We start from the raw sequence: 288,358 nt of genomic DNA, 5'->3' as shown, positions 1-288,358 counted from the left end.
TGACAGGAGAGGTAGATTCGGGAGAGGTGACAGGTGACAGGAGAGGTGACAGGAGAGGTAGATTCGGAGAGGTGACAGGAGAGGTAGATTCAGAGAGGTGACAGGTGAGGTAGATTCAGAGAGGTGACAGGAGAGGTAGATTCGGGAGAGGTGACAGGTGACAGGAGAGGTGACAGGAGAGGTAGATTCGGAGAGGTGACAGGAGAGGTAGATTCGGAGAGGTGACAGGTGAGGTAGATTCAGAGAGGTGACAGGTGAGGTAGATTCGGGAGAGGTGACAGGTGACAGGAGAGGTAGATTCGGAGAGGTGACAGGAGAGGTAGATTCAGAGAGGTGACAGGTGAGGTAGATTCAGAGAGGTGACAGGAGAGGTAGATTCGGGAGAGGTGACAGGTGACAGGAGAGGTGACAGGAGAGGTAGATTCGGAGAGGTGACAGGAGAGGTAGATTCGGAGAGGTGACAGGTGAGGTAGATTCAGAGAGGTGACAGGAGAGGTAGATTCGGGAGAGGTGACAGGTGACAGGAGAGGTGACAGGAGAGGTAGATTCGGAGAGGTGACAGGAGAGGTAGATTCAGAGAGGTGACAGGTGAGGTAGATTCAGAGAGGTGACAGGAGAGGTAGATTCGGGAGAGGTGACAGGTGACAGGAGAGGTGACAGGAGAGGTAGATTCAGAGAGGTGACAGGAGAGGTAGATTCAGAGAGGTGACAGGTGAGGTAGATTCAGAGAGGTGACAGGAGAGGTAGATTCGGGAGAGCTGACAGGTGACAGGAGAGGTGACAGGAGAGGTAGATTTGGAGAGGTGACAGGAGAGGTAGATTCGGAGAGGTGACAGGAGAGGTAGATTCGGAGAGGTGACAGGAGAGGTGACAGGAGAGGTAGATTCGGAGAGGTGACAGGAGAGGTAGATTCGGAGAGGTGACAGGAGAGGTAGATTCGGAGAGGTGACAGGAGAGGTGACAGGAGAGGTAGATTCAGAGAGGTGACAGGAGAGGTAGATTCGGAGAGGTGACAGGAGAGGTGACAGGAGAGGTAGATTTGGAGAGGTGACAGGAGAGGTAGATTCGGAGAGGTGACAGGAGAGGTAGATTTGGAGAGGTGACAGGAGAGGTGACAGGAGAGGTAGATTCGGAGAGGTGACAGGAGAGGTAGATTCGGAGAGGTGACAGGTGAGGTAGATTCAGAGAGGTGACAGGTGAGGTAGATTTGGAGAGGTGACAAGTGACAGGACAGGTGACAGGTCAGGTGACAGGTGAGGTAGACTGTCCTTCTCCCTCCTGCTGAGGGGACCCATCCCTGGGCAGCAGATGCAGAGGAGATCGGGGCCTCTGGCGGTGGCCAGCGGGGACCTCAGGACCGAGCCCAGCATGGCCAAGCTTCCCAGTCCCAACTCCACCTCACCCCGACCCGGGCTGGGGAAGTGAGTCTGCGAGCCAGGGCCAGCGGCCAGGAGGCTCCTCTCCTCCGGACTTTAGCGGAGCCTCCGCATCGCCCCCAGGCCCAGGCCGGGCTTTCTCCACAGGAGCTGGAACCAGGCCGCGGTGCCTGCTCTCCCGGGGTGTCCGGCGCCATTGCCAGGAGTGAGGAGGGTGGGAGCTGGGTCCCTCTGGCCTACAGGGAGAGCCTCCAGCACCCCGACACCCCGACACCCCGACACCCCAGGATCTGTGGGCCCACTTCTGCCCAGGCTGCATGGCACAGCCGAGGACGCCCCGCAGGGAGCTGAGAGCTCTGGACACTGCGCCACCGGTGGCTCTCCCAGGGGACGCTACAGCGCCCTCAGAGGCTGTGGGAGAGCGCACCCCTCTTCCACGTCCACGCCTCGCCCGCATCCCTGCCTGAGCTTATGGGAACCCGAGGTAACAGGGAGCCAGGCCGTGCTCTCTTTCCTTCCTGCCCCCCCCCCCACCATGCCAGCACCTGCCCTCAGGGCTGCCGTCCACAGGAGGGAAGGGTTACTCTCCAAACCCCACCAATAAGGGAGGCTCAGCCTGCAGCAAGGGCTACTCGAACGCTGAGGCAGACTCGCTTGGGGGCTTCATCTCTTGGACGGGAACCAACCTTCCCCTCGGAGCTGTGCTCTGGGCACCATCCGGCAGTCTCATTCCATCACAGAGGCTCCGGGGTGAAATGCTGGCGCGAGTCCTGGGGTAATACTGAGGCCGTGAAAGGCCTTAAGGACATGGGAGGCCAGGCGACTCAGTTGTCGTTTACAGATTTTGGTCTTGGACGCGCAGGACGGTGTGGTGACAGGGTCCAGCACTTTCGTAAAGAGACGCTCACAATTGACCAAAGAAATGAACAAAAAAGTCGCTTTTGTTTGGATTGAATGGGGGGAGGGGGTGATCTTTCAATTTTATGTGATAAAATGTGCAGTTTCTGCTTGGTTTTAAATAGACTCTAAAATCCTCTAAAATATGAAGTTAGCCTTAACCTCTTGAGGGGGGACATGAATGGACATGGCATTATGCATCAAGGCCTCACTGCGGACTATATGTGCACTCCATCACACATGTATTTTCACTAAAAATATAAATACAATATGAAACTGTATCTGCTCACTATTTAGAGATTCAAATTAAGTTTGAAGAGTAAACCTACTATCTTACCTTATAATAGACAAATATGCAAATTGACCGCACCTTCGCTATGCCCAAGCCACGCCCACTAACCAAGCCACGCCCACCAGGAAACCGCTGCAGGGACGTTGGGGTGCCGCCGAGCCCAAGGCCGGGAAAGCCGCCCGAGGCTTTCCGGGCCTTGGGCACCAGTGGGCAGCCTGCACGGATCACAGGAAACCACTGGGGGTCAGCTCCTGCGATCAGTAGCAGGGACGCTGGGTGCCGCCGAGCCCAAGGCCACCGCCCGGGGCCAAGCCCCGACCCTGAAAAAGGCAGAAGGCGGTGACCACAGCCAAGGCCTGGGTCCCCGGTGCCGGCAGAAAACTGGTGCAGGCAGCCAGGTGAATGAAGGTCTATTGCATGAATCTTCGTGCAAACGGGCTACTAGTAAGCATATGAAACCCATGAAGGTGTTGAGATGCGTATGGTTCCCCGTGGGTTTGATTTGAGCTGATTTTGTGCTCACTTCAGAGTCCTCCAATGAGAAAACGGTTGTAGGCACTGACGTGTATATGAGGGGAGACTTCCCCATTGCATATACCCTCCTGTGCATTAGTTATGCATGCAGGACCTCGTGTCATTAAAGCAACAATAATCAACCTAAATCAGGCTGAGACGTTGAGTAAAAGAAAAGATAGCTCCCAACTTCATGGGCTCAGAACGTAAACTGCAGGCTGTTACATGTGGTAAAGAGAAAATGAGTATTCCTAAGGGTTTCCTCTACCGACATAGCATGGAATCCTGTTTAATAAACTGGCCATCTCACTTTATTTAGGAAGATATATACATGAGTTCGCAAATTAAAATGTCAAATAATTCACTGTAAACCGAATAGAAATACATCGAAGCAGCTCTTAAAATGCCAGGTATCTGCTCTTTGACACAAGGAGCATGTTCAGGGAGAAACTGTAACTTGGGAGCTAGGTCCTCTGAGGGACCCTCATGCTGTGATTGTGCACAAAGCGGCCTCGCACTTGGAGGCTCAGGGAAGGAAGAGGGGTGTCCAAGGTCCCAGCGGCGTGCGGAGCGGGAAGGGCAGGTGGCGCTGGGCACCAGCTTGGGGCTGCCAGAGGCGGAGCGGCCCCAAGCATGGTGACTCCCCATCACTAGGAGCCAGCGCAGGTCTCCTGGGGACACAGGCATCCGTCCACAATCCCTCCCACCCCACCCCACCCCCGCTTCCCAGTCTGTGACCATCCACTCGAGAGAATCGAGAATCAGCCGACTGCAGTCCATCCAAGTGCAATGAATGTGAGTATCCCAACGTACGCTTGCACTCAGATGTTAAAATGATGAGTGGGTGTTTAAAGAGTGAAAATTAGAATTACACCAACGAGCGGCCAGAGGATGTTTGAAAAAGACACAAACAGAAAGGTTCTAAGTGAAAAGATAGCTGTTGGAACACATGGGTGAAATGCAGTAGATAAGGCTGAACGAGAGGAATTCAACTGAAAGAAAATTCTTCACTTTACTCCAAGTGGACTTAGCCAAAGGAAGAGTGATATGAAATCAGGTTTAAAGTGTAGAGAACAAGTTCCAACATACATCTAAGCACAGATGAGAGGACAGGAGAATGACTTGAGAGACAAAGAATAAAATGATTCAGAACCGATGGAAGGTCTAAATTCCCCGGTACAAGATGTATCAAAGGGAGTGGGTGAAAGAAACAGACGCAGAGCGATTAAAAAACAAACAAACTGACCCTAGTTGGTTTGGTTCAGTGGATAGAGCATCGGCCTGTGGACTGAAGGGTCCTGGGTTCGATTCCAGTCAAGGGCACGGACCTCGGTTTGTTGTAGGCTCCTCCCCCGCCCAGGGCCCTGCCCAGGGTGCATGCAGGAGGCAATCAATCAATGTGTTTCTTTCACATTAGTGTTTCTCTCTGTCTTTCCCTCTCTCTTCCACTCTCCAAAAATCAATGGAAAAAATATCCTCAAGGAGAATTAAAAGAAATACCAAAAACTGGACACATCTACAATTGAAAAACCTTAAAGCCAGAGAAAGAGGACTTCTTACAAAGAACAATCTTCCTCTTTAAGTGGACTTCTTAATGTGAGAAATCTATATATAAAAGCCTAATATGCAAATTGTTCCCTCAGGCGGGAGTTTGACCTACTGGGAGCTCGACCGCTTGCTATGACGTGCGCTGACCACCAGGGGGTGGTGCGGAATGAAGGAAGACCCTGGCTGGTGGCCAGCAGCCGCTAGGGACTGGAATTCATGCACAGGGCCTCTAGTGAAGTATAAAAAGCTATTGAACTGTGATGTTTAAAATACAGAGAGGTTAAAATATTGTAGGTCTAGAATTTCTAGGAATTCTAGGCAAAAAATCTTTCAAGAATGTGGATAAAAACAAACATTTTCAGATAAAGAAACTACTAGATTACCAAAAACAGACATGAAGGAAAGGGAGTTCTAAAAATTACACTTTGGGAAGAAAACAATCCTCATGGTGAGAAAAGAAGTTAACCAGCGCACACCAAGCTTACCAAGCCTCGTCTGACTGAACAATCATCATCGTAGGGACTGTTTTGTTGTGTTGTTAAAGGAGAAAAAAAAACCTCAGAACCATAATAGCATGGGTTTTCATCTGGTTAATTAACCGAGAGCAGCTAACTAATAATCTTTCTGTGGGAGAAATACCGTGCTCAGCTGCCAAAGGAACAGAAAGAAACCGCATAAAAGGAACAAATGTACGAAACTGGCCCACAATGTTTCTGAAGGCGCGGGCGCTCACAGGGTGGGCCTCGCGGTCAGCGAGCTCATCCAGTGAGAGGGAACCTTCAGAAACAGGGACTGGTCGCATCAGAGCAACGTGGCAGGAAATAGAGCAAATGCTTTGGGCAATTATGACCAACTGTCAAAACGGACATTAAGAAAATACGGTGGTGACACTGTGAGAAGCAACTTGAAGACAAATGAAATGGGTCTATTCCTACGAGTATGTAACTTAACAAAACCGGTTAGGTGATCATTGTTGGGCTGTTTTCACCTGTGTCATCAGAGTCTGGCTCCAACAGTGGGGTTCTATTCTCCTCCTAAGATCAGGCTTCGGGTACATATCACAGTGCCCTGTGTTCTGCTCGTCTATAACCCAATCCCAGCCGGGGACCCACCCACCGCACCCCCCTGCACCCACCGGAGTTCTGTACCTTCCCGCCCACTTCCTATGGCTGCTTCCTAAATGCTGGTTCCTCAAAGACTGTGAGAACAGCAGCAGCAACAAGGTCAACACACACACACACACACACACACACACACACACACACACACACAGAGGTGTTAACCGATGGTGGCTGGGGCTGCACCAAGAGCCGGCCTGAGGAAGCTGGCTCACGGAAAGAATGATCCGGGAGGCCAGGGCCAGAGGGTGGCTCGGGAAGAGGTCTTACAGGTTAGAAGGAGAGGGTGGCCCTTGTTGGAAATGGGTCATTAAGACAAAGACAGGCGCCCCGGCTGGTGCGCTTGGTTGGCCCGGGGCCATCCCAGGCATGAAGGTTGCAGGTTCAATTCCGGGTTGCAGGCTTGATTCCCCATAGGGAGCTGGCAGAAGGCAGCCGATTGATGGTTTGTTCTCACATCCATGTTTCTCTCTCTCTCCCTCTCCCTTCCTCTCTCTCCACAAATCAATTTTAAAAATCATTTTTTTAAAAAAGACCATGATAGGAATGTGTTTGAAATGACACATCAAAGTTGTGATCATTGGTCATCTAGTTTTACATCTATTCAGAAAGGAACTGTTGTGTGACTTGGATGAAAAAGATGAGGTTCATCAGTTGAAATTAAAAACAAGACTTTTATAATGTATAGTTTTGTAGAAAGCATGTTACTTAAGCTCTATCTACTGTTTGTCTCTACCTGTTAAGTGGGGCAATTATAGCAGAAACAAATTAATAATTAGTTGAAGTGACAGGATAAATCACTGTCACTCTGACCCCTATGTGTCTGAGGATGAGCTATGTAATTCTTCCGATGAAACGCCCTCTAGACAGAGCTGTGAGGATAGAAAGGACCACGTGTTACAGACACACAGGAGACCACCATTTGTGCAGGGACACTACACCTGGTCTCTAGGGACACCTGGTCTCCAGGGACACCACACCTGGTCTCCAGGGACACCTGGTCTCCAGGGACACCACACTGGTCCAGGGACACGTGGCCCCTAGGGACACCACACCTGGTCTCTAGGGACACCTGTTCTCCAGGTGGGCGGCATCACCTCCATCAGCTCCTGCACAGCCCAGCTGTCCTCCTAGGTATCCCTGCAGCACAGGAAGTGGGGAGTGAGCTGGACGCCATCTTTTTCTTCCCACCCCAGGAAGCTAAGCAGGTCCTTTTGCCTGAGACCAGTGGCTGATGCCTCACGGAGTCTCGCCGGGTCGAGCACCTGTTAGGCAGGGAGGTGGCCAGGGGTAGAGTAGTAGGCATGTGCACACACTCACGCATTCGCTCTGCACCAGGACACTAGGTGAGCTGGCATATACTTGGGCTCACAAAGACAGCGGTGAAGGGAGGGTCACCTTAACGAGGGGCGCAGAGGAGCACAGAGGGAGAGTAGGGTCAGGAGCATCCATCTGGGTGGGGAGTATTGCAAGGTCCAGCTCCTCGTGTGAGCAAACGCCTCAGCTCTCCTCGTCACACGTGTGACCACCGGGTGTCACGTGCTGTGAGAGGCACATGAAGCCTCGCCTTCATGCAGGGACGGGAGCGGCTTTCCTGTCCAGCTGTCTGGCTCTCTGACAGCCAAGCAAGCGATCCTCACCTGCTTTTCCCCTTTTTCCTCTGAAGAACCGCACGGACCTGCCATGAGTCCGCAGGAGAGAGACGTTGCTGCAAACATCTCCTCATCAACGCCCTGCTAGTCTGCCGTGCGTTCTTTTAAGAAATGAAAGTGACCTGGTGTTTGGGACTGTGCTTTTCTCTTTATTATGTTCAGGACCCAAAATAAATATCAAACAGGAGCCTGACAATTATGGGAATGGCGCCTGGAACCTTCTTAGACTCCTGGAAGGAAATGCATTATCGGATTACAAACCGGCTAATTGGAGTCATCATCATTACAATAGTTGATTCCTTTGATGCATTGCCTCTGGGCTTGATTAAAGATTTAGCAATATTGGTCTTACATCCTGAGAGGTGAAAAACGCCTAATCGTTTGTTCAATAGCATGAGGCTTGTTTAGAATCAGAAAGCGAGGGGGACGCCGTTGGCATGTAAATGAGCTGACAGATTTGTTTTCCAATCATAATAGCATTCCTCATTTCTCAGAAACACAGAGAGAGGAAAAAGAACATGTGCATTCATTTTCTAAAAACAACACTGTGGCAACCTGCCTTTCCCGCTCAGGTGCTCTGCTTCCTTAGGCCACAGCGGCCCTCAGGGCCTGGGGCCCTTTCTCTCTCACACAACGGCCTCCGATTTCCTGCCAGCTCACACCTTCCACATTGTTCATGTAATAACAACATAAGAAAATGCCATGGATAGAGGGTTTAGTCATTATCACCCAGGGCGTTTATCCTAAGGAATAGTATAACGTCCTCAGTTACAGTTAACTTCCGTGTTCTAATTCTTAAATATTATTCAGCACTTTTGGCAGGTTTTAGGACACAAACATCACATTAATAAACACAGTGACTGAAAAAAATGAGAACAAAAAAACAACATGAGAAATCACCGGGGTTTGAAAATTGGATACACACACTGCCTTTCTCATGATGTGCGTCACCAACACTTACTGAGCATCTACTAGGTGCTGGCGTCGTCCACACGAACTGTGCACGACCATCACGCCCCGTTCGCACAAGGAGCACCGAGGTGCTGTCAGAGTGCTTACTCCTGGACCCTCCGCATGCTCCCGGGCCCTGCTCGCTGCGCCACTTGTGGGAGTACTTGCTCCTTGACCCTGCTCGATTAGGCCACCTGTGGGGCCTCAGTTCCGCTGCCAGGACCTGGACCGCCATAGACACCGGGAACTGGACGGAGAAGACAGTATGAGCAGTCACAGACGTATCGGAGAATCTTATTGCAGGCCGAGTAGCCATTGCTACTAACTAGCCACTAGACAAAGCAGGTTTTCAAAACAGCTTCACACAGTAGCCGAGCCAAGCAGCCCTCACTAATACAGTAGCAAACACAGGAGCCCTGTACACACAGCAGCCCAGCCCCACACACAAGCAGCCTCAAACACAGGAGCTATTGCATAAAGCAGTCCAGCAAGCAGGCTTATACCGCTGGTCAGTAACATGCTTTGTACCAACTTAGGCAAGAGAGGCTTTTTGCCAAACAGTGACGTCAACACTTTGGCTACAGAGAGACACGCCTGCCCAGTGCATTGTGCAATCGCTGTGTCCTTGCTTTTGTACCTGCATGTGGCAACTCGGCCTTGAGCATCCGTGTACTTTGATTAGGGTTCCCACAAGTGCACAGAGCATCCGTCATTTCTCAAGTTCAAGTGCTAATTAGTAAGAGTGAAATACAGAGCCCACACCTCAACCTCTTCGCCACAATATTATTCGTGTGTGTCTGCCTATGCTCTCCCCACACAAGGACTCTGGGATCATCTATAATAATAAAAGCATAATATGCTAATTAGACCGGACGACCGACCTTCCGGACGAAGCCAGGGCTGTGAGGGAAGCCCGAGTCCTGGGTGCCAGAGGGAAGCCGGTGCCAGCAGTGGGGCGAAGGAAGGCCTATTCTTGCATGAATTTCGTGCATCGGGCCTCCAGTCACTTAATAACAGTTAACAAAAAAAGGATGTTATTTGTTGAATGGGGCTCCGGGCAGTCTGTCAGAGGGGTTGATCCTTCCCAAAGAGGTGGTGCTCACACAAACTGACTCCTAAGCACCGATGCCAGAATCCCATTCACTATTTCACTTGATAATGAGTGTAGAATAAACATTACGTAAAACATGGAGATGGTTTTCCTTCAAACAGGAATTAACATGGCCAAAGTCCTTGCTGTTTGATCTGTGAGAAGGTTCACTTTAAAGACCTACACTAGCACCCTAACCAGTTTGGCTCAGTGGATAGATCATTGGCCTGAGGACTGAAGGGCCCCGGGGTTCGATTCCAGTCAAGGGCATGTACCTTGGTTGCAGGCTGGATCCCCAGTAGGGGGCGTGCAGGAGGCAGCTGATCAATGTTTCTCTCTCATCACTGATGTTTCTAACTCTCTATCCCTCTCCCTTCCTCTCTATAAAATCAATAAAAATATTTTAATAAATAAATAAAGACCTACACTAGCTCTGAAGGACAAATACGACCTGAGAGGAGGCAGCTGCGTTTAGAGTCGGGTCTGCTGTTCCTTCCGCCTGGCCTGAGCCGCCGAGAAGGTGAGACCTTCCACTCTGAGCTGGTTAGTGGCTGGAGGCGGCGTGGCTGCGGCTGGGGGCCTCCGTCCAGAGGGGTCGCTCTGCCTGGCCATGCCCTGGGCTCGGGGTGGCGCGGCTTACTGGTATGGCAGGCGGGTTCACAAGCACGGATTCATGCCGACAGGAAGTATTCAAATTATTCCGTATTCTTTCCAACTTTACCTCCAAAGTCCAGGCGTTTCTCAACTCAAGGATGGTGACGCCCACATTTTAAAGGGCCTCCCTAGCTTAATCTATAGGGATAACCGGGATTTTGAAACGTGATGCCAGCATTATCGATTCTCAGTGTTTCATCACAATTGTGGCTGTCAGGTTCTGTCTTCTCTTTCCAAATGAGAATGTGGTTTCTCCAAGGAGTGCGGCCTCTGCAGCAGGCTCTCCAGGGGTGCTCAGCGCTGGAGACGTAAGTGCCACACGGTGGTTTAGAAAGTGGTTAGCGCTGGTTACACACACAAAACACACCTTAAAGGAGGAGTAAGAACTAATGAATGACTCCGTCTCCTTTACAGGAAAGATACACGTCTGCATTTACTTCCCCTTTGTTACAAATATATACAGGAATGAACAGTGGGGGGAAAAACACTAAATCTCCTTTCTCAGTATCCCCACCATTATTATAGCTCAGCAGCATGCTACTTCAGTGCAATGCTCACTCAGAATAATTGAACAAAGGGGCTAACGCCCAGAGGAGAGCGATCCCACAGTCACACTGCACCTCCTTAGTGCACAGAGGGCCTCTGGCTTTCTTAGATGCTTTGGGATCTTGCGAGACCTCAGCACCAGTGTGCGAGCGATCGTCAACACGGCTACAAGCAGATGACAGCCATGGCGGGGTTGACGTGACTTGTTATAACTGTGAAGACCGCCTGCGAGCGACACTTCCGTGTCTTCACTGCTGACCGGGCGGCATTGATTGCATGTGATTCCTCTCTAAAGAATGCCTACAGCCTTGGACCGGATACCTGGGCCCGTCCCGCTAGGCTGACAAAATCGGCGGTCCCGGAACATAGGGGCCAAACTGGAGACTCCATGGGACAGGGCGCGATCTGTCAGGAGCATCAGTGACGAGGGGGGCCGTTTGAGGAAAGACAGTGTGGAATCGCAGGGCTGGCAGGACCGTGTGGAGGTGGGCAGAGCCGTGCGGAACCCTGGGGACATGAGGGACAGGAAAGGGTCTGGAGAGCAGGAGGGAGGTGGGACAGGAGCCGCCGTGAGGGCACTCACCGGGCAGTGGCTAGTCCGGGGCACAGGTGGCACCGGGTGGCACTGGCACATGCCATCAGCGTGTCACTCAGAGGCCACGCGGTGCAGGCGGGAACCGTGTGCTGGATTTAGGTGCATGAGCTAGTGCTGGGAGGGCCTGAGACCCTGTTCTCACTCTCTGACCTGAAGGCCTCCCAACACAAAAGTGCGCAAAGAAAATCAGAGGGTGTGTGTGTGTGTGTGCGCGAGCGTTCATTCAGAAATAATACCTCTGGGCCCCCAGCCATGAAACCGGCCGGAGTCGGCAGCCTAATGTACTTTACAGTGAAGTATCTGACAGCGTTAGACTGTTTAACAGCGACTTGTACGGGGACAAGTGTCCCCATCGCCAGTACATCACTCAGGAACTCAGAACTTCTCCACATTCAACTAACTCCCCTAAGAATACGGGAAGCAAATGGATGAAGTTGCATTGCTGGCTTTCCAAAACGTAATCAAAGCCTCTACTGAAGCCTGCCATCGAGATCCTCGATAGAATAGAGAGGTTCCGGCAGCAGGGCCCTGCGAGAGGCCACCGCAGCCAGGCGTGCGTGCGGTTAGCAATTCCCTCACGGGTCCGAGCCTCCCGAACTTAATATCGTCACAGATATGTTATTCAGAGAGCGAGGCTCTCGGACTCCCTCACCTCATTCCCCATGACTCTGGGACTGCATTGGTAAGCACCGGGCCGCGCTCTGATTTTCCCGATTTGGTTAGGAGGGAGCAGGGTTCTCTAGCATCCCAGAGACGGGGTTTGGTAGAGCAGCTCAAGGGAAGAGAGAAGCTTATGGGCTTACATGTGGTGGTGACCAGTGAACAGGAAGTAAGCATTACAAACCTGCCTCACCTCCACATGGGTGTATGAAGATGGTTACGCAAGCAAACAAAACCATCTGAGATACTGTGAAGCTCATCATCGAAAGAACTACTTTTATCCGTGGGTTGAAAGCATGGTGTAAGCGTGTCACCAAAATACACATGGCCTGGGACCATGGACACGGCCCGCGGTGAGCTGCTTCCAGAGGGCGCCTCAGCCCGGAAGCCCCGAAACAGAGCCCCCAGAGGACTGCCCTGCGGCCGTGGGCCTTAGGGAGCAGGAGGAAGAGACCAAGGCCCGGGGAGGAGGAAAGGCAGGCCCCGGGAAGTAACCCTGCTGCACATGGACGGGGGCTCTGTGTCAGTGGGGACGTGCAAAGGGGTAGGGTACGTCCTGGAATCGTCCTGAGCTTATGCACCTGCTCCATCACTGCCAGGTGAGGGTGGCTCCCCAGGCACCACTGCTCTGTGGTTCCAGGTTAGCACTGTGCGGTCCGGAGTAGCTTCCACGTACAGCTGCACCATTGGAGAACCTTGAAACAGACAGGCTACTAGGGCATCAGGCGTCTGCAGGCCTCACAGAGCCGTCCACACGCCTCCGCGAGGTACAGGTGTGACGAAGAGGATGCAGGCCAGGCACCGAGACTGCCCCCACAGCTCCGTCTCGGTCTCTCCTGTCACCGAGTGTCCCAGTTGATGGCGACCATCTTCTGTATATAACACAACAGATTATAAACGGGGCCTCTGAACCAAACTGTCACTGTCACCATTGTTATACTCAGCGTTTCTCAGGAACGCCGCTGGTCCAGCTTGCTTTCACAATGGGTTGATTCTTCTGAAAGAATCCCATAATGCTCTGGGCTCTTTGTGGCATTGTTCTTGGTAGCTACTATGGGCACTACAGACACATGGAAGTGCAAGCCGAAATCCAGTGTCTCCCCTGAGTCCTGGACACACAGGACACACTGGGCTGCCCCACTGTGCACCTGACACCTGAGTCCTGGACACATGGGGCTGCCCCACTGTGCACCTGACACCTGAGTCCTGGACACATGGGGCTGCCCCACTGTGCACCCAACACCTGAGTCCTGGACACACAGGAAACACTGGGCTGCCCCACTGTGCACCTGACACCTGAGTCCTGGACACACAGGACACACTGGGCTGCCCCACTGTGCACCTGACACCTGAGTCCTGGACACACTGGGCTGCCCCACTGTGCACCAGCCACCCTGACACCTGTAAACTATCTGAAACCCTTCATTAACATGGTGTGTCTTGGAATCTGTGTAGAGGTCCTCTCCCAGGACAGATCACTTCCTGCTCCTCTCCAGGGACAGACATGCTACATGGAGGACATTTCCTGCTCCTCTCAAGGGACAGACATGCTACATGAAGACCACTTCCTGCTCCTCTTCAGGGCAGACATGCTATATGGAGGCCACTTCCTGCTCCTCTTCAGGGCTGACATGCTATATGGAGGCCACTTCCTGTTCCTCTTCAGGGCAGACATGCTACATGGAGGCCACTTCCTGCTCCTCTTCAGGGCAGACATGCTACATGGAAAGCATTTCCTGCTTCTCTTCAGGGCAGACATGCTACATGGAGGCCACTTCCTGCTCCTCTTCAGGGCAGACATGCTACATGGAGACCACTTCCTGTTCCTCTTCAGGGCAGACATGCTACATGGAGACCACTTCCTGCTCCTCTTCAGGGCAGACATGCTACATGGAGACCACTTCCTGCTCCTCTTCAGGGCAGACATGCTACATGGAGACCACTTCCTGTTCCTCTTCAGGGCAGACATGCTACATGGAGACCACTTCCTGCTCCTCTTCAGGGCAGACATGCTACATGGAGACCACTTCCTGCTCCTCTTCAGGGCAGACATGCTACATGGAGAGTATTTCCTGCTTCTCTTCAGGGCAGACATGCTACATGGAGGCCACTTCCTGCTCCTCTCACAGGGCAGACATGCTACATAGAAAGCATTTCCTGCTTCTCTTCAGGGCAGACATGCTACATGGAGAGTATTTCCTGCTCCTCTTCAGGGCATACATGTTACATGGAGAGCATTTCTTGCTCCTCTTCAGGGCAGACATTCTGCATGGAGACCACTTCCTGCTCATTGGTGCAGTTCTCATGATGTAATGAAACAGGGAACCAGCGAGATGTCCTACAGGACATCCAGGTGATCAAGGTCCTGCCGACGGTTTCTGAACAGAGAAGAGGAGCAGGACCCTCTCCTCAGCAGGTGGCATGTCCCCGTGTGCTCTTCACAGAGAAAGGGCTTACAGCATCTCCCCTGGCGGAGGGAGGGAAGAACGCCTGGGTCACCTTAACACCAGCTCCTGAAGCCACAGACTGCCCTGATGTGTTGGGTAAATGTTCTTCATTCATGAGGACAAATGTGACTGGGGCTAACGACTGGGTAACATTATGGTAACACACTGTCACCTGTTCTGCCCATCTGGTTTCTGCAAAACCAACGCTGCTGAGTTGAACACTGACGTGGTGGAGACCACGGCCTCAGCATCCTCGATGCCCCGGAGGGCAGGCGAAGCTCTTGCTGGGCATGTCAGTGCTTTCTGACCACTGTGTCTGGTGGGAGGGGCAGGCTCCCGTTGGCTGTTCCTACAGGGGCTGTCACTCCACCTGCCAGAGACGGCGATGGTGCCAGCTGTTCCCTCACCCCAGATGGCCAGACGCTGTGTCCCTTCCAGTGAGGACCCTCTTCAGGTACAGCTCTGGGAGCAAGGCCTCACCTGCAAGTCTAACTTCTGTAATGAGAGCCTGTCTCATCCATCCAGGTCTACAAATCCAGCCTAGGAGGACTCACAGGTGGAGGTAAGGGTAGAAGGTACTGACAGTCAGGCCTCCAGGTCCCAGCCGTGGATCTGCACCGAGCATGGATGTTCATGTGCAGGCAAAGCATGGGGACTCTGTCATTTAGGGTTTTTTGTTTTTTTATTGATTTTTTACAGAGAGGAAGGGAGAGGGATAGAGAGCCAGAAACAGTGATGAGAGAGAAACATCGATCAGCTGCCTCCTGCACAACCCCTAGGGGGGATGTGCCTGGAACCAAGGTACATGCCCCTGACCGGAATCGAACCTGGGACCCTTGAGTCCGCAGGCCGATGCTCTATCCACTGATACAAACCGGCCAGGGCTGTCATTTAGGGTTTTAGCTGCTAAAACAGGAGACCGGACCGATGGCCACTGGATCATTCTGCCATGCTGGCGTTATAGCATCATGGTACGGGCATGTCAGTTAAGTATCTAACATTCAGGTCAGTTGTCAAAAACATTGCGAGCTGGAAAACAGCTGCTGTGGATTCAGACCCGACCATTGCCTGGGCGGGATGAACCTTAACGACTAATCTGTGTGGAAGGATCCCTGTGCTGCTGTTTACTGATATCGATGACACGTTTCGCTCTCTCACCAAAGTCCCAGGCTGGTGTGACTGGGATTCCCGTGCAAGGATGAGGAGGCTGATGATCAGAGGGGACAGTGTCCAGCATTGGTGAGTGGATAGTCAGTCACGAACAGACGTGGTTTGAAGCATGAAGTCCACGGCAAAGTCCTTCCACTGAGCGGCAGATGGTTCGGGCACGTCACACTGTCTGTTAAACACGCCACCATCTGAAGGGAAAGGACCGAATCCGTGTAAGCCGTTCTGTCCGTGTCCAGTTCAGCCAAGGCCATGACCCTGGGCACTCAAGGCAGGGGGAACCTTCTTCATCTGGCATTCATTCCCCTGGTGCTCTCCACTGTGCTCTTCACTGCGGTAGGAGACAGGAACCACCGGAGAGAGGAAAAAACCACCGGAGAGAGGAATAAACCACCGGAGAGAGGAATAAACCACCGGAGAGAGGAATAAACCACCGGAGAGAGGAATAAACCACCGGAGAGAGGAATAGCATGAGAGGTTTCCGTGACTTTCTGGAGCTGTGTGTAGAGATTTTAACCTTTCTTCCTCCAAGACTGAAAAGCCAGACAGTGAAGGAGAGGAGGCAGCTAAGGACGGGCCTGCCTCCTGTTCTGAACGTCCCGGTCACCTCCCATGGGTCTACCTCTCCCCCGATGTGGACTGTGCAGGAGTGAGCAGGACATGGTGTGAGCCACACACGTGGTGCTTGCTGTCTGCGTGCAGCGTGGCCGCGGGGAGGGGAGGGGTCACCCTCTGAGGCTCATCAACCAGCCGGATGGGCCCTGCGGCTCAGCACAGAGGGAAGTGGGGTGAGCAGCACCCCTCCCCGCTCTCAGGAGTGACCAGCCAGAGAGCAGCAGCCGTGCTGGACTGTGTGTCTCTCAACAGCTGCAGCTCGCCCTGGCCGGTGTTGCTCAGTGGATAGAGTGTCGGCCTTATGGACTGAAAGATCCTGGGTTCGAATCCTGGTCAGGGCACATGCCCAGGTTGCGGGCTGGATCCCCAGTGGGGGCCGTGCTGGAGGCAGCCAATCAGTGATTCTCTCTCATCATTGATGTTTCTATCTCTCTCTCCCTCTCCCTTCCTCTCTCTGAAATCAATAAAAATATGTTTTAATAAAAATAAAATAAAGAATGCTAATTATCTGATGCATAATACACAGTCACCCCATTATGTCATATTATGACCATACTGTGTCCCTTTTCTGTGAATTTTAAAGACGCTGTTGGCAAGCCTACGGGACAATGGTCTTTTTCTTTTCAGTCTAGCTTTTCTAGGACTTGAAAGAACGGGAGAGGCTTTGTGGGGCTTTGTGGTTTTGTTGCTGTTGATCTGCTGTTTTGTGCAGGTGACTGAAGGCCAGCCTTACTTAGGATGCGTGTGGCTTTGTGACACTCACCTTTGCCGTTTCTCACATGCTTCTTTTCCTGACATTCTGTCCAAATCGTCTCATCCTCAGAAACAAGCCAGGCCATTCCTCTGTCGGTCTGAAGTACACCAGGATGGGAGGGGGGAGGAGTCACCCGCTCTGGCACTCAGTGGGAGGCGCAGCCCTTGCGTCCCTGAGGAATGCTGGGTGTGGCCACACGCTTGTCCGGGCCTGGCAGGGGCTCTGACTGGGAGACGGTATCCAGGCGCTATGACAGAAGGGCACTTGGTCAGCCAGGAAGAGTGCATCTTAGCAGTGACTTATTTTATTTTTTTTGGTTAATCCTCACCCAAGGATCTTTTTCCACTGATTTTTAGGGAGAGTGGAAAAGAGAGAGACAGAGAAACATCGATGTGAGAGAGACACATTGATTGGTTGACGCCTGCACCCACCCCAACCAGAGCCCAGGCCAGAGAGAAGCCTGCAACCAAGGTATGTGCCCTTAGCCGGAATCGAACCGGGGACCCTTCAGTCCGCAGCCGATGCTCTATCCACTGAGCACCCCGACTCGGGCTCAGCAGTGACTCTAGAACTGCCTCCTACATGCAAAGGTCTCTGCAGAAAAGAGTGCACGGTGCCCTTTGCTCAGCTCTGTCTTCAGTCCCCCTCTTGTCAAGGAGCCACTTAGCATCAGCAACCGTACTCACAGACTGCATGCGAATGAGGAGGCGCCATGCAGCAACATGCAGGGCCGTGGCCACTGTAAATTGCTTAAGTAGGAAAAGGGTTCAGCCAGACCATCTATCAGACGCCAGACAAATATAGACTAAGGATGCAGACTATGAAACCACAGAAGGAAAAGCAAATATCTGTCCATATTCTCAGACTGGGGTCAGGAGTGCCCCTCGATGCATAAGACCCGACCCAGCTAACGCACTACCAACGTTTCCATTATAAAAATGCATGTGGAATAAAACGTGTAAACTTTCACCGATGCCGAGCTGTTATTCACAGTGCCTTTCCTGAATTAAATGAGAATAAAGGCACTGGATTCGGGGGGACCTCACAGACACAATTTCCTAATCTGTATTTGTTTCCCGTTGTTGATATAACACACAGATCTTTCAGGGCATCTTCTCTGTCCCCCCAATAGCAATAGGAAAGTATTTGCACCCACACATTTAAACTCCTGGGTGCAGTGGAATCAGAGGGGTTCTGGTTAGCTGTCCTGCCCTCACCTGTGTCACCTGTGCTTGTCACCAAAGCTCCCCCAAAGCTTACCCCAAAGCTCAGCAGGGCTGTGGGGCGCTGCCCGGATCTGCCCATGAAGAGGTCCACTACAGGAAATAAAAGGGAACTTGGGTTCAACACAACATGGGAAGCACATCAAAATAACTAAACTTTTAGATTTCTGAGGATGTGTCAAAAACGGTTATGATTAAAAATGAGATAAAGCAACACAAATGAAAAGTGATTAAAATGCATAAGATGATGAGGGTAAAATCATTGGAAGGTAATTAACACTTCCAAAGCAATATTAAAATCAAGTTCAGAGATTATAGAGACCTGAAGTAAGACCATCTATAATAATAAAAGGGTAATATGCTAATTAGACAAGAGAGCTGAAAGACCTTCCGGACATCATTCCGGACATCCTTCTGAACTAAGCTACAGCAGAGGGGCTGAGTAAGAGGCAGTTAGGGGTGATCAGGCAGGCATGCAGAGTGGTTAGGGGTGATCAGGTAGGCAGGCGAGCAGTCAGGGTTGATCAAACAGGCAGGCAGAGGGGTTAGGGGCGATCAGGCAGGCAGGCAGGAGAGTGGTTAGGAGCCAGCGGTCCCGGATTGCGAGAGAGTGCAGGCCAGGCTGAGGGGACCCCCATGCACAAATTTCATGCACCAGGCTTCTAGTAGAAAATAAGATCAGGAATCTGAAAGAAAACTTGAGAACCATGCTTAGAGTCTGTAGGATAGACCCAGGGATATAAAAAGAGCAGGTGATAGGTTATTAGAAGTCTTGAAACAGTGATCCAACTTCTAGAAGGAACCAGAATGAACGAAGCAGAAGCAATAATCAAATTAAAACAGGTTTTTCAAAAACTACAGCAAATGGGATAACGAATCACTGTGATTTCTCAAAATAAGTAAATATAGGTGAATAGGTAGGTGGATGTTTTTGGTAATTTTAAAAACTAAAATAAGTTACAAGGATCCAGACAGAAAAACTAATGAACCAACGAAAAAAAGTAATTTAAGAGAAAACAAAAATTATATTGGCCAACATTTTTCAACCACAAAGTTCAGTGGCATTCCCTAATACTAAGAAATGTTTCTAGACCTTCAAGGAAATAAGTCATAGACTCCAAGAATTTGAAAAGATAGCATGGTGATATTAATACTATGAAATATATAAAATACAACTCACAATTCACCAGTGACATATCAAAAGACACAACTGAAAATCACCAGGTGAGCCCTTAAATATGCTTTGTCTAAATAACTATCATGCATAACTTTATAAAACTTAACACAGACATTAAATCTGAGAAATAAATTATGAAAGAGATTATAGTAATCAAGCCACAAAATCGCTAAGAAAAGTGAATCTGATAACTATAATTTATATATCAAATGAGGAAGAGGATGGAAGAGGGGAAATACTTGCCCATCGCGAAGAACGTAATGCTGGCTACTCGCAGACAGGGGGCGCCCCTATGACACCTCTGAGGCTCCATCCCAGACCACAGGTCTCTCATGAGGAGAGTCTGAGCAGCCATGCTAAGACCAGGAAGGAAAGGCCAAGGTCGTATTGGGGACACTGGTCACTTGTCCTTCTCTAGACTCATGCCAACCACGACCTACTTCCAGATTTTTTTTCATAAGAAACACTCCTATTTCTATAAGCAACTGTAATTTGATTTTCAGTTACCTATAGTCAAACGCAGCGCATCTCTTAAGACATCACTAGATTCTTTCTCATTCTACAACTCCTAAAAACTACTAAATCAGCATATCACAGTTAGCAATGAGCATAGCATTAAGGGACCACTAGCGACCTTTAAAACGTTATGTCCTACCCAATGTTTCTAGATGTGAAAAAATAAGAATATAAAAAATAGTCCATAAAATAAAAACAAAACAATGAAAGCATTGAGAACAGAAATCACAGAGCAAAATAAAGAACAGAAGGTTTATAAAAATGAAATAATTTAAACCTTTGTGAGAAAGAATGACATATTCATTTTCTATAAAATATGTAATATTGACAAATTATAAGGAACAGATTGATCAGTTTCATCAAAGAAATTCAAACAAAAATGCAAGATTAGATAAAATAATAAGCACAAAAATTAAGTGTATTTCAAAGAAAAAAGCATTAAAGAGCAAATAATCCTCACAAAAAAAGTTTCTTAACTTCATAACTTTGAATATATGTCAGAAGTTCTTAGAAATACAAATATGAATTAAAAGAAACACAAGGAAGGAACATTAACAAACCACCCCCAATCTTTCAAAATAAAGACATACGTACATACTCCCCATGTAAAAATACAGTTTAGATAAAAACATGACGAGAAAACATGATCTTTGCTTTGACCGATGCCCATTGTCATAAACAAAATGAGGGCGCGGGAGGTTCAGTGTTGAATCAAGACCAAGATATTGGAAGCTCTGATCTCCACAACTTGTTCCAAACAGATTCAAATATTAGACCATGAAGAAAACCTCAAAACATAAGAGAGGAAATTGTGTCACACCTCCTTCAAAAAATCATGCAATTAGAAGTTAATTGACAATAATTTCACTCAAAATATTCATTTGAATATTAAGCAGCATTCCTGTAAAAACATGGCTCAATGAGGACATTCTACCACAATTCTAGATTGTTTCTGAAGCCCTGACCAGTGTGGTGCAGTGTCGGCCTGCGGACCAAAGGGTCCCGGGTTCCATTCCGGTCAAGGCACATACCTCGGTTGCAGGCTCCTCCCAGGCCTGGGCCCTGGTGGGGCCTCATGCAGGAGGCAACCAATTGATGTCTTTCCCTCACATCGATGTTTCTCTCTGTCTCTCCCCCTCCCTTCCACTCTCTCTAAAATCAATGGAAAAATATCCTCAGGTGAGGATTAATCAAGAGAAAAAAAAAGGATTGTTTCTGGAAATGGGAATATTTTGCAATGTGTTAGCATGTGCCCACAACTGTTTTCTAAAAGTAAAATACTGTCATTTAAAAAAATTAAATTGTAAGTTAAGAATTTGAAAATCCTGAGGACTTCCCAGAAACCAAAGTGGAGGAAATAGGCAAGTTAAAGAAAAGCTGCCCCAATCAGAGAAGCTTCTGTCCGGCTGGTGACTCGGGAGGCTGTAGCCCTTAAGACAAGTGCTGCTGTTGCAATATTTTGAAAATATGTGATCAATGCAATTGGTGTAAATGGACCCTAATGATTTTTGTGCACTTTATTTCATAATCATGGATTTCCTAGTGTGAATTCTTCAGTGAGCTTATGAAGGCCAAGCAAACTTGGTCTTGCAGGAGGCTCTAGAAGTTAATCCATTCTTTGTTAAAATCAAGCGGCAGAAATTGGAAGAGAACTGTACCATGCGGTTTGAAATGGCTTATAATATATTTTTTTCCTTTCACCACATTGCCGTAATGAGCAGTTTGTTTTTTTATTACTTAATGCTTCCCCTCTAAGTGGGACGAAGAAAAAACTGCCATTGATTAATGCTCAGTTTACTCCTTCCATTTCACTTCAAACTTAAACTTCTTCACAACAACTAACACTTGGATTTTAAAATGAATTTCAGGCCCCTCTTTATGGTGGGGGAATATTTCACACAAGGACATGTTTTTAAAAATTACTCTATGCTTGCAAAAACAGTTTTTATTCTAATGCACTGAAACCATAGATTTGCTGAGAGCAAATGAGTGTAGACCTCAAAGGCTTTACTTGGGAAGTTAAAAGGGCCACTGCGGAAGCCGGAGCCCGCAAGCTCTAATGGAGTTTAAACATAGCCAGGCCGCCCCCACGCATTAACTGGCCGAGGTTTGCTGCGGACGTGTGAGGCCTGGCCACTGAGCGCCCGAGGGAGGCACGGAAGGACACAGTGCAGCCTCCCCGGCAGAGATGTTTTCTTGTCTGAGTGCAGGTAACGGTGCTGGTGAGAGTTTGCTGGAACTTGACCCTTGAAATAAAAACAATATTGCTCTGCGTTTGAATATGAAAAGTCAGTAAGGAGTGAAAAGGGAAGGGCAGTGCAATGAGACTTAAAACGCAGTCCTGCCACCCGCGGACACGTACCTTCCCTCACCATCGCGGGCGGGCGTGTCTCCACCACGAAGCTTGGGTTTCAGAATCCGCTGGGTGGAATTATTTTCAGCTGCCAGACTTAAGACGCTTTTCTTTTTTTTTTTTCTTTTTTTTTTTTTTAGAAAAATTTGCTAAAATAAACGCAGGTGCTTAAAATAAAATGACAAGGGCAGCAGCTACAAAAAGACCAACAATGTGTTCTATCTTCTTAAACCGGTGAGAGTACCAGCCGCGCACTGCCTTCCTCCGGCCCGCACCCGTCACAGTGGACTGTCACAGGGCAGTGACAGCATGGCGCGAGTGTCCCTTCTCTCAGACTCTGCGGAGGAAAGCTTCCTTTTAGTCCAATTCCAAGTTTCTCATTTTACCGCTCAGAATCCTAGGCTACAGCTTTCCTGCTCCCAACGCAACAAATCCTTTTCATATAGAAGAAAAAAAAATGGATAAAAGGTCTGAAGGTATTAATTACAGGTAACTAAGTAGGTAATATTCAAACCCCGTCCCGCTGGGAGGGGAGAAATACATACCATGACATCTCATTTTCTCCTGCTTCTTACATATGGAGACTTCAAAGGGAACTGAGTATTTGTTCAGCCCATGGCAACAATGGCAGCGCTTTAGCCGTGTTTTCTTATATGAAACTAGAGGCCCATGGCACAAATTTGTGCACCAGTGGGGTTCCTCAGCCTGGCCTGCAGGATCAGGCCAAAAACAGCTCTCTGACATCCCCTGAGGGGTCCCGGATTGCAAGAGGGTGCAGGCCAGGCCGAGGGACCCCACTGGTGCACAATCAGGGCCAGGGAGAGATGTGGGAGGTTGGCCAGCTGGGGAGGGACCGCAGGAGGGCTCCAGGGCATGTCCGGCCCATCTCATTCTGTCCTGATCAGCCGGACCCCAGCAGCATGCTAACCTACCTATCAGAGCGTCTGCCCCCTGGTGGTCAGTGCACATCATAGCAAGCTGTTGAGCGGCCTTAGCATAGCATTAGTATATTACACTTTGATTGGTTGAATGGCTGACAGATCAACCAGACACTTAGCATATTAGGCTTTTATTATATAGGAGTGTAGAGGATTAAGACTTCCCCAGACAGACAGACCTTTAAGTCATTGATTGTCTAACCTCCTGCTCTATCTGGGACCATTGCTGCCTCATTCCTAACAACACTCTCCTGTCCAGCTTCCTCAAACCAGTGTCTAAATTCTCATTTTCTCTTCACAGCCGACCTCTGAGAGTTATTTATAATCTCCACTTCCTCGTCTTCCATCACTTTTTAATCTTTGCTAACTTCTTTATTTCTATTTTTTATAGTTAAGATTTCTTAACGTATACAAGAAACGCATAATTTCTCATATCGCCTTCACTCCAAAACAATTATGGTTCATATTTGGGGTGAGGGTGGTATTGCTGTCACATTGCGACTTAAGAATCGACTGCTCCCACTCCCCTGCCGTTGTCCTATTTCATATCAGGCTTCCACACCGCTTGGATCTCCTCTGCCTCCAGGTGATGGCTAAGGTCCCCCTCAGTCCGCTTTGTCTTGTGTTGAGTCTGTGCTTTGTAGCAGCTGCGGACCAGTGTCTGCACATTGTTCTCTCTCCTGAACGTCATTGGCCTTCTGTTCATTTTCTCTTTGATGTAAGTTTTAGACTTCAGTTGTTTGATTAAAAGTAAGATTAAGTGAAACTAATCGTCTCAAGGATTTTACTGGAATTGCAGACTCTATGAGTTAAAGTTTACACCATCACAATACTGAATCTCCCAACCCTAGAAATGGTTCTTTCTACCATTTTGCCAGACTTTCGTCAATGTCCTAGTAAAGGTTGAGAATTTGCTTCCTATAAGTTTTACACACGGGAAAAGATGTATTCCTAGTCCGTGGCTGTTGTCAATGGCCACTGCTTATTGCATCTTCCTTAGAAGTGTGTTTGTGCTGATTGCTGCTATGTTTCAGAAATTCGATTGATTTTTGAATTTTCTAATTTACTAAACTCTCATTAATTCTATTAACTTATCAGTAGATTGGGGGGGGGTTCTTTGTGGAGAACCATCTCTTAAATAAAAAATACACCTTTCCTGCCCGGCCTGCTGTGTCCTTTGCCTGCCTGGTGAGGGCCTCCCCTGACCTCAGCTAACGAGCGTGCCCTCCCGTTGCTCCTGCCCTTACAGCCTTGCTCTCACTGTTCTTCTCAATGGACTGTGATATTTGTAATCCTTTTTGTTCGTGTACCTCAGTGAGCTGAAAAAGACTTTCTAGTCCCCGATTGCTAAGCATTCTCTAAAGAAGGAACGCTGCATGTAATGCACACTCCCATCCGGTGTGACAATGCTGCAGCCCACCTTCCCGTCGGTGATGTCAGGACAGATCCACCCCTCGGAGAAGTCTGTGTTGTTGCCTTGGTGAGATTCCACCCGTGATTCCACAGCTGGGCCTAAGCAGCAGGGGTTTGTGGAGGTTTCCCCTAAATCCCATGGTCCCCAGCACCCCGTGGTTCCCATCCTCGGACTCAACCAGCCTCACATCAGTCTTTCCCTTGTTGCAGCCTCACTCCCACCAAGTCCCAGCCCCGGGTGGATCACTGTGTCCTTCAGGTTGGCGGGTGGCTCATTGTGCGGAGGGCAGGGTGGCTCCCACCAGGCCCAGGGCCACTGTCCCGCCTGCCTCTCCCCAGGGTATGATGTCACCACATGCAGGTTCCCGCCTCCTTCCCTGTGGGGCCAGCGCCCCAGGTGGGAGAGTTCTCCTGCTGCGGGGTCTCCAACCCTGCCCGCAGGGCCTGAAGTGCACCCCGAGCCAGTAGGACCCCAGCCCCGGTCCGGCCCGCACTCCACCTGAGACCCAGCGGGGTGCTGTGGGGACACATCTCCAGGCTCCAGGCGGAACCTGAGTATCTTCCCTGTGACTCTAAGCACAGTGGGTCCCTGAGCCCCTTCCTGTGAGGGTGACCAGGTGGCCCAGCCACTGAGCAGCTTCTCTTTGCATCGTCCCTGCTCTTTACTCTTCATCCCTAAGAGCTGCCCACCTCTGCCCACCTGCAGCTCTGGCTTCAGGACGTGCCCGTCAGGGCTGCCTGCCTCACCTGAGCTCTGTGCCTCCATCACTTCCCAACAGGAAGCGCCCATCAGGGCTGCCTGCCTCACCTGAGCTCTGTGCCTCCATCACTTCCCAACAGGAAGTTCCCATCAGGGCTGCCTGCCTCACCTGAGCTCTGTGCCTCCATCACTTCCCAACAGGAAGCTCCCATCAGGGCTGCCTGCCTCACCTGAGCTCTGTGCCTCCATCACTTCCCAACAGGAAGCGCCCGTCAGGGCTGCCTGCCTCACCTGAGCTCTGTGCCTCCATCACTTCCCAACAGGAAGCGCCCGTCAGGGCTGCCTGCCTCACCTGAGCTCTGTGCTTCCATCACTTCCCAACAGGAAGTGCCCGTCAGGGCTGCCTGCCTCACCTGAGCTCTGTGCCTCCATCACTTCCCAACAGGAAGCTCCCATCAGGGCTGCCTGCCTCACCTGAGCTCTGTGCTTCCATCACTTCCCAACAGGAAGCGCCCATCAGGGCTGCCTGCCTCACCTGAACTCTGTGCCTCCATCACTTCCCAACAGGAAGCGCCCGTCAGGGCTGCCTGCCTCACCTGAGCTCTGTGCCTCCATCACTTCCCAACAGGAAGTGCCCGTCAGGGCTGCCTGCCTCACCTGAGCTCTGTGCCTCCATCACTTCCCAACAGGAAGCTCCCATCAGGGCTGCCTGCCTCACCTGAGCTCTGTGCCTCCATCACTTCCCAACAGGAAGTGCCCGTCAGGGCTGCCTGCCTCACCTGAGCTCTGTGCCTCCATCACTTCCCAACAGGAAGCTCCCATCAGGGCTGCCTGCCTCACCTGAGCTCTGTGCCTCCATCACTTCCCAACAGGAAGTGCCCGTCAGGGCTGCCTGCCTCACCTGAGCTCTGTGCCTCCATCACTTCCCAACAGGAAACGCCCGTCAGGGCTGCCTGCCTCACCTGAGCTCTGTGCCTCCATCACTTCCCAACAGGAAGCGCCCGTCAGGGCTGCCTGCCTCACCTGAGCTCTGTGCTTCCATCACTTCCCAACAGGAAGCTCCCATCAGGGCTGCCTGCCTCACCTGAGCTCTGTGCCTCCATCACTTCCCAACAGGACGTGCCCGTCAGGGCTGCCTGCCTCACCTGAGCTCTGTGCCTCCATCACTTCCCAACAGGAAGCGCCCGTCAGGTCTGCCTGCCTCACCTGAGCTCTGTGCTTTCATCACTTCCCAGCAGCCTTTGGTGCCAGGCCTGGGGTCCAAGCTGACTGCTGAGGCCTGTGGGCGAGGACCTGCCCACCAGGTGCCCGACCTCCATGCTCATGTCCGCTGTCCTTGAGGCATCGGTGAATCATTCTCAGAATTGAGATTCGCTACTTTGCGCGTGGCTCTCCCAGGCAAACACACTGTATTTGATGTGGTTCCAGGAGCGCTCAGGGTAATGCAGGTCACAGAGCAGTTATACCAGGTGTCTGTCCGCAGCAGGCTGTCGCCCTTAGGGGACTCCCAGAGCCTCCAGTTAGGTCCACAGCATGTACCCTTGGGGACATGAGAAATCAGCTCAGACGAGAAATCAGACTGTTTTGACCATCAAAATAAAAACCTAACTCTGCATGAGCCGCCTATTAACACCATCAAAGCACCCACCTTGGGACGTCCTGTGAAAGGAGTAGCAGCTCTACTGGGAACAGGAATGGCAGAGGCCAAGGCCAAAACCTGGTGGGCGCACGTTGCCCTGACAGCTGAGGGTGCTCCCTCCTGGCTCAGGCTCCTGTGATGAGGTGAATGGGTCACGGAACCGGTGGGAATGACCAGGGCCGGGATTGAGCCTGCAACTGAGGTATGTGATCTTGACCCGAGTCAAACCCAGAACCCTTCCGTCCTCAGGCCGATGCTCTATCCACTGAGCCAAAGCGGCCAGGACTGTCCTCAGAGGTTTGGTCACATCCTTCCACTCCAACACCAAGGCCTCCGTACACAACCTGGAAGGACGCCCCACTGAACAGGGTTTCCAGAGTGGATGGAGCTGTTACCAGTTCTTCCCTTCAACAGCCAAGGCGAAACTAACATGTCAATCAATGGAAATCTGACCAATCCTGTTAGACGCCAGGCTATACCTGATTTAAGCCCACCCGCTCCAGAGCCTGCAGATGGGACCCTGGGAGACCTGCAGAGTGAGTGAGGGCAGAATTCTTACTCCAGTCAGCTCTCCCAGGGTGTGGTGCCAGGAAGGGGAGGGCAGAGAGGAGGCAAGGCTTCCTGCTGTTCCGCAGCTCCTTCCTCTCCAACCCAGGCCCTTGGGAGTTTGGCTTTGATTTCATTTAGCTGTAGGGTTTTCTAGCGTGTGTGTGTGTGTGTGTGTGTGAGCATGTGTGTGCATGTGTGTGCATGTGTGTGCATGTGTGTGTTTCTAATTCCATGGTATCTTCTTATGTGTAGCATATTGTGTGCTAGTGATGCGTCTCGGGGGAAAATCTTGATTTCATATTGAAGTGTAACAAATGATAAAACGTGAAATTGTTAAGTGTTCTTGCTGTTCACCATGTATTTTTAAAAAAACATTTTTATTGATTTCAGAGAGGGAAAGAGAGGGAGAGAGAGAGAAGCATCAATGATGAGAGAGAATCATTGATTGGCTGCCTTCTGCACGCCTCACACGGGGATCGCCTGCAACCTAGGCATGTGCCATGAACAGGGAATTGAACCGTGACCTCCTGGTTCATAAGTCGATGTTCAACCACTGAGCCACGCTGGCCGGGCACCCCATATCTTCTTAACACACAGCACATATTCAAGACACAGGACACTGTCAGCATCCACAGCCCCCTCTGCCTTCCTGGCAGCAGGACCTCCAGGCGTAGCCACCATCCTGACATCCCTCATGTATTAACTCTCTCTGTTGTGAACTCTGTATGACGGAACCAGTTAGTGTGCTCCCTTCAGCGTCGCTTCTCTCTCTCAGTGTTATGAATGCATACGCAGCCTCGGTGTCCTGTACAGCAGCAGTTTGTGTGTCCTCATTGCTAAGAATCATTTGCTTTTATAAACAACACACAATATTTTTCATCCATCCTTCTGTCAGTGCTCTTGGCTGTTTCCAGTTATTAGCACCCATGACTGATGCGCTTAAGAAAAGCCACATGCATGTTTTGCTGTGTGTGTGCTTGCCTGCTGGGTATACGCCCAGGGACAACATTGCTGGGTCACACAATCAGTGGATGTTCTGTGGCCACCAAACCAGTTCCCAGGTGCTTTTCACTGTTTGACGCCCCCCACCCCCACCCCCAACCCTCCACCCCCCCACCCCCGCCCCACAGGATGCCAAGTCTAATCTCTTTACGTTCTCACCAAAGTGGGGATTATCTCTTTTTTACTTCATTTTCTGGTGGTTGTATGAGGATTGGATTGGGTTTTAACTTGCATTTCTCTGTACTTAATGAGGTGAGAACTTTTTCAAGTGTTGGTTGGCCATTTAGCTATTCTAATGTCCACTCAATTCTCTTTCTTAGTATTCTATAGGGTTTTCTAGTCTGTCGACTTGTACTTCTTATGTATGGGCTATGAACCCCTCTATCAAGTGCACACATTGCAAATATATTCCCCTAGTCTGTGCGTTACCTATTCATCTTCTCTATGGTTTCTTTTGATACACAGAGGTCTTAGTGGCAATGCAGTTCTATTTCATTGTTTATCTTCTTTTTTTTCCTTTATGGTTAGTATATTTGTTAACTAGTTAAAAAAAGTTGTCTACCCAAGATTAGGCAGATACTCTCCGATGACTTCTTCTGGAAGAGCTGTTTTTCTGCCTTTCACACTTGCACCCCTTTCCTATCTGGAATCCATTGTGTAATTAATGCACGGTGATGCGGAAGGTCAGATCCACTTTCTCTTACATGCACGCCCAGTGGGCCCAGGACTAGCACTGAACTGACCACTCTTCCCTAATTCACTACCGGGTAAGCTTGGCTCTATCCGGTCACTGGTTATTTTTGGGTGTTTTTATGGTTTTCCTTGTCTTTTCCAGAGGCCCATTTTCCTGTATGTCTGCCAGACACTGTTCTCCTGCTGCAGGTACCTGTGTCCTGACTGTGACAGCAGAAATCCTCAAGCTTTGTCACGCTCTTCCAGATTGTCTTTGCTAGTTACTTTTGGCCTGTTTTTCTTATTGAGCTAGGAGTTCTGTGCACTACAATGCAATGATCTGAAGTTTCAGTGTGACGAGCTTTAATAATTATATGTATCCATTTTCACAGTCACGTGAAACAGGATGTAAAGCATGCCTTTATGTTTCCTCTGTTATTGTGACGATAAGTCCTTGAGGGCAAAGAGCACGTCTAGTTTTGATTCCCAGAAGATATTACGTGTTAGCAGAAATAATTGGAGTTTATAGTGGTGGTTGTGAGTATAAAATAAAGTGGGAATTAGGATCCATATGAAAATTCAAAGAGGTTTAAATATTTTAAAGATTTGGTATCTGCATTGGTGCCTCCTCAGCTCAAAACTTGACTGTTTTCTGGGAGATTTGAATAATCAAGATGTAAATTATTTACTGAAATAGCCTATTAGTGATTTTTTTCCACAAGCATTGATTTTTAAGTGTAAATTCAAAAATAAAATAGTCTTGGAGATTAGTATATTTTATTAAAAAATTATTGATAACTCCAATCAATATTTATGGACAAGTCCAATCTCATATAGCTAGTAGACATTTCAATGAATTTTTAATATTTCCAAAATACTTCCTAAAAAGATGCCTCAACCTAAAATACTGGATTCTGTAGACTCGGATTTTTTTTTCTGATAAAATAGTTAAGACATTTCCTGGTAGATGTTTGATATTTTAGATTTTCTGTTCAAATAGCAATTGAAGGGTATGTTTGGTGATGCTTTGTAATAAAAAGTTATTTATGGGAATATTTCACTGAATAGGCAGGGCTCTCAGGCTGTAATCAAAAACCAAATTTATTTCCCTCCCCTTTCTTTATATTTTATATATTTTTATTGATTTCAGAGAGGAAGGGAGAGGGAGAGAGAAATAGAAACATCAATGAGAGAGAATCATTGATAAGCTGCCTCCTGCACACCCCCTACTGGGGATCAAGCCCTCAACCTGGGTATGTGCTCTCGCCTGGAATCGAACCCAAGACCCTACAGTCTGCAGGCTGATGCTTTATCCACTGAACCACACCAGCCAGGGCTATTTCCCCTCCCCTTTCTACTCACTCACACCTGCTCTGTGAGAACAGAACTTCCCTGCCTTAGACGAAATCTTCAGCAGGCTCTTTCATTCTTTGGTTGCACCCAGTTTTCATTCAAATGAGAAGAAGGACCTCATTTTCATAATTAGCAAGAATAATCCAGCATGATAATTGAAAGCTGAGAAGTTCATTCCAAGTTCAGTGTTGTCCCTGCCAATGGCAGGAGAGGCCAGAGGGAAGCTTGTGGAAGAAAAGGGCTAAAGGCTGAGATTCTGATTTCCACCAGCTCGCGGCCCAGGTTAGAATGGCTGGAAATTCATGCACGTGGGAATTCATGCTGACAACAGATTCAGCTGTTTCTGCTGCTATTGTGAGCTGTGAATGGAATCCACAGGGTAGGACAAGTGTGGCGTGGAGGTGCTAAGAGCAGCAGCACATTGGGGAGGGGCGGGGTGGGCACAGCGGGTCCCTGGACTAAGAAATGGAAGGTGTCACAACAGGAGCTGTGGGTCATATCTCTCCAGCCAGCTCTCCCGGCTCCCTGAGAGGGGAGGAGAGGGCTAGGAGAGCGGAAGGGCAGGACTCTGACTTGAGGGGCCTGGGTGCTCTTTGGTATTGAGTTGCTCTGGGCTTTGCAGGCCTTGAAAGCCAAGTCTATTGAAGCCCATTCATGATGCCTCTGTGTCTCTGGTCCTTTCTCGGGCCCTCACCAGCGCCTGGCTCTGTGGTGGGGATTCACGTGGCCTTTCTCGGTGGGAGCCTTCCTGATGACCTCACTGTGAGACAGATCCCCACAGGGCGCCCGGGTGGCCCTCGTCTCCCGCGGATAAAGCTCCTGCGCCCTTCGTTCTGATGAACTCAGGAGTTCAGCTGTTCCTTTCAGTCTGCGGTAAGAATAGCTCATCGTCTCCTCCCAGGTGTGGTCTGCCACCAGTTCATTTTCCTTTTTTTAATTTTAATATATTTTATTGACTTCAGAGAGGAGGGGAGCAGGAGAGAGAGATAGGAACATCCATGATGAGAAAGAATCACTGATCGGCTGCCTCCTGCACGACCCTCACTGGGGGTGAAACCAAAACCCGGGCCTGTGCCCTGACTGGGAATTGAACCGTGACCTCCTGGTTCATAGGTCGACACTCAACCACTGAGCCACGCCAGCTGGGCTGCCAGCAGTTTCTATGCCCCAACCCCCTCGGCTGCTACAACAAGTTAAAGACTGTCTAAAGTTCTGCTAAAACCGGGCCACTGTTTTTAAATGACACGTCTGATCAAATGTAAAGCTGCCCTGGTTTTGATGGGCCATTTATTTATGTTCTGCCATTAGGAGGCAGCGACTGAAACACTGGCTCAGTGGCAGAGACTCTAGAATGAAGATGGCCCAGGTGTGGGCGGCTGGGAAGGGGCATTCGTGCTGACAACGGGTCCAGCTGTTTCTGCTGCTGTTGCGGCTGCGAGTGGAATCCACGGGTTGGACACGTGTGGCGCCGAGGTGCTAAGAGCAGCAGCCCGGAGGGAGGGGCGGGGTGGGCACAGGGGTCCCCGGGACTGAGAAGTGGGAGGTGGGAGACAGGCGCTGTGCGTCCTCTTCCCAGCCAGCCTTTTCCCGTGGTCACTGGAGCTGGTCTTCTTTCTCCCCACCGCACGTTGTTTTAACGCCTTCACTAAGCAGTCACCCATTCAGTGTGTTCTGACCGGGTGTGTGCGTGTGCGTGTGTGTGTGTTGGTGGTGGGTGTGTGTGTGTGTGTGTGTTGGTGGTGTGTGTGTGCGTGTGCGTGTGCGTGTGTGTGTGTGTTGGTGTGTGTATGTATGTATGTGTGTGTGACAAAAGTTAGACAGGAATAATGTAAAGATGAGAGGATGGAAATAAAACTCTCAAGGCAAACGGAGTGAAAGTGAGGAGAAACCAGCCGTATAATGGTGCCAGTGCACGCACTGTCGGCCGAGCTCAGGGTGTGAGCGCCATGGATGCTCTTGGGGACTGAGGAGACACGGCTGCCGCACGGGCCCCGCTGAGGAGCTGGTGCGGGGACGTCTGCAGGTTACAGCTGTGGCCTCCGCACACGAGGAGGGCGCTCGTGAGGCCCAGAGACTGACACTGCGCCTGGTTCAGGCCAGGCGGGGAGCCTTCCTAAGGGGCTGCGGAACGAAGCCAGCTGTGGCAGAAACACCTGCACTGAGCCCTGGCCGGTGTGGCTCAGTGGATAGAGTGTCAACCTTCGGACTGAAGGGTCCTGGGTTTGATTCCAGTCAAAGGCATGCACCTGTGTTGCAGGCTCCTCCCCGGCCCGGGACCTGGTCAGGGCGGGTGCAGGAGGCAACCAATCGATGTGTCTCTCTCACATGGATGTTTCTCGCTGTCTCTCCCTCTCTCTTCCACTCTCTCTAAAATCAATGGGAAATATCCTCCGGTGAGGATTAACACAAAACAAAAACAAAAAGGAGAAAAGAGAGAGCAGCACTGAGGTGCCGGGAATGTGGGTGGTCCAGGGGAAGCGGAAGAGGCCTGACTGTTCTCCACTCACCCTTCAGACCAGGGGTGCTGATGAGATAACTGAGTGGGGGTCCCATTGCTATTGACTTCAGGTAAGAAACACTGACTGCGGGGCTGTCCAGGGCTTACGTGGATTTCATCATCTGCTCCCGGCGATCCCTGAGAGCCATGAGCTGATGTCATTCTCATGCTGCAGAGAAGGCGGTTGAGGCTGTTGAGGCTGACATTTCTGGTTCCTAAAGGCTGGCTCAGAGGCGGCCTTCTATGTCCCCCTGTCTGTCTGTCTGGCTGGCTGGGAAGAGGGTGTGCCTGGAGAAGAGAGGCGGGCAGTTTGCGGAAGGTGGTTCCTTAGTGGGGGGTGCTACTGACCCCCTAACTCTCAGACATTTCTTTTTTTCTAAAATATATTTTATTGACTTCAGAGAGGAAGGGAGAGGGAGAGAGAGACATCCATGATGAGAGAGAATCATGGATCGGCTGCCTCCTGCACGCCCCACCCTGCACTGGGGATCAAGCTCACAACCCGGGCATGTGCCCTGATCAGGAATCGAACCCTGACCTTCTGGTTCATAGGTCGACGCTCAACCACTGAGCCACACTGGCCAGGCAGGAGGAGCTAATTTAAATGGAAGAGTTGAAATGAGGGAGATGGAGAACAGAATTTCAAACGTGTGGTTTGAAGCCATGAGCAGGGCAACCCCAGGACTGTCTGCTGGTCCCCGAGAGCAGAAAGGCTCGGGGTGACAGATGCTGTTTTACTGGCCAGACACCCATGCCTCTGGGGTAACAGCACCTTTTCGTGCCTCAGAGCAGTGTCCCTGCCACCGTTATCAGTTCACGCTGTGTGTTTGGGGAAGGTCAGGGTTGGCTCAGGCTGGACCGGGGAAGTCGGCGGCCAGGAGCTGCTGGGACTGGGGTGAATGTTCAACCACTTCTGGGGATGGGAAGCCCGTCGACTGTAATTCCTACCTTCATGGAAGGCCGTTGGGTTAGCCGGAGGCCACGGGAAAGGTGGGGAGCGGTGCTGAGGGAGAGGAAGGTGGGCTCCGACCCGCTAAGAGCCAGGTCTGTCCGAGGGAATGGTAGGTGTATGAGCACGAGCTCCCTTTAGGACCCTTCAAATAGTTGGAGGTACTGTACTGTTACTTCCAACAAAAGGAAGCCTGACTAATAAATGTCCACTCTGAATCCAAGGAGAGTAATTGAAGACTCAACATATTTTTTTTTTACATTTGATACAGCAGATGTCCCATCTATAAACACTGCCCGTGGGGTGACAGGAGAGTAAATGATTTGAAAATGAGGTGAATTGAGGACTACACAGCTACCTAGAGTTCTATATTTGAAAAGCCAAAACTTAGTACAACATCAAGAACAGCCACACTGGCCACGGAATGTGTTGTCAGTGATGCAATCCTTTCTGGACTAACTGTTGGTTTGATCGTATTGTTTATTCCTCTGTTAGATGGAAATTAATACATTTTTCAGGGAGAGAAAAGATGGCGACCAGCAGGAAGGTAGGGAGAGAGAGAGTGTGAGTGAGGAACCCATAGAGGAGAGTGTAGACGTCTGTGGTGTGTGTGTGTGTGTGTGTGTGTATGAGCTAGAGTCAGTTAGATTCTGCAGGTCTTCCAAGGGGCTGCCTAACCAGGCAGTCCTAGACGGCGGAGCCCTGTGCACAAAGCGGGCACCTCTCGGTGGCTGGTGCTGACGCGAGACCATGCCATCTTGAGAAACAGAGCTGCCTGAGACTAGGATCCTGGCTTCAGACACAAACCAGGACCCTGCAGCCAGTGGGGACAGAGAACTGCTATCACAGCTTCAGACCAACAGACAACAAAAATCCAGACTTCCCGGCAGCAGATTTCCGTGAGTCAAAGAGCCTATCCCCTCCCCGCAGGTGCAGGGATAGCGCCATAGTAACTGATAGACCTGCCCCTCACCCAAGCTGCAGAGCGCCTGCGCAAGGACGCGCTCCCCTTTAGGGAATTTGGCGTGCGGGACAGACGCAGCTCCCCTTTGGGGAAATCTGACAGCGCACACAGAGGGCTCCCCTTTGGGGAATTTGGGGGAATTTGGCTTGCGGGACACAGCTCCCCTTTGGGGAATCTTAGAGCATGCACAGAGGGGCTCCCCTTTGGGGAATTTGGCGCGCAGGATGGACTCCGCTCCCCTTCGGGGAATCTAGGAGAGTGCACAGAGCCAGCTCCCCTTCAGGAATTTGAGAGTGTGCGAAGCCCTAGCCGGTTTGGCTCAGTAGAGAGAGCACACACAGGACGCAGCTCCACTTCAGGGAATTTGGCACGCTGGACACAGCTGCCTGGGATCCCTGACTCACAGCGCATTCACACGAAGAGCCAGTGACTCCAATTGTTGGTGCATGCACACACAGGGACCCTGATTCTCAACGAGAAACCGCACGAGGCAACAGAGACTCTGACACTCGATTCTTGGTGCAGACACAGGGAAACTCTGACTCCTGGCACATGCTAAGGATCTCATTTTCGGCACATACCAACAGTGTGGTGCAGACAGGGCCCCTGATTCTAAGTGTGCACACGAGACCACACAGAACACCGGGGACACTGACCCTGGGCAAGCCTGGTTCCCACCAACCAATGGCAGCCACACGTCCTGGTGTCAGAGCACTTCAGTGAAACTCGGGTGGAGCGAAATCCCCACAGCACACGGCTCAGGACCACTCAAACTGAAGCTGGAGCTTTCTGGTGAAAGCCAGAATGGGGAGATGAAACAATTCACAGAGGAAAGAAAATGAGGAGTCGCCAAGAAAGGAAATTAGTGAAACTGAAGCTTGCAACATGACCGAAAAAGAGTTCGGAGTAATGGTCGTGGAATTTACACATCGGATGGATGAGAAAATCAACAACTTATGCAAGAATCAGGAAGAAATGAAATGTGATATAGCTACAATCAAAAACACCATGTAAAGTTTCAACAGTAGACTAGAAGAAGCAGAGAAGCGAATTAGTGAGTTAGAAGATCAGGTACAGAAACAAGCTCAATCTGAACAGCAATTGGAGAAAAAAATTAAAAAGCAGGAGGAAAGCCTAAGGGAGCTTAGGGACAACAAGAAATGAAATAACATGCGTATAATAGGGCTGCCAGAAGGACAAGAAGAGCAGCAGGGATTAGAAAATCTATTTGAAGAAATAATGACAGAAAACTTCCCAGATATGGGAAAGATAAAAGTTACACAAGTACAGAGAGTCCCAAGCAGGATCAACCCCAAAAGACCCACACCAAGACATGTCATAATTTCAATGGCAAATATAAATGATAAAGAGAGAATCTTAAAGGTGGCAAGAGAGAGACAGAGAGTTACGTACAAAGGAACACCCATCAGATTGTCAAATGATTACTCAACAGAAACACAACAAGCTAGAAGAGAATGGAAGGAGGTATACAAAGTGTTGCAAAGCAAAGGACTGAATCCAAGAATACTATATCAAGCAAGACTATCAATCAAAATTGAAGGGGAAATCAGATGCTTCGAAGACAAAAAAAAGGCTCAGGGAGTTTATCACCACCAAACCAGCAATGCAAGAAATGCTAAAGGAATACTGTAAAAAGAAGAAATAAACAGGTAAGAAGGAACACAGACACAAAAATAGATATGACTACAAAAAAATACCTTTCAGTAATTACTTTAAATGTAAACGGACTAAATGCTCCAATCAAAAGACATTGAGTGGCTGAATAGATAAAAAAACATGACCCATATATATGCTGTCTACAAGAGACCCACCTCAGAACAAGAGACTCACACAGACTGAAAGTGAAGGGATGGAAAAATATCTTTCAGGCAAATGGAAATGAAAAAAAAAAAAAAAAAAAGCTGGGGCCGAAACCGGTTTTGCTCAGTGGATAGAGCGTCGGCCTGCGGACTCAAGGGTCCCAGGTTTGATTCCGGTCAAGGGCATGTACCTTGGTTGTGGGCACATCCCCAGTAGGGGGTGTAGAAGAGGCAGCTGATCGATGTTTCTCTCTCATCAATGTTTCTAACTCTCTATCCCTCCCTCTTCCTCTCTGTAAAAAAATCAATAAAATATATATATAAAAATATATATATTTGAAAAAAAAAGCTGGGGTAGCAATACTTATATCTGACAAAATAGACCTCAACGTAAATATCATAACAAGAGATAAGGAAGGCCACTTCATAATACTAAAGGGAGAAATCCAACAAGAAGAAATAATTCTGGTAAACATATATGCACCCAATATAGGAGCACCCAAATACATAAAAAAGCTCCTGGAGGATATCAAGGGAGAGATTAATAGCAATACAATCATAGTAGGAGACTTTAATACCCCACTATCACCATTGGACAAATCCTCTAAACAAAAAATCAGCAAAGAAACATCAATCCTAAATGACTCACTAGACCAGATAGAATTAATTAACATCTTCAGAACATTTTACCCCAAAGCCACAGACTATGCATTCTTCTCAAGTGCACATTGGTCATTTTCAAAGATAGACGATATGCTGAGTCACAGGCAAAGTCTCTTCAAATTCAAGAAGATAGAAATTATATCAAGCATCTTCTCAGATCACAGTGGCATAAAACTGGAAATCAACTACAATAAATACAATCCAAAGAAATCAAACACATGGAGACTAAACAGCATGCTATTAAACAAGGACTGGGTCACCAGAGAGATCAAGGAAGAAATAAAAAACATCATGGCAACAAATGACAATGAAAACACAACAATCCAAAATCTATGGGATACTTCAAAAGCAGTCTTGAGAGGGAAGTTCATAGATCTACGAGCCTATTTCAAAAAAAAACAAGAAACAATGGTAATAAATTACCTAACCCTACAACTCAAAGAGTTAGAAAAAGAGCAGCAAGAAAAGCCCAGTGTAACCACAAGGAAGGAAATAACAAAGATCAGAGTGGAGATAAACGACATAGAGACCAAAGAAACAATACAAAAGATCAACAAAACCAAGAGCTGGTTCTTTGAAAGGATAAACAAGATTGATGAACCTCTAGCCAGGCTTACCAAGAAGCAAAGAGAGAGGACCCAAATAAACAAAATCAGAAATGAAAGAGGTGAAATAAAAACAGACCCCGATGAGATACAAAGGATTGTTACAAAATACTACGAACAACTCTATTCCAACAAACTGGATAACCTGGAGGAAATGGATATATTCCTAGAAAAATATAACCTTTCAAAAATCAATCAGGAAGAATCTAAACAGCTCAATAGGCTAGTAACTATGGATGAAATTGAAGCAGTCATCAAAAAGCTTCCGGCAAACAAAAGCCTGATGCCTGACGGCTTCACAGGAGAGTTTTACCAAACATTCAAGGAAGAACTAAAACCTATCCTCCTCAGACTATTCCAAAAAATTCAAGAGGAAGGAACACTTCCAAGCTCCTTCTATGAAGCCAGCATCACCCTAATACCAAAACCAGATAAAGACAACACAATGAAAGAGAATTACTGACCAATATCCCTCATGAACATAGATGCGAAAATCCTCAACGAAATTCTAGCAAATCGGCTCCAGCAGTACATCAGAAAGATCATACACCATGATCAAGTAGGATTTATCCCAGGAATGCAAGGATGGTACAATATCCGCAAATCAATAAACGTGATACATCACATAAACAAACTGAGAGATAAAAATCACATAGTCATATCAATTGATGCAGAAAAAGCATTTGACAAAATCCAACACCCTTTTTTGATAAAAACTCTCAACAAGGTGGGAATAGAAGGCTCATACCTCAACATAATAAAAGCGATATATGATAAATCCACAGCAAACATCATACTCAATGGACAAAAACTAAAAACATTTCCCCTAAGAACAGGAACAAGACAGGGATGCCCACTGTCACCACTCCTGTTTGACATAGTACTGGAAGTATTAGCCATTGCAATTAGACAAGAAGAAGAAATAAAAGGCATCCAAATTGGAAAAGAACAAGTAAAGCTGTCTTTATTTGCAAACGACATGATATTGTACATAAAAAATCCAAAAGACTCCGTCAAAAAACTAATAGACTTAATAAATGAATTCGGCAATGTAGCAAGATACAAAATTAATGCCAAGAAATCTATGGCCTTCCTATACACCAATAGTGAACTTACAGAAAGAGAGACTAAAAAGGCAATCCCATTTACCATCACACCAAAAAAATTAAGATACCTAGGAATAAACTTAACTAAGGAGGTAAAAGACCTATACACGGAAAACTACAGGACACTGAAAAAAGACATAAAAGAAGACGTAAACAGATGGAAGAACATACCATGTTCATGGATTGGTAGAATCAACATCATTAAAATGTCCATACTACCCAAACCAATATACAGATTCAATGCACTCCCAATTAAAATACCAACAGCATATTTCACAGACCTAGAAAGAACTCTCCAAAAATTCATCTGGAATAAAAAAAGACCCCGAATAGCCGCAGCAATCCTGAGAAAGAAGAATAAAGTAGGAGGGATCTCAATACCAGATCTCAAGCTGTATTACAAAGCCACTGTTCTCAAAACAGCATGGTACTGGCACAAGAACAGACATATAGATCAATGGAACAGAATAGAGAATTCAGATATTGACCAAAACCACTATGCTCAATTAATATTTGACAAAGGAGGCATGAACATACAATGGAGTCAAGACAGTCTCTTCAATAAATGGTGTTGGGAAAATTGTACAGATACATGCAAAAAAAATGAAACTAGATCAACAACTTACACCATACACAAAAATAAACTCAAAATGGATACGGACTTAAACATAAGACGGGAAACCATAAAAATACTAGAGGAATCCACAGGCAACAAAATCTCAGACATATGCCAAAAGAACTTCTTCACTGACACTGCCCCTAGGGCAATGGAAGCTAAAGAGAAAATTAACAAATGGGACTACATCAAAATAAAAAGCTTTTTTACAGCAAAAGAAACCATCAACAAAACAACAAGAAAGCCCACTCTATTGGAGAACATAGTTGCAAATGCTATCACTGATAAAGGTTTAATCTCCAACATCTACAGGCAGCTTATGCAACTTAATAAAAGGAAGGTAAATGATCCAATAAAAAAATGGGCAACGGACCTAAATAGAATCTTTTCAAAAGAAGACAGAAGGAAGGCCAAGAGACACATGAAAACATGCTCAAAGTCACTAATTATCCGAGAGATGCAAATTAAAACGACAATGCGGTACCTTCTCACACCTGTCAGAATGGCTATCATCAACAAATCAACAAACGACAAGTGTTGGCGAGGATGCGGAGAAAAAGGAACCCTCGTGCACTGCTGGTGGGAATGCAGACTGGTGCAGCCACTGTGGAGAACAGTATGGAGTTTCCTCAAAAAACTGAAAATGGAACTCCCATTTGACCCAGTAATCCCACTCCTGGGAATATATCCAAAGAAACTAGAAACACCAATCAAAAAGGATATATGCACCCCTATGTTCATAGCAGCACAATTTACAATAGCTAAGATTTGAAAACAGCCTAGGTGCCCGTCAGCAGATGACTGGATCAGAAAACTGTGGTACATCTACACAATGGAATACGATGCTGCCATAAAAAAGAAGGAATTCTCATAATTTGCAGCAACCTGGATGGAATTGGAGAACATTATGCTAAGTGAAATAAGTCAGTCAATGAAAGAAAAATACCACATGATCTCACTCATTTATGGATAATAAAGAACATTATAAACTGATGAACAAAAAGATAGATACAGAGACAGTAAAGCATCAAACAGACTGTCAAATTACAGGGGGAAGATTAGGGAGAGGTGGGGGATATAAGAGATCAACCGAAGGACTTGTATGCATGCATATAAGCATAACCAAAGGACGCAAAACTCTGGGGGGTGAGGGCATGTATGGGAGTGGGGTGGGAGGGACAATGGTAAGATATGTACACATATAATACCTTAATAAAATTTTTTTTTAAAAAAAAGAAATTAATACATTTTTCTTAAAATGTGGAGGAGGGAGATAGTAGTCATCTGTTCCCACAGGAGCCTGTGTGGCCATGGGCAGGAGCCTTGAAGCGAGTGTGTTATACTATCGGGTAAATATTAATAGTTTCCTCTTGCACTGACATGGCTCACAGGTTATGGGCTGTAACACACACATTCTGAGATTGGAGGATGCACAGAGTCTGGGAAGGCCATTCTCAAGCTTCCAGCAGTGAGCACTGGCTCCGACGTGGCCTCTCCCGGGCCCCCTCCTCAGTGGGCACCTCTTGCCGTCACGGGCCATTAGTTTTGTGGGAGCAGTTTATTGTGTTGACATAACACATGTCCCCTTTCAAATGCAACTGTTCTCTCTCACTCTGGATTCTGAATCAGCACACTCTCTCCATCGAGCTATTGTGTCCACCTCTAAACATCTCCAGTCCGAATGCCCTTGACTGATGGGTGCAGTTTTCCTTTCTCTGTATCAGGGGCTTCCTGTGCGCTGAGAGCAGAGCGGGGTGGGCGTTCAGGAGCGAACTGGAGAGCCTGTCCCTCCCATTCCTCATAGTCTCCAGGCGGAGAACATAAGATATACGGTTATAAAGCACTGCATACATAGTGCTGTGACCATAAATGAACAAGATGAGAAGGTGTTGGGGAGAAATATTAGATACAGTGACTGATCAGAGCCTTTGCCATTCCCCAGGTGACATTTGAGCTGAGACCTAAATAATAAGAAAGGACCATCATGAGTGGATCCGGGAGAAGCAAGCCGGGCAGAGCCAGGGAAGCAAGCTGCGCAGAGCCAGGGAAAGTGCCTCCAAGGTGCCTCCCCACGGGAGAAACGGCTTTGCTTAGTATATGGTCTCCAATCTCCTCTTTCCTGACACAGTCTAGAGGTTTTTGTATATACTAGAGGCCTCGTGCACAAAATTCATGCAGGAGGTTCCCTCAGCCTGGATAGCAATCAGGGGGACCAGGGCCGGCTGGCCAGGGGAGGGGCCCGGGAGGTTGGCTGTAGGAGTGCACTGCATTGAGCATCTGCTCCCTGGTGGTCAGTGCACACCATAGTAACCAGTCGATCGGTCATTTGGTTGTTCAGTCGTAACAGCCGCTTAGGCTTTTATATATATATATATATATATATATATATATATATATATATATATAGATAGATAGATATAGATATAGATATAGATATAGATATAGATATAGATATAGATATAGATATAGATATAGATATTTTCATTGATTTCAGAGAGGAAGGGAGAGAGAGAGAGAGAGAGAGAGAGAGAGAGAGAGAGAGAGATCAATGATGAGAATCATTGATTGGCTGCATCCTGAACACCCCAACTGGGGACCAAGCCTGCAACCCGGGCATGTGCCCTGACTGGGAATTGAACTGTGACCTCCTGGTTCATGGGTTGATGCTCAACCACTGAGCCATGCTGGCTGGGTGCAGTCCAGAATTTTTTAAACTCAGAGTGTAAGTCTGAGTGACACACGTTTAAAATAATGTGAATACACTAAGTACAGTGGGAGGGCCATTTCCTGTGATGGATGTGCAGGTCCAATGGCTGCAGCCGAGAGCACATTACCTTTCCAGCAGCCAAATCACGTGGCTGATTCATATCTAGGAAGCTCATTCCCAGCACAACCTTTAACAATAATTGTTACCAGAGAATTAGATTTACCGCCATGGCTCCTTCCCCCCGCACCCTTGGGAAGTACCACGATAAGGAATGGGGACTTCTGTGCCGAGTTAGAGGACTGGTAATAAAACACTACGTCAGTCACGGTGCTGAGTCTGGCACATTTTCCACTGTCACTCAGCCAGTCCGGGACTGATGGGCGTGGCCTGCAGGCACACTAACTGTTTGGGACTCACTGACAATGTCCCCCGCAGTGACTCCCCCGAATCCAGGACTGTCCTTTCTCCCCTCGGGGCCTCCACGCTGCCCCTGGACGGGAGCAGACCTGGGTCTCTAGGCCTCACCCTCCAGTTGTATTGCACTTGGTTAACATCGGTGACCATCTCTTTCTCTCCGATCCCTCCCTGAGCCTCCAGCTCACCCTGTTGCCCACCCCAGAAGGTGGCGTCTGAGCTTCAGGGTCAGTTTCCCCTCTGACCAACCTGCACAGGTCCCTCCGGCAGCCTGGCCCTGCCTCTGTCTCTCTGTGAGTGACACCTGTGAGCAGCTCATCAGCCAGGACTGTGTGGCCCACAGCAGCGCCCAGGGAGGGCGGGTCGCTGGAATAGCACGAGTGCCTGCACATGTGTGTCTACGTGTGCCTGTGTGTCTGCACATGTCCAGTAAGAACAGTGTTTGAACAGATGGCCATCAGCTAACCCTGAATGGGAGGGGCGTAAACCGGGTGTAGCCAGGACTGCGCATTGGCAGGAAGACGGATGCAGACTGACCTGCCCCTCAGGAGTGTTCACAGAAAGGATTGTCTTTCCACCCGTCATCGCCGCTGCTCCAGGGCTCCCCGCCCTCGGTAAGCGCACCATCACTCAGCCACGCGCTGGGGCCTGAGGGGGGGGGGGGGGGGGGTCCGGGCCGGGACTCTGCAGGACGATGGCTGCCCAGGTCCAAGGGCCAGTGTTTCTGCTGGACATGCCTCGAACACCACGCAGCCACTCTGCAGACTACAATAAGATCAGTCATGACCCCCAACTGCATCTGTTTGATTTCCCCGTTTGTTGCATTTAAGGAACCTGACAGCGCTGCTGTGGCCTGGGCTCTGGGCGGCAGCTCCCTGCCCTTCAGGCCCCTGCTGCCGCCTGGCCCCGACCTCTGCTCCCCTCCCAGGGATGACAAATTTTTTAGGAAAAACAGTGAAGGGACAGAAGGAGAAAAGCAAAAGCACTGAGGAGCCCACGACACCCTTCGAGCCCTCTCCTGTAAGAAGCACCTCTCTCTGTTTATTCTCTTTCCGTGCACAGAACCGGAATGTCTGTCATTCGTTCTGGGGTGGTTACATGCACAACTGTGTAATGTACATAATTACTGTTTTTCTTAACTATTTTGGTGACCTGGTTAGTCCATTTTTGTGGAGATATGATTGGATATAACGTTGTTATCAGTTTAGGTGCACGGCCGTGCCATCTATAATAGAAGCAACAGCTGAGTATGGTAACACCCCTGCTGTGTTAGCGGGGAAGGGGGTCGTCTCTTACGAGGCTGGGTTGTGATATGAGATTGAAACCAAGTGGCACTTACAATAAGGAGGCCGTGTGCTTGTCCTGAGGCCACTCTCTATTTCCTATTACAAGGGGCTGCCTTTGTAAATGGGCTGGTTTAGTTAGCCCCTCAACTCTGGAAACCTGGGCGTACACACAGAAACTCACAGGATGAGAGCAAGTGGAATTCCCACTTACTAAACGGGGAATATCAACGATGCATCGTCAGCGAGAAAGAGGCTGTTCTGCATTCCTATCTAATTATTTATTTATATATTTTTAACAAAACACAGCATTGAAATTGGCCCCGGAATGTTTGAGGTCCTCTCGGTTGTGTCTGGCGTGGGCAGTCACCCCCACAGGCTGTGCCGATGTCTCTGTGACACCCTGACATTATCCCGCCCCCCCCCCCTGGAGATGGGGGCGCACCGGGACAACAGTGTGGCACGCAGGAGGTTGTCTCCTCCAGGGCAGCAGTGGGTGAGAATAGTGTCTGTCACCCCAGGGCTGAGAGGATACGGGCTTATTTTGGGAAATCGCCCTCAGGTGATTCTGATTCTCTCTTTTCTCCTCTTAAAACCAGAGGTTAGAAACAACAAGGACAGTGATTTGTTTGAGTTACAGTTTCCAGAATGCCCACAAACTACATAATTTGTTCTCCTCAGGAAAAAGAAAAGAAGAGAAAGGGAAGGGATGAGAGGGGGAGGGGGCAGGGGGAGGGGGAGGGGCGAGAGAAGAGGCGGAGAGGACAGGAGAAGGAGGACCAGGGAAGGAAGGCAGAGGCAGCATAAAGCAAGCTTCCTGTTCTCTAAGAGACCTCAGCCACCGTACACATAAATGCGGCACAGATCTGAAAGAGAAGAACTAAAAAATGTGCGCTCTATCTATCGTATTGCTAAGTGTCTCTGGATTTCTGAGACCACCGCCAGGACGTTCCCCGGTAACAGGAACCTCTCTGCTCATCCCGGTGCGGGTGCAGGGTAGCCGGCAGCTGCTGGAGCAGGGGGCAGCGTGCTCCCTGGAAGAGAGCTCACACTGGGCCCCTAAACAGCCGGGGTCTCCGAGCGCCCCAGGGAGACACACCTGCTGAACGGAACAGCCCGCTCTCTGCACCTCCTTAGGCACCCCAGGTCTAGGACGACTCGTCTCCGGAAAAGTAAGAATGAATTTGTGACGAGCATGTCAGCTGGGAGCCCTGTCCCACTGACGGTCTGTCAGAGCCTCCTGCTTCCTGCGGCCTTGAGTCTATTGAAAAGAACGTGCGCACCTGCCTGCGTATCCCAAACGGCTTCCGGCCAGACGTGCCGCCGATCGGTGCGGGATCACACAGTTCACCTTCAGCCCGGCGCGTGCAGGGCCGACGTGCGGAGCTTTGGGGGTATTTTTAGGTAAAGGAGTCAGCAAACAGGGACAGATGCCTTTCTCTTGGCTGCATTTCTATCTTTATTTCACATAAGTTTCTCTCATATCAAATTAACCTCCCAAAATAGATCACGAGTTTTCAAGGACAGGTTACTTATTTTTTACTTATTATAATATTTGTTTAAACGTCAGTTGTTCTCCATTAGAATGGTGCTAGCATTCCTGTAAGCAATATTCAGCCCGGCCGGCGTGGCTCCGTGGTTGAGCATCGACCTATGAACCAGGAGGTCTCGGCTCCACTCTAGGTCAGGGCTCATGCAGGGGCTGTGGGCTCAATCACCAGTAGGGGGTGTCGAGGCAGTAGCCAATCAGTGATTCTTTCTCATCATTGTTGTTTCTATCTCTTTCTCCTTCTCCCTTGCTCTATGAAGTCAATAAAAATACATTAAAACAAACAATAATCAATATTCAGACGTTAATTTTACTCAGGGACACAGCTGTGAGCTTTATTTTCCAAGCAGCACCTTGCAGAGGTGATGACCCCAAGCGACCCAAACACAGAGAAGCAAGCAGAACCTGCCCGACTTCACAATCAGTTCAAGCGTGAGTGTGAACTTCTGGTTTCTGTTGTTTTTATTATGGAATCTAAAATGTTTATCTGTGTGAGATCCTTACACCAGCTGAGAAGGTGTGTTGTTAAGCTAATCACTCTGATGCAGTTTAAGCTCACATACATAGAACAAATCATTGTCATGCTCTTCATCAAGGAAGAAAAGGAGAAATAATGACTTAGAAGAGAATGGACAGTAATTCACGCAGAGAAAATAAAGAAACACAAAACACACAGAATGGTTTTATATACTTTAATGTAAAAGTTACCAAAATTTAACCCAATATATCATTTGATGGTCCACAAGTATCTATGCTATTTGGGGGATGTTCAGTCATTTGTTCCTACCAGAATATGTTATCAGGCAGCCCCACAGAACGTCCACTAAAAACATATTCAAGGGAAATGAGTGATTTACCTGCAAAAGACGTGGGTGAGCATGCAAGAATTTAAGAAACAAATTCCACTTTGATATGGAAAAGCTACTTGGACCGATACTTCCCATGCATGCACCATGGCGTTGATGTGAATACATGGCCCACGATTACCGCTTTACATGTAAGAGGACACTGGCCTCAGCCAGCCCTCGGGGGAGCTGTGTTTTAGTCAAAGGCTGACCAGGGGAACTTTGGGAACATTTTGTTGGGGAGCCCTGGGGGGAGCCTGGCTCTGAAGCGCGGGGTCTGGGCCGCCCCTGCTGCCCTTCCCCAGGCTCAGCCTCCACCCGCTTCTCTGCCTGCCGCTGCCTTGGTGGAGGGGCCGCAGCTCATCAGTGAGGCCACAGCGGCGCTCGGCGAGGGCGTGTGTGGGAATAGCAGGGAGCCTGCACATGTGTGTGTCTGTGTGTCTGCATGTGTTCAGTAAGAACAGGGTGAGTGCAAGAGTCCACGAGTCTCTTTCCTGTTTCTAGTGTTTGAGTGAATAGTCAGTAGCTCATCATGCAAACTTGGGGGGCGTAACCAGTTGTACCGGGGACGATGCTTAACGCTTAACCTGTGTGAACGAAGACATATGCCTGCTGCCTGGGTGCGCATGGCTTCCATTTTCCTCCCAGTACGGGGTTATTTCAAATAGTGGAAAAAAATGAGTTTCAGAAGCTGCAAGATATTGTAATGAAATATGCTCTGTGTTTTTTAATAGTATTAAACCAAAGGAAATAAATATTGCTTTTGTTGAGATGAATAAGGACAAAGAAAAAATTTTTTTGCTTATACCAATTTTTGGTTTAAATGATATGGAGGGATACCATTGACATTTCAAAGTTAGTGATATTGTGCACATCATGAAAGTGCTTTTCATATTCTAGTGTAAAAACATTGAGAAATCAAACAAGTACTGACCTTTGGTTCAAAATTAACTACCTAAATATTGCCTTCTTTACACCGATTTGTGGGAAGCTAATAAGGCTCAATGGTAAAGGGAAATAGGATTAGATTGTCTCCACACGTACTAGTATGTGAATAGCAAAACAGTGAGTGACATGTTGGTGTTTTCCACTGAGCACACACATGTCAGGGAGGAGAACACTGTAATATGCAACTTCTTTGCCCTCCAACGTGCAGGACTGGCACCTGTTTAAAGAATATCAGTTCTCTGAGAGGGAAGGCACTACAGTATACGATGTGCAGTCATTTCAGCACAGCCGACATTTGTTTACATGGAGCCCTTTTCGGTTGGAGTGCGCACATTGTAGAGTAGATGGACCCTGGCTGTCCTACTTGGCACCTGCCCGTATCTGCACTGGTCCCTGGCTGGTGAAATTCCAAAGCAGCAGCCCAGGAGCTTTACTGTAGCAAGTTATTTATACGCCCCAAAGCCAAATGACAGTGACTGCAGCCCCATAATTGATGAGTTAAATGAGTTTTATGTTCCCAAAACAATTTTAAAGCTGAGTAACCCAAATTTATTAGCCACATCCAGATGGAATATAAAGTCAATATATTGCTGTTTATGTATCGAGTCAGAGAAAATTATTAAGGATGAGTTCAGCCATGGATGGTGAGGGTGGAGGACCTTGGGTAAATTTTGAGGCTATAATTCAAGGGAATTTTGGTAGCTACAAAGCTAGTGTAACAAATAAGATAACTGTGCTATAATAGACTTCAGCTGAATTATTTTCCCGACTTAAAAATGTACAGCGGGAGTTGAAGTAGCAACTCCATAAAACATTTCAAAACATACTGTCGGAAGGAAGTCTATTTCACCCAGACTTAGTAGCAAATAAGACTTCATATTCATGGAACTTGTAGAAAAACATACAGAAATAGATATTTTAATACAACTAAAATAGAAACAAGCTATTGGCAAATACCTAAAAAGGGCTCTGTTTTAGTGCCATTTAACTGTAAGAAATTGGAAGAAATATTCCAGGATGATGAAGTACTAAATGGCTTTGGCTGAAAATGATAGCACGCATCCCGGTCACTAACAGTTGTCCCCATGAGAATAAGGATGGAATAGCGAAGATATTAAAGGGAGACGAGCAAAGGGAAGATTAGAAACACACCCTTTCCCGGACACTGGGGCTTTCATTCTAGTATTCAGCGCTGGTACATAGACGACACGGGGCCAGGCCCCAAGCTGCAGGTTACTCCGGCGGAACGTGGGGACACGGTACCCAGCCTCAGGAGGTATCCCCCAGCGCACTTTCCTTCCCGGTCCCGCCTGAGCGTGGCTCCAGCTCACCTGGAACTCCAAGCAAAAGGATGCAGAGTGTTCCAGACTCTCCGCCTTCAGAAACCGCCTTTCTGGGCCCTCCACGTCTCCTCTGCCTGAGAGCGCGGCTGGAGCAGATGGGAGGATGAGCCCAAATCCACGGGCGTGGTGTGGCTGGTATGCTAAGTCACAGTCCTCGTCCCCTGGCACTAGCAGGGGTGCGCGAAATGGGACACTGTCCTTTTCCATGGCCGCCTGCCTCCGGCCCGGCTGGACCACAAAGCCGCGCACTGTCCCTGGGATGCTCCCTCGGCCAGAACTCCTGGGAAGCAGCCCCTCTCTGAGCCGTGCCCTTTCCCATCACTGTGAGCAGGTCAGATCCCACCTTGCGGGCGCTTGGCTTGGAAGGGGGCGCAGAGGAAGGCACGGCCTTTCTTGAAGCAAACCAGGGAGATGCCGCCATGGGAGCCTGTGCGTCCTGCCCGGGCGTCGCCTCTGAACTACCCAGGACTGTAGACTCTGCCCCCTGCTCTGCCTCCTTGCCATGACAGGTGGCCTGGGCCACTGGGCTAGTTTGAAGTCAGAGGTTCAAAGAAAAATGTTGAAAAAATGATATAGACTTGACAATGTCTCCGTTACTGAGACTGAGGTTCTTGTTACTAAAGAAGCGTGCAGCTTACCGCTCCACCTGCACCTGTGCCTGCACCTGCACCTGCGCCTGCGCCTGCACCTGCACCTGCACCTATACCTGCACCTGGGCCTGCACCTGCGCCTGCACCTGTACCTGCACCTGCACCTGCGCCTGCACCTGCACCTGCACCTGCACCTGCACCTGTACCTGCGCCTGTGCCTGCACCTGCACCTGCACCTGCGCCTGTGCCTGCACCTGCACCTGCACCTGTACCTGCACCTGTGCCTGCACCTGCACCTGTACCTGCACCTGCACCTGCACCTGCACCTGCACCTGTACCTGCGCCTGTGCCTGCACCTGCACCTGCACCTGCGCCTGTGCCTGCACCTGCACCTGCACCTGTACCTGCGCCTGTGCCTGCACCTGCACCTGCACCTATACCTGCACCTGTGCCTGCACCTGCACCTGCGCCTGCGCCTGCACCTGCACCTGCACCTGTACCTGCACCTGCGCCTGCGCCTGAGCCTGTGCCTGCGCCTGTGCCTGCGCCTGCGCCTGTACCTGCGCCTGTGCCTGCACCTGCGCCTGCACCTGCGCCTGCGCCTGCGCCTGCGCCTGCACCTGCGCCTGTGCCTGCACCTGCGCCTGCGCCTGTGCCTGCGCCTGCACCTGCACCTGCGCCTGCGCCTGTACCTGCACCTGCACCTGCACCTGCGCCTGTGCCTGCGCCTGCACCTGCGCCTGCGCCTGTACCTGTGCCTGCACCTGCACCTGTGCCTGCGCCTGTACCTGTGCCTGCACCTGCACCTGCGCCTGCGCCTGTACCTGCGCCTGCGCCTGCACCTGCACCTGTACCTGTGCCTGCACCTGCACCTGCGCCTGCGCCTGTACCTGTGACTGAACCTGCACCTGTGCCTGCACCTGCGCCTGCACCTGCACCTGCACCTCCGCCTGCACCTGCACCTGTGCCTGCACCTGCACCTGTGCCTGAACCTGCACCTGTGCCCGCACCTGCGCCTGTGCCTCCGCCTGTGCCTCCGCCTGCACCTGCAGGTCTGCGTGGCTGGACACGACTCTTCTTCTTGGCACCCTGCTTCTTCCTGCTTTATTTTCTTCCTGGCGCTGCCACCATCCAGCACGTCATTCATTTCACTTGTGTACTTCATTATTTTCTGTTTCACCCACTAAAGTGTAAACTTACAAGATGACATTTATTTCTTTGAAAATGTGATTTGACCATGTCAAAGGCATCTTCTGTTATTGTGCTACCACCTGCTTTTAGTAAATAGCAAAGCAGCCTGCTCCCCCTGCTACTCGGCACCGGTTCGTCTTTCTGTGCACACTTTCCTGCCTGCTGAAATTAAGAACAACCACTGTCTTCCTGTGCAGAACAAATGTGCTCCAGTGTAACTTTGACACAAGTGCTTCATTTCCTTGTGAAAATGCAGAAAAGATGTTTTGGAAATTAAAATTCTTTTCTCTGGCAAGTACTCGCTTAGGTCATCACATTTTTTCATAAAATTATTATAATGTCACTCTTTTTGCATCAGAACCGCTAGGACACCCCCTCCGGGAGAACGGAGTCCTCCGATGGCGCCGGGAGAAGAGGGCGTCTAAGTGAGCCCTGGCAGAAGGTAAAGCAGCCGTTCCAGATTTCAGTACTTCTCCTAAGCCAGCCACTTTCCTGCCCTTAAATTGCTTTAACTGTGATTTAAGATGTAAGACAATGGTGACACGGGAGAAGCAAAAAGCAGAGAACGATACAATTATTTTTAAAAGCGCTGCAGGGATAATGTTGCTAAATGGCCTCTGGCCTCTGTTTCTTCGCTCCCGCATGACGCTGACATTTCACATTTTCCTGTTGTGAACGAGTGGCCGGCCTGGCTGCACTGTGCGCAGACGAGCACTGGGAGTTACCACGTTAGCTCAGACATGTGACGAGGGTGCTAGACATACACGGTGACTGAATGAGGGAGGGAGGCCCAGAAATCGTGGCGGCAAAGCAACGGGGTGCAAGGTTTCAGAAAATGTTAGGGCTTCGGTGACTGACTGGCACATAATATGTTATTCAAGTGAAATGCAAAAGCAGGAAAAGAACATTAATATCAAGATTAGGGTAGAAGATACTGAATACAGAGGTGGAAGATTTACGTCCAAGGAGCCCAAGGTCTCGTCCTTTGCCCATGAAGACCCGAACATTTCCGCCAGCTGGATGTGAAGGAGAGAAAATGGGCCTACCATTATTGTGGCCTTTATTCTTTTAGAAGCTCCTACGGGTGTAGAATGCAATGTCTTTCAACAGAATAGAATAAAGTCAATTACTATGAAGAGGCATCGTTAGTGATTAGGGACGTAATTAATGAATGGTGCTTTCTTGGACATTTCTGTCCCCTATAGGAGCTTAGGGGCTGGCATTAATATTCATTTCCCTCTATTCTTGGGTCTCATTAAGCAGGATCAACTGTGCTTGTTTGGTTGTCTTTGATTAGCAAAGTCTCACTTCCCTTAATCGTAAGTGCTTGCAATAACCTTCTTCGAGGAACACTTTGCTATTACAGAACCAGAGACAGGCCAGGGAAGTGGACCTGCCAGGCCGGAGTCAGCACACCAGGTAGAAATATGAACTCAGTAATTCGGCGGGATGCTGCTGTTCGCTGCCATTATCAGGACGTTCTCATTTTATTCTGGACTGAGACGGTATCTTGGAATTAAACAGAAACCTCGAGTGAAAATTGTATTCTATTGTGTTTAGTTGGATTACAATTGTATTTACTGTGAAAACGAAGATGTTTCCAAAAGCAGAATTTGGAGGTGAAACATGTTTTGCTTGATGCAACCCACCAGCTGAGGACGCAGGTGTAGACATGCAGCGGTTCCCTGCACACCCAGGTTCTCTCCGGTGCCTCGGGATGACGCCGTGTCTCCTGGGAAATTCTGCCCCGAGCCTCAGCCCACACTCCCACAGCCCACACCCCCTCTCCTGTCAGGGGCAGGGGCAGAGAAGGCGAAGCCTGGGAACCAATGGAAAGGGGCCAGGAGATGGGAAGAAAGAAGGAAGTGGATGGGAACCAAACAGGTGACATAGGCCGGCCGGCGTGGCTCAGGGGTTGAGCGTCGACCTGTGAACCAGGAGGTCATGGTTTCACTCCCGGTCAGGGCACATGCCCAAGTTGCGGGCTCGATCCTCAGTAGTGGCCATGCAGGAAGCAGCCAGTCAATGATTCTCTCTCATCATTGATGTCTCTATCTCTCTCTCCCTCTCTGAAATCAATAAAATTTAATTTGTTAATTAATCCTATATAATAAAAGAGTAATATGCAAATTGACCATCACTCCAACACACAAGATGGCTGCCCCCAAGTGGTCAAAGATGGCTGCCCCCATGTGGACACAAGATGGCCACCACAAGATGGCCAGCAAAGGAGGGCAGTTGGGAGGGATCAGACCTGCAGGGGAGGGCAGTTGTGGGTGATCAGGCCAGCAGGGAAGGGCAGTTGGGAGGGACCAGGCCAACAGAGGAGGGAAGTTGGGGCGACCAGGCCTGCAGGGAAGGGCAGTTGAGGGGGACCCAGACCTGCAGGGGAGGGCAGTTGGGGGGGACCAGGCCTGCAGGGGAGGGCAGTTAGGGGCAAACAGGCTGTCAGGGGAGCAGTTAGGCATCAATCAGGCTGGCAGGGGAGTGGTTACGGGGTGATCAGGCTGGCAGGCAGAAGCGGTTAGGAGCAATCAGGAAGGCAGGCAAGCGAGCAGTTGGGAGCCAGCAGTCCTGGATTGTGAGAGGGCAGTCGGACATCCCTCAAGGGGTCCCAGATTGGAGAGGGTGCAGGCTGGGCTGAGGGACACACCCCGCCCCCGTGCACAAAATTCGGGCCTCTAGTTAATTAATAAAAGGTGATGTAAACACCTTATCTGGAGTGATGGCAGTCCTTGTCTCATGGTAAAACTTTAGGACTGACATAGGGAACAAAGACTGGGCAGACCAACAAAATTAAGCACAACGTGGAATAAAAATCTAAAACCAGCGAACCAATTAGAGAAAGATTTCTCCTACAAAAAGGTGTTTCCAGCAAAACAGTTTTTATGAGAAATTTCACACAATCATTTCAAAATGTAGGAGATGGTAACCAAAGAAAATGCTAGGAAAGGTCTGATAAGGATTTGGCCATAGTAGGAATGAATGTGTCTCCATGTTCTTCCAGCGGGAAAAGGGTTAAATGATCTTAAGAAGTGGGAAACTAGTTCTGTCTCTGTCTCTGCAGGAGTTTGAGTCAAAGGAAAGAGTAGCCAGTGTGAGGTTAGTGGCCTAGTGCGGAGTTCCTGGCCTGCTATGATTCCATCTGGGAACTACTGCAATCAGTCATTTTGGGCTACTTCCAGTGGGATCCCCGTGATTTTTAATAAATCAAACACACTTTTTTATATACTGACTGGAGGCCCAATGCATGAAATTCATGCAAGAGTAGCCTTCCTTCCGTGGCTGCTGGCACCAGCTTCCCTCTGGCACCCAGGACCCAGGCTTCCCTCGCAGCCCTGGCTTTGTCCAGAAGCACTTCCGGTCTAATTAGCATATTATTATAGACTAGAGGCCCGGTGCACAAAATTTGTGCATGGGTGGGGGGGTGTCCCTCAGCCTAGCCTGCACCCTCTCCAATCTGGAACCCCTCGAGAGATGTCTGACTGCTCGTTTAGGGCCAATCCAGGTCCCCCCCAACTGCCCTTCCCTACAGGCCCGGTTGCCCCCAACTTCCCTCCTCTGCCATCCTGGTCACCCCTAACTGCCCTCCCCTGCAGGCTTGATCGCCCCAAACTGCCCTCCCTTGCAGGCCTGGTCCCTCCCAACTGCCCTCCCCTGCTGGACTGATCGCCCACAATTACCCTCCCTTGAAGACCTAGTCCCTCCCAACTGCCCTCCCCTGCTGGCCATCTTGTGGTGGCCATCTTGTGTCCACATGGGTGCAGTCATCTTTGACCACATGGGAGTAGCCATCTTGTGTGTTGGAGTGATAGTCAATTTGCATATTATTCTTTTATTAGATAGGATAGAGGCCTGGTGCACAGGTGGGGGCTGGCTGGTTTGCCCTGAAGGGTGTCCCGGATCAGGGTGGGGGTTTCCTTGGGGCGTGGGGTGGCCTGGGCGAGGGGCCTGTGGTGGTTTGCATGCTCCACAGCAACCCAAGTGGATTCCCTGGTATCTGGAATTTATTTATCTTCTATAATTGAAACTTTGTCGCCTTGAGGGGAGCCAAGCCTCCTGCTCGCTCCATGGCCACAGCCATTTTTGTTGGGATTTATTTATCTCCTATAATTGAAACTTTGTAGCTTTGAGTGGAGGCCTGGGCTCGCCAGGGCAGGTGGAAAGCTTGGCTTCCTCCATTGCCGGGGAAACCCAAGCCTCCTGCTCTCTCCGTGGCCAAATCCATCTTGGTCGGGTTAATTTGCATACTCACTCCTGATTGGCTGGTGGGCGTGGCTTGTGAGTGTGGCTGAGGTACAATCAATTTGCATATTACTCTTTTATTAGATAGGATTACCCATCTGCAGTCTTCCATTTTTGATTCACCTCTTGAAGTCCTCTGTCTAATAGTTATCCCTTATCTTTCTTACTTTTTTCTCATGGATTTGTAGGAATTTCTTTTACATTCTAGATACCAGTCTCATGTGAGTTTTCATGTTGCCAATAATCTCTGTGCACTAGGCCTTCCCTCTGGTAATGGTGCTAATGATGAGAATATCACATCGTACCTCCTGGCCAGATCTAGTTGAATATTCAATCCATCATCTCCCTCAGGCCCTACTTTCTCTTCCTTTCCATGTTTGACACCTCAGTAGTTATTTCTGTCCTAGTTTGGTCTTCATTTCAGTAGAAATCTACCAATATAGAGTTTTATTTTTCCTGCTTACCTGAACACACTATGTGCTATGTAATCTATCCTTTCTCTACTAATCGGTGTGGCTACTTTTATGATACGTGACTTTCCCAAGTACACAGTGTCCATCCTCACGCTCTCTATCTCGTATTGCTGGTCTTGTCTCTTGTCCTCATGGACGCCAGGTCCTCATTGTGGTCCGTGATTATCTCACCCCCTGGTGGGGCACCTTCCCCCCACCCTCCACCCGCTCTTCCCGAGGACTCCCTCCCTCCCCTTTGTCTAAGAATACATTTCAGAATGATTTCAGAATTAGCCCTAGTCTACTCACAGAGTCTGACTGGAATTACAGCGCACTGAAGTAATACTTCGGAATCCTGGCATTTCCCGATGTCAGGTCCTCGCAGGTGGAGTAGTCAGTACCCTCATCCGTGTCATTCCGTTGCGTTCCCTCGCATCTCCCAGTCGGAGGTCTTGTACATTCTTTCCGAGGTAATCGTTACTTGACAAACCACGCCATACTTTTTAGGATTCCATGTATTCTATCTCACTTTTGCATCACAGTTTCCTTTTACAGTGTATTATTATTGATATACATAAATGACACTATTGATTTTTGCAACCTTCCTGTTAGAACCACCTGCTGTGTTTAAAGCACCAGGTCCCTAGCACGTAGTGGTTATGAGGGAGCTGAAACTTAGGTGTTGTTCCCGGGTTGGCAAATAAAAAGAGCCTATTTGTATTTCAAATAAAGAACAGATCATGTTTCAGTATAAGAACGTCCTGGGCAAAAATCGGGAGTACTGAGAGTTACTCATTGTTCATCTCAATTCAGCGTTAGTGGGGCGGCCCGTGTTTTATCGGCCACGTTGGTGCCCAGGGACTCTGTTTCGTATGCGATGCTGAGCTAACCGGCGGGGCTGACTACAGGGCCTGCACCTGCAAGTCCTGCCACTTCCTTCAGCTTGAAGCGATGGACACATTTCCCTGTGGTTCGCTGAGCAATGGAGGTGCGTGAGCTGCTTGTTGGGCATGCTTTGTTGCCTGTTCCATGGACTCCGTCAGGCATGTGGTGATCAGAACGGCATCCATCTCGGGAGAGCAGCCCTTGGCGCGGAGCTGGCCTCCCCTGGAACCCGCTGAGACAGGGCTGAGCCTCTGGTGCTGCTCCTTCGGAAACCTGGGAGCAGATCCCAGCTCTGCTAATTGCCGCCCCTTCTTCAAATCTCTAGAACCCTCTTCACATGACACCTAAGTTGGAATGAGCAGAAATCAGTCCATGTGTGCTTGCTGCTTGACTGCAGAGCTGGGAGGCGCCTGTGAACACTGTGCCCTGGATATCACAACCGACCCAACCACAGGCATTGCTGAGGTTAACAGAGAACTCAGTGTCTCCTTGTAGGCTTTCATCTCCTTTTATAGATGAGAGAGAGGGAGAGGTAGAGGGGGAGAGAGAGAGGGAGAGGGAGAGGGAGAGGGAGAGGGAGAGGGAGAGGGAGAGGGAGAGGGAGAGGGAGAGGGAGAGGGAGAGGGGGAGGGGGAGAGGGAGGGGAGAGGGAGAGAGGGAGAGGGAGGAGGAGGGAGAGGGAGAGGGAGAGAGAGGGAGAGGGAGATAGAGAGAAGAGAGAGGGAGAGGGAGAGAGTGAGAGAGAGAGAGAGTGGAGAGAGGAGAAAGAGAGAGGGAGAGAGAGAGTGAGGGAGGGAGAGAGAGAGGGAAAGAGAGAGAGAGAGGAGAGAGGGAGAGAGAGAGGGAGAGAGAGAGGGAGAGTGGAGAGAGGGGGAGAGAGAGAGGCGGGAGAGAGAGAGAGAGAGAGAGAGAGAGAGAGAGAGAGAGAGAGAGAGACGTTAACCCCTTGTCTGGCCAAGAAGCTGTCAAAATCCAAATGCTGGAATGGCAAAGACTCTGCTGTGAAAGGGAACATAAATGGGAACGAGATAAAAATGGAAGAAGAGAAACTGGAAATTATTACCAAGTTAATGCTACTGAATAGATTCCTTTGAAGTTGTACAGAAACCTGTGGCCCCCGAGGTCTCCCCTGAGGTCTCCCTGAGGTCACCCCTGAGGTCTCCCCTGAGGTCTCCCCTGAGGTCTCCCCCGAGGTCTCCCCTGAGGTCTCTCCCAAGGTCTCCCCCGAGGTCTCCCCCAAGGTCTCCCCCAAGGTCACCCCTGAGGTCTCCCCTGAGGTCTCCCCCGAGGTCTCCCCTGAGGTCTCTCCCGAGGTCTCTCCCAAGGTCACCCCTGAGGTCTCCCCTGAGGTCTCCCCCGAGGTCACCCCCAAGGTCTCCCCTGAGGTCTCCCAAAGGTCTCCCCGGAGGTCTCCTCGGAGGTCTCCTCGGAGGTCACCCCAGAGGTCGTGTGGAATTGAATGAGATGCCAGGTGTTGGAATCTGTTTTTAGGTTTTTACAAGCAAACATTTCAAAGTCAACCCTTTCCTCCCAAAGCCTGAGTGTGAGAGAGAACAAATGCAGTCAAGCTCTGGCCCAGGTTGGACTTTGCCAGTGTTAGAGCATCGCCTAAGCATGGGTCTGGCCCAGCTGACCTTTCGCCATCTCCCTGGCCTGTCCGGGGCTCTCTGGGCAGCAGGACGCCTGCCAGGTCAGGTCTAACTCAGCGCAAACTACCCTGAGAGCTGGTGCCAGGACCTGTGGAGGCACCGCGGGCAGAACAACTGCTGAGTGAGAATCGGGCTCCATCTCTAACCACCCAGGCAGCAAGGATTGGGCAGATCCTCACCGAGGATCTTGGCATTCTCATTTGTGCAATGACAACAACAGCCCCACCTAGGGTGGGGTCCACAGCTAGGGCTCTCCTGGGAGCCTGCCCCGCCTGTTCCTGCCCCTCCCTCCCTTGGCCCCAGCCTGCCAGCAGGCATGGCCTTTACAACACCCCCCAACATTCCCACGGCCCTGCTCAGAGGTGAATGCCCGGGCGTCTGTCTCAGTCCCTGTTGCAAGTCTCCCAGGAGGCAGTGTTCTGGGTTTGCTCTTTGCCTTTGAGCACAGAGGCGAGCATGAGCACAGTGGCGAGCTTGAGCACAGAGGGGAGTGTGAGCACAGAGGGGGGGTGAGCACAGAGGGGGGGTGAGCACAGAGGGGGGGGTGAGCACAGAGGGGGGTGAGCACCCAGGGGGGTGAGAGCAGAGGGGAGGTGAGCACAGAGGGGGGTGAGCACAGAGACAGGGGTGAGCACAGAGGGGGGTGAGCGCAGAGGGGGGTGAGCGCAGAGGGGGGTGAGCGCAGAGGGGGGGTGAGCACAGAGGGGGGTGAGCGCAGAGGGGGGGTGAGCACAGAGGGGGGTGAGCACAGAGGGAAGTGCAGAGGGGGGGTGAGCACAGAGGGGAGTGCAGAGGGGGGGTGAGCACAGAGGGGGGTGAGCGCAGAGGGGGGGTGAGCACAGAGGGGGGGTGAGCGCAGAGGGGGGGTGAGCGCAGAGGGGGGTGAGCACAGAGGGGGGTGAGCACAGAGGGGGGTGAGCACAGAGGCGAGTGTGAGTGCAGAGCGCAGAGGGCTCTGGGAGTCTGGGAGGCAGGAGGCTCTCCAGGGAGCTGGTCCCATATGCTTCCTCCATCCACCCGCAGCATCCCATTGTCCTCGGAAGCCCTCTGGCCCTCCTCCCACACTCACCAGAGCGGAGAAGTGGCAAAAGCCTGGCTCCGGGTCCGGCGACCAGTCCGATCTCATGCCCACAGGGTGGGCCCTGACTTTGGAAGAGCCCACGATCAGGTGATTCTGGTGACCAGCGGCCCAGATGGAACGGGGCGAGGCAGGTGAGTGCTTAGCTCTGCTTGGTGCTGACAAGCGCTCAGCAGGCTTTAGTGTGTTTGCGGGGGGAGGTGCTTTATTTTGTGCTGCCATCAACATGTCTCTGCCAGAGTTCTGAGGTCGGACAGCTGAGACCAGTCAAACCAGACCGTCCAATGGCTTTAGCGATGGCCGCGGCCCAAAGTGCAGGCAGGGTCCCTCCCGCATCACTGCCCTGCGGGTCGGTGCTCCTGGCCTGTCCCCTGGCGCCGTGCTCCTCCTGCATCTTCTCCTGTGTCCTCTTCTGGGCCTGGGAGGCCGACTCGCTGCTAGAACCCAGCCCACAGGACCATGTCCTTCAGACACTGCCCCTGGGCATCGCCTGCAGCCACGTGGAGAGCAGCTCAGTTTCTTGTTTCTGGTCAGAGAAACATGAGCACAGCCCTCCTCCTCCCTCTCCCCCCTCCTCATCCTCCTCCTCCTCCTCCTCCTCCTCCTCCTCCTCCTCCTCTCCTCCTCCTCCTCCTCCGCCCACCCCCACTCCCACCCCCACCCCGCTGCTGAACAGAAATTTCCATTGGCCCAGAAAGCCGGAGGCACCTGGCCCCCTGCCACGCCCTCCTGTGCAGGAGCTGCCACAGCTCACACCCCAAGGACAGGAGGGCAGAGACGCGGGTCTCTCCCGGGAGACGTGGCGCACCTGGCGTCCCTGTGTCTCTGGGCCTTGAAGGCGCTGTGTGTTGTGTGGGACCCGCTCATCGTGGTTCGGTTCTGCACATCCCAACTCCAGTCACTTCTCTTTACCTATGTCATCCCCACAGCCACACTCTGGGGTTCTCATGATCTAAACACGCATCTAGGAGTATTGTGAATCTCAGTGTTTTTCTCTGAATACAATGCCCCATCCTTCGAGCATTTAGAATTTTTGCTTCTAGTTCTTGGTTTCAGCAAGAGCATGCACACCATCGTCTTCCCGTACTGTACAGAATGCCCTGCACACCCGGCCGGCGTGGCTCAGTGGTTGAGCATTGACCTAGGAACTAGGAGGCCAGGGTTCGATTCCCGGTCAGGGCACATGCCTGGATTGTGGGCTCTATCCCCAGTGTGGTGCGTGCAGGAGGCAGCCGATCAATGATTCTCTCTCATCACTGATGTTTCTCTCTCTCTCCCTCTCCCTTCCTCTCTGAAATCAACAAAAGCATATATTTTTAAATTTACTCTCTGCTGCAGAATAAAATGAAGCAAGATAAAAGCAATAGTGGGTGTCAGAGGACAGAGATTTTTAGGGAAAAAACTTACTAAATAACATTTACATCCCACTGGTCCAGGCAGTCATGAGGAGGCTGATGGGAAAAGGGCTCACTTTAACCTGGTGCTGGGGAGGGCTCTGCGGAGGCCCTGGAGCGCGAGGAAGGCAAATCAGCCTGAGCACGGCTGGGGCCGGTGACACACGGACGCTGTCCTACTTCAGACACCCCGTGAGGAGGCAGGTCTTTGGAAGAGACAACGATGCTGGGAACAGAGGCAGCAGGAGAAGAGGAGCCCAAACAGGAGGTGGAGGGACTCACGGGGGAGCCACAGGCTGAGCCTCCGGGCTGTGAGGAGGGACACTGGACGGCACCATTCACGGGTCCCGGGGAGTCAGAGGTGACTCAGTGACACAGACTGTCCAGGCGTGGTCCCCGGCTCTGTTAGTACCCTCTCAGCATGGCATCCAGGTGCCAGATGCCCATCAAGACAAACCTTGCTGATCAATGAGCCACACGCTGTTCAAAGGAGGCTGCGCAGTCTCATCTGTTGAGTTAGTGCGATCAGTGTGGACGCGTAGCCAGAGTGAGCTATTTCCCCATCTGACACTCGTGAAAATTGCCTCAGTAGCAGCCTCGGGGGCAAAGCGCACACCCCCCCTCACCCGTGGGTTCTCCAGGGACAGGAACCAGCCACGAGGGGCCTGGCCCCTGGCATTGGGTCTGTTCCGCCCATCGTTTCTTTCAACCCCTGTTTGGGGGACGTTTCAGAGGTGCTGGGGAGGTCGCTGGTCAGCATGACACGCAGTACCCAGAATTCCTCGTGTCTTCCACGGGAGCCAGCCTCACCGCTCCAGGAGCACAAGGCGTGTGCCCGTTAGACCAGCTCCCACACAGCTGGTGGATGCTCGGGAGATAGAGGCCGAGGCACCCGAAGCTGTGACCTTTTCAATCTGGTCGGGTTTGCCGAGGAGGTAACTCTTTGATAACGGAGACCGCTCGTGGGCAGGAAACGGGTATCTGATTGAAATGTGAGTTCTCACACTCACTCAACAACGCCCTGGTCCTTCCCCAAGGATGGCGCCTGCGCCGACTGAGAAATGGTAGCTTTTCCAGCGCCATCGGGTCTGCACGGTGGTCTGCAGGGCCGCACCACTAGCTCCCTCGGCGAGCCCTGGGGATAGAAAGGGCACTGCACTGGGCCGGCCTTCGGGTCCCTGTTAAAGACCAGAGGCGAAGGCGGTCTCTGAGGAACCTGTGTAACACACATGTGAATACACACACCAGCAGAAAGCTCTGTGGTTGTACAAATGCATGTTTTGTGTTAGGGTTATTTTTCTAAAGTGAGCTGTAGGATTCAACTGAAGTTAGAATGTTTAAGAAAATGCTACTCACAGTCTCATTTCCAAAGTCATTCAATGCCTGTGGCTGAACATTCATGGCAGTGGGTTTCTGTCCTGGTTCTGTCTGTCCTACATCTAAGCCCCCCTCTAAGTTTGTCATAGTAGTCAAAAATAATAGGAAGGAGGGAGGGAGGGAGGGAGGAAGGAAGGAAGGAAGGAAGGAAGGAAGGAAGGAAGGAAGGAAGGAAGGAAGGAAGGAGAGAAGGAAGGAGAGAAGGAAAGAAGAAAGGAAGGAAGGAAGGAAGGAAGGAAGGAAGGAAGGAAGGAAGGAAGGAAGGAAGGAAGGAAGGAAGGAAGGAAGGAGAGAAGGAAAGAAGAAAGGAAGGAAGGAAGGAAGGAAGGAAGGAAGGAAGGAAGGAAGGAGAGAAGGAAGGAGAGAAGGAAAGAAGAAAGGAAGGAAGGAAGGAAGGAAGGAAGGAAGGAAGGAAGGAAGGGAGAGAGGGAGGGAGGGAGGGAGGGAGGGAGGGAGGGAGGGAGGGAGGGAGGGAGGAAGGAACCCATGTATGCTTGATAAACCTATAAACCCTGAACTAGAGGCATTTTATGGGGCTTGTGACCTAAAACAAGCAGGATGGCTTAAAACAACAGAAACTTGCTGTCTTGCTATTCTGAAGGCCACAGTCCAAAGTCAAGGTGTGGGTAGGACCACGCCCCTGGGAGCCCAGAGGGCCTCCCCAGCTCCCCAGGCTGCCAGGCTTGCCCGCAGTTTTGAGTGGCACAGCGAGTCTCCGCCCCTGTCCAGGAGGCTCTCCCTGCGTGCTTCTCCTCTCCTCGCTGTCTTCTCAGAAGGACCCAGCCCCCAGCGCATTGGATGGGAGCCCACCCTGCTCCCACGTGACCTCCCCTCGACTATGTAATTACTTCACCCACAGACCAATCTCCAAATGAGGTCTCGTTCCAGGTGTTAGGATATCAACACATCTTTCTTAGGGGAGGCAGGATTACCTGTTAACACGTGTTCCCTAATTTCATTCTATTGAGTCCCATTATTTAATTTTTTTTAAATATTTTTTATTGCTTTTGGTGAGGAAGGAAGAGAGAGAGAGAGAGAGAGAGAGAGAGAGAGAGAGAGAGAGAGAGAGAATGAGAAAGAATCATTGATCAGCTGCCTCTTGTACACCCCACACTGAGGACCAAGCCTGCAACCCGAGCATGTGCCCTGACTGGGAATCGAACTGTGACCTCCTGGTTCATAGGTCGATGCTCAACACTGAGCCAAGCCATCGGCTCATTATTTAATTTTGATTGGCAATATTTTATAGATATAAAGAAGCTCTAAATTAAAGAAATTTAGCAAACCTCCAAGTCCAAATGGAGAAGTTGATATTTGAACCTTCTCTTTCTCATCAGAAAGCCAGTGAGGAAATTGTCATGAAAAAGGCTAAAATGCAGGGAGTTAGGTCAGTGCCACTACATGCAGAGGGAGGCAGCGGGTACCTGCTGACTTCCACCGGAGACCAGGCAAGGCCTCACGCAGGTCATCACAGTGGCTCCGGCCTCAGCGCGTGGTGGGGGGTTCCGGGAGAGGAGGATGTGTGAGGGCCAGGAGGGCATTGTGAAAAGTGCAGAACGAGCACCGTATTTATTTATTCATTTTTATTTAAATATATTTTTATTGATTTCAGAGAGGAAGGGAAAGGGGGAGACAATCATTGATCTGCTGCCTCCTGAACACCCCCTACTGGGTATCGAGCCTGCAAACCTGTGCCCTTGACCGGAATCAAACCCAGGACCCTTCAGCCCACAGGCAGAAGCTCAGCCCACTGAGCCACACCGTCCAGGGCTGATCACCGTGTTTAAACCAGTGGTCCCTCTCAGCTGCAAGTAACAAGTCTCAGAACCCCCACTAAGACAAAAAAGGAAATCTCCTGGTTCATGTCATTCAAAGCCCAGAAATAGGCAGGGTTCGATCAGCTTAACTGGGTGGCTTCAGGTGCCTGGGTTTCACCTGCGTGTCCCTGGGCTGTGCCTCCTCCTGGAGGTCCCCGGGGCTGTGCCCTCCGGCCATCATAGCAACAGGCCACTCTGCACACCGAGCCCACCAAAGAGAGAGAACAGCCCGGCCGGGTCTCTCAGTGTTGAGTGTCAACCTAGGAACCAGGAGGCCACGGTTCGATTCCGGTCAGGGCACATGCTCAGGGTATTGCAGGCTCCATCCCCAGTGTGGGGCATGCAGGAGGCAGCCGATCAATGATTCTGTCTCATCATTGATGTATCTCTCTCTCTCTCCCTCTCCCTTCCTCTCTGAAATCAATAAAAATATTTTTTTAAAAAAAGAAAGAAATGTGTATGTTCTAGGCAGCGTGTACGTTATAGTTGTGTTAGCGCCAGGCCTCACATTGACTGTCGTATCCGCTGTTATGTTGCGTGAGCACAACTGACTCCTCTTACCTTTCCAAGAAACACTGGTTATAACTGCACGTATTTTTTTTCTAGTCATATCTGTTGTTTCTCTAACACAGGCAGCTCCCCATCTGGTCCTCATGAAAATCAAACATTAACGAAGGTCATGATCATATTTTGAACAGGTAAGTTATGCAGTGGGATCTTTAATACTCGCTGCTCCTCCACACCATCCTGGTTTTCCTCCGACACCATTTTTGTCATCACCTTGTGATGTTTTTACTCTAGTTCATTATGGAAATGGCTAATGTGAAGTTTTCCCTGATTGATTACCGTCTCCATTAATCCAAACCACAGGTCTCCTTTGTTACATGAATTTTAGCACTGATTTCCTGAATATTTATAAGCATGCAAAGTGTTGCTAGAAACCTCTTCCTCTCAGGTGCTGCATCCCCCGCACTGCACGATTCCTTGGGTGTGGGAGCTTCGGTGCAGGCTCCACAGTTCTCAACAAGCAGCAGCAAGACTTGAGTTTGGGGAACTTGTTATTGACACCTCGACGCTGACTGGGACCTGGGAAACGTACTGAGTGTCTTGTTTGGGGGTTTGCCTTTGCTTCTCTGAGAGGCAGATCCATCGAGGCTCTAGTAGGACAGGGTTAGCAGGAGCAGGAGGAGTGCCACCAGTCCTTTCTGATGTTTGTTCACACCAAGTCTCAAAAGTCCCACTGCCCTTCAAACGTCAGGGTCACATGGAGACAAAGCTGCCTCTCCCTAGTTTCCTCTGAAACTGAACTCTCATAATGATCTTTAGAAAATCTTATTTAAAAAAAAATAATTTTAAAAATGGTTTACACAAGTATCACATGATCTCACTCATATGTGGAATCTAATGAACAAAATAAGCTGATGAACCAAATAGACCGAGAGACAAGGAAGCATCGAACAGACTGTGGAACCTCGGAGGGAAGGCGGGGGAGGGTGGGTGGGTGGGAAGGGGATCAACCAAAGAACCTTGTATGCAGCTAAGCATGACCCATGGACACAGACAATAGGGTGGTGAAGGCCTGGGGTGGGGGTAAGGGTGAGCTAGAAGGGGTCAATGGGGGGAAAAGGGGACATATGTAATACAGATATTACATATGTAATCCTATATAATAAAAGCCTAATATGCTAAATGTCCGGTCGTTGGTTCAACCAATCAAAGCATAATATGCTAATGATATGCTAAGGCCACTCAACCATTTGCTCTGACACGCACAGACCACCAGGGGGCAGATGCTCTGACTGGTAGGTTAGCTTACTGCTGGAGTCCAGCCAATCAGGACTGAGAAAGATGGGCCGGACACACCCTGGAGCCCTCCCATGGTCTCTCCCTGGCTGGCCAACCTCCTGTGTCCCTCCCTGGTCCCGATCATGCACCAGTGGGGTCCCTCAGCCTGGCCTGCACCCTTTCGCAATCCGGGACCCCTCGGGGAATGTCAGAGAGCCCATTTCAGCCCAATCCCGCAGGCCAGGCTGAGGTTAACCCACTGGTGCACAAATTTATGCACCGGGCCTTTAGTATTATATAATACAGAAGATTACATATGTGATTTTCAACAATAAAGGTTTTTTTAAAGAAAGGTTTACAAAGACAGATTTTTTTAAGTCAGTTGTCTCATTTCATTTGTACCCTTTCTCCCAGATGTTGGCTGCATTTTCCCATCAAGGAGTGGGCGTGGCTTCTCACTATGGAAAAGCTGAGTCCCATCTTAGTTTTCATAAGGAAGACTCTCCTCTTGACCAACTTGAATCTTTTAAGATCAAATTCAACGTCTAGTTCAACGGCCAGGGCTGCTCCGGCACGTTTGGAACGCCTGCAAACTGCCGTTTTCTGACTTGACCCTCCCTCTGTACCAGTAATCCAGGGGTTTCAATGAGCCCACGAGGTATATTGAGAACGGATTGCAGGAGGCAGTGCCATGAGGGTCCCCCAACAGTGGCCGGAGGGCCTTCCCACCTCCTTAGATGTCTCAGCTGGTGACAGCGGGAGGACTTGGATGCCACAGTCCTGTCCCAGAGGAGGGAGCGAGCACATTGGTGGCACTTCCCCAGTGTTTCACGTGGAGCCTGGGGTCTGATTGCTGTGGGTGAAGGTCATGACGTTATAGTCTAGGACATTGGCGATATCGTGATGATAGGGACTTGAGGCTAGGATTTCAGAGAATCTTGGAGAGCAAACAGTCCTTTGATGTTACCTATTGAAAAGTTGCACACTGTGCCTGGCCTGTGTGCTCAGTGGGTTGGGCATTGTCCCAGGCACCAGGAGGATGCCGGTTCAATTCCACGTCAGGGTGCATGCCAGGGTTGTAGGCTGGATCCTAAGGGGGTGTGCAGGAGGCAGCCAATAGATATTTCTCTCTCACTGATGTTTCTCTCTCCCTCTCTTTGTAAGCAATATAATCACATGAAAAGGAAAAGTTAAACACTTTGACGTTTATTTAAATAGATATTTGGGAAGTTCCTAACATAAGCAAGTCATTTGTGGATTTTTGTTTTTTTTGTTTTGTTGTGTTTTATTTTTATTAATCCTCACTCGAGGATATTTTTCCATTGGTTTTCATGGAGAGTGGAAGAGAGAGGGAAAGACAGAGAGAACATCGATGTGAGAGAAACACATCGACTGGTTGCCTCCTGCATGAGCCCCGACCAGGGCCCAGGCTGGGGAGGAGCCTGCAACCAAGGTACGTGTCCTTGACCAGAATCAAACCCGGAACTCTTTTATCTGCAGGCCTACACTCTACCCACTGAGCCAACCCGGCTAGGGCCAAGCAAGTCATTTGTACTGCATATCTTCCTGGGCGGAAGTTTCCAGGAGTGGTAGTGGCATTGCCCTATTGTAGGCAGTACAGATTACGGGTGTAGAAGGCTTCACGGCCTCAAGAACCGCATCCTAACATGCTAAGACCCATGGTTCAGACCTAGGGACCCACATGCTCTGAAATATTAGACTGATATTCTACGCACCACAGTGCAGTCCTGATTTCATTTTTCACACCCACAAGGATTGGATGATGTATTATCTCAAGTGCAATTGACTAAGAATGCATCTTGAATATGGAGACAGATTAATTCCAGTTGAAAACAATTCCTTTGTGCTTCAGAATACTAGGTCGCCATTTAAGCCATCTCAATATGGAATATAAATGTATCCAATGAAACAGAAAAGCCATAACGTTCTTCCTACAAGCGAAGATATTGCAAAGTGCAATAATATAATTCAAAAATTCAATTTTATACACCCTATGCGCTCACATAATTTGATTTATTCAGCACCACTCTTGCCTCTATCGAACTTAATTTCAACATTTTTCTGTTTTGCACATTTTGTGGTTAATAATTATAACTCAGTAAACCTTGAAAAAATGAGGAATTTTTGGTGCTTCATTCTTGAAATACTTTGTGCAAGTTTTCTAAATGCATTAGAAAAGGATTGAGACAAAGTAAAGAGAGCTAACATATTAAAAAGTTAGATACCGTGACAGGGAATTTCGGTTGGTTTACAAAATAGTTCTTCAAAAGCCAAAGATAACTTTCCTGAAAATGAACGATGAACGGGGCATAGAGAAAGCATGTACTGCAGATTCAGCTATGATACATACCAGTATGTACATGTATGTATGGAGTATGTATAACCATGAACTGCATAGAAGATACCTGGCTAACGCAATTGTTTGCTTTACTCCTCTTCTGTGTTTGCTTGCTCCTCCCTCCCTTTCCCTTTTTTTAAAATATATTTTTATTGATTTCAGAAAGGAAGGGAGAGGGAGAGAGAGAAAGATCAATGATGAGAGAGAATCATGGATCAGCTGCCTCCTGCACATCCCAAACTGGGGATCAAGCCCACAACCAGGGCATGTGCCCTGACCAGGAATGGAACCCTGATCTCTTGATTTATAGTTCAATGAGAGGCCTAATGCATGAAATTCATGCAAGGGGCTTGCCCCTCACAGCCCCGGTTTCATCCGGAAGGTCGTCTGGAAGGTCATCCATACGGTTGTTCCGCTGTTCAGCCGTCCGGTCTAATTAGCATATTACACTTTTATTATTATTGACTAGAGGCCCGGTGCACGAATTCGTGCACCACTGGGGTCCCTCAGTCTGGCCTGCAGGATTGGGCTGAAACTAGCTCTCTGACATTCGCTGAGGGGTCCCGGATTGTGAGAGGGTGCAGGCCAGGCCGAGGGACCCCATTGGTGCATGATCAGGGCCAGGGACAGACACAGGAGGTTGGCCAGCTAGGAAGGGGCTGTGGGAGGGCTCTAGGGCATGTCTGGCCCATCTCATTCAGTCCTGATTGGCCAGACCCCAGAAGCAAGCTAACCTACCAGAGAGAGCATCTGCCTCCTGGTGGTCGGTGCACATCATAGCAAATGGTTGAGCTTAGCATATTACACTTTGATTGGTTGAATGGCTGATCAGTCTACCAGTTGACCAGACACTTAGCATATTAGGCTTTTATTATATAGGACTAGAGGCCTAGTGCACAAAATCATCTGTGGGTACAGTCCCTAGGCCAGCCTGCGATCAGGGCCATCTTCTGTCTGCTCGCCAGTCCCCAGTCCTGCCCTGCCCCACCCACCCCAGTTTGCCATGGTTCCCCGTTCGCCATGCTGTGATCGGAGCCTGCAGGCTGGTGGGAAGGACCAAGTAGTCAGCTGTTCCACCCACTCACCAGTCCCGCCCTGCCGCCACCCACCCTGGTTTGCCATGGTTCCCAGTTTGCCATGCTGTGATTGGAGCCTGAGGGCTGAGGGAGGGACCAAGAATTCGGCCGTTCCGCCCACTTGCCAGTCCCCAGTCTCACCTGCCACCACCCCAGTTCACCATGGTTCCTCATTTGCCATGCTGTGATCTGAGCCTGCAGGCCGGAGGAGAGGGACCGAGAGGTGGTCAATGCACCTCATAGCCACTGGTCAAGCTGTCATTCCAGTTATCACACTTATGGTCACTGGTCTTTTATTATATAGGATGCTCAATCACTGAGCCACTGCAGCCAGGCCTCCCTCCCTTTGTTTTATCTATCTATCTCTCTCTCTATCCTATCTAATAATAGAGTAACATGTAAATTACCATCACTTCGCTACACCCACGATTGGGCGGTGGGAGGCTGGGGGGCGGGACTCGGGGTGAGGGGCATGGATCCACTGCCACTGAGGGGGGCTACCCTGCTGTTGAGAGGCACAAGGGGCAGGACTCCCGCCCCTTGTGCCTCTCAACGGCCAGATCCGAGGCCGCTGAGGGGGCCTGCCGCGGACACCCAGCTGCGCCCCTCAACGGCAGGGTAGCCAGGTGTCCGCGGCAGCCCCCTTCAGCGGCCGCCCCCTGCGCCTCTCAACAGCAGGGTAGCCCCCCTCAGCGGCCATGGACCATCAAAAGTGGGGGAGCTGGGTGCCTGTCTGCTCTGGCACCAGGCCTTTCAGAAGCCTCCGCCGAGCCGGACAGGCACCCAGCTCCACCGCAAAAAGCGAAAGTGTGTAGGGGACCCTACACGTGCATGATTCAATCATGCACTGGGCCTCTAGTATATATATATATATATATATATATATATATATATATATATATATATGTATATATGAGGCCTGGTGCACGGAATTAGTGCATGGGGGGGTTCCCTCAGCCCAGCCTGCACCCTCTCCAATCCAGGACCCTTCGGGGGATGTCCAACTGCCAGTTTAGGCCCGATCTCAACCAGCAGTCGGGCATCCCTCTCGCAATCCTGGACCACTGGCTCCTAATTGCTCACCTGCCTGCCTGCCTGGTCACCCCTAACTGCCCCCCCTGCAGGCCTGGTTGCCCCCAACTGCACCCCTCTGCCAGCCTGGTCACCCCTAACTGTCCTCCCTGCTGGCCTGGTCACCCCCAACTGCCCGCCCCCCTGCTGGCCTGGTCACCTCTCACAGCCCACCCCCCACCAGCCTGGTCACCCCATGCAGCCTGTTGTTCAGTCATTCGGTTGTCCCTTATTAACCCCCCTGCCAGCCTGGATGCCCCATGCAGCCTGCTTGTTCAGTCATTTGGTTGTCCCTCACTAACTCCCCTGCTGGCCTGGTCATAGGCAGCCATCTTGTGAAAGTGTGATGGTCAATTTACATATTACCTCTTTATTATATAGGGTTTTTATTGATTTCAGAGAGGAAGGGAGAGAGAGATAGAAACATCAATGATGAGAGAGAACCACTGATCAGCTGCCTCCTGCACACCCTCCCCCCCCACCAGGGATGGAGCCTACAACCCAGGCATGTGCCCTTGACCAGAATCAAACCCAGACCCTTCAGTCCTCAGGCCGACACTCAATCCACTGAGCCAAACCAGCTAGGGCTATTTACTATTATTCTTACTCTCACCTCACTGTGGGCTGTCCATGCCAACATGCACATGACCCGAGGTCAGCGGTGGCATTGTGCCAGGGAGGTCACGATAACTACTTCACCTTATTATTGTTTTTAATACATTTTTATTTATTTCAAAGAGGAAGAGAGAGACAGAAACATCAATGATGAGAGAGAATCATTGATCGGCTGCCTCCTGCACACCTCACACTGGGGATCGAGCCCACAACCCAGGCATGTGCCCTGACCAGGAATTGAGCCATGACCTACTGAGTGGACACTCAACCACTGAGCCATACCAGCCGGGCACTACTTCACATTATTTGGGAGTTATCATTACTCCATTTCTTAGAATTCAAAAGATGAGGGATTTGAAGCATACCAGCCATTTGTTGAAACGTTTCTTACATGGAAGCATCGAAATGTCTTTCAGAAATTGTAACAGAAAGAGACAACAGCTGTCTCCCTTAGAATCCACACTCTGAGGCCATTGCTTGTTTGTTTGTTTGTTTCATATTTTTGACGGGTGAAGGATAATGTTCCTGTAAGTAGCGTCTATGAAATGTTAATTTGTCCTCACTCCGGTGGACTAAACCACCCCCCAGAAAATGTATGCCGAGCGTCTGGCTATGAATGCATGTTATTAGAGCACAGTTCACTTCCCACAATGCGGCTCTCCCAGGGAAATTGACGGTTCTCTCAGCCTAAATGGCACTGGTCAAAAAATAAAAAAAAGTCTTCCTTCATATATTTAGGACCATTAATGCCAAAGCAAACAAGTTTGGGTTTTTAAAAACGTTTTTTGCATGTATATTTTATTCCATATATTAACTAGGGAAAAAAGCTCTCATTAAGCTTATAAGTGACATTTCTGCTTTGAACTCCCTCTCTACCTTAGCAACAGAATATAAATCTGTTATAGGATGCTTTTGCTTCATGGAAATTGGCAGAAGTAAACAGAGTGAACACAAATCTTGAAGTTTACTCACATTTTACTTTAAAAATGTCCCTACAGATAAAAAATTATTTTCACAATCATATAATTTCTAGTGATTATATGTGATCATTATTTTTTCTTGCTTAATTTCATAAAATCTACATGTTAGGTAGAATAAGAGCTTCTAAAACTGATTTTACACAGGGGAGAGCAGCTTTATGTGTCAGTTAAGTAGTGCTGTGTAACAAAGAACCCCAATGCAGCAGCTTTCATACACACTTAGCTAACTCCTTACAATTGTTAAAGTTGGGTGTGCTCATCTGAAACGTCATAATTATGAACAACCGTAGCCACTCAGTGAGGTGATGTGTTAGCTACGCCGCTGTCACTTACACAGTGAGGGTCTTGTTAACATTGCACTCGAAGCTCGCTCCCTTGCATCACTCAGAACTCACCTCAGTGGTGTCCTCTGCCTGGTGGATGAGGTTGGCTTGTACGTGAATGGATGGGGGTCTCTGCCAGGGGCCGGCCTGGCCAGGAACTTGGTGGGCAGTGTGGGCCACATGCCCAGGGCTGTGGGTAGAAACACAGGATGCTTCAGAGGCCTCAGGTTGGAACTGGCATCATGCCACTCTCTCCTCCTCCTGTTGCCATACAGCAGACCCTGAGAGAAAAGTGGGCACGGACCGCCATGGGGAAGCACAGAGCCAGGGACCCGGCGGGCGAGGGGGCAGTGAGGCACCCCCGCATTTCCTTTCTTTTTCTACTGTGAAGCCCAGATTTTTTCCTTCAAATTATAGCTGCACATTAAGAAAAGTGGTACATTTATACCATGGAATACTATGCAGCTGTAAAAAAGAAAGAACTCTTACCATTTGCAACAGCATGGAGGGGCCTGGAGAGCATTGTGCTAAGTAAAATAAGCCAGTCAGAGAAAGACAAGGATCACATGATCTCACTCATGTGGAATCTAGTGAACAACATAAACTGATGAACAAAAATAGACCCAGAGACATAGAAGCATGGAACAGACTGAGGGATCTCAGAGGGAAGGCGGGGGAGGGCTGAGCGTGGGAAGAGATCAAACAATGAACTCATATGTGTATATGCATCACCCATGGACACAGACAATAGGTGGTCAGGGTCTGGGTTGGGTGTGGGAACGGGCTGGGAGAGGTAATGGGGGACCAAGGGGACATGTGTAATATTTTCAACAATAAAGATTTTTAAAAAAAGAAATGTATACTTGAAACTTATATGATCCTATTAGCCAATGTCACTCCGATAAATTTAACAGAAATATATAAAATGAATTTTAAAAAAAGAAATGTGCACATTAAGACATTTTCACAGAGAAGAGCATTTTTTTCCTTAGCGTTAGTTGGACCGACCCTCACTGGGGACGGTGCGGGATGCAGGTGAGCCTGTGAGTGACGCCCGGCACCAGCGCGGCACAGGCAGCGAGCGCTGTGACGCTGTAACCTCGGAGTTCTGTCTCTTACAGGAGGTCATGCAGCATCCCCGGTGCTTCCCTCCGGCTTTCTGCAGCTCGTCGCTCCCTGTAATTGGAAGTTTGGGAATTTTCAGTGTTTGTCTATACATTTATAATCGCTCACAATTAAGGTCCTAGAGGGAATGGAGAGTAGTCCTCTGGGACTGACTGCTTTAAGAGCAGGTGTTACCATGGCTGATTGACAGCTCCATTTGTCTCCCTGTTCACAGTTAACCCGGAGGCCTCTGACGCCACAGACGCCAAAGGACAGCCTCCTCTACGGATGCCATTTACTGATTTATGTGTGAAATAAAAACGGTGTTCTGTTAATACTGTAAAAGGAGTCAGCTAAGTAGAATAAAAATAGGCAAACATCCCAATTATAAAAGCATGCAAATGACTTGATCTTTTTATGTTCAACATCATATAGATGTAATAAAGCCAGATTTGCACTTTATGAAACAGAGCCCAGGTTCACGGAGTGCATTCACACTCATTCATTAAGTCAGCATTCACAGTGTTGATGGGGAGGAGAGGCGCGGGGCGGCACAGCTTTCTGGGTTGTGTGTGTGTGTGTGTGTGCATGTGCATGCGGGATGCAGGTCTCAACATTTTGACATCCACTAATCTAGATTGTGATTGGATCTCAGAAAGTCTCCGTTCATCCCCTTTATTCAAACCAGGAAGATACGTTGCACAGCTGAAAGAGACATGTGCAGAAGCGACAACCTCCCAAATGGCCCTTGTCTGTCTCCCTCCCCGCTAGGCCTCCTGGCGAGGACCACCGTCCTCTGAGTATTCCTAAGCCCTCACTCACACCCCCTTGCTAGGAGGGTGATAGAGATGAGCTCTGGGGCCCAAGACCCTTGTGAAGCCACATTGACCTTTGAACGCTCACCTGCCAGGTGGGAAGGTGGAAAGTATGACCTCTCCCACCAAACGCATCGTAGACCATGGGGTTTCAGGCAGCTACCTGGGAGGCCACCAGCTGATGGTCCAGCTTAAGGTCCTAAAGGGAAATGAGATATTAACCATTAGTCACGATGGAGCTTGGTCCACACTGAGACGCTGAGGGAAGCACTTTGGGGCGGTGGACAGGTGCCGGGAGGGGTCCTGAGTCCTGCAGGTTCCACAGTGCTGCCGCCGCACCTGTGTGCCCACCTATGCAAGGCGGACCGTGCTGCCCGGAGCACTAGGTCACCGTGAGGCACCGGACAGTGCGTGGGAGCACCCTCTGTGAGCCCCGAAGGAGTTTTAATGACTGAAGATGACACGTGTGGGTGCAGAATGTAGTATGCAAGAAGCACATTGAAACACACTTCCAACAGCGTGACCGGGAATGTGAAGTTCAACAGGCTCCTTTGCTCCCAGCCCCACCCAACAGCGGCCATGGACAGGGCGGGCCAGAGGTCCTGCTGTGCAAGTGACTTCTTCCCAGCGGCTCCGGGTGCTGAGTGGGAGGCAAACCAAAGGGTCCCAACGGTGATGCTCGATGAACTGCAAACACAGACACACACACACACACAAACACACTTACACATATGCAGACACACATGCATATATACACAGGAACATATGCATACACATATGCATACATACACAGAAACACAGAGAGACACATATGCATACACACAGACACATAGGCATATACACAGACACACACAGAGACACATATGCATATACACACAGACGCACACACAGGCACACACACCATGGTTACTTTGGCAGAGGGAAAATATTATCTAGACCTAGAAGTTGTACTTGGTAAGTAACGAGCCTTAGTTTACAGATGAGCATGACTTAATTTGATCTAAACCATTTCTTTTACTTGGGTTTGACCTTCATGGACAAAGTAATAGCCTAAATCAAAAGTCTTATTTTTCTATTTCTTATGAACAAGGTACTGAAAATCTGACTTACAGTTTCATTCATTCTAGTTCACTGATGTCAGTCCTGAATCACTTCCTGCACATCCTCACCCTAATCTCAGAAAGGATGGCCCATAGCAAGCGGCCCTCACAAGTCACCTGTCCCAGTAGAGATGACCCCGCGAGCACCCCATCACCCCGGCGCCGCAGCACCATGTGGACTGAGAGCGCAGGTAATTGGACATTTAAAATAATATGATTGGCCAGGCGTGGCTCAGTGGGTGAGCATCGACCTATGAACCAGGAGGTCACGTTTCGATTCCAGTCAAGGGTACACACCCGGGTTGTGGACTCGATCCCCAGTGTGGGGTGTGCAGGAAGCAGCCAATCAATGATTCTCTCATCACTGATGTTTCTATCTCTCTCTTTCTCCCTTCCTCTCTGAAAGCAATAAAATATATATTTTAAAAATAAAATAAAAAATAAAGTAATATAATTGAATGGTATGACTCGATGCACAACATCTACCTTGAAGAAGCTCAGGGATGAAAGAGGAATCATTGATCGGGGCACCTGTCTATTAAGTGATGGAAATAACTCTGGGATCTGTAGCTATGGGTGACCTTGCACCGCCACCCCACCCCCCCGAACACTGGGTTAATCCCTGGTCAACCCCTGCTGCCCCCCTCCCCAGCTCGGGTCTCCCCCCGGGCTGCCATCCCCGCCCAGCACAGGTGGACCCGGTGATGCTGGACTTGAAATGTAGATGCTGCTTTCTGGTCCCTGTAGTTTGCCTGTCTTTTTCAGGGATTGCAGAAGCACCGTTTCCCTGACATTTCCCTGGATTAAACCACTAGAAGCACATGCAGTTATAGGATATGATGCAACCTGCTCTCCGAGATGCAGGGATGGCGGCCAAGGACAGGGGAAACGCGCTGGACGCTCCGTCGCCACCATAAGGACCCCAGGCTCGCGGTCCCTGCTTTGTGGGTCTCCTCTGCGCATTTTCCTGCCTTGTGGACACATCAGGCCGAGCAGGAGGCCAAGTCCAGCGTGGAATTCACGGTCGCTGCGGCTTCATCAACAGGGATGAATTGGCAGATTCTGGGTTTACATCTTTTATACAATGTTGCCCTCTATGGGAACCTAGGATAGTGGAGATTTCAGCCCGGTGATGGGTGTACTCGGAGACCCTCTCTGGTCCTCATGGCTGTTCTCTCCCTCTGGGTGGAAGCCCCGCCCTCCTCCCCCCACCCCACCCCACCCTCCTTCCCCCCATCCACCCCTGCCCCTGCCAGCTGACCGGGCAGAGGCAGGGCATCCATGTTCCTGTAACACAGACAGTGCTCGCTGCCTCCTTTCCCTTCATCCACTGCAGAAGCCCTTTCATCTGATCTACTGACTTTATGTTCCCTTCAATGGCGTGTCTGTTCTCTTGGGGTAGACTGTGTCTGTCTTTGGAGCACTGCATTAATTTCAGGTTAATTTAATTTATTTATTTATGTATTTATTTATATTACTAGAGGCCTGGTGCATGAAATTCGTGCACGGAGGGGGATTGTCCCTCAGCCCAGTCTGCACCCTATCCAATCTGGAATCCCTCTCACAATCCAGGACTGCTGGCTCCCAACTGCTCGCCTGCCTGCCTTCCTGATTGCCCCTAACTGCTTCTGCCTGCCAGCCTGATCACCCCCTAACCACTCCGCTGCCAGCCTGATTGATGCCTAACTGCTCCCTTGCCAGCCTGTTTGCCCCTAACTGCCCTCCCCTGCAGGCCTGGTCCCCCCAACTGCCCTCCCCTGCAGGCCCGGTCACCCCCAACTTCCCTCCTCTGCCAGCCTGGTCACCCCTAACTGCCCTCCCCTGCGGGCTTGATTGCCCCCAACTGCCCTCCCTTGCAGGCCTGGTCCCTCCCAACTGCCCTCCCCTGCTGGCCATCTTGTGGTGGCCATCTTGTGTCCACATGGGGGCAGGATCTTTGACCACATGGGGGCAGCCATCTTGTGTGTTGGAGTGATCGTCAATCTGCATATAACTCTTTTATTAGATAGGATAGAGGCCTGGTGCATGGGTGGGGGCCAGCTGGTTTGCCCTGAAGGGTGTTCTGGATCATGGTGGGGGTTCCCTTGGGGTGTGGGGCGGCCTGGGCAAGGAGCCTGTGGTGGTTTGCAGGCTGGCCACACCCCCTGGCGACCCAAGCGGAGGCCCTGGTTTCTGGGATTTATGTATCTTCTACAATTGAAACTTTGTAGCCTGGAGCGGAGCCAAGCCTCCTGCTTGCTCCGTGGCTGCAGCCATTTTTGTTGGAATTTATTTACCTTCTATAATTGAAACTTTGTAGCCTTGAGTGGAGGCCTAGGCCGGCAAGGGCAGGCGGAAAGCTTGACTTCCTCCATTGCCAAGGAAACCAAGCCTCCCTCCTGCTCTCTGTGGCTGCAGCCATCTTGGTTGGGTTTATTTGCATATTTGCTCCTGATTGCCTGGTGGGCGTGGCTTGTGGGTGTAGCAGAGGTATGGTCAATTTGCATATTACTCTTTTATTAGATAGGTTGATAGTATTACAGATGTCTCCCATTCCCTCCTCTTTACCCCCCTCCTCCCAGTCCCTACCCAACCCCCACAGGTCTTCCCCACCCTATGGCCCCTGTCCATGGGCTGTGCCTCTAAGGACCTAAGTTCTGTGGTTTATCTCTTCTCATCCCCCTGCCCCCACAATGAGGTATGTCAGTCTGTTCCATGCCTCCCTGCATTCTGCTTATTAGATTCCACAAATGAGTGTGATCATGTGATGTTTGTCTTTCTCTGTTTGGCTTATTTCACTCAGCGTTAATACTTTCCAGGTCCCTCCATGCTGTCCCAGAGGGTAAGAGACCCTCCAGTTAATTTCTGATCATTTCATGTGGGTACTTACTCTTCAATTAAAGCCCTAAAATCAAACGGTGCTTATTACAGTGTAGGAGATGGGCAAATTCTCTCATACGATGGAGTGTTTAGAAACTGCAATGTCGTTCTTTTGATTCTATAAATACACGTCTAATTAAGTACACGCAATATTTAAATAATTAAAGACGAAAAGAAGACGTTAGCCTCGCTAAGATCTTTTTGTCCGTGACTGCCATCAGGGTGGTTTCAGTGAATGGGATCTAAGAGGAACGCTGACCGACTCCCGCCCACAGGGAGCATCGCTTTGTAGCGCATCCTTGAGTCTCTTTGAAGCGAGTTGTGCTTGTATTTGCGGGATTCGGAACTGGAGCGATGGTTGCGTGGAAAACGTATTTGCTTGCAGAATGTCAGTGCACGTTCCCCATTTCCTAGCTCCGAGTGGCCACCATTCATTCATTTATTCATTCATCCATTCCTTCATTCATAAGTGTAATTTTTTAGAGCACAAATATCTGCTCTAGACCATGGCACTGCATCTATTGATAAAACTCTGGAAAAATGGTCTCCATCTTAAAAAAAAAAAAAAAGATTTCATGGCTGGGATTCTGGTTGGCACTCAGAATGACTGCGAGTGTGTGAGGCACAGTGGCAGCCATATCACACTTCATACCTCCCTGCTGGCCAGGGGCAGGCACCGCTGGGCACGGCTGGGCACAGCCTGGCCCTGGGCCCTGTGACTCATGCCTTTAGTTGTGTCACCCCTCAGCATGAAGGAGACCCCGACCACAGCAGGCTGGCTTTCCAACACGGTTCCTGTCACGGGAACTGTGTCGCAGACAGTGCTGTGGGCTCTCCCTCCTCAGCCTGTGATTCCAGGGAGAAGCTGGGCTCTCTGGGCCTCCTTCCCTCCCCAGCTCTCCTGGGAGTGGCTCCCAGCAGAAGGGAGCTGGGGTTGGTCACCACAGCCCAGTTAGAGGCCCCGCTCCCAAAGGCAGGAACTCTGAACAGAGCCCTTACTTCTATCCTCGCAGTTTCCTTTAAAGAGGAGTTAGCAAGAGCCTTTTGGGTTCGTTGGGACAGCTGGAAAGTTGCTCATGAAAAAAAAAAATCATTGCAAGAAAAGGAGACAGAAAGTGGTACGGTGATGACAGAATCCTGCGTGCTCAGCATGAATAGTTCAAATTGTAAATTAAATTACTAGTCTTTTTTTTTTTTTGCAGTAGAATTAAGGAAGAGACATGAAACATGGAAAAGTAAAAATGTCTATTTTAAGTTGTAATATCTATTTTTAATCTGTTCATGCATAAGATGGGTTGTTGTTGTTTTTAATAGAAATTACAAGGTACTTGCAAATATCTCTGGCATTTTCTTTGCAAATTTCAATTTGTCTTAGAATGATGGTCCCAAAAGCAGACTTTAGTAACAGTGAAAAATAGAAGCTAATCAGAAACTAACAAATAGAAATTGTGAAATGTGCTTGGTTTTTCTGGTGTCTTCACTTTTCCTATTAGTAGGTATAATTACACTCTTCCTCCGTAAAATAAGTGAACCAACATGTAAACCAGCACATAGTCTCCCTGTTTAATAAACGTGTGGTTTTGTTTGGGCTTCTTTTATCATCTCGTCACTGATATACGCCCTCTGTGCTTGGGATGCATTTTAAGTGGATATTACGGAATTTTTTCAAAGGTTTTCATTTTTTCCATTTCAAAGCCATGCCTATGACAAGTTTTATTTTGAACTTTCAGGGTAACTCAGTTGAATAAAAGAGGTTTTGATAGCAGTTGAATAAAAATAGGCGGATCTCCAAAAATGTATTTTTTCAATAAATTGCGTTCCATTTAATAAAGATCCATTGTGGACCGCACCTCTGTGATAACAGATAAAGGAAGTTACACTGCCCTTCCGGGCATGTCCAAGGAGCAGTGGTGGCGTTCAGCTCGGTGTGGGCAGGGGGTTGGCACAGCGGGCATCGCTACGGGCTGACGGGAGAGGCCCCACATCTGAGTCCAGGGCCAGGCCGCACAGGTGGAACGCAGCCCGGAGGGCTTACAAACACGTGGAGAAAGTAATTCTGCCTTGTCTTCTCCTGCCTAGCACAGCCCTCCCCCACTGCACCCCCCATGCAACACGCAAGGCCATTGGCTTCATTTCCCCCACATAGCAGGTTAAGACATCATAAACTTTAATGATTTCACAAATACGTTTTTTTAATCATTGGAAAATATAATGCACAAAGGAAATGATAAGAAAACTATTCAAGGTATTTGGGGATTGCTTTATGTTTGTGGTTTAGAATGGACGCTGCATTTCTCAACCGCGGTGAGAGAAGGAAGCACTTTTGGGGTTCCATCCCTTACACAGTGCACATGGGTGGGGTCTGTCCCCAAGATTTGGTTTAGTTCCGAGCGATAAAAGAGCAGTAAAGTGATTCTTTTTTTCTTTCCTACCATGGAGTTGAACTCAGAGTCTTGGCATGTTTAGTTTTTAGAATTAGTATTTAACAGATATTTTAAAGCATTTTACGTTAGAATTTATGTTATGAGGACCTTCCCTGGTGTTATATAGAGAGCATTTACATCTTTAAAGCACTTTCACTTTATTACTCATGTACTCTGAATAATAACGTTAGTTATTTAGCTACAAAGAGTGTTTCTAGACTGATGCAGGAGAAAGTACTGCTCACTGGGGGTCAGGTGGCTCCAGCCAGGTTGTGGCCGGCGCGGGGCGGGGGGCAGGGGGGCGCTCCCCATGGAAAGCCCTGCTCCACAGCCGGGTCCAGGACCGAGCCCTTGCATGCGCACTGGTCCCCGCTGAAATCTCTAATCCTCAGCTTCCTTTACTGAGCTGTAAAGCACGACTGTGCCAACAGATAGGAACTTGAATTTTCTTAAATGTTTCTCTTAATCTTTGTGTGGCTGAGACGAGAATGGCCAGTCAACGTGAACCATTAAAAGGCATTATTAGTCTGAGAAATGGCATAAAAGGGAGGACCTTGAACCAGGTTTCTGACTCTTGTTCTGCCTCTCGGTAGCCAGTGTTGGGCCACCCTCTGTCTAGCTCGTGTCCACAGCTTGCTGACCCGCTGCCTGTACAGTGTAACAACTAGTAACGCTGAGTGCTTCGGCGTCACTCAGCATTACTAGTTGTTACACTGTACAGGCAGCGGGTCAGCGCCCACCCACCCACGTGCGGCTACCCGTTCTTTCTCTCACCTCTATCACAGCCAAAGACCACATCACCAATACATGCCGTGTTTAGGGACCCGCCCACGGGCATGACAGAGAAACCACATCACCTGTAAACGCTGTGTGTGAGGGACCTGCCCCCTGTAGCATAGGACAGGGGCACTGATGCCCCCGGCGTCCAAGCAGAACTCTATAACCAGAGACGCACACACCACATGGTACCTTGGGTTGGGGAAAGGGGTGCAGCAGTGGCCCCCAGCCTTTGGGGGGATCCAGGGCCCAGTTGTCACCAGCACAACTTATCCCACTGAGCTCAGGGGCGGAGACACAGGAGGAAGCCCCAAGAGAAGAACCCAGGGACCCACAGGGCCTGGCGGGAAGACTTGCGCCCCAGAGCCCCTAACCTTAGAGTGAGTAGGCTACTTGGTCTCCTGTGCCTTCCCAGGAGGAGAGCCAACGTCCTTCCGGAAGGAGGAGGTGTCACCTGTATCACTGGGAGCGCAGTCCAGGTGGAGAAGGAGGAGCAGCTGTCTGAGGCCCAGGAGGAAAGGGACCTGGAGAGGAGCCCTGGTGGGGAGCAGAGATTTCTCCCTCATGACCCTCCCTGTAATTTACCTCAATAAGGATGCAGTTTGTTTTTAATATATTTTTATTGATTTCAGAGGAAGGGAGAGGGGGAGAGAGATAGAAGCATCAACGATGAGAGAGAATCACTGGTGCGCAGGCCGATGCTCTACCCACTGAGCCACGCCTGGAGGGCGGCAAGCAGTGTGCACAGTGAGCGCCCACCCACCCACGTGCGGCTACCGGTTCTTTCTCTCACCTCTATCACAGCCTAAGATGCCATCATCAATCTCACCTGTGTGCGCTCACCGCTGTCTCTCCAGGTCCCCAGGTCATCCTGGGCTTTTGTTGGGCTCATACTTATGGGTTTGACTCCCGCAAGCTCACATCTTGAACTTTTCTTTCTTCGCCCAATGGAATCCTTGGGTGTCATAGCTGCAAAGTGGAATTTTATTCTCCATCCCAGAGGTAACTGTAGGAAGAGAGGTCAGGAGCACCTCGCGCATCCCCGGGGGTGCGGGTGCAGCCGGGGCGGGGTGAGGGGGGGGGGTAGCTCTGTGGGAGCGGATCCCTGCAAAACAGCCCTGCCCTCTGACATCACAGCAGCCAGGTCCCCGGCCTGGGCTTGATTAGCTGGAGGACTCGGCGTGGCTGCCAATCATCGCAGAGCCGCCCTGAGGGTCGGGAGCGGAGGGAGGAGGGACCTCAGCCGCCTGCGCGCACAGCTGGCGGCGGCGCCGAGGCCGGCCGGGTCCCCGCCTGCGCGTCCTCCTGCTCCCGGCTCCCGGCTCCCGGCTCCCGGCTCCCCGCTCCCGGCTCCCCGCTCCCGGCTCCCCGCTCCCGGCTCCCCGCTCCCCGCTCCCCGCTCCGGCTGCAATCCTGCGTCTGACCGGAGAGGAAGCTGCGTTGGCACCGAGCGCGGAGCCGGGTCTGCATCCTTCCAGCGGCTGCGTGTTTGGAAAGGACCGTGTGTGCTTCGGCACCGAGAGGCGGCGGCGCGAGTTCAGGCGCCAGCACTGGAGCTGCCGGGTCCCCGAACCCTGGAGGCAGCGAGGAGGCGGCCGGGAGCCGGGGGCGCCGCCACAGCCCGAGCCGGCGGCCTCCGCGCCGGACAGCTCGCCTTCGACTGGGCACCAACTCCGCTCGGGCCGAGGCGGTGCCGGGGATGCCGCCCTAGGTGAGTCCCTGCCGCGTTCGCAGGAGCCGAGGCCGCGCAGACGGGCGGAGCGGGATAAAGTTTTATTTGGGGAAGATGTCTGCAGGAGCAGGTCGCAGGTTTAAGCCCACCCCGCCGCCTTTCCGTGTGTGCGCGCCTCGCTTTGCAGAAGTTATATTTGCACTAGAAAAGGAAAATACAGCCCTGCCCCCCAAAAGGGGGACTTGTAATATTTTAAACTGTTGCCAGCACATTTGCATAATAAACACCTCTTTTAATAGCAATGTGGGCCTTTTCAGGTTGAAATGGCCCCTGTTCCAAGCTGAGCCTCCCACCCCGGGTTGTGGGCTGGGTCTGAGAAGCGGCACTGGACCCGGGGTTCTGATCTTGGGGTGGGCTCTGGGCTCTGGGCCTGGGATTCACAGGCATGCTGTGCTCTGCTGGTCTGTCTTAGGGACGGCTGTCACACCGTGAGAAATTAGGAGATACTGTCACAAATCGCGTTTGAGAAAATAGATGCTTTCCTCCTGGGTCGTGTAAGAAAAGATAAATAAATTCCCGCCACAATGCATGTCATTCTCGCAGGCAGAGACCCCCGGAGGACCGCACAGGCAACTGCTGCCCCTGAGGGACCTCCACGTCCCTCCGGCGGACCGTGGGGAACAGAAGCCTTATGTAAAGGGCTTTGTCGGCCCCTCCGATGTCTGTTAGGGAAAGCTCCGTGAAGGGGGCCCTTAACCCCGCCTTCTTCTTTCCTGTGTCCTGATGGATGGGGCTGTTGTTTGGCATTATTATCAGAGTATTGTCAAGTGATGGTCTGTTGTGTTTATGAGCCCTAACACAGCTCAGAAAAACTTCCAGTGGTTTCTACTTCATCCTGTCTTTCTCAAATTCACTTTGTCTTGCTCCCATGGGATCTTCTACCAGAAGATGTTTCCTCAATTCAAGAATATAAACGGTTTAAAGTAAATGGCAGGCAAACATACTGATGTGCTTTCCTAGTGATTTTAGGTGTTTTGTTTTATCATCAACTTTACGGTTCAAATCCTGGGAGTTGAGTTTCTTGCCACAAAAGGAAATTGATGAAGAAAAAAGTTACTGTCGGTGGTTGAATTTCTTTAAAACTAGGATGCAATGATTCCCCCCCACACACACACACACATACACACACACACAAAAAAAAAAGATTGAAAAGGTGTGTTTTTTTTTAAGTACCAAAAGAATAATTTTTATTTATTCTATTAAAAAGATGCCAGCCAGGCACATCCAGGTGCCCGGGAGGCGCTGTGTGCGGCTGCTGTTTTTGTGAATAAACGTAGAGTGAGGACAGAGCAGGCCTGGGCTGACCTCCTCAGCAGAAGTCCCCAGAGTGCAGGGCGGGGGCAGGGGGCGCTCAGTCCTCCTCGGTGCAGACAGGACCCTAACAGGCTGAGCACCTGCTGGGGACATTGGGGACATTTCACAGGGAGGACCCTCTGCGCCTTCACCTGTGGTGGCCCCTGTCACACACCTGCCCTGACAGACCTCCTGAGAAGCTCACTGGGGAGGGTTTTGGAAATTAAACCGTAAACAGAATAGTCTTTTTATAAAACTCTATCTTAATGGCTCCTGGTCAGCAGTAAGACTGATGCTGAGAAGATACTGTGGCGAATTTGCCATGCGTGTGACTTATTAACGGTGCCAGGAAGCCAGCCTCACAGGCGAGGTAATGCGACTGGGAAACTCAGCATTCTTGAAGAAGAGAGGGCATTTCATAAGGGTTTTAATACTTAGTTTCCTTTCGATAAGCCAGCAAATGTATATGAATTGCATTTTGTTTTCTGCCAGCTGGAGTTATTATCTAAGAGGTGTGTCCACTTAAATGATTGTTTCCCTAAATATTGAAAGGAAGTAAATGAGATGATTTCCTATATAAATATATAAAATCATAATTTGAAGATTCTATATTTGATAACCAAAATAGAAAAACATGCTTATATATATATGTATATGTATATGCACATGTACATTACATATAGTCACCTCGTGACCTTTCCTATCTTATCTGAGTATTAAAACTGCTGTGCTAATTCTTCCTCACCCCCAGCAAAATTCGGTCATTGGATTTAAAACAAACTTAGACTCGTAGTTCAAACCTCAGTGCTGTCCTTGCATCTTAAAGAGGCCCAGCCGGTGTTTCTCACCCAGGAAACCGGTCATCCCCAGCAGGTCTGATGTTTACATGATCCCGTGAACATTCTGTTTGAGCAGAAAGGGTGTCGTTGAGGATAAAACCCAAAGATCGAACTTTCTGTGCTCGTGTAGGAGCAGTGATTTGGGGGAAGAACAGCGAGACCTTTAGCTGCTTCCTCAAAGCAAAGGATGTGAGCCGAGCTCTTCCCCAGGTCTGGGAAGCAGCCGGGGAGACAACATGCCGCCTGGACCCCAGCCGTGGGCTGAGGCGAAGCCCTGATGAGGTTGTGGTGGGGCCGTGGCGGGGGCCCTGATGGGGCCGTGGTGGAGGCTGTGGTGGGACAGTGGCGGGGGCCGTGGCGGGGGCCGTGGCGGGGCCAAGGGGAGAAGCTGTGCTCCGAAGGCTGCTCCTCTCCGGGCTGGAATCACGGACCACGCCTGGTGCTCCCTGTCGGACCTCAGTGAGGCTGTTGCGCGGGCACATGCCCTGGGCACTTCCAGAGCCAGCCTGCTTTCCGGTGGGGTCAATGCCAAAGGTACCAAGTCCTGTCCTTATGAAGCGTTGCCCTACGGAACACGGCCCGTAAGCCCAGGGGAACCTCCTGGGGGAGGGTGCCCTGAGAGCAGAGGACACGGGATGAGAGCAGAGGGGGCAGGACCGCCACTGGGCCGCCACGCCCAGGGCCCAGCGCGAGGCCGGCAGCGGCCCCTGGGGAGCAGGTCCCAGGAGAGACACCAGCACCACCCGGGAGGCGGACGGCCAGGGGAGGTGGGCTCCTCGCTCGGGGCTCCAGACCAGGGGAGGCCCCCCCCCCCGCTGTCTGCCGCTCCCTGAAGTCTATGCCGTGAGAGGCCTGCGCGGTGTCAGACCTGCTCCTGCCTTCAGCCGTGAGCGGTGTCCCCTCCTCCCCCTCAGCACCGGGCGGCTCAGCGCCCCCAGTGTGGCCTGCGCCTGGGCAGGGTGGGCAGCACACGAGGTCTGGGTGTCGCCTGCGGAGCTTGCGTCCAGGCGGCCTGTCTCCAGGCTTCCTCTCAGCTTCCTGGGGAATGTCCCGAGGAACAGATTGAATGGAGAGCAGATTTCCCCAAACCCCAAACAGTCTGATGATGGAATCCAAGCAGCGGCGGCTCCGGGCATCTCAAAGCCAATAGGTTTTTAAAACGTGCCCAGCAGCCGCCGCCCGTCCCCCCGGGGGTTTGCCTGGGCGCCCAGGGCTTTGCCCCTCGCCTTCTTGCCTGTGTCTGCGTCCCGATAGTCACACGGCCAGGCCATGGAAAATGCCAGAGCAGGCCCCCTGCAGATGACCGCCTACACGGGCTTCCCGGGACTCCTTGGGGACGTTGGCATAGAAAGGCTATTTTGGAAATGTTTTTTAAGAGATACACTTCAGCTCCTTCATTAATACTAAATGAATATCATGGTTAATTAATTAGAATTATGGAAATATATGAGGAGGAAGTGAAGGTTGAAAAGACGACGTTTAAATGCTTGAGAGCTTAATTTCGTGACGTGCCGAGGGTATCAGAGAAAACAAGGGCTCGCTCCTGACCTCGAGACTGGAGGCCCGCACCAGACTCAGCGCTCGCACTTCCTGGGAACGATTGTTTCCAACAGTTGAGGGTTTGATGGAGAAGGGACTTTCAGCAAGCTCACACACACACACACACACACACACACACACACACACGGATACACACAGACACACAATACACACAGACATACACAGACACACATACAGTCACACAGAGACACATAGACACACACACACACACACACACACACACACACACGTTCTTCTTTTCCCAAATTAAAAACAGTAGATCCCTGTTTGGACATCCCAGCCGCAGAGGAGCCCGCACGGCCGTGTTTTAAGCGGGGAACTTGCGCACGGAAAGCCTGCGCTGGGCCGGTGTGTAAGGACAGCCTCGTGGGCTGAGAGGCAGCTCACCAGGTTCCACGCGTTTCAGCCAAAAGCAAACGGGGAAACACTTCCTACTGCTCTCTCCTCTTTTCCTCCTTCTTCCCCTTCTTCCTCTTCCTTCCCTTCCCGTTCTTTCTCCTTCCTCATCTCTCTCTCCTTCCTCGTCACGCTCCTCCCTCCCTCACTTCTTTTCTTCTTTCCTTATTTATCTCTCCTCTCTCCCTCCCTCCCTCCCTCCTTCCCGCCTGCTTCTCTCTCTCCACGTGCCCCTCAGCGGCCACCCTGTCTTGCAGCGGTGACTCACAGGGCTGGTTGAGCGTGGAAGTGGGTGGGACAATGCACGAAGCACGTGGGTAATTCACTCAGCATCAAGGACAGTAAGAACGACAGCCTTCGTGCTGGAGAAGCAGCGACGTCCACCTCAACATGTGGGCTGCTCTCCCGCAGGGACTCCCGGAACTCCCCGCGCTGGGGGTACCCCCTGCTCCCGGGCCCAGCCTGTCCCCTCCCACGGCCGTGGAGGCTTCTTCCCGCAGCAGATGCAGCTGCCGGGCAACAGGAAATAGTGGTAAACACCAGCCGTCCTTGGGCTTGAACCCTGAAGGCCATACACCGCTTTGCTGCTCAGAGATGAGCTCCGTCTGCCACAGGCAGGCACCCCGCCTCAAGGTGAATGCAGCAACACCAGCGTTCTTCCACGAGAGGACGCAGATGCGCCTGTCCACGCGCCGGCGGACACATCCGAGGACCGCTGGCGTCATTTCCCCAGAGAGCCCGGAGTAACCGGAATCCCGATCACCTGCGCCGCCCTGCCTTTCACCACGAGCCCCACGCCCGGGACACGCTGAGATAAACAGGCGGTCATTGCAGTCACACTTACGAACAGCATTAAACATAGTGAAAGTCACTCTTGTGAATTCCATTAAAGGGTTAGGGGTCCTGACACCCCGTCTATGAAACCTTTTTCCTTGGAACGGGGCGTTGTCGCAACGGGCACAAAAACAAAGCCCAAAATGGCCACGGGGGTGAACTCAGTCCAGGACCTGAGCCACTCTACGTCCCGTCGGAAAGATGGTTCTCGTTAACCCAAGAAAAGGGCTTTCATTTTGGTGTGATCATGTTCACCATGATGATGATGACGAATATTACTGCCCACAATTGTAGAACGGCCGGGCCCACGCAGGGGGCGAGGTGAGCCCGGCCGCTCTCAGGAGGCCCTGTGACGTGCGAGGACAAGGCCCAGGTGAGGACTGTCACAGTCCCGGGCTCAGGGGGGCGAGCGACAGCCAGGGAGATGCCCAGGAAATGCCGTCCTGAGAAACTGACACTCAGAAAATCCATTTAAAAGTTGCATTCCATGCCTGACCTTTGAACCAGGAGCCTGTCTCAGACTCCTGGGCCCCTCTAGCCCAGCCTTCCCTGACCGTCCTGTGGCCCAGGTCCCACTCTGCTCTCACAGTTGAGGCGAGTCCCTCCTACCCTAAGGTGTGGTTCCTGGGGTGCATCAGTGCCCCACTGTAGCCAGGGATGTGATGGCAGGAGGCTGAGAGGATGCTTGACCTACAGGCCAAGGGCAGTGGGTTGATCAATGTGTGTGTGAGGGGACATTGGGGGGCACGCCCTGTGAGCAGCAGTGGAAGGAGCGATGGTGTTTTAAAGAGACTGTGGAGGACCAAGATAGTCACCTTTGTATGTGGCAGGAGTGGCAGGAGTGTTAATGAAAAGTGCATTTGCTTTATGTGATGGGATACCAGTGGACGAACATCTGAAAGAAACTGGCGGATGTTTCTATGTAACACCAGGAAAAATACTGCACTCTGAAGATGAATGAGATTACAGTCAATTGAAGCAGCTGACATGGGTGGGAGCTGCTTTTCCAGAAGTTTCTGCCTTGGGGAGGAGACCAGGGGGATCACCGAGGTTTCCTGTGTCTTTCACTGACAGGCGTGAGAGTGACCACTGCCCACCTAGACCCAGCCCTCCCCGCACATTCAGGTCGATAACGACTGGGCACAATCACCAAGCAGGAGTGTGTCCATCTAATGCAGAAGCGACTTTTCATAACAGGGTCATTGTGCAAGGTCTAATCTCTTAAAGATAATGCATCGATAAATATCTTAATTAAGCAGAACGACTTTTTAAAATGTAAACATATTGGTTTCGCCCCTCACTTGAGCCTGTCCAGGAAGGAACGTATGCAGGGGAGACGTGGGTGCATCAGAAAGACACTCTGGCTTCCGGGAACTTCTGCTGACAGGAGTCTAGAGACTGTGAGGTGTGAGGCCGGGCGGGGGAGGGGGGAAGGGGGTGCAGTCTCCTCACAGACGTGAATTGCTGTCAAGGTGAGAGTGAGGCGGTGGAGGCTGGAGGGGAAGCTGTTTTCTCCGGAGCTGGACCCTACGTCGCAGACCAAGCTCAGGGCCCTGCCGTGGCCAGTGGGGGTGAGGATACCTGCTTCACAGCATAGCGGGAAGGCGCACTGTGCCGGGAAGCTCCCATGCAGAGCCGGAGACGGGCGTGTTGAATTAGTGGCATGAAGCATGAGCCGCATGCACCGGGTGGCCTGTGGTGTCACCCTCTGCACGGCTGAGAGCCGCGAGTGACGGGTATTGACCGATGCCAGTCGCTCTCCACGAGGCAATCAGCTAAACCGCCACCGCGCTGTCTCCTGTCCTTGGACCACATATTTGAATATTAATAACTCTAGCTCAGCTGGCGAGGCTCAGTGCTTGAGCGTCGGCCCATGAACCAGGAGGTCATGGTTCGATTTCTGGTCAGGGCACATGCCCTGGTTGTGGGCTCAATCCCCAGTGGGGGGCGTGCAGGAGGCAGCCGATCAATGATTCCCTCTCATCATTGATGTTTCGATCTCTCTCGCTCTCCCTTCCTATCTGAAATAAAAAGAATATATGAATATTAATCACTGTAAGTCTAATTAAACCATCAAAATTCATCGATCAACATTTTAATCGGACTCATCACAGTTTCAAAGTTAACTCACATTCAGGAATCTTCAGGAAAACAGACCCTAAACCATTCTGAGAAGAGGGAAGAACTGTGAGAAGATGATGGGAAATGGGGGAGCTGGGTTTTTCTGGCCTCTGGAGTGGGGGAAACGTGGGATGAGGAGAAGGCAATGAGGCGAATTTCAGAAAATGAAACTGCATCAAACAAAAACAGGAACATCACTCAGTTTGCAATTTTCTCTAGTAAAACTCTGCAAGGCAGTGCATGTGGCATCTGTATTGGACATTTCCTAGAATGAGTGCAACATTTTGTGTGGATGTTTTAAAAGGACGCTAGGTACCATAATCAATAATTCACTTAGCAAGCCTATTTGTAGAAAATCCTGGGAGATTACGAAAGGTAAAATATTTTGTTGATCTTCAAAATATCTTTGGGGTTCAATGGAAACATGGTTTTGTTTTAAATGTGGAAATCATGGAAGCATGTGGAAACGGTGCCGCTATGAAACTTTCCCAATTGTTTACTTAAAATTTATAGAAGTTTTCTAACTGCCAGCAAGGACGTTAGTGGGCAGGATGCACACCTGTGTGATCACACACACCTCCACAGCCACACACCTCCACGGCCACACACCTCCACGGCCACACACCTCCACAGTCACACACTCCATGACCACACACCTCCACAGCCACACACCTCCACAGCCACACACCTCCACGGCCACACACCTCCAGTCACACACTCCATGACCACACACATCCACGGCCACACACCTCCACAGTCACATACTCCATGACCACACACCTCCATGACCACACACCTCCACGGCCACACACCTCCAGTCACACACTCCATGACCATACACCTCCACGGCCACACACCTCCACAGTCACACACTCCATGACCACACACCTCCTTGACCACACACCTCCATGACCACACACCTCCATGACCATACACCTCCACAGCCACACACCTCCACCGTCACACACCTCCACAGTCACACACTACATGACCACACATCTCTATGGTCACACACCTCCAAGATCACACACCTCCAAGGTCACACACTTCCATGACCACACACCTCCATGGTCACACACCTGCATGGTTACACACCTCTGTGACCGCACACCTCCACAGTCACACACTCCATGACCATATACCTCCACAGCCACACACTCCATGACCTCACACCTCCACAGTCATACACCTCTACAGTCTCACACTCCATGACCACACACCTCCACGGCCACACACCTCCACAGTCACACACCTCCACGGCCACACACCTCCACAGTCACACACCTCCACGGCCACACACCTCCACAGTCACACACCTCCACGGCCACACACCTCCACGGCCACACACCTCCATGACCACACACCTCCATGACCACACACCTCCATGACCACACACCTCCACGGTCACACACCTCCACGGCCACACACCTCCATGACCACACACCTCCATGACCACACACCTCCATGACCACACACCTCCATGGTCACACACCTCCACGGTCACACACCTTCATAACCACATACCTCCACGGCCACACACCTCCATGGTCACACACCTCCATGGTCACACACCTCCACGGCCACACACCTCCATGACCACACACCTCCATGACCACACACCTCCACGGCCACACACCTCCACAGTCACACACCTCCACGGCCACACACCTCCACAGTCACACACCTCCACGGCCACACACCTCCATGGTCACACACCTCCATGGTCACACACCTCCACGGCCACACACCTCCATGACCACACACCTCCATGACCACACACCTCCATGACCACACACCTCCATGGTCACACACCTCCACGGTCACACACCTTCATAACCACATACCTCCATGGTCACACACCTCCATGGTCACACACCTCCACGGTCACACACCTCCATGACCACACACCTCCATGGTCACACACCTCCATGGCCATCCACCTCCATGGTCACACACCTCCAAGGTCACACACTTCCATGGCCATGCACCTCCTTGGTCACACAACAAGGATCATGGGAGGGCCTGGTGACTGCCACCTCCCTCCTACTCATGGCCAGAGTCCCTTCCACAGAAACCTCTAAACAATAGATCGAACTTCTCTAAATAATACAGACGGAGAGTAAAAAGATACAAATAGTATTTTAGGTTCCGCCCCAAGCATGATGGTGTATCTTAAACAGATCTAGCTGTTGTTGTGGAAAATAAGACTTTCTTCACTCCTGTCCTTTTACCACCAAAGATCTCCAAAATATTTTACACTTCAAAATGTCCCGGTGCTTCCTACCAACAGGTTTGCTAAGTGCTGGTTGTGGCTCCCTTTCTATGCCCCCTTTTACAGCTCACTGGTAGCGTTGGTAATGACTCTGGGTCCCAGCCACCAAGTGTTAAAGTCGGCGCAGGTCAAGAGCCCCACCTCTGACCAGCGGTGAGCCCTTAAAGCCCTCCGAGGCCCTGCCCGGGAGTTTTTATCCGCTTTTCCTGAACTCCCAGAGCAGCGTCTCCTGACTCCTCGGGTGAGAGGATGAAGGTCTGTGTGGGGTGTTTTGACATGCGACCAGTCACATTATTTCTGGTTAGTGGCCAAGCTTGTTTCTTATTCTGCAGCAGCTCAGTGTTAAAGTAACATCAACGATGAAGCATTAGATTCATTTAGAAAGCAGCAGCCCGATTGCCAGTGGACATGGATGGAGCCTGTCTCCTCTGGTGAAGAATCAGCCAACCAACCCTGACCAGTGTGGCTCAGTGGATAGAGCATCGGCCTATGAACTGAAGGGTCCCGGGTTCAAATCCAGTCAAGGGCACATGCCCAGGTGGCAGGCTCGATCCTCAGTGGGGAGTGTGCAGGAGGTAGCCGATCCATGATTCTCTCTCATCATTGATGTATTGATGTTTCTCTCTGTCTCTCCCTCTCACTTCCTCTCTGAAATCAATAAATATATATATCTCCTATATAATAAATAGGTAATATGCAAATTGACCATCACTCCAACACACAAGATGGCCGCCCCCATGTGGACAAAGATGGCTGCCCCCATGTGGACACAAGATGGCTGCCACAAGATGGCCAGCAGGGGAGGGCAGTTGTGGGTGATCAGGCCACCAAGGGAGGGCAGTTGGGAGGGACCAGGTCTGCATGGGAGGGCAGTTAGGGGTGACTGGGCCAACATAGGAGGGTAGTTGGGGGAGACCAGGCTGGCAGGGGAGGGCAGTCGGGGGGGACCAGGTCTGCATGCAAGGGCAGTTAGGGGTGACTGGGCCGACATAAGAGGGTATTTGGGGGGGGGGGAAGGCCTTCAGGGGAGGACAGTTGGAGCGGGGGGTACCAGGCCTGCATGGGAAGGCAGTTGGGAGGGACCAGGCCTGCATGGGAGGGCAGTTGGGGGGACCAGGCCTGCATGGGAGGGCAGTTAGGGAGGACCAGGCCAGCAGGGGAAGGCAGTTGGGGGTGACCTGGCCTGCAGGAGAGGGCAGTTGGGGGGGGACCAGGCTTGCATGGAAGGGCAGTTGGGGGCAACCAGGCTGGCAGGCGAGGGCAGTTGGGGGGGACTAGGCCGGCAGGGGAGGGCAGTTGGGGGGGACCAGGTTGGCAGGGGAGGGCAGTTAAGGGCTATCGGGCCAGCAGGGGAGCAGTTAGGCATCGATCAGGCTGGCAGGGGATTGGTTAGGGGGTGATCAGGCTGGCAGGCAGAAGCAGTTAGGCAGGCAGGTGAGCGGTTAGGAGCCAGCAGTCCTGGATTGTGCGAGGGCAGTCAGACATCCCTCGAGGTGTCCCAGATTGGAGAGGGTGCAGGCTGGGCTGAGGGACACACACACCCCCATGCATGAATTTCATGCACTGGGCCATATATATATACACACACACACACACACACACACACACAAAGAATCAGCCAGCCATACTGTCTGCAGAAAATTAAGAATGCTCTGAATTAAGAGAAATAAGGATAAGGTGGGAATAATAACTACAGGACACAGAAAATCTCGTTAGAAAATAAATTATCAAAAGAAAAATCTCAGTGATCCTATTTTGATCAAGTCCTTCGAAGTCTTGGGCGTGGCGTGCCCATGGAATTCCACTCCTGCGTGTGGGACTGGGCAGACCCAGGGCAGGGCAGCAGCTGCAGATCCTCGGGGCTTGAGGCTTCACATGACGGGGTGACCATGCTCAGGTCTCCTCACTTTTCTGAGCATTTAAGTCCCCGTTCATTCACTCATCCCCTGGGTTCTTTGAAGAAGGATCTTGCTATTGCGTGTCCTTTTGAAAAGAATGTATTTTTCATTACAAACAGCTCAGAGTCCGTGGCATAGCAGGTTGCACATCGTGTCCTGATTGTGAGAGAATGCGATGGAAAGCTCCCTGCTGTTTCCTGTAAGCTGGGTCATGGACCGCAGGTGTACGGCCCCAAACAACGGAGCTTCTCTCCAGACGTCAGTGTGGGCGGGGGCCCCGGAGCCTCCAGGGAGCGAGCCGCAGAGGTGCGACGCTGGCGTGGGCTCCTGGAAGATGGCCTTCGTTCGCCCCTCCTGCGCGGGAGGCTGTTGGTGAAGACACAGTGACGCTCGCCCCATCCAAAGGAGAGCCGTTAACCAGCAGTGCAGCCTCTGAGAGATGCTGGTGCTGGTGTGACCTGGGAATGTAAGGGCAGCGCTCTTAGCAACACATTGGATCCACACAGAAAAAGCCAAGGACCTCACTTTTAAAATAACTCCTGGTTGAATAGGGTCCTTGGTGATTTCTTAAGATGAAACCCCAGTGTTCGGTGTGAGACACAGCTCTTCTCCCTCCCCCGCTCACTGGCGGGTGGGGCGTACGTGTTCCCCTGTGGCTTCTTGCTGTGCCTGTGTCCGTCCTCTCGCCTGTGGGCCGGGGCTCAGTCACCTCTTCGTTCCGTGGTAACTGCTCCGTGACTGTCTGCGCGACGAGCAGCAGGCATGCAGATCAATACTACATACAACCCTGGGTTTCGGAGGGGCGGTGACTGAGCTGGCGGCTACCTGCTGGGGCACCCATTGCAGTGTCACCAGGGCTTACAGGGACGAGGACTGCACGGGATTCTGAAGGCAGAATCCGCCACCTCCCTCCCCTGCCTGGTCCCGGGTCTTTTTCTTTTCTTTTCTTTTTTTATTATATTGTTATTGATCTCAGAGAGGAAGGGAGAGGGAGACAGAGCTAGAAACATTGATGATGAGAGAGAATCATGGACCGGCTGCCTCCTGCACACCCCCCACTGGGGATCGAACCTGCAATCTGAGCATGTGCCCTGACCCGGAATCGAACCATGACCTCCTGGGTTCATAGGTCAACTCACAGCCACGCTGGCTGGTCTGGTCTTGGATCTTGATTTCTGTTTCAAATCTCTTTCCACTCTCCTCGGCACAAGGCAAACCCTCCCGTTCCCTAGGGATTCGGACAACGCCCTCCCCTCTCTCCCCTCTCCTGTGACTCAGCCCGGACTCTGCTCTGGAAACCTCCCTGCGCCCTCAGAGCGCGCACATGGCCAATGCCAGGCCCTGCTCCTGGCCGCGAGCCTCGTGTTCACTTCGCCCTGCCTTTCTTTCTGCTGGCCTTGCTCGCAACTCCTCCTTCTCACCTCACCCCTGGAACTGTGCCAAGGTCGCCAAAGTCAAGGTCGGGATTCTCACCCATATTCCTAAACTCCCATCTCGCATTCCACTCTCAGTCAGAGGTGCCTGTGTCCCTTTGCTGGGAGCCTCCCAGCTCCTGCCTGTTCCCTGATCTTCCCGGCGCCTCTGTCACCTGCGCCCACGTGCTCCTAGCCCGTCCCTCACCGCCGTGGCCTTCCCCACACCTCGGCTCAGGGTCCAGCACAGACGGGAAACGCCACTCCGCGATTGTCAGCAGCCCAGTGGTCACTCCTTGTGAATAGCTCACCGACATTTCAGAAACACTGGGTTCCTCCATTCCCTTCCCCCATCTTCTCACCTCCAGGTGACTGTGCCTGTTCCCTGCACTCGCTGGCTGGGCCCTGCTGTGGTTGCCTTCTCACCCAGTGCGTGTAGAATGGGCTTCCGTCGCTTTTAGAAAGAAGCTAAGTCTCCCCTGTGAGAAGTACTCGGGACAAGCTGAGCGAGCCACGTGAACGCTGAGGCTTGGGGCCACTCCTCCTCCCCTGGCTGCCTCTGTTCCACCAGTCCTGACACTCTCCTGCCCACCTGATGGGGTGAGAAGTATTCCTGTGAGCATGGACACAGCGTGGGCCCTTCAGCAAACAGTGCAAAACACTCGCTGTTCTCATTTCTCCCCTCAAGGAAAGGGTCTCTTGCTTTCAGAGTGAGAGGTTAATTGATCCATATAATAGATCTTAGCCCGGCCGGCGTGGCTCAGTGGTTGAGCATAGACCTAGGAACCAGGAGGTCACGGTTCGATTCCCGGTAAAGGGCACATGCCTAGGTTTCGGGCTCCATCCCCAGTGTGGGGTGTGCAGGAGGCAGCCAATCAGTGATTCTCTCTCATCATTGATGTTTCTATCTCTATCTCCCCCTCCCTTTCTGTCTGAAATCAATAAAATATATTTTTAAAAAACGATAAACAGGTTGGAGAGTATAGAAAATGGGATGGATATGATTGATTATGGAATTTAACCTGGGAGCAAAGGGGTGCCAGGCCAGGAGATGGAGAATGAGAAGTTAAAGGAGCTCGGCTTAAAGATGCTGGGAGCGTGAAACATTGTTGACGTTGGGGTGATAGGTGACATGAGATAAAAAGATGAGCGATTGAGATTGGGTAGCAGACTATATAAAAAATGAAGTATCCAAGAAAATGTATCTTTATAAAAATGAACTTAAAATAGCCTCAAAATGAATAAAGCAAAATTTGGGAATTCAAATAAATAGTGAAAATACTCCACAAAGGAAACTTGTCACTAATTCCTTCACCTGAAGATCCTGTCAAAACTTCAAAGCACACAGAGTTCCAATCTTACACAGACTTCTCCAGAAAAATGTAAAAAGAGTGATACCTGCCAACCTCATTTTATTAGGCTGCCATCGTAACTGGTAATGGCATTCCTCAAGAATTGATTAAATAACTGATCGTAATAACTTGATAGTTATGAGGAAGGGACAGCACGAAAAAGGAAGTTAGAATTTTTACACCTTATATTCTTGAATTACACTGAGTGGCCAGATTATTATGATCTCTGAACGCATAATAACCTGGCCACTCTGTGTGTGTGTGTGTGTGTGTGTGTGTGTGTGTGTGTGTACACACACACACACACACACACACACTAGAGGCCCGGTGCATGAAATTCATGCATGGGGGGGTGGGTCTCCCTCAGCCCAGCCTGTACCCTCTCCAATCTGGGACCCCTCGAGGGATGTCCAACTGCCTGTTTAGACCCAATTCTGACTGCCTGTATCCCAATCCTAGGATCGGGCCTAAATGGGGAATCGGACATCCCTCTCACAATCTAGGACTGCTGGCTCCCAACTGCTCGCCTGCCTGCCTTCCTGATTGCCCCTAACCACTCTGCTGCCAGCCTGATTGATGCCTAACTGCTCCCCTGCCAGCCTGTTTGCCCCTAACTGCCCTCCCCTGTGGGCCTGGTCATCCCTAACTGTCCTCCCCTGCAGGCCTGGTCCCCCCCAACTGCCCTTCCCTGCAGGCCCGGACACCCCCAACTTCCCTCCTCTGCCAGCCTAGTCACCCCTAACTGCCCTCCCCTGCAGGCTTGATCACCCCCAACTGCCCTCCCTTGCAGGCCTGGTCCCTCCCAACTGCCCTCCCCTGCTGGCCATATTGTGGTGGCCATCTTGTGTCTACATGGGGGCAGGATCTTTGACCATATGGGGGCAGCCATCTTGTGTGTTGTAGTGATGGTCAATCTGCATATTACTCTTTTATTAAATCGGATAAAGGCCTGGTGCATGGGTGGGGGCCAGCTGGTTTGCCCTGAAGGGTGTCCCGGATCAAGTGGGGGTTCCCTTGGGGTGTGGGGAGGCCTGGGTGAGGGGCCTGTGGTGGTTTGCAGGTCATCCACGCCCCCCGGCGACCCAAGTGGAGGCCCTGGTATCTGGGATTTATTTATCTTCTACAATTGAAACTTTGTAGCCTGGAGCAGAGCCAAGCCTTCTGCTCCCTCAGTGGCGGCAGCCATTTCTGTTGGGATTTATTTATCTTCTATAATTGAAACTTTGTAGCCTTAAGCGGAGGCCAAGCCAGGCCAGGGTGTGCGGAAAGCTTGGCTTCCTCCATCACCGGGGACAACCCTAGCCTCCTGCTCTCTCTAGCTCCGTGGCTGCTGCCATTTCTGTTGGGGTTTATTTATCTTCTATAATTGAAACTTTGTAGCCTGGAGTGGAGGCCTCAGCCAGGTAGGGTGTGTGGAAAGCTTGGCTTCCTCCATCACCGGGGAAACCCAAGCCTCCCTCCTGCTCTCTCTGTGGCCACAGCCATCTTGGTTGGGTTAATTTGCATACTCACTCCTGATTGGCTGCTGGGCATGGCTGGTGGGCGTGGCTTGTGGGTGTAGCAGAGGTATGGTCAATTAGCATATTACTCTTTTATTAGATAGGATATATATATATTAGAGGCCCGGTGCATGAATTGTGCATGGGTGGGATCCTGCCAGCCTGGCCAGGGGGAGGGGACATGGCCGGTTGGCCCGCCTGCCTGCTGGTCGAACTCCTGGTTGAGGGGACAATTTTCATATTAGCCTTTTATTATATAGGATATACACTGAGTGGCCAGATTATTATGCATTCATAGATCATAATAATCTGGCCACTCATTGTAATTCAAGAATATAAGGTGTAAAAATACTAAACAAATTATTTAGAAACCAAACCAGCTATCTATAGAAACAGAATAAAATAGCATGAAAAAGTGGAGAGTAGCTTCTGTAGGTTGACTAGGATCCCCCCTTCCCCAAAATTTGTCTGTTGTGGTCTTAGTCCTAGTACCTCAGAACGTGAACTTTTTAAAAATAAGATTATTGTAGATGTAACTAGAGGCCCGATGCACGAAATCCGTACAAGGGGTTGGCCCTCGCAGCTGTGGCAGCTACCTCGGCCCTCACATCCCCAGCTTTATCCGGAAGGTGGTCCGGAAAGACGTCCAGAAGGTTGTTCAGCTGTCTGGTCTAATTAGCATATTACGCTTTTACTATTATAGATTAGCTAAGATGCGGTCACACTGATGAGGTCTCCCCCTGTTGAAACCTTTCACTGTGCTCAGCAGAATATATGGTCAGTGATTAGCAAAATTCTTTCCCCCTGGGGTGAAACTCTCCCCTGAAGCTGTCTTCATCTGCTAGCTCTGACGGACAACCAGCCCTCCTCCAGGACCTGGGGCTCTCTGGTCTTAGGTACAGCTTTTCTCCAAGTCCGCCCACTGGGTCAGGAGATTGGTGAGATGTCCTTTTGTTCCTCATGGTCAGATCTAGACTATTTTCCATTCTTACTCCATCTTATCACCCATTCCATTCACCACTTCTCTTTATAGCAGACATCAACTAACTCATGGTTAGCTGCTTCAACCCCACCCAGAAAAATCTTAGTTTGTGGATAAATCATTTATTTTAAAAACTACTAGATATTTGTATAGATGATCTTCTAACTAAGACCAGAGGGCCCCAGTGATTCCCAGTAAATGGAACTTTCTATTATTATAAAGTGATCTCTGTATCCCCAGGAATTCTTTGTGCTTTAAATCTAATTTCCTATTATTTTACATCAGTTTGTTCTATTTAAAATATGTCTGCTCTACCTTTTCCAGATGTTTATGTTCACATTTTTTTTATATATCACTTGTAAATAGCATATACTTGGATTTATGGGAGTTTTTAGTTTATCTGCCAATCTTTGTTTTTTAAAGATAATTTAGTTCATTTACATTTAATGTAATTACTGACAAAAACAGACCTATTTATTTTCTTTTTCATTAGTCCTGCCTACTCCAGGTTTCTTTTTCTCTCCTTTATTTTTTTAATTGAGTATTTTTCTTGCATTTCATTTTTCTCCTCTACAAGTTTTGAAAGTACATATTCTTTATTTGTTCATTAGAAATCAAAATATGTCACCAAAGATAGAAGTCCATCAATATCATTACCTTAATACAGGGTTCTTAGTACTGCTGACTGTGTTGTTCCTATTTATTTCAATTAGTCTTTGTTTTTATTTTTATTTCATTAAGGCTTTATTATTACCTTGCTATATAATCATCAAATTAATCATCCTGGGTAAAACGGAAAAAAATGTACAATAGGATTTATTTCTATTCATGTTTTAGATTAATTCACATTTAGATTAATTCACATTTTTATCAGTTCGTTTATCTTCAGTATGTTCAGCAATTTCATCACTCTTCCTCTGTTTATGAAATGTACATCTTATGAGTTTCCACCTCTTAACTTTCGACATCAGCTACTGTTTTCCCTGCTTCACTAATCGCCAAGACATGGACATGCCAACGAAAGGAGTCTGATTTGGCATGCCCCTCCCCAGGCTTTGAGGCCAAAGCTGGTGAAGTAAAAGGGTCCCTGTAGGTTGGATGTCTTTGCCTGCATCCGCGGCCCAGGGGCAGGGGCGGCAGGGTGAGGAACTGCCCGGCTCTCAGTGTTGGCAGTGATGATGGTGCGGGGTTTGATCAGTGGCCACTTTTTCAAAACAGAGTTCCATGATGTGAGGTGTGAGTGTGCGTATGCTCATGTGTGTGGCCTTGCCCATGGTTTGAGCAGAGTGATGGACTAAATTAGAGCTATATTTATATTGATGTTTTTCACTTGCTTTGATGTTTGCATTCCAAGAATAGCCTGTAACTTATCATCTTCTTCCGGACTAGCCTGCAGTGGAGGGCTCAGCCGGGTAGGGTGTGTGGAAAGCTTGGCTTCCTCCATCACCGGGGAAACCCAAGCCTCCCTCCTGCTCTCTCTGTGGCCACAGCCATCTTGGTTGGGTTAATTTGCATACTCACTCCTGATTGGCTGTTGGGCATGGCTGGTGGGTGTGGCCTGTATGGTGGATTCTGAGATATGGAGTATGTGGCTTAGTCCCTAAAAACTACTTAACTTTAACAAATGTTAAATGACTAATTTTCAGAAATTGACTTTGGACAAAAACTCAAAACATGAATAGAAATAAATCCTATTGTACATTTTTTTCCGTTTTACCCAGGATGATTAATTTGAGTATATTTCATTGCACGTACAACCTCCTAATGACCCATTATCTTTCAAATCATCTGCAAAGCAGCTGCATCTGAGCAGGTATGTGCACTGGTTCCCAGGTAAATGATAAATGGCAGTGCAAGCACATCGCCTTACAATTCTAAGATACAGCGGAACAGTAGTACTTAGTATCCAGAAATCTTCCTTTGCAAATAAATCATATTGACATCCTAAACCGAAATTGTGCCCCTAATTTTAAATTATTTCAAACATAGTTGTTATGTTCTACATTTCCACATCAGAACTGGTGACCTAAATCATGCTGTACACTTTTTTTTTTCCTTCATTGTATGTATTTTGCTTATTTATTTTATGTTCTTTACTCTTAAGATATTAAAAACAGAGTTAATCATTTCAGCAGATTCAAATCCTTAGAAATCATGGTGGTGTTTTTTGAGCAGATGAAATTATTGCACAAACATGTCTGCATAGTAGAGATATGTCAAAATGAATGGTAACTCTCAGAAAAGCATATTATTGCATGTACTTCAGAAATAAAATAAATATATCCTCCTTGAATTATACATTTACTTCTGTTCCCTTAAAGATAAAGATTTCAGTGTTAACAAATCACCAAAAATTAGCAGAGTATTAAGCAGAGGTGATACTTCATTTATTCCTTTCGGGGGCACAGCACCCCAAAAGAGGATTTAAATTAAAAAAACAGATATAAGAATAAAAAAGCAGAGCATCATACAAACAACACTGGCTGTTTATTACCAACCTGAGGACGAGCGTGGCTGAACACCCGGGTGTGGGCTTGAGGCGGCAGCGGGGTTTGAACAGGCGGACCCGTGCTCCTCTGATGGCACAGCAGGGCCTTGTCCCGGAGCAGTCAGTCACCTGTGAGCTCTGCACCAGCCTCAGGCTCCCCTTCCTTGGGAAGCCCTCAGCGGAGAGCAGGTGCTCTGGGTCTGTTTTTGCAATAAAAGCAGGAACATGTCTCCCTCTAGTGTTGGGAAGGATAGGGAATCCTAAGGTTGTTTAGAAATAACAGAAATAATTCACTCTAAAAAGCAAGTCTCCCAGGGAAATGTGTCAGACATGATTAACTCATTTTGTGACCTGGGTAATAAAAAATGTTAACTGGATTGAAAAGAAATTTTTTAAAATAGTTTACTTCTTTTCATTTCAGTTACATTATTTTTATTAACATTTTGGGTATTTTAAAACTTTAGGAAAGTTAAATTAGTTATAACACTTTATTTTCCATTCTTTTTATTGCTTTGCTTTCATTGTAAAAATTAGCTCTCAATGTTATTTTAATTGTCAGAGAAGGGAGGAGCACAGTTCGGTAGCGAGGCCACTCCACGGGCAGGGTGACTTGGTGGGCCCCGGGGAGCCAGACTCCGTGCCTGGTGAGAAACATTCCCTCCTCTGAAATGCAAGACCCAGGCCTGAGGAAAGGTTCCTTAGAAAAAATCTCCTACAAAATAACCTGAGTAGAAAGTGAGCGTCCCGGTTAGAAAGAACAGCGTGTTTATCACTGTGGTCAGACTGCAGTCTGAGGCTAAGGAACTTCTGGGGCAAATGCAGCGGCACTGACATGGTCCACGCTTCTCCAGGCCCCCGTCTGCGGCTGCAGAATGGGTCTGGGTGGGAACAGCCCGCGTAACACCGGCTCTTCCTCTCACGCCACACTGTGCCCTCGGCGCCCTCCAGGCCCGTCTGCGGTTGCCCAGGGGTAGGTCGGGCTTGCTTCCCCGCCCCAGGCTCCCTGCCCAGCCAGCAGTGCCGGTGCCTGGGGTGGCCCTGCTGCAGGCGTGTCGTGGGAGCCCAGGTGTGCATCCCAGCGGCACCTGCTGCATCTGAGCGGCAGGGCACCCGGGTCTGGAGCGGATGTTGAAAGCAGCGTAGGCCAGGGGGGTGGAGGTTTGCTCGCCTCTCCCAGGAGGCCCAGGTGAGCGGAGATGCCGGACCATCTCACAGGCAGACGGAGCTTCCACTCTGGGGGATCTGGACACTTTTTACTCCGATTATTTTTTTCAGCGGCAGATAAATATGACTGTGGTGTTTTTAAAGAGTGATGTACACGTGTGTAATACCTTCCGACAGGTTTAGACTCATCAAAAAACAATGGCGGTCAGATGATGTCCAAGTTCTAAGTAAACAGATGCTTTCGTGCAACCGATTTTCAAATTCTTAAAACCTCAGCCTGGAACTCTGATGTCACTGCTCCAATAGAACTGTCACAGACGACGTGATTAGACCGCCAGTTTACCTGGCTCAGCGGGGAGCATGAAGGTCCCTGTGTGTCTCACTTAGTCGGGTTGTGCGTGAGTGAAGGGGAAACTGCTTAGTGTAGAAAGAGACACAATATACAGACTAGACTGTTGACACACAAATCAGGGAGATAAAAATGTAAGCGGCTCACAGAAAACGGTCTGGACCGCATCTGCAGCCACTTAGAGGAAGAAAGGTGGCCAGGCCTCCGAGTGAACAGGGAAGGCTTACTCACCAGAGGACGGAGTTTTCAGGCATTTCCGAGGTTTCAGGCGTTCACTGGGGCGTGGCTCCTTCGCCCCTGGGGAGGGAGGAGCGGCTGTGTCTGCCCCAGGAAGGGTGCCTCCAGGTCGTACTCCTCAGTCCCCGCTGCAGCTCCCTTATAAACTGCTCCTGTGGAGAGAAAAGGAAACGAAGGCAGGCAATGCCCACACTGCTACTGGGTCGGCCTTTCTAGAGGCAAAAGAACAGCAGAGTAAGGAAGACATTAAAGGCATGTGGCAACACAAGAACTTGGGTGTGTTTTAGGATGGACTTGAGTGACAGTTGAATTTGCAGCTGTGTCTGGGAATGGGGGGCTCCGGATAGAGGCTGGTATGTTGATGAGTTAAATGGATGCAGGAGGGAAGCCATTGCTCCTGGTGGGGGAGGGGGTGAGGGGGGGCAGGGGGGGCGCGGAAGACTGGAGCGTCTCCGAAACGGAACTGCCGTTGGACAGCCAGTCAGGTCCCAGCTCGGTTCTGAACACCCCAGGTAAATATTGCCCCAAATCCATACAAAATGAAACGTGTCACAACCCTACTCCACCGTCAGTCACCCCAGGGCCCGAGGGGAACAGTCTGGGCTCGGGGACGTAGGAGGACAGGCGTTCCACGGCCGCTGAATCCCGTCTCCCTGCACCAGACATTCTGCAGATGCGTCGCTTTGGCCTGTGGAGGGGAAGACCGGCCGGTGGGATCCGGTTGTGAAATAAATGCCGAGTTCCTCGCGGTGGTCGCCGGATCTCCCCACGTGGTCCCAGAGCACCCGCGCTGCTGTCGGGAAGTCGCGCGTGGCCTCGCAGGACCCACGCCCAGGTCACGTGTCCCACCACCACCCCACAGACGTCTGCGGTTTGGTTTTCATGACAGCGGCTCTTCCTTTGGAGACACCTGCCGGTCCGCCGCTTTGGAAACCAGACCAGGGAGCGGGTGGGCCCTGCGTGCCCCAGGGAGGGGGGCCAAAGCTGTCCCGCACACCCGCGGTTCTCCGGCCGCTGGCTCTTCATCCCCTGTGACCGCGGGAGGCCAGCTCCGAGCTGGAGCCTGTTAATACGATGTCACGCCGTGGCGCGGCGCCGGTAACGTCATCGGGTGACGGGACGCTTCCGGGAGTGTGCGCAGATGAAAATGCACCCTTGGGGACTAAGATGAATTTCTGTTACGTGGCCGAGTTCGAGAAAACATGACGTGTAGAAAAGTTAGGGACTAATCTACCCGCATTCAGGGGAGGAAACGCCATCGTTTCAGAACGCCACGAAGCACACCGCTTTGATTGATTACGTGCCACAGTGATCGTGACCTTGTGCCTTCATTGTGAGAAAAGTAACATGTGTTGGGACGGTGGCTGCCCAGAGTAACATCACAGCATTTTGTGTTCGGGAAGCTGAAGGGACCTTCACGGGACCAGAGCGTATGATGGCGACCGAATCCTGTGGACTCGGTGGCGGATGTTCAGAATCGGGAGTCTGCGCGCGTCTTCAGCCAGAGCCCCTGCGGTTCCCTGGGAGCCAGCTGAAAGCGTGGGCCTGAGCTGGGCGCCTTCGAGCAGTGCTTCTCCAGCACTGTGACCGTGACCCAGAGGAAGAGGTAGTCTGACCTTGGCCCAGAGACGCAGACACACACACACACACACACACACACACACACACACACACATCTAACTGATACAGGCTTCCTACTCTCCCTTCACCGGCATGAAGGACAGCCCCACTTCCGTCTGGTCTCTGTCGTTTATGTGCTGGGGCCCATTTGACAAACAGAAGGCGTCGCTCTTCAAAGAGGATGATAATTTTTGGTATTTTCCCTAAGAGAGCAGTAAGTGCCATCAGCACATAAGAATAAGCGGTTAAATGTTTATGTAACAATATTTCATTGGAAAACCACCATTTTATTAATATGAGCTAATTCCTCATAATATTCCTGAGAGCAGAGAGAAGTCTTCTGAAGCACCTGGAGGCAAAGTGCCTGGTGAAGCGTGCCACTGTGTGTTACCCGGGAAAGCATGCCCCCGTGTGTTACCCGGGAAAGCGTGCCCCCGTGTGTTACCCGGGAAAGCGTGCCCCCGTGTGTTACCCGGGAAAGCGTGCCCCCGTGTGTTACCCGGGAAAGCGTGCCCCCGTGTGTTACCCGGGAAAGCGTGCCCCCGTGTGTTACCCGGGAAAGCGTGCCCCCGTGTGTTACCCGGGAAAGCATGCCCCCGTGTGTTACCCGGGAAAGCGTGCCCCCGTGTGTTACCCGGGAAAGCGTGCCCCCGTGTGTTACCCGGGAAAGCGTGCCCCCGTGTGTTACCCGGGAAAGTGTGCCCGCCCGTGTGTTACCCCTGAAAGCGTGCCCCCGTGTGTTACCCGGGAAAGTGTGCCCCCGTGTGTTACCCGGGAAACTGTTTCCGCCCATGTGTTACCCGGGAAAGCGTGCCCCCGTGTGTTACCCAGGAAAGCGTGCCCCTGTGTGTTACCCGGGAAAGTGTGCCCCCGTGTGTTACCCGGGAAAGTGTGCCCGCCCGTGTGTTACCCCTGAAAGCGTGCCCCCGTGTGTTACCTGGGAAAGCGTGCCCGCCTGTGTGTTACCTGGGAAAGCGTGCCCGCCCGTGTGTTACCCGGGAAAGCGTGCCCGCCCGTGTGTTACCCGGGAAAGTGTGCCCGCCCGTGTGTTACCCCTGAAAGCGTGCCCCCGTGTGTTACCTGGGAAAGCGTGCCCGCCTGTGTGTTACCTGGGAAAGCGTGCCCGCCCGTGTGTTACCCGGGAAAGCGTGCCCGCCCGTGTGTTACCCGGGAAAGTGTGCCCGCCCGTGTGTTACCATGGAAAGTGGGCCCCAGGTACACTTATGTGTGTTGTGACAAGTCAAAGCTTGTTGAAATACTTCAACTTCCGTGAGCAATTCCAGGTCACCTCTAGAGTTTTCCATGATTTTGGTGACCTTTCTAACTTCAAATATCTGAATTTTTAAACTGACATAAAACTTGCTGATGTGGGAGTTAAATTACTTAATTAGGCCAATTGCTGGGATTGGGTTTCATCTAACTTAACCCTGGGTTTCTCTCCCAGGGGGATGTGCCCTGGGCCCAGCATCACAGATCACTAGCCGGCCGTCTGCCTCTTTCCCAGACCCCCTCGTCTCCGTGTCCCCTTTACCGGCGCCAGGACTGACTCAGCAGGACGGGGGGCAGGAGGCAGCTGAGTGTCGGGAAGCAGCGGCCACCCGGGACACGCGGTGAAGGTCCCTTTCTTTTCCATTTCAGCTGAACTCCAGCGGCGCCCCGGGTCTCTCCTCAGCCGGCTGAGACAGGAGCAGGCTGCGGCACACCCACTGAGACCCCAGCGGCCTCGGACCCTCGGGGGAAGGACTCCAGCCCGTGTTCCAGAGAATCTACAGACACACAAACACACCTCGGGAATGAGAGCCATGGCAGCGGATAGGCAAGGCAGTCTGACCTCCCGTGACCTCATCTGGAGGGAGTGTTGTTAGGGAAGCAGAAATTGGAGGATTGAAGGGAAGAAATGATAACTCCTGAGATTAAAACACACACACACACACACAAACACATCAGACCCGCTATCTACAATGGTAATAATATGTATGTATCATTCTAACTCTGAACATATTAATGTTAAATAAATGTCACATTTAAATTTTATTTATTCTTTTAGTTGACAGATTCTAATCCCATATGCTTTTTTATTTCTTTTTCCCTGTTGCATATTACCATGTGCTGTTCTAATATGCAAAACTGACATCTTATCCTTTGTATATTTCAAACATAAAAATCACATTTTTTATGTCAGAATAGATAAGGATGTAGCAAAGTATTAACTTCTCATGCACTTCATTTCTTTTCAAATTTCTGATTGAATTTATTTTTGAAATACCAAGCAAATCCACAGCAGGAGGACTGGACAGACTGCTGCTCCTGTGAGACCCTGTAGGGCAGGGCCAGGTGGGTATGGCGCAGGGCGGGGCCATGCAGGGTGGGGCCAGGTGGGCATGGTGCAGGATGGGGCCAGGTGGGCATGGTGCAGGGTGGGGCCAGGTGGGCATGGTGCAGGGCGGGGCCATGCAGGGTGGAGCCAGGTGGGCATGGTGCAGGGTGGGGCCAGGTGAGCATGGTGCAGGGTGGGGCCAGGTGGGCATGGTGCAAGATGGGGCCAGGTGGGCATGGTGCAGGGCGGGGCCAGGTGGGCATGGTGCAGGATGGGGCCAGGTGGGCATGGTGCAGGATGGGGCCAGGTTGGCATGGTACAGGGTGGGGCCAGGTGGGGATGGTGCAGGATGGGGCCAGGTGGGCATGGTGCAGGGTGGGGCCAGGTGGGCATGGTGCAGGATGGGGCCAGGTGGGCATGGTGCAGGGTGGGGCCAGGTGGGATGGTCTCCTGTTTGTTTAAATGGATTTTCAAATCCAATACATGAGCTAGAAGTGTAGCAATGGATATAATACAAGACAAAATATATACAAAGAACAAATAGGATTCTGTCTTCTTGAGAATATGAAAGAACTTCACTGTATTCTAAGTGGTAAAATCTAGGCTGCAAACAGCAGGCCGCTCGTGTTTTAGCCCCGGAGCCGCACTGACATGGTGTTGGGTATGCATGTTTCTGAAATATCAGCCTGCAGGCGCACATCAGCGTTGTCTTTCTGATTGTCCTGGTCATTGCGTTGCTCCCTTTTCCAGATAGTGTTTGACGGACCAGGCCACCGTCTTTGGTTGGACTCTCTCCAGCTCCCGCCCTGGCCCCCCGCCTCCCAGCTTGACCCGCGGGACCCTCCAGCCCTCACATGCTCTGCGATGGTTACATGAACTCGTGGGCAGCGGCACGCGCACCGACTCACACCGCGCCCGGGATGGCCCTTTAGGGGAGACATTGGGAAAGCTTCCCAGGCCGGACCACAGACAATGCATCTCCTACTGAAGCTGCGGAGAAGCTTCCGCGCCCTCATCGCGCTCCTGGCCACCTTCTGCCTGGCCAGCATCGCCGTCTCCGCCTATTTCCTCTACTCGGGCTACCGGCAGGAGGTGGTGCTCCTGGAAACCACCTCCAAGGCCGAGTGCGCCGACCTCAGACTCCTGCCCATCAGGGCCGCGGAGCCCCGCACGGCCAGGCCCGTGGACACGTCGCGCACGGACCCCACAGTGCTGCTGCTGGTGGAGAGCCAGTACTCCCAGCTGGGCCAGGACATCGCCGCCATCCTGGAGTCCAGCCGCTTCGCCTACCACATGGTCATCGCGCCCGGGAAAGGGGACATCCCGCCGCTGACCGAGGGCGGCAGGGGGAAGTACATCCTGGTCGTCTACGAGAACATCCTCAAGTACGCAGGCATGGACGCGTGGAACCGGGAGCTCCTGGAGAAGTACTGCGTGGAGTACAGCGTGGGCATCATCGGCTTCCACAAAGCCACCGAGAACAGCCCGCCCAGCACGCCGCTGCGGGGCCTGCCCATCAGCCTCCTGAACAACCTGGCGCTGAGGGACTGCCTGGTGGACCCGCGCGCCCCGCTGCTGCGCCTCACCCGGGCACCCCGCGTGCAGCAGGGCCCGCTGCCTGGCCAGGACTGGACGGCCTTCCGCTCCAACCACTCCACCTACCAGCCCGTGCTGCTGGCCGCGCCGCAGAGCGGGGAGGGCCCCCCGGCCGCGTCCGGTGCCCCACTCCACGCCACGGTGGTCCAGGACCTGGGGCTGCACGACGGCATCCGGCGGGTGCTCTTCGGCAACAACTTGAGCTTCTGGCTGCACAAGCTCATCTTCGTCGACGCCGTGTCCTTCCTGTCGGGGAGGAGGCTGACCCTGTCCCTGGACAGGTACCTGCTCGTGGACATCGACGACATCTTCGTGGGGAAGGAGGGCACGCGGATGAACGTCAAGGACGTGAAGGTAAGAACATTGGTCATTAGCATCGTCATTTCTATTTCACTAACTCGGTCCAGTCAAAGTGTAACGTGAATATTTTAGGTTCCTCGTTACCCAAAAAGGTTAAGATGCAGCAGGTTTGAAATAAACTAGTCATTTAACAAAATCTTGAACTAAGGTTCAACTATTGTAATATTCATGTAAAAAACATTCAAACCTGTAAAGAATTTTTTTTTAATTGATTTGAGCCAAATTGTCGACAATTTCCGGGAAGCAGCACCTCAACGGATTGGGATAGTGCTCCAGAGAATGGCGGTTTTTCACCTTGTTTTATACATGACAGTCAAAGGAGGGGACGTAAGTGGGTCACATGAAGTCTGTTGGTGATAGATCAGGGAGGCGGGAGAAAGCAAAGCAGGGAAACCTCTGGGATCGGATAAAAGGTAAAATGATGGACGCACGCTTCTTTTATTTAGGTGGGTGCAGGGTAGTTAACAGCCAACAATTACCATGATTACAACAGCGAGGGAAGTTACAAGCTACCCTGACATTTCAAGGGTATATTACCATAGATGCAAAGACAGTAGGCTCAGTTAAGGTAAAGGTTGACCTTGTCAGTGAAGATACCGGCCTAGGAGGTAACTGCCCCCATAACTGCTTTAGTTTAAAGTTTGATTTCAGACCATCCTTGGTGGTGACTTTAGGTCTCTGAGTTTGCAAGACCGCCATGCAGGCCTCCCCTGGGCTGTCAGGTCAGCATGTGGCCTCTTTCGTCCACACCTCACACACCGGGATGCTTCTGAGGGGCTGGAACTGAAATATCTGTTTGAGCTGAATGTCCCTGCCTGGCCTCCTCACTTCCCCGCTGGGGCACCGGCCGCCCCCTTCTCTAGCCCCTGCTGACCGATGCGCCCCAGAGCTACCCCAGGCGGCTCCCAGGCCCTGTCAGGCCTGACGATGGCGGTTGAAGCATAAGATGGAGAAGTAGCCTGAACCTTGCTAGACCCCCAGGGAAGCCGGCGTTCACGTATGAAATGCCGTGTCCTGTGGGTGCAGAGACGAGCAGAGTCGGAGGTGTGTGCTGGGTGGGCCCCTGAGCTCCCCTTGCTGGGGGGGGGCACCTGTGTGGAGGTCGCACAGTACGGGGCAGGGACACATCCCGGCCGGGTCAGACTGTGACACTCACCGGTGGCCTGTTAGAGCCAGAGCCGCTGTCGCACCGGGCGGTGGGCAGTTCTGAGGACAGTCCCCTCTGCGTCGGGATGCAGCGTCCTCTCGTGTGCCTCTCCGTCCTGTGTGCAAATGCACCCTCCTGTGGGCACTAACTGCAGCAAAGAGGGGAACAAAGAAGTGGGACGCGGCCTGGAATTGCACAGGAATCGGTACTGATTCAAGTAAAAGCTTTCTTCCCCTCGCGAGACCCTCCGTCTGCACCGGAACCAGCCATGATTATTACGGAGAAATGAGTTCACGTTTTCAAGCCTTCCCTGCCCGTGAGCGGCGGCCGGGCTCCTGGGCCCTGCGGGAAGCCCAGGCGGCTGGAGGAGGCGTCGCCCGAGGGCAGTGCTGTGAGGGGTTCGTGACCCCATGAGGCCCACCTGGATTTTCTGTTTTTCTCCTGGATTTTTTGTATTTTCTATTTATTTTAATTCATTCAAACTCTAGTTTTAGTTCCATTTTTAAATCATAAACTTTAAAAGAGGCCGAGTGCCTCCCCGGGTCCACTGAGTGATCCTAAACCCCTGAGGAGGGCCTGCCCCCAGCCAGCCCCGGGACCGCAGGTTCTCCATCACTGGGCCACACTGCCGCTCAGGGGCAGCGATCCCCTCCCTCCGCAGGAAGCACGCCTCTACTCTCCTCTGCTCACACGTAGTCAGAGGTCAGCGATGGCTCCTGCGACATATCCCACGCAGGATGGTGGACACCCACATGCACAGGCAGAGGATCAGAGGTGCTATGTGTGTGTGTGCGCACGTGTGAGTGTGTGGGCTTGTGTGTGTGCGCGCGAGAGTATCGGCGTGTGTGCATGTGTGTGAGTGTGTGCACATGTATGTGTGCCCATGTGCACATGTGTGTGCGTGTGGGTGTGCACATGTGAGTGTGTGAATCTGTGTCTGTGAGTATGTCTGTGTATGTGCATATGGATATTAATTATATACTCTGCACACACACACACACTTTAAAAAACTATCCTTTTGTTGCTTTGGTGTTGTTTCTGATCAGTCATCAAGGCGGAGTAGCCCCGAGATTGGCACCGAGAGCTGTGACCCTCGGCCACGTTCAGCCCAATAGGAAACACAGTTTCAAGCATAAAACTTCTATTCTCAGACTTGGCACCGGATTTCCATTTTAACTTTATTTTTGGATGAATATGATTTTGTGGGAAAGGATCGGAAAGTGTGTGTAGAAAGTACTGGATACTCCGTGTTCTTCTTCCTCACGTTTCTTTTCTGGGCGTGTAACGTGTCCTCACCCCCAGGAGAGGGGAGAAGCCAGGGTGGCTCTTCCATGTTGATATATTCAATCCAGGGCCCGATCCCTGCTCTCACCACGGCGCCATCCGTCGCTCCTCGGTGTGGAGCTGTCTGACGGGCACGGAGCTCAGGACTGGGCGGTTTTCAGGAGCCGGGCCGGACACGCTCACCGGTTTCTGCATTACAGGGCAGAAGCCACTGTGGACGATGGGGACAGAGAGCGGGAGACCGCAGGAGGAGGCAGCATTGGCGTGTGAGTGTGCGGGCCTGTGTGTACACGTGTGCACGGTCCAGGGAGCGAGTCCCAGGCCGCAGGCTCAGCCAGGCGAGGTTTGGCTGGAATCGAGGCCGCTGGGGAATGCTGAGTTGCCCGTGTTGGTTGGATGCTCAAGAAAATCAGAAATAGTCGTGGGACGAGATACTGAAGACGTGGTTTTGTCCATAGCAGCAAGCGCTGTGGACAGACGGATACCAGTCGCTCGCTGACGGTTTTCAGCCAGAAAGTGACTCGATCGGAGCTGGGCTGGGAGAAGACCACACGTGTGAACCAGGGAGATGTTTGTGAGAAGACCGTTCAAGAGCCTGTCACAACAAGACAGGCATAATAATCATTGTGTGCATTTTGCTGATTGTTTGTTTTTATTGATGTCAGAGAGGAAGGGAGGAGGGTAGAAAGAGACATCAATGATGAGATGGAGTCATTGACCAGCTGCCTCCTGCACGCCCCCTACTGGGGATCAAGCCCGAAACCCAGGCATGTGCCCTAACTGGGAATTGAACCGTGACCTCCTGGTTCATAGGTCGATGCTCAACCACTGAGCCACGCCGACTGGGCTATATATGTTTTTAAAAATAGTATTTGTTTAGCACATGACTATATGCTAAGCACAGTGCTAATCATTAAGGACACTAAGAGGAAATATTTGTACATTTTCTGAATGAATAAAACACGGCTTAACATATTCAAATGGCCATCGAGCTAATCCGTGACGGAGGGCAGAAAAAGCCCAGACTATCTGTCTTGAAAACAATGGCTTGGGTGTGGGTTTGAGCCTCAGCACCAGCACTTACTAGTTACCCTTGGAAGTGTTTATTGATTGACCTTCCCGGTTCTCAGACTGTGGGTCTGTAACAGCAGCCAAAATCAGCCGCATTCCGAGCGCTGCGGAGCCCCGGCGGAGATGGGCTGGGAAGACGGAGGGACAGACGGGCTAGTGACAGCGGCGCAGCTCAGCTCGGGGACAGCGGGTGGAAGGGGTGGTTGGCAGAGCGGGGGGGGGGGGGGGGGGGATGCGGAATTGACAGAGGTGGATTGGGGCCCCATGGTTTAGCCTGGAGGTGCCCGTAACACACCGAATGGGCGGAGGGAAGGTGCGGGAGACGAGGAGTGTGGTTTAGGGTCCTCCTGGTTAAGGGGGCGTCCAGGCGCAGGCATTTGCAAGAGCAGTCTTGGTTTGCAGACACTGCCGAGGGGGCAGCTGGGTTAGGCCCCACCCGGCTTCGCGCTTGCCATGTCAGTGCTGGTCGCGGAAGGGAGTGGTCAGGCCAGCAGGAAGGCAGCTGGGATGCACCGTTTTGGATTTCCTGTACGAATCCCACAGTCATGACAAGTTCGATTCCCACAGAGAAAAACTGTCTCAGGTCCCAAGACAGCAGCCGGGAATCCTGAGAGCCGCCCCTGGGCCCTCGGAGGAGCCGGCCCCGCAGCAAGCACCGGTGTCTCGGTCAAGTCAAGGCCAAGACCGCCCACTGAGCCCGCAGGTGTCGTGCAGCCAGGAGGCACAGCCATTCGTCTGGAATGTGGCCTTTCATGTTCGTCTCTCCTTGCTGCTGACCCTGGTCCACGAGGCCCGCAGCCCGACCTCGCACTGAGGTGGCCAGGGGCGCCCAGTGACTGTGGCATGAACTCCCGGATGTGGAGGGATGTACAGAGTTAAAGTCTCAAGAGAACAAGGATGAAGTCCGCAATTTTTAGTGATTGTGCCCAGAAATTGCGTCCTACTGAGGGCAAGTCACTGGTTTTCTATTTATTTCCCTGATGCATATTCATGGCGGGGGAGGTCTGTCCCTTGTTGGAAACAAGGGTGAAAGAGGCCCGCTGTCACGGAAACCTGTTTTCTGGGCATCCACAAATTATCTACTTGTTTTGTTTTTTTAAAATATAGTTTTATTGATTTCAGAGAGGAAGGGAGAGGGAGAGAGGAACATCAATGATGAGAGAGAACCACTGATTGACTGCCTCCTGCACGCCCCACACTAAGGATTGAGCCCCCGACTGGGAGAGTAGGGCCTGTCCCCTGACTGGGAAGGAAGCCCTAACCTCCTGGTCCATAGGTCGAGGCTCAAGCACTGAGCAGTGCTGGCCGGGCAGGGCCACCGCGTGTGTATGGCTCTCACCCAGAGACCACATAGGGTTTCACGTCTAAACATCCCCACCTTTCCTGTCCCCTGTAGGAATACATACGTGTGTTCTGAAACCAGTTCTGTGATCATGGGGACATTTAGAGTCACTCTATCTTCCTGATAAATTACAAGTTTATTATCGCCATTTCAAGTGCCTCAGATCACAGCGCAGTGCCTCTTTTTACCAGTTTAATGCTCTTACGGCTCCCCTCTCGCAGTGCTGCCCACTACAGCAGGTCCCGTGTTACTGTCCGCAGCCTGTCTGCGTCTCTGGTGACAGAAGTAAGTCCTTGTGGTTGACATTGGTTGTTCATGTAGCCTGACCATCTTGGTCGTTACTAGTGAATCTCATCAAGTCTGCAGAAGGCAGCCCGGCCGGCGTGGCTCAGGGGTTGAGCGTGGACCTATGAACCAGGAGGTCACGGTTCGATTCCAGGTCAGGGCACATGCCCAGGTTGTGGGCTACATCCCCAGTTGTGGGGTGTGCAGGAGGCAGCCGATCCATGATTCTCTCTCATCACTGATGTTTCTCTCTCCCTCCCTCCCTCTCCCTGCCTCTCTGAAATCAATAAAAATAAAAACCTGCAGAAGGTAATAGAGATGTCATATTTAGAGAATCAATGCCTGGCAGCAATTCTCTGGTTCAGAAAGCTCCTCACAAAGTCTGCAGCGGAAGAGACCCCAAATAAATCCCTCCCTGGATACCCGGGAGTGACAGAGCAGCACAAGGCAGGCAGGGATCCTGCGGATGGAATACAACTGAGACCAGAGCTGGTTTTTCCAAAGCAGCAATGGGAGCTGAAGTCCTCTTCTCGGGGCGTCATTTCCCTTTTTCTTTGCAAAATGGAGACACAGTCCTTTTCTGGGCATAGAAGCTGAATGATGAGAAGGCACGCTATCCCAGGCTCACAACTCCGCTCCATACAGATCGGGTCTGTTGAATACAAGTTGCTTGTTTTTAGTTTATGTTTTTTGTTGTTGTTTTTAATCGGTTTTTATTGATTTCAGGGAGGGAGGGAGAGAGAGATAGAAACATCAATGATGAGAGAGAATTATTGACCAGCTGCCTCCTGCACGCCCCCAACTGGGGACTGAGCCTGCAACCCGGGCATGTGCCTGACCAGAATCGAACCCGGGACCTTTCAGTCCACAGGCTGATGCTCTATCCACTGAGCCAAAGCAGCTCGGGACCAAGTTGTTTGTTTTGGGGCACGAGCATATGTTTCACCAGAGAAAACTGGATTTGGGGGCCATTATCTTTGGGGGGAAGTAATACTTGAAAACATCAGCTCTGAGGAGAGGACTGAGCCCTGGCTGACTGTCACAAGCTGTAATCTCAGGCAAGTTCGTCATAAGCATCAGGCCTTCCTGCCGCGTGGCCTGGGAGCTGTGTGGAGCCCACCTTCCCCAGGCTCCGGGGAGGTTAAATGAGCGCGCCCGGGGGTGACACTGAGGAAAGTGCCCTGCGCTTTGTGAAAATCAACTGCTTGACTCGCTAAGCTGTGGGAGAAAGACTCCTTTGATCTTGTCAATAGTGCGATGGCCACATCTCTCTGATGCTAACAGGACTCAGCTTCGCGCGTCAGCACCTCAGATGTTTGGGTGCGTCTTTAAGGGATCCCCTCTCCGTTTAATGAAGTGTAGGAACTTAAATCGATTTTGTTTAAACAGGTCGCAGGTCCTAATGTGCCTGCCTTTTTGCCTAATACAGGTTCCCACGCGAAATCTGAAAGTTGTCATTCCCTGTTTTGCTCCCGTGTATTGAAAAATAAACCCAAGGAAATATCTTTGCTCATCAGAGAGCAACTACATGCTATGGAAAACATCAGCATTTCTTCTAGTCGTTTGCATTTCAGTGGTGGGGCGTGCATTCAATATAACTTTGCGACCCACTGCGGTTGCAAATGCATAATATGAGTGTATAGGGCATCAAGTCATCACACACTTAAAGGGAAAAATGCTCTACCTCTTTAAATGTTACCGCACAAAAATAAAAATGGTTTCTGGAGTCTGTATTCCATTGTTAAAACTGTCTGTTATTTATTTAACATTTGAAAATATCAAGGCATCAATGGTATTTATTTATTTTGTCTTTGGACACTCAGTTTTATTTTATACTAGGGGCCCAGTGCACAAATTTGTGCACCTTAAAAGGAACTGTGGGCCGCAAGGCTGTGGTGGGCACAGGGGAGGGTCTCGGCCCATCCTCTGTGCCCCCACCCGGCTCCTCCCACCACAGCCCCCAGTCCCCTGTCTACCAGCAGCCCTGATCCCGCCACCACTGCTACCACACGCTGATGACACGGAGTGAGTGGGGCCGGCGCTGTCAGTGGGTGCGAGCAGCAGCTACTGCCCCGATTGCCCCTCAGGAGCAGGGGCAGGTGGAGAAGCCCTGAGGGGCGATCGGGGCCAGCAGCCGCCGCTCGCACCCACTGAGGGAGCTGAGCCCTCAGGGTCGGCACCAGGCACCAGCAGCAGGTGCAGGCGGCAGCTCCAGCACTGGTAGTGGGTGCGAGCACCAGGTGGGACCATGGTGCATGGGAGCAAAGAATTTTCAGTAACCACCAGAGGCTCGCCCCCATGACAGTGACTGGTGCCCCCCACAGGTCTGGCACCCCCGCTCACCTGCTCCACCATCCCACTGCCGCCAATGCCCGCCATGTTCCACAGTCTGCCTCCTGCTGCCGACACCTGCCATGTTCCACGTGCACCCCTTGGAGGTCAGCGCTCATCATAGCGACCAGTTGTTCAGTTGTTCCCCCGTTCAGTCTATTTGCATATTAGGGTTTTATATAGAGAGATTACTTTCAAGTGGACAATGTGGTGGTTAGACAATTATATAATCTACTAGAGGCCTGGTGCATGAAACTTCATGCACTGGAGGGAGGGTCCCTCAGCCCAGCCTGCCCCCTCTCACAGCCCGGGAGCCCTCAGGGGTGGGAGGTGACCTGGCGATCAGGGGAAGGCGATGCCCCATCACACCTCTGCTGCTGCCACTGCCAGCAGCGCAAGCCTCGGCCAGCCCTGGTTACCTGAGCCTCGGGCAACCCTGGCAGCTGGGCAGCCGCCATCCAAGGCTTGCCTGTGCCTCAGGCTGGCCCTGGGTGGCCTGGGGGCTGAGGGGACTGGGTGTCGCCATCTTGTGGCTGTGGGTGCCGCCATCTTTGAGGACAGGGTAGCCAATTAGCATGTTCCCTCCTTATTGGCTGTGGGCGCTGCCATCTTTGAGGGTGAGGCAGTCAATTAGCATATTCCCTCCTTATTGGCTGTGGGCGCCGCCATCTTTGCAACGGCGTGAGGGTCAAGTAGCACATTCCCTCTTTATTAGATAGGATGACCTGTTCCCCCAATAATTCCAGTCCCTGCCTGGTACCATGTAAGGCATCGATGACATTTAAATGTTTAACCACTTTATTAAGGTGTGACTGACATGTAAAAGGCTGTACATATTTAATGTCTCCAACTCAAGGAGTTTGGGAATGAGTACATACCTGTGAAACCATCTCACCAGAAGGACCTAAACATGCCCATCACTTGGCAAAGTTTCCGTCCTCCTCCTTTATCACAAGTATGAGTATTAGAGTTAGTGTTAGTACTCGTGTTATTGTTGTGTCAGTAAGAACACGTAACGTAAGATATACCTTCTTAGCAAAGTTTAAACATATAACACCATATTGTTAGCTATAAGCTCTCTGCTGTGTCATAGGTCTTCAGAGCTGATTGATTCTGCATAACTAGAACGTCCTACCCTTTGGCCATCCCCTCTCCATCCCCATACCCTCCCCCAGTGCCTGGCCACCACCATTCTGCTCAGTTTCTGTGAGTTTGACTATTTTGGATTCCACAGGCAAGCAAGAGCCACAGTGCTTGTGTTTCTGTGTCCAGCTCATTTCACATAACACAGTACCTCCAGGCCCACTGTGTTGTTGCAAATGGGGGGGATTTCCTTCTTCTTTAAGTCTGAGTAACATTTCATTGTGTGCACGCACCACAAGTCTTCATCCTTTCATTCATCCATGGACATGCATGTCGTTTCCGTGAACAATGTTGCAATAAGCATGGGAGTACAGGTGTCTCTCAGAGGTCCTGATACACTTCCTTTGGCTATATGCTCAGATGTGGGGTTGCTGGATTGGACCGGAGCTCTATTGTAGAGTTTTTCAAGAACCTCCATACTGTTTTACACAATGGGTACAACTTACACACTTTGTTGAACTTAAAATATGTATTAAGGCAGTTAAATATTATGGCAATAATTTGTTTGAGCATTGTCCCAGGCACCAAGAGGTCGCTGGCTCAATTCCCCGTCGGGGCACATGCCCAGGTTGCAGCTGGATCCCCAATAGGGGGCGAGCAGGAGACAGCCAATCAATGTTTCTCTTTCTCTTCCTCTCCCTCTCCCTTCCTCTCTCTTTAATAGGAAAATCAATAAAAACATTTTTAAAAAGAAATTCTAATATAAAATAATAGAATAAATAGAACTTATAGAAAATATATGCAAAAATACTGAATTTAGGTAAAAATAAGTTTTAGAGTTGTAAAGCCATGCTTTCTTGAGATTGATGAAGATCTAATTGAAAAGGCCAGACCCAATTTGTCAAAGATCCTTTCTTTTGATTTGAAACCCGAATGTATTACAAGTGAAATATAAAACCAGTGTTTCTATTTGCTTGCAAGTAACTCTTACAGATGATATTTCGTAAAAGATATCAGATATTCAATATGCTTTATGAGATTCACACCAGTATCTGCAACATCTGTTTTTTCTTTTTAAAGGAAGGTTGCAGAGCCCAGCACATGTAAGCTAAAGAGAAGCAAAACTGATTTCTTCAGAATGTCTGGACATGTCAAGCTTATCCATCTGAGCAAATATCTCTTTCAGTCCTTCTGTCCTTGAGTTATCTAACTTGTCTTTTTAAAAACCTTTTTTATTTATTTATCTATTCATCTATATCATAGTACTAATGCACCATGTTTACTTCTCAATTAATTTCATAAAGGGAATAGAACTCAGTAACTAAATGGTTTGCTAGAGCTCATTTTAAGTTATCATTGCATATTAAATTGAATATTCCAGAATACGCCACAGCACATGATAAACATGTCATATATGAGATGAAACATGTGAAAAGTTTCACAAGCATTTTTACACTCACCATTATACTCCTGCTAGCTTCATTTCACATACAAGTAGAATAGTTAAAACTTTTGGATTATTGCACATATTTTTACTATTAGAGTGATATTTCAAAATCTTATTTCAACATACTCAACTAGAAATCACTTTAAAATACTAATGGATAAAATTTGCTTACTTTATGTTTTACAGTTTGCCTAATTTCTTTAGTTATTTTAAGGAAGTCTCACTCTTATACTAGTAAATGCTACATTGGCCCTACAGTGGAAGAAAAAGCAACAACGTGTGTGTGTGTGTGTGTGTGTGTGTGTGTGTGTGTGTAGAAATGATCATATGAAATATCTCTGCTAGAAAAAAGTATTATTTCTTATTATATAAATTCAAAAATATGTGTCTCCCCCAAACAACATTAATACATGCCTAAGAGGGGCATCACCATTTCCTCCCTGCTATTCCCCACATTCAAGACAGACATTTTAAACTATGCGCCGTGTTTCACACACTAAATTCCTATCCTATTTGCATACTTACTATGAAATTTTAGCTCCTCTGCGCATCACTGTTTCAGATTTAACTTTGCTTTTGAATCTCTCAGACCGTCAAGAATCGTGTACTTGATCGAAATCGTGCTTCCACGGTGGCCTCTCGAAAGGAAAATGCACGTTGTATGCTCCCCGGGGAGGGGCGCTCTGCTCATTCACAGAGAACACCAGTGAATCACTCTCCCAGGCACTTTGACCAAACAGACAGGAGCAAGTCCCTGCTGAGAGGTTGGCTAAGACCCTGAGCCCAGCGGCCCGAGGGGGTCTGCAGGCTGCCACCCCCGGCGGAACTCTGGCTGCAGTGAGTTCCTTCTGAATTATTCACTGCCCCAATAGGTGCTGCTTATTCCCATGTGGCATGTGGCACTTCTTCCACGGAGGACACAACAAAGAGGGAAACGTGACGGGTAGCGTGGGGCGTGGGGCACAGCTGAGGAAGAGGCTGTGGGAGGGTTGGGAGGAACTCTCAAGGTCAGACCCTCAGAGCCCTTGCGGCTGCTGCTGTGCCAGTGGTTCTCAACCTTCCTAATGCCACGACCCTTTAATAGTTCCTCATGTTGTGGTGACCCCCAACCATAAAATTATTTTCGTTGCTACTTCATAACTGTAATTTTGCTACTGTTAATGAATCGTAATGTAAATATCTGTGTTTTCCGATGGTCTTAGGCTCTACAGCAGCGACCCTCTTAGGCGACCCTGCTAGTGGTTCTCAACCTGTGGGTTGCGACCCACAGGTTGAGAACCACTGCTGTAGAGCCTAAGACCATCGGAAAACACAGATATTTACATTACGATTCATAACAGTAGCAAAATTACAGTTATGAAGTAGCAACTGAAATAATGTTATGGTTGTGCCGAGGCGCCCTGCGGACCCTGGGACCCGGGACCCTCACAAAGGGCGAGCGTTTCTCGCACGTCCCGAGGGTCCGCGGACCTGCTCTCCATAGTCGCTGTGAGTCACCATCGGAGAGAGTGGATGGAAGTGGTTGTGACGGATTTCTGGGCTGGCGGAGTGGACTGACCACCGATTCCCTGTTTAGGACAGAAACTTGGAGGAAACACACAGTGACAGGAGGAGATTCTACTTTGGGGGGGTGGGCACAAGGCGCAATATGCATATCTTGTAACATGGAAACCCACACGCGAAACCTGTATGTTCATGTTGACCAATGTCACCCCAATCAATTTAATATAAATAAATAAATAAATAAATAAATAAATAAATAAATAACAAGAAACACAAGGTGGTGATAGATCAGAAAAAAAATGGCTAAAGAGCGGTAAAGAATATGACTTTGCTCCAGTAATAGAAGAGATGTCTTTGAGAGTTTCGTAAGGAGCAAGCACTGACTTTTAGAGGTGGCCTGGGGTGTCGATGGTTCCCTGCGGTTGCCCTTGGTCTGTGAACATCTCAGTTCATGGGCAGGCCGGGTGTATCTCTGCAGTTCTCACGATTTTATTATATATATATTACGTGCGGCTATGATCACACGAGGTGTGAAACCCCTTCGCTAACAAAGGGAGGAGCGCAGTGGGAATGAGACGCTGTGATGTCCGTAGGCATGAGGCTGGGTGCTGTGAGCAATGGGGCAAATGCAACTTTTGTTCATTCCCTAAGATTACATCACTCATTCCATACCCACCTAACATCTCTTCCAATCAGTTTCTGATGTCTTCACTTCCGCAACCATCAGTGCTCACTGCTATAATCAGGACAAGGCAATTGATTGGTTTGTCTCATTTTGTTATTTGGGATGAAGCTGTTATATTTTGGACAGTCACTCCTATTCACAGTAAGAAAAGTTTTAATTTTCCATTCAGTGCTATGTGCAAATAGACAGCAATGTTCTTGGTACTTTGCCTCAAAAAATCTAATTCTGAGTGTGTGTGTGTGTGTGTGTGTGTGTGTGTGTGTGCGCGCACGTGCGCGTGCATGCAACTTCAGAACTTTTCCTCCATGTCAGCTACTCATCTGTTCTGACTCTAAGAAACCATTTTTAAATATAAAAGGGCACAATTAATTTTTGCTACCTGCTAGGTTTGTATAATTTAATTCTAAGGCTTTCTTACTGCTCTACTTAAAAAAAAAGAGTTCCTGTGGAGTGCAATTCCTCTTTGTACCATTCCTACTGACAACAAGGGAACTGAAAGAAATCCTGAAATCTAAACAGGCTCTGAAAATGCGCCCTCAAACGTCGCTGCCTTACCTCAAGGCAGGAGAAATCAAGTCAAAGCTTTGTATTCTGCTATCGAAGACCACATTGTGACTTCAATGTAGAGGAAAAAAGGGAGAGAGAAAGAAAAGAAAAGAAAAATAATAGGTGGAAGAAGGTAAAGTTAAACTGTTTTAAAATCTCAGGACAAAGTAGTAAAATTTAACACAGAAAACAAAAATAATTGATTCCCATATTGGAAAACAGGACATGGGAATGTAACTGAAACCAAGGTTTGGCTGCCTGACACCATGAAAGCCAAACACATGAGACAAATGCTGGTGAAAAAGGAAAGAGGCTTATTCAAGTGCCAGTCACCCGTTGAGATGGGAGACTCTTAGCCAAAGCCATGTCACAGTGCAGGCAGACGTTTTTATAATGAGGGGGAGGCAGAGCAGAACAAAGAAACTGAGGGGAGGAGGTTGAATCAGCACAGTCCATTCTGATAAAGACCTTGAAACTGGTCACATGATGGTTAAGTGTGTGTCATCTTGGCGTTTGTCATCCTCGTTCAAGGCCAGCAAATCTCCTGGAACTGGGATGGCTGAAGGTAAGTGTCTGTATCTTCTGAAGTTAGTTCCTAGGATTCTCATACAAACACGCTGCTTATGTATATGCTGCATTTAGAGTCAGCATTTGCAGAAACAATGCCAAAAGAATGTTGGGGTGGGTTACAATTCCCCACTGTTAAGGAAGGAAAATCAAATGCCTTACTCGGATATCTAGCTCATACAAGAATTTGTCAAATACATTGCATTTCCTTTGCAGCGGTATTATTAGAGTTGCTTTGCCATTCAAATCAAGTCCAAGAATAAGCACTGAGGGCAATAATACAATTTAATATCATTGATATTAATCAAGCACTTATCAAAAGCGGCAGTGTGGCTCAGGTGAATGGATAGCTGCGAAAGATAAAAGCGTGATTTCCTGTGCCCAGCAAGGAGAAAAAACAAAGGTAAGAGAGGGCCCTGTGTGTAAATCCATACATGTGGACACACACATGCGTGTGCTTGCTGGTTTCACTAATCACTGACAGTCAGGACATCTTTCCGAGCCTTGCAACGTGATGCGCTGGTATCAGCGCTTCCCTAGGAAAGACACGTAGCAGCCGCACAGTAACCAGCGCCCGTCTCTGCTGTGTGCGAGGTGTGTAACATGCAGCATCTTCTAGCCACACCTGACAAAGCCGTGTCTGTGCATCCAAGCCATTCGTTCGTTCAAGCATGGTGGCTGAATTCATGTTTATTAAGTCAGCCAAAAAAATAGCCTCCCCCAGGCCTAACCTGGAATATGGAAACAGCGTATGCTCAATGCAGACCTATAAGCAACTGTTTTCAGAAACAAAAATAATGGGAGTTGAAATTTTTGCGAGATATTCTACAATTTAAACATAGCTTTAGTGGATTGACGTTGGTTGGACAATTTGTGAATGAGAAGTGAAATAGGAAGGATGCCATAGTAACGCGTAGGACCGAGGTGTTGAATGAACGTTTTTACTAGCAGAACAATAGGTATGAAAGCAGCAATAATAAAAAATACGTTACTTCTTCTCTGTGCCAAGCATGACGCTCAGTGTCCTACAGATTTTAACTCAAATCCTCAGAACATCTAATCACAGGTGCAGCCAGCATTTGGTTTCACAAACAGCACCAGAGAGGCCCTGAGGGCAGACAACCTTCCCCAGGCCCTGTGACCAGCGGGGAGCAGCGCTGTGACCTGAACCCCGGGGGTCTGGCTTCAGAGGTGTAACTCCTACTCAGGGCTCCCCCTGCCTCTCAGGGTGACCTTTCGATCTTGAACTTTTCCATTAATCACTGAATTTGCAGGTTGTTATGTTTTTTTCCTCTTTATGTTGTAACTTGAACAAATCCCTGCAATTTAACTGTCCTCCTTACAAATGTTTCTAATAAATGGAAATGTAAGATGGAAATCATAATTCATAATTTGTTGTATGGCCAAACTCACCTAATACCTTTTTATTTTTTAAATATATTTTTATTGATTTCAGAGAGGAAGGGAGAGGGAGAGATAGAAACATCAGTGATGAGAATCATTGATTGGCTGTCTCCTGAAAGTCCCCTGCTGGGGATCAAGACCATAACCTGGGCATGTGCTCTTGAGTCAAACCCAGGACCCTTCAGTCCACAGACTAATGCTCTATCCATTGAACCAAACCAGCTGGGGCGCCTTTTTAGTTTTTAACATAATACAGTGAAGCTTACATGTAAAAGTAGATAATTGTTTACTCTATCCAACTCATCCATGACAAGCATAGACTTTTGGTAAACCATACCAACATGCACACTATATATGCATACTAGTACATGTTTGTATATTTAATCACAGTCATAAAAATGATTTTTTCCAAAGGCCTGAGAATGTGTCTCCATGCAGCCAGTCTGCCATGCAATGCTAAGGAAATCTTTTCAGAAACGTCTTTTTTCCCTCAAGTCTGTTATCGGATGCTGCTTAGGTATAACTATTCATGGTACGCTATTGTGGGCAATATTTTTACTCTAGTGATCAAGCAGTCTATATATATAAAACCCTAATATGCAAATAAACCAAATGGCAGAACAACCAAACAACATGTTGCTATGACGTGTGCTGACCACCATGGGGTGCACGTGGAACATGACAGGCATCGGCCATGGTGGGATGGTGGAGCAGGTGAGAGGGGGTGCCAGACCAAAGCGGGGCACTGATCGCTGCCATCAGGGCCAGCCTCTGGTGGTTACTGAACATTCTCTGCTCCCGCCCAGCGCACGCAACTGCTGCCAGCCCCAGTCACCCCTGAGGGCTTCTCCACCTCCCCCTGCTCCTGAGGAATGATCGGGGCAGCAGCTGCCGCTCGCACCTGCTGCTGGCGCTGGCCCTGATCGCTCCACACTGTCATCGGGTGCGAGCGGGGCTGGCGCCATCAGCACATGGGAGTGGCGGCAGGAGTGGGGCTGTAGGCAGATGGGACCAGGGGCCGTGGCAGGAGGGGCCGGGTGGGGCACAGAGGATGGGCCAAGACCTGCCCCTGTGCTCACCACAGCCCACAGTTCCTTTCAAGGTGCACGAATTTGTGTACTAGGCCCCTAGCCTATAATAATAAAAGCGTAATATGCTAATTAGACTGGACAGCTGAACGACATTCTGGATTTCCTTCCGGATGAAGCCTTGGTGGCAGGGGCCAAGGGAAAGGAGGTTAGGGGTGATCAGGCAGGCAGGCGAGCAGTTAGGGGCGATCAGGCAGGCAGGCAAGCGGTTAGGGGTGATCAGGCAGGTTAGGGGTGATCAGGCAGGCAGGCAGAGTGGTTAGGGGAGATCAGGCAGGCAGGTGAGTGGTTAGGGGTGATCAGGCAGTCAGGTGAGTGGTTGGGGCGATGAGGCAGGCAGGCAGAGGTGGTTAGGGATGATCAGGCAGGCAGGCAAGCAGTTAGGGGCAATCAAGCAGGCAGGCAGAGTGGTTAGGGGTGATCAGGCAGGTAGGCAGAGGTGGTTAGGGACAATCAGGCAGGCAGGCAGAGTGGTTAGGGTCTATCAGGTAAGCAGGCAGGTGAGTAGTTAGGAGCCAGCGGTCCCGGATTGTGAGAGGGATGTCCAACTGCCAGTTTAGGCTTGATCCCATAGGGATCCCTTAGGGATCGTGCCTAAACCAGCAGTCTGACATCCCCCAAGGGGTCCTGGATTGTGCGAGGGTGCAGGCCAGGCTGAGGGACCCCCCCTCCCATGCACAAATTTTATGCACCAGGCCTCTAGTCATATGTAATAAAGAGCTAATATACTAATTAGACCAGATGGTGGAACAACCTTGTGGATCGACCTTCCAGAAGAACCTTCTGGAACAACCAGTGGGCGGGGGCGGGGCCGAGAGGCAGCCAGGGTCACGAGGGCCAAGACCCTTGCACGAATTTTGTGCATTGGGCCTCTAGTAGATGAATAAAAGTCTTCTTATAAGCACTGGATATAAATAGAGAATCTAAGAAATGAGTCTCAAAAACACATTTTAATGAATTTTGTTAGTTGAAGTTATAGGAGTGGTCTTAATTATTTTAATTTTTCGAATTTTACATCTTTGTTCACTCCGTCTATAATTATAAATTGGATTTTTAAATGTTTTTTAAATTTATTTTAGAGAGAGAAGAAGGGAGAGGGACAGACAGAAACATCAATAAAAGAGAAACATTAATCGGCTGCCTCCCGCATGCCCCCTAATGGGGATCAAGCCCACAACCTGGGCATATGCCCTGACCAGGAATTGAACTGGCGACCTCCTTGTTCATGGGTTGACACTCAACCACTGAGCCACACCAGGGGAGGGCAGTTGGGGTGGGGGGGCAGGCATGCAGTGGAGGACAGTTGGGGGGGACCCAGGCCAGCAGGGAAGGGCAGTTGTGGGGGACAAGGCCAGCAGGGGAGGGCAGTTGGGGGGGACCAGGCCTGCAAGGGACGGCAGCTGTGGGGGACCAGGCCTGCACGGGAGGGCAGTTGTGGGTGATCATGCCAGCAGGGAGGGCAGTTAGGGGTGACCAGGCCAGAAAGGGAGGGCAGTTGGGGGGGACCCAGGCCTGCAGGGGAGGGCAGTTGAGGGGACCAGGCCTGCAGGGGAGGGCAGTTGGGGGGACCAGGCCAGCAGGGAGGGCAGTTGGGGGGACCAGGCCAGCAGGGAGGGCAGTTAGGGGTGACCAGGCCATCAAGGGAGGGAAGTTAGGGGCAATCGGGCCAACTGGGGAGCAGTTAGGCATCGATCAGGCTGGCAGGGGATTGGTTAGGGGGTGATCAGGCTGGCAGGCAGAAGCAGTTAGGGGCAATCAGGCAGAGGCAGGTGAGCAGTTGGGAGCCAGCAGTCCTGGATTGTGAGAGGGATGTCCAACTGCCTGTTTAGGCCCAATCCCGGACATCCCTCAAGGGGTCCCAGATTGGAGAGGGTGCAGGCTGGGCTGAGGGACACCCCCCCCCCATGCACGAATTTCATGCACCGGGCTTCTAGTCTATGTTATAAAGAGGTAATATGCAAATTAGGCCAGGACTTCGTAACAGGTTATGACCAGACAGAAGGAGGTTGCGCGCACAGGTGAGACAGGAGTGGAGACAGAGACAGAGGCAGGGGGGCCTGCCCAAGTCTGCACGGTGGCTCGGGCGGCCCCAGAGCAGACACAGTCAGGAGGGTCGGGGAATGCTGCGAGAAAGGCTCAGTCCCAGCCCCCTGCGGCACCGATCCCGCCTGACCCCCATGGCAGTCGGTGCTGCATGAGTCAGGCATGGGTCCGGGCCCCCCCGCGGGGTGCCTCTAGTCAAAATATAAATGGCTACGCACTAATGTTCAGGAAAACACAGAAATATATCAAAAGCATCTGATGTCCACTAATCACGGGCCGTAGCGGTGGACAGTCTGTGAGAGGGATTCCCTGTGCGGCACTGGCTGGGCCGGGAGCCACGGGAGGAGGGGCACTAACGACTCAGGTGTCACCGGGAACTCCCCTCTGCTTCTGCGTGGCAGCACAGCTTCAGGGGTGAGGGTGGGACCCCGAAGAGCTGCGGGAGGTTCTGATGAGACCTCTGCTCTCCAGGAAGTAACACAGGGAGGCAGATAACTTCAATGGGTCATAAAATAGGACCGAAGCCAGATGTCAGCAAAGATGAACTGTAGCAGCCAGAAGGCTGAGTCGAGAATCCACTGTGGTGAGAGGAGCAGAGAACATGTGACGGGGAGGGTGGTGGTGGACCAGGACCCAGGGTTCAGGGGGCCCCTCATAGCACTCCAGGCGGGAAGACATGTCAGCCCAGGCCTGAGACGGGCGGCTCTGCAGCCGCCGCGTATGGCTGGGTGTCACACTGTGCAAAAAACAGGACAGGGGGACGGAAACGTTACCGTCGCATTATTTTATGAAGCTTCTCCGAGGGTGTATTCTGGAGTTTAGATTTTATTCTGCAGTAAATGAAGAATCACCGGGTGTTTTTCTTTTTTAAGACGTCAATGGGCCAATCAGAGTTCTGTCTTAGAGCAACACCGGTGGAGGGCGATGGAGGCGTGAGGCAGGAGACGTGGCTCGGAGACGTGGCTTGGGGAACTGTGGCCATAACCCCGCCGCGGGAATGAGCTGCCTGGCGCTGTGTCGCCCGGACTGGCCGGACAGGAGGGCACGGCACCCACAGCGGACACGCCCCGGGGCCTGCTTCCCGCTCTCGACGACGGGGACAATGGCGACATCCAGGGGGAAGAGAGGGAAAGAAACACCTTAAGGCACCCTCACGTCTGAGCTGGCCCATTGCAATGCCGGGGATGCCAGTAGGAGAGAGAGAAAAATCCAGCATACATTTGCAGGGGGAGGGGGCACAGTTGGGCATAGAGTTGGAGTAATAAGCCAAGTACAAAATGATGACTGCATTCCTGTGTAATGAGCTAAAAGGCAGTGAAATGAGGTTGGAAAAAGGTCAGTTTTAGGAAGATCCCCAGTACTGAGCTGGTTCAAGAAAAGCGAGAGGAGAGAGGAGAGGAAGGCCCCAGGGAGAGTGCAGGGGAGCCGGGATGAGGGGAGGCGTGGACGGGGGGGCGTGGGGTGCTGACTGGGACATCCCTACAGGAATCATCCGAGTCACAGATCAAATCGGCTGAGACATCACTGTCCTGAGTGTATGCCCTTGGCTCTTACTCATCTGGCAGTGCGTTCTCACCGAGTCCTCACCGGTGCCACCACCTCCCCGCCTAACCCACATTCACACGCACTCCCTGGACCACGGCCCTTGCTGCCCAGGAGCAGGCCGCCCACAGCAAGGCGGTGCCTGCCTTGCCCTTCCCACTGTATGTTCCTCAGCTGGGTGCTCGTCCCCGAGGCCACTGCCCTGACCATGGGACTTGACTGACCATTCTTCTCCCAGCGACTGCAAGAATGACAGCGGCCACATCTGAGTCTAGGTGTGAGTCGAAACTAGTGCTTGATGTGGGCATATTTATGATATATTTTGTCCCAAGATTTTGGTTTTGTTTTATTGATTTTATAGAGGGAGAGAAATAGAAACATCAATGATGAGAGAATCATTATTCGGCTGCCTCCTGCACACCCCACATTGGGGATCAAGCCCAAAACCGGGCATGTGCCCTGACCGGGAATTGAACCATGACCTCCTGGTTCATAGGTTGATGCTCAGCCACTGAGCAAGGCCAGCCAGCCTGTCCCCAGTTTCTTAAGGACACTTCTCTTTAAAAATATATATATATTTTATTGATTTTTTACAGAGAGGAAGGGAGAGGGATAGAGAGTTAGAAACATCGATGAGAGAGAAACATTGATCAGCTGCCTCCTGCACACCCCCTACTGGGGATGTGCCCGCAACCAAGGTACATGCCCTTGACCGGAATCGAACCTGGGACCCTTCAGTCTGCAGGCCGATGCTCTATCGACTGAGCCAAACCTGTTAGGGCAAAGACACTTCTTTATAAACAAGTGTGGGGCAGCAGGAGGGGAGGATGGGAAAAGACTACATACAAATAGTCAACCAGGGATTGAAACCATTTGAATGATGTGTAGGCACACATACACGAATATGGAAATTTAATTCATGTCTGTGTTGATTAATGTTTAGAACTTAGGGAAGTAAATGCGGCCTGAGATATGGAATCTGTGAGGTGCACTGACTTCAGTTAAGTTACACTTTTAATTTCTAAAGGTAATTTAAAAACATGAGTGTGTGTGTGAACATGCGTCTGAGAGAGAAAAGAAGAAAGAAAACACCAGAGAAGAAGTGGAAACGTCACCCACAATGCTGCTGCTCTCCCCACCGGAGCATGTCACCCTGTTGTCGTTAGAATCCCTACAGAACAGCTTTCAAAGCTGAGCCTCTGACCCAGGCATCGGAGACGGCAAGGCTGTCTTTGCCGAGAATTGAAGTTTCTTGAAAGAAGAGCAAGTAGTCTTTGATATAAAGACATCGTAGTCACATGAGGATCCATGGCAAGTCTGTAAACGGTGCTTAAGTCCAGACAATTTACTCGCTGAGCAGGACCGGAAGTTGGGGAAGAGCTTGGCTTCACAGTGACACACAACCGCTAAGAAAGGTTGCGTGGCCATGGGAGTGGCAAGCTGTCGGGCAGGCAGGCAGGCGGCCAGTGAAATGGCCTTTCAGGTGCTTTATGAAATCACACATCATTCCAGCTGCTCCCCGGCTCAGACACTTCCATTGGAAGGAACCTTCAAGAAAAATCAAGTCTTTGAAACAGTTAACTCGGGTGACACCATCAGCCTCACACCATGGCCACTGAGTCAGAGGCAGGTGGGCTTGGATAGGGATATACTGTAATTCTAACACAGTTGGCCATCCGTCGTATTGTTAGTCATGTCCCTCTTAGTGTTTTTCACATTTTAATGTTTTATAGAAGGAAAAACAATTATGAACCACCGTGATCACTTAAATCATTTTTTAATCTCATAAAAATACATGTAACTATAGAACTGTCTTGTAGTAGATCTGTGTAAATCTGCATACACTCAAAAGGGTAAGTGGTCATGTTTCTTTCTTTTTTTAAAAATTTATTTCAGAGTGGAAGGGAGAGGGAGAGAGAGAGAGAAACCTCAATGATGAGAGAGAATCATTGATTGGCTGCCTCCTGCATGCCACCTACTGTAGATGGAGCCCGCAACTCAGGCCTGTGCCCTGATCAGAAATTGAACCGTGACCTCCTGGTTCATAGGTCAACAGTCAACCACTGAGCCACACCAGCTGGGCATCATGTTTCTATTGGATCTGAAATATGCATATACTTTTTAAAGATTATACTTGAAATAACACACAGAAGTATGTATTACCTATGAGTGTGCAGCAGGGAACTTGTATGCTTGCTAGAATAAGTCTGATTCCAGTTTAAAAAAATACTTCCCTAGATGAGTATATCAGATCACAAAGACAGTGATTCAACCCAGCTTCTGCTGTCCGCTGCCTGTGTACTCAGTGACCCCATGTGCGGGCGGGTGGCCCAGGGACATCCCGCCTCACATGTACTAGTATGTAGGATGTTGTGTCTTTATGTGGTTCTCCTGTGATTCTTACATTGAACATAAACCTGTCAGGTCTTACCTTACCAGTAAATCATGCTTTAAGTGTGTAGAAGATTATTCATTATTAAACACAAAAATTTTGAACTTTAATAATCTTTGTTTTTTGTTTTTTGGTTTTTTTGGGGGGTTTTGTGTGTTTTTTTTGCTTTTAAGGAACTCAGAGTGACTTATTAGCCTTTGGAGAAATTCACTGAGTAACAGGTATAAAGATTCGGTAGATACAAGATTCTTTACTAAGAACCAATATGGTTAGGACCCATTAGGTTTCTAGATCTGAGAAAACCTACTTGTGGGCAGGTAGAATTCAGGTGCTTAGATAGACATCCCTCCCTGGAGGAAGGGCAGTGTGGTTGTCCTGACGGTGGAGTGGGGACAGGAGACCCATGGGGCTGATGAAGGCCAGAGGCAGACCGGGACCACACTCCCCATGTCTGCCCTCCCTCACTCTCATCTCAGACTTCACTCTCCCTCACAGGGTCAGTACAGTGAAGACACTGGAACAACCATTTTTGAAAAATAACACACCTGAATTTTGCATTCCCAGGAAAATATTTATATCCTTGAGCATCATTTTGTATGTGACTGTGTCAATCACTCAAGTGTCAGAGCTATGCAAGCACATGGTAATGTATGCCAGGCGGTCAGGAAACCAGAATTTAATAGTCAGAGACACTGGCCCAGAGAAGGGTGTGGCAGGGAGAGGAGCTTAGGTCCTATTTACATATATAAAAGCCAAGCGACCGGAATGACCGGGATGATCGGAACTCCCAGTCACTATGATGTGCACTGCAGCCGGCCAACCGGCCCAATCAGGGGCAGGGCTTGCCGGCCAACCTCCCGTGGCTCTCCCACACAGGCATGGGCTCAATCGGACCCCCCCAACCCTGATCAGGGATAGAGCCAGCCAGCTGACTTCCTACAGGTCCCCCCATCCCCCCAGCTGGCCCCAGCGCCGATCGGGGCGGCTGGCTAGACCCCACCCATTCATGAATTCATGCACCAGGCCTCTGGTTGAATAATAAAACACAGGCAACCAAGACTTTAACTCATCATTTTCCCAGGGTTATCTATACAAATAAAAGCCTAGGTGGCCCTCGCACCCGATGTCATCACAAGATGGCTGCCACAAGATGGCCACCACAAGATGGCCTCCCCAAGATGGCCGTGCGCACAGTGGAGGCAGGGCCCAGCTGCCACTTTGCGCAATGAGACCTGGGGGTCCCGCAGCTCTGCGTGGCATGGAGGAAGCCGGTCCTGGCATCTCCACTGCCTCGCGCAGAGGAGGCAGGTCCCAGCAGAGAAGGCAGGTCGCATCATGGAAAGGCAGTTGTGGGTGATTGGGCTGGCAGGGGAGGGCAGTTGGGGGCAATCAGGCCAGCTGGTGAGCAGTTAGGCATCAATCAGGCCAGCAGGGGAGTGGTTAGGGGGCCATCAGGATGGCAGGCAGAAGCGGTTAGGGGCCAATCAGGCAGGCAGGCAGCGAGCTGTTAGGAGCCAGTGGTCCCGGATTGTGAGAGTGATGTCTGACTGGCAGTCGGACATTCCCCGAGGGGTCCCAGACTGGAGAGGGTGCAGGCCAGGCTGAGGGACACCCTCCCCCCATGCACAATTTTGTGCACCGGGCCTCTAGTCTATCTATACATATAAAAGCCTAAGTGACCATCACACCCAAAATAACCGAACGGACAACCGAACAGATTGCATGGGGTGACGAGGCTGGCAGGGGTGTTAGTGAGGGATGACCAAACAACTGAACAGAGGGCTGCGTGGGGCGATCAGGCTGGCAGGGGTGTTAGTGAGGGATGACCAAATGACTGAACAGCAGGCTGCGTAGAGTGACCAGGCCAGCAGGGGTTGGCAGTTAGGGGCGACCAGGCTGGCAGAGGTGAGCAGTTAAGGACAACCAGGCCAGCAGAGGGGGGCAGTTAGGGGCAACCAGGCCTGCAAGGGAGGGAAGTTGGAGGCAATCAAGCCGGCAGGGGATGGCAGTTAGGGGTGACCAGGCCGGCAGAGGAGGGAAGTTGGGGGCAAACAGGCTGGCAGGGGAGCAGTTAGACATCAATCAGGCTGGCATGGGAGTGGTTAGGGGGTGATCAGGCTGGCAGGCAGAAGTGGTTAGGGGCAATCAGGAAGGAAGGCAGGAGAGCAGTACGGAGCCAGAAGTCCTGGATTGTGAGAGGGATGTCCGACTGCCCATTTAGGCCCGATCACGGTGGGATCAGACATCCCTCGAGGGGTCCTAGATTGGAGAGGGTGCAGGCTGGGCTGAGGGACACCTCCCCCTCCGTGCACGAATTTTGTGCACCAGGCCTCTAGTATATATATAAAAAGCCAGGAACCGTAATGCTGTAATGACCAGAATGACCAGTCACTATGATGCCCACTGTGGCCAGTGAACTGGTCTGATCAGGGGGTGGAGCTGTCCAGCCAACCTCCTGCAGTCCCTACCCCCTGGCCGGCCCGCCCCTGATTGGAGTCTCCTACCCTGATCAAGGGTGGGGCCGGCCAGCCAAATGCCCCCCCGCCCTTTCCCCCAGCCAGCTCCACCATGATAGGCCTGCAGCCCCTCCCACTGGTTGGCCCCACCCCTGATTGCACCCCCCACCTCAATAGGGGGTGGGGCTGGTAGCCAACCTACTTCAGCCCCTCACCCCACCTGGCCTACCCCAGATTGACCCCCCAACCCAATCAGGGGAAAGGCTGGCTGGCCAACCACCCATGGCCCCTCACCCACACCGCTGGCACCTGATCGGCAACCCCCACCCCATTCGGGGGAGGGGCCAACCAGCCCACCACCCACAGCCCCTCCCCATGGCCAGCCAAGCCCCCAATCGTCCTCTCAACCCCAATTAGGGGGCGGGGCCCACCGGCCAATCACCCGTGGCCCCTCCCCGCAGCTGGCCTGGCCCTGATCAAGCCCTGATCGGGGGAAGCGGCCGACCAACCTCCTGCCATTTCCTCCTCTCGACAGGCCCAGCCCAGATCTGCCCCAATTGGGGCTGGCCAGACCCCACACATGCACGAATTCGTGCACTGGGCCTCTAGTTGAGACATAAAGGACAGTAATGTTGTGTAAGTTTAAGTTGTACAATGTATTGCTTTGATCCACTATGTTGCAGAGTGATTACCACTGTTCTCGTAATTTTTAAAGAATAAGTCCATTCCATTTCAGTACATTGAGCATGTTTTCCTCAAACTCCACTACTAATGCTTCGCTGCTGGCTAGAATGTTCTTCAGTATTTACTGTCCAGGTTTCTTTGTAAACCAGACAACTGCATTTCATTTTAATTGCCTGTTTCAGCTACCTCTTCTGCTCACTGCCTCTGAGAGAACCATGTTTCTCACTTTTATTTCACTTGATACATTCATCTCCGTGATGTATCAGGGTGCTTCCCTTTATTGGTGGTTCGACATGCTGGCCACCCTGCCCTTTATAAGGGGCTCTAATATTGAAGAGATGGCCTCATTTTTTCAGATAGTTGTCTTTTGTTTAAGTAATAAAGTGACATTTTGAAGTAAAATATTCTTGCTTTGGCTTTTAACGTGGTTTACATCTATATCTAACATCAGCATTTATTGTGTGGGTTTTATACATAAAGAATAGCCCTAGCCAGTTTTGCTCAGTGGTTAGAGTGTCAGCCAAAGGGTCCCGGGTTTGGTCTAGGGCACATACCTTGGTTGCAGGCTCCTCCCTGGCCTGGGCCCCGGTCTAGGAGGCAACCAATGTGTTTCTCTCACATAGATGTTTCTCTCTGTCTTTCCCTCTCTAAAAGATCAGTGGAAAAATATCTTAGGGTGAAGATGAACCCAAAAACAAAAAGAATCACAGCAAAGTTTTCAAAGTGATTATCATTTTTTCATGAATACCTTTGTCTGGGCAGGTGTGGGATTCACTGAATATTTGTTTGAATGAATGAATAGGTGAGTGAAACATTGTGTCCTGGCAAAAGACCAGGGTGAAAATATCTGTCTCTACCTTTTGCTTTGTGCCTTGAGGAGTCTGTCAGACTCTAAGGGGATACTGCTGTGTAGGTCTGACGGCCCCATGACAGTGCTGGCTTGTGGAGCAACCCGGGCACCTGATAATTTTAAAGGAAAGCCTGGAGACCAAGGGTGTGCCGGTGCAGGTTCATGTAAATTTCAAGCTGATCCTAATCGTCAGGGAAGCTAGGGACCGGCACAGACTGCCGACAGGACTGCGGGCCTCATGTGAACTCAGGCCACAGCATGTGGGAGCACTGAAAATTGAACTGTCGCTTGGGATGCATTTACAACTACACAGAATCACACAGGCAAGTAAGACTCCAATAAAACTAGAAAACATGAACAACACTCTATTGTCGTGGGGAAAACTGGACATGGGAAGCCAGTGAGCCCCTAGTCCAGTGACATCTTGCAATTTTAAAACAAATTCTATCTACAAAAATGTTTTCACTTGAAATCACATTTTTATTTCAGTCAGCTTAGAGGTACATAGAACCGTTTTACTAAATGCATACAATCTAAATAAAATGCAGTACGTGTGCCACTGTCAGAAACCATTTCCCACCGACTAATGTGGGATTTGCTTCTGGAATTTGCTCCTGTGCCTTATGAACCCATACTCTTTTCCCGTTTCCAGGAGACGCTATTGTCAAGCAAGCATAACCTCCTGTTTCTAAAGCCATAAGGATCGAATGCAGTGTAACATCTCCCATCTCACATTTCAGGATCGTAGCTGGCAACAGTCCTTTTGGAGAGAGAAGCCCACACCACTGAGCCTTTACAAACCCACAGACGGGGCGTGTCTCCTACCAGGAGCGCTGCTGAGATTCATGGCACAATCACGGCATGATTGGGATAGCACAAACTATAATTCTACGCGATTTGCTAAAGATGAAAGCAACATTTCCTGTAAAATGACATCATTATTATGTGAAAGCAAGAAGCCCGGCCGTGACCAGGAGCCCCATAAATATCTCGGCAGCCTCCAGAGCAGGCCATTCCATTAAAAACCAACAGACCTGTGCTCTGAACAGTGTGCATGTGTGTGTGTGTGTGTGTGTGTGTGTGTGGCTGCACTTGCAAAGCAGTGTATGCCAAGTAGCAGGCACCGCTTATGATGGATTACGTGAGCTCTTCGCTGTTTGCGTGCTCTGGAAGGTCAGTGGGCCATGTTGGTGAATGATGCTTTTAGAGAAGTTTTAGAAGTGGTGAAATATACTGACAGGTTGGAGGACTGTGGTTCCCCCGGCACTGACATAGAAGAGATGCGAAATAGTATCATTAGGGTCTTTCCTGTAAAAATGTAAGAAATAATTTCATTTGCATCCTCATAGGAAAATGTAGAAATCTAGGGGAGTTGGTAAGAATATAAGACAAGAAAGCGAGATATTGAAAAAAAAGTCACTTCAGGAGAAATGACAAAAAGACAAACAAACAGTGGCCCTGATAACCAGAAAACTCAGCCCAGGTTTTGGTCCTGGCTCTCAGCCCTCTCACAGGAAGTCTCGGGTCTGAGCGCCTCACCTGCAAACTGAGGGGAACGCACCTGAGGAGCCACGGGGAGCCCAGCCTCCTCGGAGCCTCCAGGATGGTCCTGCAGGAGGCGAGCACTTGTCCACAACCGAAATTTTAAACGCCCGTCCTTCATGAAAGAAAACCTCCTGTTTCTTTCTCTCACCCCAACTCCAACAAATGTTCTCTCTGCCCTCACCTGGCGATAACTCTTGCTTCCCAACCAATCTCCCTTCCTTACGCTGACTTTATGGTCCTGGGACAGTCGCTCTAACCTCGCTTTTCCTGCAAACAACATGACCTGGGTGAGCACACGTCGCCTGTTCTCGGTGTGTCTGGTAGAAAGAGGCGAGGACAGTGGCTGGTAAGCAGATGCGGATCTGAGGGCTCATCTCCTCCGCGCCACGCTGTGGCCATGGGGCCGGTGCTACGGACTTGGAATGGACTTCACATGGACTTCACTGGGCTTTGAGGGCACAGCCTTCTCCGACCTTGTGCGTTGGCTGCTGTCAGAGCGCCGCTGATAGTCCTCCGCCAGCTTTTAGGCAGGCTAGTGCGCCGGTAGGAAACGCTGGCTGAGAGCAATGCTCTAAAGTGCTGTAGTTTTATTGGAATTTCGATTTTTAAAGTTATAGTTCTCTTTATATATTGCCTTGATCTAAACAAAATAAGTTTTAAAACTGATAGGGTATTTCTGGTTTCTTGGTGGTCAGAGCCCAGTCTAAGAGCAGGGACTACTTTTCATGCATGGCAGCTTGTGCAGCAGTTAAAGAACAGATGTGTGTTTCCCAAACCTGTTCCCGAGGCACCCTGGGCAGCAGTGAATTCTGGGTGCTACCAGGTCTCTCCAGTGTTTGAGAGAAACGCAAGGACCTCTGTCCGCTGCCACATACACCCCCACTGTTCCCTTCTAGAACCTACACGCGCAAGGATGGAACTCCAGGAGACGGATTCCGGCCTAGGAGCACCATGAGACCGACGACGGGGCACTGCAGATGCTGTGCATGCGACCCTTTGGGATCTCCACAGCCTCTGGACCCAGCCCCTCTGCTGTCAATCTCAGATCTGACTGTGCCTCTGCTGTCAATCACAGATCCGACTGTGCCTCTGCTGTCAATCTCAGATCTGACTGTGCCTCTGCTGTCAATCTCAGATCCGACAGCCCTCTGCTGTCAATCACAGATCCGACAACCCTCTGCTGTCAATCTCAGCCCTCCCAGCCCTCTGCTGTCAATCACAGATCTGACAGCCCTCTGCTGTCAATCTCAGATCTGACTGTGCCTCTGCTGTCAATCTTAGATCTGACTGTGCCTCTGCTGTCAATCACAGATCTGCCAGCCCTCTGCTGTCAATCTCAGCCCTGCCAGCCCTCTGCTGTCAATCACAGATCTGACAGCCCTCTGCTGTCAACCTCAGATCTGACAGCCCCTCTGCTGTCAATCTCAGACTGACAGCCCACCTGTCAGGAGTACTATGAAGTGTTTGTTAAGTAAATTTAGTCTGTGGTCATTGTATCGCCAGCACCCCCTTGGAAGTGGACACGTCATGGACACCTGATGAACATGGAAAGGCTGAGTGAATCAATGGCTAATGACCAGGCCGTTCATTGGCAGCGGTTGCCTCCCTGGGAGAAGGGTGCCATCTGGGTTTTATGTCTCAGGTCGCCTCACCAATATCCGAGGGGCACGGGCCTTCCTGCATGAGTGTGGAGAAGTTCAGAGCGAAGGCCAGCTCGGCCGCCTCACGCGGCGGGGAGGGGCTATGGCAGAGAAGTGAATGGAACACAGCAGGTTCCGGGAAAATGAGCAGTAACCTTCTCAGGGAGGCAAGGAAATAGATATCAGAGCCCTGTGATTAAATTAACTCCGAAAACAAGACACGCCATCTTTCTTCTTCACGTTCATGTGGGAGCAGTGCACTCTCGTCTGGAGGCAGTCCTTCTCGGATGTCATTAGCCAGCTGTCAGCGCGGTGAGCCAGCAATCACCCCGAGCGAGCTGCGTCCCAGCTGCTTCACTCCCAGCATGAGACCTGCTCGGAGCTCCCCAATAGACCGGGACAGTTCTCCTGGCAGGCTCAGGCACTCGGTAAATAATGACATGCTTTAAAAGAGGTATACTTAGTAAATGATAATGAAATCTGAGAAAAACAATCATTTGTTAAATAATTTGTCTCATAGTTATCTTCAACATACTCTGCATTTTCTATAAATTCAGAGTTTGATCCAGAGCCTTGATGAGAGTCAGGTTCAGTATGTAAGTAAGAGTCCTTTTATTTTTTTAAATATATTTCTATTGATTTTAGAGAGAAAAGGAGAGAGGGAGAGATAGGTAGAAACATTGATGAGAAATATCAACATTGATCAGCTGCCTCCTGCACACCCCCTGCTGGGGATCGAACCCAACACATGGCATGTGCCCTGACCCAGAATCAAACTATGACCTCCTGGTACATGGGTCAGTGCTCAACCTTTGAGACAGACCGGCTGGGCTGACTAAGAGTCCCTTTAAAAAGGGGCTTCTTGCCTTGTACATTGTGATTCAATTTGTTGAGTTCCACCCTATGCACCAAAGGTTTGCAGGTTTGATTCCCGTCAGGGCACATGCCCAGGTTACAGACTAGGTCCCCAGTAGGGGGCGTGCAGGGGCAGCCAATTCATAATTCGCTCTCACATCAATGTTTCTCTCCCTTCTTCTCTCTCTAAAAATCAATTTTTTTCAAAAAAATGAGTTGTCTCTTTTACCAGGAGACAGTTGACCCTGCTGTCTCTCTTGTATGGCTTTAGCAGCTCTCAGTGGTCAATGCCTGGATCCACTGTTCATCCATTGACTCTCGGGGCTGTGAAACGGGGCGGTTGTAACTCCCTGCTTATTGGTTGCTGGGGTGCCTCTATAAAGACGACCCCCTGCTGTTTGCTTACTGCAGCACAGCTGTCAGCGGAGCGTGCTGGTTAACTGGGATTCTCCCCCTGGGGACGGTTCTTCACTCTTTCTCAGTATCCGTATCAGCTAATGAATTCTAACACATGCAGATGTATGTACAGATGTAAGCCCATCGAAGAAGTCACTATCTGTGTTTAATGCTCCAGTGATTCCCACGTGTCTGCTAGGGACCTGCTCAGTTGATCATGGAGCATCTTGTCCGTTGCCCGGCCTGGAACGGGACTCAGTTCCGTTGCAACAGAGCCCTGTCCTGTGAAAGGCCCCATCGTGCCGCGGCCACAAAGCACGCCTCAGGATGCTCCTTGCTTTCATGGGACGCACGGGATGTGTCTAAGCATCAGGTGCTCACTTCTGGCTCAGATGGTCCGTCTGTCTCCAGGGCCGAGAGGGGCCCAGTGACCCCCAGCACAGCAGGCGGGCCAGCGTCCTGCACGCCCCATGCCCTGCCCACCTGCTCAGAGCCATCCTACCGCTGGCTGACTGACAGCCATCCGCCGCCTGGTTCCCTGTTCTCCAATGCACACAACTAACTGCTCACAGGCCACTGGACCGTGCTGGGTGGCAGCCCCGCTATGCCCATGTCTCTTCCTCTCTTTCATTTATTCTCACTATTTACGTTGGCTCTTTATAACATTCGTTTATAAAAATGATGTAAGATTGTTACCTGCTTCCAAAGTAAACTGCACCAGCCAGGTGTCGTGGAGGGAGTCTGGCCTTTACCTCTGCCCGGCGGTCCATCCACAGTCCAGGGAGGCGCCCCTTCCAGAAGCCAGCTGTGATTTCTCCTTTACCTCCTTTAAATTAAAGGTATTGGGTGGCGCAGGTTTGTAAGACCATACAGGTTTCACGTGTACGATTCTGTGGTACATCCTCCGGATATTGCATGTGTGCCCAGCAGATACCCTGCTTGTCACCATATACCTGACCCCTTTACCCTTTCCTGCCCCCCACCCCCACCTCTGGTGACCACCTGCTGCTGGTCAGATGCCACCCTAAGACCGGGCAGACGGCCCGCCACGCCACGTGTGTTTGTGCCAAGTGGCCTTTCTGTACCGTCATCGCTGATGATGAAAGTGACATCCTTACCGCAGGGCCAATCCTGTTAGTAAACAAATGCAACTGACTTGTGGGGAGAATGAGCACCCCCACCCTCCACAAGGTACCAAATCGCTCATCAGTAGATTGAAAAGTTGAATATTTTTTATGTTTTTATTATTATATGTTCTTTATTAATCCTCACTCGAGGATATTTTTCATTGATTATTAGAGAGAGTGGACGGGAGAGGGAGAGACACAGAGAGAGAAACATCGATGTGAGAGAGACACATCGATTGGTTGCTTCCCACACAAGCCCCAACCAGGCCCAGGATGGAGCCTCAACTGAGGTATGTGCCCTTGACAGGAATCAAATCCAGGACCCTTCAGTCCACAGGCCAATGCTCTATCCACTAAGTCAAACCGGCTAGGGAAAAAGATGAATATTTTTTAAAATAATGTAGAATAAAACATAGTCATCAATGTGAAGAAGAAATACATGTATTAAAAATTAAAGATGCATTTAACTACTTAAAATGCATATTTTTACAGTAAAAAATAAACTTAACTGGTCATCAAGATTAGTGCCCTTAAAATCCCCACAGAAAACCTGAAAAATACACTACTGAGACAGTAGTAGAAGATAAATGGTAGGCATTTGAAAATGATATGTAATCACTCACTTGTAGTCAAAGAAACATAAGCTCAAAGGAAACGTGTCTGCTTAGGCAATGAGCAGCATTGGGGGCAGGGCCCGGCAGCTGAGGAAAGCGTCTCTGGGAGATAAAATGGACATAAAGATCCATCTTCCAACGAATGAATTTGATTGCTTTGCGCCAAAGGTCAAACTCCTGTAAGGACAACAGTGAGAACCCTTGTCTGCCACGCAGTTCGGTCAGAGACTTACGAACACATGTGCCTGTGAGAATATGTAACATGTTCAAGATGATTTCGTTAAACATCCCAACCAAAAGCCCTGCATCGCTGTCATTTCATCAGACCGTCTAATGTCATCGTGCCTCCAGTTCCTGAGGCAGGTGGTACAGCAAAGAGAAGATGGTACATTCTGTCACATCTGGATCCACATGACTATTTCTTCAATGGTTTCTGAGCAAGCCTTCCCCCCACTTCAGCGTCCAGTGGGTTCTGCTCACGTGACCCACAGACTCGCAGGAGGGGGAGAGAGGAAGACACATCACCTTGGGGCTGCTCTGGCCCGTGTCCAGGAGGTGCTAGCCTCTCTCAGGCCTCTCCTCGCACCCCCTCTCCCTGGGTCCTGTGACCAGTCCCAGGGGTCTGGAGGCTGGGCGTGGTGACGGAGCCCTGCTCTTACACCCTAAGCTATTGCATGAGCCTTTGCATTTTGTCTGCTCCCCGCCTCATTTTTATAATTGCCTTCATAAAATTCTTCTCTCGTCGGATTTTTAAAATATATTTGTGTTGATTTCAGAGAGGAAGTGGGAGGGAAAGAGAAAGAGAGAAACATCAATGATGAGAGAGAATCATGGATCATCTGCCTCCTGCATGCCCCACACTGAGGAGTGAGCCTGCAACCCAGGCATGTGACCGGGAACCGAACCATGACCTCCTAGTTCATAGGTTGATGCTCAACCCCTGAGCCATGCCGGCCAGGCACATGCTTTCTGCAGGGATCCTCGCTAATAACGCTGTGCCAGGCCTCTGTGTGCTCTGGGTTCCGCCGCGTTGCTGGGAGCTGCTGTTGCTCAGAGTCCTGAGACCCCCCTCACCCCTGGTCCGTGAGCCTTCTCAGCCCCGTGTCCCAGCCACGGCCCCACATGCCATGGCCCTGCAGCTTGCTCTCCTCACGGCCAGGCACAAGAGTCCCGGTTCCCCTCGCAGCTCCTCCCTCCCCGCTCTGACTCCTTTCCCGTTTGTGTGTCTAAATCTCCGTGGTTCCAGCTCAGCCCACCGCTATCTGCGTTCTGCCCCTCAGAGCTGGGAGGCTGATGGGTGCAGTGTCAGCAGCCACGCAGGCTAGTGTCCCAGATCCACACCTGTGCCCACCTCTCCCCGGAGGTCGGATTTATACCAACCCATTGTCAGGCGTCCCTGCCAGCCCCCGTCTGAAGCAGGGCCTCCAAGCCCGCCCTGCAGGAGGCTCCGGGCTGCTGGTTACGCAGATTCTGCTTTGATAGCGAGTTCCTGCAGCCAGACATCCATGCTAAGGACCTGACCCTCCTCATCAGCGCTAACGGCCAATCACGACTCACTGCTGATTCTACTTCTGAGTCCCGGGGATGCCCGCCTTCCCCTGCCCGCCACGGGGCCTCATGCGCATCGGGCAATGATTTTCTCCCACTCGGGGTGATGGTGAGGAGTCCCTGGACTGATTTATGGAGAGCTCTTAGAACAGTGCCTGCTGGGGAGATTAAGTGCTCAAAATGGTGCTTTCACATGAGGTTAGAATTCAAGTTTCCAACACAATGCCAAGATGCGGTGGAGATAGAATTACAAAACCAGGTCAGGAAGTGAAGGACTTGCAAAGGAAAGTGTCCCAGGCGGTCTCCAGGGCACCTGAAACTCCTTCGTCACTGGGACACTCTGAGATCAGAGAGCAATTGGAGAGAAATTCTTCGGAAAGAGCAAGGAGGAGGGCTGCTCAGGGGTTCACTGTTGACCTAGGAACCGGGAGGTCAGGGTTCGATTCCCGTCAGGGCACATGCCATCCAGTGGGGTGCGTGCAGGAGGCAGCCGATCCATGATTCTCTCTCATTGTCGATGTTTCTACCTCTCTCCCTCCCCTTCCTCTCGGAAATCAATAAAAGCCGATTTACAAGGAAAAAAAGAAAGGGCTGCTCGCTCTTCTGCTCAAGCCCAGGGCCGCCCCTCCCGGGGCCTGAGACACTGCTCCTGCACAGAAGCCGGCCCGGAAGGCCAGGTGGCGAGGGTGTTCCCTTCCCGCCCCATGGCTACGGAGGCGCAGACCTCGAGAGGGAGCCGGCGTGGGACGCAGGCACAGACGTGGCGTCGGTGGGTTTTCAGTCCTGTCCCAGAGGGACTCCTGGGGACGGGCCACGTGTGGGCCAGAGCACGTCCCTGCGCCCCGTGAGCCCACACAGCGGAGAGCAGAGTGCTGTGGGGTGGCGCCCCGCCATCAGAGAGCCCTGAAGACAGCTGGTCCTGCGCCAGGGCCGCCAGCCCCGCCAGCCCCTCCTGCCCCTACACCCTGCCTTCGCCTCTGGCCTGGGGGAGGCGGGAGTCTGCAAAGAAAGCGGGCCGTCTCGCCTCCATTCCGAAGGTGGTTGTAGAGGGCGGAAGGGAAGGGAGGCGGAGAAGCCTTGCCTTAAAGAAAGGTTCTGTCGGGATTACCGTGGCTCACACTTTTGTCTGGACACTGTTATGTGCAGGGATGGCCTGTGAGGCGGTGACGCCGGTGACTGCGGGCTGAGCCTCGTGCGCGTGCCCCGGGAGGGAAGATGCGTGGTCAGGTCGGTCGTGTGGCGCCCTGGGTGCTCCGTGCGCCGTCTGCTGACCTGGCTCTGTGATTGCTCCTCCCTCGCCGCGATGTGGCAAAGCTCATGTCAGGGCCCGTCCGCTCCTGTAAACCTGGAACAGCCCAGCGCTTTACTGACTCCACTTTGGTTTCTTTAAGTTCATCTTCCACGGAATTGCAGGAAGAATCCATCTAAAGCATGAATCAGGGGAGTTCTGTCTGAAGTCCCACATAGAACCCCTCCTGCCCCTTTCCTTATACGCCCCTGTGCCTTCCGTCCCCCACGTGCTGCGCCTGCCCACCCCCTGGTGGCCCAGAGAGGGGCTGGGATAGAAATCCGAGTCACGGCAGCAAAAACACATGCCCAGGACAGCTCCTGTGAGTGAAGAACACATATCACACGCCCAGACTTCAATGTGGACAAGAGGGAGTGAGCAGTCGGCATCAGGACTTCCTTCCCCACACTGACTTAGGGGAAAACCAAAGTCTCTGTGTGTGTATAAGATAAATTTTTTTCAAGAAATGAGATAATGTGTGCCTGATGTGTGGGTATACACATATGAGTGTGTGTGTTTAGGTATGTAAGTCAGTGTTTTGGGGAGCAAACATGCAGAAGCGACAATTTAAGAGCATCTTACTAATAAATCGAGGTGAGGCCCATCACATTCTCCACTCTTGGCAGTAATGCTCACAGACCTCCTTATACACGTTCTGACGGACCCAAACCAGTGTGTTCCAGTAAACACAGAAACCTTCAGAGGCAAAGATACAACACATTTGCTGTATTATAGAAACTCAACCTCAGGTGTACCCACATGCAGCCAAGCGGGAAACCGGCTGCCCAGAAAGTAGGTGTATGATTGTATAGCTGGAGTGTGGGGTGTTGGAAGGAAAGCGCTCTGTAACCTTCAAAGACACGGATGGGAAATCAGAATGATTCATTTCTAAGATGGCAAACCCAGCTCAGTGGCCACAGGAGTCTTAATTTACCGACCTGAGTGACACTGTAATAGGAAGGGCCACACCTGACGTAGATCTAAGAAAATAGTCCTCATTTTTGCAGAATTTACCCAGTTCTCATCAACAAGTCATATCGTGTAAGTACATGCCTTGGGTAAGCATGTCTTTAGAAATACATCCGTGACTAGTAAGCTTGAGAGTAAATACACTTACACTCAGGCATCACTTTCAATTACGTCTCTGTACCGAGACCCATTTTACTTGCGGTGCTGAATATGCCGCAGGACACGGGAAGCCTGGACTGTGGTGCACGCTGCTACGGAGCAGTTCTCCGCTGGCGGGCCATTAGGAGGAGCACGTCACAGGGAGGGACAGTCACTAGAAAGTTGAAATTCTCCCAGAAGATTAGCTTCTGTCAGAACTCTCAATAGTACTCACTAAAGGCAGACTGCATGGAAATACTATTTTATTTATTATTTTTATAAAGAATATTTGTATTGATGTCATAGAGGAAGGAAGGGTGAGAGAGATAGAAACACCAATGATGAGAGAGAATTATTGATTTGCTGCCTCCTGCACGCCCCACACTGGGGATCGAGCCCACAGCCTGGGCATGTGCCCTGACCAGAATCGAACCGTGACCTCCTGGTTCATAGGTCAATGCTCAACCACGGAGCCAGGCCGGCGGGGAAATAGTCTCCCATTTTAAATCTGTATCTGAGGGCACGTTGTCTCCTCACGAGGTACTCTCAGGAAGTGACCTCTCTTTGCCGCATCAAAGCCGCTCAGTCAGTCTCCAGGCAGGGAACTGTGCTAATGGAAAGGTCAGATGTCAAGTCAGACCACGTGAGTTTGAGGCCTTACTCAGCATCCCACTGATTAGGTACTTCAAGGATGCTAACACTCATGAAGCTCAGAGAATGTTCTAGAACATCAAGGTTGTTCCCACCTTGGACATGCCACTCTGGCCCAAAAGAGTGAGCTCCCTCAGGGAGGTGCTGGGGTCCCTCACGCAGGGGGAGGACTGAGGGTGCCCTAATCTTGGATGTTCTCCAGGGCGTCTGGCAGGTGCAGTTCTGTTCCCTCAAAGTCACCTGGGCCAGGGCGGGGCTCTCAGGAACCCTCTTCCTTCCTGAAACCGAATCAGCACGTGCCCCCAAACATTCCGAGGACAGGAAAGGGAGGCTGTGCCTCCGCCTTTCCTCTTTCCCGGGACAGGTCACAGGTCACCTGCTTGAACCTTCTTCCTGGCAATATGTTGTCTTCACCAAGGTGTGTCGTCCTTGTGTTGGGAACTTATGTACTTTTGAAGGTTTTTTAAATGTTCTCCCTGGTGGTATATTTTGTCTTGAGGGGAAAATTCATAAGCCTTTGGACAAAGTTAGGAGTGGACCCACCACTCCATGTTTGGCATAGAATGTCTGAAAGCACGTTTCTGCACAGGGGGCTGAGGGCAGGGCGTCACGTGAGCGAGGTGCCTGCCTCCGCACCGGGGCTGGACACGCACACTGACCACGCAGCACCCAGGAGGGACGAGCGCACACATTGGTCAGTGCGTGTGAGGCAAAGACATGGGAAAGGGAGGGTTTGGGGACAGCTGCAGGGAGGAGGGCCGCGTGTCCCGGGAGCGATGTGATCCGGTTCAGCAGCAGCGCCCTCACAGGGAGAACTCCGCGTGTGTCTCCTGGGTTCTCCCTTCCATCCTGGCTTTCCGGAGCTCCACTCAGTGTGCCGGGAGGTGTTTTGTTTGGCTTTTGTGTTTTGGCGTTTATTCATTGTGAGGATTTTTAGGGGGGAAGTGTTTTTGTTTTTGTGCTCTTGCCTGATTTCTTGAATAGGATGTTATTGTCTGTCTGCAACATTGGAGTATTCTCAGCCTTTACGTCTTAAAGCACTTTGCCTCCCCCGTTCCCACTCTTCCTCCGTCGCTCCCACTGGGATAGACGCGTGGTGTTGGGCCTCCCTGGTCAGGTGGCTTCCTGGTGTCTCAGGCGGCTGGCTGCGTAGACCTGGACTCTCAGATGATGCAAAAGACGGTCGCTGTGCAAACCCTCCCTTCTCTCAACTAAGACCCGGACTTGTACTAAAAGTGCAGCGGCCCCACTTTGCTCACTTACAAACAAGAAACAGACCGTGGCTTAGGAAAGTGCCCAGTGCTCCCGGCCATGGGCACCATGGAGTGGCACCCAGGCAGCTCGCCCATTCAGAGCCGCGGGTGCGCAGCGGGTCACCAAGGGGGCATGTGCTGTGCAGTTTCACCCCGAGACGGTTAACCTGCTTATGCAGCTTCCAGGCCTCTCTCTCCCGCAGTCGCCTCAGCCTGCACTCTGGCCACTGAAGGCAAAAGGGAAATGGTGGAGTCCCCATGTGTTTCCATGCAGTCTGCCCTTAGGAGTTGCTGGTGAGACACGATGTCTTGTCTTGTCCCACGATAGGCCCTCCTGGTCTGTGGAGTGTTTTCTACTCGCCGTTACCCATCCGCAGGTGCACTGAGCAGTTTAGCAGCCTCACCTCCATCCAGGTGCTGAGCGGCACCTGCACGCTGAGACGCCCATCACCTGTCTCTCAGATGCTCCAGGCACGTCCACTTCTCAACCCTTCCACGTGCTCTATGCTCCATCAGATAGAGACCCAGTGCATGAATTCATGCACCAGTGGGGTCCCTCGGTCTGGCCTGTGGGATCGGGCCTAAACCAGCTCTCTGACATCCCCAGAGGGAGGGGTCCTGGATTGTGAGAGGGCACAGGTCAGGCCGAGGGACCCCACCAGTGCACGATCGTGGCTGGGGAGGGACACTGGAGGGTATGAGGGTGTGTCTGGCCTGTTGTGCTCAGTCCTGATCAGCCGGACCCCAGCAGCAAGCTAACCTACCAGTCCAAGTGTCTACCCCCTGGTGGTCAGTGCATGTCATAGCGAGCAGTTGAGCAGCCTTAGCATATCATTAGCATATTACTTTTTGATTGATTGAACGGACGACTGGACACCCAGACACTTAGCATATTAGGCTTTTATTATATGGGATTGATTTCAGAGAGGAAGGGAGAGATAGAAACATCAATGATGAGAATCACTGATCAGCTGCCTCCTGCACACCCCACACTGGGGATCGAGCCTGCAACTCAGGCATGTGCCCTGACCAGGAATCAAACCCTGACCTCCTGGTTCATTGGTCGAGGCTCAGCCACTGAGCCACACTGGTTGGGAAGGACATCATTTTTTTAGTCATCCTGCAATTTCCACATGTACATGCTTTTCTAAACTGATTGCCAGCTTCAGGAACTGACGCCTCTCATACATGTTAAAACCGTCAATGTAGACACGCTCTCTTTTCAAGTCAGAGTTTAATGTGTTGGAGATGTAACAAAGTCTAGTAATCATAAACAATAAATATCTATTCCTTTAAGTTATACTCATCTCAGAGTCATAAGTAATATGGTGTCTACTAACATATTAACCTTTTGCACTTGGATGTCGAGTGTGACTCGACACGGTTAGCATTAGAATAAAGGAATCGAGAAAAAAGCAAGCGAGTGCAAAGGGTTAAAACTTTTATCTTCCTGATGAACTGCAGAATGACTTCTGCTTATATCCCAATGTACCTTGTAAGGCAAAAGAACTCTGCTTCACGAAGAAGAAATCAGAACTAACGTTCTTAGCCGGTGACAGTAAGGCAGTCCTATGCGGCTTGTGTGGGAGACAAGTAGAGCAGAGTTGAATTTTCACGTCTAAGATAAAAATCATGGACTTTGTTAATTTTAGGAAAAGAATTGAAATAATTATTCAAAGAATTTACAAATAGGATACAGAAATAGCAAAATGAAAGAGAGAAAAAGTCGGGGGAGGTGGGTAAAGTGGAAGGACATTTAATTACCACTTAGAATGCCACTAGAGCTAATCAGTTACATGAGAAAACAAAACAAAAACTATAAGCCAATAAACAAGCAAAAATTGGTTAAAACCGTCAATGATATTCATCATGAAACATGATAATTTGTCAGTGTTACAGTTTAGACATCGTGTCTATTTAAAGCCGATATTCCTGAGACCATCTTTTACAACCAGCAAAATTTATGTTTACATTCATCACTGATGCATGGGCCCTGCCACTTACAAAGGGCTGAGTTATCTGACGGGAAATTGAACCGGCGTCTTAAAAAATTCACTACCTAATGCTATGGCTCAGCGTCACCCTCAAGCAACAGTGTTATTACTTGACTCGCAGCCCTGGCCTTCCGGAAGGACATCCAGAAGGATGTTTGGCTGTCCGGTCTAATTAGCATATTACACTTTTATTATTATAGACTAGAGGCCTGGTGCACAAAATTCATGCATGGGAGTCCCTCAGCCCGGCCAGCACCCTCTCGAATTCGGGACCCCTTGGGGGATGTCCAACTGCTGCTTTAGGCCCGATCCCACAGTTGGACATCCCTCTTGCAATCCAGGACTGCTGGCTCCTAACCACTCACCTGACTGTTTGCCTGATCACCTCTAACCCCTCTGCCTGCCAACCTGATCATCCCTAACTGCCTCTTCCTGGCAGCCTGATCGCCTCTAACCACCCTCCCCTGCTGGCCTGATCGCCCCTAACCACCCTCCCCTGCTGGCCTGATCGCCCCTAACCGCCCTCCCCTGCTGGCCTGATCGCCTGTAACTGCCCTCCCCTGCTAGCCTGATCTCCCCTAACCACCTCTTCCTCGGCCCCTGCCATCATGGCTTTGTCCGGAAGGAGGACCGGATGACTGGAAGATGTCTGGTCAACCTGGTCTAATTAGCATATTACCCTTTTATTAGTATAGATGTTACAAAACAGAACTACCACCCCAAGACCACAGTCTGCGACCTCACTGGCTCTTTTCTGATTGGAGTCTCTTCACCCAGATTAAGTAAGATAAATCTTTCCTATTGGCATACATGCTTGCCCCGTGTGGCTCTTGGTATAAAGGTTGACTCACGTGTGTATTCAGTTGCAGGATTAATTTTGCTCCCTACATGTAAGTTGACTTGCAGAGCCAGAACTGAAGATCATGCATGAAAATGTCTTGAGTCACCAATGTATCTTAAAGTGCGTGGGATTTTAATTTTATACTTTAGCTTCTTATAGTCCAAATCTCCCACATCTTTTTCTCTGTCTTCATCAGTGAGTCATGCACTTCTTTTGTTTTACATAGTGTATTAATTTTAAAATTTATTTTTCCTTTTGCTTGTTTATTTCTTTTTTAAAATATATTTTTATTGATTTCAGAGAGGAAGGAGAGGGAGAGAGATAGAAACATCAATGATGAGACGCTTCCTTCATGCCCCCTACTGGGGATAGAGCCTGCAACCCAGGCATGTGCCCTGACTGGGAATCAAACCGTGACCTCCGGGTTCATAGGTCGATGCTCAACCACTGAGCCATGTTAGCCAGGCTGTATGTTTATTTCTTGACAGATTCTTAATATGTATGTATTGCTCATTGATGTCTATACGTTTTAAGAAGCTGGGGCTTCATAACTTACATTCACTTTAAAAATGAAAAACAAATCCATTTCATTCAATTAAAAAAGCAATCAGATAATATTACTTACACATAAAGTGCACTGTGTCCAAGCAGAGTGAGGTGGGTGAGAAGAGGGGCAGGAGGGGGTGGCAGGAGCGCACCTGGAGGAGGGAGCATGCACGTGGAGGAAGAGGCACCCACCTGGAGGAGGGAGCTCGCACCTGGAGGAAGTAGCATGAATCTGGAGGAGGTGGCACCGCTTGATCTCCATACAAGGATTTTAACAAAGATTCTGGAGACAGAAGCCCAATGCAAGTCCTCCCAACCAGTCCTCTCCTTCACTTCCTTGTCTATTTCAATGAAATAATCCTCACAGCTGCTGGACCACACTGCTCCACGTATCAGTGGCTCGTTTGTCCAGAACAGATTCTCTAGGAGCAAGCAAGTGGGTAATGCATTTTCCCCAGCAATCCTTCCCACAAAGTAAATTATTTAGCAAAAGACCAAGGCAATGGCTGTGACCTCATCTTTAAACGCTTGGAGCCCTGGAGCGGGTGGGAGGAGAATAGGCGGATCCTGTCAGCCTCGGGGGACAGCGGTGTCTGACACGCACGTGGTTGAGGCCAGAGCAGGGCATGCCTTGTGCTGGGAGCGGTGATGTGTTTGCTGGTCCCATACTATAGACAATCACATACCATAACTGTCACTCACAGTTGTCAAGGAAATAGAGAAGGTAAATGAAGTAGAGGCGAAAGCACTGCTTCTGGTCAACATTACCATCAGGAGGAATTCTTGAGTAAAGCATGAGTCCAGGTAAAAGGAAAACCTAAAATATAAAACACATGGCCTTAGTCAACAAATGTACTCCCTGGAGAACTATAAAGTCATCGCAGAAATCAGGGAAAGAGAGACGGTGTAGTTACGCTTGGAGAGTTGTTGTTAGGCCCTGTTGGAATGTAATTCAGAGGATGCCTGTTTGGTGAACATTCTGCAAGGTTAGGGAATGCCTGAGAAGACAGTTCCAACTGCCCCCATGTGTCCCCCCAGAAAGGTCAATCAGAGCTTCAGATCCTCTTTTGTTCAGAAACCTTAGAAAGACCCCCTAAACTCTAGGTCACTTCCAAGGTTTCTAATTTAATTGGCAAGAAAATGAAGGCATTTAAGGCCCATCCTGTGGTTTTAGCCTTGGCCGGTTTGGCTTGGTGGATAGAGCATTGGCCTGTGGACTGAAGGGTCCTGGGTCCAATTCTGGTCAAGGGCACATGCCCGGGTTGTGGGCTTGATCTCCAGTAGGGGGGCATGCAGGAGGCAGCCAATCAGTGATTCTCTCATCATTGATGTTTCTCTCCCTCTTCCTCTCCCTCTCCCTTCCTCTCTGAAATCAATAAAAATGTTTTTTTTAATATAAATAAAATATAAGTAAATAAACAAATAAATGGAGGTTTTATCCTAGTTTTCCTGGACCCCTGGGATCCCAAGTTATCTAAGAAGAGAGCCAACTTTCCCTCAGGCCCAAATCCTCATAAAAGTGTGTAAAACAGGCCAGACCGGGAGCTCAGGGGACTGTACAACCACACCCATCTCCAGAGAAGCAGGCGGCCGTGCATGGATGAGTTGGACTCTCCAGGTGCAGTCAGCATCTGAGAGGATGAGGTGTCGTTGACGAGGTTGTGTTGTTTGTTTGTGCCTGAGTGGTGAGTTCTGGCCTCTGCTCTATCCCCATCTCTCCCCATTCCCTGGTGCCTGGCTCCATCAGCCCTTCTATTTCACATCACCATCCCTCTTTTCCACTGGAATTCCCCACTCACCTCGCTGTCCTCTAAACAAACAACCACAAATAAATCATCTTCCTCAATCCACACAGACACCCAGGTCCTGGTTCATCAAGCCCGTCCTTTCACTGCCAAACCCCACCAAGGCCTGCCCGCCACATGGCTTCGCACTGAAGTCTTCAGCACCTGGAGCCTGTGCTCCAGCCAGGATCGCTCCATGGAAACCGTTCTTTCATATCCGAACTGTGCAAGCGAAAGCACGTGTTCCTGTCGCCATGTCACAAAAACAGCGATAATGGGCTGAGCATTTGGGTGTGGGCCCAGGGTGCCTGCACATTCATTAGCTCCGTAAGCTTGACCAGGTTTGCTCATCCGTGTGGCTCCCCAATTACCACACAAGTGAAATGGGGCGATAATGATAGAATTTCCACAGTTACTCCCTGGAGAGATTGGTGATTGTAAGAATCATATTATTTAATCCATACAAGGGGTTATCAGCAGTGCTTGACTCAACAAGTTCAGCTATTGGTACTACCATTTCCTGGGATGTAGAATGTATAACAGTTCATTCCAGAAAGAGTGTCTGTGAGACTAAATGCCTTAACCAGTGCAAAGTGCTTTAGTAAACTTTTAATAAACCCAACTATTTTAAAACTCTCAAAATTGTAAGTCTTGATCACACCCATCATTTTCACTGACAGTATTTTCACATGCCACCCACTACCAGGATCATCATCACCATCATCATCACAATCATCACCTTCATCATCACCTTCATGATCATCACATCACCATCATTTTAACCATCACCACCACCACCATCATCACTATCACCACCATCACATCATCACCAGCATCATCACCACCATCATCATCACCACCACCATCATCACCATTATCACCATCACGTCATCATCACCATCACCACCACCATTATCATCACCATTACCAGCATCATCACCACCATCATCATCACCACCACTATCATCACCATCACAATTATCACTATCACCATCATCACCACCATCTCGTCTTTTCTGGCTGTTTCTTAGCAGCCTCCTTGGCTGCCTCTCTTTCTCCACACGTGTTGCATATTCCTAGGGCACTCTCTTTCACCTTCTGCACCACTCATCTGCTCTTCCTCCTGTGCATATTATTTAAACCCATGATTCCAAGTTCACCAGACCTGTAACCACTCCAGACTTTCTGCAGTCCAGATCTGCATGTGACTATGAAACCATCATTTTCCCACAAACCTCTTCTTCCTCTGCTCATGAACATCATTCCTTTTTGTTCACATGTTTAAACAAAAAAATGTAGGAGTCAACTTTGCAATCTCCTTCTCACTTCCCCCACACATCCAGTCTGTGTATTATCCTGCCTCAGTAGCCCTTTCATTTATTCCTGCCCTTCTCCCCAAGTTCATGTTTTCCCTGCATTACAGCCGCAGGCTTCTAACTGCCCATGCTGGCTGAGCTTCCGTACATCTGCAAGAAATGTTACCTGAGTTTTCTCCATCACTCCCGTCATTGAAGAACTTTGATGGCAGTCTGATGTTGAGGGTAAAAGTTCAGATCCTTGAATTTGTAACATAAAATCTATTTTCTAATCAACTATTCTTCAGTCATATGGAACTTCTGGAAGCTTCCTGTATGATTTTTATCTGTCCTCTCTCCAAGCCTCTGAGTTCTCATCTCCCTCTCCTTCCAGGTCCCCACCCTCTCATCTAGCTACTATGTTCTGAGCCAAGAGAACCCCTTTGTAAGCTTCCGCCTCACACCGAAGCCCATTCACACCGAAGATGACTGAATATAGCAAATCTGTGCTGTGCTTTAGATCCCAATATCCTGTCTTCTTCCTGTGAACTCAATCAGAACCAAGGATGGAGCCCTGCTGTCCTCCTCTTCCTCCCTCTGCCCTCGTACAGGGTCCTGCCTGGTCCTTGCCCATCTCAGACGTCACCTCCAACATTCTCTTCTACAAGGATGTTTGCACTTTGTGTTTCTTCTGCCAGATGTACCCATGGCTTGCTCTCTTCCCTCATCCAAAGAGTGGCTCAGGTCTCATTTGCACAGTGACATCTGCCATGATCACCATCTCTCAAGCAGGATAAAGCCTCTGTGATAGTATGTGATACTAGAGGCCTGGTGCACAAATTCATGCACCAGTGGGGTCCCTCGGCCTGGCCTGTGGGATCGGGCCGAAACCGGCTCTCCAACATCCCCTGAGGGGTCCTGGATTACAAGAGGGCACAGCCCAGGCCGAGGGACCCCACCGGTGCAAGATTGGGGCTGGGGAGGGACGCAGGAGGTTAGCCAGCCAGAGAGGGACTGCAGGAGGGCTCCAGAGCGTGTCCGGCCCATCTTGCTCAGTCCTGATCAGCTGGACCCCAGCAGCAAGCTAACCTACCAGTCAGAGCATCTGCCCCATGGTGGTCAGTGCACATCATAACGACTGGTCGACCAGTCAACTGTCTGCCCCCTGGTGGTCAGTGCACGTCATAGCGAGCAGTTGAGCAGCCTTAGCATATCATTAGCATATTATGCTTTGATTGGTTGAACAGACAAGCGGACACTTAGCATATTAAGCTTTTATTATATAGGATTATATAATTAGAGGCTTGTGTACTGCCTCCTCCGCAGTCATGAAAGGTCATTGGTTTCTAATGTTCTCCTTTGTAGCCCTGATGTCTAGAACAAAGTACACATTCAACAGAAATTTAGCAAACAAATGAGTAGAAGGAATGATAAAGTAATTCTTCTTCTTTTGGCAGCCCAGCACCAAACACATACAGGTATTCAGTGAATGTTCATAGAGTTAATGATAAAGTAAAAGGTGTAACCTGTTCAACTTCATCAAATTAAACACCAGCAATTTAAAATGAAAGAACCAAGTCCGTGTTAAAATTAGAACAACTCTCCCATTGTGGCAAGACTGAAAAAAATAGTCAACCTTGCAAATTCAACTGTATTTCAGATTCATCGTCTGATAATTAAATTGGTTATAGCTTAATTTTCCTATGAAAGAGGTTAAACTATTTTCCACTTTTCCTCCGATCACCGACTTAGAAATAATCCTAGTAATGTTTTTCCCAATTAGCTTGAAAAGGATGAAATATTGAGTCCTGAGGCAATGCCATACATGCCACGTGCCATTCATGGCACTCATGTGTCTGTGAGCGCAGACTAACTACTGCACTTCACGTGGTGCCGTGACTCGGGGCTGCCTGGGGTGTGGCTGGAGTGGCAGCAGGAAGATGAAAATACGAGGTGCCAGCCCCAAGACCAGGCCAGCTGTACTTACAGAAGGACAGACGGCCCTGGGTTTCATCCGGCACAGCTCAGAGAGCCACCCCCGGCATCCGTGTCACAGAGACATCCGAGGTCCGCTTTTGGGTGGACAGTGTCACCCCCGCCAGGGGCAGGAGCGACTTGCTAAGCGGTAAGAGCAACAGTTCTATCTGAAACCCGTTCCTTTACTAGATCCCCCGTGAAGACTCCTACCTATTGCGTTTATCAGTAGTAGTTAGTGCACGTTGTGAAGCCAGGATATGTATTACCATTGAAGTGTGGTCATGATAAAAAGAAACAAACCTCTAGATAATCTGTCTTTGCTTTGATCAGCGATGGCATTGTGTTAGTACAAATTAGTTTCAATGACTTATACTTTTAAATTATTTTCTTTTTAGCCACTCAAAATACATAAAGGCTTAGGCGATGAGATCCATTGACGTAGAGATAGGAGAGGATGTTGACTTAATTTCTAGAAGTCCAGGTGCCGCTGTTGGCGAGCAGGAGGGAGCAGGGAACAGAGCCTGCCTTCCTGGGCTGTCCCTGTCCAGTTACCCAGGGTCTAGTCTCCTACACCCCAGCCACCTGCTGACCACACGAGCACGTGACGTCCAGCACATGATGTCCACTTACACCTTTTGTGCCTCATTGTCAAGATTCGGAAAATGATGGCTCATGAGCATTAGAGCCTTCACATCGTCAGGTAGCAGCCTCATGCCTGGACACAGACATAGACCATCTGCTCTCTGACACCAGGAGGCATGGCCCGGACCACTCACCTGCTCCCACCCGCTGGCCATGTGCCTGCAGGCATCCCCCTGATGCCGCCCTGGATATGTGCACACAGTAGGTAGTTTCCACTTCATGAAGGAAATGCAAAACTGTAAATCATGGTTGAAAGCTGAGCACTGAGTTAACAAGCATTTATTAATCGGCTGCTGAGCCACGCTGGGAAATACTCTTCCTGCTGCAACCCCGCAGGCCTGTGCAGTCCTGTTGTGCACACAAGTCCCGCACGTAAGGAAACACAACCGGTGAGCACACTGTAGATCTGGAACCGGATGCTGAGTATGGGCCTCACAAAGTTCCCTCGTACACAGAGCGGTTTTCCTCGGCGGACAGATGGGTCAGATTCTGGTTCTTTTTAGCCAGATCGGTGGGTTGGAAGGTGTGTGACAACTCACATATTTCTATTAAAAAGTGGGAGGGAGCCCGGCTGGCGAGGCTCAGTGGTTGAACATGGACCTGGGAACCAGGAGGTCATGGTTTGATTCCTGGCCAAGGGCACATGCCCGGGTTGTGGGCTCGATCCCCAATGTGGGGCCATGCAGGAGGCAGCTGATCAATGATTCTCTCTCATTATTGGTGTTTCTATCTCTCTCTCCCTCTCCATTCCTCTCTGAAATCAATAAAAATATATTTTTAAAAAAGCTGGAGGGAAAAAGCAGGCCGCGGGACAGGGAGCACAGGTGGGGAAATTACGGGTGTATGGTCTCCACACATCACTGTGATGGTCAGTCAGCTCCAGCGCTTCTGTGTGGGGGTCACTCCACTGAAGAATGAACCTCTCAGAGAGTCTGGCGGCCTTGTCTGAGATCCTGTGGTTCCGTGGAGAAGACCCGGCCACACAAGGAACCACCCAGTTCTCCAGCAGGTCACTGTCCCGGGGGAAGGGAGACGATTGGCGGGAGGAAAAGAAATGACCAGGCTAAGGAGAAAACCAGAGATGATCAAGGCTGGAGGATTCGGTGCAGGCTCAGGAGAGAGGCAGATCTTGGTAACAGAAGGATTTAAAAACTGGCCCAGCTGGCATGGCTCAGTGGTTGAGCATCGACCTATGAACCAGGAGGTCAGGATTCGATTCCTGGTCAGGGCACATGCCCGGGTTGTGGGCTCGATTTCCAGTGTGAGGCGTGCAGGAGGCAGCTGATCCATGATTGTCTGTCATCATTGATGTTTCTATCTCTCTCCCTCTCCCTTCCTCTCTGAAATCAACAAAAATATGTTTTTTTAAAGTGGGTGCAGACAACTGGGAAAAGGGAAAGAATGTTTGCATGGAAATGAGGGTTGCGCCATGACTGGGGCGATGAAGACAGAGCTGCCCGTCTGCAGGAGGCGTTTCGGGCTTGGTCCACTTTCCCTCTCCTTCATTGTTAGTGATTGGCGGGCCCCTCGGAGCTGCGCTTCATCAGCCTGCTCCCTGCACACTTGGGAAGGAGCGAAAACACCCGGAAACCCTTCGTATCCCTGAGACTCTCGTCAGGCGCTGATTACTGCAGATACTTGATTTCTCTGCAGACTCCTCAGATGTTCCCATGAGAAAATGTCGGAGAGAGGGAAAAGATTAAATTACTTGGAAATCGGGTAAAATGCTCAAACTTGATTTCTCCACACTGTCTGTCCCTTATATCAATTAACCTTACCCTCATGCTATCATTTTTTTTTTTTTACTTAGGGTAACAGTCCAATCATCTCTCATTTAAAGTCAGATGATCTAGCTGTGTGATATTTGGAAGTGAATTGGGTAGATGAAATACAGCTTTTAAAAAGCTGCCTTGAAGTCGTTATTTCTTCTAAATGACTTCCTTTTTTCACTTTGGTCCGTGAGGACCCCTATGAGCACAGGAGGGAATTCTCCAGGGACGTCTTCTCAATTCGCCTGAGCAAGAGCCGCACAGTGGCCAGCCGTGTGAGTTCTGGTCTACAGAGGACAGTGTGCTCTGCGTGAGAAGCGGGTGTTTGTTATTGGCCTCATTTTAATAACCAAAGGTGTTTGTGGTCGCAAAAATGGGAGGTTCCGTCTCATTCTAGGCTGACCACCTTTCCAACAGGTCCACGGAGGAGACCAGGCCACCTGTGCGCACAGGAGCCCCTAGATCTGAGGTGGCGCTTTGGGGACAGAGACAAGAGGGGAAGACTCAGCCCGGCCGGCTGGCTCAGTGGTTGAGGATCAACCTATAAACCAGGAGGTCACGGTTGGATTCCCCATCAGGGCACATGCCTGGGTTGCGGGCTTGGTCCCCAGTGGAGGGGGCATGCAGGAGGCAGCCGATCGATGATTCTCTCTCATCATTGATGTTTCTATCTCTCTCTCCCTCTCTGAAATCAATAAAATATATTAAAAGAGAAAAAAGAGGGGAAGACTCAGCCCTTAGAATGCCCCTTGCCTGTTGCTGTCATTCAAACGTGCCCCGATGGTGAGAGGTGCTCTCTGACCTGCAAATGTGGGGTCAGACACAAAAGGGACAGAGAAGCACAGCAGGAGACGAGGGATCCCAGAACCTGACTCTATCAGCGTGAGCTTCCAGTGAGAAGTCCACAATCTTAGGGTCACCCCAGTTTTCAGCTTCTTGACACACAAAGGTGATATGCCCAAGGCAGCTCTTCCTGATTCGTCTCACCTGTGTCTCCCATAATTCCTCACCGCAGGTCTTCCTGCCCCCACTTTATGGATAAGAAAACCACGTTTCAGGAAATTCATTCTGTGGGACAACCCCAGCGTCTGCTTTAAATCTTCACTGCATTGTCCTTTTAATGCATCAAAAAACAAGGGTTATTTTGCAAGTAATAAGAAAGAGATTAAAAAGACATTATTATTATAGAGAAAATATGAAAGGTATTTGTAAAAATCAAGTGCACAATCTAGGAAATAAATAAGAACAAAGTATTCCAATTAAAATGGGTCACGGGAAGAGGGTGCTGGAGAAACCCCGTAAAATTCGCACGGAGATGCCAGGACCCTGTCGTATCGTTCCGTCCTTGGTGGTACCGGGGCTGGGAAGGGTTGGGCTGGAGTTTGTGTGTGTCTAATTTAGGTACTTATTCTAGCTGACGTGGTGTCCCCGTGTCAGAATCGCAGTGGTAGCAGTTATTTCACACAAAAGAGAAGTCAGAACACGTTCACCTTCCAGCTCCTGAGTGAAAACGGCAGGGGTACCAGTTGATTGAAAACAAATCAATAGCGTAGACTACCATGATACTAATCTCTTTTTCATTGACATCAAACTACGGGTGAAGAGGTGCAATTGTTTCTGTGTGATCCCGTGTCCACCACGCCCCTACCCGCGCTGAGGGGGCTCTGGCCTTGTCGGATGATGCCATTAGACAGACAGCTCTTATGCACACTTCCTGCTGGTTTGGGGGAAATTAGCAACACGAGATGCACAGTAAAGTCTGTGCTTCTCTGCGGAGAGCGGGCTGGTCTGAGCGGCCAGCCAGTGCATGTCTACCGCTGGGTTTATACCTGCCGTGCTGCTCCAGGGGAGGTCTGGATTGGTCGCAAATCAGCGCGTCTCACACAGTCCCCACGTGACCTCTTCCAGGCAAGGCAGAGAGTGCACTGGGAGGGTTTTCTGCTGCAGCTCAGCTATCTGTGGAGACTTTTTATAAATATGCCAGAGGCCCGGTGCATGGGTTCATGCACGAGTGGGTTCCCTCAGCCTGGCCTGCGGGGATCGGGCCAAAACCAGCCCGGTGAACAGATTCATCCAGGGTGTGTCTGGCCTGTCTTGCCCAGTCTCAATCGGCCAGACCCCAGCAGCAAGCTAACCTACCAATCGGAGCGTCTGCCCCCTGATGGTCAGTGTGCATCATAGTGACTGGTTGAACTGTCAAATGAAGGGTTGGACACTTAGCATATTAGGTTTTTATTATATAGGATTTTTATTGACTTCAGAGAGAAAGGGAGAGGGAGAGGAAGATAGAAACATCAATGATGAGAAAGAATCATGGGTCGGCTGCCTCCTGCATGCCCCACACTGGGTATCGAGCCCTCTACCTGGGCACATGCCCTGAACAGAATCGAACCCTGGACCCTTCAATCCCCAAGCTGATGCTCTATCCACTGAGCCACACCAGCAGGGCTGTGGAGACTTTATGGCTTTCTCCATTTCTCTTGGCATGTTCCACTAGTGAATCGTGAATACCTGGTTCCCTCCAGCCAGATGAGTAATTAACAGGGAAACCGAACCCCATTGACTGTTTTAACTCGCGGGGTTTGTTTCTTACAAGAGCAAAGTGTTCCTGGGTGCACGATCGCATTCTATCATCTGGTTGTCTAACCGCCCGGCTCCAGGCCTGGCTCAGGGACAGGGGAGGCTGCTGTGGGCTTGAACTTGATGCCCATCCTCTCCGTCAGCGGAGGGTGAAGGCTGCCCTCACTCCGGGGCTGGGGTGCGAGCACCCAGCTCCTGGTAATGATCTCCTCAGCCCTGAGCACGGCCACCACCCAGCGTGTGTTGTAATGAGCCCTCTGTCTCCAGGTACTGTTCTAGCCTCATGGACAGTTCGGGGTGCAAAGAGGAACCACTCCCCACCTTCTTCTGGGTGTGCGCCTCAGAGGTGGGGGCAGTTACCACACCTAGAAAATAAGTGAGCCCCATGGTGTTCCGTCCTACAGAGAGCAGCGTGCAGAGCAGGTGGGGCATGTATGTGAGGCTGGAGGAGGTTGAGCTGTTAAACAGTGTGGGATGGGAGCAGGGGGGCAAGGGTGCGGGCAGGGAGCAAGGGTGCAGGGAGGGAGCAGGTGCAGGGGGCAGGGTTACAGGGAGGAAGCAAGGCGGCAAGGGGGCTCCTTTGTGGGCAGAGGAGCAGGGGTGCGTGGAGGGAGCAGGGGGGCAGGGGTGTGGGCAAGAGGGGTAGGAGTGTGGGCAGGGGGGTAGGAGTGTTTGCAGGGGGGCAAGGGTGCAGGCAGGGGGATAGGCAGGGAGAGTCTTGCTTCCTCCCTCAAGGTTCCTTCAGTTGGTCTAGCAATCAGGTGGACATGAGATTAACACATTAATACACACGTATGTGTGGGAACCCCACACAGAGAGAGAAAGAGGGTTGGAGGCAGAAAAGGGCACTGAGGCATGTGTGGCCTTCAGAGCAGGGAAGAGGTAGTGTGTGGGATTCGGAGGGTCATTGTGGGGAGAGCTCATGTCAGTAGTCGGTAGTTAGCTGTTTGCCCTGCCTTTTGGGTTAGGTAAGAAGCTATTCCTGGTTTAGCCCGGCCGGCATGGCTCAGTGATTAAGCGTCAACCTATGAACCAGGAGGTCACAGTTCAATTCCTGGTCAGGACACATGCCTGGGTTGCGGGCTCGATCCCCAGTAGGCAGGATGCAGGAGGCAGCCCATCGATGATTCTCTCTCATCATTGATGTTTCTCTCTCCCTCTCCCTTTCTCTCTGAAATCAACCTATGTATCTATATATATAAAAGCCTAAGTGACCAGTCGACCGGTCGCTATGATGCACACTGACCACCAAGGGGCAGACACTCAACACAAAGGATCAGGCTCCCTCTTGTCTGAATCAGGCCTGCAGGGATCAGGCTGAAACAGGCTACCTGATATCTCCCAAGGGGTCCCGGATTGTGAGAGGGCACAGGCCAGGCTGAGGGACCCCACCAGTGCATGGGCCTCTAGTTTATATATATTAAAGGCTAAGTGACCGACCATACATCCGTCCGACCATTCGACCAACCAACCAGCAGATACATATGATGCACACTAACCATTTAAAAATAAACATTGACTCGTGCATGTGCGATACACATAAAGCTCTCACGCCAATTGCACACATGTTCAGATCTGTCATTGTGGATTGTGAATTTGATTGACACTTCTATTATAGAGAAAGGGTGAATAGTAATATTAAAATATTTCTTCTAATTCATTTCCTTTCAATGTGCATGAATCCATGCACTGGGCCACTAGTAGAAATATATTTTAAAAAGAAAATAATACAAGAATCCTATATAATAAAAGACTAATTTGCAAATCGACTGAATGGCGGAACAACTGGTCGCTATGATGTACCACCAGAGGGAAGATGCTCAATGCAGGAGCTGCCCCCTGGTGGTCAGTTCACTCCCACAGGGGGATCACCACTCAGCCAGAAGCCAGGCTCCCGGCTGGCGAGAGCAGCGGTGGTGGCAGGAGCCTCTCCCCTGCCTCCGTGGCAGTGCTAAGGACCCCTCGGCGGACATCCCCCAAGGGGTCCCAGACTGTGAGAGGGCGCAGGCCAGGCCGAGGGACCCCCACCCCACCCCCAGTGCACAAATGTCATGCCCCGGGCCTCTAGCTAAGAAATAAGAATAACCTCTGTGTTGCGCAGACTCACAGCTGAGAACCGCCCTTTGCTTATCCCTGTGTGCACCTCTGCTTTCGTGGAACTAATGTAACCTCACGCATCTGCAGTCCGCATGACCTCAGGTGGATTGTTGTCATATAACAACCACAGCAACAGTCCACGGTGATGGAAGGCTTTGAGCCACCCATTGTTCTCGGGCAGGAGTTCACATGTTACTTACTCCTCCTGACAAGGAAGTCTACGCGGTACGGGCAATCCCCATCTCCACACGTGGGAGCTGAGAGTCAAGGCAAAAGGGGGTGAGTTGTAGACCTCGCCTTCCAACCCATGCCTGGGACCCCCCGGCCTGAGCTCATCCTCGGGGTGGCATCCAGCCACAGGAAGCGCCGGCCGCTGCTCCAGTGTTGGCTGGATGAGGGTGATGCGTTGGGATGCGGGAAAAGTGTTAGGACACTGGGTGATGTTCATCTGTGAGTAAGAAAGATACGGACCTGACGTGTCACATAGGACAGATGAGCCCTGGGGCCCCACTTGGGGGCTCCCAGGCAGCCTTGCATCTGCGACCACATGCACAGCCTCCCTGCGGTGGGGGCGGGGTGTCCCAGGGCGGGACAGTGGCACCCTCCCAGCATCTTCAGCAGCGGGCCAGTGCTCCATGTGGGACTTGCTGAAGCGACCTGCAGATTGCACCTGTTTGACTAGATTAGCCCTCACAGGGCAGTGGGCGGTCTGAAAACTCCCTCAGAGAGGCTGCCAGTGAAACGTGCCTCCGATACCTCGGGCCCAGTGGACACGGGAAGCGCCTAGTGGTGTCCCCACGTCCTGTCCATCAGTCACTCCGCAGCCTGCAGACGGGGTCTCTTCAGCTCCCACCCGCCCAGTCACAGGCCTCACAATCAAGACATTAGAATCTTTCGCAGCCGGCGAGGTCACGGTTCCATTGCCGGTCAGAGCACATGCTCTCCCTCTCCCATCCTCTCTGAAATCAATAAAAATATATATTTTTAAAAAGACTGGTGTTTCAACTTAATCCTTGTAACTTTTGGGATATGCAATGCTCCGTAGTGAGTGAAGTAATAATTAGGAGTTTTGTTCAGCAGGTCAGTGATGGAAAGTCAGCATTTTTAATAGCGAATATTTCCACCACAACACTCACGTGAGAAGATGGGGGGCGTGCTTTCCATTCTCCATGGCTTCAGGCTCCTCGAATAAGGCTAGACATCTGTGTCGGTGATATATTTGCTCCGCATTTAACATGCACCTAACACAATTCTTATCTTAAACATCCTTAAAGGTGTAGGGGGTTTGTTTTTTTAAATATATTTTTATTGATTTCAGAGAGGAAGGGAGAGGGAGAGGTAGAAACATCCATGATGAGAGAGAATCATTGATTGGCTGCCTCCTGCACGCCCCCCACTGGGCATGGAGCCCAGAACCCAGGCATGTGCCCCACAGGGAATTGAACTCGGGACCCTTCAGTCCGCAGGCTGACGCTCTATCCACTGAGCAAAACTGGCTAGGGCAAAGCCGTAGTTTTACCTGGTAACTCTTCCTTATCGTGTTTTTCTCTAAATAGTATTTGGAAAAGCTTGCTTTTATTCCACACCTCTTGAGTGCTCATGAATACACAGAAAGAAGATATACATATGTTGTTTGGACCAAAATGTGAATGGACTGGGAACACCTCCTTTATGTAGGTGACGGGGACTCACTAACCAGGGGTGCAAGGCTGCGAGGAGATGCCCCTCATGCAGAAAAAAAGGCATTGGGGTTCCCAACAGTGGTCCCCGACACCCATGCCTATGAGCAGACCCGGGAGTCAGTGGCCCCCCCCCCCGACACCCATGCCTGTGAGCAGACCTGGGAGTCAGTGACCCCCCAACACCCATGCCTGTGAGCAGACCTGGGAGTCAGTGACCCCCCGACACCCATGCCTGTGAGCAGACCCGGGAGTCAGTGGCCCCCCCGACACCCATGCCTGTGAGCAGACCCAGGAGTCAGTGATCCCCCGACACCCATGCCTGTGAGCAGACCCGGGAGTCAGTGACCCCCCGATATCCATACCTGTGAGCAAACCCGGGAGTCAGTGGCCCCCCGATACCCATGCCTGTGAGCAGACCCGGGAGTCAGTGGCCCCCCAACACCCATGCCTGTGAGCAGACCTGGGAGTCAGTGACCCCCCAACACCCATGCCTGTGAGCAGACCCGGGAGTCAGTGGCCCCCGACACCCATGCCTGTGAGCAGACCCGGGAGTCAGTGGCCCCCCAACACCCATGCCTGTGAGCAGACCCGGGCGCAGCCACAACAGGTCCAGTCCTCTCCCGCCCGCACTCAGTGCAGCATTTGATGTTCAGAGTCCAGAACCTTCCTCCCCAAACCACCTCCCAACTTCAGCCCTTCCTCCTCCTGCACCAACCCCCCAGGCACTCGCTTCTCAGTGGGGCTGTTCCCTCCTCCGTACTGCCCCCCCCCCACCTAGTCAGTTCACACAGCGACCAAGGATTGGGGGCCTGAGGAATGTCACACCTTCCCCCCGCACGTCCCCCCCACACACACACACGCACACACACCACCCCCCCAGCTCCCCACACTCATCTCTGCACCATGATCACCATTTATTTCTTTATCGTCTGTCTCAGCCCCTGGAATCTAAACTCCCTTATTCAAAGTGAGATCTCTCGGACCTAGAACATCCTATCTAATAATAGACAAATAGGCAAATTGACCATACCTCCGACACACCCACAAGCCACGCCCACAAGCCACGCCCACCATCCAATCAGAGCGAGTATGCAAATTAGCCCAAACCAAGATGGCTACAGCCACAGAGAGCAAGGTTTCCTAGGTAACAGAGGAAGCCAAGCTTTCCGCCTGCCATTGCCAGGCCTAAGCCTCCACTCAAGCTACAAAGTTTCAATTATAGAAGGTAAACAAATTCAAACAAATGGCGGCAGAACGGAGCTTGAGAGAGCAGGCCAGGGTTGCCGGCGGCAACAGGGGAAGCAAAGCTTTCCGCACACCCTGGCTGGGCCCACCCGCTTAAGGCAACAAAGTTTCAATTATAACCCCAACACAAATGGCTGCCGGCCTCGGAGGGAGCCCCAGGCTTGGCTCCGCTCCAGGCTACAAAGTTTCAATTGTAGAAGGAAAATAAATTCCAGATACCAGGGCCTCCACTTGCGTTGCCAGGGGGTGTGGCCCGCCTGCAAACCACCACAGGCCCCTCGCTCAGGCCGCCCCATGCCCCAAGGGAACCCCACCCTGATCCGGGACACCCTTCAGGGCAAACCAGCTGGCCCCTACCCCTGTACCAGGCCTCTATCCTATCTAATAAAAGAGTAATATACAGATTGATCATCACTGCAACTCACAATATAGCTGCCCCCATGTGGTCAAAGATCCTGCCCCCATGTGGACACAAGATGGCCACCACAAGATGGCCAGCAGGAGAGGGCAGTTGGGAGGCACCCGGCCTGCAAGGGAGGGCAGTTGGAGGTGATCAACCCTGCAGGAGAGGGCAGTTAGGGGTGACCAGGCCGGCAGAGGAGGGAAGTTGGGGGCAAACAGGCTGGCAGCGGAGTGGTTAGGGGGTGATCAGGCTGGCAGGCAGAAGCGGTTAGGGGCAATCAGGAAGGCAGGCAGGCAAGCAGTTGAGAGCCAGCAGTCCTGGATTGTGAGAGGGATGTCCGACTTCCCATTTAGGCCCGATCCCAGGGATTGGGCCTAAATGGGCAGTCGAACATCCCTTGAGGGGTCCCAGATTGGAGAGGGTACAGGCTGGGCTGAGGGACAACCCCCCTCCGTGCACGAATTTCGTGCACCGGGCCTCTAGTCTGAAATATATTAGGTTTTCAAAGATTTCTTTAAGAAGTGCAGTAACGTATTTCACTCATTCGGGAATCTTCCTTAGGATGACAGCAAAATCGCTTTCTGAGGAAGCGCACAAAAAGTGGCCCACGTCCGCACGGAATTCCGAAGGTGCGTTCCTGTGGGAAACCGTCCAGACGCTCCTGCCCTGTGGGAAAGTGGGATGGTGTTGCCTTGAAACATTTCTGGCCTTGTCTGTCAGGAGGAGCTCACGGGCCCTTCCTGGAGGGAAGCAGAGCCGGTAGACGAGGGGGTGTTTATCAGACGATGGGGGACGGTCTGGTTATAAATGGGGTGATAATTAGGCTGTAAGTAGCACTGAGCTGGAGGACCTGACGGAGCTCGGAGCTCGCAGAAGCTCATTTCTGAAACTTTCCTTTGTTGTCAGAGGGAGGGCCCCCCAGACGACTTCTCTGCTGAGAACAGGACGCTCCACCTGCAAAGGCGAGCTGCACTGCACATAGAGATAGATGTCCCTCATGGTTTCTGCAGCCAGATCATGCCTCTGCATGGATAGTCAAGTGTGCATTCCATATTTACAGCAAAACCTAAACACAAATGCGTCTTAGTCCTGCTGGCAGTGTTAGGAGAAAATTCTATGACATTTGAGCTTAAACATAAGGTAGGCTTTAATGCCTCTGATGTATATAAACTGACTAGTGACTGGGCACTTAGCCTTCAGACTTTTTTTGTGGTAGGTGTTTTAAGGTATATATATCTATATGGAGGCATGGAACAAACTGACATACCTCAATGAGGCATTTGGGAGACAAGGAGAGATAAACCAAAGAACTTATATACTTACTAGAGGCCTGGTGCACAGATTCATGCACCAGTGGGGTCCCTAAGCCTGGCCTGCGCCTTCTTGTAATCCAGAACCCCTCAGGGGATGTCGGATAGCTAGTTTCGACCCAATCCCTGCAGGCCCGATCCAGACAGGAGGGAGCCCGATCCTATGCATTGAGCGTCTGTCCACTGGTGACCAGTATGCATCATAGCCACCAGTCAACCAATCGTTTGGTCGTTCGGTCGCTTAGGCTTTTATATACACTGAGTGGCCAGATTATTATAATCTCCGAATGCATAATAATCTGGCCACTCAGTGTATATCCTATATAATAAAAGGCTAATATGCAAATTGTCCCCTCGACCAGGAGTTCGACCAGCAGGCAGGCTGGCCAACCGCCCATGTCCCCTCCCCCTGGCGAGGCTGGCCAGACCCCACCCGTGCACCATGCACGCATTCATGCACCGGGCCTCCCGGGCCTCTAATACACACACACATACACACACACACACACACACACACACACACACCAGATTATTAATAATCTGGCCACTCAGTGTATATAGACTAGAGGCCTGGTGCATGAAATTCATGCAAGGAGGGGGATTCCTCAGCCCAGCCTGCACCCTCTCCAATCTGGGACCCCATGGGGGATGTCTGATTGCCGGTTTAGGCCTGATCCCTCAGTCAGATATCCCTTTGCAATCCGGGATGACTGGCTCCTAACCATTCACCTGCCTGATCGCCCCTAACCACCCTGCTTGCCTGCCTGATCACCCCTAACCCCTCTGCCTGCCAGCCTGATCACTCCTACCTTGCCCCCTCATCAGCCTGATCGCCCCTACCTTGCCCCCCTGCCTACCTGATTGCTCCTAACTGCCTCTGCCTGCCTGCCTGATCACCCTAACTGCCCTCCCCTGCCGGCCTGATCTCGCCCCAACTGCCCTCCCCTGCCAGCCTGATTGCCCCTAACTGCCTCTGCCTCGGCGCCCACCACCATGGCTTTGTCCAGAAGGAAGTCGGCCAGTCTACCTGGTCTAATTACCATATTACCCTTTTATTGGTATAGCTAGATTATATAGGATAGAATTGCTTAAATGGGGGGAAAAAGCCTTTTTCAGCAGGAGGAGATGCTCTTGGCAGACAAAAACACATAATCCCTATATGTGAACTGATAGCCATATGCACTATGCTGCCAAACAGATCATTAAAAAATTGAACCGCTTACTTACACCTTACACTAAACAGCTGTTGCCCTTAAAACCCCTCCTCAGTTCACCCAGAGTAGGTTCTGATTGATCAGTTTCTATGTCAGTCAGCATCAAAATCTCTGCCTCCTAGGCAGCCATTTGCTCCTCGCAATTCACCCAGATTTGGTTCTGATTGGTTGGTTTCTATGCCAGTCAGCATCTCCAGGCCTATCTCCAGGCCTGATCATAGAGGCAGGGCTGATTAGCAGCCTGAACAGCTGACCTCTGGGGGAGAGAGAGAGGCTTGGCTGCTGGCGAGGCTCAGAGAGAGAAGACCTTGCCAGCAGCCGCTGCTGCTGCTGATCAGCCCTGCTTCTCTGTCCGAGAGGTCAGCTTGCCTGCTGCGTGCACAGCCTGGCGTTCTGTCGAGCCTTCGGTCATTTTGGATGTTACAACCCTAGCTCTTTATATATATAGATGTGAATAGCCCATGCACACGGCCAATAGGGTGGGGAAGACCTGGGGGGGGGGTAGGGACTGGGAGAAGGGGGGGAAGGGGTGAAAATGAGAGACATCTGTAATGCTATCAACAATAAAATACATATATTAAAAAAATAAAATAAAATAAAATTTATTTGTATAAAAAAAAAGATAGCTTTATCTGAATGTGTGCTTGCAAAATGGTCAACTATACATCGTACAAAAAATTCCCAAAGGTTTATAAAATTGATTTAACTAATCCAGGTTTATTTAGATATGGTGAAATAACATGAAAATCAAGCCTAAACGTTCTCACATGCAGACTGCATGTATGTAAATGTGTGTAATCTCTCTGGGACCCGGTATGTCAGCAGCACCTGGGCTGAGAGCCTGAAGGACAGCAGTGGCTCCATCGGTGCTGCTGGGCTGTTTCTTACGGAGACAAAGCTCAGACTCACCTGAGCCTCAGTAGCCCCTCCAGGTAGAGGCACTCATTGGCAAATACTTTCTTTTCATGTCACCTCTCAGTAAGCTCATCTTTGAAAAACTGAATTTAGGCTGTTAACCATGGCTAAATGGAAAATGAATATTATATCTTGAATCCTATTATAAGTAATAATTCTTTGTTTTTTAAGTCATCAAGGGGATATTCATGATTTTTTTTAACTTGACATTCCTGTCCTTTTACCAAAATATGTCAATTTTCTAATAGAATGATACTTTTAAGAAGTCTAAACAATTAGCCCGCTGGCATGGCTCACTGGTTAAGCATCAGCTATGAACCAGGAGGTCCTGGTTCCATTCACTGCCAGGGCACATGCCCCGGTTGAGGACTTGATCCCCAGTGTGGGGCGTGCAGGAGGCAGCCGATCAATGACTCTCTCTCATCATTGATGTTTCTATCTCTGTCTCCCTCTCCCTTCCTCTCTGAAATCAATAATAATATATATTTTTTTAAATTAATTAATTGAAAGTCTAAACAATTGAGTTATCATGGACCCCATTAATGGAGTAGAACTCGGTAAGAAATGATAAATTTGCTATGAGATGCAGCCTGTTTATTCACAGATTCGCCCAAATATATACTTGCAGATAGATGCCCTTCTTATCAGAAGACAGATGCGTGCCCTGTGGGGCGTGAGACACACTCCTTTGCACGCCGCCTGCCCTCCGCGTCCGGGCAGTGTCACTCACAGCGGTCACCTCACACGCGCCATCCCAGGGGTGGACTCATCCCGCACATGCATGTCTGCACCAGCACCCTCTCTTCTGACTCACCTTCGCTCGCTCTGCCCGGATGGCACCACAGCCGGGGGGCTCCCCTTTTCCCGGAGCCAGGAAGGCACGCAGCCTGGGCCCTCTGCACCGGGGCAGGACGCTCAGTGGCGCTGGAAAGTACAGGTGTCATTTCCAAGCCCAGCTGAGTGACATGTCTGCAGTAGACGGAGAAGTCAGGCCGCTGGAGATGTCCTATGCACTTTCACCCAAAATCCCTGTATACTTCGGGTAAAGAGAAGTTGTGCCCCAGCTGGTTTGGCTCAGTGAATAGAGCGTTGGCCTGTGGAGTGAAGGGTCCCAGGTTCAATTCCGGTCAGGGCACATGCCCGGGTTGCGGGCTCGATACCCAGTATGGGGCGTGCAGGAGGCGGCCTATCAATGACCCTCTCATCATCTCTCCCTCTCCCTTTCTCTCTGAAATCATTAAATTTTTTTTTTTTAAAGAGAGAAGATGTGAATTAAATCTCACAGAGGGAAGAAGCTGTGCCCAGGAAAAGTGAGCGAAAGCCGGCAGGCCCCCCGATACTCAGGGTGCAGCACCGACACGGGCGGCCAGGCGGTGGGCCTGACCAGGAAGAGCTGTTTTTCTTTTCTTTTCTTTTTGAATATACCTTTTATTGTTGATAGTATTACAGATCCCCCCTCCCCCTCCTCGCAGCTCCCACCCCCCACCCCCCAGGTCTTCCCCACCCTATTGCCCATGTCCATGGGCTGTGCATATAAGTAGATAAGTTCTTTGGTTTATCTCTCCTCGCCCCCCACCCCCACACTGAGGTACATCAGTCTGTGGGACATTTACCAGGGAATACTACGCAGCAGTAAAAAGAGGACTCTCTTACCTTTGGGACAGCGTGGAGGGACCTGGAGAGCATTGTGCTGAGTGAAATAAGCCCGTGTGAGAAAGACAAGTGTCACTTGATCTCACCCACTTGTGGAATCTAATGAACAGAATGAATTGACCAACAAAATAAGACCTGAAGCAGGGAGGCATGGAACAGTCTTTTTCTTTCTAATCTTGAACGAAACGGCTGCAGAGGTGAAATCTGACCTTGAAGTCCTGAGTTCCTGCCATCGACAGCCCTACTTCCGCGGTCCACCCCTGTGAGAGAATTACCAGAGGGCCTGCCAGGCTGCCACGCTGCGCCAGGCGCTTCTGCCACCTCCAGACCCCTGAAATCCGACCAATCAGATAGATGCTTCCCAGGCTCACGGAAGAGCCGGAGCTGTATACATGGAATAGAAGCATTTGGCAGGGACCACAACACAACATTTAAGGAGATTGTGATACCAGACAGCTAATAGTGGACACCTGTACACCCAAGAGCTTGCTAACCAGCCTTGGGTGACCAGGGCATCCAAGATGGAGTGAGAGGAGCCAGGCTGGGAGTCCGGGTACCCCTGTGGCCCAGGTACCCCTGTGACCTGGGTACTGCTGTGGCCCAGGTACCCCTGTGGCCTCAGTACCCTTGGGGCCCGGGTACCCCTGTGATCTGTGTACCACTGTTGCACAGGTACCCCTGTGGCCTTAGTACCCCTGTGGCCTGGGTACCCCTTTGGCATGGGTATCCCTGGGGCCTGGGTACCTGGGGCCTCAGTACCCCTGTGGCCTGGGTACCCCTGTGGCCTGGGTACCTGGGGCCTGGGTACCACTGTGAGCCGCGGGCTGTGCCCAGCGCTGCTGAGCCAGGACTGCGGGGTTGAGCAGGCACAGAATAGGAAAGGCGCCCCGGGAAGAATGGGGTTTGTGTCCTCATTGAAGCCATGACTGCCTTCGAGGCTCCCATTGTTTAGGGCTTAAAAGACAAAATGAGAACCATACGTCAGGATATGTCTTATCTTTAAGTAAAGAGTCATTTTTTAAATGAAAATAACTTAATAGTGGTTTTAAATAATTGCTCAACCGGAAAAAAATGCTCTAAGAAGTAATATTTATTAAAAGTTTGTTATTTTATTTTTCATTGATTTCAGAGAGGAAGGGAGAGGGAGATAGAAACATCAATGATGAGAGAGAATCATCGATTGGCTGCCTCCTGCACGCCCCCCACTGGGGATCGAGCCCACAACCTGGGCATGTGCCCTTGATCAGGAATTGAACCCTGACCTCCTGGTTCACAGGTTGATGCTCAATCACTGAGCCATGGTGGTCGGGCAAAAGTTTAATTGCGATTTTAAATATATTTCCAGGAGTTCATAATATTGGGGAACTGATCGGCCTCTGGCCTGACTGTGCCCAGGTGTCGGGGAGACCACAGAGCCGGGGGCTGCTCTGCACGGCGTTGGCAGCCGTGTCCCGGGCCGTGGAAGCCTCCTGGCTGCCCTTTGAAAGCAGGAACAGTTGCTTGCGGCCAAGCAGGAAGGCTGGGAGCCCTGTAGGGTTTGCTTCTTCTCCCCATTAGTTTTGCTGTTACTTCTGGAAATGGTCGTTTTTACTGCCACCTCAGTCAAGAGTGCCTGTCCGGAGGCTGCGTGCGACGACGGGGGGTGGGGGGCATGTTCTTCATGAGCTAATTGGCAGCAGGGGGAGGAAGTCCCTGTCCCCACCCCCCCGTGGGCGTCTCACCAGGGATCTGTCATGTGAGGCCGTAGTACATCCCTGTGAACACTGGCAGGTGGATGCCGCATCCCGCCTGTGTCCTGTGTCCTCCTCGGATCGTTACCGGGGTCCATGACACAGGTTACCATCTACCATTAGATACATGTCACTCACCAAAGTCTATGACACTAATGCCATATCCTGCTGTGCGTTGATACACGCTTTTATCATGTTTTGAATGCTTTCCACATGGATGAACATACATTGAGTAAGATTTGACCTCCTCCCTTTGCGTATAACTAGAAGTCCTGGGAAAAGATGCGAAGTGATGAGGGAAAGGGAGCGGAAAGGGTGCGAGTCCTAAGAAACGTAACCCGGAGCTTACTGAGGGCGAGGAGGAGAGGAAGAGCCCTGACACCTCGGAAGCTTCCCAGACAGAGCCAGGCGGGCCCTTGACGGCGGGTGGGCTGGGGTGAGGGGGCAGCTGCAGGCTTTCGGGCAAAGGGCAGAGGACAGAGGGAAGGCCTGGGGGACGTGGGCGCTGGGAGAGTCCCAGGGCAGGTGACGGGGAAATAGCGCTGCAAGTTCTCCCCTGGAAAGGTGGCCCCATGACACCCGGTGTGGGCAGAGAATGCCTCTTAGGAGCTCCTACTATGCGCCAGGCACCGAGGTAAACACTGGGTAGACCTGATGCAGTGTCACAGTGACAGGGTGAAGCAGGGCACGTGTGAGGCAGGTGACAGCCTGAACCAGGTGACGATGTGAGACAGGTGACGGCCTGAACCAGGTGACAGCCTGAACCAGGTGATGGTGTGAGGCAGGTGACGGCCTGAACCAGGTGACAGCCTGAACCAGGTGACGATGTGAGACAGGTGACGGCCTGAACCAGGTGATGGCCTGAACCAGGTGATGGCGTGAGGCAGGTGACGGCGTGAGGCAGGTGACGGCGTGAGGCAGGTGATAAGCGCCGTCCCATTGCACAGTCAGGGAAGGGTTAAAGGCGCCCCACAGGGCAGCGTCCTTAACCGATGATCCCGAGGGCACTCGCAGGCTCTGTTTGGGATGTTGGTCCAACCTCAGGGCCTAAGGTGGAGCCCAGGGAGCTGGAAAGGGGTGTGGAACTCGGTTGGCGGACGGGAGTGCTGGGCCAGCCCAGGAAGACAGCGAGGCCTGCAAAGGGGAGGGAGGTGATGGAATCGGTTGCTGCCCTTTACCCGATTGCCCGTGAAAGCACCATCATGTGGGCCACCCCCAGTGTCACTAACGTCCCTCATCACCTTGACCGCAGCATGCTCTAGAGTTCCTGGGGCCCCGCCCACGAGGGGTCGCCCTGCGCCTGCCCAGGGCTTGGCCGGCTCCTGCCTCCCAGGCAGCCAGGTGGCTCACAGCCTCCTTGCCCAGCCCCACCTGCATCTGCAAAACCCACTTCAAGCTCCCAGGCTCAGGGACCCTGAGGGATGAGATAGGAAAGCGGAGGAAGGAGCTGCGAGAGGGAGGGGCAGGAGGCTGTCCCCAGACCTCACTTCTAACTCCGCCCTCTTTAATCAATGAGCTTGTTCTTCTTGAGAAATACATATTTCCTGAACTAACGGGTCTATTCTTTTCTGTTTCTATTTAATCAATGATATTTAAACAGAATTGGTCGGGATCACACCCAGGATAACTGTGAACTTGGACAATCATTGACTATATAGCTCATGACCTGTTAATGATTTGGGCACATTTCCTTTCTTTTTTTCCTTAATCAAACTAATTTGCCGGAGATCCATCTTGATTCTGGGAAAATAAATAGTTAGGTTCACAAATTTTTAAAAATATTTTTATATTGTTATTGATTTCAGAGAGGAAGGGAGAGAGAGAGAGAGAGAAACAGCAATGATGAGAGAGAATCATTGATCGATCGGCTGCCTCCTGCATACCCCTACTGGGGCTCGAGCCCGCAACCCGGGCATGTGACCTGACAGGGAATCGAACCGTGACCTCCTGATTCATGGGTGGACACTCAGTGAGTCATGCCTGCTGGGCTCGGTTCACAAATTTTGAAGCAAATCCTCAGCCACCACCTTGAGGCTCCACAGAAAATGCAGATGCCTCAGGCGCTCACTCACTCCACCCTCTCACCTCTCCCCTCCCCCCTCCCCCCACTTCCCACCCCCTTGGGCCCAGGACAGCAGCTACCAGGGATCCATCTATAGCCCGAGATTGAAATGGGTGTCTCATTTCCATCAGAACCTCCTTAAAGACCTATAACGACGCAGTAACAGCATCTGAATCCATACTGCACACTCACAAGCCTACGGAGCGGGGAGTCTGAGCCGCGCTGCCCTGCGGCCCCCGGAGGGCTGGCAGCCACTTACAGCACTGGCTCTCACTGTAAGATTCGTATCCGTGAGCTCTTATCCTGTCTGCCGTCAAGAAGTTAACATGGATTAACTACAAATTGAGAAGTTTGGGAAGTTTTTGCCATATTTACTAGATTTTTGTTTCTGAAATTGGCCACCTGTTTCCTACCGGTCCCCTTCTGGTCCTCTCTCAAGATTGGCCGTCAACATCCTGTGTAATTGATGTTGCTCTTTAGTTTGTAAAGTAAAATATAAAGCTTTAAACTCAATAATTATGCCTTAAAAATGATGCTTAAATAAAACACCAAATTGCAACTCAAACAAAAGTTCTCTACCGATTCCTTAGCAACCAATACAGGACTTGTCTTTATCGAGGAATTCTGTAAAATTTTCCCCAGAAAACAAGTATAATAATCCAGAATTGACGAAATATCACACCGAAGTGAACACAGACGTCAGCGCTGTGCGTGCGAGAATTGCCTGAACTGCTTCTGAGTTTGGGGACCATCCGTAAGCATAGCGACAGCCGGGTTCTTGTGCCTGAAACAGGGACCCCACGTGGCCGTACCCTTCGGAAACCCCAACGTGCGTGTTTTGTTTCCCTTGTGCCGACACATTTGAAAAAGAGGCATCCCCGAGCTTCACACTTACTTTTCTAAAATCATGTTAATTTCTTGTTTATTTCAGGCCTTACTAGAGACTCAAAATTTACTGCGCACTCAGGTTGCCAATTTTACCTTCAACCTTGGATTTTCAGGGAAGTTTTACCACACAGGTAAGAGGGGCTGTGGCTGCTCAGGCAGCTGCTCAGACTTGGGAGAGCGATTGTCAGTGAGTCAGAAGCACGTTTGCGGACTATGGAGACCGATTCCGGGGAGACGGGGAGCCACAGTGGGGCAGCCAGTCCAGCAGCCCTGTGCTGCTTCTGGCAAAGGTCTGTTCCCAGCCAGGGCCAGAGAGCCAGAGGGGCTTTCTGGCAGCAGGAGGGCGCCCTCTCCACTGGTGTGGCTGCGTCTGGCGTGCGGGGCAGCAGAGGCAGAGGCACAGTGACGGGGAGGTGGGGGCGGTAAGGGTAATCACAGCGGACACTGTTTTTAAACGGTCAGATGGTCGAGGTCACAGACAGTTTAGACAGTTTGTAAATGTCCTTCCCTTGGGGAGCGCTCCTTAGGGAGAGAGTGATCGCCACTTGGTGGGTCTGAGCAGCACCCTTCCTCGTTCCCTCCCGCTCCTTCAGGTTGTAAAGTAAGAGCTAAAGCTTTAAACTCACTGGTTGTGCCTTTTAAAGGATGGGGAGTGGGGGGAGCACAGGCCAAGAAAACACTCAATTGCAGCTCAAACAAAAGTTATCTTCCTGTTTCTTAGCAACAAACACAGGACTTGTCTCTATCTAGTGACTGAGAAAATGTCCGAGGCGATCTCATCACTCATTCGGCCCAAGGTGCCCGCAGACCCTGACACCAGGCGAGCCGCTCTCCACCTCCATGCAGCCACCGCGGTCCTGGGCGCGCACCTCTCGGCCCCGGGCTCTCAGGAGGTGACAGATGCTCCTCACGTCACCTCCGGAAGTCCTGCTTATAGTCTGAGCATCAGCATTAACACGTGTAGCATCGCATAGAGAAAGCCGGGTGCATGAAAGTGACCGTCTCACACAGGGACAGAGGCAGCCCTGGTGGTGTGTCCGAGCCTGTCTTGGGGGAACCCCTGCTGTCCGCTGTTTTCTGCCCCCGGGGTGAGGGGAGCCCATCTTCCCGGACTCCGCACAGCGTGTCTCCAGGGGTCACCCGAGACGCCTGCCGCTTGCTGACGCATTAAAATATCCCAGGCAAAGGCATCGCTAAGTGTCATAACTGCAGCTCCTTTACCCCAAGCGGCTTTACATGTGTCTCCAGAGAGCCCCCATGATTTATTGGGGTACGGAGGTGACGACGTCTTACTGGCTTTTCTTTAACGCTCTTTCCCTCCTGCTTTGAAACATGTAAATCTGTGTCCAGGAATGGGAGGAAATGGGTATTTAGACCAGCTGATAAAGCCGAAGATTGCACATGTTCAAGGGGCATTTTGCAAGGAGAAAGTGGGGCGTCATATGTCTGCGCAGGCAAAGGACCCGGCTCCCCGCTGGGAAAACAGACCTGGCTCCCTAACTCTTCTCCAGAGCCCGCAGGAGCCGGTTCCCGCCCACGGAGCGCGGGCTGCGCAGGCGGAAAGCACACGGGTCTGCAGCTGCCTCCGCTCGTGGGCAGGAAAACGGGGGAGTATTTGCAGCGCACACACAGCCATGCTATTCTGTCTTAAGGAGCCAGAGAGTGTAGGTGAAGCCGCTCTTTGGGCTGAAATATATCTGGGTAAGAGTCCCTGCTTTTATTTACTTTTCCTGTTCAGGCCCGTTAAGCCCCCGATGGCCCAGGAGTTAACGCTGATAGAGGCTCTGGCTCCTCGTTTCTCCTTTATAACCTGGACGTGTCCGCAGCAGCACGCGCCCACTGGGGAGCCAACGGCACGTGGTTAATATCACACACAGGGACAGTTCGTCAGGAAGAGACAGAGGACACATTTTAATGATATCCCCTGAGCAGACCTCATCAACTCTGCATGCTGAGGTCAACAACAACATGGAAGAAGCCCTGCCCCACCATGCTGGGGCGAAAGCGACAGATACACATGCGTGTGTCCTGACGGTTAATTTCCTCCCCATCAACATGACACGTTAATTGATCTGCCGCTCTGCGAAGTGCATCCCCAACGTATCTCCAGGTGCCATTGAGCCATACGGACTTCATATTCATTCCCCGGAGGGAGGGCCGTGTGGGCGCTGTCGCAGCGCAGGGCACCCCATCCCGCCTTTCCCCGCGTGGAGCTGTGGCTGGGCCGTGCTGTGTGCCAGGGCGGTGGCCCTGTCACAGGGCTGTCTCTGTCCTCCCCGGGCCGTGTGATTTCCCGGTGCCTGGTGCTGAGTGAGGAGCCCGCTGCTTGGAAGACATTTAATCGCATCTTCCCGGTGTAAGGAGGGCAGTCCGCGTTTCTTAGTCCGCTTCTCTCATTGCATGTCCCCTGCATCCTTTCCCGTTCGGTCCCCTGTCCTTCACGTGCTGAAAACAATCTCCCGCGACACGGCGCGTCACTAGGCCCTCCCTAAACGCCAGTCACTCACGGAGCCCTGTTGAAGCAGGGAGGACACACCACTGATTAAAAGGGGGAAGGAAAAAGCAGGGGGTTCGGAAGAAAGTTTGGTCTGGAAATGTTTAAAGCTGGATTGGAATGGCTCGGTGGCGCTGGGTGGAGAAGGGGAGACCCCGCAGTGGGAAGGGGGGCTGCAGGTTTTCCGTATGACACCACTTCTGGGGTGATAGTTGCTGCTCTTCCTACTTAATCCATCCGCTATGACTCGGTAATGACTTCATGAAAATGTGCAAATTGGATTATATTGGTCTTTTCTATTAGAGTTCATTTGACCAAAAAAATAAAAATACCCCTTATATGAAACTACTAGTGGCCTGGTGCATGAAATTTGTGCACATTAAAAGGGGATTAATTAGAGGAAATAATTTAATATTGCTATTTGCCCTTTCTCTATAATAGAAGTGTCAGAGATGAAAGAAAATTAGTAAAATGTATATGAAAACCTTCCTCCTGTCAGAGTTGGGGGTGCACCATGGGACCCAGAGTCAAGTCCCTGCCCACCCACATGTGCCTCAAAATCGCATGAGACCCAGACCCAGCTGGCCCCCACATTGGGATAGATCCAGACCCAGCCAGTCCCACCCTTGTGAAGCCCCACTGGGAAGGGGGCATAGCCTCAGGTCCCCTGGCCCGGCGCCAGGACAGGGGGGACACGGCCTGAGATCCTCTGTCAAGCCCCGCCAGGCAGGGGGCAGGGCGCAGCCTCAGGTCCCCCGTCAAGCCCCGCCAGCAGGGGGGCGCAGCCTCAGGTCCCGCATCAAGCCCCACTGGGCAGAGGCTTGGCCTGAGTTCCCCTGACCCAGCACTGGGGGTGCACCTTGAGGTCCCCTGTCAAGCCCCACCAGGCAGTGGATGCGGTCTGAGGTCCCCTGGCCTGGTGCTGGGGTGGGAGGCGTGGCCTAAAGTCCCCTGTCAAGCCCCACCAGGTAGGGGGTGGGGCCTGAGGTCCCCTGGCCTGGCGCTGGGGCGGGGGAGCAGCCTGAGGTCCCCTAGCTCAGCACCAGGACGGGAAGCACACCTTGAGGTCCCCCGTCAAGCCCTGCCAGGTGGGGGGCGTGGCCTGAGGTCCCCTGTCAAGCCCCATGGGGACGGGGGAGGTGGTAGCCTCAGGTCCCTGCTGATTGCTCGTTAAGGCTCCTTAAGGGAACTTAGCCTCAACTGTGGGTGCAGCCATCTTTGTGATGGAGTGATGGTCAATTAGCATGTTCTCTCTTTATTAGATAGGATTAACTTTCAAGCGTGAAAGTAAAAGTAAGAGTTAATTCCTTCTCCTCTGTGTTTGCTTTTCTGTGTAAAGTATTGGCTCCAGGACCAGTTATGGGGAGCAGACAGCTTTTGCTCCCATTTGGGCGCTGACGTTCACAGGCTGTCTGAACACGGGCAGATTACTTAACCTCTCCGTGCCTCCGTGTCTGCATCTCCAGAATGGGAGAGAGACACTGTCCTCACCCAGAACTGAGCGTGGCAGGTGGGGCGTGCTTGGAGAGGGTTTATCAGCATTACTTTTTAAAGTATTTTTGTATGTCCATCAAACATTATCCAAAGGAAACAGTGAATAATTGATGTCTCTATGCTTTTAATTAATCTTATCACAAAACTTATTTTTGTTATTTAGTATAATATATTTTAATTTATTTTTTTAATCCCTACCTGAGGATATTTTTCCATTGATTTTTAGAGAGAGTAAAAGAGAGAGGGAAAGACAGAAATATCGATGTGAAGAAACACATCAATTGGTTGCCTCCTGCATGCACCCCAACCAGGGCCAGGGCCAGGGACAGGGATGAGCCTGCAACAAAGGTATGTGCCCTTGACCGGAATCGAACCTGGGACCCTTCAGTCCGCAGGCCGACGCTCTATCCACTGAGCCAAATCAGCTAGGGCTATTTAGTATAATATTAAAGTTAGTGTTTTCTACACCCAACTGTATGAAACCTTGTCAGGTTCCATGTAAAAAGAGTTAGAAACATCTTGTTAATATTTGGGAATTACAATATTCATGCATAATGAGAGGGACAGTGCGGACACTGGGATTTTACATCTTCTTTTAATGTTGCAGTGGTGCCTTGTGGGAATTAACTGCACCCCAGATTTTTCTAAAATGACTCTTATTTTGGCAGACTTGAAGAATTGTAGGAGTGTACTGTTAGAACACAGATCCTCCAAAAGTGGTAAAAAGAAGTGAATGTTTCAATAGTTTACTTCTGAATGGAAACACCTTTTATTTCCTGGGAGTCTAAGAAAGTAACAGGAACTGACTCTATCCTGAGAACAAAGTGACCTCTTTCTCACTGATGACGACGTAGGCTTGAATCGGGGCCGGGTGAGAAGGGCAAGGCTTGGTGGGGTCAGACACCACTGGTCTGACACGGGGTTGAATACGAGCTGTGTGGACTCGTGTGTTCACCCGTGTACCTGGGCACAAATGGTGTGCACAGCAGCCTGCTGGCAGCGAAGGCAAATCCAGTGGTTTCATTCAGTTGAGATTCTGCTCCCCAAGGCAGTCCCTCAGCACCACGGGCCCTGAGATCTCTGGCAGGAGCTTGCCACACGGGCCTCTGAATTGTGGCCTCGGATGAAGAGAGAGCTGACTGGAAGTTGCTCCACCAGGTGAAACAGAGGCTCCGCCCATGCCTCTCAACCTCCTGGGCAGAGTTTATAAACTAACACAATCTCTACATAAAATTTATAGGATTTTATATGGTAAAGTGTCTGCGTAGACCAACAGACAGAAAAACTGTGGACAATGGACTGTCCCAGGACAGGGACAGACAGGAAAACTATGGGCGATGGTCTGTCCCAGGACAGTGACAGACAGGAGAACTGTAGGCGATGGACTGTCCCAGGACAGGGACAGACAGGAGAACTGTGGACGATGGACTATCCCAGGAAGGGTGACAGACAGGAGAACTGTGGGCGATGGACAGTCCCAGGACAGGGAAAGACAGGAGAACTGTGGGCGATGGACTGTCCCAGGACAGGGACAGACAGGAGAACTGTGGGCGATGGACTATCCCAGGAAGGGTGACAGACAGGAGAACTGTGGGCGATGGACAGTCCCAGGACAGGGAAAGACAGGAGAACTGTGGGCGATGGACTGTCCCAGGACAGGGACAGACAGGAGAACTGTGGGCGATGGACTATCCCAGGAAGGGTGACAGACAGGAGAACTGTGGGCGATGGACAGTCCCAGGACAGGGAAAGACAGGAGAACTGTGGGCGATGGACAGTCCCAGGACAGTGACAGACAAGCGAACTGTGGGCGATGGACTGTCCCAGGACAGGGAAAGACAGGAGAACTGTGGGAGATGGACTGTCCCAGGAAGGGTGACAGACAGGAGAACTGTGGGAGATGGACAGTCCCAGGACAGGGAAAGACAGGAGAACTGTGGGCGATGGACAGTCCCAGGACAGTGACAGACAGGAGAACTGTGGGAGATGGACTGTCCCAGGACAGGGAAAGACAGGAGAACTGTGGGAGATGGACTGTCCCAGGAAGGGTGACAGACAGGAGAACTGTGGGCGATGGACAGTCCCAGGACAGTGACAGACAGGCAAACTGTGGGCGATGGACTGTCCCAGGATGGGTGACAGACAGGCGAACTGTGGGCGATGGACAGTCCCAGGACAGTGACAGACAGGAGAACTGTGGGAGATGGACTGTCCCAGGATGGGTGACAGACAGGCAAACTGTGGGCGATGGACTGTCCCAGGATGGGTGACAGACAGGCGAACTGTGGGCGATGGACTGTCCCAGGATGGGTGACAGACAGGCAAACTGTGGGCGATGGACTGTCCCAGGATGGGTGACAGACAGGAGAACTGTGGGCAATGGACTGTCCCAGGATGGGTGACAGACAGGCAAACTGTGGGCGATGGACTGTCCCAGGATGGGTGACAGACAGGCGAACTGTGGGCAATGGACTGTCCCAGGACGGGTGACAGGCAGGAGAACTATGGGCGATGGACAGTCCCAGAACCTTAACAGACAGGAGAACTGTGGACCATGGACTATCCCAGAACCTTAACAGACAGGAGAACTGTGGACCATGTACTGTCCCAGGGGCCACTAAACTTACCCCACCTCATGCTAACCCAAACCTTGAGGCCTGTGATGTAATGTAGAATATGAATTTTATTATTTTTTATTAGGACAGCATAAACTTGGATTTATGTGTTTGTCGTTAGAAGAATAACTAAAATCTGACAAAAATGACCTTTAAGCCAATGGAAATTTCACCGACGCCTTTTTAACCTGGTGTTTTCCAGGGACCGAAGAGGAGGACGCGGGCGACGACCTGCTGCTCAGGTCGGTGGACGAGTTCTGGTGGTTCCCCCACATGTGGAGCCACATGCAGCCCCACCTCTTCCACAACGAGTCCTCGCTGGTGGAGCAGATGGCCCTCAACAAGGAGTTCGCACTGGTGAGTGCACCTGCTGCGTGTCTGCTGGGCCGGGACGCTCTGTCTCTCCATGGACCGCAACATCAGTGTGCTGGGTGGAATCCAGCAGACACAGAGCAGGAAACATCAGAGTGCGTCTCATGTGTTAAGGGTACACGTTGCTTTGTGTTCTTTTGTTTCAGGCCTGTGTGTAGTGTGTGTATGTGTGTGTGTGTGTGTGTGTGTGTGTGTGTGTGTGTATTGGGCCATGATGTGATATCAAATGTATTTGGAAAAGCAGGCCATTGTCAGAAAGCTCCCCTCTCCTATTTCATGGAAGGGTTCGTCTTGCATCTGTGAAGAACAATGGCATTTTCTCCATTGCATTCCTGGCTATGCATTATAATTAGCCTCTAAAAGCAGTGTTTTAGCCCTGACTGGTGTGGCTCAGTGGGTTGAGCTTCATCACATGCACCTAAATGTTCCTGGTTCAATTCCCAGTCAGGGCACATGCCCGGGTTGCAGGCTTGATCCCCAGTGGGGGGCGTGCAGGAGGCAGCCAATCGATATTTCCCTCTCATATCGATGCTTCTCTCTCTCCCTCTCTCTCTAAAAATCCGTTTGGAACATCTGTAGAAGCATTGTTGCAGGATGATGGCTGGTGGGAGGAGTCACTGGAGCGGTGGCTCAGACCATGGTGCCCGGAGCTCAGCAGCTCCCCTTCCACCTGGCAGCCTTCCCACACACACGTGCAGCTCTGGCTCAGCCATTGTCAGGCAACACGCGAGTGTGTGTTTGCAACGCGTTGCGAGAGGATATGTGTTCCCCTGAAAAGAAAAGGCCAAAGTGAGAGGCAGCAAGCGTGTATTTGACATCCGAGGGGAATAGCTATTGGGTAAGCTCTGATTCAGGCAGAAGCCTAAACAGTGTTCCCATGGCGACGAAGGTGAGGGGTGGTTGAGAAAGGGAAGGGGCACAGTTACATCAGTGTCGGTGCAGAGAAGCTAACGCGTGGGGCTCAGTCTAAGGCGGTAGTCATTCGGTGGCCATGTTCAGCCTGGTCATCATGTCAACCCGTGGTCATTGGTACCAAGTCAGTGCCAACAGGAATCCCCACTTGGGGATGCGGTGGGGAAGGAAACCTCCTTCAGGGAGAACAGCCCAATGGTGACACAGCGGGGCTGTGAGAACAGTGACTCGAGGCAGCCCTGGGCCGGCCCTCTGGCTCAGCAGCTCTGCTCTGCTCCCTGAGAGTCCTGGCTCAGCCAGGGGGCCGCTGGTCCGTGCTGGGCGGACAGGGAAAGGGGCTCCCAGAGCCAGAGGGGAAGCGACTTCTCTGGACAGAACCCCCCACCCCGGCCCCTGATTGGTTCGTTCTCATGCAAATGAGGACTCAAATCCTCAAAGTGTGATTGGTCCAAAAGGCACTGTCCTGATTGGTCAGAATAGAGCCACACTGGTTGGTCAGAGTTGCTCAGCTCTGATTGGATGGGGAGAGCCTCAGTCCTATTGGTTGAAATCGGACGCCAGGAAGTACTTTCTAAGGGCCCGCTCAGATGCAGGGCCAGGGCTGGCTGCTCCCTGAAGGGCAGGTCGCATGCAAGGCCCCTGTGCAGAAGTGGCTGCGAGGCTCGGCTGCTGTATTTGAGCCCCGTTAGCCACCAGGGCCCCTTCTTCCTCGGGGTGTCGTCTTTGTCGGGGTCCACAGTCATCAGTCCTGTAGTCATCACGTCTACTTTCTTATCACCTTCACAAAGTTCTCTGGGACGCAGGTTGCTTTGGGCCAGTTATGTCACCTGGTGCAGAGGTTATGTCACCTGGTGTAACATCCAGAGGTTAGAGGCGTAAGGCACACGTGGCAGCTCCGCTCATTTTAAAGTGGCTCCGTTGATGCAGCTGCTTAGAGTGCCTGCAGCTGGGACTGCAGCGGCTGTGGGGCGGGCAGTGGCAGGCTGGGACCCCGGGCCAAAGCTGGCCCGCCAGGCGCTCTGTGCTGTGCTGAATGAGATAGTTCTGTTCTGTTTTCTTTTTTAAATGATTGAAAAACAGGCACAGGCACACAAGGCTTTGTGACAGGGTCATGTCCAATCCGAATGTCAATGCCCACAGTGAGTGCTGTGGGCCCGGCCGCACCTGCCTCTGTGGTACCCGCCTCTGTCGGCAGCTGGGTCCCCAAAGGGACCTCTGGCCCCGAAATCTGAAGTCGCTAACATCCATACCTTTATCCAGAGGGTTCCGCCACCACTGCTGTAGAATCAACTAAGGCACGCATCCCTTGAACAACCTGAGGAAAGAAACATTTCCCCAGAAAGGGGCTCGGACGCACGACCTTGGGTTTCCACACGGCAGGGAAGGGGGCAGCGAGAGCCCACAGGGACCGGCCGGGCACCTCCGTCCACGGTGCTCAGTGAGCACAGGCCGCTCAGCGTGCCTCGGGGCTGCTGAAAGCCTGTGAGGAGGCACAGGCCTCAGGACACGGGAGTCCTGGGTTACACAGCTCTGCCTGCGAGGACAGGAGCGGGCCCCACGCCCCGTCCCTGAGTCCCAGCCTGGGGCACACCCGCCCGTGGGGTCCTCACTGCGGTGTGGGCAGCACACCCAGCGGTTCTGATCACGGATGTGGCACCATGATGCCAGGGTTTGGATCCTGACTCCCATCATCAGATGATTGATCTTAAACAAACACGACTCCACAAATACGGCTGTGCCTCAGTTTCCCTGTGGGTAATATGAGAATGATAGTGACCGCCCAGGAGGGTTGTTCTGAGGATGTGACTCCTGTGCTCAGGGCAGAGCCCACCCCCAAGCATTCAGTAGGCACTAATTGACCAATGATGACCATCCTAAGCCCAGAGGAATACTCAGTGTGTCTCACTTTAAAAAGCCCAATATTTGCCCGGCAGGCATGGCTCAGTGGTTGAGCGTTGAGCTATAAACCAGGAGGTGAGACATCCCGGTCAAGGCACATGCTGGATCCCCAGTGTGGGGCGTGCAGGAGGCAGCCAATCCATGACTGTCATCATTGATGTTTCTCTCTCTCTCCCTGTCCCTTCCTCTCTGAAATCAATTTTTAAAAGCCCAATATTTTTCTAAATGTGATTTGTAAGAATGTTTATACTTACTTCTTCCAGGGATGTGGTAGTCTCCCGAACATTGTACAATTAAGGAAATACTCCCTTTTCAAAAATGAACTTGTCTGGAAGCATGCTGAACTCGCTGCTGGTCGCCTTGGAGATGCACCGTTTCTCCTCGGCCGGCCGGTCCCCCCAGCCCCGCACCCTCCCCACCCTACCCCCCCGCGGCCTCGCTCCTGGGCAGGTAAGTTAGCTTTCACAGTGGCCCTTCCCACCTGTGTGGGTCACTTCTTTTTGAAGCTGCGCGGAGCACTGGGGAGGCTCTGGTGTAATTGCTCTGTAATTAAACGTTGATGGCCCTTTAAAGGCCATTCAGAACAATTGCATTGGTTAGGTCAGTGTGGCCAAGAGCTAGATGGGAACCTAGAAATAGATTTTGTACAAAAATATCGGATTATCTGTTGCATCGTCAAAAGATTACAAGTGAAATGAAGTCCATTCAACACAGGCACTGGCATGACATGGTTCTGGAGCCCGGACCTTCCTGTGGGACATGGGGACACTCAGAAGCCAGGACTGTCCGAGAGGGACGTGGGGACACTCAGAAGCCAGGACCGTCCGAGAGGGACGTGGGGACACTCAGAAGCCAGGACCATCCAAGAGGGACGTGGGGACACTCAGAAGCCAGGACCGTCCGAGAGGGACGTGGGGACACTCAGAAGCCAGGACCATCCAAGAGGGACGTGGGGACACTCAGAAGCCAGGACCGTCCGAGAGGGACATGGGGACACTCAGAAGCCAGGACCGTCCGAGAGGGACGTGGGGACACTCAGAAGCCAGGACCGTCCGAGAGGGACATGGGGACACTCAGAAGCCAGGACCGTCCGAGAGGGACGTGGGGACACTCAGAAGCCAGGACCGTCCGAGAGGGACGTGGGGACACTCAGAAGCCAGGACCATCCAAGAGGGACGTGGGGACACTCAGAAGCCAGGACCGTCCGAGAGGGACGTGGGGACACTCAGAAGCCAGGACCATCCAAGAGGGACGTGGGGACACTCAGAAGCCAGGACCGTCCGAGAGGGACATGGGGACACTCAGAAGCCAGGACCGTCCGAGAGGGACGTGGGGACACTCAGAAGCCAGGACCGTCCGAGAGGGACATGGGGACACTCAGAAGCCAGGACCGTCCGAGAGGGACGTGGGGACACTCAGAAGCCAGGACCGTCCGAGAGGGACGTGGGGACACTCAGAAGCCAGGACCGTCCGAGAGGGACATGGGGACACTCAGAAGCCAGGACCATCCGTGAGGGACGTGGGGACACTCTGAACCTCACCTTTCACTGTTCCCAGGACGCAGCCTGTGGGCCCCCCGAGAGCCAGGAACAGCTCCTTTCTTATTAGATTACTACCTTTCTCCATCCAGATGACAAGCCCATCGACAGCATTACAATGGGGAGGGGGAGGCCCCGTGAGACGCAGGCGGCCCTGGCGGTCCTACTGCGCGTGACCAGTGCAGCCAGCTGGCTACTCGGTTATGTCTTCACGCTTCGGTGTTCTCCCTGAAATGGCGACCATTCCCTTTCTCATTCCCTAAATGACAGAGTTTGTATTTGATAATTAATTTATCAGCCGGGGTGACCACCGAGAGCATGGGGCTAGATCACTCCCAACCGACTCCAATTCCGAGGGGCCGTGTCCATGACGCCGCCACCCCAGATCCCGAAGCAGCGCCCTGACAGACTCCCCCAGCTGCAGCTGAGCCCAGATGGAAAGGGCTCTCCGAAGGAAAGGGCCGGTTTATACTGACAAAGGCCACAAGAGTCTGGGTCTCTCCTCCTCTCCCATCTGACAGCCCTCACTGCTCCTCGGTGTGACCTTCGCCGACGGAGGTTTATGGGCGAAAAGTACAGCTGTTCACACGTTTAAAAAGATGCTTCAAGCGGTATAATAGCCTCCGTCGGTATTTCCGAACTGGGTAAACGGTCAGTCCGCAGTGCCATTTGCAGAACTCCTCTGCGCTCCCTGGGTGGAGTTTGTGTGCGGTTGAACTACGTCTACAAAGCGTGAGAGAAACATGTGGCGAGGTGCTAAGAGATGGAGCTGCATCTGCTGCAAACACACGAGGCTGCGACTCCATGATCCAGTGAGGACGCTGTTCTGTTCCGTTAGGAGAGCTCTCCTCCTGGCGCGTCCTTCCGCGGCCAGAGGCGCGCAGTGGGACTGCAGGCGTGCCGCGTGGGCTGTGTGACGCATGTCTAATCCATGAGCACGTGGGGATGCAGTGGGAGTGTGTGGGGGGGGTGTTTGTGTGTGCACATATGTGTACGAAGCTTCACCCAGGGTCACATATGCCATGTGAGTGTGTGCTGTGTGTGGGGGTGTTAGTCAAATGAGGAGGAGGCACAGCCACGACTGTCATTAGCAGACACTGCACCAGTGTGGCTGTGGGTCCGGGAAATACGGGGGGGAGGGGCAAAAGTAGGTTTACAATTGTTCATTGTATTTTTTCCTTTTACTAAATCATACATTTTTGCTGCCATTCAGTTGTGTGAACGGATCACTTAATGGAAGCAGTGCCTCAGAGTTGACCACAGGCAGAGGGACACAGACAGCGGGGGGGACAGACAGAGGGGGTGCAGACAGGATGAGAAACAATGGCTCAGGTTAAAGTGCTCGGTGGGAAGTTACCAGAATCACTCCTGAGGTACCCACACCTGCTTCTCAAACACAGAGAAGTGCCTGGAGCATAAATCAACTTGAATTATTTCTTTTTTAAAAAATATTTTTTATTGATTTCAGAGAGGAAGGGAGAGGGAGAGAGAGAAATAGAAACATCAATGATGAGAGAGAATCATTGATTGGCTGCCTCCTGCACGCCTCCTACTGGGGATCAAGTCCACAACCCAGGCATGTGCCCTGACCAGAATCAAACCCAGGACCCTTCAGTCCACAGACCAACTCTCTATCCACTGAGCAACACCAGCCAGGGCAAATTATCTCTGTTTAGTCTACAATGGATTTGTGGGGAAAAGTAAGAAATGATGCTTTGTGTTAAGTGTCACAGACTCATTAAAATCTTCAAGTGAGGGCCCTTTCTGTACACTATTGGTCGGAGACCAAGAATACCCTGGAGGTGAAAGGTCACCTTTCACTGCATCGCCAACTTTGCCATAATGATGGGAGTTTTTCTGGACATTTTATCGAATGGCCAGAAACCTTCCTCATGAGAAATAAGCCAATGATTTGAAATAAAAGTGTAGGTGTCTAAATCCCGCTTTAAAAATGCTTCCTGCATTTCTAAACTCTTTATAAGTTTTTTTCATAATTGACACAATAACCCTGATATTAAAAATGCTGACATTTGAAATGTTTTCATAAAAGACCCAAACTCATCAAAGAGCGACAGTGGCAAATCTTTACATGTCACAGCGGCCTGCGCAGTAAGTCAGCTGTGGGAGGTCTCATCTATAATAATAAAAGTGTAATATGCAAATCGACAGAACGGCCCTCCGGACAACCTTCCGGATGAAGCTAGGGCTGCAGCCGCAAAGGCCTACTCTTGCACGAATTTTGTGCATCGGGCATCTAGTGTAAAAATAAAGACATGTGGCCCCGCCAGCCTGGCTCAGTGTTTGAGCAGCAACCAGGAGGTCAGGGTTCGATTCCAGGTCAAGGGCACATGCCCAGGTTTCGGGCTCCATCCCCAGTGGGGGGCATGCAGGAGGCAGCCGGTCAATGATTCTCTCTCATCATTGATGTTTCTATCTCTCTCTCCCTCTCCTTTCCTCTCTGAAATCCATAAAAATATATTTAAAAAAAAATAAAGGCGTGTGGTAGTGGAATTAAGCCCACGATGAGTCCTGCTGAGAGAGAGCTGCCCTCGTGGCTGTATGCCATGTCCTTCCTCACCGAAGGATGGCGTGACAGCCAGTGTTTGCAACAAACCCCGCTCCGTCTCCGCAGCCCTGCCTCTGCCCGCAGACTCCGCACCAACCTCGGGACCTGAGTGTGGGGATGGGGCCGCCTCTCTCAACGTGACACCCAGACTTCTGAGCAGTGTGCTGGGCTGGGGGGCGGCCTCCGGTCTTCTCCGCTTCCTCTCCTGCCTTAGGACCACCCTGCTGAGCTGTAAGCAGGATGGGTCCGGGGACCAGTGTTCTTGTCCCTGCGCTAGGCACAGCGCTGCTCTGTGACGGAGCTCCGTGGGCACCTCAGGCCCCACTGCTGTCCCTAGGACAGAGCTGCCCAGGAGCCCGAGGGCGACACACGCTGGTGGCCCCGCCCGCCTGGGAGCAGGGAGAGGGAGAGAGGAGCCCTGAGACCCTGGACGGGCCCACGGGGGTAGAGATTCCGTCCTCTAAGCTGGGACACGCAGGGTGGGGAGTGGGATTGTGGCTCAAATGCACGCCCTTGCACGGTTCTTACCGATCTTGGTGGATTTTCTTTTCTTTTCTTTTTTAATATATATGTTTATTGATTTCAGAGAGGAAGGGAGAGGGGGAGAGAGAGAAATATCAATGATGAAACACCGATCAGCTGCCTCCTGCACTCCCCCTACTGGGGATCGAGCTCGTAACCCAGGTATGTGCCCTTGATCAGAATCGAACCCGGGACCCTTCCATCCGAGGGCCCACGCTCTATCCACTGAGCCACACCAGTTGGGCGGATTTTCTTGAGTAAATGTTTTTTCATGTGCTATATGCCCTTAGTTCATTTCCCAAAGATTTTAGATGTGTTTTTGGTTGTTGGTTTTTAATAATTTCCAGCCGTTCGGGCTGCCTGGCTGGGAGATGGGACCACAGAGCTCCTCACAGCGCTATCAGAGCTCGGAGCCAAGTCTGGACCCTGACGGTTTGGGCCGCAGCCTGCTGGTCTCCAGTCCCCTGCCCCCACCCCCGTCTGTCCTATCCACACGGCCACACTGGTCCTGTTGACGTGGAACTAAGACCCTTCACATTTGACTCAGATCCCTTTGAGCTGCCTTTGAGGAGCCGCAAGCTGGGCACCGGCCCTGGCCCTGCCCCTGCCCCTGCCCCGGCCCCTGCCCCTGCCCCTGCCCCTGCCCCTGCCCCGGCCTCGGCCCTGCCCCTGCCCCTGCCCTGGCCCTGCCCCGGCCCCTGCCCCTGCCCCGGCCCCTGCCCTGGCCCCTGCCCTGGCCCTGCCCCTGCCCCTGCCCCGGCCCTGCCCTGGCCCTGCCCCTGCCTCTGCCCCTGCCCCGGCCCCTGCCCCGGCCCCTGCCCCTGCCCCTGCCCCTGGCCCTGCCCCGGCCCTGCCCTGGCCCTGCCCCTGCCTCTGCCCCTGCCCCGGCCCCGGCCCTGCCCCTGCCCTGGCCCTGCCCCGGCCCCTGCCCCGGCCCCTGCCCCTGCCCCGGCCCCTGCCCTGGCCCTGCCCCAGCCCCGGCCCTGCCCTGGCCCTGCCCCGGCCCCTGCCCCTGCCCTGGCCCTGCCCCGGCCCCTGGCCCTGCCCCTGCCTCGGCCCCTGCCCCTGCCCTGGCCCTGCCCCTGCCCCTGCCCTGGCCCTGCCCCTGCCTCTGCCCCTGCCCCGGCCCCTGCCCCGGCCCCTGCCCCTGCCCCGGCCCCTGCCCCTGCCCCTGCCCCTGCCCTGGCCCTGCCCCTGCCTCTGCCCCTGCCCCGGCCCCTGCCCCGGCCCCTGCCCCTGCCCCTGCCCTGGCCCTGCCCCTGCCTCTGCCCCTGCCCCGGCCCCGGCCCTGCCCCTGCCCCTGCCCTGGCCCTGCCCCGGCCCCTGCCCCTGCCCCGGCCCCTGCCCTGGCCCCTGCCCTGGCCCTGCCCTGGCCCTGCCCTGGCCCCTGCCCCTGCCCCTGCCCCGGCCCTGCCCCTGCGCCACGGCTCCGTCTCATTCTCGGGGACGGGGACCCCAAGGCCTGCCACCACACTCGGCTCTGCTCCTTCTCCCGTGCGCTGCCTTTGGGTTGACCCCCAGGCCCCTCTCTTCCACAGATCACAGCTGGGCCAGCTCCATGCAGGCCCGGGGGTTCCTGGACTTGGAGGAGCCCTTCCCACCTCCAGTCCCACATCACACACACCCTCCCTCGAACAGAGCGGAGGTCACGTTGAAGACGCGTTTAGTGACCGCATCTTGAGTCAGTTCAATGCCATGCTCTCCAGCCTGAGAAAGGACGAAGTGTGTATGTGTGTATGTGTGTGTGTATGTGTGTATGTGTGTGTGGCGGGGGGGGGGGGGGGGGAGGACAGCGGCCTGGCCTCTGCTCCTCCACCTCAGAGGGAGTGACTGTGTTTTAGCTCCAATGGATGGACCACTGTTCTTTTCTTACTTTTTTTTTTTTTTTAGATATTTTTATTGATTTCAGAGAGGAAGGGAGAGGGAGAGAGAGAGAGAAACGTCAATGATGAGAGGGAATCATGGATCGTCTGCCTCCTGCACGCCCCACACTGGGGATGGAGCCCACAACCCGGGCATGTGCCCTGAATGGAATTGAACCCTGACCTCCTGGTTCATAGGTCGGGCGGGCCCACTTTTCTTTACCTCATTCTTACCTTTGCTCCATGCACTGCACCACCCTCACTCTCCCCCCAGACCCGCCTCCTGGTTTAGGGAGAAGCCCTGTGATGGGAAAGCAGCAACGTGGGGGTCACCCCCCCACACACACTGATGGACCAGAATTGCTGGGCTGGGCTTTCTAGTTCAAACCCACCCCAGTGCTGGAGATAATCTGCGTGTTAAATCGGTTGTGTCTTTGTTTTGTGACAGTGTTTTAAATCCTAAAGCTGGGTCAGCAAAAAGGTACTTTTAAATGTACAAAAGCATTACATAATGAAATAAAAATCAATGCTATTTCCTTGGGAGAAAGAGCAGTGAAAACTTTGCTAAGTGTTTAGGACATGGAATGTCCCTGTGATTGTGAACATAGTTGGTTCTCCTCGCTGGAAACCTGTGATGAGTGAATGGCCTTGGGAGGGAGGAGAGGATGCAGCCGTGGCGGGGAGAGCAGGGCAGCAGGCAGCAAGCCGGAGGCGGAGTCACGTGCCCATCGCTGATTCTGTCAGGGAGCATGCACCCTGGCCCTGCAGGGGGCGTTTTATCACAGCTTGAGGGGTTTCCTGCCCCATGCGGTCAGGAGAGAGGCCTCTTCCTCCTTATGTCTGTTGATTAGTTTTGCTCTTTAGGTTAAATACTCAGCGTTTCTTATACCAGCTCACCGTCCCCTGCCCACCCCCCCCCCCCCCGGGGCAGTGCTGTCTGTCCCGCTCTCTGTGCCTTCCTGCGACTGCCCTGTGTCTTGTTCAGGAGATCTGTGATGGCACCCAGACTCAGCCTCTCATGTCCATTTGTCGCTGAAAAGTTTCAGGGTCTGGGCAATTTAGTGGCTTCACCATCTCCAAGAGCCGCTTCCCGACATGCTCAGCTGCTGCTTTTACATGAATCCGTGCACACTGGCCCGGCTGGGGTGGCCCAGGTGGGTGAAGCATCGTCCCCGTACCAAAGTGTTGCCAGTCCAGGTCCAATTCCCGGTCAGGGCATAGCCCGGCTTGTGGGCTCGACCCCAGTGTGGGGCCTGCAGGAGGCAGCTGATCAGTGATTCTCTCATCGTTGATGTTTCTGTCTCTCTCTTCCTCTGCTTTCCTCTCACTCTTAAATCAATAAAAACATTTAAAATTTAATTAATTCATTAATTAAAGCAGACTATGCATCTTTCACATTTGTCACAAGTTCTGAAGGTTCCGCTGTTAACACAAACAGCTGTGCTGCGTGGGCCCTGGCCCTGCTCGCTGACCTGCTGACCTGACATGGGCCTTCTGCCCCTAACCCTCACCCTGGGGCTGTTGAGTTCTGTGTCCACTTCAGCTTCGGCCTGTGGTTCGGGCCGATGGCTTCCCTGTGGCCACACTCACACTGTCTGAGCCCAGCAGCCAGATCCCGTCTCCTTCAGACGAAGCCGTCAAACCCGAGGACACTGAGGGCCCTGATGTTTTCAAAATCCTATGACGTGAGCTGCCCTGAGCTTGGGCATCAGCTACCGCCAGCTCCTCAGGCCTGTCTCCACGGCGACGGGGAACGCTCAGCTCACGGGGGAGTGACTTGGCGGGTCACACAGAGAACCACCCTCCACTCCGCCCCGCTCTCCCCAGCCCAGGGCCCCTCACCTGGGCCATGCCGCGCCCCAAGCCAGAGCTGATGGTCTGGGACAGCCGACAGTGTCTCCCCAGGTCACAGGAGCCAACCTGCGGCCCTGTTTAGACAATGGTCTTTGTCACCCACCGTCCATACCACTAAGGGAATACATGTGCCCTCTGCAAAGGTGAGTAGCTAGCTGTTGAAGGACACAGAGCTGTCTCTATTGCGAGTAGAGGTTGCATAAAGCTTTAAGGATTAATATGGAAGATCAGAGTGTATAAGTGGCAGAGTGATCAGTTTGTTGCATGGCAAGTGAAATATTTCTTTTAAAATATATTGTTATTGATTTTAGAGAGAGAGGGAGAGAGAGATAGAAACATCAATGATGAGAGAGAATCATCAGTCAGCTGCCTCCTGCATGCCCCCTACTGGGGATGGAGCCCATAACCTGGGCATATGCCCTGACCCAGACTAGAACCATGACCTCCTGGTTCATAGGTCAATGCTCAACAACTGAGCCACGCCTGCTGGGCAACAAGTGAAGACATTTTGATTTCCCTTTCAGCTATCCACTGCAACGTACTGGGATTTGACAAGTAGGATGAGATTGTTTACTAAAGTTCTTAGCTACCTCATCAAGCTGTCTACAGGTTCTCAATTCCTGTTCTCACCAAACCTACAACATAAAAAATAGGATGAGCTTTTTGCCTGCAAATTAGAATTGGTATTTCATTAGCTATTAATATTCATATTGCTTAGCACTGGATTTAGAGAAAAAAATGCCTTTTCTTGTCATGGGTTTTGTCATGGAAAGTCCTTGACTTGCTGGTCTTATATTGGCAGGTAGATGAAAAAATTTCCCTTAGGCAGAACATCTCTACAATACATATTTATCTATTTGATTTTCCTAGCAGAGAGCAACATCACACCCCCATCCCCCACATTTCTATTTTAGCTGCAGCAGCTTTGTTCTGCCCATCAGCTATTTTATTTCTGAACATGTCTAACCTCAAAGGAATAAATACCACCTACAAAATGCACTCTAATATTGGGCAGCAGTAATGGAAGGAAATGAACTATTTATATCCCTCAAAACACATGGCTGTGAGCCTGTCGGGCTGCAGCTCTCCGTTCTGGCACCTGCGGCCATTCCTCTGGTTCGGGGTGAAGCCTGGGAAGACGTCCTTCCTGCTTCTCAGTGTTTATGTGTTTACGTCGATTAGCCAGAGGGGCTCCAGCTCTTCCCGAGGCTGATGCCTGGGGCAGTTGCAGCAGCGATTTCCCCCCAGACAAGCTAATAACCGCTTACCGCAGTTGCGCATGTCTAATGGAATTGTTAAGCACGAATGAATATTTCCTCTACGTATTAAGTTTTGTTTATATTGTACAGAACAATGAACTGCGCTCAAAATACAAAATAAAAAGTCACGTTCCTCTGAATAAAACAAAACCTTAGCTATTTTTACACGTAAAAATTGTGTGTGACCCCGTGAGGGCCACTAGCTAATTGTCAGTGTTCGGTAAGCTCGTGTTTTTGGCGTCAAACCACTCTTGGTTCAAGTTTCATTTTTGCCAATTACTAGGTGGATGACCTTAGCAAATGACTTAAAATTCCTGCGCCCGATTTTTAAATATGTAAGATGGGGATGATGGGAGTTCCTACCACGTAGAGTTTTGTGAGGGTTTGATGCGATGTGTCTGTGTCTGTGTAACGCTTATCAAACTGCTGGTACATAGTGTTTCAAAAAGCATTTGTCACCATCACCATCATTATAATCATCACCATCATCACCATTATTATCATCACCATCATCATCAACATCATCAACACCATCATCATCATCACCATCAACACCACCATCATTATCATCACCATCATCATTACCATCATCACCACCAACATCATCATCACTATCACCATAATCATCATCATCACTGTCATCATCTTTACCATCATCATCTTCACGGCTGCCATCACTTTCAACATATTTCTTCAAGAAGTATACGCTCATTCCTTTTGAAATAAGAGGAGGAGGAGGAGGAAGATAAAACCACCGGGTGACTTTTTGCATCTTTGGCCTGCAGGTTGGGAGCAGATATGAGACATTCGCATTTGCCTTGCAGCCCTCCACCTACGCATAATTCAACACTGAATGTGATCACTAATAGGCGATAAAGGGTTTGGTGCTACCTGCAGTCTTATATCCTGTCCCCCAGAATAAGGGTCTTATATCCTGTCCCCCAGAATAAGGAGGAACTACTGTACCCATTTCCGTATCCTTGCTTTTGGATGAATCCAGAGTTTGCTTGTGGAGCCAGTGTCCAGCTAAAGGACTGATTTCTCGGCTTTTGTTTTAGGTAGGGGCATTTAACATAGTTCTGGCCAATGAGATGAATGTGTGAGTCACGGTATGGGCCTTCCAGGAAAGGGGGTTCGACACACTGACTCTGCTCTCTGCCCTTGGCCTTTGTTTCTGTCTCTTGCCCTGTTTACAGCCCGATTGGCTGGAACTAAGGGGTTCATCGCACAACTATGGAGGAAAGGCCGAGGGACTCAGGAATCTCACCCCTGGCACTCGGGCTTCTGAACCAACCGCCTAGCTCCAGACTAACTCAAGAAAAATAAGCTCTTCTTTGTAATCTACTGTTTCGGTTTCCAGTTTGTGTTTCTGGCACACAGTTGGAGCCCGGCGTGATGGGCACAGAGTGTTTGCATTTTTTTTTAATTGCCCCATTATCTAAAATTTGTAGACTCATAAAAGGCATATCTATATAGAATACCTGAACGTAATGACCCAACACTCCTTAAGGAGTGTTGATAGTGAGATTTTATGCCTATTTACCAATCAATTATTAGATAGCAGTTTTGTGAGCAGATTCTTAAAATAGTCAATAATACATAATGAGCTTTCACTGACTTGTTTTAATTTTATTATTTCAATGACCAAACTTGTTTTCAATTCTAAAATGACTGTGACATAGTCAAGAGCCAAGATTTTTAAGAGATTTTATCATTATTTAACTCCTGCCGTACTGAGCATACACTATACAAATTAGATAATCCACCAAACACACATGGTAAAAAAAGTTACCATGTTCTTCTTTTTTTTTTTCCTTTTTTTTTTTTCTCTTTTGTATTTTTCAATTTGAAAAAGTCTTTCAGCCTGATTGTTTGTCTTACGCTCGTCTATCCTGGGCGGACATTTCCCTCACTCCACGGTACCTCCTTCCAGTTGGCACTTCAGTTCCCACAGCGTTCCTGCAGTGACCTGAGCACGATGAGGAGTGAGAGGTTGTTTCCGGGCACGTGCAAGTGGAGGGCTGGGAGCTGGTTAATGATGTGAGAGGCGGGCTGTGCTGGACGTGAAGTCATTTGAGATGAGAGTGGCACCTACACTTTGATATCCAAATATGATGCCACTTTAACATGATGGTGATCAAATGGAAATATACTGTTTTGGTCTGGTTTTTGTTTGAAACATGTCTACAGAAAAGTACAGTAATTGAGTCATCTTTATAGGAAGTTAGTTAAGTGGCCATAATTAATTTAACATGCAGGTACCATTTATTAACATAAAATTACATTTCGTTTGATGAAATGTAGCCTATCTCACATGGTAGTCAAGGTTTCATAAAATTGAAGACAACCACAGACAAGAATTAATTTAACTCTTAGAGAGGCCTAGGATGTCCTGGAGGTCAGATGTAATAATACCCTGAATATAGCTGAATATGGAAGACAGGGAGGAACCACCAACCAGAAGGATGATTCACACCCACCCCAAATGCTTAAGGCACGTTTCCATAAATGCATTACGCTCACATTAAAGGGGGAAACTGACTCCTAAGGGGAATCTCATCTTGATGCAAAAATAATATTGGAAATAGGTTCCATTGCTCAGGGAGAGTAATAGTTGATGCAAATCTATGTCTGCAAAGGGATGTGTTTAAATTAGTGATTCTGAACCATCGTCTGTGTAATCATGGGAACATCCTAAATGTTTGGAATTTCTGTAAAGTAGAAAATGAAGAGCATTTTAGCCAGCATCATGAAAGACAAGTCTCCCTCTTCCATCTACTTTGCACGCACACAAGCACGCACACACACACACACCTCACCTTGTACCTACGAACACCAGTGCTTTGCTCCATGAACTTAGGCAATCAGGTGGAAGATTTTTAAAAAACAAACCATTCGATGTGTGTGGGGTGTAAATGCTCAGGTGCTAAGAATGGAGTTAAGATAAATCAGGTGTTGTATTTGCCTGAAACAAAACTCCAAATGAACCTGTTGTGAAAATGGTGTGGTGTGTGTGAAGGGAAGTTATTCTGAGGACCTTCTTTTTGCTTGTTTGTGCTGGTAGTAACTATGGAAACGAGGTCACAGTGGGATGGGCAATGCTATTCCTCTTTACCTGGCTCTTCACTCACTGAGGACTCTTGGGTGTTAGCACCTCTCCCGGTTAGACATTGTGAGGCGCTCTAAACACTTACTGTCCGGCGCCGTTCCCCTCGTTGCTAAAGTTGACCTTTCCGTGCAGCTGAGGTGATGAGGGGGCACAGGTGTGGACGTGCCCCTGTGCCGCCCCCCTCAGTCCTGCCTCCCTCATCAGCTCTGCCCTGGCTCCGCGTCAGCGCCTTCCTGAAATACACCTGACGTCTGGGCACTTCCTGGTTCGTCCTAGTCCCCGCGAAGCTGCAACCCCACTGGAACCCAAGTCTCTCCTCCTCCAGCCCGCACCCCTCGATCTGAACGTGGCCAGACCAGCTTTCAGCGTCTTCACTTAGAAGTGGTGATGCTGAACGCCTAGGACTCAACATTGTACAGAGCTCACACCCCTCCTCACACCAGCCCCTCCCCACACACCCGCCCCTCCCCACACACCCGCCCCTCCCCACATACCTGCTCCCTCCTCACAGCCCAGGGATGGTCTTCTGAGAAAACTGCCATCAATTAGGAAAGAGCTTCAGATGTTCCCATGACAACTGGGGCTTCGTCAGGAAGACAGAAAGGAAACGTAATCGGAAGTTGTTCTGTTGGAACCATGTGATGGTCTCCAGTGAAATGCAGTCACTAGAACGTCTTTGCAGCCAGGCACCCGGTGGCCACGATGTGCGGTGGATGCTTTGAGCAGGCGGTTACCACCAACAATGTGAACTGCTCCCAGGGCCCACGGTGCTGGCAGCCGGGAGGGGACCCCCGGGGCTTCCGCGTCGGAACACGAGTGGAAGGCCCGGCCGTGACAAGGCCACGCTCCCTCCTCCTGTCCCCCTCCTCCTATCCCCCTCCCCCCATCCTCCCTCACCGCAGCGCTGTCCCCGCTCCCAGAACCTTCCATTGCAGCCAACACGCGTGGTCTGTCTGCTGCCCACGGTGCCCTGAGGACCTCCCGGCCCGGCACCATCTCCAGGCCCCTTAGAGGAGCTCCCGAGAGGTGGGCACACTCAGCCCCCCTGTTCCAGCTCCACCTGCCCCTCTCGGGTCCACCCAGCGAGCTCCCCTCCTGCCCTGGGGCGGTCCCTGCTTCACTGACCATCACCCACCCTTAACGTGGGGGACTCAGGTCTCCCTGGGAGCCCCTCGCCCCGATCGCCTCCCATTCCCTCCTGGACACGGTCTCCTGCATCTCCCACAACCCTTCCTCAGGGCACTGCGGCTTCTCTTCCCTCTGACCTCCCAGTGACACTGAGCCCCACGTGCTGTACCCCAACTTCTTCTCTCTGCTTCTACGCGTCCTGTGGGGGACCTTAATGAGTCTCATGACTTTAGGTAAAACGTGTGTGGGTGAGTCGGGGAGGCGAGAGCTCAGCTAAAGTCTCGGCTCTGATGCTCAGCGGCTTCTCGGCTCCCCCGACGGCCGCTGTGCCCTCTGCCCTAGGGCCTGCGTCCTGCCTCCTCCGTCCTCCGTGATGGAAACAGTGTGTGGTTGCCTGCCCCACCGTCCACCTGCCAGCTCAGCCTGGCCGGCCCGCACGGCACATGAGAATAAGAGCACTCTCACAGCCACGTGTGCCACCTGGACCCCGCGCCAGGCCCCCCAGGTTGCTTCAGGAACCTTCTACCTGCACTGACTCCCAGCTTCCTCCTCACTCCCTTCCTCAGCTCCCAGGGAGCAGCCGAAGAACCTCTGCTTCAGTGGTGGGCAAGAAGGACCCTCTCTGCTCCGAAGTGCCCCCTCCCGTAGCTCCTCCACTCCATGGGGCCACGCCAGCAATGCCACAGCGACTACACGGACCTGCAGGATGCACCACGTCACGGACTTAGTCATGGACTTAGTTATGATGTAGTCACAGACGTGGTCACAGACATGGTCACAGACTTAGTCATGATTTGGTTGTGGACTTGGACACAGCAGTAGTGAGTTGTTACAGAAGCTGAGTCTGTGAGTCTAGAGGATACTTGGGGTAGAATTCTAGCTGTGACATCTGTGAGCGTGGCCACGCGTGCCCCCTCTCTGAGCCACAGTTCCCACATCGACAGTGACATCCAGGCCACCCCACAGGTAATCTTGAGGACCACATTCCACATGGATGTGAAACGCTTCCCGAGGATCGGGTACTGAGTGCTGTAAGCTGATGCGATTGAAGAAAAATTATGAGACCATGTGGATTACATTAGGGATTGGGTGCTAACTACAATTTATTCTATTCTAGTTTTTGAAAAATGGCGACCCTATTTGTATGTAGCCTGTGAATTAGCACATTACCTCATTTTCCAATCACCTGGGAACTTGAGGTCTCGGGGAATCAGGTCAAGTTAAACCCCCGGCAAACATTTCTGGGGCCACGTTGGCTTGTCATAGAGTTTCCTCGATCTTTTAAGAGAGGTTGTTTTGACAACTACTCAAACCATATCTGAATGTTTATTCTGACATTTATATTTTGTTTTTATAGTTTCAAATGCGTCCTATATTTACATTGGAGAGCCTCTCACGCTTTGTAATTTGGGGATCTTGTGTGAGTCTGATGTTCAGTTTGCTCTTGGTTGTGGGTCTGTGTAGAGCCGGCCTTAAGCTCTGGACAGAAGAGAAAGAAGGCTCCTAGCCAGCAGGCCCGTCGGTCACAGGAAAGGAGGGACTGGGGAGTAACTTTTCATTGTGGGTTATCGTTTAGACGGGAAAAGCATAAACTCCTAATTACGTGGGGTGATTGATACCCGGCTGCCTCGGGTTGTCAGGGAGAAGGCGACCCTGTGAGCAGAATAACTTGAGCCCGAAATCAATAAAAACAATAAAGTCCCCCGGCTGCCCCGCCTCCTCCCCGCCCAGCCGAGGGCTTCTCACCCTCTGGGCCCCCAGCAGAGCTCTGGATCCTCCACTGCCCGTGGCCGTGGCCGCGAGGAGCCGGGCTTCCTGGGGACTCAGCTGCTGGGTATTTCAATCCCCTCCGTGATGGTGGTTCTCACCCCTTTGTTTCTGGGAGGTACCTGCTCACTGAGTGTCCCCGGCCCCAAGTGTGGGCTCAGGCCCTCCAGGGACAGACAGGAGGGCCGGCTGTGAGGGCCGGCGGTCAGGGCCACGCGCTGCCGCTGCTGCTCCTCCTTCTCGGCACAGGGCTGCTGCAAACCGCCGGTGAGCCACTGGGAAGGGTCCCAGCCTCCAACACCCTGCTTTGCCCTTTCCCGCAGACCTGGGCCTCTGAGCAGCCTGTGCTCCGGGCCACCCCAGACAGCGCTCAGCCCCGCACCCCAGGAGGCCCTCCCGGGAAGCGCACCTGCCTAACCCAGGGCAGCTCCTGGCAGCTCCCCGATGCCACGCATCCCCTTTGTGACCATTCACTGGGCATCGAGGCCCCAGGGAGGTGTCAGGGACATAATGGCCGCCCCCACCCCTCACCCCATAGCTTCCACGGCTTTGTTACTGGACTTCCCACCTTGCCTCGTCCCGAAAACTCAGCTCTGGGAAAAGTGTGATTTTTCGGCTCCTGCCAGGAACAGAATTGTCCCCTGTGCCTAGCGAGAGACTGGGCTCATTTTATAGCATTGATTTCAAAACCCGTCTCTCTCCGGGGTCATTGATCATAATAGATGTCAGGAAACGCAGTCTCTTCTGGGTGAGGAGAGGCGGGAGGCTGGGCAGTGAGGGTCATGGCGGGAAGGACGGGCAGCAGGAGGGGAGGCCCATCCTAGGGGCTGAGTGTGGCTGAGCCCTGGAGCCTCAGACCGAAGCTCATTGTGCCTCATCCGCCAGGTACCAGGAACTAGGGGGGATCCGCCAGGCACTAGGAACTAGGGGTGTGACTGCGCTGGCTTCGGCTGCTCCCAGCGGACTTGCGGGTTATTTATGGCCTCAGTGAGGAGTCTATCCACAGAGGTCTTCGTAGAGCAGAGGAGCCTTTAAAGGGAGAACTATAAAGACGCACAATTAGACAACTGCAGGTCTAAAGCAGGAACCTCGCGATATGAAACCATTCTTCGAGGATTTGTTCATATCCTCGTGTTACGTTTATACCTGTGACCTTCGGGGTCGGCTGTTTGCCCAAAGCGACTGTCCCCTGTGAAGGCTGTGTCCCCTGAAGACAAAGGGAGCTGGGGGCCAGCGGGGGACCTCGGCTTCCCTGTCCTGCCCTCTGTCCCTGACGTCACTGCACTGGCCTGCCTTGTCCCGGTGGGAGCCAGCCCTCCCCAGCAGGCACCGCCCCCCCACCTGCCATCTGCATGCACAGCGGCTGCCCAGGCACCGCCCCCCCCACCTGCCATCTGCATGCACAGCGGCTGCCCAGGCACCCCCCCCCCCCGCCACCTGCCACTGGGTCCTTCTCGCAGAGGTGGGAGCAGACACGCCCTGGTGCTCAGCCAGCATCCTGCCTGCACCTTCCATACAACCAATCCCAACCCCACGTCAGCGGGGAAAGCTCATCACTGCGTGGTTCATACTCACCTTCTGCTCGTCAGCATCACAGACACTCACTCACCACACTCATGCACACTCGTAGCCGCGTCACACTCACACACAACCTACACACACTCAGACACACATGTACACACACCCCTCACACACACCACAGACATACACAGATATACACACACACTCATGCACAGTCAATTACTCACACACTGCACATACACACACACGCACACACACATACCTCACACATACACACACAATCATGCACAGTCAACATACACACTCACACATTGCACATACACACACACTCACACACAACACACATATGCACACACATACACTCACACACACCACACATATGCACACACATACACACATGCACACTCACACTCACACGCACACACACCACCACACGCACACACCGTGCTCCACAGTCTCTCGTATGGGCACGGTGTCACTTTTCTCTGCACCCGTCTGAGGAAGGGCCTGCTTATTCCTCTCCCCCAGCTCTCCGCCCTCAGAGCTCAGAATCAGCCTCCACACCCGCGGGCCCCGTGTGCCCCGCCGCCACCCAGTCCGAGCCTGTCCGCCGCAAGCTGCTGACGGGCGTGGCTACGTGTGCTCTGCTTCCCCCCCCCCCCCGGGGCGGAGACCGGACGTGCCCACCCGGAGGCATGGCACCTGCGCCGAGTGCCCACCACACGTGACGTCCGGTCTCTTTCAGGAGCACGGGATTCCCGTCGACATGGGCTACGCGGTGGCCCCGCACCACTCGGGCGTCTACCCGGTGCACGGGCAGCTGTACGCGGCCTGGAAGCAGGTGTGGGGCGTCCAGGTGACCAGCACGGAGGAGTACCCGCACCTGAAGCCGGCGCGGCATCGCAGGGGCTTCGTCCATGACGGCATCATGGTGAGCGCCGGGGGGTGGGCACCCCAACTCCCTCACACAGCACCCCATCTCCCTCACACAGCACCCCAACTCCCTCACACAGCACCCCATCTCCTCACACAGCACCCCATCTCCCTCACACAGGACCCCAACTCCCTCACACAGCACCCCAACTCCCTCATAGCACCCCAACTCCCTCACACAGCACCCCAACTCCCTCACACAGCACCCCATCTCCCTCACACAGCACCCCAACTCCTTCACAGCACCCCAACTCCCTCACACAGCACCCCAACTCCCTCACACAGCACCCCATCTCCCTCACACAGCACCCCAGCTCCCTCACAGCACCCCATCTCCCTCACACAGCACCCCAACTCCCTCACACAGCACCCCACTTCCCTCACACAGCACCCCATCTCTCTCACACAGCACCCCAGCCCTCACAGCACCCCACTTCCCTCACACAGCACCCCAGCTCCTGCCGTCCGTGGCGGTGACAGGCCACAGGGGCTGCGCTGGCCGCACGCTGGCCCCTGAATCTGGGGGTGGCCTTGGAAAGCGCAGGACAAGCTCCATGTCTTGGGAATGGTTTCCCACGGCGGCAAGTCCCCGCAGCGTCAGGACTGAAGCTCTGCCCCAGACCCTGGCTCTTCCTGGGAATTTCTGGGTCTGTTGGGTGGTGGTTTTACTGAGCAATTTCCAGGCAGAGGGGGGGTTTCATAGGTCAAGAATGCCCCCCGCCCAAGTCAGGGCACCGTCAGCTGACAGCCCATCCACGCAGCACAGAGGCTGGAGTTCTCCCTCCGTCCACGTAGCTCCTGGCCTGGAAGTGTCTTAGGACACTTAATTCTCGTCTCTCTCTCCCTCCTTTACGACAAAATCAAAGGCATATGTTTTCTCTTCGGGCGTATTAATTGAAAAACCAATCATAATCTGATGCGAGAATGATGTGTGATCCCTTTACATGAGGATAAAAACAGTTGCGTTTTAGATGGAAACTCATGATTATTGATTAGAATGACAACATAGTATTCTTTACTCTGAGATAGAATAGCCATCTTAAAATGCCCATCTCACTTCGGGCCGCTGCCTGGGTCCCAGCAAACTGACCAGTGTTCTCCCTCCTTTAACTGTTCCCACCCTCCCAGCCAGCTCTGGGATTCCCCTTAGGATTGCCCACCTGCCCTGCCCCCTGTCTGGGTCATCGCTACCGAAACCACAGGAGAAGCAAACCGCTCACTGTTGTACCCAGGAAGCATTCCTGGCTTATTGTCAATCGATGCCGCACACCTGAGGCTCGATGGAGCTGTTGATGGTGAGATGGTGGGAGCGATGTTCATGGGACTAGGAGGTAGGAGGTATGGGGAGTGTCCCTCCTGTCATTCAGACCAGAGAGAAGGGACCCGCTGCATGACCATGGGACAGATCCTATCTAATAAGAGCCTAATATGCAAATTGACTGGACTACAAAACAACCAGTCGCTATGATGCGCACTGACCACCAGGGGGCAGATGCTCCATTCAGGAGCTGCCCCCCGGTGGTCAGTGCACTCCCACAGGGGGAGCGCCGCTCAGCCAGAAGCCAGGCTCACAGCTGGCGAGCGCAGCTACGGTGGCCGGAGCCTCTCCCACCTCCGCTGCAGGCAGGTGGTAAGGAGTGAGGGGTCCCACCCAGACTGAAAGCCCCGGACTGCGAGAGGGATGTCTCACTGCTGGCTTAGGCAGGAGGGCGCAGGCCAGGCTGAGGGACCCCCCCGCCCAGGGCATAAATCTTATGCATCGGGCCTCTAGTTATGAAATAAAAACATTTCTTTTAACCAATATTACATGCATCTGTTTACCTTGACTTTTCTTACAAGCTATTATGAAAATTAAGCAAAGAATAAATAAAATTACACCTACTCTGTACAACTGGATGCATCTTCCCATTAGATTATGAGTAGTTTATTATTTCAAATAAGTTCTCAGAATAAAAGTACTTACTTGCCTTCTCTGTGGCATGTTCAGATTTACAACAGAATTAACCACAGAATATGCCCGAAGCAATCATCAGATCACGTGGCTACTTCTGTGATTGACATTTCAATTCTGAGTACAGTGAGAACAGCACAAATCAAGGTGGGGGAGTGATGAGAACCCATCGAGTCCCGGAGCCGAGAGCTGTGTCCAACCATAACTCAGAGGCAAGGAGAGAACGCCCAATGCCCCGGAAGTGGAACCTGGGGAACCCCCTCCTTTGAGTTAACTTACCCAAAGAAGGCCTGAATTTGGCCAACCCTTTCACCTAGTGAGCTCAACGGGGAGGGGGGAGATTTATAGGCCTGAGTGCAAAGGCTTTAGCACATCGATGCCACAAAGACGGACACGTGGGTCTCAGAGCAAATTCAGCCTGAGCACGGCTGGGGCAGGTGACACACGGACGCTGTCCTACTTCAGACACCCCGTGAGGAGGCAGGTCTTTGGGAGAGACAACGATGCTGGGAACAGAGGCAGCAGGAGAAGAGGAGCCCAAGCAGGAGGTGGAGGGACTCACGGAGGAGCCACAGGCTGAGCCTCCGGGCTGTGCAGGGCTGTGAGGAGGGACACTGGACGGCACCATTCACGGGTCCCCTGGAGTCAGAGCCGATTCAGTGGCACATAACACACACCGTTAGCTTTGAAGTGACAGCTCCCTTCATATTTACACAATCACGCCAACATCAGCTCTCAATTCCTATAGATCTGGGCATCAGCTCCAGGCAGCGCCGTGGGCACGCGGCGTGCGGACAAGGCCTGTGCAGTGGCGCTGGTTAACGCCTGTCCCTGTTCCCCCCTCAGGTCCTCCCCCGGCAGACCTGCGGGCTGTTCACCCACACCATCTTCTACAAGGAGTACCCCGGGGGACCCCAGGAGCTGGACAAGAGCATCCGGGGAGGCGAGCTCTTCCTCACCGTCCTGCTAAACCCAGTATGTGCCCCTTACGCTCCTCGTGGTGACATCGGGATTCGCGAATGTGCGTCTCATTTTGTGTCTAGTCTCAGGCCTTCCTCAGCGATCACTGGGTGCGGCCAGCCTGGCCAGAGAGAATCAGACCACACGTCCGAGTTTGCACGTCCCTGGTTGTCTTAGATCCAGGCAAGCTCAGATTTGTTTCAAAGGCAGTGTTGGCCTGAGCTGGTGTGGCTCAATGGATAGAGCGTGGCCTGCCGACTAAAGGGTCCTGGGTTCGATTCCCAGTCAGGGCACATGCCCGCGTTGTGGGCTCAGTCCCCAGTAGGGGGCGTGCAGGAGGCAGCCGATCAATGATTCTCTCTCATCATTGATGTTTCTATCTCCCTCTCTGAAATCAATACAAATACGTTTTTTTAAAATACAATAAATAAGGACAGCGTTGACCAGAGCAGCCCAGTTTCCTGCAGCCCCTCCGGGGGCTCCTGGCTGAGCTGCAGGGGAGACACAGGAGCGCGCTCTCGGGCCAGGAAGGCCCTCACCTGTCGCCAGGCGCTTAGGAAGCTGAGTTTGCTCTGGCTCCGGCCTCAGGGCACCCCCTTCCTTCCGGCCCTGGAAATGCTCTCCGTGCAAACCGCCTGCACACGTGGCCGGGTGCTGTCCTGTGAATGAGGGTCGCGGAGGCCTCTTTAGAAAGCTCCACCGATTTCATTTGGCATCAAAGATAGAAAACGTGGCCGCTTTTTGTCTTCCGTTGTCTCCCTCCTGCTTTCCGCGTGTGGCGACTTCACCTCCTGCTGTAGGGAAGGCACAGCAGGCGGGGATTCGCTGCCTTCGGGTAATGTGGGGTTATTTCAGATCCGCCTTTTCTCCGATTCTCCGTGCCGGAGGCTGAGGGCAAGCTGCGCGCTTTGGCTCCCGGCGCTCACAGGTGTGCCGGCCGCCAGGCCTCTGCGCACCCTGAGATGCCGGTGCTCCCGCTCAGGGAAATGCCGAAGCCCACCCAGCTCAGCGTCCAAGGCAGCGCCAGGCCTGCTGACAGGGAGCACGCAGATAGATGGTTACAGTGGGTGTTTTCAGGTCCTCAGCAATGAAACAAACGCCCGCAGGTGGAGAGATGAGGCCTGCAGAGTGGGCTGGAGGGTGGGAGGGCAGGGACATGGGTGGGAACGCTTTGTCTGAGTCAGTCCTCAGAAGCCTCCCCCTCAGAAGGCACAGCTATTGAAAGCAAAGCCTGACCCCTGAGAGCCTGGCTTAGAGCAGAGCACTCCTCACACAGGGGCGGGGCTTGGCAGCAGGAGGGGCAGGACAGGGGGTGGGGCTTGGACAGGGGTGGGGCTGGGCCACAGGGGCAGGACAGGGGGCGGGGCATTGGCAGAAGGCTCCCAGTGTCTGCTTATCCTTGTGAGTTGATGGTGAAATCAAAGTAGGGTGCATGGGCCTAGTCAGAGCATTGGCCAGCGGACTGAAGGGTCCCGGGTTCGATTCCGGCCAAGGGCACGTACCTTGGTTGCAGTTTCCTCATCACAGGCCCTGGTCAGGGTGCATGCAGGAGGCAACCAATCGATGTGTCTCTCTCACATCAGTGTTTCTCTCTGTCTCTCCCTCTCTCTTCCTCTCTAAAAACCAATGGAAAAATATCCTCGGGTGAGGATTACCAAAATAAAAATTCAATTTTAAAAATAGTTAAATTTTAAAAATAGGATGCAAGAGTGAGGAACAGAGACCCGCCAGCCCAGCAGGAGCATCGCTGGGGAGGGCCCACGTGTGGCTGACAGGACACCCTCAGCACCAGGTGAAGCCAGGCTGGGGCTGACTTCAGGGGGGTCCACGGGGATATGGGACCAACAGATGAGGCGGCTCAAGCCCTGAGCAGCGGCGGCCACAGCGGTTAGGGAGGTGCGACTAAGCACCTGCTGGTGTGACGTCAGCATGGCCCCGTCCAGCCCGGCGTGGACAGGTTACCCCAGCACAGGTCAGCGCTCCCCAGGGAAGCAGGGGCCAGGGTGGGCAGAGGGTTCAAGAGCGTGCTCCTGTGCTGACGGAGGCGGAGGCGGACGAGTCCCAGGATGGGCAGGCAGGAGCGGGGACTGCGGGTGATGGGGGAGGTGCCGTCCGAGGGCCGGCGGGCGGGAGACCCAGGGCAGCCCATGTTTCAGCTCACGTTCGAAGGCAGGAAAAGCCCGATGTCCCAGCCAAAGCTGTGAGACAGGAGAGGCCCGCCCCCCCACGGGAGTGGGCGATCTGCTCTGCTCAGCTGATCGATTCAGTTGTTCCTATCGAGTCAAAACAGCCTCACAGACACACGCGTGTGAGGTTTGAGCAAATACCTGGGCGCCCTGTGGCCCAGTCACATTGACTCAAAAAATTAATCCCCACCTGACCAGGAACCTCGTGCGAGTGAAATAAAAGGTGCAGGAAGTGAAGAATGCAGGAACGATCACGGAAACCTAGAGCTTTGGTCTGGGGCCAGGTATGACTTGAGCCTCCAGGTGATGGCTGGACTGACTGCTGTTCCACGCGGGATGGTTCCAGCAAGGCTGCAGGGGAGAGGAGGGAGGGGAGGGGAGGGGAAGGGGAGGGGAGCAGAGGGGAGGAGAGGGAGGGGAATGGAGGGGAGGGGAGGGGAGGGGAGGGAGAGGAGGGGAGGGGAAGGAAGGGAAGGGGAGGGGAGGGGAGGGGAGAGGAAGGAGGGGAGGGGAGGGGAGGGGAAGGAAGGGGAGGGGAGGGGAGGGAAGGGAGGGGAGGGGGAAGGGGGGAGGAGGAGGAACAGGAACAGGAACAGGAACAATCACAGGACTGGGCCTTCACCTCTGGGTTGCTTACCGCTTTGTCAGAGTAAACAGCATCTCCTTCGTGTCCCTCCAGATGACACTGAGGGAAACCCCTGTGCCCGTGGGTGTGAGGGTGTGCTATCCACATTAGTTAGGTAATATGCAAACCCTCACGAGTGTTTGTATGCTGCCTGTGGTTTCTTCTAGTGTTTTATGGTTTCCTGTCGTATGTTTAAGCCCTTTACCCATGTCTCCAGTTTATCCTTGTGTACGGTGCACGCCGGTGGTCTAGTTTCATCGTTTTGCCTGTACCTGCCCAATTCCCAGCACCATTTCCTGAAGAGACTGTCTTGACTCCATTGGACACAGACAATGGGGTGGTGAAGGCCTGGGGTGGGGATGGGGGGCTAGAAGAAGTCAATAAGGGGAAAGGGACATAAGCAATACTTTCAACAATAAAGGTTCTTTATAAAGAGCATTTGTGTTCTAACAGAGCCAGCTCCCAGAGCAGAGGCCTGGATGCATTAGGGGGGGGTGCCCGTCGGCGTTTCGGGGGGACGTGTGTTTGCAGCGGGAAGCATTCGAGGTCCATGAAATTACCCAGACAGATGAGCACTTTCTCCACCCACTGTCCGGACGACTCGCGCGTGGGAAAGTGAGGTCTGGGGCCTTGTGTGTAGGATGGTGATACTCGTGTTGGTGCAGACCCCGAGGACTAGAGACCATTCGAACGTCATTTCTTCCTTTCATTGGTGGTTTCCATGCCCTAGAAGCACGGTAGGACTCTGAGTGCGGATCTCTGCGCGATGTTCTCTGTGGACTCCTGGTCCGCTCTACATGTCTGTCCCTAAGGCTGGGCTTACGATGCGGATGAATGAATGAAGGAGGCGGGACAGTACTGTTAACATCCAGTGTCGCCGGGCACATTGCAATGATGGGCCAAAGCCCGCGAGATAGAAGGTAGCAGGGAATGATGGAAAGGCCCCCAAGTTGCTTTCTTAGAAAACAGGGGTATCCTTTCAGCTTTCCATAGGGATACGCGTCATGCAAGCACAGAGGAGCTCAGCCAGGGAATAGGGTGGGCTCATCGCGATGCGCGTGCCTGGTGAGCTGAAGTTGTCCAGACCAGCGGTCACCAGCTGGTGGTCCGTGAGGTCCGAACGGTTGGCGACCGCGGGTCCAGAGAACTGAAGAGTGTCTGTGTTGTGGTGATGTGGAACCTGTCGCTTTTAGCGTCTCCTCGGATGCGAAGGTTCTGTGATTCTATTCCGATCCAGTGAGCCCTGGTACATACATCCTTTCATTGTAAAATGTACAAAATGCAAAGTGGCTTCAATTTTATTTTTCTTTCCTTTTTTATTTTGTTAATCCTCACCAAAGATATTTTTCCATTGCTTTTTAGAGAGCGTGAAAGAGAGGGAAAGACAGAGAGGAATATCAGTGTGAGAGAGACACATCGGTTGTTTGCCTCCTGCCCAAGTCCCGACCAGGGCCCGGGCCAGGGAGGAGCCTGTGACTGAGGTACGTGCCCTTGACCGGAATCGAATCCGGGCCCCTTGGGTCTGCAGGCTGACGCTCTATCCACTGAGCCAAACCAGCTAGGGCCAAAGTGGTTTCGATTTTAAATACTGCAGACCAACAGTATACATTTGGTTTTTCTCTGTGAGTGTAAGGTCGTGGGAGAGGGTGCAGTTAGCATGTAGACAATGAAAGGATGGGATGAGCAAGCGGGAGAGAGGCAGGGGTGCGGCCCCAGGGGAGGGGGGCGCAATCCCCTCTGGGTGTGCTGGCCGCGCTGCGGCCTCCAGGCTGCACCGGCCATGTGAGTCTCGGTACTTTCCGGAGGCATTGGTAGGGACTGACCCGCTGAGGCCAATAAGAGCTGGGGAAGTCTGTGGGGGGGTGTCCCTCTCCAGGGGGCGTTACAGCAGAAGCAACAACCACGCGGTTCTTTCCCGTGGCCAGGAGCTCGCCGCCCCAGAGGGGACTGGACCTTGAAAAGTCCCACGGGCAGGCGCGTCTCTGGGCTGCGATGTCCCGAGGCCTCAGGGGCCCGCGCCGCGCCATCCCCAGCACGCCCTCCAGCTCCCAAGGCTGGGTTCAAGCTAGTGGGCGGCGCCCCTAAACCAGACCCACACGCTTTCTGTGCCCAAAAGTATGGGATGCGTTTGTGTGTTGACTGCACCCTATTGCCTCACGCGTGCTGAGCGGTTCTTCTTTCCTAACAGCCCCTGAGGCGGGCCACGCACGCTGGGACACTGTCCTTGGCACGCGAGAGCCACGACTCGGCAGCCTGCCAGGAGTGGGGCTGCTTGAGTTCCTCGGTGCCAACTCGCTTTGCCCAAACGCATCAGGCGATTGAAAATTCACTGCGAGGAGGGCCACTGAAGGGCATTTCCAGGACAGGCAGGCAGCTGCCTTCACGTGCAGATGCTCCTGCTCTTCTCAGGTGCCGGCCGGGCCTCCTCACACGCTGGCATTTCCCTGCCGCTCCGCACTGTCAAATGCGAGCATGTGTTTCCCTGGTGCCAAACCCTCCCTGGATTTTCAATACAAGCTTTGCTCTGACAGGAAGAAATATAATTTAATCATGGGTGAGCTGAGGCGGCTTATGCCAGGTAAGCCACATCGCTCAAGCCCAGACACTTCCCTGTGAAATACGCAGCGCCGCCCGGGAAGGAGGCGGAGGCTCATCACACGGTGTCGCCGCGGCTGGAAGGCAGGAGATGAATGCGCCCTCCCTGGTGTAATTTGCCTCCCTCCTCATTTTATTTTTCTGCTGCACAAGAACAATGTGAAAATAGAATTTTCCAAGTTTTCTTAATGAATATGTTTAAAGAGGCTCAGACTCTAGAATTCTCTCCAATGGCGATGCTGGAGCAGAAAACCTACTACGTGTTCCCAAGAGCAAAGTGGTGCCCACACTCCCCATCGCTTGCCTGTGTGGGGGCCAATTGCAAATTCTGATGAACTTGAAGCTGACCCTGGAGCACAGTGGGGTGGCAGTGACATACTTCTCCACGGGCTGCCGCTGGGACGCACACACCTGGCTGCACACACCTGGGACATACACACCCGGCTGCACACACCTGGCTGCACACACCTGGGACATACACACCCGGCTGCACACACCTGCCTGCACACACCTGGGACATATACACCCGGCTGCACACACCTGGCTGCACACACCTGGCTGCACACACCTGGGACATATACACCTAGATGCACACACCTGGCTGCACACACCTGGCTGCACACACCTGGGACATACACACCCGGCTGCACACACCTGGGACATACACACCCGGCTGCACACACCTGGCTGCACACACCTGGGACATACACACCCGGCTGCACACACCTGGCTGCACACACCTGGGACATACACACCCGGCTGCACACACCTGGCTGCACACACCTGGCTGCACACACCTGGGACATATACACCTGGCTGCACACACCTGGCTGCACACACCTGGCTGCACACACCTGGGACATATACACCTAGATGCACACACCTGGCTGCACACACCTGGCTGCACACACCTGGGACATACACACCCGGCTGCACACACCTGGCTGCACACACCTGGGACATACACACCCAGCTGCACACACCTGGCTGCACACACCTGGGACATACACACCCGGCTGCACACACCTGGGACATACACACCCGGCTGCACACACATGGCTGCACACACCTGGGACATACACACCTGGCTGCACACACCTGGCTGCACACACCTGGCTGCACACACCTGGGACATATACACCTGGCTGCACACACCTGGCTGCACACACCTGGCTGCACACACCTGGGACATATACACCTAGATGCACACACCTGGCTGCACACACCTGGCTGCACACACCCAGCTGCACACACTGGGACATACACACCTGGCTGCACACACCTGGCTGCACACACCTGGCTGCACACACCCGGCTGCACACACCTGGCTGCACACACCCGGCTGCACACACCTGGCTGCACACACCTGGGACATACACACCCGGCTGCACACACCTGGCTGCACACACCTGGCTGCACACACCCAGCTGCACACACCTGGCTGCACACACCTGGGACATACACACCCGGCTGCACACACCTGGCTGCACACACCTGGCTGCACACACCTGGGACATATACACCTGGCTGCACACACCTGGCTGCACACACCTGGCTGCACACACCCAGCTGCACACACCTGGGACATACACACCTGGCTGCACACACCTGGCTGCACACACCTGGCTGCACACACCCAGCTGCACACACCTGGGACATACACACCTGGCTGCACACACCTGGCTGCACATACCCGGCTGCACACACCTGGCTGCACACACCTGGCTGCACACACCCGGCTGCACACACTGGCTGCACACACCTGGGACATACACACCCGGCTGCACACACCTGGCTGCACACACCTGGCTGCACACACCTGGGACATATACACCTGGCTGCACACACCTGGCTGCACACACCTGGCTGCACACACCCAGCTGCACACACCTGGGACATACACACCTGGCTGCACACACCTGGCTGCACACACCTGGCTGCACACACCTGGCTGCACACACCCAGCTGCACACACCTGGGACATACACACCTGGCTGCACACACCTGGCTGCACACACCCGGCTGCACACACCCGGCTGCACACACCCGGGCGGCACAACTAGCTCCCCGCTCCGTCCTGTCCATCTGGGAGGTCCGGAGTCTGGCGGCAGGTGCAGGCCGGGGGGTCAGTGCGGGCTCCCAGGCAGATGAGAGAGAAGGCAGCTGTGGGGAGCACAGCACCGGGAACGTCCCTGGGCCACACGAAGGTCCCTTTCAGGGTGGAAATGCAGGACCAGCTCTGGGGGTAATTCTCAGAACACACCTTCCGCGCAGCCCAGCCACATCAGGGCCAGGAGCCTCCAGTCTGAGAGCAGGGGGAGGGGCGAGTGATGCGGAGGGAGGGACTCAGTGCTCTCTGGCGGTTTCGGTTTTGATTTTCTGTCAATGTCGTGCCTTACAGAAAACCGTAGCCATTGGACAACACGTAGAACAAAGCAATCACATATTTTACAAAAATATGCTTCTTTATTCAGGAATGCAGGGTGGGGTTTACAGTTGTGAGTGCATGAAAGGCTATCTTTGTATTGTTGTTTATTGATTATTTTATTTTTTTCCATGTGAACATCTGTAAACCTACCTTTGCCCCACCCAGGGTATGACCTCTAGCTCAGTCACAGGAGATGTGTATACGTGTCCCTACGGTGTTTATTATTAAAAATAAATTCAGGTCCAGCGGCTCTCCCAGCGCGAGCTCCGGGCCGGCCAGGGTCATGAGGCAGTTAGCCTCCGGGAGCTGGGGCTCCGCGCAGGAGAGCCGCCTCCCACGGGGCGAGCAGGGCCTGCCCAGGGTGGGGACTGTGGGAAAGCCTATTTCCATTCCCGGGAAGGCGCACGCACCCCTTCTTTTCCTGGACCTGCTTTGTAGACTTGTCTTCGCGATTCACAGGCCTCGCCTCCACAGAAGCACACGGGGCACCGGTCTCGACTCACAGTCCAGCCGCGCCTGCACCCTCTGGGGTCCGGGCCCTGGCCCCTGTGAGGAGCATCCTTCCTGTTCACTCTGAAAGGCGGGCCAGCAGCTCCGGGGTGGGAGGTGGGAAGCCCTGCTCCTCCCAGCCGGGGCGCGGGTTCCCTGGGATGCCCCCGCGGGTCCCTGGCAATGAGGACATGGCGAGGAAAGGGCGCCAGGCCTCAGAGCAGGACGTGCTTGTCTGCAAACCCGCGCTGTCCTCCTGTCCAGCGGGAGGAAGGAGCCGCCTGTCAGACAGACGCGTGGACGCCCTCCTCAGGCCGGCTCACCCAGGCGCTGAAGGAGGACCACCTGCACCCTACGCTCCCAAACCGAGAACGAGAACATGCCGTGAAATTACATTGCTTTTCCACTTCATTTCCCTAGAAAAGTAAGTGAGGGCAGCAGCACATGGGAGTCTGTTTCACGGGACGCGACGGGTCATTTCTCTTCCCAGAGAGCGTGGGGCGGGCACGTGGGGGCGGGCACCGCTCTGCAGCGGGAAGGAGCCTCCTGTTTGTGTACACATTGGGCACTAGGTAAGGCTTTTTGCTGTTTTGAGTGATGGGATGTGATGTGATGCACAAATGTTAGGGGCACGGTGCTCTGGGCACTGGGGGTCGTTTGGAAGTGAAATCGTGAATTCGTGGCAATGAGAACAAACCCTCTGTTGGCGTGACCTGGACGGTGGGTGGGGAGCAGCAAGGCAGGGGCTGAGGTCACGAGGTGGAAAAGGAAAGTGTGCTTTGTCTGTGAGTCCCGCCCCCAGAGTAAAATCCCCGATTGTATTCTCCCTTCTCCAAACTCGGCTGCATCTGAGCATCCCCATGCGCCGCCCTGCTTCCTGTCCGAGGGCCACGTTTCGTTCTCATTCTGCGGGGCCGTCACGGGGAAGGCTGTTTGGGTCACTTCACTCGGTCCCACTTGGTTTTTACTACTTCTCTTTCCCGGCCACTCCTCAGAGTCAGATATTTCAAAAATAAAAATGTGAACTCTCTTCTTTTTTTAATATATTTTTATTGATTTCAGAGAGGAAAGGAGAGGGAGAGAGAGAAACATCAATGAGGAGAGAGAATCATTGATCTGCTGCCTCCTGCACGCCCCCTACTGGGGATTGAGCCCGCAGCACAGATATGTGCCCTGACCAGGAATCAAACTGAGACCTCCTGGTTCAAAGGTCAACACTCAACCACTGAGCCACACCAGACGGCTGAACTTTTTTCTAAAACATGTTGATAGATTTGTATTTTTGTATTTCAGGAAATGAAATTGCTTGTCTCTTTTTTCCTGAGTGGCTTGTGTACTGCTATAAGAAGTAATCATATAAATGCTAAGTGGCTGGCATTCATTGAGGAATTGTTTTTAATCCTCACCTGAGGATATGTTTTTATTGGTTTTAGAGAGAGGAAGGGAGAGGGGAAACAGAGAGAAACAGCAACGCGAGAGAGAAACATCGGTTGGTTGCCTCCGATATTCACCCAGACCAGGGATTGAACCCACTACCCAGCTTGTGCCCTGACCAGGACCTGAATCCACAACCTTTGGGTGCACAGGACGACGCTCCAGCCACCGGAGCCACACTGCCCAGCGCGTGAGGAGGAGTTTGCTTGTTTTGAAGCCTCATCATTTCCACCCACACAGTGTCATCAGGAGCTGCCACTGAACTTAGCTTGTGTGGATGTTTATTTATTACATTTTTTCTGAGATTTATCTAATCTGTTTTTTTGTTGTTGTTGTTAATCTTCACCCAAGGATAAATTTTTCCATTGATATTCTTTAGAGATAGAGTGAAAGGGAGGGAGGAAGGAGAGAGAGAGAGATAGGAAAGAGGAACATTGATGTGAGAGAGACACATCGATTGGTTGTCTCCTACACACTCCCTGACTGGGCCAGCATCGAATCTGCAATCCAGGTACGTGCCCTTGACTTTGAATGGACCCCGTGACCTTTCAGTGCGCTGGCCAACACTCTAACCATTGAGCTATGCCAGCCAGGCCCTCTAATCTTAAGTGTAAAAATAATTGGTAAAAAGAATTGTGCCCTAGCCGATTTGGCTCAGTGGATAGAGCGTCAGCCTACAGACTCAAGGGTCCCAGGTCCAATTCTGGACAAGGGCACATGCCCAGGTTGCAGGCTCAGTCCCCAATAGAGGGCGTGCAGGAGGCAGCCAGTTAATGATTTCCTCTCATCATTGATGTTTCTATCTCTTCCTCTCCCTTCCTCTCTGAAATCAATCTATATATATAAAAGTCTAATATGCAAAGTGTTCCCTTGGGAGTTCAACCGGGAGACTGGGAATTCGATTGCTCGCTCTGATGTGCACTGACCACCAGGGGGCAGCACGGAATGAAGGAAGGCCCCAGCCAGCAGCTGGGGGTGGAAGGCCCTGGTCGCCACCAGGCCTAGGGACCCTACCTGTGCACGAATTTCATGCACTGGGCCTCTAATAAAAATATATTTTTAAAAATAAAAAAAAAAGAATTGGAATCTGATGCTTAATGTGTGATGAACTGTTATATGCCATCTACTGCTTAGAGTGCAATGCTCACTCCTGCTTGTATCTCAATCCTTTTATTTCTTCACGGGTTTTGTTTGTCATCAGGGAGCTCTTGATGTGGGCATGGCTGAGCCAGAAGCAGGGGACACTGTCCAGGGGGCCTGAGCCACAGTGGGGGTCACAGGCAAATGGGGCAGTGGGGGCTGAGGGAGGGGGTGGGAGCTGGTGGAGGGGAGGCCTGGCTGGAGGAGAGGTGCCCGAACACCCAGGGCACGTGGCCGGCAGGCCTGGGCGCTGGGAGGGCCTGGCTTTTGCAGAGTCCAGGTGAAGAGGAAGCTGTGAGAGCAGGTGGGGAGGCTCAGGGCGTGTCCGCAGGGGGGCTGACAGCTGTCACCCTGCCTTCGCAGGAAGGAGTCCAAGCAGGTGCGCAAATCCATCTCGCCGTTCTTGTCCTTCCCGCTGACACCTCAGGATCCGCTCTGTGGCGCGGCTCTCACCACGCCCCTCCTTTCCCACAGTCTGTCCTTCCTGACGTCCCTCCTCTCCCTGCGGTCCCTGGCTGTCACCTCCACCTCTTCACCTTCTCCCAAGCCTGGGCCCACAGGTTGCTCCTCTCCCCCAGCACTGTCCCGGGGGCATCTTTGATTTGGGGGAGCAGGGCTAGCTCGCCTCGGCTGCCCGGGTAGCTCAGCGGGTCCTCGCTGAGGACGTGAAAAGTCTGGCTTCAGGGCAACCTGTGCCCCACATGCTGTGTCGTGCTAGTCATCAGACTGTGGGTAGGAGCCCAGGGTAGAAGAAGGTGGGAGCGGGAAGGGGAAGGGGGAGGGGTCAGAGGGGAGGCAGGAGGAGGGAACAGTTATCCTGGAACCAGACTCCGGAATCACCCCTCCCCTCGGGGTTCCTGCCTGAGCCCAGGCTGGAGGGAAGGCAGACCTTCCCCGTGTCAGGACCGGCCTGTGAGGGGAAGAGCATGAGGCGAGAAAGCGTAACTGGGACATAGCTCCCATTTGGAAGAGAAGAATCCTACGTCGTTTCCAGTATTTGAGGCGAGTCCGCGGCCCCTGCACGCGGGCGTGAGCTTGGGTTTGCTGGATGATTCCTCCCTCCCTAACAGGAGCCACGCGGGAGAGACACGGCCCCCTTTCAGGTTTCCTCCCGGGCATCCTGTGTGTGCCTCTGGGAATGTTCTCGGCTGGGCCCGCGTTCTGCTTTCTGAGCTATTTTTAACTGACAACGTCTCCATCATTTAACGTTGTCTGTTCCGGGAAGCAAACGGAGTCGTTGAGTGGGGGGCGCCTGTTTAAATGGGCTCGTGTTGTCGCACAACATGCCAGGTGTTGTTGGCAAGGTCTGTTTCTGTTGTGGGTGCTGCTGGTTTTCATGCTTTTATTTGTATTTTTTTGTGAACAGAGAGGTTTGCTGGGCACAGAGGTCCGCATGTCCTTAATGCCTAATGGTCAGCACGGCTGCTGTGTGCGTTTTGCTGAATGAATGGAATTAGAGCAATCTCCATGTTCAGGACATAAAAATCAATGGCACGGCCGGCAGCGTGGCTCAGTGGTTGAGCGTCAACCTAGGAACCAGGAGGTCATGGTTCCATTCCTGGTCAGGGCACAAGCCCGGGTTGTGGGCTCGATCCCCAGTGTGGGGCGTGCAGGAGGCAGCCAGTCAGTGATTCTCTATCATTATTGATCTTTCTCTCTCTCTCTCCCTCTCCCTTCCTCTCTGAAGTCAATGAAAATATTGTTAAAAATAATCATCATAGACTTTTAATAACAACCAATGAAGATTTTTAAATGAACTTTTAGAAAAACACATAGACCTTATACTACTCCGTGTAGTGTCTTTAATAAAGTGTTTTCTGCATCAAAGGAAAACAGAAACCTATTCCCAAGAGGCTCTCCCATCCAAGAAAAGCCACTTTCCACCTGTTCTTCCAGCTGTGACAAGGGGCGACAATTCTTTGCACATTTCACTGGTAACAGATAGATGTTTACAGAGGAGGAATTAATTTACTGTCTAGTATGTTTATGCTTCTAATTAGAGGTATTCACCTCATTGCATCCGACCTGCTGTCTGTGGGGAGAAGACAGAACCGTGAGAAATAAAACCAAATCCACACGCACGCGGGTCACTGGCCCCTGGGGTGGACGCCGGGTTCTGAGGCTCCGTCCTGGGGCATCTCCCTGTTTCTCCAGGTGCACGGACAGCTGCTGGGGATCCAGGCAGGTGCAATGAGAGCGGTGTTCCAGCCACGGGTCCCCAGCGAGACCTCCTCCTGCGGCCACAGGTCCCCAGTGAGACCTCCCCCTGCGGCCACGGGTCCCCAGCGAGACCTCCCCCTGCGGCCACGGGTCCCCAGCGAGACCTCCTCCTGCGGCCACAGGTCCCCAGTGAGACCTCCCCCTGTGGCCACGGGTCCCCAGCGAGACCTCCCCCTGCCCATCCTCACCACAGCTGTTTCAACACCAGTTGTGTGCGTGTCACCGTGGACTTGCTCAGACACGGCTCCTGGGTCTCATCACTTGTTGGGTCCATCAGATGGTAGAGCCATCTCTTTGAAGATCTTGGAAGAAATTCCTGAAAAAAATCTAGTGTCAGAAACAGGTCTGCCCACCCTGAGCAGCGGCTCTGTGACCCTCGTCCATGGGACCTGCACCACTGACCGGCTCCCCTTCATCAGTGCTCAGAGCCAAGTCCATGCCCACTGGCCACAGCTGGCTCACCAACGTGCTTTACTCGCCTGTCCCTGCGCCAGCCACTGCGCAGGGCCTGCCCCCTCCCCCTTCAGTGAAAGTTACAATGCTTCCCGCCTCTCCTGAGTCCCTCTCTGGGACGAGGTAAATCATAGCACCCGGGACTTGGTTCCGATGATGAAAGGGAGCAGGGGGTTAGCAATGACTTTAGTACAGTTTTTTAAGTACGAGAACAAGTCCTTCCTTATTTAATGAATTTGATGATGAAAAGGGGTCAGGAGACCACGGGTTGGTAATTCAAAATCTTCATTAACTAGCATATTAGGGGAAATGATGTTGAGGTTGCAAAGGGGAAAGATGTCCAATACCGACCATCTTACCTTATAATAGAGAAACATGCAAATTGACCGCACCTCCGCTATGCCCAGGATTGGGACGGCAGGAGGCTGGGGGCGGGACTCCGGGTGGCATATCTGCCGTTGAGAAGATCAAGATGGCGGTGCCCAGTGGCCGGGCCCATGCCGCTGCTCCCGGGGGTGCCTGGGGCGATCGGCACCCCGGGGGGCGTGGCCGGACCCATGCTGCCAATCCCGGGGGTGCCTGGGGCCATCGGCACCCCGGGGGACGTGGCCGGGCCCATGCCACCGCTCCCGGGGGTGCCTGGGGCCATCGGCACCCCGGGGGGCGTGGCCGGGCCCATGCCGCCACTCCCGGGGGTGCCTGGGGCGATCGGCACCCCGGGGGGGCATGGCCCTGCCCATGCCGCCCCTCCCGGGGGTCCCGGGGGGCGATAGGCCACCCGGGGGGGCGTGGCTGGGCCCCTCCCGCCCCTCCCGCCCCTCCCGGGGGTCCCGGGGGGCGATAGGCCACCCGGGGGGGCGTGGCCCGGCCCCTCCCGCCCCTCCTGGGGGTCCGGGGGTCGATAGGCTACTTGGGGGGGCGTGGCCGGCCCCTCCCGCCCCTCCCAGGGGTCCCGGGGGGCGATAGGCCACCCGGGGGGGCGTGGCTGGCCCCTCCCGCCCCTCCCGCCCCTTCCGGGGGTTCGGGGGTCGATCGGCTACTTGGGGGGGTGTGGCCGGCCCCTCACGCCCCTCCCGGGGGTCGATCGGACACCTGGGGGGGCGTGGCCGGCCCCTCCCGCCCCTCCCAGGGGTCCCGGGGGGGCGATAGGCCACCCGGGGGGGCGTGGCTGGCCCCTCCCGCCCCTCCCAAGGGTCCCGGGGGTCGATCGGCCACCTGGGGGGGCTTGGCAGTGCCCATCCCGCCCCTCCCGCCACTCCCAGGGGTCCCAGGGGCCGAGGCTTTCTGGGCCTTGGGCACCAGCGGGGAGCCTGCACCGATCGCAGGAAACCACTGGGGGTCGGCTCCTGTGATCGGTAGCAGGGACGCTGGGTGCTGCGAGCCCAAGGCCAGGAAAGCCTGGGGCGGAGGCTTTCCCGGCCTTGGGCACCAGTGGGCAGCCTGCAAGGATGGCAGGAAACCATTGGGGGTCGGCTCCTGCGATCCTTAGCAAGGATGTTGGGTGCTGCCGAGCCCAAGGCCACCGCCCGGGGCCACGCCCCGACCCTGAAAAAGGCAGAAGGCGGTGGCCACAGCCAAGGCCTGGGTCCCTGGTGCCGGCAGAAAACTGGTGCAGGCAGCCAGGTGAATAAAGGTCTATTGCACGAATCTTCGTGCAAACGGGCTACTAGTCTATATATATAAAAGCCTCAGCGACTTTTATGACGAAACAACTGGAATGGCCGCAATGACCAGTCGACCAATCGCTATGATGTGCACTGACCACCAGGGGCAGACGCTCAATGCAGGAGCTGCCCCCTGGTGGTCAGTGCACTCCTACAGGGGAAGCGCCGCTCAGCCAGAAGCCAGGCTCACGGCTGCGAGTGCAACTGCAGTGGAGGGAGCCTCTCCTGCCTCCATGGCAGCCCTACCGAGCGGGGAGCGGCGGCAGCAGGCGCAGCAGCCCGGGATGAGCGTGAGCAGTGTAGCACCCAGCCCCGGTTCGGTTCGGGCTCCTCCCTGGCCACCTGCCGCTTGACACACTGCCACATCCCCCAAGGGGTCCCGGATTGCGAGTGACTATGTCATAGCTTACAAAGTGCTACATCCCACACACAGTTAAACAAGGAAGGTGGCTTCTGCAGTATTTGAAAAAGAGATCTGTGGCTGCTTAATCCTAATTCATCAGAAGAATCTCCAAACTGTCCACATCCTGCTTATTCTACATGGGGATGAGCATGCATTCCTATATATTGGGAACAGTCTCTTAGATTTAAAATTAAAACCTGGCAAGACTACTCTAATACTGAAAAAAACAGGATGATGTAGCGATGACCTGCATGGACTCTGGCTTGCACATTTGTGGTCAGCCCTGATTCTGACACTTATAACTGTGTGACAAAGCCAATTACTTACCTTCTCTCTGCTTCAGTTTTTCCATCCGTAAGATGGGAAATGGTACTACTGCCTCAGAAGGATCATGTTATGTACTACTTTTTATAACCAGGGCAAAAAAATGAAGCTGCCCATACAACAGCAAGATGCCTTTCACCTGCATGAACAGTATGGTCACTGGTGCATGCAGCGTCCCGGATTGCGAGAGGGATGTCGAGGTGCCGGTTTGGATCGGGCCTAAACCAGCAGTCAGACATCCCTCAGGGGGTTCCTGGATTGTTCAGGCTGAGCTGATGCACCTTCCCCCGTGCACGAATTTTGTGCACCGGGCCTCTAGTATTTTATAAATGTTTCCTATTTCCTGTGAAAGAGGAATGGGGTGCTCAATCATTCCCTCTCTGGCACCACTGTTCACTCACCCCACACATTTTTACTGTGCAGCGTCGCCGTGCCGGGACGCATTCCAGGGGAATCAGAAACGCCACCCAGCACGTGGATGTGGGGCTATCCCGTGGGAGACTGGGAGACAGCATGGCATGCGGCATGCGGAGAGCGACGTGGGAGGGGGTGTGTGGTAGCGCCTTGATGGACGCTGATGGTCACTGACGTGGACCCCAAGGGAAGAGGGCGCTGGTGGAGAGGCCCTGGGAGAGCTCGCTGAGCAGGTGTAAGGACCGTATGGAGTCTTGGGGTCCCTGAGGCGCCGTGAGCAGAGGAAGGGGGTGAGGGAAAACCGGCGGAGTCGCGGGACCAGAGCGTGCAATGCCTTGCAGGCCACGGGAGGACTTTGCATTGTGTTCTGCATATTGTTTTAAAATCTATTTTTATTGTTTCAGAGAAGAAGGGAAAGGAGGAGACAGAGAGAGATGATGAGAGAATCATGGATCAGCTGCCTCCTGCACACCCCACACTGGGGATCCAGCCCGCAACCCGGGCATGTGCCCTGACCGGGAGTTGAACTGTGACCTCCTGGTTCATAGGTTGAGGCTCACTCACTGAGCCACGCCGGCCAGGCTCTGCGTATTTTCACGAGTGTGTGTTTACATTTTTATAAAGACTCTGTATTTATACACCTGGATGGGAGCGTTGGGAGGTTTGACTAAGAGTTGAGACAGGTTTTGGAGGAAACAGTCTGACAGCAGAATGGAGAAGAGTTGGGAGCCAGGGAAGGTGGAACTAGAACTCTGGGTGAGCGGGACCTGCAGTGTCAGCAATGGTGAGACACACACACACACACACACACACACACACACCCGTGCTGTGCACGCATTTTAATTAGTGAAGTGTGGGAGGAAGAGGGGTCCCAAAGGTTTAGCTTGAAGAAGCGGATGGATGGCAGCATTGACTAAGATGTGGACTGGATGGTGTGCTCAGTGGTTAGAGCATTGGCCTTAGCATCAAAGGGTTGCAGGTTCGATTCCTGGTCAAGGGCATGTACCCGGCACCAATTGGGTAGCATGCGGGAGCAACCAATCGATATGTCTCTCTCATATCAATGTTTCTCTCTCTCTTTCCCCTTCCCTCCATCCCTCACATCCACTCTCTTTAAAAATCAGTGGGGAAAAAAAATATCCTCAGGTGAGGATTAACAAAAAATGAAAAATTTCAAATTAAAAAAAAAAAGATGCAGAGTGTTGGGAGAAACAAGACGGGGGAGGGACTATCCGAGTACATGTATGGGCGACGTGATTTTAGGTGCCCGTCAGACATCCACAGCATCCGTCGCTGGGCTGCGCGAGTCCACAGGTCAGCCCCAAGCAGGGGCGTGGCGGCATCGAGATGGCAAACACAGTCATGGGTCTGACAGACCTGCCAGCAGAAGAAGAGATGCAATACAGAGACGCATTCCATTTCCACAAAATGTACAAACATCCAGACGCTGCTCTTTCTCGTCAGTGATTGCAAGGAAAACCCTCTCACTTTCTCCTTTGGTTTTCTAATAGAGCTTGTTATATATTTATTTACTTACTTATTTACCTTTATTGTTGAAAGTATTACAGTTGTCCCCAGTGTTTGCTTGGGGTTTTTTCCCCCTTGACCCCATCCACCCTGCACCCACCCCTCCCAGGCCTTCACCACTCTATTGTCTGTGTCCATGGGTTATGCATATACACATATGAGTTCCCTGGTTAATCACTCTCCTCCTTCCCCCTCATCCCCACCTTCCCTCTGAAATTCAACAGTCTGTTCCATGCTTCTCTGTCTCTGGATCTATTTTATTCATCTGTTTATGTTGTTCATTAGATTCCACATATGAGTGAGGTCATGTGACACTTATCTTTCTCTGACTGACTTATTTCACTCAGCATGATACTCTCCAGGTCCCTCCATGCTGTTGCAAATGGTAAGAGGTCCTTCTATTTTACTGCTGCATTGTATTCCATGGTATAAATGTACCATGGCTTCTTTATCCACTCTTCTACTGATGGGCATTTGGGCTGTTTCCAGATCTTAGCTACTGTAAATTGTGCTGCTATGAACATAGGGGTGCATATGTACTTTCTGATTAGTGTTTCGGGATTCTTAGGATATAGTCCTATAAGTGGGATCCCTGGGTCAAATGGCAGTTCCATTTTTAATATTTTTTAGAAAACCCCATACTGTTCTCCACAGTGGCTGCACCAGTCTGCATTCCCACCAGCAGTGCACGAGGGTTTCCTTTTCTCCACATCCTCACCAGCACTAGTCATTTGTTGATTTGTTGATGATAGCATTCTGACAGGTGTGAGATGGTACCGCATTGTTGTTTTGATTTGCATCTCTCTGATGATCAGTGACTTTGAGCATTTTTTCATATATCTCTGGACCTTCTTGTATGTCAACTTTGGAGAAGTGTCTATTTAGGTCCTTTGCCCATTTTTTAATTGGATTGTTTATCTTCCTTTTGTTAAGTTGTATGAGTTCCTTATAAATTTTGGAGATTAACCCCTTATCGGATGTATCATTGGCAAATATGTTCTCCCATGCAGTGGGCTCTCTTGTTGTTTTGTTGATGGTTTCCTTTGCTGAGCAGGAGATTTTTATTTTGATGTAGTCCCATTTGTTTATTTTCTCCTTAATTTCCTTTGCTCTAGGAGCTGTGTCAGTAAACATATTGCTATGAGAAATGTCTGAGGTTTTGCTGCCTGTTTTCTTTTAGGATTTTTATGGTTTCATGACTTACATTTAAGTCTTTTATCCATTTTGAGTTTTTGCTTGTGTATGGTGTAAGTTGGTGGACTAGTTTTGGGTTTTTTGTGGGGTTTTTTTGCATATATCTGTCCAATTTTCCCAACACCATATATTGAAGAGACTGTCTTGACTCCATTGCATGCGCTTGCCTCCTTTGTCAAATATTAATTGAGCATAATGGCTTGGGTTGATTTCTGGGTTCTCTGTTCTGTTCCGTTGGTCTATATGTCTGTTCTTATGCCAGTACCAGGCAGTTTTGAGAACAGTGGCTTTGTAATATAGCTTGATATCTGGTATTGTGATTCCTACAATGTTCTTCTTTCTCAAGATTGCTGCGGCTATTTGTGGTCTTTTTTGGTTCCATATAAATTTTTGGAGTGTTTGTTCTAGATCTGTGAACTATGCTGTTGGTAGTTTAATTAGGGATTGCATTGAATCTATAGATTGCTTTGGGTAGGATGGACATTTTAATGATGTTGATTCTACCAATCCGAGAACATGGTATAAATTTTTTTAGAAGTTTGAAAACATGTTTCACCATAGAGCAGAGTTCGATCCTGTCCTTGTACTTCCATCTCAGCACGCGGCTCTCCCGCTGGTGTCAGATGTGCCGGGTGCACTGGGAGTGTTTGCATCGTCCCCTGGGTATGCCTTGGCGTTCGTCATTCCCATGACCATTCCCCCATTGCTGTGCGTCTCCTGCCAGGACGTCTCCCTCCGTCCACCCCTCCGCACCTGCCAGAGACAGATCTTGTGTTAAAGCCTTTCCAGTCGAGCTCCCCAGCGGCACTGGCTTTCCTGCTCCCCTGGACTGGGGGCCCCAAGTGCTTCTTCCTGTGGAGGGAAGACACGGTAGCAAAGAAAATAGGACCATGACTCTCCCAGGAACATAAGGAGTCATTTCTTTCATTAATCGAAAGCCCAGTTTTTACAAAATATGCAGAGGCTCCAGTCTTGACAAACAGGCCTAATTGTGAAAAATGAATGCACGGCGGTTGCTTGGGAAGAGCTGGAGGGATGTATCCGTCTTCTCCACACTTTAGTCACAAGGCCTCCAGCAAGACAGATCAGGAGATTTCTCTGGGCTGCCTTAAGGATGGACAGCCTTCCAATGAAGCCGTCTTCCGTGTCTCATGTCTGTGTGGGCACGAGGAGTAGGTTATTCACGGCCGTGTTTGCAGTGGGAGGCTCAGGGAGCACGTTTTTGGTGAGAGCTATGTTACTAAAGAATGCTCCCCCAAATATCTCCTTTTTAAAAATATCTTTTTATTGATTTCAGAAAAGAAGGGAGAGAGAGATAGAAAGGGCAATGATGAGAGAGAATCATTGATGGGCTGCCTCCTGCACGCCCCCTACTGGGGATGGAGCCTGCAACCCGGGCATGTGCCCTGACAGGAATTGAATTCTGACCTCCTGGTTCATAGGTCGATGCTCAACCACTGAGCCATGCCAGCTGAGACCAAATATCTCCTTTTATAGCAGGAAATGCTGCTGGAGGCAATAATCTGATAGAAGTATTACAGTCCAGACAGACATAGAAGCAACTTTCATCACCCAAATCCAGGTACAGGATTCTGTGTTTCTTCCTAACTTGAGCCTTCTGCGCAATTTCTCTTCCCCGGTGTGATCTTCCATCTTTCTTCTCAATCCTCCCTCGTTTTCCTTCTTAATCCAGAGTTTCTAAATGACGCAAAACATCAACTGACAGAGGAGAATGCTTCTCAGCTTCATATTTTATAGTTTATTATGTTATGACTTGCAGAAAAATTGATCCCAGACTTCATCATTTTTCTTTTTCTAATTTCTCCTGTCCGCAAGCCGCCTTCCCCCCATTTCCTCGTTAATGTAAACCAATGGGCTCCGTGCTGGAAAGCACTCCGTCAGCATCAGCCCCGAGTGAGCGGCGCCGGAGGAGGGTAATGAATGAGCGTGTCGTGCAGAGGGCTGCTGAGCCAAAAACTCAGCTCCCTGCGCGCGCAGACGACAGGGAAATGTATTAACGTGTCAGGAGCAACCCTTTAAGGTAAAAAATAGCTGACACGACTTCTCTGATTACCCAGAATGAATCTTTAATGCACGTCCATGGGCAAGCACAGCATTGAGACCGGGCTGCTCACCGTTTCAATTAATTGGAAAATGGTTGATTTGAAAATCTGATACCCTCTGATGAACTGAGCGAAGAGTGAACAGGATTCATTCCATGGTTTGTTGCACATTGTGGGGCTCCAAAAAAGAGGGGTGATGATCATTTCCAAGCACTTTGAGTCATGTTATCCTTAAAACAAAAACAAAAACCCTGCATGAAATCAGCTAGAAAAGAAAACAGAGAAAGTCTGGCTGCAAACAACCCGCCTTCTGTGCCTCACTTCCGCATTCTCTGCAGCCTTCACAAGTGCTGTAAAGCAGCCCTCACCCACGGCAAAGCCCTGCGCAGCCTGTCCCTGCATTTACCAGGCCTTCTGGTCCAAAGCCAGCTCTCACCTCCCCGGGGAGCGTCTGAGCAGCTGATAAGAAATCCATTCTAGCACATAATAGATTTGGCTTGTGTGACCACGCGGTGGCTTTGTGCAGGGCAGTGTTGTCTGTATCGTTTTTTCAGGATGTATACGCCCCAAACGAGCTTCGTTCCCACAAGTTAGCATCGTGTAGGAATCCCGTGGGAGGCACATGGGGAGGCTGAGGCTGTACCTGAACCGCAGACAGATTTATAGAGAGGAAAAGACGAAGCCGTTCCACCAGGCCAGGGCGTCTGGGGCAGGGCAGGTGGAGAAAGAAACCTGACAGCCGCAGACTTGTTTGGGTGGGCCATTGTTTCCCTGGTGTGACGGGGCAGGTACAGTAGCTTGGAGATGTTAACGGAAAAAAAACACTGAAACCTGTAAAGAATTTTTGTGAGTTTATTTGAGCCAAACTGTCGACTTATGCCGGGAAGCAGAACCTCAATGAATTGAGATAATGCTCCGGAGAATGCAGGGTTACATCTATATTTATACATTGAAATCAAAGGAAAGGGACGTAGGTGAGTTACATGAAATCCATTGGTGACAGATTAGGGAGGTGGGACGAAGCAAAGCGGGGAAACCTCTGGGATAGGGTGAAAAGCGAAATGATGGACATGTGCTTCTCTTACAGAGATGGATACAGGATGCTTTAACGTAATTAACAGTTGACAATTAACTTGATAACAATGAGGGAATGTCCCGGTGCCATTGTTGTGCCCTGAGGGGTCCGGGGTAAAGGAAGTTACAAGTTACCCAGACATCTCACAGACATCTCACAGATATGTTATCTTAGAGGCAAAAAGGCAAATGGGCTCAGTAAAGAGGATCTAAGTTGATCTTTGTCAGGGAAAATATCGGCCTAGGACATGACTGCCCACTATAACCTGTTTGTAGTTAAATATTTAATTTTCAAACCATCCTTTGTGGTTATTCCAGGTCTCTGAGTTTGCAAGACTGCCACGCAGGCCTCCCCTGAGCTTGTCAGGTTAGCATGTGGCTCCTTTTGTCCACAGAGAGTAGGTGGGAATTTTCTTAAAGATATTTTTATTGCTTTTTAGAGGGAGAGGGAAGAGAGAGAAAGAAACATCAATGTGAGAGCAAAACATTGATGGGCTGCCTCCCGCATGCCTCCTACCTGGGATCAAGCCCACCACCGGGCATGTGCCCCTGACTGGGAATCGAACCATCGACCTTTCAGTGCATGGGACGAAGCCCCACCCACTGAGCCACACCAGCCAGGGCAGCACGTGGACATTTCCAACTCTACAATTGATTACCAAAGAGGGAAACGCTCTTTTTCAGACCGGTCTTCAGTTCGTCTTTAATTAACTGTTAATTACACAGACGAGCAAGGATAGCAAAGTCTCTAAATTGTTTGAGTATCTGCAAATGGCTGCGGGTGTGGCCTGCCGTCATTAGTAAAGGGGTTGTTGTATAAGACCCAGCAGTCTACTTGGACTGATACTTAATATTTTGCTATTCTTATTGTACATCCGGCTCCTTTTAAAAAATCACTATAAATTACCAAAATGGCACACATCCTTTTTGTCACAAATCTCATAATTATAGACATAGTTATTCTAAAAATTTTTATTTTAACATTCATCTATTTCTAACATCTATGCAAGGAAGCAGATGAATAAATATTGTCAATATTTAGATACACACATTTCTACTTCCTTTATATTTTTATGTTTTTTAGCAGTTGGTATCATAAGCACATAAAGTAAATTTGGATCATTGATACCAACATTATCTTGTTAGATGAAAGTAATAGCAATAATTACTACTCACAATACCTTGTGTGATCTCAGAATAAATCAACAAGAAAATTCTATAAAGTTTCCTGTTCCTGCACCTTGGTTATCAGCCTGGTGTTTCAGGTTCCTTTATATTTTAGATAATTAATGATGTGTTAGTTCTGAGAGAGAAAAAATAGACGAGAAATGTGTGGTATGCTTATGGTAAAAGCATCTTACCTGAGTGGGAAATGGAGCCTGCTTTACCCTGCGGGGGTAGGGAACATCTGGCCCACAAAACCCTTTTGGTCTGACCCCGCCCAGGCGTTAGGGGAGAGTTAACTAACTTTTGACCACACACAGCAGGCTCATTTTTAAGTGATGATTTTGTATGGCCCCGAATGAGGTTGTAAATATCCAGATGGCCCTGGGCAGAGAAAAGGTCCCCACCCCTGCTTCATAGTCACAAGTTCTGTTACTCAGACGCAGTTCCTTCGGCAATGAAACGTGTCAATACTGTTCAGTTACTCTTGCACATCAGAACGACCTGCGTTCATGCCTTGTTAGAGTAAATGCCAGAGACTGGGTTCTCCATGAATGTCTGTTAGGAGGTTTGACCCTTTAAAAATGAGGGAGGAGGTTTGGACCTGACCCCAGCTCCGCACTCCCTGGTTCGGCCTGCTCCTGTCTCTGGGCCACCCCTCGCTCTCTACTGTTGACCAAGAAAGACCATCCAAACCTGAACACAATTCTCCTAAGAGTTTATTTGAGCCAAACCAACAACACGATTCCAGGAGCCTGGAGGCTGGCAGCTGCTGTCTTCTGTGCCTCTGGAACTGAGGAGGGAGCTGGGGGAGAGGTCAGAGGTGGGAGAGTAAGGGGGAAGCTCCATGACCGGAGGGCAGGCAGGTAAGGAGATCACCTGCCCGTGAGGGTGGTTACGCCTCGGGGGGTCTGGAAAAGAGGCTTTCAAAGGTGTGGTAACCTAGAGGCCCAAGAACAGTGGACAGGCTGGCTCAAGGCAAAGGTAACACTTGTACCGCCCTGGCCAGTGTGGCTCAGTGGATAGAGCATTGGCCTGTGGACCAAAGGGTCCCGGGTTTGATTCTGATCAAGGGCACGTACCTCAGTTGTAGGCTTCTCCCCTGCCCGGGCCCTGGTCAAGGCTCATGCAGGAGGCAACCCATCGATGTGTTTCTCTCTGTCTTTCCCTCTCTCTTCCACTCTCCCTAAAAACCAATGGAAAAATATCCTGGGGTGAGGATTAACAACAACAACAAAAAGAAAACACACACCTTTTACCAAAGAAGTTAGAGCCTTGGGGTGTGCCACCCACCCAGTTACCCAGTTAGGAATTTATTATCAATCACCCTGTGAGGTCACCTTCCACACTGAACCTGTCAGATTTATTAGAGCCCCTTTCCAGTGCACAACACGTGCACACACACACAGACAGACACACACAGACAGACACACACACACAGACACACACACACAGACACACACACACAGACAGACACACACAGACACACACACAGACACACACACAGACACACACAGACACACACACAGACACACACAGAGACACACACACACAGACAGATACACAGACACACATAGACACACACACACACAGAGACACACACACACAGACACACACAGACACACACAGACAGACACACACACACACACACACACGTGCACGCACTCCTAATCATAACGGATTCGTTGCGAGGGGCATAACGTATGTGAAATGCATTTGCCTGTGTTATGGCAACGTCTCACGTGGGGTGGTATGCAGTGGAGCTTGCTTGGCCATGGAGTGCACCGGTCACTGGGCACAGTGCTCACACAAAGACGGGCGGCGTGCCCTGACCGGTTTGGCTCAGTGGATAGAGCGTCGGCCTGCGGACTGAAAGGTCCCAGGTTCGATTCCGGTCAAGGGCATGTACCTTGGTTGCAGGCACATCCCCAGTAGGGGGTGTGCAGGAGGCAGCTGATCAATGTTTCTCTCTCATTGATGTTTCTAACTCTCTATCCCTCTCCCTTCCTCTCACTAAAAAAATCAATAAAATATTAAAATATATTAAAAAAAAAAAAAAAAAAAGACGGGCGGCGTGCCAGGGCTCTCGGAGAAGAAGCAAGTGGGCAACCCCCAGCCAGAGGCCCGGGCGCAGCATGAACAAGCCCTGTGCCCGCTGTCTTAACGTTGTATTTCAAAGCACAGGACGCCGGAATGGAAGGGTAGGGCATCATCACCTGGCTGACAGAGCCACGTTACTATCACTCACAATGCATCCACGATCCGTGATGGACATGGACTTAACACATTGCGGACGGATCACGAGAATTCTCGCTTCAGCTTACACAGTGTTTTACAAAGTATCATACTTTAAAAAGATAGTAGCTTGTAAGAACATGTAATAAATAACTTCAAAACGCAATGGGCATTTAATTTTAAAGCCTGCATTTAACATTTACGCAAAACGTTTTTTGCATTCGTTCAATAGAAACTTATCTGGCCACTGGGTAAAGCTAGCAATAAAACTACTGGTCCGCAATGTGTTAATTACCAACTCTTAAATTTATGAATTAATGGTGATTTTGTGATGATAAATATAAATATGCTGGTGAATTTACAGAAACAGATAAAATCCACTTCTACGTTGAAGGAGCCTCTAATCTAAGAGGAGACATGTTAGGCGGCACCAGGTAAAGGAGCCTGTACCAACCACGTGGGCCTGCAACACGGCAATGTCATGCGGCTGCTTACAGTGACGGCTTCAGACAGTCTGGTGTCCGCGTCGGAGACGGGAAAGCGCCGGGCCTGCTCGGGAGTGTGTGCGGAGGGGAGAGGTGCGGTGGTGGGGCCCGCGGTGACCCAGCGCCCGCCTGGCCTGCAGGGTGGGCTCAGGCGCGACCTGCCACTCTGTCAGCAGCGTCCGCGTTGCCCCCAGGTCCCGGCAGCAGCGGCATGTCTGAGGGAGGAAGGCAGAGATGCTCGGTGTGAGGATCGCGTGGTGCTTGGTGCTGAGTGAACATGGGCTGTTCGCCTAAAACAAAAGCCCAAAGCGAGAGGCAGCAAGCGTTTCCTTTTGATCCAGAAGCACAGCCCCTGGGGACCCGGGTTTGGGCAGAAGCCCAGGGTTCGGATCCTCAGGAGCGGGGAGGGGGTTGGGAGGGAGGGACAGGACTGGCCTCAGTGGAGGAAGCGCTGTGCTGGTGGTAACCCCTCCGGGAAGGGGCTTCCGCAGTGCTAATGCTGGCCTCGCAGTGAGTCCCAGCGGACAAGGGCGGTGTGCTCTCGGCCGCCCACCCGCTACTCTGCCCAGTTTTAACCTCCAGAAGTTTGAGGAGCAAGGCCGTTCCCCTGGGTTGGCGGCTCCAGCGCCATTTTTAAAAAATATGTTTTTATTGATTGTAAAGAGAGAGGAAGGGAGAAGGAGAGAGAAAGGAACATCCACAAGACATCAACCAGCTGCCTCCTGCACGCCCCCTACTGGGGATGCAACCTGGGCATGTGCCCTGACCAGAAGCAAACCAGTGACCTCTTGGTTCACAGGACGACACCCAACCAGTGAGCCACACCAGCCGGGCACTCAGCGCCATTTTGAAGTAGTTTCATTTATATTATTTCTCACAGGAGAAAAGGTGGAAGGTGAGACCAGCCAGGAGCTTCCTACCATAACGCTAAGGAGACATAGGAAGGCTACGTTAGAATGATGGACATGCAAAAGGACAGGGTTGCGTGAGAACAGTGCTACGCCTGCATGGCAGGCCTGTGACTGACAGGCAGGGGAGCCAGGGAGCCAGGGAGTCCAAGACATAGCGTCCAGGTGGGTGGTAAGGGGGAGCTGGTTTGGAGAGAAAACTGACTTGAGAAGCGTGTGAAGTGATCTAGAGACAGTCATGGGGGGAGCTCAGCTACTCCGATGGCAAACGTGGCAGAAGTAGAATGAGGAGGGCACACGGCCCAGAGAGAGACACGCAAAGGCGCAGAGAGACACGCCAGGGCCCAGAGCGCCCAGGACTTAGGGAGCGAGGCGGGAAGGAGTCAGCGAGAGAGAAGGAACGGGGGTTTCAAGGTCAGAGGAAAGTCATCCTTGTCACGCAGGGCCAGCCCGCCAGGGGGTGAGGACCTTGGATTTTCCAACCAGAAGTTCTTAGTGGCTTTCAAAAGAGAGTTTTGTTTTGAAGGTCAAAGCCAAAGCCAGATAGAAAGGCAGGAATGAGTCAGTGCCTGGGGGAAGTGAAGGAATTTGGAGAATGCGGTGGGGGAGGTGGGAAAGGCAGGCAGCATCTCCAGGCATCAGTGAGTCCAAGGCTATTTTTTCATGTTTTAATATATTTTTTATTGTTGATAGTATTACAGGAGTCTCCCATTTCCCCCCCTCCCCCCTCCTCCCAGCCATACCCCCCACCCAGGTCTTCCCCACCCTAGAGCCCGTGTCCATGGGCTGTGCCTATAAGTATATAAATTCTTTGGTTTATCACTTTTCATCTCCCCACCCCCACATCAAGGTATGTCAGTCTGTTCTGTGCCTCCCTGCTTCGGGTCTTATTTTGTTGGCCAGTTCATTTGGTTCATTAGATCCCACTGGCGTGGCTCAGTGGTTGACTATTGACCTCTGAATCAGGAGATCATGGTTCGATTCCCAGTCAGGGCACATGCACGGGTTGGGGGCTCCATCCCCAGTGTGGGGCGCAGAGGAGGCAGCCGATCCATGATTCTCCCAGGCTATTTTAGAAAAAGAGTCTCCCTGTGGAGGCAGGGAGAATAAACCCGCAGGAGTGCATCCTGGGATGGTGAGGGAAGCCCATGGACCCAGGAGAGCACCACTCAGAGTGAGGCCGGGGCAGCGGGGCTGTGGGTTCTGAGTAGGCAGAGGACCAGGCCAGAGCCGCTCAGACAGGTCGGGAGGAAGTTGCTAGAGCCCTCGCCATCTCTGAGCTCAGCTCCCTACACTAGGATTGGAGCGCCCGCTGGTATGCCCATGGGGGAAGGTCTGCACAGTCAGCCACATGGTTAGTGAAGGTACAGGGGAGGGAGGGGCAGGGCTGAGGCTGGTGGGCAGGCACGGGCCTCTCCAGAGACCGCCCCGAGGGAGCCCCACTCTCCTGACTCAGAACGGGATTTGTGCCAGGGCCTGTGCGCCAGTGTTTGTGCCAACAACCGACAGATCCCATTCTCTGGGTCAGTTGTCTGGGGACCCTAGGGAACTGCCGCGCTGGTGGGCTGGGCCCCAGGCGCCCACCTCTAACCTGGGAGTGGGGAGTGGGCAGCAAACAACGGGCACATCCCTAATGGTCAGGTGCTGGGCCTGAGGGACAGGGGGCAGCTGGGGGCTCTGGCTTGGGGTACAGGGGCTGGGGCTGGGGCGAGCAGACAGAGCTCAGGACACAGCACCCTGGAATAGCATCTGCTCCTGAAATCTACTCATGGCCTTTCCCAAAGGAAACTCAGGACCCATGAAGCAGTCTCCTCCTGTGCTGATTGGTCACTGCAGCCACCAGGGCTGAGGCTGGTGGGCAAAGCTGCATTAACTGAGACATTAGAGGCCCGATGCACGAACTTTGTGCAAGGGTAGGCCTTCCTTCCTCCGGCTGCCAGCACTGGCTTCCCTCTGGCACCCGGGACCCGGGCTTCCCTCACAGCCCTGGCTTTGTCCTGAAGGTCATCCGGTCTAATTAGCATATTTCCCTTTTATTAGTATAGACTAGAGGCCCGGTGCACAAAATTCGTGCAGGGGTGTGTGGGGGGGTGTCCCTCAGCCCAGCCTGCACCCTCTCCAATCTGGGACATCCCTCTCATAATCCAGGACTGCTGGATCCCAACTGCTCACCTGCCTGCCCGCCTGATCACCCCCTAACCACTCCCATGCCAGCCTGGTCACCCCTAAATACCTTCCCCTGCCGGCCTGATCGCCCCTAACTGCCCTCCCCTGCTGGCCTGGTCACCCCTAACTGCCCTCCCCTGCAGACCTGGCTCCCTCCAACTGCCCTCTCCTGCAGGCCTGGTCCCCCCCAACTGCCCTCCCCTGCAGGCCTTGTTGCCCCCAACTGCCCTCCCCTGCAGACCTGGTTCCCTCCAACTGCCCTCTCCTGCAGGCCTGGTCCCCCCCAACTGCCCTCCCCTGCTGGCCATCTTGTGGTGGCCATCTTGTGTCCACATGGGGGTGGCCATCTTTGACCTCATTGGGACAGCCATCTTGTGTGTTGGAGTGACAGTCAATTTGCATATTACTCTTTTATTAGATAGGATTAGTATAGATAACAGGAAGCCCAGGCCTTGCTCGATTCCCGGTCAAGGGCACGTACCTGGGTTGCAGGTTGGATCCCTTGCCCCAGTCAGGGTGGGTGTGGGAGGCAACCAATGATGTCTCTCTCCATCAATGTTTCCCTCTCTCTCTCCTCTCTCCCCTCCACCCCCTCCCTTCCAATCTCTCTAAAAATCAATGGGGGGGGGGGGAAGAAATAATATGAAGACTACAAAAGAACTTCTTGGATTAGGTATCAAAATTAGTGATTTTTACTCTGGAATCCATGTGCCCAACTCTCCCTGGTTCAGCTAGAATCACACTGATAAGGGTGGGGTTGCAACTGGGTTTAGTCAAGCGAAGAGACTGACTTTGCTTACAAAAGGTATTCTTTTATTTTTTAATATATTTTATTGATTTGTTACAGAGAGGAAGGAAGAGGGATAGAGAGTTAGAAACATGGTTGGGAGAGAAACATCGATCAGCTGCCTCTTGCACGCCCTCTACTGGGGATGTGCCACAACCAAGGTACATGCCCTTGACCGGAATTGAACCTGGGACCCTTCAGTCTGCAGGCCGACGCTCTATCCACTGAGCCAAACTGGTTAGGGCCAAAAGGTATTCTTATCTCCGAGTCAGAACTAATGACTTTAAAGGGTATTGGATATGGTAACTGCTTGCTAGTCACTTTAACTGACCGGGCGTGAGGATGATAGCTTCCGCACAATGTCGTCCATTTTACGGAAAGTTCCCCAGCCCCCAGCTCATGGAGTGTCCCGCAGACCTGGACACAGCGTGGTCTCAGTTACGGTAGAAAAGTCTGGGGTTCCGGGAGCCACCTGACCCAGGGACAGTCCTCAGTCCCCGCATCTGGTCTCAGATTTCCTGTGGGCTGCCCGACTGTGCGCAAACCGACAGGACAGCAGCCCAAAGTGGCTTTCCGGAGCTTTCTGACTTGCGCAATCAGTAGATTCCCAGGATAATCTTTTCTTCTCTATCCCTTTTGATTTTTAAACTGTTTGATTAGCACTGTTTTCTTCACTGAACCTACTCCAAATTAAAAATAAACGTTGATGCCCTGGCCGGTTTGGTTCAGCAGCTAGAATGTAGGCCTGAGGACTAAAGGGTCCCGGGTTCGATTCTGATCAAGGGCACATACCTCCATTGTAGGCTCCTCCCCGGCCCAGGCCCTGGTTGGGGCGCATGCAGGAGGCAACCAATCGATGTGTTTCTCTCACATTGATGTTTCTCTCTGTCTTTCCCTCTCTCTCCCACTCTCTCTGAAAAGCAATGGAAAATATCCTTGGGTGAGGATTTAAAAAAAAAGAAAAGAAAAGAAAACCAAAGGTTGAGGTTTTCATACACCCAAGCAAAGTCTTCCTTTAAGTTGCCAAGGGTGTGGGATAGCAAAGCATCAACTGAGAACTGTAATTAATGATCCGCGCCTGTGGGTGCACATGTACTTGAGACCACACTGAGAGTCACAGGGACCCAGGAGCCCCTCTGCGCAGGGCGGGCGCAGGAGGGGGAGTCGATGGCTGGCGTGGAGATGTACAGAGAAGCGCTGAACCGTTCCCTGCCGCCACCCTCTCCCGTCCTCGACCTGCCGATAGAGAGATACACTCCATTTTGGAGCCTGGCCTTGCTGCTCTTTCTTCCTTTTGTCCTTTGCTATGAACCAGGAGGTCAGGGTTCAATTCCCAGTCAGGGCACATGCCCGGTTGCAGGCTTGATCCCCAGTGTGAGGCGTGCAGGAGGCAGCCGATCCATGATCCTCTCTCAGCATTGATGTTTTTCTCTCTCCCTCTCCCTTCTTCTCTGAGATCAATAAAAAAATATATTAAAAAAAATAAATCATTGTTTTAAATAAAATAAAATAAAGTGATGGAGAGAAAGTGGAACCCAGAAGGAGACAAAGAACTTGCTGTAGAAGCTTGGCTGTGAGACCCCTGGTTCCGAACCACAAACCTGACTCATCCCCGGGGCCCTGGTTCCCAGCTCCACCTCAGAAAGAGCCTCGGACCCTGCATTCCCTAAGACAGGGAGCCTTCCTGGGACCTAACCACGCAACACAAGCAGAGTGCACCCGGAACCCCTTGGCCAAGTTATCTAAATAAGTTAACATTGAGACTTAACAACTAACTTACTGAGAAGAGATCAACCATTAACCAACCGGTCAGCTTAGTACATTCAAGGACAAGGAAGTGGCTCCTCTCAGCAGTGAATTCCCAGCTAAGGCTAGACTTTGCGATGGACTGGCAGAGTGATATGTCCGCTCGGGGCAAACATTCTTCACTCTGGGGATCTGAGAAGGCAGGTGTCAGCACTGACCGGGTTATTGGTTGCCCAGGACCGAAACGGTACTTCCTGGGGCGCTTTACTCTCGCACAGGCTGTCACATGTGTTTAGACCTGGACACGCCTGGTGTTCACTCAGGGGATGAAGCATCGTCCATTCTGAGCATCTCTCATGTGGGCCCAGCCTTTGTTCAGAATAACGTAAGGACACAGAAGTGCCTCCGTAGGGGAAATATGAGGAGAAAACCGAAGTCACAGGGGCCGTCACGGCGCCCTCGCTGTATTCCATTTATCTCCACATTTTATGAGAACTAAAAGCCCAATCAATAATTTAACAAGCTAATGGACATATTTTTAAACACAGCGGCCTTCATCGGAACAGGGGCAAGAGGGCAGGGCCGCAGAGGATAGAATGGAAGCCAGCTGCTCACACTTAATGCCCGTCATGAAACGTGCTGGCGGCCAGAGCCGGGGCCAGTGGCCTGACACGGGCACCTCCCCGCTCGCTCTGCGGAGCTCGTGTTTCTGCCGGAATGTGTTGTGATGAGGCGTGTTTCCTGTGAACCACGCATCTGACTACTCCGCAAATGATTTGATATTTAAAGGCACCACGTACACATATCGCACGTACACTTTAAGTAAAAAGGTCGGCTCTAAAACGTGATTTTAAGTTGCAGTGTAAGGCCCTGCATTTGGCATTCTGCTTCTGGATGTTAACACCACGCCCTTGACCATGACTGTGCAGGCACACGAGGAGGAGCTGGCCTGCACCTGCAGTCTGAGCTACTTTAACCCCATCGGAGGGTTGATGCCGCATTTCACAGAGAAATGAGACCTTTACTTTTCCCCCCTCTTTCCTTTCTCCTGTTTTGTATGTTGGCAACGTCACAAGAGAGGCAAAGTAACATCTGTATAAAACAATTAATGTACAGCTTGCACCTCAAGACGCGGGAAGATGCCTGCCCACCCATGTTTATATAATCCTACCCCATTTCCCACCATGCCACTACTTTTACCCACATTTCTGGATTATCCATAGAGTTAAGTCATTTTTATTTAATTCCCTATTATCACGATTAACACATTCTATGTTCAAAACCTCTTTCTCCTTGGACTGCAGACTCATCATTACATGAGTTTATTCCACAGGTAACAATCTTCCCACATTCGGCGCATGCGTCTTGCATCTGCCATTCAGAAAGAATGCCTTACGTTCTCATGAAGAATGAGCTCTAGAGCCTTCACTTTTGGTTTTGTTTCTACAACAGAAAGAGGAAGGATTCAGATTGTTTCCTGTTTGGTGACAATAGAGCTGAGGGCGGAGGGTTGAGGGAGGGACGAGGTAGAGGCTTGGACAAGGGACCGCCCAGCCCACGTGATGGCAGAGAGCTCGGGGACCCTCTGGTGGCCGCCACAGTGGCCTGCTGGTATTAGCCCTGACGTCTCATTCTGGAACTCTTCCACTGGACGCGATGTCCCTGCCGGTTTTGGTCGCAGAAGAGATAAAAGCTCACGTCTGAACGACCGCCTCTCTGGGCTGCAGTAATTCCAGGCCCTGTGAGCGGCACCTGCCAACAGTGGCAGCCACGTCGCACAGGGGACACCTGTTCTAGATGGTGCTTTGGGAGGATTAGATTCAAAGTAAATAGGAGAGAGAACCAAGATGGCACCATAGGTAAAGAGTACTCACCACCTCCCACAACCACATCAAAATTACAAGTAAAATACAGAACAACCATCACTCAGAACCGCCTGAAATCTGGCTGAACAGAGGCCCTACAACCAGAGAAATAAAGGAGAATCTCGGCTGCAGAGGCCAACCCTGAGGAGCAAGGGGTCCCAGCCCCACACCAGACCCCCAGCCCAGGATTCCAGTGCTGAGAAGAAAAGCCCCCATAACTTCAGGCTGTAAAAACCAGTGGGGATTGTGGCTGAGTGACAGAGGCTGCTGGAGTCCCAGGCAGTTCCTCTTAAAGGGCCAGTGCATGGACTTACTCAGAACTCCAGCTCTGGGACAGAAGGTTGGGGTGACCCAGGGACATACCAGGAGGAACTGGGTTGGCTGGCATTGGGGCAAGAACTCGAGGGCACTTTCTCCCTGACTAAAGTGCTAGCAGGGATCATTGTTCCTCTGCTGAGACCTCCCCACTACAGAGCTGACTGGCAGCCATATCTGAGTCTCCATCAACCTGGCTCACACTGTTCGTTCCACCTTGGTGGTTCCCTGAGACTCCGCCCCATCCGATTTTCAGCCCCACCCAAGCTGTTTGCATTGGCCTTTCCACATGAATAGCCAGTCCTGGCTCAGGCTTCAGACTTTCCTAATCTCTCAAACAAGCAGATACTGGCCTCAGCAGGCTCCATACCTCTCAATAAGCGGTCCCAGGTCCGGCACCAGCAGCAGCCTGCCTTCACAGCTTGGCCTTCCTGGGCACTTCCAAGCCCAATGCAAGTAGCAGCCTTCTGCAGATTGCTCTGTAGCTCCTGACAGGTGGCCCCAGGCAAGGCACAGGCAGTGGCTGACTTTGTACCTTCCAGGAGGCCCCAGAGCCAGTGCACCCAGAGGACAGCTTTAGCCCACTCCAGACTACAACCCTACCACACCCACCAGTGACACACTCAAGGGGCAGACTCAGTGAGCACCAAAGCCCCACTGAAGCAAGTCCTTCTCCAATGCGGAGTCTCCTGCACAGCAGCTCTTCCACTGTAGTCACAGCTGGTCCTCACAGCTAATTGGCCTGGAGGTCAATTCCTCCTAGTGACACCAACAGCAATCAAGGCTCAACTACAACAACACTGTGCACACTTCCCACACAGGGGTGCTCCTAGTGCCCAGCTCAGGTGACTGGGGAGGCTGAGCCCCTGGACCTTACAGGGCACCTACTACACAAGGCCACTCTACCAACTCCAGGAGACCAGCAACTCTACCTAATACTTAGAAATAAACACAGGGAAGCAGGCAAATTGCAGGGACAAAGAAACAGGTCACGGTGCCCGTGCAGCAGGGCTGGCCCCGTCGTGGTCATGGTGCCCGTGCAGCAGGGATGTCCCCGTCATGGTCACGGTGCCCGTGCAGCAGGGCTGGCCCCGTCATGGTCACGGTGCCCGTGCAGCAGGCCTGGCCCCGTCATGGTCACGGTGCCCGTGCAGCAGGCCTGGCCCCGTCATGGTCACGGTGCCCGTGCAGCAGGGATGTCCCCGTCATGGTCACGGTGCCCGTGCAGCAGGGATGGCCCCGTCATGGTCACGGTGCCCGTGCAGCAGGGATGGCCCCGTCATGGTCACGGTGCCCGTGCAGCAGGGATGGCCCCGTCATGGTCATGGTGCCCATGCAGCAGGGATGGCCCCGTCATGGTCACGGTGCCCGTGCAGCAGGGCTGGCCCCATCATGGTCACGGTGCCCGAGTCTATTCTCAGCCAGGGGACATTAGAATGGGACGCACAGGCCGCTGAGACCCACAGGGCGGCCGTGGTGGGCTCCTGGGCCCTCCCTCGGCTTACATGGCCCTCAGAACATGGCTCCCGCCTGAGGACACTCCGGATGGGTGACTTGGAAGGAGTGGCCGGGAAGCCTTTAAAAGCCTTGTGTTAACACCTGATGAAACGTAACGTGCATCTGCCCGTGGGATACACACAACCTTTACATTCTCTCCAGGTGGTAGTTCCATTCATACTTTTGTCAGATTTTGGAGAGTCTCGGTGCCTTAAATCTCCACCTTGAAATCACAGCCCGAAAGGCAGGTGGTGGCGTCCTGGGACTTTACTCTGTGACTTAGGCGTCTGCTGCAGCCGGGTTCCAGAATAAGTCAGTCGTGAGGAGCTAATTACCCCAGCCCTCGCTCACACGGCCTGACTTCTTCATCACAGTCGTGACGTGAGGTGAGTGCAGAGGCGCTGGGATCAGGTGAGTATTCTTTGTGCTGATTATAAAGTTCTCATGAGAACAACGGCAACTACATGGTCATGGACTCCTGACACCACGGTATGTTCTGGAAACTCTGGAACTTAGTCCTGCTGAGCGGGCACTTCCTGAGACAGATAGACAGACATTGGCCCATGCACAGCTCAGAGACAGCATGGCGCTGGCATCGGGCATTTAACTTAAATTTCCGTCTGTGCGTGCTATGGGAAGGCTATGTTCTCAAAGGGCCTCTCTCTGTTGACCTTTAGGATAAAGGGGACAGGGTTGGGCCTGAGGGCGATGGCGTGAGTCTTCCTTCGAGATGCATTCGCAGTCTCTCCGTGACGTTCCTCCCAAACACTGCCTCATTGTCCTGGAAGCTCTCTTGTCAGACTCCAAAGTCGTGTCTCCTCTGTCATCCCAGTTTAGGAGAAAATGTGAAACCTCCTATAGTCACCGAGATGACACTTATGGGGATTCGCACTTCCTTCTGCAGACAGAGATCTACAAATCTGTTTATTTTTATAAAAAGGAGAAAGGAATACAACGACGGCTGTAAACGCTCTGAGCTGTTTGGGGAGGTGTCAGGCGTGTCACGTGTCGGATTTGGGACTCCAGCTGCCAGGTTTTAAGTCCTGCCCTGTTGTAACCAGACGGGGAACCGGACAGGTTACCTAACTGTGCCTCAGTTTCCCCACCCGAGAGAGCGGCGGGGCCCGTACCTACCTGTGGGATGCTGCGAGGGCTTCATCATTTCACCCTGTGAAGGCCTGGATTCACGCCCCCACGTGTTCAGCACGGTGCACCTTTCAGTTATTATTTTAGTTACTGCTTTAACCCTCTGCTGCCCGCCTCCCGCCGGGAGGAGTGTGTCCAGCCATTTTAACAGCCTCCCCCGCCCCCCCGCAGGCTTTCAGCATCCCGTGGAATGGGGGGGGCGTTCCACGGTTAAAAGGGCATTCGGGGCCCGATGCCTTTAACGTGCACCTCGCAGGACTTCATGTTTGTAAGACAAAGCGAGTGCCTTTGGGCCTCGGAGTTGCCCCACGGCATGCTGGGTCTGGGGACCACGCTCCCGCGTGCACGTCCGTGACTGACGACGGGCCGTTCCTACAGGTCGCAGACAGCACGTCGCAGTGCTGACCAAAAACCCATGTTTATTTCCAAAGCCCACATAACCCACATACACACACCAAGAACACGGGCCCTTACAAAGAGGCAGGTGGGTCCCTACGGAAACCGGCCCCCAACACGCCCTCCTCCTCCGCACTGACCTGCGGTGCTGTTTTCTGGTTAAAGTCACAGGTCATATTTGCTTTAACGTTATTATTGGTAACATTATGTTCCTTTTGCTTTTCTAATGAAGTTGGTAAAGTACTTAATTATAATGTGAGCTGCTCTGAAATATTTGTGGATCTAAATAATAAGCAATAGATGAGTCTTCACAACAAGCGGTGAATGCAACGTGGCCTGAGGGGCAGGGCACGCATTGTGGACAGTAGAAGGTGAGCTGCCATTTGTGAGTTGCCTTAGCCGTGCACCACGTCAGAACTGCGCAAGTTCTCTGGATTTGGGTTTTGTGGCGTCTTGTTTTGTTTTGTTTTGTTGTTTTGTCTTTACAAGCGTTGTTGGAAGTATTACAGATGTTCCCTTTTTCCCCCACTGACCTCCTCCAGCCCACCCCACCCCCGCCCCAGGCCCTCACCGCCCACTGACTGTGCCCATGGGCCATGCATAGATGCACACAAGGCCTTTGGTTGGTTACCTCCCACCCCCTCCCTCTCCGCCTTCCCTCCGAGATTCCGCACTCTGTTCCCTGCCTCCATGTCTCTGGGTCCACTCCGTCGTTCAACAGTTTATTTTGTTACTTAGAGTCCACATATGAGTGCGATCATGTGATACTTGTCTTTGTCTGACTGGCTTATTTCACTCAGCATGATGCTCTCCAGATCCCTCCATGCTTGTGTTTTTTGTTGTTGTTGTTTTTTGTTTTTGTTTTTGTTTTTTGCCTCACAGAATCCGCCTTTGTTAGCGTTCTGTGGCCCCGCGGGTTGTCCCCTGGGTTATGTCTGGGTCACACCAGTTCCTGATGCCCTTTCCCAGTACCAATCTGGACTCCACTCTGCCCTAGTCTCTGGCCCACAGAAGCCCAGGACGAAAGACGGTGGCTTTAGAGTTGGTGTGAGGTCAGAAATGTGTGAGAGGATTAATGGGTGTGGAAGGGTTTGGAGCTAAACGCAATCAGTTTTGTGCAAACAGTTTCCTTACGGCAATAACAATTCCTCGTTAGCCCAGAAAGAAACGGTCTCCTTGGGCCTTTGCGTGCCTCCCGCAGGAGCGGGCTGGGCAAGCGTCGATCCCAGGGCCCAGGGGCTCTGCTTCCCGCTCGCTCGTCTGTAGGTTCTTAGACCACTGGGTTTGATTGGGTTTGAGGCCCTGGGTCCACGATGGGGAACACTGATGTGGAAAGTGGTATCACTCATTCAGTGAACAGTGAGGGGTGCTGGGCCCAACTTCAGTCTTAATTTTTTTAAAATACATTTTTATTGGTTTCAGAGAGGAAGGGAGAGGGAGAGACAGAAACATCAATGATGAGAGAATCATGGATCGGCTGCCTCCTGCACGCCCCACACCGGAGATCGAGCCCGAAACCCGGGCATGTGCCCTGCCCGGGAATCGAACCATGACCTTCAGGTTCATAGGTCGACGCTCCACCACGGAGCCACGAGGCCGGGACCATCCCAGTTTCAGAGTGACTGGGAGCATGGTTTTTGAAGCAGAAATCCCCCGTGTGGCTTTCCACCGGCTGTGTCTGCAGAGCTGCCCCAACGAGGTACCACTGACTCTGTTGTCTCCCAACTCCCAGCTCTGGAGGCTGGAGTCCCTGACGGAGGCCCCGCCCACCCAGTACACTTCCTCTTTCTTTTTTTTAAATAAACCTTTATTGTTGAAAGTATTACATATGTCCCTTTTTCCCCCCCTTGCCCTCTCCCCTCCCCCTGCCCCATGAGGCCTCTCCTCCAGGCCAGACAGCTGCGTGGGCTTTGTCCTCTCCGGCTTCCTCTCTGTGCACTGATGGGGGTGAGAGAGAGACGGAGGGACAGAGAGAGAGCCCACCACACCTATCAGATTAGGGCCCCGCCCTGATGACCTCCTTTAATTTTTGTTCCCTCCCTCAGGGCCTCATCTCTCAGTGCAGTCACATTGGGGTCACCGTTTCAACATACGAATTGAGGGGGGGTAGGGCTCAGTCCATCGAACCAGCTAAAATGATGATTCTGCTTCTCATGAAATCCCCAGGGGGGAGGCACTGCCTGGGGCTCCTTTGCCACTTGAGCTTTCGCACATGCTCCGTATGCTCATTCTCGTTCCTCTTTCAGATCAGCATCTTCATGACCCACCTGTCCAACTACGGCAATGACCGCCTGGGGTCCTACACCTTCGTAAACCTGGCCAACTTCATGCAGAGCTGGACCAACCTGCGCCTGCAGACGCTGCCGCCCCTGCAGCTGGCCCGCAAGTACTTCGAACTCTTCCCGGAGCAGAGGGACCCGCTCTGGCAGGTAACACGGGCGTGGGGGCGGGGGTTCGGTAGGTGGGCAGGGAGACTGTGAGTGCCAATTGGGGGTAGGAGCTCAGCTGCAGAGAGTACAGCCGGCGTTTGACACACGCTTCTTTATCCAATGGTTTTATCCTCTTCAGTGATGCGTTTTGTTTGTTTGATGGGCTGTTTGCGTTTTTCTGTTGTGTTGTTTTTCTGAGGTTTCGGTTGTTGGTCCGGTTGGTTGGGGACTTCTGCATCGAGGATGTGGTTTGATGGTTCGTGTCTTCTCAGGGGGAGGGCGTCTCTCTCTGGGAATGGGAGGGAATAGACACTCAAGTGCCATAATCTGAGACCCCGAGACTAGACTCTGGCATGGGTGTGTACAACCCGGGGCGGGGTTGGGGGCGGGGGTGGGGGTGAAAATAAAAAGCGAAGAGCCTTTTTTCACCACGTGCTTAATACAGTCCATCTTTAACACGTCGCTACGTTCTTTTAGATCTAAGAATGCTTTGCTAGGATCCGATCTATTAATAAAAGAATCGATGCCCAGCCAGCTTGGCTCAGTGGTTAAGAACCAGGAGGTCACGGTTCGGTTCCTGGTCAGGGCACAAGCCCAGGTTGCAGGCTCCACCCCCAGTAGGGGGTGTGCAGGAGGCAGTCGATCCATGATTCTCTCATCATTGATGTTTCTCTCTCTCTCTCTCTCTCTCTCTCTCTCTCTCTCTCTCCCTCTTTGAAATCAATAAAAATATATTTTAAAATAAAATAAAATAATAAAAGAATCACCAGTGTAAGGATTGTTTTTACAGACAGTGGTGTTGTGGAGCGAACGCGAGTGAACGACCACTGGAGTCCAGACTAAATTAAAATTTAGGGAGCCTTTAATAGACGGCTGGCGACTGCTCTCTCTCCATGCAGGGAGTCCAGAGAGCAGCCCCGACCCTTTGTGGGGGACCACTTTTAAGCACATTAACCACATCCTGTTTTTGCAGAACAAGTAACCCAAGACAAAACAGTTTTTCCTAAGCAACGTCAGGATCATGCCAATGACGACCATGTTATTCACAGGGTCATCCTGTTCTTCAGAAAGCTGACAGTGATCTATGAAAGAAGGCCTACGTGCTGGGAAGGGGCCATGAGACCATATCTCAAGGCCTGGCCTGGTGTCAGCACTGACAGCTCCCTCTGGGGCCCAGTCCACGGCCTCCCTGGAAGCATGCTCAAAAATTCCCACTCTCGAACAGTGGGAGCCTTGTACCCTCAATGCCTGGAACACAAACCCTCTGCTCTGTGCCTCAGCTAGAAAAGCCGCACCCCCCCCCCCCACACACACACACACACACACTCTTCCCGATGCACCAACCATAGGCGTTGAGCTGGCTGCTGTGCGGGTCCGAGGGCCCGCCGAGCCGAGCAGGAGGCAGGGTGCAGCATCCCTCGGGATAAATCCCTGCAAAACAGACTGCATCCTCTCTGCCGCTCCTCGGGCCTGCTGCTCTCTCCTCCAGGATCCCTGCTATGTGGCACCATCTGTGCAGCCAGGTCCACCCAACGCATGTCCACTGAGCAGCCCCATGCGTGAGGCTAGGCAGCTGCTTGAGAGAAGGCAGGGAGCAGAGGACGGGGCTCCTCCCGGAGCCATGGAGGGTCCCCGTGGTCTGGCTCGCGGGGACGTGTTTCACAGGGCGCGTTGAGACGACCGCTACCGTGAGCCCGCCGGTTCTGCAGCTGTTCTCAGCAGGTTAATAGGCGGGAGTCCCACTCCCGTAAGCGCTGGGCCTGTGTGAGGTGAATAACCCGAGGGGCTGGTGACTAGGTACAGACCTCCCTAATAAAGGGGTACAGACCTCCCTAATAAGGGGGTACAGACCTCCCTAAAAAGGGGCCAACAGACACACCCCACCGGGATGAATAAAGGCAAAGCAGGTGTCCCACACACTTGTGACGCTGATAAATCATGGGGAGTAAATCACTCCTGTTCTCACACACGTTTGCCTGTGAGATATCTACAATTCATGGCACAATAACCAGAAAAAGCAGCGACTTAAAGAAGGGTGCAGACAGCTGACATGGCAATGCTCCCACCTCTACTCTTCCTTCTGTTTAGAAAAAAGTGTTGTAATGGAGAATTTGTACCACTGACGCTGTGAGATTTTTTTAGGCTAGCTAATTGTGTGTGTGTGTGTGTGTGTGTGTGTGTGTGTGTGTGTGTGTGTGTGTTTTTATCAGGGACACTATTTATTTGCTAAGGAATGAATGTCATATGATTGGGTCACCATGATGATTCTAAATATTGCGTGTTTGTTCAGTGTGAAACACGGTGCTGGTTTGTGGGGTGTCGATGAGCATTAGAAACAGGAAGTAGAACTGTGTTTTAGGGACCACGTCGCTGTGGAAGATGCAGAGGAACATTGGCAGGGCCTGAGTTTTCGGTTTGAAAAGCAGCACGGAGGTCAGTTTCTGGGACATTCTTACCAAATGACAGAATTGGTCAGAAAAGGCTGCGGAGAGCTCACACAGCTCCGTTACTGTTGCTGCCATTCACATCGTTTAGAAATGTTCAGATTGTCACCGAAACGGCTTGTTGTAAGAGCATCTAAGTAAAGGAGATTAAGAGACTCCATTTCATTACGGGAGGTGCATCGTTTATGTGGCTTCTTTAGACGGGAGGTCAAGTTGCAAACATCTCGCGTGAACCAAAGCCACACCTTCTCGGATGTATTTCAGAAGAAGGCGAGGGCCAGGAGCGGAGGGCGGGGAGGATCAGGGAATCCCTCGGGCCCACAGCTGTCGGCAGCGCTGTGCGTTGAAGAAAACCTGACAGACTCTGTGGGCCACGAGCAGCGTCCGAGGCTGCGGAAGGCTCCGGAAAGACAAAGCACAAACACTGCCCTGCTCCTTCCAGGTGAGTCTCTTCCGCCTGCTCATAGTGATCGTAGCAACACACCCAGCTGTGAGCATCAGCATCCGGCCCTTTATACAGTGTGCATTCAGTTTCATCCAAAACATAAACACAGCCCAGCTGGTGTGGCTCAGGGGTTGAGCATCCTCCCATGGACCAAGAGGTTTGGGGGTTCGATTCCTGGTCAGGGCACATGCCCAGGTTGCAGGCTCGACCCCCAGTAGGGGGCGTGCAGGAGGCAGCTGCCAGATGTGTCTCTCTCATTGATGTTTTTATCTCTCTCGCCCTCTCCCTTCCTCTCTATCTAAAGTCAATAAAAACATATTTTGAAAAACATAAACGCATAACTAGCACCAATTAAACATTTTATAGCCCGTTCTTCAGAGCCTTACAGTCAGGGTAGACTGGTCTATAGTGTCTGTCCCTGTATACAGTCTCAAATTCGGTGTGTGGGGACTTGCTTGTATTGGTAAGCGTTCATTCCTACGTAGCGTGGTTCACTCTTAAAAACTCAGTCAACTGTCATTTTCCATTAGATTTTTAATTCACACTTTGTTTTATTACCACAAATAAAAAGAAAACGTGCACAGCGATAATCTTCGCATCTGTTTGTTTTTTTGTTTTTGTTTTTTTTTAACTTTATTCTTATTGTTGACAGCCTTTGCATCTATTTAGTCTCCTCTGGTTCCTTATGTACATTTTCATTAGCACCCGGGCATGTGGCCTGACTGCCGTGTATGTGAAACTGCTTTGTCACCTCATTAAAAAGTGCCACGTGAGTGTCCGCCCACGGACGGCAGCAGGGCCACCAGTGTGCTGAGCTCCTTCAAGGGAGGCTGCCTCTCTCAAAGCTGTCACGTGGGGATGTGCGCCCACAGCAGGCAGAAATCTGCCCCCAAGTGTGCTCTCCTCACGTACCCCTGGGGTGGGGGGCCCTAAAAATTATGTTCACGGGTTCCTGGTAATTCATGTCCCTTTTGTTTTGATAGAATAATCCTAAGGAAGCATGAAGGAAGGTTTCCTCTTTTTAAAAAATATTTTTTCATTGATTTCAGAGAGGAAGGGAGAGGGAGAGTGAGAGAAACATCAATGATGAGAGGGAATCATTGATCGGCTGCCTCTTGCACACCCCACACTGGGGATCGAGCCCACAACCCGGGCAGATGCCCTGACCAGAATCAAACCTGGGACCCTTCAGTCTGCAGGCCGGCGCTCTATCCACTGACCCAAACCAGCCAAGGCCAAAAGCACTGGTTTGAATGGGGAAGACGTGGACTGTGGGAGAGGAGGGTGTGACCTGCTGCGCGTGTGCGGCCAGGAGCGAGCCCACAGAAGACTGGCTTTCCCGGCCCAGCCCCTGCGCTTTGCTCACCTGCCTCGGGGAAGCGGAGCGAAGCCACCTGAGCAAGCGCCCTGGCACCACCACCACCACCGAGACGCCGTCCTCGCCGCGTTCTCTGTGCAGAAACAGCAAGCGGAGGCCGTGGCAACTGCCTTTCTACTGCTTGACATCTGAGACCACCAAGGACTCATATGTAGTAATTTCACCAATAAAGAATCATTAAATGAAAAATAGACCCAGAGTCAAAAAATAATAATAAAATTCCCTGAAGAAGAAAGCTCTTCACAAAGAGTGTGAGGAGCAGGTGTAAGTCTGAAGTGACGGGTGAGCCACGGGAGCCAGCGCGGGGGCCACCGGGAGAGACGCTGGAGACGGTTTTCTGCGGGAGGTGCGGAGGGAAAGGTCCTAACAGCGACCTCTGAGCACCCGCCCGCCCATCAGTGCTGCTCCCGCACCGTCCTGGCAGCCACGCCCATCCACGGCCCTTGCTCTCAAGCCCTGTCCTGTGTTTCATTGGTTCCACTGCAGCAACGAGGGTCTCCTGGTCAGCAAGCTGACTCCAGCGGAGACAGAAGTATTAGCAATATCACGGTACTATTATGTAAATCATGTAAAATACGACAAACTCATCCTGAGTAAGGTGATTCCAGTACAGAAATGGAGGAAGAGGCTATGGCGGGAAGTGCCAGAGACAGGAGCCAGGGACCGTCCTCACGGGGGACAATGGAGTTGACACCTGAACGATGACAAGCGCTACATCCATTAGCTGGGTGAGTGGCAGGAGCCAGACAGCAAATGCATCCATAAATAAACGGTTCCAGCAGTATATAGGGTCTTGGGTTACCACAGGGCATCCTCTACCCTCGAGTCCTCTGAAGAAGCCCCAGCTCTCTCCCTGTCCAGGAACCCCAATCCCAGACATCTAGTCCTCCAGGAATGCCCATCCCAGACATCTAGTCCTCCAGGAACCCCAATCTCAGACATCTAGTACTCCAGGAATGCCCATCCCAGACGTCTAGTCCTCTAGGAATGCCCATCCCAGACATCTAGTCCTCCAGGAACCCCAATCCCAGACATCTAGTCCTCCAGGAATGCCCATCCCAGACATCTAGTCCTCTAGGAATGCCCATCCCAGACATCTAGTCCTCCAGGAACCCCAATCCCAGACATCTAGTCCTCCAGGAATGCCCATCCCAGACGTCTAATCCTCCAGGAATGCCCATCCCAGACGTCTCATCCTCCAGGAACTCACATCCCAGACATCTAGTCCTCCAGGAACTCACATCCCAGACATCTAGTCCTCCAGGAATGCCCATCCCAGACGTCTAGTCCTCCAGGAATGCCCATCCCAGACGTCTAGTCCTCTAGGAATGCCCATCCCAGACGTCTAGTCCTCTAGGAATGCCCATCCCAGACGTCTAGTCCTCTAGGAATGCCCATCCCAGACGTCTAGTCCTCTAGGAATGCCCATCCCAGACATCTAGTCCTCCAGGAACCCCAATCCCAGACATCTAGTCCTCTAGGAATGCCCATCCCAGACGTCTAGTCCTCTAGGAATGCCCATCCCAGACATCTAGTCCTCTAGGAATGCCCATCCCAGACGTCTAGTCCTCTAGGAATGCCCATCCCAGACGTCTAGTCCTCTAGGAATGCCCATCCCAGACATCTAGTCCTCCAGGAACCCCAATCCCAGACATCTAGTCCTCCAGGAATGCCCATCCCAGACGTCTAATCCTCCAGGAATGCCCATCCCAGACGTCTCATCCTCCAGGAACTCACATCCCAGACATCTAGTCCTCCAGGAACTCACATCCCAGACGTCTAGTCCTCCAGGAATGCCCATCCCAGACGTCTAGTCCTCTAGGAATGCCCATCCCAGACGTCTAGTCCTCTAGGAATGCCCATCCCAGACGTCTAGTCCTCTAGGAATGCCCATCCCAGACGTCTAGTCCTCTAGGAATGCCCATCCCAGACGTCTAGTCCTCTAGGAATGCCCATCCCAGACGTCTAGTCCTCTAGGAATGCCCATCCCAGACGTCTAGTCCTCTAGGAATGCCCATCCCAGACGTCTAGTCCTCTAGGAATGCCCATCCCAGACATCTAGTCCTCCAGGAATGCCCATCCCAGACGTCTGGTGACAGAAAATTTCTCGTGGTGGGGCAGCCACCCATGATACATGCTTTCTGACAGGGGACCAGGACGTCTGCCCTCAGGACAGACATTGGCCACAAACCCATCCTAAGCGAAGGTGAGGTCTCTGCTACGCCAATGGCCTAGCTCGTCTGGATAGAGAAAGGGCTGGGGTTTGTGGGGTCTCACAATGAGCACTTGCTCTCACAGAGCTCAGTGTCCTCATTTTAAACACTGACTCATTGGATGCCCTCAGTAACCATGTGAGGTAGATACTACCCATCCTAACTTTGTGGATAAGGAAACTGACTCCCAGAGAAATTAGGAAAATTGCTTAACACCCAGGCAGTCTCCCCCTGAATTCAGACTCTTTAACAATTGAATAAATAAGGAACGTTTAGGGTAGGTATTAGCTTATGCTAAAAGAATTGGCAACATTTTGTTCAAATTGGAAAAACATAGGGCATTGCACAGAAAAACAGGTTATTTCCAGACTGCAGAATAGGTGTGCGTGTGTCTGCAACAGTGGGCACAGCGTGATGGTGGCCACAGTGTGACCGCAGGCACAGCTAACGGGGCAGAACGAGCTCTTTGCTGACTGGCCATGACCCCTGAGCCTCCCGGACACGCCCAGCAGCCACGCCCTGCGCAGGCCACCTGCTCCAGCTGGAGTTTCATTTCCCTGCCCTGGTGGCAGGATGTCCTGGCGAGCAGTGTGGCGATTCTCAGCGTGACCCCAGCCCTCGACTTCTCCAGAGAAGTGCTGTGAAGCAGGGTGAGTGAGAGCACAGGAAGGGCCGCCATGACGAGGACGCTCTGGAAATACAGAGGCTGGATAAACAATGTCTGCCTCCTCAAACTGTGTACAGATGGGCAGGAGGCCGGCTCTGCTCCACGTGGTCACCCAGGGCCCAGGTGGCCGGTGCTCAGCGCACAGGTGACCTCTCTTCCAGGGCCAGGAGCACGCAGGTGGCCTGAGGGCACCTGCTGCAGCACCCGGGCGCATGCTGTGTCTGCCCTGGGGAGTGACCGGAACTCTGCCAGACACCCTCTTGCACCAGAGAGGCCGGGTGCGCCATGAGGTGTGCCCGGGAGGGCGCCCTGCCCCCTGCCCTGCCTCCTGTGGGCAGGTCCTTGTTCTGGGGCCACTCAGAACCAGCAGCGTCCCCTGGAGCAAGGAGATGCCGCTCCAAACCCAGAGGCCGTGGAGCCCGATGTGCTTTCTCAGCTGCAAAACACAGCAGCCTCCCCTCGCTGTGAGAGGATGTCCTGGCCCTTGCCAGACACTGGACTTCAGAGATCCTGAGGTCTGGGCCCTGGATCCTGCCAGGGGCCTCCCCTCTGCGCCCCGAGGCCCAGGCCCTGGATCCTGCCAGAGAGCCTCTCCTCTGCGCCCCGAGGCCCAGGCCCTGAAACCTGCCGGGGGTCTCCCCTCTGCGCCCCGAGGCCCAGGCCCTGGAACCTGCCAGGGGCCTCCCCTCTGCGCCCCGAGGCCCAGGCCCTGGATCCTGCCAGGGGTCTCCCCTCTGCGCCCCAAGGCCCAGGCCCTGGAATCTGCCGGGGGTCTCCCCTCTGGGCCCCGAGGCCCAGGCCCTGGATCCTGCCAGAGAGCCTCTCCTCTGCGCCCCGAGGCCCAGGCCCTGGATCCTGCCAGGGGCCTCCCCTCTGAGCTTGCGTCCACCGCGGCAGCGAGAGTGACCACCTGGACCTGCCGGGTCCGACTAGCATCAGGTCACCAGCTCAGCAGGCAGGCAAGACCCCAGGGATGGGAAGGCGACCCAGGGCCTCGGGCTCTGTAATGACACCCCCAGAATTAGCTTTGAAACTTATTTCCGAGAAAACTATTATTTTGAGGAAAATATATATTGCACATTTTTCCCTTCAGTGCTTTTCACCTTCTTTAAAAACAAAACAAAGCTTTAAAACTAGAAGGGGAGGGACTAAGCAAATTACATAATGAGAATTAGAATGAAATTGAGGGTTTAATAGGGCATTCTTTCATTAAACTCTGGAAGTTCAACTGTGGTTAGCATTTCTTGACACATCTCCTACCTTTTATTAAAATGCTAGAGGTCCGATGCATGGAATTCGTGCAAGAGCAGGCCTTCCTTCCCCCAGCTGCCGGCACCGGCTTCCATCTGGCACCCGGGACCTGGGCTTCCCTCGCAGCCCTGGCTTCGTCCGGAAGCATGTCCGTTCTAATTAGTATATTATGCCTTTATTATTATAGATGTTTTTATTGATTTCAGAGAGGAAGGAAGAGAGAGAGAGAAACATTAGTGATGAGAGAGAATCATTGATTAACTGCCTCCTGCATGCCCCACACTGGGGATGAAGCCTGCAACCCAGGCATGTGCCCTGACCGGGAATCAAACCATGACCTCCTGGTTCATAGGTGGATGCTCAACCACTGAGCCATGCCAGCTGGGCTCTCCTAACTTTAATTAATGAAATTATACTCAGAGCTAGAATGGAGTGGGATTGAGAAGTCTGGCTTTGCAGAAGCTGTGTTGGACAACATGGTCAAAAGAATCATAATTACAGACAACTTATCTGACAAGTTTTACCTAGAAAAAATATCTGTCAGATAAAGGACACTCTAAATGAAAATTACTGTGAAAATATTTGGTCTCTAATATTTAAACATTTCAGTATGAAAAAAAAAATTGAGCCAAAAAGATTTCCCTTTAACAGAATTTACTCTGAGCTTACCTCAACCTGATAGAGAAAACACTTCCCCAGTCAAAAGCATAGTGGCCCAGCCCTGGCCGGGTGGCTCCGTTGGCTGGAGAGTCATCCTGTACATCATTGGTGGCTTGTTCAAATCCTGGTCAGGGTCTATGCCTAGGCTGTGGGTTCGATTCCCGTCAAGGTGTGTACAGGAGGCAGCTGATTGATGTTTCTCTCTCTCGTCCTTCCTCTCTCTATAAAATCAATAAAAACATATCCTCAAGCACAGCCAGCATGGCTCAGTGGTTGAGTGTTGACCTATGAATCAGGAGGTCAGGGTTCGATTCCTGGTCAAGGGCACATGCCCGGGTTGTGGGCTTGATCCCCAGTATGGAGCATGCAGGAGGCAGCCAATCAATGATTCTCTCTCATCATTGGTGTTTCTTTCTCCCTCTTCCTCTCGCTAATCAATAAAAATATTTTTTTTAAAAAAAGAAAAGAATAAAAAAGAAATACAAAAAACAACATGTCCTCGGGTGAGGATCAAAACAGAAAACAACAAAGACGCAGTGGCCAGGAGAGAAAGCCGGGCTGGCAGTGAGCGTGACGGTCCCGAACCCGGAAGGAGCTTGGGGAGGAGGGCCCTGTGGCCAAGGACCGAGAGGGGGCGTCCGTGTGGACGTCCGTGCCTGGTCCCCTGTGTCACTTCAAATACTCGGATAAAAAACATCGTTGCTTTCATGCTCAGATGGGTGTTCAGAAAGAATGTCATGAGCGTGATGTTTGACTGTCATCACTTTTGAATTGGTGACATAATAAAGCCAATTGCCAGCCAATGAATATTTCAAAAGTGCATGCTTCTCATTGAAGGGCCCTTGAATTCTCAGAAGCGGCCTGGTTTGGGTGAGAATCCTGGATCCTGGCTGCAGAAAGGGGCGGGCAGGACAGGAGGGGAAGGTCGGGATCGGACAAAGCTGGGCGATGGGTTGGGTCTGGGTTCCCTGCCTCTGCCATCCAGCAGTGACCCGGGGGAGGAGGGACAAGAGGCGACCACAGGTCTGACCCTACCTGCCACCAACTCGTCGGCAGGGCCACACTGGGGTTTGGCAGGGTCAGCGGCCGGAACACAGAGTGTGAGGAGAGGAAAGGAGGCCACGGCCACGGCTGGAGTTCAAGGCCGGCCTCCCAGCCTCCAGGGGGACAGGAGAGAGCAGGGCCGAGTGCCATGGTCTGGATGCCACCTGGGAATTGGACTCAGGGACTGAAGTTTAGCGATAGATTTTAAAACCGTTGCACAGATGTCAAATTTTTGACAACTTCGAGTTTATGTTCTGCTGTCTGGTGTTTAATTTCTGCTTTGTGTGGCTTTGCCTAAGTCATTCCTGGATTCAGTTATTTTATAAACCAAGTTCAGACAGTGACACCAGGTACACAGACAGAAAACAGAAACTGAGGGCGGAGCCCCGGCAGCTGGGACCACGCCCGTCAGAAGAGGGTGACCCTGGACATCACAGGGCCAGGACGGAACAGGGTCTGATCCGGGGTCGGGGTCAGGCACACGTCCGATCCCAGCCTCGCTGCCGTCCTGCGCTGCGGCCGGGCCGGGCGTCATGGCCCCGGAGCTCATGGTCCTTCCTCTCTGCAGAACCCCTGTGATGACAAACGGCACAAGGACATCTGGTCCAGAGAGAAGACCTGCGAGCACTTACCCCGGTTCCTTGTCATCGGGCCGCAGAAGACAGGTGAGAGCCGCTGCTGAGCGGGCGCTCGTCTGTGCCGTGGGACGCGGTGTCTGTGGCGTTGCTGGGCTGGTGTGCATGTGACTAGGAGACACCCAGGCACGGGCCCCACTGCTGGGACCAGGCTTCACGCCGTGGTCCGGATGCTGCCTGGGAACTGGACTCAGCGACTGCATTTTAGCCACAGCTTTTAAAATTGTTGCACAGACATCACATTTTTTAAAGTATATTTTTATTGATTTCAGAGAGGAAGGGAGAGGGAGAGATAGAAACATCAATGTGGGAGAGAATCATTGATCGGCTGCCTCCTGCACACCCCACACTGGGGATCAAGCCTTGACCAGGAATCAAACCGGGGACCCTTTAGTCCGCAGGCCGACGCTCTATCCACTGAGCCAAACCGGCCAAGGCAAGACCAAATTTTGGACAACGCTGAGATTATGTCCTGCTATCTGGTGTTCAGGTCCTGCTTTCTGTGCTTTGCCTGAGTAACCCTGCATCGGCTATTTTACAAAGAGCTCCAGGCAAACAATGTGCGCCAATGTCTGCCTGGAATGGCTTTTTTAGAGCCACTGTCTTTATTGCCTTAAAACATTCCACGTGTGTGTGGAGGGGGGTGGGGGGGTCACCATCATCAGGTGTAATACGGCCTGGGCTGCCTTCCTCAGGCACCTGGGGCTCCTCCCGGGCGCTCTCCCTCCGTGCTCTCTGCGCCGAAGGACAGGGCAGTCAGAGAGAGTAATTCAGCGGCCAGAGGACACTTTCAATTAGAATATTTTACACTTTCGCCCGGATGTGGCAGTTTTATGAACGGCGCTCATGTCCTGATTATTGAAGTTTTTATTGAGTCGCTGTATCGGGAAGCCACTGCTTTGGCGAGAGCGTTTTCACCAGTGAGTGCACCACGCACGGCACAGACAGGGACACGCAGGCCCACGCGGAGGCGCTGAGACCCACGCGAGCAGACCGCGCTGAGGCCGCGGCAAAGTCTCCAGCCTGTTGGGCGTTGGTGTTGAAGGCTCTTCCTCCAGGAACATAAGTTGTCTCCCAGCAGTAAGTGGCACGGCAGCTCAGGGTCTCAGCCCTGGCACCTTTGTCGCCGTTGCTTAGAATGTGCACGACGGCCCTGGCCGGGGGCTTGGGGCTACAGCGCCATCAGGTTCCATCCGGTCAGGGCACATACAGAAAGCAAGCAATGAGTGCGTCAATAAGTAGAACAACAAACTCGTGTCTCTCTCTCTCTCTCTCTCTCTCTCTCTCTGTCTCTCAAATCAGTAAATTTGTTTCAATGCGCATTAATTTTCTACCAACTCCCATGCAGTGGTGCTAACTCTGGAACGGCTAGAAAGAAATGAACAGTCCTATTGTAAAATCATGTCACAGGTTTGGTTTAAAGACCCGTCTCCTGCCATTCGTCACTGGACGGTATGACCAGCTGGTTCTGGTAGAAAGTGGCAGGTCAGGGAGATGGCTCTGGCTCCCTCCCTGTTGGTTATACTCGCAAAGACAGCACCTAAACTTTTAGACGTTAACATGTGACCTGCCAGGATGGGGATGATAAGGCTGCAGCGGGAACTGGCTTTCCCAGGACAAGTAAAGAGGAAGCCTGGAATTTTCCAGGGGCTGGGAAAGGCATTGTCAGGTGGTACGGCCCTGCTGACTCCTGAGGCCCTCATGCCAGCTGCCTGGGTTCTCTGTCCTCCTTACCGCTCAGTGGGCAGGGACCCTGCAGCGCGGGCACAGGTGCCACGAAGGACCTGGCCTCCACGCAGAGCCGGTAACAACTGCATGCGGCTCGTGCACCCCTTGCAGTAACCATGACATACAAAGTGGCCCTCCAGCCAGCCAGTGTGGCTCAGTGGTTGAGCGTTGACCTATGAACCAGAGGTCGTGGCTCAATTCCCAGTCAGGGCACATGCCCAGGTTGGGGGCTTGTTCCCTGGATGGGGTGTACAGGAAGCAGCCAATCAATGGTTCTCTCTCATCATTTATGTTTCTATCTCCCGCTTCCTTCCTCTCCAAAATCAATCCTATATAATAAAGAGGTAATATGCAAATTGACCATCACACCCTCGCACAAGATGGCTGCCCCCATTTGGTCACAAGATGGCTGCCCCCATGTGGTCACGAAATGCTGGCAGGGGAGAGCACTTGGGGGGACCAGGCCTGCAGGGCAGGCAGGTAGGGGCAACCAGGCTGGCAGGGGAGGGCAGTTAGGGGCAACCAGGCTGGCAAGGTAGGGAAGTTAAGGGTGACCAGGCCAGCAGGGGAGGGCAGTTAGAGGCAATCAGTCCTGCAGGGAAGCAGTTAGGCATCGATCAGGCTGGCAGGGGAGTGGTTAGAGGCAATCAGGCAGGCGAGCAGTTGGGAGCAGCAGTCCTGGATTGTGAGAGGGCTCAGGCCTAAACCGGCAGTTGGAAATCCCCCGAGGGGTCCCAGATTGGAGAGGGTGCAGGCTGGGCTGAGGGACACCCCCCATCCAGTGCACGAATTCTGTGCACCGAGCCTCTAGTAAAAATATATTTTAAAAAAACAAAGTGGCCCTCTGACCGCGGCTTGCTGAGTGTGAGGTGACCCTGCCCAGAGGTGACCCCACTTCTCTGGGACTGAGGCTTTGGGGGAGGGGACCCAGCAGCGGGGGTGTCCTGGAATGGCTGGGTGGTGGGTCCTGGTACCGGGTTGGGGGGGGGGTTGCTGTACATGGAGGCCCCTCACAACTCGGGTCAGACTGAGATGTGACCGTTGGAGAGGACTTCCTATGGGCCACACTCAGGCAGTGGATCTAAACGCTCCGCTCCCAGGCTGGACGCCTACAGAGGGCCGTCCCGTCACCACGGTCAGGGCCCACTTCCCGGGCAGCCTGGCCACCGACAAGATGCAAGGGCAGACTGTAGGAAGGATAACACTTCTTAGTGTCCTCCGGGGCCCGAGGATTCCCGTTTCCTCCACAAAGTTCTGGCACCGGGCCCTGGATGGAGTGAATGTGGGAGGGATGGGAGCCTGGCGGGTGGAACCCGGGCCACTTGCTGGGGCTGGTCCGGGCTTGACGGGACGTTGGAAAGTCCAATGCATTCGCACCCCTGCTTGGTCCCAGCCTTGGGTCCCCCTGCTCCTGGGGCTATGGGGGTCAGAACACAAAGGCTCTGACTTCCTGGGGAGCAGTGGGGACGGGTCCCATCCTGTGAACATCACGGCGATGGAACTGAGGAGGGTTACAAACGTATTCCTCTTGCAATATTGAGCAATAACTCAAAAAAGTACCCTTGTCTTTCCCTGTTGTTCATACTCAAAGACAGAGCCTGAACTTTCAGATGTTAGCATGTGACCTGCTCCCAGCGTCTAAAGGATGTTAGACTTGCACTCTCCTCAGCTCTCTGTGTGCCTCAAACAGCAAGCAGCCTCTCATTCACACATGCACACCCATGCACATGTGCACATATGGACACATGGATGCACAACATATGCATGTGTGTGCATATATGCCTGTGCACATGTGGACACAAACATGTGTGTGCACGGACATGCATACACACAATGTGTGCACTTGTGTGCATATATGCACATGTACATGTGGACAGAAAGACATGCACTCATATGTGTGCACATGTGTGCGCATGTATGTGTGTATGTTGACATACAACACATGCATGTGCATGCACATATGTACATCCACATGTGTGGACACAGTTATGTGTGCACGCACAAACCTGTGTGTACAGCCAAGTACATGCATGCACACCTGTGCACACACATATGCATACACACATGTGCCTCATTCTCATCATCAGGTAAGCATTGTCCTGTGGCTTCCATCCTGAAACACACCCAGAAGGAACCCATCTGGACCCCTGTCCCTCCCAGTGGCCTCGCCACCTCCTGGAACACATCCTCCTCACCGTCCTCCTTGCCGGCCGCCGGTGGTTTTCAGTGACAAGACCGATCCGTCTCCACGCGCTGCCCTCAGCCCACGCTGCCTTTCTCAGCATGTCCCGCTCATTCTCCCCCAGTCCTCGGGCCTCGGATCCAGTCCTTAGCTTGTTCTGACTCCTTCCATCTCTTTATTGAGTTTATATGACTTGGTTTCACATTTGTTCATTTTTAAAATCCGTTTGAATTCGTAATCAGACCTCCTCCGGGGCGTTTACTGACCTGCGCCTCCCGTGTCACCAGGAGCCCCGTCTGGCCGTCTCACCTGTCCTCCATCCGCGGTGGCCGGGCCCCTAGCCTGGCAGGTGCCCTGCTTTAGCCACTCCCGCCTCCTCTCCATCTGGTGGCACCAGAGCTGGGAGGCCCGAAGGGGCGATGGCATCCCACGGAGGCCCAGCGGCCTCGGCTCCTGTGAGAGCTGCCTCAGAACCCAACGCCAGTCCCCTGTGCCACCTGCTCCAGACCCCGCGGCCATCGTCACGGCCCTGCAGCCCGCGTGGAGCCCGGCTCCCGCTCTCCTGGGCCAGGAGCCCACCACGTCCAGGGTCCAGCGTGTCCCTAAGGGACAGCCTTTCCCCAGAGGCAGCTCTGGTGTGTGGGAGCCACGCGGACCGTCACTTCGCGGTCCTCTGCTGTGGCCTCAGTCCCGCCCAGCTCAGGAGCAGCGAAGGTCCCAGCCAGCCTCTGAGCCTCCCTCTGCGTGTCCCTCAGGGTCCTGTCAGCCGGTCTGCTCGGCTCTCATCAGGCTAGATTGCCCTCCCGCCAGGGCCGGACGCTCAAGTGGCCGTCTTTCCAGAAGTCTGCCCCCTGCGTTAGCCTTTCAGAGAACACCTGTTTCTAAGGCCCAACCTTAGAGCATGCCTCCTCCTGGGAGCCCGCCCTGACTGCCCACTTTCTCGTGGGCAGGAAAGCTCTCTGCTCTGCTCTCATTGTGGGGCCCGTCTCCCTGTGTGGTAAGGCCTGTCATGTGACCCACGGCCCCGTACACACCTCAGCTCGGGCCCAGCACAGTGCTTCTGGCCTTCACTGCAGGGATGTGCACAGACTGGCACAGTCAGCATCTGCTGAACAGTTTGATTTTATTAAACCGACCTGGATACGATACTGATCGGGGACCCAGCAGGGTCCGGTGCCGGACGCCCCTGATGCTGTGGCCACACGCCCAGCCCAGGAGGGAACTGAACCCCAATTTCCGAGGTTCTCCCCGGCTGTTTCGCCAGCCTGCTCGCTTTGGCCCATACTCAGCACTGACATTTGATCACGTGTTGAGGTCCACAGAGCCGTGGACACAAATGAAAACAAACTCGGGTTGCTGTCGCCTGAAACGCGCCTCACTGATTTTAGGGAACTTGCTTTGACTCTTTAAAGAATTGAATGTCGCGCCCTGGATGGTGTGGCTTAGTGGCTACAGCATCAGCCTGCGGACTGAAGGGTTCCAGTCAAGAGCACACATCCGGGTTGCGGGCTCAATCCCCAGTGGGGGGCGTGCAGGAGGCAGCTGATCAATGATTCTCTCTCTTCATTGATGTTTCTCTCTCTCTCTCTCCCTCTCCCTTCCTCTCTGAAATCCATAACAATATATTAAAAAATAAGAAGTTTTTAAAGAATTGAATGCGCTTTTGAGCGAGATCCTGCTGCAGTAACGCTCCTCTGCTCTTGCCGCCCCTCCCGCCAGGCACCACGGCCCTGTACCTGTTCCTCCTGATGCACCCCTCCATCGTCGGCAGCCTGCCCAGCCCCCGCACCTTCGAGGAGGTGCAGTTCTTCAACGGGAACAACTACCACAAGGGGATTGACTGGTGAGGACAATCCGCACACGCATGCATCGCGCCTGCGCACGCGCGGCGAGCGACTGCGGTGCCCACAGCACCCGCGGAACCGCGGACTCCGCGTCACCCACCACCGTGCCTTAGAAATGAACCCGCTTCACCGGCGTGGCCCGTACTGTGTGGGGACGGTGCCAGAGTGATAACATTGTCCTGGTAAATGAATATGAGAGAACAGAGAGGACTGCGGAATGCTGTTCCTACGAATTATGCATAAGGATCTTTAACATCCTCCGTGCTCGTATTATTGTTTCACCGTCACTGTGCCTAGAACAAGCATGTCAAACTCAAAGGCTAACACGGGCCAAATGAATGAAGTTTGACATGCTTGGCCTAGAACGTTTTAACTGGATATATAATGTGTCTCCCAGGTGACAGATACATCGGGAGGGGGTTTTATTCTAGACCCTGTGACGTGTGGTGTGTCTTCATCAGCCGCAGAGACCGGGGCTGTTGTGACGATGTGAGCTGAGATTTGCCGTGGCAATAACGCAGGTTCCCAGAGCCCCACCCCTCCTGTCACACAGACTCCATCCGTCCCATCACACAGACCCAATCCCTGCCGTCACACAGACCCCATCCCTCCCGTCACACAAACCCCATCCCTCCCGTCACACAAACCCCATCCCTTCCATCACACAGACCCCATCCCTCCCGTCACACAGACCCCATCCCTCCCGTCACACAGACCCAATCCCTGCCGTCACACAGACCCCATCCCTCCCGTCACACAAACCCCATCCCTCCCGTCACACAGACCCCATCCCTCCCGTCACACAGACCCCATCCCTCCCGTCACACAGACCCCATCCCTCCCGTCACACAGACCCCATCCCTCCCGTCACACAGACCCCATCCCTCCCGTCACACAGACCCCATCCCTCCCGTCACACAAACCCCATCCCTCCCGTCACACAGACCCCATCCCTCCCGTCACACAGACCCCATCCCTCCCGTCACACAGACCCCATCCCCCCCTTCACACAGACCCCATCCCTCCCTTCACACAGACCCCATCCCTCCCTTCACACAGACCCCATCCCTCCCGTCACACAGACCCCATCCCTCCCGTCACACAGACCCCATCCCTCCCGTCACACAGACCCCATCCCTCCCGTCACACAGACCCCATCCCTCCCGTCACACAGACCCCATCCCTCCCGTCACACAGACCTCATCCCTCCCATCACACAGACCCCATCCCTCCCGTCACACAAACCCCATCCCTCCCGTCACACAAACCCCATCCCTCCCGTCACACAGACCCCATCCCTCCCATCACACAAACCCCATCCCTCCCATCACACAGACCCCATCCCTCCCGTCACACAGACCCCATCCCTCCCATCACACAAACCCCATCCCTCCCGTCACACAGACCCCATCCCTCCCATCACACAGACCCCATCCCTCCCGTCACACAAACCCCATCCCTCCCGTCACACAGACCCCATCCCTCCCGTCACACAGACCCCATCCCTCCCGTCACACAAACCCCATCCCTCCCGTCACACAGACCCCATCCCTCCCATCACACAAACCCCATCCCTCCCGTCACACAGACCCCATCCCTCCCATCACACAAACCCCATCCCTCCCGTCACACAGACCCCATCCCTCCCGTCACACAGACCCCATCCCTCCCGTCACACAAACCCCATCCCTCCCGTCACACAAACCCCATCCCTCCTGTCACACAGACCCCATCCCTCCCGTCACACAAACCCCATCCCTCCCGTCACACAGACCCCATCCCTCCTGTCACACAGACCCCATCCCTCCCGTCACACAAACCCCATCCCTCCCATCACACAGACCCCATCCCTCCCGTCACACAAACCCCATCCCTCCCGTCACACAAACCCCATCCCTCCCGTCACACAGACCCCATCCCTCCCATCACACAAACCCCATCCCTCCCGTCACACAGACCCCATCCCTCCCGTCACACAGACCCCATCCCTCCCGTCACACAGACCCCATCCCTCCCGTCACACAAACCCCATCCCTCCCATCACACAGACCCCATCCCTCCCGTCACACAAACCCCATCCCTCCCGTCACACAAACCCCATCCCTCCCGTCACACAGACCCCATCCCTCCCATCACACAGACCCCATCCCTCCCGTCACACAGACCCCATCCCTCCCGTCACACAGACCCCATCCCTCCCGTCACACAAACCCCATCCCTCCCATCACACAAACCCCATCCCTCCCGTCACACAAACCCCATCCCTGCCGTCACACAGACCCCATCCCTCCCATCCCTCCCGTCACACAGACCCCATCCCTGCCCGTCACACAGGGCATAAGAGGAATATTACTTTGCATTTGAAAACATTTTTTATCTTTTTTAAGCTCTATTGTTGAAAGTTTTACATATTCCTTCTCTTTCCCCCGTTGGCCCCGTCCAGCCCACCCCCGCCCCCACCCCGGGCCCTCACCACCCCACATGCCCTTGGGCCATGCATCTGTGCACACAAGGTCTTTGGTTGACCACTCCCCACCCCCCACCCCCTCTCCCCCCTCCCCCCCTTCCCTCTGAGGTTCCGCACTCTGTTGCCTGCTTCCATGGCTCTGGGTCACTCTGCTCACCAGTTATGCTGTTCCTGAGACGCCTTTGAAAAAGGTTCGCTCCGTCTCTTTCCGGAACTGACACAGAAGGAACCGGCGTGGGGGGCCTGCTCCGGCCCGTTGTCTAGAGATTAGGCCCCGGTCCAGGTCCCAGGCCTGGGGCACGGGTCCCCTGAGGAAGTCCCCGCAGGCCTCCCCCTGCAGCTGAGGCGGGAATTGCTGCCAAGTCTCCCCCCCTCACCCCCCCCCCCGCCCCCAGGAGCAGGTCAGGTCAGAGCCCGGGGCTGTGTGGGCCTCACAGGAGCTGGTCTCCTCCCCTCGGTAGAGACGCGCCCTCGCCCTGGGACCCGCTGTGGATCCCCTGTAAACCCTGCGTGGGGTCTGGGATCACAGGCCGTGGCCAGAGCTGCGTGTGAGGAACGGAGCGGTGTCCGCAGGGCCGGGCGGGAGCTGCGGCCCCTCAGGCCTTCAGGGCGGGAGGCAGAGCAACAACGTCAGGGAGACCGTGTCCTCCTCCACGCAGTCACTGCTCGTCCTGCAGGGCAGCCAGGCTAGGGAAGGGGTGAGCTGTGAGGGGGCGACCCGCACAATTAAAGCCTCTCCCGAACTAACCTCTGAACTACTGATTCCCTAACGCCCACACAGAGGGACGTTCCCACGCATGGAGGAGTGCGGCGCCCAGGGTCCTGGTCCACGGGAGGGCACCCCCAGCCCGCAGGGTGCGAGCTCAGAGCCGCTGTCTCCTCCCACGCAGGGGTGCGAGCTCAGAGGGGGGGCTGTCTCCTCCGACACAGGGGTGCGAGCTCAGAGGGGGAGCTCTCTCCTCCCACACAGGGGTGCGAGCTCAGAGGGGGGCTGTCCCCTCCCACACAGGGGTGCGAGCTCAGAGGGGGAGCTCTCTCCTCCGACACAGGGGTGCGAGCTCGGAGCCCGGGGTCTGCCCAGCGCTCTTGGCTTCTCCGATTTAAGTCCTGTTCGCTCTGATCTCAGTGGAGGAAGTTTGCATTCAAGTCTGCAAACATCCATTTGCTGTTTTAAAATGTTTACTTGGCAATAGGGTGTCCTCTGCTGCCTGCCACGGGGACGCTTGCTGTCTCTGCATCTGGCTTTTGACAGCACAAAACAGCGAGGACCTCTAAGGAATGCACCTCCATCCCTAACAGCGCACCCGCCCCGTGCCGCTCCTCCCCCGCAAGGTCCATCCCAACAGCCACACAGCCAGCCAGTGCAGGGCAGTGCGCACACGGCTCGGAAACGGGCCGGAAGGAATGGGAAAGCTGCGGTGAGTCACCGCCTTCTCTGGCGGGAGGTCACGCGGTCTCTCTCCGCCTGCAGGTACATGGACTTTTTCCCAACGCCGGCCAACGTCACCAGCGACTTCCTGTTTGAAAAGAGCGCCAACTACTTCCACTCGGAAGAAGCTCCCAAGCGGGCGGCCTCCCTGGTCCCCAAGGCCAAGCTCATCACCATTCTCATCGACCCCTCCGACAGGGCCTACTCCTGGTACCAGGTGCGGCGGGTCCTGGGAGCTTGGTCGCCCTGGGAACGGAGCGGGGGCCGGGTGCAAGGACAGCAGGTGGAATGGGGGGGGCAGGATCAGGAGGGGCCCAGGGGCTGAAGTCACCAGAACCTGGTGGAAACAGGGCCAAGGGGGGACGAGCCCCCACTGCGGGCCCCCGGGTCCTGGGGTAACGCTGTTCTGCCCATTGTCCTCTCGTTGGCTCTGGGTGCGATGCCCCGGGACCTACCGCGTGTGTCTGCCCCGGGAAGACAGGCTTCATGCTACCGCGTGTGGCCACCCCGGGAAGACAGGCTTCATGCTACCGCGTGTGGCCGCCCCGGGAAGACAGGCTTCATGCTACCGTGTGTGGCCGCCCCGGGAAGACAGGCTTCATGCTACCATGTGTGGCCGCCCCGGGAAGACAGGCTTCATGCTACCGCGTGTGTCCGCCCCGGGAAGACAGGCTTCATGCTACCGCGTGTGTCCGCCCCGGGAAGACAGGCTTCATGCTACCGCGTGTGGCCGCCCCGGGAAGACAGGCTTCATGCTACCGTGTGTGTCCGCCCCGGGAAGACAGGCTTCATGCTACCGTGTGTGGCCGCCCCGGGAAGACAGGCTTCATGCTACCGCATGTGGCCGCCCCGGGAAGACAGGCTTCATGCTACCGCGTGTGGCCGCCCCGGGAAGACAGGCTTCATGCTACCGCGTGTGGCCGCCCCGGGAAGACAGGCTTCATGCTACCGCGTGTGGCCGCCCCGGGAAGACAGGCTTCATGCTACCGCGTGTGGCCGCAGTCCCAGGAACCTCCCGAGGACGTTAAGTGAGGCCCTTCCGTGTCCCGTGAAGAGTCCGGTGTGGGTGGGGGAGGCTGTCCTGTGGCCAGTTGGTGGCCGTGCTCGGCGGGACCAGCAGAGGGCGCTGGCCCTGCTGGGACAGGTCTGCGGGAGGCAGATTCTGGAATCAGAGGCAAAAGCCAGGGCGGGGTTGGGGCTGGGTTTCCGTTTCCACGCGGTTTCACCATCATTTTTATTCTAGAACCGACCCATCGTTTGTCTGTGACATGAGGGAGGCACACACATCACACACACACACGCATGTACACCTGTGCGGGCACGGAGGCGTTAACCCACAGCGGCTTTTCTGTTACAGCACCAGCGGTCGCATGAAGACCCAGCCGCCCTGCGGTTTAACTTCTACGAAGTGATCACGACCGGCCCGGGGGCCCCGTCCGACCTGAAGGCCCTGCAGAGGCGCTGCCTGGTGCCGGGCTGGTACGCCGTGCACATCGAGCGGTGGCTGGCCCACTTCGCGGCCTCTCAGGTAGCGTCCCGACACCGACCGCCTCTGTCCGCTGTGTCAGGATGGGGCTGATCTGACAGGCAACGTGGGAGCCCTAGCTGGTGTGGCTCAGTGGATAGAGCGCCGGCCTGTGGACTGAAGGGTCCAGGGTTTGATTCCTGTCAGGGCACATGCCCGGGTTGTGGGCTTGATCCTCAGTAGGGGGCATGCAGGAGGCAGCTGATCCATGATTCTCTCTCATCATTGATGTTTCCATCTCTCTCTCCCTCTCCCTTCCTCTCTGAAACCAATAAAAATATATTTAAAAGAAAATGGGAATTACCATATTTTTCCGTGTATAAGACACTATTTTTTTCTAAAATCGTTAACTGAAAACAGAGGGGCATCTTATACACAAAAATCAGCTGAGGAGGAAGCCGCACGGGTGCGTAGCAGCCCATACCTTGTCAAACAGGCTTCCTCCAATCACAAGCCTTATTGTTACTGACGTCAGCTGATGCCATAGTTGGAGGTGGAGGTGGAGAGATGTCAAAAAATAAAAAGATAAATACCAGTAAGCGATTGTCTTACTCTGCAAAATTCTCACTAACTGTAATCAGCTCTGCAAAAGAGCATGGAAATAGAGCTGCAGAGAGACCATTTGGACCTCCTCCCACTGAGTGTCTGATCAGACAGTGGGGAAAACAGGAAGAACAACTCCTTAAGGTGCCAAAAAGGAAGAAGAAGGCTTTGAGAGGAAAACCAGCAAAATGTTTAAAATACCGATTTCTTAATTTTGGGTTGGAAAAGTGGGGGGCGTCTTATACATGGGGGCGGACGTCTTACACATGGGAGATTATGGTAACATGGCCACAGGTAGCAATTTACAGTCACAGACATGTTTAATGTCAATCATGTTGTTCAAATGGGGTCAGTGGCATGGAACACATTCTCAGGTCTCCCTGCAGACAGTGGCCAGTCCCAAAGTGGTCGGTCCTCACACCGGAGACTCCGGGACCACACGCTGACGGAACGCCATGCATGCACTTACCCACATGCTGTCTGTCCCCACGGACGCCCAGAAAGGTGGGACGGAGCCAGAAGTGAGGATGGCAGGACAATGTCCGCCCTGCTTACCCCCTCATTCCGGTTGGGCGTGGCCAGAAGCTGCATCCTCGCCAGGGTCTGCGAGGAGAACGGGATGATCTCCATCCGTACCCCCAGGCTCTCCACCCTGGGCTCCGGGGTGGCTCAGGAGGCTCTGTGGGCTGGGGATTACCTGAGCTCACGGCCCGTGGACAGCCCTGTTCCCATGGAGCCACTAAACGAAGAGGCGTCTGCGGTTATCTCTGACTTAGTCAGGTTTCCAAGGGCTCTGAATGGGCCTCCAGCAATCTGATTGTTCATTTGGAGACACCGAGTCGTAACATCACCATGCATTCCGTGTAGTGCCGGTTAACCCGCTGGAGGCACCCACGGTACCTGCATTCCATGCAGTGCCGGTTAACCCGCTGGAGGCACCGGCGGTACCTGCATTCCGTGTAGTGAAGGTTAACCCGCTGGAGGCACCGGCGGTACCTGCATTCCGTGTAGTGCCGGTTAACCCGCTGGAGGCACCCACAGTACATGCATTCCGTGTAGTGCCAGTTAACCCGCTGGAGGCACCGACGGTACCTGCATTCCGTGCAGTGCCGGTTAACCCGCTGGAGGCACCGGCGGTACCTGCATTCCGTGTAGTGCCGGTTAACCCGCTGGAGGCACCCACAGTACATGCATTCCGTGTAGTGCCGGTTAACCTGCTGGAGGCACCCACAGTACCTGCATTCCGTGTAGTGCCGGTTAACCCGCTGGAGGCACCCACGGTACCTGCATTCCGTGTAGTGCCGGTTAACCCGCTGGAGGCACCGACAGTACATGCATTCCGTGTAGTGCTGGTTAACCCGCTGGAGGCACTGATGGTACATGCATTCCGTGTAGTGAAGGCTAACCTGCTGGAGGCACCCACGGTACCTGCATTCCATGTAGTGCCGGTTAACCCGCTGGTTCAGGTCACCGAGGTCCAGGGAGGCAGCTCAGTCTAGTTAATTTCGCTCTGTTCCTCACTAAGTGACTGTTTTTGCCTTTGCAGTTGCTGATTATTGATGGACAGCAGCTGAGGTCCGACCCGGCTGCTGTGATGGACGGCGTCCAGAAGTTTCTGGGAGTGACGCCGCGTTACAACTACTCGGAAGCACTGACGTGAGTCTGCCTCATGCTCGCCGGTGCGCCCATTGGTTGCCGTCATAAGTGATCCCGGGGTGGGGAGTGGGGTACAGTTGGGCCCGCACCATTAGCACGAGAGACGCTTTTACACCTCACTGTGCCCCTCAAGAGCCCTCAGGGGAGCCTCCTCCTTATCCACGGAGCATCTGCCTTTTTTGTGACCTCTTCACAGGAAAGGTTGGTTAAGTCCACTTTTTCCATCACCAGGAGTGGAGGCTATAAAGGTGAAAGGTCAGTCTCTCCTCTGCGGGGTCTACGGGGCAAGAACAGAGCCCCGATGACATCACGAGGTCCTTGACATTGGGCAGATTTCTTTTTTCTTGTTTTAAATATGTTTATTGATTTCAGAGAGCAAGGGAGAGGGGGAGAGAGAGAGAGAGAGAGAGAGAGAGAGAGAGAGAGAGACATCAATGATGAATGATGAAAGAGAATCATTGATCGGCTGCCTCCTGCACACCCCACACTGGGGATGGAGCCTGCAACGTGGGCATGTGCCCTGAATGGAATTGAACCCTGACCTCCTGGTTCTTACCTGTAGGTTGACACTCAAGCACTGAGCCACGCCTGCCAGGTGGATTTTGGGTTTACTCTGTATTCATTAAACGAGGTGACCAGATCAGAAAGAATCATGGCTCATGTCCAATGATCTGCTGCTGCATGAGGGGTCATTCCTAAGCCCACCAGTATGGAGCCACGGCCATGTTATTGGCTTGTGGATTCTGTGGGCTGGGAATGGAGACAGCTTGTCTCTGCTCATCACACCTGGGGCCACCGTTGGGAAGACGTGGACTTCTGAATGTGACCTGAATGTCTGGGGACTAGAATCTTCTGGAAGCTACTTTTTCAGTGTACAGGTCACTCACCTCCTTGGTTAAATGTAGTCCTAAGTATTTTATTCTTTCAGATGCAATAATGAACGGGTTTGTTTTCTTGATCTCTTTCCAATGGCTCACGATTTGTGTATAGAAATGTCACAGATTTCCAAATATTAACGTTGTATCCTGAAGTGTCCCTGTGTTCATTGGTTGGTTCTCAGTGTTTTGGTAAAGTGGCATGGACTGTGAGGGTCGAACCATCCTTGTCTCCCAGGACTGAGTCCCACTTGATCCTGGTGTGGGATTGATCCTGTTCACGGCTTGTTGGATTTGTTGGGGGTTTCTGCATCTGCGTTCTCCAGGGACACGGGCCTATAATTCTATTTCTCTGTGTCCTTGCCTGCCTTAAGGTCGGGATAATGTGAGCCTTATAAAATGAGCAAGCTCTCTCCTCTTTGATGTTGCAGAAGAGTCTGAGAGGGATTGGGATCTTCTTTGGAAGAATTCGCCAGGGAAGTTGTCTGGTTCCGGGACCTTTACATTGTGAACATTATTCCACTTGCTGTCCCCAAGGTCCCTTCAGGTCTCACTTTTTTGAAGTTTATTTTAATTTGCTGCTCTGGGGAGTTCCATTGCTTTGTCTCCCAGCTCATCAACACATTCCTCTACTTCACCGTCTGCGGGCCGCCCTCCATGGGTTTCAGGCCCGTGGCCCAGGCGTGTTGTCTGTCCCCAGCCAGAGTGTCTGCCTGTCCTCCCACTGGTGGAGGCTCTTCCCCCTCCCCCCCCCCCCCCGCCCCCAGGTCCCTACAGAGGGAGTTAGCCCGCGACCCTTGGAGGAGGTAACTCAGGACCTTTGCCACCTTGAACCTCACTCTTTCTTCATGTCCTCACTCACATCTCTGTCTGTTGGATGGGGGTGGATCAGATGCCGAGTTCAGCCGGAGGGCTCACAGGGCTTTCTCTCCATGCTGGCTGGGCTCTGAGGGTGGATCTGGGCTCTGAGTGCTCCCAGACAGCCAGGTTCCCGGGGCTCGCCCACAGGTCACACAGCGCCACTGATGCCATGCTCTGTTGATTACACCCCAGTCACCATAGCCAGCCCAAGTCCACGGGGGGAGGGGGAGCCCAAATCCATGAGGGAAGGGGAGCCCAAGTCCACGGGGGGAGGGGGAGCCCAAGTCCACGGGGGGAGGGGGAGCCCAAGTCCATGGGGGGAGGGGGAGCCCAAGTCCATAGAGGGAGGGGGAGCCCAAGTCCACGGGAGGAGTGAGAGCCCAAGTCCACGGGGGGAGGGGGAGCCCAAGTCCACAGGGGGAGGGGGAGCCCAAGTCCACGGGAGGAGTGAGAGCCCAAGTCCACGGGAGGAGGGGGAGCCCAAGTCCATGGGAGGAGGGGGAGCCCAAGTCCATGGGAGGAGGGGGAGCCCAAGTCCATGGGAGGAGGGGGAGCCCAAGTCCATGGGAGGAGGGGGAGCCCAAGTCCACGGGGGGAGGGGGAGCCCAAGTCCATGGGAGGAGGGGGAGCCCAAGTCCACGGGAGGAGGGGGAGCCCAAGTCCATGGGAGGAGGGGGAGCCCAAGTCCATGGGAGGAGGGGGAGCCCAAGTCCATGGGGGGAGGGGGAGCCCAAGTCCACGGGGGGAGGGGGAGCCCTAGTCCATGGGAGGAGGGGGAGCCCAAGTCCACGGGGGGAGGGGTAGCCCAAGTCCACGGGGGGAGGGGGAGCCCAAGTCCATGGGAGGAGGGGGAGCCCAAGTCCACGGGGGGAGGGGGAGCCCAAGTCCACGGGGGGAGGGGGGAGCCCAAGTCCACGGGGGGAGGGGGAGCCCAAGTCCACGGGGGGTGGGGGAGGGGGAGCCCAAGTCCACGGGGGTGGGGGAGTCTCCTGCTCAAAGGGATGTGGTTGGAGAGGCCTCACTGTAGTCAGCTTGGGAAATAAAACCCTGTCCTTGTGTAATGAAAAGTGAAAAAACGTAAACACGACAAACACAAAGGAAACCTGCTGAAGCCAGCGCACACTGCAGGTAAAGGAGGGCACTCCCTCCCTCCCAGGCCGGAGAGGAAGCCTAGTCAACGTTAGACCAACGTCTAACGATCCTGACCACATAATTCCCGGGCCCTGGCAGCTGGTTATCAATTAGCACGAGAGGGTCCTGGGCGGACGGAGAAGCAGTAATGAGGTTGGGTGGCTCCCAGTCTCCTCTGGGGAGCAGCCCTGAGGAGGTGCTACCTGCACGCAGAGCCACCAGCACGGGCAGCGCCCCCCAGGGCCCCAGCACCCCTGACCCGGCAGCGCTCCCCCAGGGCCAGCACCCCTGACCCGGCATCAGCGCTCCCCCAGGGCCAGCACCCCTAACCCGGCAGCGCTCCCCCAGGCCCAGCACCCCTGACCCAGCAGCGCTCCCCCAGGGCCAGCACCCCTGACCCGGCATCAGCGCTCCCCCAGGGCCTGCACCCCTGACCCGGCATCAGCGCTCCCCCAGGCCCAGCACCCCTGACCCGCAGGACATCTTCGCTCTGGGCGAGGCCGGCCTCCGCCTCCTGGCAGCACCTGAGGAAATGCTTTCATCCTGTTCACCACCAGCAGCTGCTGAGGGCTCTGTAAGCCTGCCAACCCCTCCCCAGGAAGGGAGCAGGCAAACAAGCACAGAGCAGGTGGTTTCTAACGCGCTCAGCCATCGGAAACATCAACAACCGCTGCAGCTCTGGGCAGTGGGAGGCCATGGGTGGCAACTGCCTCACGTCCTAAAAGTTGTCCAGCTGTCGTCTGAGGAGCCTGGTGTCTTTATCTCACAGTCCCGTGCACAGCGAACACGCCAGGAAGCACTGCATCCTGTCACCCAGAGAGGATGGACGCTCGGCCATGGGCGGCAGGGCGCCGGCGATGCAGTCAGGGAACCAGGAAGGCAGAGCAGTGAGGATTCGAGGGGATGACAGCCCCTCTGAAGAGGCCCCGCGGGCTTCCGGGGTCCTCTCTCCTCAGGTGCTGAGCCGCTGTGGGGAGCAGGGACCTGCACACCTGAGAGCAGCGCCTACAAACACTTGGCTCCGTTGCCAGAGCTGTGTTTCATCGTAGTTAACCCTTCTTACTCGGGGCAGCAATGGTGTTGGGGCACCACAAGGCCACGTCCCATCTCGTCCTGCGCAGCCGGCTGAATTGTCATTGCCGCCCCCATTGGGAAATTAACGAAAACTCAGCTGGAGGCAGGACTGTGATGGGAAGGAGCGGATTGAAAAGCCCAGGTCGGAAATGGCCCTGCCTTCCTGTACCCGTTTGCCCCGCGATGTATTTAATTCTAATTGATAACATGGATGCGGGCAGCCTGGACCGCCAGGGCCGAGTCTCTGATAACAGGCTGGGCAGGGGACTGGGAAGCTCACGTGTGCAGAGGTGAGCAGCAGGCGCGGGTGTCTTAGCAAAGGCCCAGGGCAGCGAAAGACTCCGCCACTAATTAACTTTGCATCCCAGGCAATTGGGCTCCATCCTCTGGAACATCTGCTGAGCAGCAGGACTGCGCGCCTTCCCGTGTTCTGTGCGCGCCACGGTCCCGAGCGATGCAGTTAGCACGCCTCTCCTCGTCGGCTCACGCTTTCACTTTTCCTGTCTTGTTAGTCCTGAGCAGAAATTCTCCTTTTCAGTTGCTTCCATTTGGAGTTTAAACAAATGAGCGAGGCCACACCTCGTTTCTCCTGTCACTTCCTGCAGCCCTGGGAGCAAAGCAAGTTAGAAACCTGGGGTCCCAGGGGCCTGAGCCCCTGCTGGGGTCCCCTGCTTCAACAGGAGTGAGGTTCTCCAACCGCCCCCTCGCCCGGCTCACTGTCCTCAAACATACACACTGCATTTTACACTTTTTAAATGTGTTTTTATTGATTTCAGAGAGGAAGGGAGAGAGATGGAAACATCAATGATGAGAGAGAATCATGGATCGGCTGCCTCCTGCTCGCCCCACACTGGGGATCAAGCCCGCAACCCAGGCATGTGCCCTGATGGGAATAGAACCGTGACCTCTTAGTTCATAGGTCGACACTCAACCACTGAGCCACGCCGGCCGGGCGTCTTTTACACCTTTAATTCTCTCCTTAAAAGGTATAAACCTTTTGAACTGTAAAAATATACAGTATTCTTCCAAATTAGAGTGTTTCATTCATGTTTGTATTCACAGAATTTTATTTCTATTACATTAAGTCATTTTAATATACAGGGTGGGGCAAAAGTCAGTTTACAGTTGTTTGTATGGGAAAAAATACAGTAATTAATAGGTAATAACACAAGAATAAACTCTGTGTTTGCAGTACTCACAACTGTAACCCTACTTTTGCCCACCCTGAATTCCATGGAATGATCTCAGAGACGTTGGTTTTCTTGGGCAGAGAATCACGGTGAGGATGCACCTTCTGAAGGTCCTCCATCATGGGCTGCAGTGTCGATGATTAGGCCTTGATCTTTTATGGGGGAATAAGGAAAGCATGGAATTAATAACTTTAACGTAAGATTGGACTAAAGATGTATGTGTTTTTCCATGACAGTACAAATATGCTAAAATAGATACAGTCCACCTCGTTTCTCAAACGTCTCCCGTCTCGACCAAGTTGTTCACAGAAAAAAATGTCTCGGTTGTCAACCACATCTTCCGTTTTTGACCTGATAACCCTTCCAAGCTGACACCTCAGCAGACAAAAAGCGTGTGGCCCAGCTAGCAAAGGAGAGAGTGCCTTTGTTGCTGGCGATGAGCACAATTTTAAAACATGAAGAGGCCCTCGCAAGTGCTGATGGTGTGAAGGTGTGAACGTGCTCACACAACAGCAGTCACAGGCCCTTGAGGGGGCAGAAGACCTGGTGTTGATTTGGGTGAAGGAGAAGCAGTTAGGCTGTGATTGCTTTTTGGGAAGTGATACAGGAAAATTCCTGTAAGGCCAGTAGGCGTGGTTCCATAAGTTTAAGAAAAGAAGTGTTTATTTATAAATTAACCAGCCCATTAGGCAAGCACTGTGTGAGAGGTTAACACAGGGGATCAGGTGGGGGTCTGGGATGGATTAATTCCATTTACAGTCTTTCTAAGAGAAAAATTATTCCATTTTTGAACAAGTCACTTCTCGAATTAAGTTCCAGAAACGAAAGGAGGCCCACTGTAATAACACGGTGTTTACTGGATTTCATTAGACTCTCAGGTCAACTCACTCACTACGTGTAGGTGCGAGTGACACACCTGGGCGCCCTGGCTGCCGAGTGCCCCGTCCCCGAGGGAGGCCACCGCACCGATTCCCGTCCTTTGTAAGCAGTCTCTCTGATCACGTCCACGTGTGGTCTTTTGTAGGTTTGACCCCCAAAAGGGCTTTTGGTGCCAACTGCTGGAAGGAGGGAAGACCAAATGCCTTGGAAAAAGCAAAGGCCGGAAGTACCCGCCCATGGACCCCCAGGTAGGTCTCCCTGGTTTTAGAATCGTGGGCACAGCCACGCACACACCGTCACAGGAGTGAGGGCAGACATGCTCACCGGACAGGAACCGTTCCAGACATGTGAAGTACTCACACGGGTTACCAGACATGTGGCTGGATAACATGTGTGAGCATCACACTTACTAGTACATAGTAAATGCATGCCCAGCGCCTGCTCTGTGCATGGGCTGAGCTAAGCCGTGGAGGCCCCCACCGAGACGGGAGGCTTCTCCCCGCCGACAGGCCGTGCTGGCCCCGGCCGGTGTCCTACAGCCCGGCTCACTCCACACCGTCCACCGCAGGTCAGGGCTCAGCCTAAAAGGCGTCCCTCCCGCCCCCTCAGAGGCCGTCCCAGCCCCCGGGGCTCACCTGTGCTTCTGACCCACCGGCTGTAAGTCAGGGGTCCCCACGCCCCTCCCTGGGTTTCATTAATTCGCTGGAGCGGCTCCCAGAACTCAGAGAAACACGGGACTCACCCGTTTATTATCCGAGGACGTCAGATGGGAGAGGAACACAGGGCCACGTGGGGAGGGGCAGGGCGTCCATGCCTCGGGGTGCCCCCTCTCCCCACACCTCCCCGCTTCACCACCCGGAGCTCGCTGGTCCCTCTTATCGGGTGTCGGTGGCGGCTTCCTTACAGGCAGGACTGAGGCCCTCCCTGGCCTTGGGGATCTATGCCACCTCACCCCTCTCTCCTCCCAGGGGTCCGGGGTGGGGCTCGAGTTCCTACATCCTGTGCACGCGGGTTCTCCCAGCAGCCAGCCCCATCCTGGGTGAGGTTCGCATGCCCCCTCATCACCTGACAGAAGACGTGGTCACTCTCACCTGGGATGTTCCGTTTTAGGAGCTCTGTATTGGAGACGCAACAGAGACCACATGTCTATTTCTTATTCTGCCAGGATATCAGAGAGGATGCAACAGTCCTGGACCAGATTGAGGGGGGTGAGCTAGTTACGGCCCCTGGTCTGTGATAAGACACGGGAGCGGGGCGCTCTACAGGAGGCAGGGGAGTCTCTGGGCGGAGGGCCGCTCTGAGGAAGCTCGGGGGTCGGGAAGCAGTGAGCCTCCGAGCAGAGACCACGAGCATCCCTCCCAGGCAAGGCGGGCAAGAGAGGTATGGAGTGATGCGGGCGTTACTATGGAAACAGAGGGACCGGGAGGTCCTCAAACTAGAACCTTGAACTTGAGAATGTCAATGGGCTTCCGAAATCACTTTAACCTGCAAGACATCGGTGTAACATTCCCACTTCTGCAAGCGGCTGATCCCGAGGTGAAGGCTGTGCCATCGGGGTCCAGGGAGGACCTGTGAGGACACACCGGTGCGCGTGCGCCAAGGGTGTGGTTGTTCCGAGTCCCCTCCCAGCGGACGGGAGGCGCGCGGGGAGTTTGCATGAAGAAAGGGGTTCATTTGCGGTAAATGACTGGGACGGGCTCACGAGGGAGGGTGACTTTGACCAGACGGAGAACAGGCTGTTGGTGCCTGCACTCGGGGGGCCGTTCCTCCCTGCCCCTCCGTCAGGGACGCAGAGCTCCCTGGCTATAGGGTGAGGCAGGTGGCACCGGACAGGAACCCGGGTGAACTTGCTGTTTTCCAGAAATAAAAGAAAGCACAAGCGAGGGCCATGGGTCTGTGGGGGAACCCTGGTGTGTGGCCCTCCATCTGGAAGGCCCGACCCCCGCGGCCGGCGAGGAACAAGGACTGGTCTCCATGACGAGACCTGGCATCGTTTGGAGTAGAAAGTTCTTGATGATTTTTGAAATCTATTTTGGTCCCCAAAAAAGATAGGAAATGTTTTTGTAACATCACAAGTGATTTCTTTAAACATGGATTTCCGTTTTTAGGATTTTTTATTTTTATGCCACGCCCAACGTCACAGAAAGTGACACATTCCATGGACGTGTCTGTGTTTGTCCAGCGAGGCCTGTGGAGTTGGTACCAGACCTGCCCCATCCCTGGCTCCTCTGTAGCATCAGAGGACCCCTCAGTCTCTCCCCGTGGACGTCACCCATCCCGCCCTAAACGGGGCACTTGGTGAAGGAGCCGCAGCCGGCCCGCCTGGACCTGGTCTCATTTCCAGCTACGTATCCGCCAGATGTTTTTGTAACCAGACAACCAAGGGGCCGGCGCCTGTCACTCCTGAGCCGATTCCACAGAGACAGGGTTGGATCCTCTGTGAGCACTTATTCCAGTCCTGCCGGCAGCAGGGGGAGCAGCAGGTCACCCACAGACATCTGCGCTGCCCCCCCATAAGCCGGCTGCTTATATGGGGTAGAAGGACAAAGATTACATGGGGGAGTAGGAGTTACAGGCATGGGGAAGTGACAGGGATAATCTTACAGGTTACAAGTCATGCGGCTGCGGGGCGCGTGGGGGGGGGGGGGGGGCGTGTCGCAGATGGCAGGCACTTCGGGGCGCCCAGGACCAGATCACAGGCATAGGGGCTGGGGCTGGGGGGGTGGGGGGGTCGCAGAGGGCGGGCACCTCGGGGCGCCCGGGACCAGATCGCAGGCATAGGGGCTGGGGGTGTAAAGAGCAGGCGCCTCCGGGACTAGAAGGTCTCAGCCCCGAGGTAGGCGGTCTCTCCATCTGATGGGCAGTTCTCGGAAGGAGGATGGGCCGCGTTCCCAGGTGAGCGCCCTGTCCCCGGCGGACGACTCCCAGCGGGTGAGGAGGTGCTTTCTACTCAGAGCAGAGCCGTCCCGGGGACAGAGGGGGGCCCATAGTTCTGGTCACTGCGGCTGGGCCCATATTCCATTCTGCCCCGAACACTTTCAAAGGTGAAAATGAGTGACATCCGAGGAGACACACACAGACACGTCTTTGCAGCCGCCTGACTGCCACACCCCCCTCAAGGAACAGGTCGTGCGGTCTCTTCTCATGACAGGACGGCGCGCTCAGCCTCCTCTCTCCCTTTGCCCCCCAGGCCAGAGCCTTCCTGTCCGGCTACTACCGGGACCACAACGTGGAGCTCTCCAAGCTGCTGCACCGGCTCGGGCAGCCCCTGCCGGCCTGGCTGCGCCAAGAGCTGCAGAAGGCCAGGTAGCGCCCATGGGCAGGACCACGCCACCGCCCGCTGCCCGGAGCAGGACGCCCGCCCCGCCTCGGCCCCTCAGCGCACGCGTGCCCCTGGGAGGGCCTGTGGCTGAGCCCCTCCTGTCCTTTCCACAGTGAAACCTACATATGCACGCATCGGAGTGACTAGCGCCAGCCTGTGCGAGCTTCGGGGAGACCCTGGCGGCTGTGGCATTTCCTAGTTTCCAGGTGGGGATCCCAGCACAGCCCGTGCCCCTGTTCGCCGGCAGCTTCAGGGACTCGGTGACCAGAGGCCTGACCTGGGCGAGGGACAAGTCAGAGTCCTGGGCGGAGACAGGGCGAGGCTTCCGTGAGCCGGCCTGAGTGCAGGGCTCCGCTTCCCACCCTGCTTAGCTGTGAGCGAGGCCGGGTGGCCCGCCCTGCTCTGAGCGGCCGTCACTGTGTGTGAGCCCTGGCCCTCCTCCATCAGTGCCCGTGGCTCGCTGACCCAGTAAAGCTGAGCCTCCATGTCCGTCTGTCCTCCTCTGAGGACGGACCAGCTGCAGTGCCCTCAGTGGCAGGACGAGCTGACCCGGCGCCCGGCATCCCCGGGCGTCCTGGGTCCCCAGTGCCCGTCGGAGATTCGGGAAATGCAACGAGACTGCAGACTCTGAGCTCTGTGGTTTGTGTGAGCGTCTCCACGTGGTGCAAGCGTCCGTGCTGTCAGCCCAGGCAGCTGCCCGGACGGACGGGGTGGGGTCCATGGACTCGGCGTATCACAGGGAACAGGACACACGGATGAGCGGAGGGATGAGTGCAGCATGCCGCCGGGTCCAGGAGGCCCTCGCGCCTTCGATGCCGCGCACGTTGGCCGTGGACGTGTGGGCTTGCTGTGCGCCCGTGCAGGCCTGCGCACAGGCCATGTCCTCCCCGCCTATTTAAATATATGCTGAGCTGAAACTTCCCTCTCCCGTCAGCTTCTTAACCTAAACGCTCTGCTCTCCCACGTCACCCACACAGGATTCTGGGAGGGGGCCCTTCCTGTGGCCGTGGCAGGTGCCTCTCCGTGCGGAGGGCAGGCTCGGGCCGTGGGATTTGGGTCCTGTTTTGTCACTGAAGGCGTGTGGCAGCCTTTTATCTCTCAGTGACACATTAGGTGACGTTTCAGCAGAATGCACGTCACAGGGCTCGGCTGGGACCACCTGCCCGCCCTGCCTCCCCAGGACTGTCCTTGGGCTGAAATAATAGATTGTTCCCTGGAATCTGAGAAACTGTGCTTCACAGTTTTTATTTGTGCTTTTTTTTAAGCGGGCGATTCAAATCAGATCTAAAAGAGAATCAAGGATTTCTACCTGTTTTATTTCAGAATTCACTCAGATGCTCCTTCCTGATCTTCCCACGGCAGCCAGAAGCTCTTGATCTTTTTTCCCCCAAAAAAGAAAGTAATGTAAGGTTTCCTTTGGGCACGATGAACAGAAATCGCCAACTTTCCTTTGCTGCCCCTTTGTCCGCCGAGAGACCCCAGTTCTCAGCCTGGCCACTGGGGGAGCAGGTGCCAGCAGCGCCGGATGCCCGCAGACCAGCGGGATTGTGGGCCAAGAGCCGACACTGCGTTGGTTGGTTCACTGGCTCCTCCAGTTTATAGTCTAACTAGAGGCCTGGTGCACAAATTCGTGCACGGGTGGGGTCCCTTGGGGGGAAGGACCGTGGGAGGTTGGCCAGCCTGGGAGGTTGGCTGTGAGAGTGCACTGACCACCAGGGAACAGCTCCTGTGTTCATTGTCTGCCCCCTGGTGGTCAGTGCGCGTCATAGCCACTGGTCAACTGGTCGTTCGGTCATTAGGTCGCTTAGGCTTTTATATATATAGATTCCTTTCTTTCCGGAGCTAGAAATTAAGGTTGTTGTGTTTTTGTTTTTTTTTCCAAATGGGATATCAGATATATTTATAGAAGACAGGAGATATTTTTCATATTAAGCGACATTCACCTAACTCAAAGCACAGCTCATCACCAGATTGTTTAAAAATAAAACTCATTTTACACACTTTTTCATTTTTTTTCTAAATGATGTAAACAGTATCATTCACCTACCTACAGATATCTGAGAGTGAAATTCCCCCGAATCCAACTAGTCCATTTCCATGGTTCATTTCAATCAGCACGCACATTCCTCTTATTCAGGTTGATGACGGAGACCACAAAATAAAGCCTAACTGTGTAATTCTCTTCATCTCGGTAAACTGCTTAGGGCCAGAGGAAATTATGATACACCAGGAAATTTTCAGAATGTTTTGATTTTTCAATTTTTGCTCACTGGCTACTTCAGAATTACAGACACAATGTTTAATTTATGCAATTCTTTGAAATTTTAAATAAATTCTAGCCCTAGCCAGTTTGGCTCAGTGGAAAGAGTGTTGGCCTGCAGACTGAAGGGTCCCGAGTTCGATTCTGGTCAAGGGCACATGCTTCTCTCTCATCATTGATGTATCAATTTCTCTCTCCCTCTCCCTTCATCTCTGACATTAATAAAAGTATATTTAAAAAATAAAATTAAATAAATAAATTCTGTCTCACGGTCTGCAGTGACATGCTTTTTAAACTTGTGAAGAACTTTCTAAAACCTTTAAGCAAGCTGGTGCCTTCTCCTTTTCCCTTCTTTGTTCCAGTTGTCTGATTCACAAATACAGCCACTGATTCCTTCACGCCGATACAGGCAGGGACAGCATTTCAGGAATAACATCGTGATATAGTAGATGTTTGTCCAACAGCAGTCTCTAAAAATTATCTTACAGCCCAGGCCGGTGTGGCTCAGGAGTTGAAACGTCGGCACACACACTGAAGGGACTTGGGTTTGATTCCTGGTCAAGGGCACATACCTGGGTCGCAGGTTCAATCCCCGGCCCCAGTTGGAGCCTGTGTGGAAGGCAACCAACCAATCAATATGTTTTGATGTGTTTCTCTCACATTGATGTTTCTCTCTCTCTCTCTCTCTCTCTCTCTCTCTCTCTCTCTCTCTCTCTTCCTCCCTCTCTCTCTGCCTCTTCCCTCCCACTCTCTCTGAAAAAATTCACTGGAAAAAATACCCCAGGTGAGGATTAACAAGAACAAAATATGATGTTACAAATCCCACTCAGAACCACATTTTGTTTGTATTGAAACAATGGCCCAGAAAGAATTAAGTGGGCAGCAAGGAAGCGTGCTGGCGAGACAAACGGACACTCATTCTAAAATAACGGAAGCATCAGAGCTCTTCGTCCAAGAAGAGCGTGTACCCGCCGGGGTTTCCCCAAACCCACGTGTATAAAACCTGTAGCTGCCGGGCTTCTCTCACGGGTTACCAGGATGTCAGCTGACCTGCTCACCATGAGGAATGACTTTTTCCAATGACACACACAGTGTTTGCTGGAACGCTGTCCTAAAAGGCTGCCTGCGGCGGCGGCTGGTTACAGAACGTGCCTATCACTCCCTCGAGGGAGAGACGGCCACCACCACGCTGGCCCGTGATTTCACCGACAAAACCCCCGTCTGCATGTGCACGCAGACATCGCCACGGCAGAGCTCAGCTCAGGGACATGGCAGTGCACTTAGGTTCACAAACAAGAGTGAGCGACTGGGGGGGAGCAGGGGTGGCGGGGGGGGCGGGCAGGAAGGGCTGCATCGCCGCAGCCGTGGGATAAAGGTCTGGGTCTCCCTTCAGAATAAAAGCTGCGCGGGCGTGGCCGCTGGAGGCCTGGCTCTCTCCTCCACCGCCCAGGGCTTTGCTGGGTGCCGGCGCGTGAATGTCTTCCCTCCCTTCACCTTCGTTCACTGCGCGCACACTCCCTGAACCGCAGCCACACTGAGCGTCACCAGGGGGGCACGCAGGTGGCTGGGCCTCACGGCTCCGCCTCTCGCCGGCTGTGGGCCGCGGACAGTGGGTGGGACTTGCAGGGTCACTGCGCCCTTTTCTATAAAATAGAGATGGTAATGTGTCACTCACGGGGTGATTGCAAGCATTCAACAAAGATATATAGATATATGTAAATAGCCCAGCCCGACGCACGTGGCTCCGTGGCTGAGCGTCCACCTACGAACCAGGCTGTCACAGTTTGATTCCAGTCAGGACACAGGCCCAGGTTGCAGGCTCCATCCCCAGTGCGGGGTGTGCAGGAGGCAGCCGATCTATGATTCCCTCTCATCATTGACGATTCTTCCTCTCTCTCCCTCTCCCTTCGGATCTGATATCAATAAAAATACATGTAAAAGTAAATAAATAAATAAAAATAGCTCAGCCTAGTGCCTGACGCAATCGAGCTGGCTCATGTGCGTTGAGCAACAACGTATAACACTCACACCACTCTCTCCTCGCCAACCAGGCAGCTGTGTCTACTCCCTTTAATAGAAGACCTATGGATCGTGTGTCTTAAACATGAACTAACTGTATTTGGTCAAAACGGGAACCCGTCCTCCTCGTCACCGCCCGGAAGTAAACGTGTGCTCCCTGCTGTGGCCCTGACCACAGAAGCTGGGCCTGCCCTCCAGCGAGGTCTCGTCCCTCCTCCCGCCTGCATCTGCCATCCATTCACAGACCGTCACTCCCTGGTCTCTGTGGCTCTCTCTCCAACTCCTCACCCCCAACTGGTTCCACTGGGACTCCTGGGTTAGGGGTACAACTCCCTCAAACCAAAGGAAAGTCACCACATGCAAGGAACCCCTGTCTGATAAGGAATCAAGACCTGAAGACTCTCCATGTGTGAGAGCCCCGAGGGCATGCCTCCCAGGTCCCGAGTCTCCTCCTCGCCTGCCCCCAGGAAGCTCCCTCCACAGGGACGCATTTACTCCATCCAGCAGAGCCTCTCCTCCTTCCCCGCTGAGAGCGAGCAGCGTTTCTCGTGCACGGGTCACTGTAAGCGCACAGTGCAGGCCTGGAATAACACATGTACAGAAATAATTAATTTCTACTAAAAAAACGTGGCTGCTCCCCGTATGTCTAAAGCCGTATACAGTACCAACGGCTGGCAACGCCGGGACATGGTGAAACTCGTTAAAGTGCACTGGCAACACCAGTGTAGCCCATGTCCCCAGCCTCACCCTCACTCCACATTCAGCCCGAGAAAGTGTGCCCATTGCTCAGGCCGGCAGAATGGCGCCTCCAGCCTGTGTCTCCGCCCAGATCCATCCAGCACTCCCCACGCGTGGCCCGCCTGCCTCTGCTCAGCCCGGACGCCTGCTGACCGCCCCTGAGCGCGTCCTGCGTGGGGCTCCCGTCAGTCAGGCAGAGGGTCTGCTCTCCCTCGAGCCCCTCTCCTGTTCCGAACCTCACCCCAGGTCCAGCACTCGGTCCGTCCAGGAGCCCCCCGTCCCACGCCGGCCCCACGCTGCCCCTGCGTGTCTGCGCTCCACGGTGCTCTGAGGGAAATACCCGGGGGACCCAAGTGCAATGTGAAGTTTTCTGGCCACCGCTTTAGAAGGCGATGGGAAGACGGGATTAAATTTAATGTTTTTGATGTGCTTCTCTCACATTGATGTTCCTCCCAAAATGACTTCCATGTGCGGTCAGTAACGATCACGGATGGGACTTGACATTCGTGCTCATGCGAGAGTGTCTCACTCTAACCACCCATAGCACGCCCCCCAGCCTGGCACGCCCATCTGCCCGTCATCACCGCCTCCCAGGCATGAACTGAGAGAGTCCTGCCCACAGCCTGGGGCAGCCAGACACTTCCCCCACCCCCCAACACATGGGACCCCGCACAGCCCCGGGCCACCCAGGCCACCCAGGCCACCCGGGAAGGGTGAGCGCAGGGCCAGGGGTCAGGGTCCACAGCACCAGGGAGGTGCCCGGTCCCCACTCAGCATGTGACAGGCTCGTGGGAGGACCCGGGGCCATTGCCGGGGAGAAGCGGGGACTGCCCATCCACTGGGTCGGGGCCCCTTCTCCTCAAGAGCAGAGCTGGAGGGAGAGGTGGTCGGAGCCTCCCCATCCTACAGAGGCCACGGCCGCACGGACATCAGGCTCACCTCCCAGCCTCGCAGCGCACCTGCCCACGCCTCACGGCCTCCGTGGACTCTGTCTCAGCTCTGAACCGGAGGGCCCACGTCTCACTGAGGCATACTTCACACTCCTGGCCTGACCAGTGGCCTGTACACGTTGTAAACAGGACCTCAAACCCTCTGGACGTCCCAGGCCCAATAGGAGACGGACATGCTCACCTGGAGACGTGTCTATGAAGTTGCGCCCCCCGGGTGCCAGGGCAGAATTAGCGCCATCACAGGCAGCTCATGCCGACTGTTAGGGGAATGGTGGTCTGGGTTAGAGAGTGGGTGGCTTTGCGCAGTTCTGTGCTGAGCAGACCACTCCCAGGACTGACTGTCTCTAGTGAGCGCCACTCGGAAGGCGACGTGGGGCCACTTTACTGCCACAGGGACCGCGTCCCTTTCTGAGGAAGTAAGTCCCCGTTTACACACAGGGCAAGGCCCTGTGCTCAGGCTGCCACCTCCAGGAGCCATGACCCTGACTCTCTCCCCACAAACCTTCTTTTTTAAATATATCTTTACTAGAGGCCTGGTGCACGAAATTCTTGCACTGTGGGGGAGGTCCCCTCAGCCCGGCCTATGCCCTCTCAGAGTCTGGGAGCCCTTGGGGGATGTCCAAATGATGGCTTAAGCCCGCTCCCCGTGGGCCTCAGCCAGCAGTTGGACAGCCTTAGCGCAGCCGTGGAGGCGGGAGAGGCTCTCACCACCGCTACTGCGCTCGCCAGCCATGAGCCTGGCTTCTGGCTGAGTGGCGCTCCCCTTGGGGGAGCACACTGACCACCAGGGGGCAGCTCCTGCATTGAGCGTCTGCCTCCTGGTGGTCAGCGCGCATCATAGCGACCAGTCGTTTGGTTGATTTGCATATTAGCCTTTTATTATATAGGATTGTTTTCAGAGAAAAAAGGAGAGGGAGAGAGAGATTAGAAACATCAATGATGAGAGAGAATCATTGATCGGCTGCCTCCTGCACGCCCCACACTGGGAATTGAGCCTGCAACCCAGGCTTGCCCTGACTGGAAATCAAACTTCAACCCCCTGGTTCATAGGTCAATGCTCAACCACTGAGCCACACCAGCCAGGCCCCACAAATCTTTATCAACAAACTATTCAGACTCCAAGAACATCCGTCCCATCAGTAGCCCCTGGTATACCCACTCTCCTGTTCAAGGGACCAACCATTTCCTACTTACAAACAAGGGCTCATGGCCTGTCCCGCGTCAGCCAGAGCCCTTCCTGGGCGCACTCCCACCCTCCTGGGTCCCCACCGGCCCCTCCTGCCCTCTGCCGGGCCATTGGGCTCCCACCAGCGCCCTCTGCTCCCGCTGCCTCCCAGGGACCCACCTGAGCCCCAGCAGGTGCCTCCCCCGACGGCAGCGTGAGGTCCACAGAGGCCTTCTGTCTGTGCTCCTCTCTGTGCCTGCAGCTCTTCCACAAATATTAGTGCAGAATGAGTTACGGAGGAACCAAGATGGTGGTGAAAGGTAAAACCCTAAGCAGGAAGGGCGGGTGTGGAAACTGAGAGTGTTTTACGGGGGGTCAGGAAGAGACCAGGAAGATGAGGGCAGGGAGCAAGAATAGGACTGGGAACCTATTTGTCTCAAGCACCTGTCGCAAAAGAAGGCAGAAGTTACAGAAAGGTAGATTTCCTATTAATAGTTCCTATTATTAGATAGATAAACAACATTTTCAATTATTAGGTAGATAAATATTCAGAAAATGTTTTCTAATAAATGGATTGGCATGAGCTGTGGGAGGAATAGGAACTTTCACGTGTGTAAGTGGTTAAGAATAGATTGAATTAAAGCCCGGCCGGCATGGCCCAGTGGTTGAGTGTCAACCTATGAGCCAGGAGGTCACGGTTTGATTCACAGTCAGGGCACATGCCGGGTTGTGGGCTTGATCCCCAGTGTGGGGCATGCAGGAGGCAGCCAATCCATGCTTCTCTCATCATTGATGTTTCCCTCTCCCTCTCCCTCTCCCTTCCTCTCTGAGATCAATCAATATATGTATGAAGAATAGACTGAATTGAAATTTCAAAGAAAGTCGTACATTAAGTCCGAACCCCACCCGCCTTCCTTCTGATTCTGCGGAGGAGATGCCGGCAGTAACAGAGCTGCGCCCTGGGAGGCAGCGAGCGCTGGCTGGCTGGCTGGCTGGCTGGCTGTGTAGAAAGTCGTCTATTTGCTCCCGTGTTTACTTTGTTCTTTTCTTTAGTAACGCAGCCAGCGCGTCAGTCTCCCCTCTGGATTCAAGGAGACGCGTGTGCGCAGGGCCATAGCCACCTTGTGCTCCTTTCCGGGGCCAGACCCTCCGCCCTCAGCAGGACACGCGTGGTGTATGTTGTGTCTCACACACGGTATTCTCTGTGTAGAAAACACCCCCCATATACAGGTGCATGCATGTGTAACACAGCAATACAGGCAAGCCCGCCCGTGACTGCTGAACCCTGTGAAGTCTGCGAACCTGAAGCACGGGGCCCTGGGACGCAGGCCTGGTGTCTCTGCACTGGTTCCTCCTAGAAGCAGCGGCTCAATGCCTTTACGTTGTCGACCGCATTTTACTCTTCACCATAGGACACCACTCCTCACCAAAGCCCTCCTTCCGGGTCGCCTTTGCGATTCGCCGTCTGCAATAGAATTTATGGCCGGAGTCTGGAGCGGCCCTCCAGGAAGGAGAGCAAAGTGCCCCTTTCAAAGCGCAGGTCCCTTAAAATTGAAAAAAATAAAATAAAATAAAATGTAAAAAAACAAAAAACAACAAAAAAAAAACGAAGCGCAGGTCCCGGCTGTAGGTTTCCCGGATTCATCGCCAAGCCGGCCCTGCTCAGTGCATAGCCTCCCGGCCATGTTTACACTGTTTTTATTTATTTTTATTTTTTAACATACTTTTTTTTACTTCAGAGAGCAAGGGAAAGGGGAAAAAGAGAAACATCCATGATGAGAGAGAATCATGGATCAGCTGCCTCCTGCACGTCTCACACTGGGGATCGAGCCACAACCTGGGCATATGCCCCAACGGGGAATCGAACCCTGACCTCATGGTTCATAGGTGATGCTCAACCACTGAGCCACACCGACCAGGCTACAACTGTTTTTAAAGGCAGAGACACAGTAAAAAAGTATACACTTAAAAAATAAATTAATAAAGGCAGAGACAGACGGCTGAGCTCCACCCCCAGCATCACAGAAGGCCAGGGCCCCACAGGGAGGCCAAGCAAGGAAGCCGCATGGGATCCCAGATGAGCACCTGGGGAATCGGCGGTCAAGGTGGGTCAAAGGCAGCCTCAGGGCAGGGCTCCGGAAGCCTGCGTGGGACTAAACCACGGAAAACAGGATGACCACAGGAATAAGACACTCCCTGGACCACGGCACAACAAGGCCCGTGGCCATAGGAATAAGCCACTGCCTGGA

General features: G+C 52.1%; 1 protein-coding gene across 2 annotated transcripts; it reads left to right on the top strand.

Moving 5' to 3' along the window:
- The first annotated feature begins 81,904 nt into the window (after window positions 1-81,904).
- Window positions 81,905-280,605, top strand: LOC307098956 (bifunctional heparan sulfate N-deacetylase/N-sulfotransferase 4). Of its 2 annotated transcripts, none has more exons than XR_013813490.1 (16): window positions 81,905-82,395; window positions 106,371-107,066; window positions 107,800-108,999; window positions 175,450-175,537; window positions 182,212-182,366; window positions 203,064-203,249; window positions 206,049-206,177; window positions 245,352-245,534; window positions 256,205-256,301; window positions 261,901-262,024; window positions 265,964-266,138; window positions 267,279-267,449; window positions 269,536-269,645; window positions 275,801-275,903; window positions 278,846-279,183; window positions 280,301-280,602. XR_013813490.1 is itself a non-coding variant. In XM_079770117.1 (16 exons), exons 4-16 carry the CDS (start codon window positions 108,022-108,024, stop codon window positions 278,963-278,965), a joined length of 2,619 nt encoding a protein of 872 aa, XP_079626243.1. In that variant the 5' UTR covers window positions 81,905-82,395; window positions 106,371-106,706; window positions 107,003-107,066; window positions 107,800-108,021; the 3' UTR covers window positions 278,966-280,605. The 2 variants fall into 2 exon arrangements, 1 of the variants encoding a protein (XP_079626243.1); XM_079770117.1 differs by having other exon boundaries at window positions 106,371-106,706; window positions 107,003-107,066; window positions 278,846-280,605.
- Window positions 280,606-288,358: the final 7,753 nt, after the last annotated feature.

The sequence above is a fragment of the Cnephaeus nilssonii genome, assembly GCF_951640355.1.
Source record: "Cnephaeus nilssonii genome assembly, chromosome: 5".
Classification (NCBI taxonomy): Eukaryota; Metazoa; Chordata; class Mammalia; order Chiroptera; family Vespertilionidae; genus Cnephaeus; species Cnephaeus nilssonii.
This window is presented reverse-complemented; position numbering and strand designations above follow the sequence as displayed.

What these genes read in the sequence shown, in the direction of transcription:
- LOC307098956 (XM_079770117.1), top strand. Translation starts at nt 108,022, where the DNA reads ATGCATCTCCTACTGAAGCTGCGGAGAAGCTTCCGCGCCCTCATCGCG. An exon ending in TGAACGTCAAGGACGTGAAG is followed by an intron (nt 109,000 to 175,449) that starts GTAAGAACATTG and finishes TGTTTATTTCAG; the next exon opens with GCCTTACTAGAGACTCAAAA. An exon ending in AGAGGGACCCGCTCTGGCAG is followed by an intron (nt 245,535 to 256,204) that starts GTAACACGGGCG and finishes TCCTCTCTGCAG; the next exon opens with AACCCCTGTGATGACAAACG.